This window comes from Cryptomeria japonica, chromosome 5 (genome assembly GCF_030272615.1).
Source record: "Cryptomeria japonica chromosome 5, Sugi_1.0, whole genome shotgun sequence".
NCBI classification, from domain to species: domain Eukaryota; kingdom Viridiplantae; phylum Streptophyta; class Pinopsida; order Cupressales; family Cupressaceae; genus Cryptomeria; species Cryptomeria japonica.
The window spans coordinates 132,245,120-132,533,477 of record NC_081409.1 but is presented as its reverse complement, the minus strand read 5'-3'; the positions used below and the strand labels follow the sequence as shown (position 1 = coordinate 132,533,477).

Here is a 288,358-nt window from a genome sequence, read left to right as displayed (position 1 = left end):
GAGCATCCATCTACAAGTAATCGTCAAACTGCTGCAATGTGTGATTTTCATCTCACAACAGACCATGATGGAGCCTCATGTCCCAAGATGACTAGGTTTATGTAGATGAACCAAACCAGTGAAAAGATTGAAGAATATGTTGAAGATGAAACTAATCAACAGTTTGGTCCACCTACAGTTAACTTTTTAGAATATGAGTCTGGTGAGGAAAACGAGAAAGATAGTGACATAAATAATCATTCATGTAATGTGTTTACAAAGAATTGGTGCTAGAAGCTCAAAGAGAAAGCTAAGTTAGCGACAAAAGATAAAGAGGTGGATGAGGTTCCTAAGCAAATTCTTTCCAGGAAACAAAGTAAAGAAGAACTAGGATCATCAAGAAAAGCTGAAAAAGAAGTTGAACATGGTGATTCTTCTTTTGAAGATTCTTTTGATTTCATTGAATATTGTAAAAAGACTAAGGTGCAAATTTCTCAATTTGAGTATCTTAAAAAGAATCCGCAGCAATTGGATAAATTGGTGCATTGTATCAAAAAGGATTTCAAGCAACCTCACTCAGACGTACATAAAGAATCAGGAGAGAATTTTGATGAGGATGAGCAAGAGGGGTTTATTTCAAAGGAATCATCTCTTGTTGCCACTTCCTTTTCTAATAATCCAGATCCTTTCTATATTTCCTTGTACATTGTAGGTTGTAAGTTGAGTAATTGTATTATAGATTCTAGTGCATCTAATAACGTAATGCCTTCCAAAGTTGCTCATGCACTAGGCCTATCTTTAAATAAACCTACTGGTAAAGTGTTCTCAATGGAATCAAAGCAAGTACCTTTTGTCGAACAAATTAAGGATGCTCAAGTCGTTTTAGCTGCTCATCCTCAAAACAAGTTGAAACTTAACATTTTAGTTGTTGATATTCCAGCTAGCTATGGTATGCTCTTAAGCTGTAGTTTTTGTAAAGATTTGGGTGGAGAAATTCAATTAGATTGGTCACATGCCTTGATACCTCTTGGCAACAAGAAAGTTAGATTGGACCCAGAACCCAAAGCCAAATACATAGCTCTCAAATTTGATGATCCAAGAGCTGAAATATTATATGTTGAGACTGGTCCAGGTACATATATGATGTCATCAAAGAAGGAGAATGTTCCTGAAATTCTGGCTCCTGACATATCTGCAGAACTTTGGGTAATGTAATTTGATGGAAGCTCATCTTCTTCTGATTCGAGAGCAGGAGTTGTGTTGATATCTCCTCAAGGGGAAAAGTTTCCTAAAGCCTACAAGCTTGCATTTGATACTACCAATAATACGATAGAATATGAAGCTCTTCTTCTAGGTTTGGAATTTGCCAAAGAAAAAGGAATCAAGAAGTTACAAGTTATGGGAGATGCTGAACTAGTTGTCAACCAGGTGAGGAGTCAATATCAGACCAAAAATAAAAGGTTCAAGTCCTATCGAAACAAAGTATGGGATGAGATTGAAAGTTTTGATGCTTTCTCTATACAAGCCATCCCAAGAGAACAAAATACAAAGGCAGATTCTCTTGCTATTTCAGCCTCCTTATTACTTCCTCATCCTGAGTTTGAAAAAGATGTGTATATTGTGGAAATGATCTACCGACCTAGTGTGCCAGATAATAATCAAAATTGGCAAGTTTTTGATGATGATAAGCATATCATCTCATTTTTGGAGGGCACCAGAACCTTCTCAAATTTGTCCTTTGATGGTAATCATTCTTTGACAAGCCAACAAAATATAAAAGAAGAAGATAAAGAATCAGAGATTTTGCAACTAAAGGGAAATACTATTCCTAAGGGATTAGTCACTCTTGAGAGTCTCTTTGATAAGAATGATCAGTTTGTAAAGAATGATGAAAAGAAGCCCTCAAGCTCTCCAGATACAGAAAAAGTAAATATTGGTTTTGAAAATGATCCCAAGATTGTTTTAATTGGAAAATGCTTGACCCACAAAGAAAGAAAAGTCATCATTGATTTGTTGAATAGCTATATTGATGTATTTGCATGGTGCTATGATGATCTCAAAGTGTTTATGAATGGTGAATTTAAGCATCATATTTCTCTTAAACTTGATTCACCCCCATTCAGGCAAAAACAAAGGCAATTCAATCCAAAGATAGCAGATGCAATCTTTGCGGAAGTAGATAAAATGTTAAAGGCTAAAATCATTTACCCAATCCATCATTCCACATGGGTTGCAAACATAGTGCCTGTCAGAAAGAAGAATGGCGAGATAAGAATTTGTGCTGATTTTTGCAATCTCAATCAAGCATCTCTTAAAGACAACTATCCCTTACCAGTAATGGACCATCTCCTTCAAACTGTCTCTGGTTCTGAGATGATGTCGATGCTTGATGGTTTTTCTGGATATAATCAAATCGGTGTAGAACAAGATGATCAGCATAAGACAACTTTCACTACTCCATGGGGAACCTTTGCCTATAACCGTATGCCTTTCGGTTTGATTAATGTTGGTGCCACCTTTCAACATGCAATGGATCTTTCTTTTGGTGACTTAAGAAATAAAATTATTGTTGTATACCTAGATGATTTAACTATCTTTTCCAAGAAGCGAGAAGAACATGCTTATCATTTGGAGTGTGTGCTACAACGTTGCAGGCAACAAGGTATTTCATTGAATCCAAAGAAATCCATTTTTGGAGTGACAGAAGGGAAATTGTTAGGTCACATTGTTTTGAAAGAAGGTATTCATATTGATCCAGAGCGAGTCAAAGCCATTTAGCAGTTACCGTTACCTTCCAGTAAGCCTGGTGTTCGCTCTTTCTTTGGCCAGATTAATTTTATAAGAAAGTTTATTCCTGATTTCTCAGAAATTACAAAGTCCATTGTTGAGATGATGAGAGGTGATGCCACATTCAAGTGGTTAGATGAAGGAAAAAGGGCTTTCAATTAGATCAAGTCAGCCATTGCAGATGCACCTACATAGGTTTATCCAAATTTCTCCAAAGATTTCAATGTATATTGTTATGCTTCTGACACTACATTATTTGCAATATTGACCCAACATCATAATGAAAACATTGAAGCACTGATTTCTTTTATGAGTATTCCACTGAAAAAGCATGAATTGAAGTATTCTCCAATTGAAAAGCAAGCTGATGCAGTGGTCAAGGCTATGAAGCAATTTCATTTTTATGTTCTAAATTCTCATTCTATAGTGTATGTTCCAGATACTGCAATGAAGACCATACTCACACAACAAGAAATCGGTATGAGCAAGCAAGCCTCTTGGATTGCAAAGGTTCAAGAGTATGATATCGATATCAAACCAACCAAGCTTGTTCGCGGGCGTGGGTTGTGTAAGCTAATAGCTGAGAATAATTCTAATGGGAATGTTGCTCAAGAGTTTGAACTACCTTTGGTTTTATTTGTCAGCACCACGGATGAGTGGTTTTCTAACATAGCACATTTTCTCACATACGGAGAATGTCCTGCTCATCTCACCCCTAGGGAGAAACGGACTATCAAGTTAAAGGCTACTAAATATACTATTTGGGGTGATGTTATTTACAAAAAGGAATAGAAGGTACATTTCTCAAGTGTGTAGACAAAGAACAAAGAAAGAAGCTCCTTCAGTTCTTTCATAATGAAGCCTGTGGAGGGCATTTTTCTTCCTCAATAACGACCTTCAAAATATTAAGAAATTGCTATTATTGGCTTGGAATGTTCAAAGATGCGGATGAGTGGGTAAAGAGATGCAACTCATGTCAACAATTTAAGGGAAGAGTACAACTTGCTGCCCTACCTTTGAAACCTGTGATTATTGAAGAACCATTTCAGCAGTGGGGACTAGATTTCATCGATCCAATTCATCCTCATTCTAGTGCGGGTCATACACACATCTTGGTAGCCACTGACTACTTCACCAAGTGGGTTGAAGTAGATCTAGTTAGACAAACAACATCAGAAGTAGTTTGTGACTTCATCAAACAAAACATTCTTGTAAGATATGGAGTTCCGTAGAAAATTGTTACCGATAATGCTACCAACTTCTCTTCTTATGAAATATCGGCTTTCTGTTACAAGTATGGAATTATACTTTCACATGCATCTGACTATTATCCTCAGGGAAATGGTCAAGCTAAAGCGAGCAATAAGAACATCATCACTATTCTCCGCAAGTTAGTCGATCAAAATCAGAGAACGTGGCATAAGTATCTATATGAAGCACTGTGGGTTGATTGTACTACGAAGAAGCGAGCTATCAAGATGTCTCCATTCGAATTAGTTTTGGGTGTGGAAGCTAGATTACCTATTCCATTGGAGTTAGTTTTGCTTAAGTTGCAAGAAGTAGTTGAAAATCAGGAGTTTAAAGATGCATTGGAAAAACAAATATTGTACTTAACCAAGATGGAAGAACAGAGAGAAACAGTGGTGGATAGAATCAGAGAACATCAAATGCGAGTGAAAGAACTGTTTGATCGGAAAGCAAGGGAAAGGTCTTTTCAAGTTGGCGATCTTGTTCTATTATGGGATAAACGAAGAGAGCTGAAAGGAATGCATGGAAAATTTGACTCGCTTTGGAGAGGGCCTTTTCAGATCAGACAAGTTTGTGGTGAAAACTCATTCTTCTTGGCCTATATGGATGGAACATACTTGTCCCTTCCTTACAGTGGGTAACATTTGAAACTTTATAATCAGTAGGGCGGATTCACCTTCATCTATGTACATAGGTTAGATAGGTGTTTGTCTTTGTCCCAATTTTGGTTTGTTGTGTGGTTTTCTTCCCTCTTGGTTTTGCATTTAGTTAGTCCTTTGCATGCTTTATCCTTTCATTCCTCATGCTTCTTTCCCAATGGATAGTGTACTAGTCTATGAACTAGAGATTTTGGGTTCATCCTGCATCCCTTGTGGTCCTTGTCCCCAGTCAGAGCCAGTTGTTTGTCCCATTTGTGAAATAGTGAAAGTTCAAACTTTGGGTGACAAAAGTTAAAATATTGTTAACCATTGAAAATTTTCACAAGTTGATGGAAGATACTCGCATGTATTTCATGTGGTTTCATTGTCATCATGCATCTTCAAATGGTCATGGTTGTTTCAATTTATTTTGGAGGGTACAATGCTTGAAAGAGGGCTATCTTCCATTTTAGTCAAAGTCGTCAAGAGTGATCCAAATTTAGGTTTGTAGAGGAAATGTTGGCGAACAAAAGTAATAAATGATATTCATTTTTCGTATAAGAGATGACTAATGTTTTGAAAGTATTGACAAAGAGGACTTATGGCATTCTCATGTCGTCGCAAACATTGATATTCATTGCTATCAATATCAACACTTACTCTGATCACTCGTATTAAACAAACCCAAAGCCATATCATTCACATGAGAGTTCAGCCTATAGCAGCCAAGTGTACAAGTGTAATAGATCATTTATAGATCTGTGTGCAGAATGTAATAAAATGATTGCAGGCATCTCACAAAATGTATGAATTGAAATTTCAAATCTCTTAAACAATTCCAAATACAGATGTATTAGTCTCGCATGAACTGTGTGACAAAAATGTTGGAGTTCAGAGACTTTCAAGCGAATACAATCTGCAAGTATAAAACCAAATCCACCTGCCTCTCTCATGACATGCAAACATCCATGAAGCAGGGATGAGTTGAGAGATCAAGTCATTTAGCTGATGCAAATCGACGACCATGTGTATTGTACTAAAATGACAAAAGGGAAATCTTGTTAGATGCCGTGTACACAATAAGGAAGCATAGACAAGGCATATGACTCGATGTTATTCGAAGCCTTGAAATAGAACATGCACTAAACAAACTTGGTGAAAAGACTTCGAAAACTTTGAATCAGATGCAAATACAAAGTCAAAGGCATAAAACCATAATGCAACAACCTTCGCCAACATTCTATCTGCCAGCTTTCTGCTATGGAACAAATATTTGTAAGGTTGGTAATGAAGTGTTAAGCACTCAAAATGGCATTATGATGTTAAAATCGGCAAGTTGGAACAAATTATTAAGTGGTCGATCACATACTCTCGCTCATCAAAGAGTTCATTATTTTAACTTATTTTTGGACATTTGGTAAAATTGCAAGTGAGCCGCGATACATTCTTTCATCGGTCATTTGGAAGAAAGACACAAGTTGCCGATAATGCCCAAGCATCCACAAATTGTTTAAGTTGAAGTAGCCGATAGCTCTTTTATCACTTTACGTCTTATCAAATTCACAAAGTGTTGAACATTGGCCGATACGTATGCTGAGTATTCAATTCGCATTCAAACTCGAAGTTCTCTTTCCACTCAAATCGGTAACTGCATCAAACTTACTAATGCATGAGATGATATCGGTAAGTTGACCAAAAAGATAAATAAACCGAATACAAATATCAACAACCAACTTTCAGATTTAAGTTATGTTTAAAGCAAAGTATGAATTGGTTGTTATCGACAACTTGGCAAAGATGATCAACATGCCGATACCTTTCTAATTGGAAAGTGGCACCTCCATAAAGCTCGCCTGGAAACCCAGTTGGCGGAAGGAACTTACCACATGGCCATGAAGGAAGGCGGAGTTTGGTTTGTAACTACCTTCACCATTTGCTTTGCATGCCAATAAAGATGCATATCATGCTACCCAACTCCACTTGCAAATATCAAAGATGAAGTTTTGTGTTTAGATTGTATTCTGCAGATTATCGATAACAATAATAAAAAAAAAAGTCAATGAATGATATGCAAGAAAGGAGAATATATGCTTTGCGTGTCTATTTACATATTATTTGCAGCTGAAATAACTGCGTGAGCGTTACATGAATCCTCTGACTCAATGGAATATCTAAAATCCAGAGTTAAAGCTTGCTATTCCTCCTCGTGGATATGGAGAAATGAAAGTCTTGCAAAATGTATTGATGATGCACAAGAAGTACGCAACAATGTATGGAGTCATCAGATGTTCCAGAGTTTCTCAGAAAGGATACTATCTCATGGATAGCTATGAATAGCAATACGCCACCTTCCTTAGCATCCTCACTCTTGCATGTAGATATCAAGGCTTTATAAAAGTGCATTGAGGGATTTGTTCAAATATTTCAAAGAAATACGATCATTATTGAGCTAGGTTCTGAGCATGAAAGGCCAACATTGTCTCCACTGGTGCAAAATTCAAGTCTTGGAAGTGGCTATAGCCATTTATGAAAGCATAAAGATTAGAGTTTTGATTATAGTCTTGTCAGCCTACCTGTATACAAACCAGACAATATATGGGGTTGGAATAATTTATTGAACACAACATCGAAGCCTTCAAGTTGCAATATGTGTAGCATATTTATTTAGTTGGTTTCAAAATCAAGGAAATACAAGTATGGCAGTATAGAGACAAGGTACAGACTATGTATAGAATGCCATGATTGTGGAAAGTAGGCGAGTAGTTTAGTAGAAGTTTGCAATCAAAATGAAAATGATGTAGAATATTCTACATACATGAGATTTTCCTTTTGACAGAAAGACTCCAAGAAATGAACATATGAAGGCATAAAACCCTTTTGTACGAAGCATTGTACTTTGAATTTTGTAGTGTTGTATGCCGAATATAGAAGCATAAATGTATTCTGCTCTAAGAAACCAATTCTCACCTCAGATATTCTTATTTTCTCATGAACATGCTGATACACTGAAGTATAAAAGCTAAAGGTTGTAAACTTCTTCATATGCACATTCTGCGGGCGTAAAGGAGGTCACTAAAGATGTTTTCTAAAGTTTTAAATCCCTGCAATAAGATGATGTAAACACAGAATACATAGCACCGATTGAAAAAATAAAAAAAAAATTCTTTCAAAAGAAAATGTTCCAAAGACAAAGTTTCAGTAACATTGACATAGAAAAACTCAATATAAAGAATCTGCAAACATACCATCATGAAGTACAAGACTCAAGAGTATGAGTATGCCCCAATGATGAACACCATGTTTCCGGAGGTTCATGATACCAAGATTGGGCATATTAATTTGCAGGAAATCAAAAAGTTCTTCATGGAAGGTGACAGATCAAAGTTGTCCTGTAGAGTGGCAGGAAGCGGCTTGATTGAAGTAGCATGTTTTCCCATAGCAATTCAATGTACAGATTTGATGATAGAATGCTCAAAAAGATATAATCTAGATGCAAGAGACATAAGAGCTGCAGATGGATCCTTAATGGCCAAACTTGATGGAATTTCAATAGCTATTATTCTTCGTTTTCCATATAAGGAAAAGTTCACTCACATCGATAAGCAAAAAGCTTACAAATACTTCAGCGATAATAGAAGCAAATGCCTCAACAATCTAACTAAATAATGGATGGTTGCACCACGAGGAGGACAATCTCAGCTTCCAAAAACACTCCATCATTCTCTTTTCATCAAAGAGATTTGTTACTTGATTATCTTACTTCATAGAGTGACAGGAAGTCCTGATTCCATTGAGTTTGAAATGTGGATGTACCTCTTCATAACAGTCATCTCTGCCAGTAAGCAATTCATTGACTAGGGCCATCTCATCAGCAACTGCATACATGATCGGTTAGTGCACCTCAAAACAAGTCAACGCTTCCATATGACCTCTTACTTGATATATGCTATTGCCAATTTGAGGTCATGGCCAGGGTTAAGTACTAATGGTGTCCTGAATCAAGAAACTCAAGTTTACCATTATTACAAGCAATTGCAACTTGAGGAAAGCTTTGTGTATTTCAGGCGGGTGAATGATGCTTTCACAATGTGGGCAGTAAGGTTATTACAAGGAGACATTGCCACCATAATATCAAAGGAAGCCACTAATTTGATAAAGAAATATGGAAGTTTCTTCATTCAGTTTCCGAGATTTACCTATCTTCGTGTAGGAGGGTTTGAAGGTTATCCACACAAGTTACCCAGATATGTTGATGATAAGCTCATTTTAGTTGAGCTTTGTCGGCAATTGGTTTTAGTTCAAAAGAAATGTAGAGATAGAAAGAATAAAGGGGTAGCCTTTCCTATTTGTCTCGGGTACTATAGATGTGAGTCAAGTGCAAGAGCAGATGAGGCAGAAAAAGCTTTATCTAAGATCAACTTGTATCCATACCAGATGAGGTTCCCTTTTGATAGCAAGGATTATGTCAAGAACAGCTTAAAGTTAGGTCCTGGCTATTTTCATTTTCCTAATCTTGAAGACTTTTGGGAGGATTGTGAAGATGAGTTCGAGGTTAGAAAAAGAGATTGGACAAGGTTAACTTTGAAGCAAATGAAAGATTTCAAGATGGATTGGACCATAGAAGGAATTGAAGATGATGGATCTGATTTGATTGATCCTATCTATTTTGAGCAAGTCCAGTCCTAGCCACTTCCCAATTTGAATTGGGCAGATCTGTAAATGAGAGATGTTAGAGAAAGAACAAGTTTTGTAATCAAGAATTCTGAAGCTTGTATTAAGAAGAAGATTACTCAAACAACTGCTACCAAACCAACAAAGGAAACTCCAAGAAGAAAAGGAAATCAGCTTGAGAGCTCTACGTCACTGCATTCTTCCCATACTCTAGCTAGGGATACTCCTTCTTACCAGAATACTCAAGGAAGTGATGGAGATGAAGACCCTCCAAGGAGGAACAATCTTTAGAACACATGTGGTGATGAACCTCGACAAAAGAGAAAGAAATCTAGAGCAAAAGGCATAGAAGAAGATTCTATTACAAATCAAGAAAAGGATCAAGTTCCAGTGGAATTCTTGGATGACACAAGATTTGATGATGGAATGCATTCCATATCTCCCTCAGTTCCTATTGAATCCCCATGACAAGAAGTACAACAAAATACTTTAGTCATGGATTCATCATTTCCAAGCAATCCAAGTGATCAATTTGAAGAAATCAGAGAGGTGACAACAACACTGGTAGCAAGACAAGAAATCATCCAAGAGTCTACAGAAAATTCTTCTTTCCCATGGTTAGAACAAAGTCTATTGAAGAAGAGGAAGGTAGATAGCTTGTGGTACCTAAATTTAGTAGCATATCTGATCTCTTTGGAAGAGCTGAAAAACCGAAGAAACTCAAAGTATACTCAAGAATAAAGACTGATCCAAATTCAAGGAATATGTGCTTAGAGATTGCTCAACCCATATCTGAGAAAGATACAAATGAGGCCACCTCTGCAGACTTTGTTGTGACAAAGATTGATATGGGACTTTCTTCTCATGAGTCTGATATTCAGAACTTTAATGTGATGGCAACCCGAATGGTGGAGAGAAGTGAAAAGGATAAGCAATCCAAGGATCAATTGAAACAACAAGTGCACACTTTGTCTTCTTACTTGAGATCCGTAGTTGATACGTCCACTATGCCACTAAGTGTAGATCGCCAACCAATTATATTGAAACCAGAAGGAGTAATTGAAAGGAATGTTATGGATAATCTTCAAAAATACCAAGCCTATGGAAAGGTAATTGAAGGTTGGGTAGAAAAGGTCAAAACTCTTGCATGTGATTTCCTAGTCCAAGCAAAATCTATCCATGATGAGGCCTTAATAAAGAAAAATACTATTGAGAAAGACTTGAAGAATGTTAAGAAAGAGGAAGCAGCTTGGAAGGAAATTGTGAATGATTTCAAACAAATGATAGAAATTGGAATGGACACCCTTGCAACTGAGAAAATCTTGCCTAGTAATGAAAACGATTATCTAGAAATATGGATAGAAAGCATTAACTGGAAACTACTGATCATAGATCAAGTTTCATCAGAGTTAGAAAAGCTCATGCTTTCATGTGATCAAGTGTGTACCAAACTCCAAGGACAACTCATTGCTCTTCTCCCAGATGTGACATTGATGGAAGATTTGCAGGTGTTACAGAATAGCTTCCAGAACATGGTAGATCAGTAGCTTTTTAATAGGACAAACTTCAATGAAAATACCATGGAAAAATTGATTGATATTTACTCTTCCTTGAGAATCTCTATGTCGCAGATACTCAGCATGGTGACAGAACTAAGTGGCATTCATAGAAACTTGAAGACATGGAAAATGAGGATAGCCAACATCCTAATTCCCAAAGGAAAATCTGTCACTTTAGCCATCCGACTTTTCAGAATCTTTAGAGACAAAGGACCTAGACAACATAATGTGCCTACAGAAGCAACAGCCTCATCGGCAGCACAAGGAGTTAGCTTAGAATAAGTGCAGGGATGCATTTTGTATAGTCTTCATTTTTGTTGTATTACTCGCATCATGTTTTTGTCTTTCTTTGTAAATAACTCTCATGATCGATTTTCCTTTCTCTCATCTCTATTTCTTTATTGTAATAAAGGATGATCTTGGCTCTTTTCATATGACTTAGTTATCCTAAGTTCTCATTATAGGTAGTTATTCTAAATAGTTATTTTTCCCCAAGTTGAGGAAGTTATTTCAAGTAGTTGAGGAAGTTATTTCAAGTAGTTATAAAGGTGGTTAGGGTAGGTACCTTAGGTGGTTATCACTTCACCTATATATACCTCATTATTATTCAATGTGAGGGGGATTCCACTTTTTCACAAGCTTTGTATGAGAGACTTGGATAGTATTATTCAAGCAATTAAGCAATAGAGATCAATTTGGATGTGTGTTCAACTTATTCTCATGGGTTATTATCAATGTTCTTATGTTTAATTGATGATTACCTAATGCTTTCCCTTTAACATTGAATGTGAAGAAGATTATTTCAAGTTGTGGTATCTCAAACTTGATTATATGGAATTTATTTTAATCTAGATTCATACCTTGTATGGAATTCAATCTTTCTTTATTGTTCGTTCTTTAAAAATTTTGAAAAATTCAAATACCCCCAGTATACGAGGGAGCTGCCCCTCTCAAACGTAGAGAAGAATTACCATTCTTTTTTTTGTGATTCTTCAACTGTTGTGAACGCTTTGTTGCTAATTATAGGGCAAAACAGAGTTTTTCAAGAAAGTTTCTTAAAGCAACAAATCCGTTTACCAACACATTGCATATGAAACCTTATGAATTAGATAGAAAAAATTGATAGCACAATATTTCTTGTGACAATGGGAATCTCCTTGAAAGAATCCATTGTATTGACTAGAACATCAACATTATCTAATTGACATTTTTTGTCATGCCTCAAAGTAGGCCTACAAATAGGTTGCCCTTTTTATTGGAATCTATTTAGGAAACTCGTTATGAAATCAAGATGCAAAAAATTAGATTCCACATATCACTTGGATTAACCACAGTGGGAATGCATTAGTGGACATATGACCTTTCTATCTAGGTACTCCACATCTAGGACTTGGGATCAGCCAATATGATATAAAAATAGAGAAGAAGTTTAAATAATATTACATTTTAAATTGTAGCAATAAATTAGAATGCTTAGAGATTTAGAGGTAATTAACATGAAGTAAATATGCATTAAGTTATGCATAAAGTTGCATGTAGTGAGCAACTAAGTATGGAACACGCATCTACCATCGATCCATGCCACAAACTCTTGAATAGTGCTTGGTATGGTAAGCAAATGGTGAGAAATGATAGGTGGAAGGAGTTTAGTAGGCGGTTGACACCTAGTGATGACATGGGTAGTTGACTAATTTGGCTACTACATCATTCCATTGACATGGATCGTCACCTTGACATAGCTTGCACAAATGTCATCCCCTATACTCTAATGGATTCTCATAAGTTTTCTTAAGTTTGTTTCCTTATCCCTTTGATTGACATGTTTATTTTATTTATTTTGTTTTATTGTGTATGAAATATTAACGTAGAATGATTTTCTTTGATGAAGATGTGATAGGATAGATGAGGTGGCAAATGAATACTGAAACACCTTTTTGATAATGGTAAAGGTGTCCAAAAAAGGTAGAACATTAATGATTCTCACATCGATATTCAATAATGTACATATTGCTAATAACATACTATGATGTTTTAATTTGTTAGCATTGTGATTCTTGTCAGCAAAGTTCGAACCCCTACAAGAATATTATTGCTAAATATCTATGTTGAAGATGAGGTCCCCATCTCTAAATTCACCAATTCATAATTCCATTTAAAAAAGTAATTCTATTTTTATTTATTGGAAAACATGTCCAACAACCTAAAACCATATAAGATAAGCAGTTTGTGAGTGTCTACTCTAGAATGTACAATACCAACAAAACACAAAAATAAACTCTAATTTCTTTTTAGCCCGGAGTATCACGAACTATTAGGTCTAGTAAAGCAATATAGACGTTTTCCATGTGCCAATAACTTGTGGATATAGAAGGCTAAATAGGCCGTCAATACGAGCATGCAAATAATAGGCAGGAAGATAGGTGACTTATATGAAGATTAGAGAAGGCCGTTCTAAATAGGAAACAGCCACCAAATGATTTTCTAAATTCATCTTTCCAATAATTCCGTGCCATCCAAGGAAAAAGCCACACTCAATCCAAAAAAATCGAGAACTGCTAAATTCTAAGTTGAAAAAAACAATTGAAGAACAATAAATTATAAGAAAAGTAATCTAATCCACCTCGACAATGTCCCCAGCTAAACTTAAGAATATTCCCAAGATGATTTCAATGTCATTTACGGGTATTCCAAGAAGCATATAACATGGCGTCGATGTGGCTCGACAACAAAATGGGTACAGCTGCCGCCCGTATAGTATACAGCCGAGGAAAATAAATCAAATGAATTCATATAAGAAATGCAAGAATCCTGTCCAAGAGATTAAACCAAAACATTAGGCTGGAAGAAAACAAATGCTAAAATGCTTTTGAGATCATAGATACCAAGAAAATTGTCCAAAAACTCTCTTATAAATATCAGAACAAGATGCTCAGGAGCATCTATGACATTCATGAAGCATTGAGAGAAATGGAAAATTCCTTGTTCAGTATTACTGAGATTACATTCTTTTCATTTGGGTTTTTAGTGGCGTTTCTAGCTGCCAAACTTACTATAGCACTATGGTGGAAGCCTCTACAAATAGCCAAGCATTTTCAATCTCAAGGCATTGCAGGCCCTCCTTACAAGCTACTCCTTGGAAATTCTCTTGAATTCACCAAGTTTATGTCTGAGGCCACAGCCAATTCTATGAAACTCTCGCATGACATTGTGGCAAGACTGCAACCTTGGTACTCTTACTGGTCCAAAATATATGGTAATCTTTATTCAATGTGGTAATTTTATTATGTAAGCCAATGAAGATAATATGTGTTAATAGTTTTTTTCTCATTTAATTACCAGGGTCCACTTTCCTAATGTGGCTGGGGCCCATACCAACACTGGTAATTGGTAGATGCGAATTGGAGAAGGAGGCGCTAGGTGATAAGATGGGGAGCTATGGAATAAAATGGGATCCTGTGATGAAAGATATACTTGGAGAAGGCCTGGTGGAGCTCAATGGTGATAAATGGGCACATCACCGGCGGATAGTAAATCCATCCTTTCATACTGATAAGCTCAAGGTTAGATGGGATTCATACTCTTGTCTGGAAGAAAAACTTTTCTGTCAATTAGGTATTCCTTTTATTCTCACAATTGCATTTTGTATAAACAGTTAAGTGATTATTTCATTGAATTTTTTTGAAAAGGCCTTAGAAAATCGCTGTATATTAATGCTATAGATCACTACACGAGATTAATTTGTATTATGTTTATTTATTACTGACTGTGACCTCCAACACTGATGTAAAATATTATGTATAATTTTTTTCTTGAACTTTGTTAAAGCCTTATATTCATATATGTATATATATAAACTAACTTATCAAAAAACATTTTATCAGGATATGGTTTGTTGCATGGTGGAGAGCACTGTTAATATGCTGCAGAAGTGGGAGAAAGCTGTCAAAAATGATGAGAAAGAAGTAGATGTGGCCGAGGAATTCAAGGCTCTAACTTCAGACGTTATTGCCCGCACTGCGTTTGGGAGCAGCTATCTCCAAGGAAAACATATTTTTGACTTGCTGGCTCAGCAAATGTCCTTGGCATGTCAGGATAGTGTAAAATTAATGGTTCCTGGCTATAGGTGAGATTGAATTATACATGATGGTTTCCCAAGTGACTTTTCTTTTTATTTAAGATCGAATTATACATGATGAAGTAAATGAACATTATGTTACGTTTACTTTTGTTGTTTTCTTCAGATTTCTGCCTTTCAAAAGAAACAGACAACGTTGGAGACTCAACAGAGAAATCAAGAGAGCTCTGAAAGAGCTAATTACAAATCGAGAAAAAGCTGGTCCAAACACCACCCAAGGCTATGGCAATGATCTGCTCGGCTCCATGATGAACACAATCCAAGAGATGAGAAGCTCTGAAAGCAATCAGGGCCTCACAATAGAGGAAATCATAGCTGAATGCAAAACATTTTTCATTGCTGGGCAAGAGACTACAAGTAATTACTTAACATTTGCCATTGTTCTCTTGGCCATGCATCCTGACTGGCAAGATCAAGCACGCTCAGAAGTACAACAAGTCTGGAAATTGCCATCCAAAATTTGAGACAGTAAACAAACTAAAATCTGTAAGAATTGAGGAAGCTATTTATAACTTAAACTTCGATACTCTGATCTTTTATTTTTCTAATTGAATTTTCTGTTCTATGGACAACAGTTGGGAATGATTCTAAACGAGGTGATCCGGCTCTACCCACCAATTGCTGTGTTTCGTAGAGAAATACACAAGGATACAACACTAGGAGGAATTGCAATCCCTGAAGGCACGCAGGTCATCTTTCCTACGCTTTCATTCAATCACGATACATCTCTTTGGGGAGAGGATGCAAATGAATTTAAGCCTGAGAGGTTTAGTGAGGGAATAAGTAAGGCTGCTAAGGATGACTCTGCTGCATTTATCCCTTTTGGATATGGATTGAGGTCGTGTATGGGCAAAAATTATGCTATGCTTGAGACCAAGGTTGCGCTTGCCATGATTTTGCAACGCTTCTCGTTTGTTCTTTCTCCAGGTTACGTCCATGCACCCACATCGTTTGTGACAATGTTTCCTCAGCATGGAGCTCTGATCATTCTTCATAACCTGCATTCAGATGAAAGCACGGTTTGAAAGTACATTTTACTTAAAAAAAAGTATTGCCAGAATAAAAATCTAATGCTCATAAACTCCGTATAATGCGGATTGGTCAAGGCGAGCTAGAATATCAGCCCACCATGCTTTTAAAATGAAAAGTCGCCATAGATTATAGTTTTTGAACGTTCTTAAAATTTTAGATGATTTTATTGAATATTTAAAAGGTTGTTAAATTGGTTCTTACAAAAGTTTTAACTTTTGCAATAATTTTTTATGAATTGATTATAAACTAATAAGATGAAAAATATTCATGTTTTAAAGTTTATACAATTTTTTTTTATCAAAATAGATAAATAAGTCAACGAGCAAGTAAGAGGAAAAGGTGTGTCGTAATCATTGTTGATAATTGATGCATGTTGCCTCACTCCGATGGGATTCACTAATACACATTGTTGTTGAATTAAATTTAGTTTTTAGATATATGTTCACATGAAGTTTGGTTTTTGCTATGCATAATCTTGAATACTTTGTTGACTATTAGATGTTAGGATAAATAAATTATTACAATTTTTTATTGTTTTTAAATGTAATTAATTATTAGTTTTTGGGTTATGAAATCTATTAATAATTAGACTCTATGTTTTTTTTGTGTAAATCTAGAAGAATAATTATGTTATAATTCTTTTAGAAATATAAAAAATTGTCTTTTAAAGTTGTTTACTAGAAACTAGTACTTTTATGATTGTTAAGTATTATTATTATGAGGTATAAATAGTTTTCCTTTTTTTTTTAGTCCTATTATCTGATTTATTTTTTATTTTGAAGATATTTTTTAAATGCTGATTTGGGAATAGGGTGGGTTATTTTTTTAAGATAATCTTACCAAACATCAACTTTTTGTTCATTATTGAATTTAATGGAAATGATTATGACTATTAGAACATCAAGATGATTGCTCCTCTGGCATAAAATAATTTGTTTAAAATTGTAGAAATAGTAATGAAGATCAGTTGATTGGACCACTCTTGCAATTAATTATAGAACATCTATGAAGTAGGGCAAGATGATTAAATTTTTATTTATATTTTATATTGGCATAACTCTAGATAAGAGATTTCATCCAAGAATCAAAAATGCAAAGATGGCCAATATTCTTGAAAGACTGTATAAGAAACTTACTAAGGAAATGATTGAGTCAAAATTGTCAAGATAAATATTGAAAATAGACATTGAGAATTCTAAGACATAACACATTGAAACCGCAACTGACTATTAAATAAGGGTAAAATATATGATCAATAAGATGGATACTCTTGGATAAATTTTGAACAAAAAGGTTGTAATGAAAAATGCATTAAGGTCTCTGATGCAAGGTGGAATCATGTTGTTATAACCATTGAAACAAAAAAATATTTGACTAATCTTCAATTTGATCACCTAGTTGTATCTCTTATGAGTAATGAAGAAAGATTGAGTAATTCACTTGAAAAAAGCAATGAAAAATGTTTCTTCTAAAAATAAAAAAATTACAAAACATGAAGATGACTATAATTGCATAAAAAGAAGCCAAGGACAAGATCAAGGTTTTAATCAAAATCATTTAAGACAAAAATAGGGAGATAAAGTGGTTCAAGAGGAAGAGGAAGAGATAAGTTTTGATAAGAAAAATATTTAGTAGTATCATCATAAAGGTATGGTCACTTTGTAGAAGGTTATGGGCCCTTTAAAAACCCTACTATGTTCAACTCTATTTTGGTTATTTTATTATGATTTTTTCTTTGCAATAGCATTTTTCTTGTTGACTTGTTTGTGTCTTGTCTTCTAGTGTTTCATCATGTTTTGAGGGATTTCTCTTCAACCCTTGTTTTTGGTGGTTTTTTATTAGACTTGTAATAGGTTGGGGCCCTTTCCCACTTAACTTAATAACAAATAATAAAAGTGCTAATTATGTTGAGGAGCTCATTAGGACCACCAAATAACTCTATGAAAATTTTAAAATGATACTAAATATTTTTGTATTTATATTTAGGGTCTTCTACCTACATATTAAGAAATATGAAACTATTCTAAAATTGATAAAAGCCCCAAATGTAATCTTAAGCTTGGTGTAATGAAACATTGGAGGTTTCTTCAAAATGATCTATGAATATCCATACTAATCAAGGCCTGAAATGTGCTAAAGAGATTTATTAAACTCCATAATTAAGAAATAATTTATTGAGTGTTAGAAAATTATATGATAAGTATTATAATGTGGTATTTAAAAATCATTAATATATAATTTATGATAAAACTAAGTCAATAGGGTAATTAGGGTTGCACCTATGTCAAATAATAAGATATCCCCATTGAAGTTTGAAGTTTGGAGAACATAACAACAATCTTGCCAATATGGCTCATATGAGGATAAAAATTCATTGTGGCATCACTAGTACAAATATTTGAATCTTCGTTGTTTAAAGCTTCTAAAATCAAAATAATTTATTTATAGTTTTCCTAAGGTTTGAAAAAATGGGAAGGTTTGTGAAGGATGTGTTAAAATAAAACATATATGAAATAAATTTTGAAAAGCTCGTAGCAAGAGGCCCCTTTAGTGACTTTAATTAATTTACTTAGAAATTTATGATCTTATGCAAGTAAATTTTTGGGCTAACATAATATTTCATTATTTTCTTCTTTGGATAAAAGACATATAGCCTAAATATATATATATATTAATAATAAGATAGAGTGATTACATATAACATATAAAAGGATAAAATAGAAAGAGTGATTACATATAACATATATAAGAATAAAATAGATAGACTTTGAGAATACCTAGAAACATTAAAATACTTATTAGAAAAGGCCCAACAAAACTACCAATGGAGAGGCTCGAAGTAAGAAACTAACCAACGATTAGCTAAAGAAAAATTTCCAAGAATGACTAACATCTATACCATCACCAACAATAAAACACTTAACAAAAAACATAATCATAGTTTAATCAAAATGGTGTTGGGGAGAGCTCTCATCCACTTCCTCCTTCTCATGCCCCTATTTTTTGGACTCCTTCTCTAATAACTAATAACCCATAATATAATTCTTGAGCTTAGTGACCAAAAAGGCTTTTATCTGTCGATGTCCTATACCCATAGCTACATCAAGGAGTTACCATTCTTCCTTTCTATAAATTTGAAGAGGAGCATCATCCTTACTCAGTTGCCTCTGTCATTTTCCCAAACTTGCATCTAGAAGTCACCATTCTTCCTCTCTAAAGGCATGAAGAGGAAAATCAATTCTAATCCTCTTTAGGTTCAACCTATCCTCACTCCTTATACAATGTCAGTCTGATTTGTGCACATGATACTTGTATAAAATTATATGAAGGAGGGAATGAAATAAATTGGAGAAACACCTAGCATCTATCAGGGAAACTATCTCCATGAAAAGACCCAATTCTTTCTCAAAAAATTTACAAGTGGTAGTTTGTAGTCCTAATTTTAAAGCTTCATAAATCTTAACATACTGTCATTTTCTTCAAAACTTTCCTCAGGAAGATGTCGTGAATCCAATCCTTGCCCTCAAACAAATAATATTTTTTAACAACATTCTCCAATTCCCCATTAGAAATTAGATCCTCTTTAACAAAATTCAAAATAATTTGAAGCAAAATACCATAACAGAGAGAACCTTTGGATATTACATCTCCTTGCCAATTCTCGAGATGAGAGTGGTTAACACTTTCAGACACTCCCACTTGAAAATTCTCTTCAAATGGTCCACATTAAAAGAACCAGAGGTGGCAAGCTCCCAACCTTTGAATACTATAGAAATCCTTTGATTTCAAGGTTTATACTCCATGGTGACACAAAAATACCAATAGATAAGCCAAGTGTTAAGGAACAATAGAGACACGATACCATCACAAGATGAAAGTATAAGATGCCACAAAACAAGCACACATTTGTAATGCAAGCCATTACAATATTTTCAACATGAAATGCATGCATATATAGTTAAGGCTACACATGTTAACAAAAGGGAAATGACCTTGAAAGGAGAGAATATATTTGGAAATCCACTACTTTGCAAGCATAAAAGTCCATAATTGTCCCTGTTGAGTATTTGATTATTACCCACTATAGATACCTAAAATTGACCACTATTATTTGGTCAATTTTAGTTATTTTATTCATATATCTTAGGTCAGCCCCCTTAAGGTAATTAATTTAATTAAACTTTCTTATCTTTTTCTTTCATATATTTGATTAAATAAGTACGCTATTTATTTAATAATATTCCTCAAACCTCTCTCACCACTTTTCTCCTCCATAAAGGAATTAAGTTAAACAATTTAATTCATCTTTTCTCTCTCCAAATGTAAAATCCTATAATATTTTCCACTTTTTCTCTATTCATCTTCTAATTGCTGCCTAATTTTCCTCTAATTATTTGTGCATTTCTTATTCCATAAGTTAGGGAGGGGTCGGCTCCTTTCCATAAATGGTCATCCATATTGTCCCCTCCACCATAAATGTTTTCTTCATTTTGGAGAAATTCCACATGGACCACCTTCAAAAGTTCACATCAAAGAAACTTAAATTTCTCTTATTCCTCACATCTACTTATCTTTGGAGTGTGAGGACAAGAAATACCCTTATGGCAAGATATTCCTTACACTCCAAGGGTACAATATCCCTCTCAACATCTCCCATGTTTCTAATTAGAAAAATCTAATGGCTCGAAATGACCAAAACATCTTGCACTAGTAATCTCCATCTTTGCATCTTAGCCATTCATTCCTTCTCCTCTCATTTATACTATCAAATAAATACCCATTTTTTTAGTAATCTATAATGTTCATGCATCAATATGCTTAGAGCACCATTATTGATCATGTTATCAAAATTCCATGAGCACACATCAAATTTAATTGTACTTTTCAAATGCACTTAACAAGGGGATTGCCATACTTACATTTTTAATTAATTTTACTATGTTTTGATCTCTTTTTAGTGTAATCTCAATTGTTTCTTTTGTTTCTTCTTTTGAGTTGTCTTTAGTGTTAAATCAATTCCTTTGAAATCACATTTTATTTCAGATATTTTGGTATGCTTGATGATACCCACATCACAAGTCTAATATCCCAAATTTAGTAATTTTTAGTGTTTTGCATTTCTAAGTCGCAGCTAGGCAGGGGTGGATTTGTAAAATGCTAAGGTACATTCACTAGGGACAACATGAACTCAACTGACTTTAAAAGTAAACAATTTTCTCTCTGAAGGGGCATAATTGTAAGAACTTTACGAGGATGTGCTTGAACATCATCCCACACCTAGTTTATCATATTTTCTCTATCCTGAGACAATATTGACTTTTCACGACTAGATTCACTCCATAGTATGTAGTAGAGGATTCAATATATACAAAGGTGAATTTGCAAATTCTTGGGCAAATTTTCTAGTGAACAACCAACTTCATACAAATGAAAATTAGATTACACAAGGGTAGGTTTTCTCCATATATAGGAAAATTTGTAGGGTAATATAAACTTTTTTCATCCTTTTGCTTCATTCAACTTAAAGGAGTAATTTAAATATTTTGATGCTTACTCATTCATATGATGCAAGGTATTATAGAGCTGATAAGTAGTTGATATTTAACTACAGAGTAATGTTTGCACAATTAACAATGTAATAATAGTTAGTATTTATGCTAGAATTTTCTCATTATTAAATTGTTGTTACAAATGTACCCTTGAATCATCAAAATAACCTTGCCAAGGAACCACCCTTAATGCTTAAACACTAAAAACTATTGATTACATAATATGAATAGTCACAATTTATTCATTGATCCCATGAGATTATTTATGTACTCAACTAATGATCTAAATCTCCCTCCCATCCTGAGATATTTTTGAGAAGATCTTATCCTAAAGAAGCCAATATTGAACAAAGCGGGACTCCATCAAGCTATCACTTGGCCCTCATAATGTTCTAGCTTCAAGATGTGTTCTGAAGCTCTCAATCTTGAACTCTCTAATCGCATGGCCTTGAATTATTCAGCAACAATCCCTAAAAGATATGATAGAGCTCTATCATTGTTTAATGATTGTCAAAAAGTATAATTCTTAACTATATAATCCAAATCTCACTATACAACAATCAATATTAATCTAAAAAACAATAACAAACTTGTCTCTAAAATGTAACCTTCACAATACATGTATTCCTCAAATTTGTCAACACCAATAAAGAAAGAGATAAAGAAAATTATAAAAGAAAAGCCAATAGGACGTCTCATGAAAAGCACTATCTCAAATCAAGAAGCTAGCTTGATATAATGGATATTCATCCACCCTCTAATACCACTAGCCTCCAAGATGACCTTGTTATAATTTATCTATTCGATGTCACATTAATCTCTTAGATAACACAAGAACATGAGTCTTTGAAGGACTCAACATGTTTAACAAAGATGGCTCTAAAAATCTAGCCATAAATATTTAAAGATCAATTCAAACCTTTTAATATTTCTTCATGTGTAGAATGGATGGTTCTAAAAGCACAAAATATGGGAATGCTCATTCTCTTTATCTTTTCATACAAGTGATGAACCTATAAAAAATCCTTTAACCTAATAGGTTCTAAAGAGATTTTTCATAGAAATGAATGTAACAAGAAAAGTATACTCCATTTATGTTTACCCATTCAATCATTAGTCTTAGACTTTCCTTTATATCCTTTCTAATGACACGAGTAAACCACTCCCAAAATTCAATATTTCAAGTCCAACTTAAATTGTAATTTTATGTTTTTCAGTACAATTTGTTTTGAATAACCTTTCTCAAATATTTTAACAAAACTTCTCCTAAGATCCTTATCCATATGCACTTTTGAATTTGCAAATAAAAACTCTAGTCTTGATCACAAAACACTTAAAAATTAAATTTAACTACTAACATACGAGCATGAGTCATTAAAGTGAAGAATTTATGCACCTTTAATATCCTTGTGTCCTTACACAACATGAATATACACTATTAATAAAAAAAACTTGTTAACTCAAAAATTGACTAGGCTAAAATATTTGTTGGACACCTCTATTATTTCTTTTCTATCCAAGTCTAAGATGGATGCCTTCTCCACAACATAGAATCATGACCTAACTTAGATCTCACATAGTAGTAATCACCTCCTTTTAAATAATACAACATAGAATTTACTTTATTTATTTTATTTTTTCCTTTTTTTTTCAAACTTCTCATAAAAGTTATAAATAAAGTAGCTTCAATCAACGAATTTATCAAACCTCCAAAATACCCTTCTACCTTCAAAAGATTCTCAAAATCACACCCAACTATCTAAGGATCCAAGGATATCCTTTTTGAATCCCTTATGCCAAAATTATTGTACTACCATCTTCACATTACCTTGCTTTCACATGATGATCGCTTCAAGCTTATCCAATAATAAAATATAGAAGACAAGAAACATGCATATTAGAGTTGATGAAGTAGCATTATGGCTACCAAATATAAGAAAAACTCATGCTTATAGGTGTGAACCATCTCAAAAAAAAAGGGGAAAGGGGAGTCCAAGGCTAGCACCAAGCATGATTTTGTGGCAAAGAGGAAGCTATTCGGAATCCATCTTACTAGAAAATTGAACCAACATGACAACTAGTTGTTCGTGAATTTTTTGATATAATAATACCCACAAAGACTTGTGGCTTTGATTTCATTTGAAGGATCAATGAAAATATTTTGATGATTAGTCAATCATATGATGCAAGGTTTTTATACAAGTAATATGTATTTAATATAACCACACAACAATATCTATACACTTAACAACATAATAGTAGTTAGTATTTACGCTCACAATTTTTCTTTTGATACTAACTAGCCAGCTCAACATTTCATGGGATATATCTAACCATTTGTGTAGCTTGAAACTAATTTTCCAAGACCAAATATTAAACTAATAACATTAGCTTATGTAGGTTCATAGTTGTTGGTAAATAGATTTGTCAGTATGATTGTTTCTGTAAAAATGACCTTATTTGCTTGAAGAGTGGTGACAACCGTTCCAATAGTTGGAGAGTTTGTTGTGAAACCATAATATTCTTCTACATTTGAGAGAGTTAGCTCCCTTGTTTGATGGGTGGATTTATAATTTTTTTACTTTTTTAACCTAACATTACAAAAAGGGAAAAGAAAAAAGTATGAAAAATAGATCACAAAAACACCAATAGTAGGCATACAAATACCAACTCAAATTTCTTGACAAACACAAGATTAAAATGGAGTTTTACAAATTATTTGTGATATTCATTAGTTATTTAATAATTAAAATGCATCTCAAAATATGAAAAAATAATTTATCTTATCATATTCAAACCAAGATACAAAGTATGATTGTGTTTTATTACTTACATACATCATATGAACTAAAAACCAATGGATCACACAAATACACAAAGGGATTATAAATTGAACATATGAGAAATTAGTAATAATCATTTAGAAATACATTCAAGATGTACAAATAAAATTCATTGTTTATTATCTTTCTAAAAACATACAAGTTCAAAAGCCCTTAGGTACAAAGTATGAACATAAAAGTTCTCAAAACGTTTCTCTGGAAAATTCTCTTCAGTTTCCCCTCTATAAGAGTCCTCCCTTTTTTTACAACATCATAAATCATATATATATATATATATATATATATATATATATATATATATATATATATATATATATATATATATATATATATATATATATATATATATATATATATATATATATATATATATATATATATATATATATATATATATATATATATATATATATATATAGGTTTAGGGTGGATAACCACTTGGGTTAACTACCATCACCATTTTCCTTAACTGATTGGCATAACTACTTAGGTAACCACTTTTAGTAACTACCTTTTAGGGAAAAGTTAGGATTTTCATACCTTTTATATAAATCAAGATCAAATTGTAACTTTTATTACAATATGTGGCATAAGTCACTTTAACAAAAAGGTAACTAAAATCTTATACTTTTGAAGGAGGGGCAAGTTTATTAGTGTAAAAACGGTTTTATAGGGACCTAAAACCCCCCCCCAAAAAACATATTCAACAAAGACAAACCAAATGCCAAGCCACAATAGGCCAGTAGTAGTTAAAACAACAAGATAAAAAGGTCTAACAACCCAAATATTAAACAATAGTATTCAAAATTTTAACAGTCTTAACATTTTTATCATTAAAAATCCTATTGATATTAGCAAGATCCTCCATATAAAATTGGCATTAACCTTCTTACCTTTATCCCTTCTGCAAGGGCGATCTGATGGTCCCTGATTGGTTTGGGTATCAATTTATAGAATAGACACCTTCTCCTTACCCTTTCCATAGATTGAGATGGAGGGGATAGCATGAGTAGTTGAGGGGGAGACATTGAGAGATTGAGCTTTTCCATTTAGTCTTCAAAGACCCTATTTGATATTAGTCATGATTGTTCTGCTAATGGAAATAACAACTCTCAACTTCTCATTGACCTTATCTAAAGCCACCTCCAGGGTCATAATTTTTTCTTCATGATCATTCTTCATGGCATTAACATTCGTCACCAGCTTCTTGCTTAGGTCAAGAAGGTTGTTTTTTATTATCCGAGGATGGGGTGTTCATAATACTTTGTCTAGAAACAAGGTCATTAATGTTGCTTTCCAACCCAAAAATCTTTGCGAGCACCCAATTGAAGAAACTGATTTTTCCGTCCATAGTGGCCTTCACCATTTTCTCTCAAGCCCATGTATCTACTGCAGAGGAACCCATATCTTTACCCACATGGGTAGTCTTATGCACTTCAAATAGGATTCCAATATGGAAATCCAACTTCTATTGCTCTTCATTGAGCCAAGGAGGAATACAACTGTCTATATTTCCTTTCAATTTTTTCTTGGCAAATCTGTTGCCTTGAGAGACCTTGTGGGAGGGGCATTTTATTTTTGCACCAGAAGCAAAGCCTAGCTTGAAATTCCTACTATTACCAACTAAGTATAGGGGCATATGGTCCGTGCCCTTTTTGGTAGAGACGAGGCTTAGGGAATCTAAGACAAACTCATCAAAAGGGGCATAATAAAAGTCTCCCTTGTTAGAGAATTCCTTATCAGAATCAAACCCCTTTCCCTTAGTAGAGGCCTTTTCTTATGGGTACCCAGGTGGAATGCATCTTCATCAGAAGATTCAGAGTCTATGGATTCATCATTGTAGTGCCAATGGATAGTTTTAGCATAGTGGATATTATTCCTCTTAGAGGTCGAGGGGTGAGGCTTAATCTCAAGGAATTTGGCATGTTCAATAATTAGGAGAATTGAACCCTAATGAAGAATAGGGGAGCTCCTTTTTTTGAAGTGGCATTAACACTATTGTATAGAGAGGAATTGAAATGTGCCTATTGTGCCTAAAATATTTCAAAATGGTGAAATGATAGGTAAAAAGGCTTTTGTAGCACCCGTCAAGGGTTATGTACCTCATTATAATTTCGGCAACATTTTCCCATGGGGATTTGAGGTCCTCATAGTTGTATCCTCCATCTTTAGTGCACTACACTTTAGCCCTCTTGTTCTTTTGGGAAAAAATTTCAACAACTTTCTCCATGGCTTTCTTGTGTTTTTAAAATTTTGTCCCATCCACAAGCATCCCAGTAACCTCAATAATGAGGCTCTCATCCACCACGAATTCACCGCCAACCACCCATAGGGTGCCATTGTTCCATCTTTTGATAAAGAGCTGAGTAGCCCTAGTGTCGTGGCCATGAAGCTTTTCGATGTAGGGTGTAATTCTTCCCCTCAACACTTCATCCCAAACCTCAGTCTTGTTTCTCCATTTTTCATATGAAGTGTGCTCCAATCTATTTCATTCACCACCCATGTTGAGCCTACAATTTTGTCTATAAACATCCTATAGAAAGCCACTGGACTCCAGAAAATAGCATAGAAAGAATATGAAGATTTTAGACTTAGCTAGAAAACAAGTGAACATTAAAAAATCTCAACCCAACTTTCCACATATGCAAGATGTACATGATAGTAAAAGAAAGGATTGCCCCAAATGAACACGATCTATAATCTTTATAGTCCAACTAAGAGTTTGAAGACCACATAGACAATTAACAATATTGAGAAAATATCTTTCCCTTCCACGTTATTTTCATTCATGTGTATAGTGGTATCCTTGGGTATTTAATAGTGAGTTCGTAACTTTGATCGACCTTCATTAATGACGTTAATCTTACTTGTTGGTATTTTGTAGATTATCAGCCAGTTAAGAATCTAGATGAAAGAGCCTATTAGTAATTTATTCCCTGTTGTTATCGGCATGCTTGATGATCTTTATAAGTTTGTCAAACTCTTTACCAATTATTCTAACTTACTGAAATGGGCAACTTAATGCATTATCATCAGTCTTCAAGAGAGAGACTCAACCATTTCATTGATTGTCTATCGGCCTTCTAGATGCCATTGCCAATTTTAATAAAATTTGCGATTTAAGTAAATGTCGATAAATAATTTTTTTCCATCTCTTTTGCAACTTTAAATAGATTTATTCAACCTGGGAATATCTTGTTGTCTTGTTTTTCCAAATCCGTTTCTTTATTATTGCATAGATCTTCTATATGTGGACGTCTTTTGTTTGTTATGTTCCTCCTTCCTTTTTTGCTTGTGTTCATATTTGTTCTATATGCACAAGGAACACACATCCAAACCCCCATTACATGTAGCATGGAAATTAAAAATTAACAGCTATAATTGCATTCCATGAAATTAAATCTTCTTCAAGGAATATTGTCAACCCGCTCACATGCCAAGAGTATGCTTAAAGAGCTGCAGGAGCAAAACGTTGATAGCCAGTTTAACCTTTTGTTGTGAACGTTTTCTAGGATGACCAGAATGATATCATGAGAAGAACACAGAAAAATGAGCACATCTTCAATTGACAAAGCCTTGATTTTAATGGTTTTCGGGATTGGATCGTGAAAGATAGACCATGGTGTTTGGAGTAATCTGCAAATCAGTTCAACACAAAAATTGACCATGGTGTTTGGAGTAGCACCAAGAACATCTCTATTAAATGATTTTGCACTATGTTACACACATTTTGAGATTTAAATCTGTTAGTGAATCTCGGATAATCAGAGGACTGCTCCTAGGGTTTTTGACTGAGATCACAAATGTTTTTATTTTGAAATGACAAAAGACTCCGAATGTGAGGATTTTCAGGGACATCTTCAACTAAGAATTACTCAATTTAATGATTTTGATGCAAAAAGTTTAAAATTTGATGAGTTTAAAATGGGAGCTGAAAGCTGGTTCTCTCTTGGGACAAGGATCATAAGAGAGATAGGATGAACTCAAAATTTTTGCAAAGGATTAGTGTCTTAAGGATTGGGCAATAGAGTCACACAAATGGGAAACGATATAGGGAATAACTGAAGAAACTAGCCACAAACCCAAAATAGAACTGATAGAAAAAAAAATCTATTTAACGTATATACATGGTAGGTGATTCTTACCTTAAAACCAGATTTTTGATAATCAGGAAAATCCATTAATATGTCAAGGAAAATAAATGCCATTATGGAACATTGAACAATAACTATGAAGTACCAATGAACTCAGTTGTAAGCTTGCTCTTCGAACTTTAGCCTTGAAATTTTTGAATGTGCAAATTTTTTAGGTGAGACAATATATCCCAATAACCAGTTCTCATTAAAAAAACATTTGAATCTAAGATAAACTCAACCCCTCTACATATGTTATCAATTACTTCTTCTTGAATGACTTGACTTCAATTTGAAGATTTTTAATTCACCTTTGATGATTTCGATCTGCAACTTGGAGACTTGAATATTCCTTTTTAATCACTAGATTATTATAAAAGAGATCACCATAATAAGAATAATCCTCATCCAATATCTCATATATACAAGTAGGGGTACCATGAGCTAGACCTTCCTCTTGGATTTCTCTCAATTGATCATCAATGATCTCTTGATTCTTCTTTGATACTTGAAATTATTTTTCCATCATCATCATGATTTCAATTGTATATACCGAGCAAAAGATTGGATGTGAAAATACATTCCCATCAAGCTTGACTTGCATAAGTTGACCTTCTTCTTTTGCTTCTTTTTGATCTTGCATTTCACCTAAAGGCCAACCTCCAGTGGAAAGATAACTTTTTACATAGACATTACCACCATCTCCTTCATCTTCATATGTTGATTGTATGCATAGTAGACTAGAGATAACTTCTACTTCTCCACATTTTTGGGTTCCTTCATCATAAATTTTTTTGTCAAGTCTCACATCTTTTGTAGGAAAGACTCTTTCTTTGAATTGTACAATGTAACATGTTTTTCTTTACTTTATTTAAGAACCTCAAGGGTAAAGTCTTGTTTGGATATATGATTTTTCCTTAACAAGAGTTCATTGCTATGAGAAATTCATTCATTAGAAAGAAATTCATAAGCTAATGTATCAAGAAAATAATCAAAAGTGGAGGTTTGATGGAACTAAATTTTCTTTTGAGATTCTTTAGACTTGTAAATGCTCATGATTTTCTTGTCAAACTCTTTAAATTAGCTTCTAAAATTCTTACTTTTACAAGAAAAAAATATATCTCCTATTGTATCATCTTCAAACATAACTTTTCTTCCATCTACATTATTGTCCTCATTACTCACATGTGGGGTTATTTTAAATGGTACTACCCACTTTGTGTAGCCCATCAAGTGAATAACTTTCTACTAACTCATAAGGAAAGACTTTAATTTCATTGACTAGAATTACTTCTTCAATAATTAATTAATGATGAATAAAGACACCTTCACCACAAGGAAAATCCTTATATGAAGCTTCAAGACACCAAGTAGGAATGACAATTTTTTAGAGAATCTTCTTCAAGTGTTCTTCCTTTATTCTTATCTTTTTGTTCAAGTTACATTTAAATTAGAAGGGTGTTTATTGATTCATTCTTGTGTTGTTTATTTTCAAAGAGGTCTACAACTTTTCTTGTAGCCTTTTGACATGCATTGTTGTGACTTGATATAGAAACATTATCTTCATTAGAAAATTCTTTTCATTTGAGTGATTTCCAATAATTTTATTGGTAGACATTTGATTGAACACATGTTTGTCTTTTGGAAAAAATTTCTCCTCTATATTAGTTCCTTCATTCTGTAAATAATCCTTTTCAATGGTGGGTCCCATTTAAGCAACAAGTGTTTTAGGAAGACCAATTTCCTTCCAATCTTTTTGTTCAAACTTTTTTATTAGGATCAAGTTGTATGTCACAATAGAAGCTCTTAAAAAATTAAATTTATTTGGGTTCATAAAGAGCTTAATTTATTTGAGTAGCATGTGTAGGATAAGGAGCATCATCATTGTTATTCATCACTAATTCAAGTGAATGGTCACAAGAATGGTCACAAGCTTCATGTCACCATAGAAACCTTTTAAAATTGAACTTATTTCAGATCACAAAGAACCTAGTTTTCTTTTGTAGTAGACATAAGACTGGGATCATTTTCCCCACCACTATTTCTATGTATTACACATTCAAGTGAATGACATGTTTATGAAAAACCTTCTTTTCTTTGCATGCAAGACCTCTTTCTGATAAACTTTTTGAAGCATCAACAAGAAAATAAATCTTTTCCATATTTTTTTTGTCCTTTACAAATCTTTATGTAAGGAAGTTATCATAAGCAAACTAAATACCACCGTAGAAGCTCTTTAAGAACTCAAGTTGTATGGGCTCAACAAGAAGTTGACTCTTTTCATATTAATAGTTTTCATCATCACTTTATGATACAATTTATTTATACCAAACCATTATTTCAAATTTGATCTTTCAAATAGAGTCACCAATCTTTGTTCCAAAGAAGTCACCTTTAAGATTTTGAGGAGTAAAACATACTAGTATTTTGAGTTTCCCTAGTAGCATCATCAAAAATATGTTAGTAAATGAATTTGCCACTTCAATCAGAGTAGTGACAACTCGCTCGTATGATGGGGGTATCTAGAGTTTTTGTGTACTTTTAACATGGATATGCAAAAAGGGAAAGAAAAAAACTAAGAAAAATGGATAACAAAAACCTCAATAGTAGGCATATAGATACTTAATGAGATTTCATAATGGACAATAGATTACACAATTTTTTTATAAATTATATTTAATATGTAATAGTGACAAAAGAAAGAAATCACATTTTGATATATGAAGAAAAAAGTTACCATAACACATTCAAATCAAGATACTAGGGTATGATTGAGTTTCATCAATTACATATATCATTTGAATATAGAACCAATAGATAAAATAAATACACAAAGAGATTATTAATTTAATATATGAAAAATCAATAATAATTATGATGTAGGAAATTAGGCAAAGGATTCATAGCATATAATTAGTCAACCACAAAACTAAAATGATATAAAAATATTCCTAACATATTCAATAAAGGAAATGAAGATGAAACTAAAATCAAGATGCAAACCAAAAGCATGTATTTCCTTCATTGCTCCTCCATTGTTCTTCTTTCTCCTTCAAAATTCATTTTGTAGATTTCACCTACAAGTGCAAGTGTATTTGAAAGATAGATGATAAGATGATAAAATGATTTAGACAACATAAGGATACTCAAAATGTGAATGTTGAAAATGAGCAATGAGAGCTCAATTTATAGAAAAAGAGGATTTTGAATCAATAGACAAGATTTATCTGAAGACAAGATGAATAAGTGGCTAGAATCAAACACATAGCAAAATTTCCACTAGGAGATAGAGAAAAAGCGGAAGAAATCAAGAAAGAAATTTGGAACCAAATCAAGGAAGTTAATATGGGGATTTAATAAATAAATAAACTGATTATCCTCATATTTTTTTAAATTGGCAGGTTGAAAAGATAAATATGGTATAATCAATAAATAAAATTATTAATTATTCACATATGAGAATATAAATATGATTAATTAATAAATTAAATTTATTAATCTACTATTCATATTTAGGAATTAGTTAATAACATAAGTTGAATTTATTTGATAATTGAGAGGAAAAAATTAGAATAAGGGGCAAATATTTAATTTATTATTGTTCTACAATGCATGTTGAAAATTAATGGTCTGACCATAATTAGGTATCTACATTTTTCCCCCCTTTGAGACAATATGATTATGAGCATTGTTTAAAAGAAAAATTTTAAAAATCATGCCCCACTAGATGACAAGATGGAGGTAAGATGCCCACTCGAGAAATGGTTTATGTATAAAAGAAATGAATGATCTCTTGAAAGAAGAGAAGAATGTTGGATGAAAGAGAAAAATCTTAATAAGAAGTGAAGAATGTTAATTGATTGTAGAAAAGGGTTGATTGATATTAAATGAAGAAATTTTTGATTGATTAAATAGAATAGATATAATCATAATGATTAATTTGATGAATAGATAGAAGGATTGATGGGATATATGAAATGTTAGCGAGAAGAAATGCAAGTGAGAAGTGAAGAATGATTAATGTGATGAAATCTTGCTTTCACAAATGATAATAGTAGGTGAGAACCTTTATTTGATATGAAAAATGGATGTAGTGCACCATGGCAATGAAGGCTAGGGCGATAATGCAATCCCTTTGCATAAAATAGACATGTTGTAGACAAGGAATGGTTCAAAACATCCTAAGACATGAGTGCGTTTGCCCAAGAATTTTATGAAGCACTCCATAAAAAAAAGAAAAAAAAAAAAGAAAGACCATGAGTCATCCCGACCACTCTAAATCACTTAGTGACATCATCGACTAGCATAGGAACATGGCTGAAGATAAATCGGTGAAAAATAAGATTCACAAATCTAAACAAGTCAAACACCATTTTGATCTTGTTGCCATAATTGATAATGTTATGTTTTGATGATAGGGTGATCATGTTGTCTAGTTTTAGGGAATGCAGTACCCCATCTAAGACAAGACACAGTCTAGTTTCAACTATACTACACCTTGTATAAGACCCATGATTATATTAACAAGGAAAAATGATATTGATGTTGATTGATTGATAAGAAAAGCTGACTAGATTGAATGCTTGGTTGATTGAAAAGTTCATCTGTTAATGCGTGATTTGTTAAGTGCAATGTTTATCATGTCGTATGTTTGATGTCTACAAGAATGTTTGTCCATGTACTAAAGAGCCAATTTATTGATGGAATGAAAATGATTGTTTTTGGATTTTGATGTTTTCCAATTTTAGGGGTTTTTGAGTTTTCGATTTTTTGTTATACTTTTTTTTTAGGATATTTTACGATGTTTTTATGTTATTTCAGGATATTTTTTGAATGCTTTTGGGATTATTTCAAGTCATTTTTATAATTTTTTTAGAGTATTTTAGGATTTTATTTGATTTTTAAGGATTTTTTTTTTGGACTTTGTCCCGAGTGTCTAGCAAGGCAAGAAATATGATGAATGGACAAATAGGCTTGCATAAATGTTGGTGGATAGAGAGAATACATAGGCCATTTATTAATGAGACATAATGAATGTAATTGCCAAGAAATATCATGCGATGGAATAAGGGATTGCATATGACAATGTAAAGAAATGGCATGGCATGAGGGACATGTCAAGAGGTTTTGAAACAGTGTTTTCCATTTTACATTCTTATGTCAGATCAAGATCAAGGGACGAAAAGGAATGTATGGATGGTGATAATATATGAATAGGATTTTCAAGATAAAAAATAAATAAGGTAAATGGACTAAAGGTTTTGATAGGCTAAGGGATAATGGAAGAAAGTTGCAATAAGCCAAGTAATATGGATGGAAGGTTGCAATAAGCCAATGAATAAAGACCAAAACCTATGATAGACTAAAATTTGTGAACAAGATGCATGATGTTCATGAAGATCCTTAGCCTTGTCAGCATCAAAGGTGGAAAATGGGATATGGACATGAGGGATGATAGGGTAATGGAGGGTAATAGGACATGATAGGATAATGAAGGGTAATAGGATATGATAAGATAGCAAAAATGAAACCTACCCCAAGTATGGTATGCAAGAAGTTAATTGATTACACATGATATTTGTTTACCAGGTTTTCATCATGGTACTTGCCCAAGGCCCCTGTTTGCTAGGTTTTCACTAGAGGATAAATTTTTTTCTTTACTTTATTTATTTATTTTTTGTATTTTGACTTTTAATTTGGAAGAAAATGGACATATGAAATGGAATATGTGCTCAATCATTTTGTTGTTTGGAAAGTAGACTTGAAAAATGAACAATGTCTTTTAAAAGTATTGCTCAAAAGATGTTGGCAGGACAATGAAATGGAAATGAAATGAGACTAAGGCAAGGATTTATGCAAATATACTGGATAGGATGGATGAAAGGATGCAAAAGAGGTGTAGGATAATGGACAGGGTATTGTGGTGGACATGAAGCTAAAAGGATACTTTGATCTTGACAAGGAGGAAGATAATTGGCTTCCTCTTTAAAGGTGCTCTGCTCTTGACTTTCAATGGGCTCATTAGGAATAATTGAAGGGATAACTTGATCTTTCTTAGGGAGTGGAATGTCAGTGGGAATTGAAAAGGTATGGTGTGTTGGCATTTTTGATGTTTATGTTGTGATTGTCATTGATGGACACACACTTGCATTGAGATCCTCTTTATATGTATGAGTTAGAGCATAACCGGTATTTGTTCCAACTGGTATGTTGAATTATAGTCTTTAGACTATTGATGTTGTGTAGAATGTGTTTGCTGGTCTGAAGCGGTATGTTGATCCCAAGCAGTACGAAGGACCAAAGCAGCATAACACATTTTTACCAGTCTTCATTTTTTGTCAAACCGGCAACTGGCATTTTGTATGAACCGGTAATACTCTGTGATGAGTTACCATTCACTAATTATTTGACGGCGTCGACACTGTAGCAGTGCTTTTTGTGTCGTATTACCCAGTATGTCTAGGTTCATTGAACCCAGGAAATTGTAATGTAATCCTATTGGACCGACATGAAATTAGTTTCCTTTTTAAGGACATCATGTCTAGGGTCTTAGGTTGTTGATGTTGTTGTTGTTGCGATAGTTGATATTGTGGCTAGGGTTTAAGGTGGTTGAGGAGTTGGAGAGATTACGAATGTGTAGAAGACTGAAGTAATGCAGGAGTGCATTAAGAACGAGCTACCAAGGATCTAACCAAGCAATCTATGCAACTAGAGATCAAACACTTGTTGATTACTCACATCTTTGACAAGTCTATAGCCCTTAACCAGGTAGGCCCAAAAAGCCTTTTGTAAATCCTCTAACAAGGTGGTTCACATCTATGGATCTAAAATCCTCTAGCAAGGTAGTCTTTAATCAGACTTATCTCCTAGCAGAGATTGAGATTCCTAATATGATCTATTCTGGTAAAGAACATTATAAGACCTTAACTGGTCTGGTTTCTATTCCGCAGATAGTTACTTGTGAGATCCATCTCACCGTGGTTTTTCCCCATTTGGGTTTCCACATCAAAATCTATTGTGTTATGGTGTTTGTGCTTCTATGGGTGAATGCATTATTAGCTATTTGGTTTGCATGTTTGTTAACCGGTTTGTCTATTAAACTGTTTTACCGGTTTATTGTTAGTCTTGCAAAGTGTTTAAGTGCAAAGATTTTTGGCATACTAATTCAAACGCCCCTCTTAGTATTCATCAATTGGTATCAGAGCCAACCTTTGTATAAGTGTAACCACATGGAAAGGGATATGGGGGAATACACTTTGAGGGAACTTACCCACCAGCTCACTCAGTCTGAGCAAGCCTACGATGATCTTATGGTCAAATAGAAGGCATCTCAAGCAAAAAGGAGAGAACATGCAGAAAAACTGATGGAGCTATCTGAAAATAGTTCTTCAGATGAAGCAGACATGGAATCCCTAATTGCTCAAGTAAATAAGTTGAATGAATCAAAATCCAACCTAAGAAAGGAGTTGGAAGGACTGACTATCCAGATGCGTCAAGAGCTTGAGAACCAGAGGAAAGCTGAAGATCTAGTGAAAGAAAGAGATCATGAGATCTCCAAGTTGAAACAAGAGATGAGTACCCTAAATGCTCAACTCCATGAAAGCAAAGTGGAAAAGGAAGACATGTAAGGAGAACTGAACACTTCCATCTTTGAGAATGAAAACCTATTGGAAACAAATGCTGCTATTTCCAAAGAACTCTTTGAGTCAAAGGAAATACTTGCTAAGTTCAACAAGAGCACTACCAAACTAGAGCAAAATCTTGAATCTGCCAAACCAGTCAAGAATACCAATGGACTTGGTTATTCCGGTCATGAGGAAGGTGATACCTCTGATACAAATGCTGGAACATCAAAGAAATAACCGGCATCAAAGGATAAAGGTAAGCAAAAGTTTAAACCTGTTTGCTTTAACTATCTTAAAGAAGGACATACTGCAAATGTGTGTAGGAGTAAGGCTTACAACAATTTTCCTTATTTCCTAAATGATAAGCCTATATCCTCTAGATTTGATGGTAACTATTATGCATGCAAAAAGTATGGGCATAAAGCATTTGAATGCAGGTCTGTTATGAATAACACTAGAAGATATCCTGAGAGGACCTAAGGAGCTAGTCCTGAACCTTTTGTGAACCGGAATCACAACCGATTTAATGCCTTCAATCATCCGCCAAGAAGTGGTGGTTATTAAGCAGCAACTGGATGGAGAGAAAATTGTATGATCTGTCATGGTCATGATCACACTACTGCAACATGCAGAAGGAAGAATGGAAACCTGAACAATAGACCTTGGAGAGCACCTAGATTGGTCTGCTATCACTGCAACAAACCGGGTCACATTGCTAGATTATGTAGATCAAGAAGGAACATATCTGATGATATACCAGTCACTTCGGAAGGAAACATTGATGTTGAAACTGTTCAAGCAAACATGAACAAAATCTTGAAGGAGAAACCAGCGGTGTTAAAAGAGGAACTAGTTTCTGCACCTAGTGTGGAAATCACGGAACTGGCAAACTAAGATTCAAAAAGCTTAGGGGGAGCAAATAGCGAAATGTTTCGAACCCCCAGTTTACATCGGTAAAAGTCATTAACCGGTATGTGATACCTGTTGTTTGGCAGAAGACTGAAAATGATAAAAAGGCAAATTAGGGTTTACGCCCTAATGAAGGAGCATTAATGACGGTAGGTGAGGAACATGTTTAAAAGCATTTTTCAAATCATTTCTCACTATCACTTTTCGAGCGAAGAAAAGTTTTTTTTTAAGAGAGCAGAGCGATGAAAAGGTGATTTGAGTAGAGATTTTGAGAAATTGAGAAACCGAGAAGGAGATTCAAATTCAAATTGGAAACGGTCAAGTGGTGAACACAAAGCGGTGATTAAGCAATCAATGGAGTGTGAAGTGAAGGAGAATCCGCAAGCCCTAATTTCATGTGTTTCAAAAGGTATTTCTCAAGTTATTAAGATTTCTATCATGGCTTCCACATCTCATACCAGTTCTAGTGCATCTATCGAGTCTATAAGTTTTATTCAAAGAAATTCCAAGTATAATGCCCTATCACAAGTTCTGGCTAGTGTGATAGTAGAAAAGGGAATTTATGACTACATAGATTGCAAGATATAAGACCTAGGGTCTCTAGCTATCCACACCCAGTTAGGCTTATTTTGTGGAAAAGACAAGAAGATCAAACTGAAGTTTAATATTTTGGAGAAGAAAAAGCTCCACAATGTTGTTTACTTCCTGGAAGATTTCACATAAGATCATATAAGGATCATTATGAGTAGAGTCCATGGTGATAAGATGTACCTGGAGAGAACACATGACATCATGCCATAGGCAATTCATGTAATCACCAGATTCTACAACACAAGGGAAGTGCCAACCCTGAGGACAGTAAGCAAAACTGAAATGTCCAAGCTCACTGGTTCAGTGAGTGACTCACGAGCCATGACAGTAAATTCTATCAAGGATGATCTAGTTAAGTATGCATGTATGGTGATTGGATACCAGACATTCTCAGCCAGCAGAATTAACTTTGTATCTGTTGCAGCGGTAAATGCCCCTTACCGAATGATAAAGGAGGATGCATCATTTGATCTGTGCACCAGTTTGCAGAGACAACTCCTGTTGAATCTAAAATCGATCAAACAAGATAATGCACTTCGGTTCAATTTTGGACAATTACTGGTTGGGTTGTTCTTCTATTTCCAAGGCTACTTTCCAGGAGTAGGAGATGTCCAATGGTCTGGTGACCAACTGGTGACCAAGCAAATCAAGGAAAGCATTGAAGCAATTGGAACCGGCTACCTTGATGTTCTGAACAAGTATTTTGATGAGTTCAGAAGGAAAATGAGCCAAAGAGTGAGGATATCAAGTGACGTCGTCAAGAAATATAAGATGATATCTGCTTTACTATCCAAGTAGATCAATGCATAATGGAGGCTGTTGAGCCTAGACAGGAAGAAGTGGAGCCAATGGGCTATGAGGTGATGTAAGATATGCTGGAAGGGTATGCCTCTACCCTCATTGCCTCACCGCTTGATCCTAAGGCAAAGAGAATCGACACCTACCTAGAGAGGATAGCACTAGTTGAGGAACCACTAGCAATGAAAGAAAAAGAACTGGCAGTAAAGAAGGCAAAGGTAGTGCCTGCAGCATCTACACCATTTACTACTGCAACTCCAAAAGTGACCAAGCGGTCACCAGCCAAGAAAAAACCAGAAGCAACACTGACTAAAGTGTTCGAGAGGAAGAGGAAGACAAGGAATACCTTTCCAGACTCAGAAGAAACTATGTCTAAGGAAAAGCCAAAGAAAACATGTCAAGCAAAGAGGAAGACAAAGAATGAATCGGCTTCCTCTGCACCAGTAAATATAGATATCTCTTCCTACAAACCTTTGACACATTGTCAAAGAAAAATAAAGAATATTAGGAGGAAAGTGCTAAATGACTTAATTGAGTGTTTTGACGACTTCAATGATGATGAAAAGGAAGCGGTTGGAAAGGAAATAATTCAGTATTTATGTGCTAATGACCGGTCACCCTCAGAGATTAAGTCTCAGACACCGGATTCTTTATATATGTCATTAGATAATAGATGGCGCATTGCCATAGAAAAGGAACAGGAAACCAGGGAGAAAGATTTTGCACAGTACTTTCCCGACCTGTCAAATTTTGAATTATTTGATGTTATTGACCAAAATAAAGGACTCTTCTTCACTAGAAGAAGAAGACTCTGGCTATTAGAAGGTAGAGTTGATGATGTCAAAAAAGACACTCATCTGTATATGAGAACTGATTTCTAGACTCACAAAGCGCGTCTACTCAACCGGCAAGCTGAAGAAGAACCAGTTATATCTAAACCGGATGAAGTATTTGATGATGAACAAAATTTGGTTGTTGAACCGATTGACACCATTGATGTCGATGCTCTAGATGTTGAGGATGTTACTCAGGACACACCATCTGAGGCAACAAGGCAGGAGCAACAGGCTAAACAGGTTGATAAGCAAGCCAAGGACAGACAGGAAGCAGCAAAGCAAGAGGCAGAGAAGAGGAAAAAGGATGAAGAAGAGAAGAAGAAGAAAGATGAAGAGAAGAAGAAGAAAGATGAAGAGAAGAAGAAGAAACATGAAGAGGAGAAGAAGAAGAAAGACGAAGAGGAGAAGAGGAAAAAGGATAAAGAAGAGAAGTGGAAAAGAGATGTAGAAGAGAAGAAGAAAAAGGATGAAGAGGAGAAAAAGAAGCAAGAAGAAGAAAAGAAGAAGAAGGAAGAAAAAAAGAAAAAGGTTGAGGAGGACAAGGAAGCAGAGAAGAGGAGAGAAGTAGAGAAGAAGAAAGAAGAAGAGGACAAGATAGGAGAAGCAGAGAAGAGAACCCAGATGGAGACTCCGAAGGCAACCGGGAGTCAAGCTAAATCAGCTGATCTCACTAGTCCTATTGATCTCTAGTCTGCAAGTGAAACAAAGCTAATCCAAAGCATCAAGGTAGCTCAAGAGCACCTTGAAATCATTCGATGAAAGAAGGAGCAGGATGTAATTCAAGCGGCTATGGATACGCTTACCAGTTTGATACTCGGTACAAACCTTCCCAACACCGATTCATCACTTGCTAAACTCAAGCTCCCATGCATAGTAGTGGATGATCAGGTGCAAAGCCTTGAAGATGCAATAGAGGCCAATGTCAAGAAGGAGCGTCAAAAAGCTCTTAATATAGCTTTGGTGAAGAAATTAAATGAGCTCTGGGCTGAACTAAAGAAAGAACAAAAGGATATAAGGGACGCTCTAGATGAGGGGAATCTGCTACTTAGCAAGATCTGCCAACCCCATCTATTCTATGATGATGTGCTAGCTAAAAAGCAAAAATGTGAAAAGGACTTGCAATCCTACTTGAGCACATTCAAGATGCCTTATAACTCCTTTACAACTTATGGGCAAACCATTCACCAATTTCACATCCAGTCAGCAAAAATGGAGCAAGAGATCAACACTCGGTCTAGAGATATGCAAGAGCTACAACTGGTTCTACTCCCACGATTGCAAATTCTTTAGAAGTGCTATTTGAACCTGGATGCCTTAACAGTTACACAGCAGATGAGCACAATTGACGCCATGGAAGAACAGGTCTCCCAGATGCAGACAGAGCAAGAAGTAGCCACCTCCCTACTTGAGTCCTGGTCTTTGTCGATGAAACAATTCTTGCAGGACTTTAAATCGGTTTTTGATAAGTATCATTCCTTGTTGTCATAAACTCTTATTATTTTTAATATCAAATGAAAACAGGGTTGTTCAACTGTACTTTGTCATTGTTGGCAAAGGGGGAGAAGAATTCTATTTGGAGAAGTATCTGGTAATCAAAATTTTTATTATATGCTCTGAATATCTAAATGTTTATACTCTATATGCAAAAATGCTATACACTGTATTGTTAAAGGGATAGTGTATATGCTTAGGGGGAACAATTTTGCTAATGGCATGATTTTGTTGTAAAACACTTAGATGTCAAAATTTTATTTTCCTAAGTATTTCCATGAATGCCAAAGGGGGAGATTGTTGGCATTTTTTATGTTTATGTTGTGATTGTCATTGATGGACACACACTTGCATTGAGATCCTCTTTATATGTATGAGTTAGAGCATAACCGGTATTTGTTTCAACTGGTATGTTGAATTATAGTCTTTAGACTATTGATGTTGTGCAAAATGTGTTTCCCAGTCTGAAGCAGCATGTTGATCCCAAGCAGTATGAAGGACCAAAGCAACATAACACATTTTTACCAGTCTTCATTCTTTGTCAAACCGACAACCGACATTTTGTATGAACTGGTAATACTCTGTGATGAGTTACCATTCACTGATTGTTTGACGGTGTTGACACTATAGCGGTGCTTTTTTTGTTGTGTTACCTAGTATGTCTAGGTTCATTAAACCTAGGAAATTGTAATGTAATCCTATTGGACTGACATGAAATCAGTTTCCTTTTTAAGGACATCATGTCTAGGGTTTTAGGTTGTTGATGTTGTTGTTGTTGCAATAGTTGATATTGTGGCTAGGGTTTAAGGTGGTTGAGGAGTTGGAGAGATTATGAATGTGTAGAAGACTAAAGTAATTCAAGAGTGCATTAAGAATGAGTTACCAAGGATCTAAGCAAGAAGTCTGTGCAACTAGCTAGATCAAACAATTGTTGATTACTCACATCTTTGACAAGTATGTAGCCCTTAACCGGGTAGGCCCAAAAAGCCTTTTGTAAATCCTCTAACAAGGTGGTTCACATCTGTGGATCGAAAATCCTCTAGCAAGGTAGTCTTTAATCGGACTTATCTCCTAATAGAGATTGAGATTCTTAACAGGATCTGTTTTGGTAAAGAACATTGTAAGACCTTAACTGGTCTGGTTTCTATTTTGTAGATAGTTACTTATGAGTTCCATCTCACCATGGTTTTTTCCCATTTGGGTTTCCACATCAAAATCTATTGTGTTATGGTGTTTGTGCTTCTGTGGGTGAATGCATTATTAGCTATTTGGTTTGCATGTTTGTTAACCGGTTTGTCTATTAAACTGTTTTACCGGTTTACTATTAGTCTTGCAAAGTGTTTAAGTGCAAAGATTTTTGGCATACTAATTCACCCCCCCCTCTTAGTATTCATCATGATGTTCTTAGATAGTTTTAGGGGGACATCATGAGTGTCTGGGAAGATGGGATCCTAGTCAACAATTGGATGGAATGGTAAAGTTTAAGGATCTTGATCTTGATTTGTTTTAGGACTCATTTATTCATGCTATAAGTTATCCTCTTGATATGGGGTTGGAATTTGGATATGCATGGGGGGTTTTGGCAAGAGATCAATGCTTTGACATGTTTGAAATTTGGCTTGGTGTGTGTTGCATCTTTTGTTTTTGAATGTTTGGTTGTAGTTATTGATATTGATTTGTTGGATGAATTTGTTGTTGGTACTCCACATTTGTTTGAACCATTATGTGCTTCATTGATTATATTGTTGAAATTGTGCCATTGGTTTTGTTGATTGAATATGTTGGACCATTGGTTGTGTCAGTTGAAAATGTTGAACTATTTGTTGTGTTGGTTTGACATGTTTGACGATTGGTTGTTGTTGTTGAATCATTGGATGTTGTTGAATTATTTGTTGTTGTTGGATTACTGGTTGTTTTTGAATCATTAGTTATTTTTGAATCATTGGTTTTTTTTGAATCATTGGTTGTTGTTGCAAAAATGTGATGTAGGAAATCAAGAATAACATCAAAGCATAAATTAAGCGAACCACAAAAGCCTAAATGCTATTAAAATGTTCCTAACACATTCAATAAATTAATGAAGACAAAATATCAAAATAAAATGCAAACCAACGATGCAGATATCTCCTTCATTACTCCTCCATTGTTTTTCTTTCTCCTTCAAATGGGATCTTTGTGGATCTCACCTACGAAGTGCAAGTGTATTTGAAAGAAAGATGATAAGATGATAAAATGATTTAGATAGAAAAATGATAATTGAAATATGGTTGTTGAAAATGAGCAATTAGAGCTCAATTTATAGAAAAGAGGATTTTGAATCAATGGACAAGATTAATCTGAAGATAGGAAGAATCTGTGGCTGGAATCAAACACATAGTAGAGTTTCCATTAGGAGACAGAGAAAAAGTGGAAGAAATCTGAAAATAAATTTGGAACCAAATCAAGGAAGAGAATATGGGGATTTAATAAATAAATAAAGTGATTATCCTCATATTTTTCCAAATTGGCATGTTGAAAAGATAAATATGGGATAATCAATAAATAAAATTATTAATTATCCGTATATGAGAATATAAATATGATAAATTAATAGATTAAATTTATTAATTTACAATTCATATTTAAATATTAGTTAATCAAATAAATTGAATTTATTTGATTATTGAGAGAAAAAAATTAGAATAAGGGGCAAATAATTAATTTATTATTGTACTAGGATGCATGATGAAAATTAATTGTCTGACCAGAGTTAGGTGTCTACAATAATAATTTAGAAACACATTGACAAGGTACGAATCAAATGCAATCTTTGTTATCTACTTGGGTTAATTACCATAACCACTTGTTGTAACTACTTGGGATAGCAACTTATGCAACTATTTTTCATAACCACCCATGTGATCACTTCTAGTAACTAGATGAGCAATCACTTCTAACTAAGTTTTTATTAGATTAAATATCATTAACTCATGTTTAAGTCTAGTTCACGTTTCATTATTTAAATATTTTACATTTAGGTTAATATTAGTTGTATTGCACATTTCCTAAGTACATTTTTACTTGCATCATGATAGTTGTATCTAACCTTGTATTTGATTGGGAAAATATTCATTATGTAATCTTCTACCTAACACCATACTTATATAAGTAAGCTTATGTACATTGGTATATCATCTCAACTCAATATATTTTATCTCATTTGGTGATACATTTGGCTCTCTCCATGAGAGTTTCTATGAGTTATGATCTTGGCTTTGGATTTTTTCTCCCACATGGTATCAGAGCCATTCAGCCTACAACTCCTTTCAAATTTTAAATTTTCTACCAAAATGAAGTTTTGGGGTCCCAAGAGTCTACTTATTCTTGATTTATTTCATTTTCTGTACAAATCAATCCACATGCTATCATTTTGTAGATTCATATTCATATATATTTCTAGTTATTTTGTTTAATTTTCCCATATTTTTGGGATATATATTTGGAACAAGTATTTTTTTGTAGATATGTAGAAGGCACACTCATTCCTCTATCCAAAACATAGTATCTTATTGTCATGCATTTATTTTGGAGATGATACTTTACATTGTGCAAATATAATTTTGTCTTAGATGATTTCTAAATTTTGCTTCAAAATTTTGTTTCACCTCGCAATGATATGTACTGGTGATCTAGCCATATCACCGTGCATTGCGCTATTTTGTCGAGTGGCCTTAGGCAATACACTCTCAATTGGTCATCCAATTCCTACACCCTGCTATTCATAGGATTTATGCTTCAGATGATGTTTACCAAGCATTACTTTGTGGCAACTGTTTTCTATTTTGGGCCCTTTCTCATCAGGTTGTGGGATTTCAAAGGAAGCCAAAGTGCGGAATAATGATTTCAAATGCTAAATTTAACAGGAGAGGAGATGTCTAAATTTCTTATAAACTTTTAAAGTATTAAAAATTAGATAAACACATATAAAATCATATCTAACAATTAAAACCACAACACTAAATATACGTGGGAAAACCCTTTCAAGAAAGAACCTACACTCCAAAAGCTAGAATCAATTGTATTATTCAACAAAAACAATAGTTATAATATAATTTATAGAGCCAATGCTCTTTATCAGTAGCTACAATAGAGATTTCAAGAATAATTCCAGTAGCATAACAATGCCTTCAACCTGTCTCTCTAAGAACTAACTAAGGCATAAACCTATAAATAGAGCTCATCACAACGTAGTATGTGCCCATGGTTTCCAGAACCATCTTCAAATACCAAAAGGTAAGCTGTGTCACAAGCTTGCTAATCCAATGACATGCTGCACATAGAAACTTTCAAAGCAACAACATCTATCTCTTCCATAATGGTCATCTTGCCAAGTCTAATGTAAATACAACATAAAAATTACCATGACCAAATATGTACCTTCCTTACCTCACACCACTTGTCAAAAGTGAACTAAAACCATTAATTTAGACTACCAAAATATAACTCTCCATGACCCTTGCACCGAATTACAAACTGCCATAGTCATAATAGAAAAATTGTCATAGTCTCAACATAGCAATATATGACACTAGTTATCTAAATTTTAGGACTTCCAAAGTGGGTGAAAAATAACACAAATAATTAAATTAGCATGTTTGGACAGCAAGGTTGAGACACCTTAATCTCAACATTCTCCCACCTGTCAAAGAACTATCAAGAGTCAAAACTCTCTATCACCTGCTGAAGGCCCCAAGGTTCATATAAATAGCACACCATCTAAACTTCTCAATGCTCACTGGTGTTGTTAGTGCATCTACAACATTTTCCAAAGTATAAATTTTCTCCAACTTCACCTCTCCATCTTCTACCACATCATGAGAAAAATGAAATTGTACATGAATATTCTTTGTTCTAGCATGGGGAGTAGGATTATTTGCTAAACAAATAACACTTTGTCTATCACAACATATACTAATATTTCCTACATCAAAACCAATATCTGAGCACTCTCTTCACTGCCTCCTGATGCACTCATCCAAAATTAGCCATTAATTGACTTAGGACTCCCACTGCTTGTGAAATGTCTAGCCTCATACAGACTAGAGCATACATTAGGCTACCAACATCACTTGCATAAGGAACTTTGGTCATGTCCTCCATCTTAGTAGAAGATTTTGGATAGTCTTCCAAAGAAAGCTTTGTCCCCTGTAGAATAGAAACAACTAACTGTCCTCAATTTGTCATATTGAATCTCTCCAACACAAAGTTCACATACTTTCTCTAACTGACCTAAATCTTTCTATGAGATCTATCCCTTTTGATTTCGATTCCCAAAATATATCTTGTTGCACCTAGATCTTTCATCTCAAACTATTCTGACAAGTGAGACTTCAAATCTGAAATCATTCTCTTCTCATTCCCAATGAATAACATATCATCCACATATAGGATAGTAATGAGAATATGACCATTTTTTGCTTTATAGTAAACAAAATGGTTAGATTTAGATATCATAAATCCCAATGAGATCACATACATGTCGAATTTCTAGTACCACATTTTAGGAGATTACTTAAGACTATAAAGAGATTTATTAAGCTTGCATACTAGATTCTCTTTACCTTTCTCCATAAAGTGCTCTGGTTGTGATATGTAAATCTCCTCCAAATCAAAATGAAGGAAAGATGTCTTCACATCCATCTGCTCAACTTCCAAATCATAAGCTACTACAAGTGGTAACAAAATTTGAATGGATGTTAGCTTAGCTACATGAGAGAATATCTCTCCATAATCAATTCGCTCGACCTGGGAATATCCCTTCGTAACCAACTATGCCTTGTACTTCTCAACACTTCCATCTAGACCAAGTTTCTTTTTGAACATCCATTTACAACCAATGGGTTTTTGTCCTGCCGGCAAAGGTAACAAATTGATTTTAGCATTCTTCTTCAATGCAACCATCTCTTCATTCAAGGCTTCCATCAAGGAATCTACACCATGCATACCCATAGCCTGTCTAATAGTCCTAGGCTCATTAGTGTTAGAAATCAAAGCATAAACATAAATGGAATCCAATATAAAATATCCAAACCTTTTTGGTGAATAACCATATCTGTCAAGTTGTTGCCTTTCACACTTAGACCTCCTTAAAGACTGAGGTTGAGGATCTTGTTCCTCTTTTGAATTCTTTAAGCTACTATAGTTCTCAACATTATTAGGTCCCACAAGAGTACATAGTTCAACTCTCTCAAGAGTGGGTGGAATTTGTACTACCTCCTTCTGTTTCTCTTCCTTCTTCTTTGGTTGCAAGTCTATTGTGGAAGGTTTCAGCTCATGAAAGATAAGACTTTTTCTATAGAGGACCTTCTCTACAAATAGATCCCAAAGCTTGTACCCCTTCACATTGACACCATAGCCAATGAAGATACATTTCACCACCTTATTCTCCAATTTAGATCTCTTTTCACTAGGTACATGACCATATGCCTCATAGCCAAAGACTTTGAGATGTCTCAATGAGGTATTTTTACTAGACCATGCCTCCATAGGGGTCTTTTCAACAAGTGTTGAAGTACCAGATCTATTTATCAAATAACATTCAGTGGCTACCACCTCAGCCTAGAAATTTTGTTTAAGGCCAAAACCACTCATCATACTTCTAGCCCTTTCCATCAGTATTGTGTTCATCCTCTTTGCAATTCCATTTTGTTGTGGTGTATATGGAGTTGTCTTATATCTTTCAACCCCGTCATCCTTACAGAACCTATCGAACTCAACAAAATAAAACTCACCATCATTATCTGTGCTCAAACACTTAATTTTCCTACTAGTTTGATTTTTAACAAAGGACTTAAATTTCTTAAACCAACAAAAAAGTTTAGATTTATTTAGAAGGAAATAAACAAATTTTCTTTTAGAATAGCCATTTATGAATGAAACAAAGTAAACAGGCCCATTTAATGAAGGCACATTAATGGGATCAAAAACATCAAAATGAACATAATCCAAAACCACAAAAGACTTATGAGAACTTGAATGAAAAGAAACATGGTTTTGTTTTCCATAAATACAATGTTCGCAAAAGTCAAACTCAAGATTACAATCATCAAGGCCTTCAACAGGGCTCTTATTTTTTAAGGCTCATAAGCCCTTTTCACCTATGCGGTCAAGTCTTTGGTACAAAAAATTGTCTTCTTAGTTGGGAGCTTCATCTCCAAACCATAGGCACCCTTAGGTACCCAAAAAGAATGACCATCAGATTTTGATACAACAGTTTTCTTTTTCAGCTTGATCTAATAGTTAGGATGAATAATCCAAATCCCTCTCCTTTGACTAATAAAAGCACTAGTTAACTGAACCATGAATGCATCCATCTTATACAAGTTGCTATTCTGAACACTCTTAGCAAACACCATAGAAAATCTAGTCATCTTACATCTACCTTGCAAGAAAATAACCTGCACTCCCACATCGTTAAGATTGCTAACTAAAAGGAGGTTTCATGCCAAACTAGGGATATGTAGGACATCATTAATCCCCTTCACTCTTCCATCAGAGAATTGAATCTTGACTCTTTTTTAGAGAATACAACTTATTTCTTAGGAATAACTTATTTACCAAGGATTTCCCTTGATAAATATCACCAAGCTTTTTCCAAAGTGCGGTTGCAATCTTCTTTTCATGGACATTCAAGAGCACTGAATCAGCCAAATAGAGTCTTATGAAACCCTTGGATTTTTGATCCATTTTATCCTATTCAACCTTCCGGTGTATTTTGGGGTTTTCTCAAATAAACTATAGCCCACAGATCTCTATCCATGAGAATATCCTCCATTTTGAGTTTCCACTGTAACTCAAAATTCCCGCCATTAAATTTATCCATCTCTATTCAACTAGATGTGCTTGCCATATCAAACTTGCAAGAAAGTTTTGAAAACTTCCTTCGCAAAACTCCCATTAAAACTATATTAGCACAAAAAACCTATCAAGCCAACAACAATAACAAAGCTAGCTAGGCTTTGATACCAATTGAAAGGAAGCCAACGTGCAAAATAAGACTTCCAAATTCTATATCTAATAGGAGAGGTGATGCAAAAATTTCTTACAAAGTTTTAAACTATTCTAAATTCTATAACACAAATAAATTAGATTTATCAAATAAAACCATAACACCAAATATACATAAGAAAGCCCTTTCAGGAAAAAAAACCCACAATCCAAAGGCTAGAGTCAATTGTATTATTCAACAACAACAATAGTTTTTGATTAGGGAAAAAGCGGGTTTTATAGGGACGCAAAACCACAAAGTTATAGGATAAAATAAAATAAACATTCAAAGTCCACTATAACAAAAAAGTTGTCAAACAAAGAAAAGGACAACAGACCGAACCAAAAGATAGAAAAACCTAAAACTAGAAAAATGTTAACCTAAAGACTTTAAAGTCTCAACTATCTCAATTTTTGAAAATTTTCATCTCTTGGGCTGCCTTCTTTAGGTCCTGGAACTCCTGAGTGGAAGACTCTGCCTTTCTCTTCAAGTTGGCTCTAGTTCTCTTGGAGGGAAAAGACTCCTCTTTCTGGCCTTTTTCTCTATCAATGTCAAGGTCCATGATCAGGTAGCCCTATTAGGACTTGCCCAACTTATCCACCAGTGTATTCATAGTGTCCCTATAGTTCTTAAAAATCTTATGGTTTTGCTTGATAATGGCATTCATTATTTCCTTGATTTTATCAATTTCCCCTTCAAGCTGCATGGTCTTTTTCTCATTTTCCTTTTTCATGTTTTCCATTTGTTCTGTGGTTCTTTGTTGACACTCTACCATCAACAACTTCTCTTCTTTAGTCAATATTGTCCCTTCAACATTCTTAGGCTGCCCTTTTTCTATCAAGTCTTCTAGTTTTCTAGACACTGCCCTGTTCTTTACGTTAGTGTCTTTAATTTCATGAAATACCCACTTTAAAACCTTAAAGAAGTCCACAATGCCATTTTGGTGGTTTAAAGTAATGGTCTTCGGGTTTGAGGTCTTTGGGGAATCTAGGCCTATTCTCTGTATAAGTGGTAGGGTGAGAAGAGTGGGATCCTTCAAAGGGATTAGAGCTATCAAAGGAGTCTTTTGACAAGTCCTAAGAGTAAGAAACCAGCTTATTATTAGGAGGGGCCTTTACCTTATTTTTATCTTTGGAATGGGTTTTCATAGAGAGTTATTTTTTACTCGAAGGCTTGCTCAAAGGGGTTTTATTAGGTTCCTTCTTAGAGGGGGAACTAATTTACTTTTCTCCATTAGAATCCCCATCAGAATTACCCTCAGACACACTAGTTTTAGTCTCATACCCTTCCAAGTCCAGGTTCAAAATGAGATTAGAGAGGGTAGGCATATTAGAAAAGTGTTCATGAATAAGCTGAATGAGAGAAACATCTATGATAGGGAAATTTCTAGGGCTATTATGGTGCTCCTAAATACAATTTTTCAGAAAGAACAATAAATAGTAGGGGAAAGAAACCTTGACCTTGTGCCCAAAGTGGTTGAGAAGGATGAAATGGTATTCGTAGACTTTGGTGATTTTTTTTGTTCACTCTAATGTACTCTATTACAAACCTTCATACCTCCTCCAAAGATTCTTAATGGTACCAGCCTCAAAATATCTATTAGAAAATTTAACAAGCACTTCCCTTTCCTCATTGGTTCTCAAAAAATTGATAATGACTTTGTCAGAGATCTTCTATCATGAAAGAACTTCATCCAATTTGTGGAAAGGCCATTAACTTCCCCAATAAGACCCTCATCAATTTTCACTTTTCTTCTAGAGAAAACAATCCCTTCCTCCTTGCAATTTTTGACAAAATACTTCACAATGTCAGGGTTAGTGCTATGAAGTTTCTCAAGGAAAGGTCTAAGACCTCCTCTATCAATTTTCCTCCATACCTTCTAGTTTTTGTGATGTTTTTCACATATTTTTGGCTCCACCCTCTTCCTACTTCCCCCCATTTTTTCACAGACTTCTCTTTTCACAATAGTAGAGCAGATAAACTTAGCAGAAGTCCTACAGTAGAACCAAGGCACCCACAAAATGTGCCACCCCTCACAACTTGTAAAGATAATTAAGGCACTGCCAATGTAATGAATGATGAAGTGGTACCCTTCTCTAATCCAATTAATCATTATTTGAAATGACAAATTTACCATGTGTGACATCATAGCTGAATAAAGATTTGACATCCACTTCTAATACATTATAGGATTTCCACATCCATTAGTAAGTTAGCTTGACTCCTTCATTGGCGAAATAATCGGCCACCGCATTTGCTTCCCTAAACACATGGGAAATTTTAACCTTTTCAAAATTGGAAAGAAGGGATTTAGCATCATCAATCTAACTTTTAATGGTCCATGATGAGGGGAAATTTCCTAGAAGCAATTCAATAATGTTTCTTGAGTCCCCCTCAATCCATATATTTTTGAAGTTTGATTTGCTAGCAAGATCAATAACCTAGAATGGTCCTATGGCTTCGACTATGTTATTGGATTGAGAGCCCAAGGGGAGTGTCACTGTCAAAACAAAGTTACCATAGTGATCTCTTAACACTCCCCCACTCCCAGCTGGCCCAAGATTTCCCTTGGATATCCCATCAAAATTATATTTTATCCATCCGCTAGGGGGATGAATCTAATTAACACCTTCATGATTCTTTTTCCCTTGTCTAGAAGCCTTAGAAATATCCCCTTCAATATGCCACTCTCTCGCCATCTTAAGATCATAGGCAATACAAACAACTGTCTCCATTTTATCTACATTAGAAGGTATGTTGTTCACATTCTTAATGATTATTTTGTATATTTTTTCAAACACAATATTCTCTCGATCCTCCTTATTCTTGAATAATCTATTATTTTGTTCTTTCCACACTCTCCAGACAACATGGGGGAAGGTAAAAGACCACAATATTTGAATAGTGGGATTTAATGAGTGGGCACACCATTGGACAAATAGGTTTTCTAATGATCCATGAAAGACCCAAGATAAATTCTAGAGAACAAGAAATATTCCCCAGATAGAAGCCACACACTAACAATGGAGGAAGAGAGAATTAGTCGATTCTACAACTTCCTTGCATAGGTAACACTGGTTAGGGATTTGAAAGCCCCTCTTACAAAGATTAGCTTTCATTGATACTTTACTCTAAAGAAAAATTCAAATGAAGATATTGATCTTAGGAATAAGGTGTTTGATTAATTCTTTAGACCATATAGGGGGAGGGGCAAAAGAAAAGGATAGGATAGAGACATCCAAAGACATCAAGAAGCAGCCTGAGGGGTTTGGTCTCCAGACTAAATGGTCCCTCTGCTGACTCAACCCAATTTTAACAGCCAACAAAGTAGATTGAATAGGAGAAAGGTCCATGTTGACCTAGCAGAGATCCACCCACCCACCATTCCTCCAATAATCCTTGACCTATATTCCAAATAATTTTTTGCAGGTATTGACCCATGATGAGAAGCACTCATAAGAATTTAAGGGCTCCTTCATAATCCATCTATCTTCCCAGAACCTACCCTAATTCCCATCTCTACTACTCCATCTTATACCCATCTCAATAATTTTTCTTCCTCTTACCATATCATTCCAAAGAGCTGATCCATGTGGCAAATTAGTGGACTCAAGAAAGGATTTAAGAAATCCATTATTGGCCAAATATTTTCTTTTTAATATTTTGTTCCATTCACTATTAGAAGAAAAGGTCCTCTGGATTTACTTGGTGAAGAGAGCCATGTTCATGGTTCTAATTATCTTGATACCCAAACCTCTAGAATCTTTAGTTCTACAGACCAAATCCCAACCAATAAGTGCCATTCTTTTCCTTTCCTCCACTCTGGACCATAGAATGTTATTTGAATTTTTTCAATAGCCTCCGCATATTTAGCCAAAATTTTAAAGTGACTCAAATCATAGATTGGGAGATTCTAGAGAGTAGCCTCTAGAAGTTGAATCTTACCTGCTTAATTGAGAAGATCACCCTTCCAACTAGCTAGTCTTTTATTAAATCTATCAATCAACACATTCCAAAAGGAGTCATAGGGCTTAAGACCCAAAGGAAAACCTAGATAAATAGAGGGTAAAGCTTTAATTCTGCATTCAAGAATTATGGTTTATTTTGGCTAGGCTTTGGTGTGTTGAAGAAAAATAAGGAACTTTTCTACCTATTCAATATCTGACTAGAAGCCAACTCATAATCATCAAGGGCCTTTCTCAAGTTCCTAACTTCGGCCACAGTGGATCTCCCCATTAGAATGATATCATCCACAAATTTTTGATGAGTACAAACCATACTAATTGAGGAGGGCTTCAAGCCCATTAAGGAACCCTACTTGACAATTCTTTGCAGGTTTCTACCAAGGCATTCCATCATAGTTTTAAAAAGAATAGGGGAAATGGGATCCCCTTATCTTAGCCCTCTTGAATTCTTAAAGAAATGTAAAGTGGATCCATTCACTATGATAGAAATGGAAGTCGTAGAAATGAGTTGACCAATCAACTAGAGGAATCTATTGCTGAAGTCGAAAGCCTTCATGATTTTGAGTAGGAATCCAAATATACTCGATCATAAGCTTTTGAAATGTCCAATTTGAGAAGAAACCCCATAGTTTTAGATTTTGTGAGAGAATGGATATTTTCATGGAAAGTGATGATGGAATGAGGGATCTGGCTTCCAGAAACGAACCCATTTTGTTGAAGTGAAATTAAGGAGGGAAAAATACTCAACAATCTAGAGGTCAAGACCTTAGAAATAATTTTGTTAAAAAGAATTATAGAGGCTTATAGGCCCGAACGCTTCAAAATCTGTGGGTCCAGGGAGTTTTGGGATGAGAACCAAGAATATGGAATTTATCTCCTTAAGAAGAGATCTTAACCCAAAGAACTCTTTATCAACATCCACCAGTTCATCAACAACAATTTCCTAGAACCATTGAGAAAAGAACATAGGAAACCCATCTAGCCCTAGAGCCTTATTGCCTTCAAAAGAGAAGACAACTCTTTTGATTTCTTCCCTTGACAGAATAGATGAGAGAATCATATAATCTTCTTCCTTGACAAGTCTATGGATGGCCTCTAACATGATATCTTGAAATTCATGATTACCACCACCATTCGCCTTAAGGAGATTGCTAAAGAAAATGACAACATTTCCTCTTATGTCTTCATCCTTCTCAAACCGACTAAAAATTGTATTCAATAAAATAAATTCTTTTAGCTTCCCTATGTTTTAGTGTTATCATGTGAAAATATTTGGTATTTTCATCCCCAGCAGAGAGCCACAAAGCTCTTGATCTTTATTTGCATAATTCTTCTTCTTTGGAAATGTGTCATACATCTTCCCAAGAAACTCTTTCTCCTTCATTTTGCAATCAACAATGTATCCTTCCAGCTAGATTTTTTCCTGTATGTACTTAATTTATAGCTGTAACTCTGATTTAATTCCAAAAATGTTACCAAAGGTTTCTTTATTCCATTTTCTAATCTTATTTTTTACCTCCCTCAATCTTTTACTAACCCTGAAAATAGTGGTTCCAAAAACAGAGATATTCCACCATTTTCTGACTTCGTCAAAGATCTAAGGGTGAGAAAGTTGCATGCATTCATATATAAATGTAAAATTCCTTTTAGCCTCGATGGGATCCACCATAGAACTAATAGGAAAGTGATACGAGCCTATCCTTGAAAGGGCGTTTAAACAGCAAAAATAATTTAAAAACAATTGATCTGAAACTAAAGTTTTGTCCAACATAACTTGAGTCAACTCTTTACTCTTTCTTTGATTTAACCAGGTGTAGGAGGCTCCTTGCAGATCAATATCCATTAATGTCTGAGAATTAATAAAGTCCAGAAGGTTCATTTTGTTTTCCAGATTCACTTGAGAACCTCCAAATTTTTCATTATCCTCGAGCGGAGTATTGCAATCTGTAAAGTTTTGATGCCAATAGCTAACAAGATGAGAGCCAGGGGGGGGGGGGGGGTGGGGGGTGGGTGAATCATACAAACTTAATCTTCAATAAAATCAACAGATTCAACCTTGGTAACTTATACTTCGGTAATATAACCAAAAACTGCTAAACATGCTAACTCATAAACACATAATCATCATAACACACATAACACCAGATTTAACATGGAAACCCAAATAGGGAAAAACCACTATGGGATTTTGGACCCACTAAGAAATATACTCTTCTAGAGTATGCTCAGTTAAAAGAAAATCCTATTAAAGATTACAAACACATTGCTAGATGTGACCCGGTTAAAGGATTTCCCTCAGATCTGTTAGGATCTTCACTTTGTTAGAAGTGACCTTGTCAAAGGATTTCAAACACTCAATTAGAATGTTACCTTGCTAGAGGATTTACAAATAAGACTGTTAGGTCCACTCGGTTAAGAGATTTTCTATCACTTTACAAAATAACAATAATAAAAAATATATCTGCAACTTCACATCTAAAATGCTAAAGAAGATTCTTATTTGGTCAACAGTGTCTAGTCATAGGACTTATCTTGTCCCTCTGCTGGGCTCCCTACTCTGTTATTCAAATAGGTCTTCACGCTTCTATGCTTGGTAATCACTATGTAGCATCTTTGTGCTTACACTTGCCCACATACATTGTTCATCAATAATTTCTTATTTATAAACAATTTGCTAACCGCTGAATCTCCTTGATCACATTTCCTATTATCAATCATAGCCATCAGATCTTCAATCTTGACTAGGTTCAATGTATCCTTTGATCTGAAAAAAAATGTTTTACTTCGCCTAGGAACTTGCATTCCATCCTTGGAACTTGTGCTAGGTTAAGCGGTTCAATCTGTGCTGTAGATCTAGCTCCTGAATTTTCAAAGCCATAGATCCTTAACAAATTTCTTACATGTCATATCAATCATTTAATTAGCTCCAGCTAATCAGCTTCCTTCATTAAATAACGCTTTCATTCCTTCAATGTTGTCTATCATAAATTGGTTACAACTCGGTAAATACTAAACTTCACTCGGTAGACATTCCGCCTTCATTAATCGATATCGATAACCTTAGGATTTAACGACTAGGTTCCTTAGGCTTTACCGACTAGGTTCTTTGCTCAGTGACATAGTATAGTATTAACCTTACAATCAACAACATATGTAGGATATCAAAACAATCTAAACATCATGATCTCATCATTGTCTGACTCGGTAATTGTTGCCCATTGAATAACTTATTTCTCCCCTTATTCATCACATTATTTCTATGTCTTTTAACGACATCTTAATTCTCTTCAGATCAATCTTCTCAAGATATGACGACATCATACTGAGTCAAAATATCAATTTCTTGACATCAATGACAAAATAATGTTATAAAGATAGTTATCATCCTTCTTCAGTTATATCAATAATCTCCTTCTATTGAAATGCCGACAATTTCCCCCTTTGGTATTGATGGCAATACCAACTTTTAAATGGTAATACCAACAAGATATTCAAATTGATTCGGATTCAGATTGCTGTTGAGACTTCTCCTATTATCCTTGAGCTGTTGTCTTTTTCTGAAGTCTTCTAGGATTTCTCCCTCTTTTTTTGATCTTGCATTTAGTCTTCTCCCTTTTTCAGTAATCTTCTTCATTTAGGGATTTACCATTTAGTCTTCTCCCCCTTTGACAACAATGCCAAAAAGTAAAAGAACTAAATCATGAACTCTTCTGCTGTGAAGTGCTTGCCTTTGTTGAGTTACACATGCAAATGTAACATCTAAAACTCGATCAAAGCAATCTTTCCTCCAATACTATTTCCTGTATCCTGTTCCCTGGTCATGTTCCTGCACACCTTTAGAAAACTTCCTAAAGTGCGTAAATCAGCATCAATCCACACATAATATTCTATAGATTCATCGAATTGATGCTTTCACCAAACTCTATCAGTGAGTAGAAGATAGGGGTAGGACCCCCAACTTGCTTCAGAGATACTCAAAAGTGTCTCTTGGTAGTGGCTTTGTGAAGATGTCTACAATTTGCTCCTTTGTGCTAACATATTCCAGCACAACTTTCTTTTCTTGAACTTCTTCTCTGAGATAATGATACTTGATAGAAATATGTTTTGTCTTAGAGTGCATTACCGGATTCTTTGAAATGTTAATGGCACTCGTATTATCACAGAATATAGTTACTAGCTTGATAACCTTTTCATTTATACCTTCCAACAGTTGTTTTATCCATGCTATATTAGTGAAATTCAATGTTGCAGTAACATATTCAGCTTCTGATGTTGATTGTGAAATACATCCTTGTTTCTTGCTAAGCCAACTTACTAGTCTTTCTCCTAAAAAGAAAGCTCCTCCACTTGTGCTTTTCCTGTCATCAATGTTGCCTACCCAATCAACATTAGTATAAACTTTTAAATCAAAATCATTTCTCTTTTCATATACTAAGTGATAATCTCCAGTGCCTCTTAGGTATCTGAAAATTCTCTTGATTTTTGTCATATGGGTTTCTTTGGGATCTGCAAAGAATCTTGCAACAATACCTACTACATGTGCTATATTCTGTCTACTGTGTACAACATATTGTAACTTTTCAATCATGGATCGGTAAAGTGTCTCATCAATAGATGCAGATTCATCATTCTTTGATAGTTTACAGTTGGTAGTCATAGGAGTACTTATTGGTTTTGAATCCTCCATTCCGAATTTCTTCAAGATTTCCTTTATGTACTTGGATTGAGTAATGAAAATCTCATCTTTCATTTGTAGTATCTGTAAACCTATAAAATACTTTATCTCACCGATTAGTGACATCTCAAATTCTTTGCAAATTTCATTACCAAAGTTTTTGCATAGAGAATCATTTCCACAAAATATAATGTCATCAACAAATATGGTTGAGATCAGTATTCCATTGTCTTCATCATTCTTCATGTACATATTTTTGTTTTCACTTGTTCTTATAAAACTAATCTTGATTAAGATTGCAATCTCTTATACCATGCTCTAGGTGCTTGTTTCAGACCATATAAAGCTTTGTTCAATTTACATACCTGATCTTTATTCTTGTCTTCAACAAATCCTTTAGGTTGTTCAATATAAAATTCTTCTTCTAGTATACCATTCAAAAATGCAGATTTGAGATCCATTTGATATACCTTGAAATTTTTGAAAGTAGCATATGCCAACAATATTCTTAGTCCTTCAAGTCTAGCCACAGGTGCAAAGGTCTCACCATAATCTATTCCTACTTCTTGAGCATATCCTTTGCAAACTAGTCTTGCTTTATTTCGAATGACCTCACTTTTTTCATTTAGCTTGTTTATGAAAATCCACTTTGTACCGATTACATTTTTGTCCTTCATTCTTGGGACTAGTGTCCATGTGTCATTCTTCTTGATTTGATCAATCTCTTCTGTCATAGCATTTACCCAATCTTCACTATTAAATGCCTCTTTTACTATTCTCGGTTCAAATTCAAATATCAGACATGTGTTTTGTCTCAGTTTGTTCCTTGTCATCACTGGATCATTCTTATCTCCTATAATTTGACTTGATGCATGATTCCTTCTGATATATTTGGCTATTACAGGCTTGGTAAGCTCGGTAACTGGATATCCTCTTCATTTTCTTCAGTAACTCTCTCAGTAGGACTTGTCGGTTGAACATAGACAAATTCTTCATAATCTTCTGGTTCCTTGGAATTTCCTTCATCATTTCTTTCTGCAAATTCATCAATTTTCACATTTGCACTTTCTACTATTTTGTTAGATGATTTGATCAGATATTTAAATGCTTTGCTTTTAGAAGAATAAACTAGAAATGTTCCTTCTTCACTTTTTTTAATCAAACTTTCCATTTCTGTCATCTTTGTGTACATAGCATCTACTTCCAAAGATTTTAAAGTAACTTACATTAGGTTTCTTGTCATACCAGATTTCATATGGTGTCTTCAAAGTTCCTTTCTTCAGTTGTACTTGGTTTAGGGTGTAAACAATAGTGCTTATTGCTTCTCTCCAAAATTTTTGTGGCACTCTCTTTTTAATCATCAGGATTATGGCACAATCCACAATAGATCTGTTTCTTCTCTTAGCTATCCCATTTTGTTGTGGAGTTCCCGGTGCCGAGACTTGTCTTTTTATACCATGATCATTGCAGAATAAGTTGAATTCATCATAGGTGAATTCTCCTCCTCTATCAGATCTAAGACATTTTAGTTGTCTCCCTGTTTCATTTTCAACTCTTGCCTTGTACCATTTAAACATTTGAAAGGTTTATAATTTTTCTTTTAAAAACATAACTGACATCATCCTTGAATAATCATCCACAAATAATATGAAATATTTATCACCATAATAACTCTGAACTTTCATAGGACCACAAAGATCAATATGCACAAGATCTAAAATTCCCTTAGAAGTGTAGGACTTACTTGTAAAGCTTGATCTTGTCATCTTACCCATCTGGCATCCTCTGCATATAGCATTCTCAGGTTTCTCCAAACTCGGTAGACCTCTTACTCAGTGCTTCTTACTTATTTTGATCAGATTATCAAAATTTACATGACAAAACCTTTTATGCCATAACCAAGCATCATCTATCTTTGCATAAAGACACTTGTTCTGAGTTGAGTCAAGGTGAAATGTGTTACCTTTTGTTTGAGTCCCGGTAGCTGGTAACTTTCCATGCTTGTCATAAACTTTGACAATTCCTTTCTGAAATTCTATTCGGTAACCTGTGTTGTTTAGTTGTGCTACACTCAACAAATTGTATTTCAAACCTTCAACCCAATAAACATCATCACATTTTGCATTATCAAGAAGTGTGATAGAGCCTTTACATTTTATAGGACATGGTGCATCATTACCAAATCTTACATAGCCTCCATCAAAATCTTCCAATTTAACAAATTTGTGTTTATCACCTGTCATGTGATGTGAGCATCCACTATCTATGATCCAAGAATCATTATTATTTATGTGAGATATTAAGGCTTTTTCTTCATACCTTTCTTCATCAAATCCATCCTTAATAGCCACATAAACAACTTCCTCTGTGTCCGTTTCATCAGATTTATCATCATTGGATTCCTCATCGGCAATTAGACATGTCTTTCTATCTCTCCTTCTGAAATCTCGGTATCCTCTATAGTGATTGTCTTTCTGTTTGTCATCTCGGTACTCTCTCTTTTCACTAGATTCTTTGTCAGGGCAGTTAGAGGCCATATGTCCTATTTTATCACATTTGAAACATTTCAAAGGTAGCTTTCCTTTATACTTACCTTTGCCTCTTGGTAACCTCCTGGCCTACAATGCTTCAAACTCTTCTTGCTTTCTGATTTCCTCATACAATTTGTGCACTTCTTCCATGTTCTTACGAAATCTTTCACTTGCTCCATTGTGATTCCCTTCAAAATACTTACTCATTCTATCATTGTAATCATTAGATTCACCAATATGAAAAGAACTGAATGTATATTCAACTTTATTTACCGAAGACCCACTATTATCAAAATTACTTAGCTCAAATGCATGTAGCATATAAAGAAACTGGCATGTTAGGTACAAACCTAAATTAATTAATTGCAGAGACTCGGATTGCATAAGTAGGTAGAAGGGTTCTCAATAATTTACTTGTGACATCCTTCTCTTCAATAGTACCTCCTACTCCTTTGATTTGATTCACAATTTCCTTTAGCCTTCTACTATAGTAGGTTATGTTCTCTCCTTCATTCATCCTCATAGATTCAAGTTGTCCTCTTAAACTGTCCACTTTTGCTCTTTGTACATTTTCATCACTGCCATAAACAGATATAAGCTTAGACCACATTGCCTTTGTATCAATACAACCTTCTATATCATTAAACTTTGAGTCGGTCAATGGTGATGATATTTCAATCATTGCTTGAGTGTGCTCTTGCTTCACCCTTATCTCTTCCATAGTCACCGGGTAGGTAATCGATGCAACGTAATCATTCTCTAGATAGTATGTAGCATATTCTCCAATTCCTGATGGGTGCAACTTCATCCTTTTCTGCCATGTGGAAAAAACTCGACTTGTTCAGCTTTAGGGCATCCCTCTTATACATCTTTGGATCTTAACTCAAGTACCTTGAAACTTTTCTTCTGGAGTCCAAAGCTCTGATACCAATTGTAAAGTTATGATGCCAATGGCTAACAAGATGAGAGGGGGGGGGGGTGAATCATACAAACTTAATCTTCAATAAAATCAACATATTCAACCTTGGTAACTTATACTTCAGCAATATAACCAAAAACTGCTAAACATGCTAACTCATAAACACATAATCATCATAACACATATAACACCGGATTTAATGTGGAAACTCAAATAGGGAAAAACCACTGTGGGATTTCGGACCCACTAAGAAATATACTCTTCTAGAGTATGCTCGGTTAAAAGCAAATCCTGTTAAAGATTACAAACACATTGCAAGATGTGACCCGATTAAAGGATTTCCCTCAGATCTATTACGATCTTCACTTTGTTAGAAGTGACCTTGTCAAAGGATTTCAAACACTCAATTAGAATGTTACCTCGCTAGAGGATTTACAAATAAGACTGTTAGGTCCACTCGGTTAAGATATTTTCTGTCACTTTACAAAATAACAGTAATAAAAATATATTTGCAACTTCACATCTAAAATGCTAAAGCAAATTCTTATTTGCTCAATAGTGTCTATTCATAGGACTTATCTTGTCCCTCTGCTGGGCTCCTTACTCTGTTATTCAAACAGGTCTTCAAGCTTCTATGCTTGGTAATCAATATGTAGCATCCCTGTGCTTACACTTTCCCGCATACATTGTTCATCAATAATTTCTTATTTATAAACAATTTGCTAACCTCTGAATCTCCTTGATCACATTTCCCATGATCAATCATAGCCATCAGATCTTCAATCTGAAAAACATTTTACTTCGCCTAGGAACTTGCATTCCATCCTTGGAACTTGTGCTAGGTTAAGCGGTTCAATCTATGCTGTAGATCTAGCTCCTGAATTTTCAAAGCCGTAGATCCTTAAAAAATTTCTTGCATGTCATATCAATCATTTAATCAGTTCCAGCTAATTAGCTTCCTTCATTAAACAACGCTTTCATTCCTTCAATGTTGTCTGTCATAACTCGGTTACAACTTGGTAAATATTAAACTTCACTTGGTAGACATTCCGCCTTCATTAACCGATATCGATAACCTTAGGGTTTACCAACTAGGTTCTTTGCTCGGTGACATAGTATAGTATTAACCATACAATCAACAACATATGTAGGATATCTAAACAATCTAAACATCATGATCTCATCATTGTCTAACTTAGTAATAGTTGCCCATTGAATAACTTATTTCTCCACTTATTCATCACATTCTTTCTGTGTCTTTTACCGACATCTTAATTCTCTTCAAATCAATCTTCTCAAGATATGGCAACATCATATTGAGTCAAAAAATCAATTTCTTGACATCAATGACAAAATAATGTTATAAAGATAGTTATCATCCTTCTTTAGTTATATCAATAATATCCTTCTATTGAAATGCCAACACAATAACCCATTACAATCCAATTTTCATTACAGAACTTTCTAGGAAAAGCCACGAACTCTTGCAGAAAAAATTCTTTCTCCTCTACCATTACGAGAATAGATGTTGGATTGAATCCACCAAACATTATCTCTAATATGGGCAAGTCTGAAGGCCACATGATTGACACTTTCAAACAATGGTTCACCTCTAATAAGGTTCAAATTCCAAAAGGTTACAATTTCTCCTGACGCTCTCTCAGAGCTATTTCCATGTGTAGCATGTATAGATTCATCAAATGTAATATCAACTAGGAATGAAAGGGAAATCACGAATCCCTATCCTAATTAGAATTCAAACAAACAAACAATGAAATAAAACAGAAGCAAGAAACAAGAATTTAAGATATATCAATCAATTCCCCCTAGTCCAAGACTGTGTATAGATTCCATTACTCTTCTCCTCTTTGTGGTATGGTTGCTCTTAGATATCGCATTGGTAACCTGCAAATGACACAAAGATTCAAGGTTCGTGATTGTTGAAAATGGGGATTGAATGCTCAATCTATAGATTATTGGAGAGGATTGATTGAGAGGTGGAAAAGATTGATCAAGAGGTGGAACTCAGGTGAGCTCACATGCTGATTGATAGCTAAATTGCTAACTTGGAGGTGGAACAAAATTGAGTGAATAGATAAAAGAGTTAACTGATTGAAAGCTGATGGAGATATATATTTAGAAAAAGCTAACTAAAAGATAGAAAAAAAAATTAAAGAGATAATTGAATTAATTAATTAATTGATTGAATTAATTAATTTAGCATGTGCTTGCACTTTGACTTCGATTTTCAATTTAATCTTTGCATGAGATTTTAATTCAAATATTGAATTTATTTTAAATTCAATTTATTATTTGAATATATTTACAACTTAACTTTTATTTTCAATTTGATTTTTGAAATCATGCACATGTATTCAAAATTAGGAGAATTTAGAAATTATATTAAATTAGAAGAAATTAGAAGAATTATGAAAATTTGGGGGTTTGAAATTTAAATTTGAATTAGATGAAACTAGAAGAATAAATGAGTTGATTGAATAATTTAAAGAAACTATTTAATTATTTAGAAATTGAATTTAATTGAAAAAATAAAGATTATTCAAATTAAAGGATTAAAATCATAATTAATTAATATTTAGAAAAGGGTTAATGATTAATTGAATAGAGATAGAAATTGGAAATGGAATTTATTTAAATAATATAGATTATTTAAATTGAAATATTAATAATCATAATTAATTAAATAATAAATATTTAATTAAAATTAGAAAATGGTTTAAATGATTAAATGAAGACAATTAAAATTGAAATAATTAGTAAGATGATGAGGAAATATAAATAAATAGAAGAATAAGATTAATTAACTTAATTAAATAATTAAATAATTATTTAGTCAATTAGATGAATAATTAGTATATGATCAATGAGATATTTTTAGGTGTCTACATTTTTCCATTCTTTCAGATAATGTTGGAATGACGTTATTTCAAAGAAAATGAAAAATTTCTATCCTAGTAATACTTAGGGTGTAATGCCCCCTTGAGAGATTGTTTATGCTTTAAAGGTATGAATGATCTCTCGAAAGAAGAAAAATGTGAGATAGAAGAATAGTTAGTTGATTAGAGATAGAGATAACTGATGTGAAGATGATATTGAGATAGAATATGAGAGAATGAACTTTAGAATGAATTAGAATAATGTTAGATGATAGGAAATGATTTAGAAAGAGATGATGAGAAAAGAATCAACAAACTAGCAATAAACAAATGAGATGAAGTGGGAATGATTGATTTACGAACCTATGTCATTATTTATTGCACAATATATATTCATCACTGAGCCTTATTATGTTACAATGGAGCTTAGCACATCAGGGTATAAGGAACCAAGATGTAAAGATATCTCATTAAAGAAACAAACATGTAGCAGACAAGGAGTGAGACCCTCCATTCTGAGAAATACACTAGGGGTCGAGGTATTTGTGACATTCACAAGATGAATGCTCCTATCATAGACACCCACTAGAGTAATTTCCCTGGAACTTCATTGGTTCACACTACAAACATCAAACAAAGAAAAAGATAATGCCCATCATGGCTCCTCTAGTCACTTGTGGACATTCTTGAGTAGCATAAGAACACGATCTGTCGCCAAATGATAAAAGATAAAGGTTGACCCAGACAAAATTGAGTAGCTATACTGACCTTGTGCCTTCATTTTTAGTTGCTTGATGTGATAGTTTATAATGTCTAATCTCAAAAAGTTGCAGACCCCGTTTAAGACTGACTTGTCTAATTTTGAGTGTATCCTCTTCTCTTTAAGACAAGATAATGATCACTTGGTAGGATAGTTGATACAATTGATAAGACAGTTTGATCAGTTGATTGCAGATGTTTGACTGGATAGTCATATCCTTTGTTAGCTTCATGTGAAGCATTTGTTGGATATCTACTAGGGTATTTGATTCTTGTGATACTTTTTATTGCAAGTTTTTTGATTGATTTTAGATTTTTTGTAAATTGATATTTGAATGTTTTTGGTATTTTTTCAGGACCTTTTCTAAAATGTTTTTGGCTGATTTTTCAGGACATTTTCTGAATGTTTTTGGATTTATCATGATTTTTCACTATTTTGGATTTGATGAAACATGATCTCTCATCAATTGATAAAGATAAGACTAACTTAGACAAAATCTAACAACCATATTAGTCTATGTCATTGTTGTGATCGTTTGATGATTGATAGGAATGTCTGGCTTTAGAGAGTGAATACCCCATATAAGACTGATTTGTCTGGTTTCAAGTGTACCCTTCCCTATATAAGACATGTTGATGTTTGATAGAGTTTGATCGATAAATTGATTAACAAGACATGTGATCAGTTTGATTATAGACTTTTAGAGTTTGTCTATTGTTGATTTGATTCGATGGACGGTCTATGCTTTCTTGCCTTGATTTTCAATTTTCAATTTTTCAATTTTAAAGGATTTTTTCAAGACATTTTATTATTTTTTTGGATTTTTTCAAGACATTATATATTTTTAGGCTTTCTTCAGGGCCTTTTAGGATTTTTAGGATTTTTAGGATTTTGTTCAGGAATTTATACATTTTTTATGGTTTTTTCAAGACTTTATAGAATTTTTAGGATTTTTTCAGCTATGCCCTTAGTGTGTAGACCTATATGATATGATGATCTACAGAATGCATGTGGAGACAATGAATTTTTGACATGACCTATGTTAATGCAATATGCATGATGAAGATGCACTTCTTATTCGAACAAGGGCGGCTGTGTTTGTTTAGCATTTCGTAATACACCAATTGAATTGGAAGTACAAAACATTTAGTAGATAACCGATCAATCGATCCTTAAGGTCCCTTGGAACATCGAAATTAACACACTTAGTGACTAGAATTTACAAATGGAGACGCATAGAAATTTCCCATTGGTTCTTGAAACTTTGATCTTCTTTTGCCCATGTGTGTGAAAATGAGTTAATTCCTGCTCTTGTATTCACTAAAGATCCTTAGCATCCTATATGACTAGCTACATAGATTATTCCAACTTCAGCAGCATCCCAAATAAAGCCTCGATGTCAACAAGCTTTTAGAGCTCCGACGAGGTTATAGACTATAATTTCTCAAATATTGATCCTTTGCCAGCAGGCATTCATAGCCCTGATGGAGTTACTTGCATGTTCCCATAGTCAAGCTTTTTGTCGCTATTTGTATGTGTGATATTTCAGTTATATAACATTGATATTTTGCCTTGAGGTGAATATTTGGCACAACACTTTTTTCTTTTTTCTTTTCTTGCCTTGACTTGTAAGTAATGAAACCTACTTGGGTGTGACAATTACAATAGCGCTAAACTAGAATTTTAGATTTTTCATTAGTCATATGATCAACTAGGTGTCTATAATGAATTAGAGATTTTGTTAATGTGTTTGAGATATAGCAATTGATAGATTTTGGGTTAACAAGTCTCAAATAGTGAAATCACTACCCTACCATAAGTAAAGTGTCATCACAGGGTAATGTTAAAAATGAATGACCTTAGGATCTCAAAGACTTCATGTACAAATTTCTAAGAAAGGAGACGAACCTTGTTTCTCTTGAATGCAAACGAATGATAAACTTGGGCAGTTGCCATGTTTTATTGATGCTTCTATATGATAATGCAAAAAATTTGTGAATGCGATGCATTTGAAAAAGAAACTATATGCAATGTAGTGTTTTTGAAGAAAATGAGATGCAATGGGGAAAAAAAAACCTAAACTGACCCAACCCTTAGATATAGTATCATTTAAGGTACATGTTGTTCATAGGGTCAAGGAGTATTGTGTAGGTAGTTCATTGGTCTTTGTTTGAAGAGTCAGATAACGATGTATTTCCAATAGGATATAAGGACTTAGAGAAGTGTACATGTTCAGTATCTTCAATTTTGATTTACTTAGGTTTTGGATTTTGTGGATCATCAGAGGGAACCTATCTCTAGAACCCATGAATTCAGCTATAGCCTTATCATTTTCAAAGCAATCCAATTCTGGTAGATTATCTTGCCCCTAATCTATCAAGTGTGGGTATATGAGATAAATTGATTTTGGTTTCAAAGTTGTGACATGAGCGGTTGCTATGCCTATTTTTTATTTATGCACTTGAAGCATATGGTGAAGCCAACCAGGTGTCGATCTCATTAGCTAGTGTTATGCTTGTGCATGAAGAAGATGATGAAATAACTTTGGTGTTGATTTCAATAGTTGGTGCCATGCTTATTTCTGTCACCACATTAACATGTGATAATGACTCACATACAATTATTGACAAGTTGCTCTATGTAGTATGATCTGGATAGGTGATTTCATTGATAAGAGGTTCATGAACAACTTATGTAGAGGGATTGGGATCACTAGGAGAAATGGTAAATTCATTTGAGAGGGAATCTTATGAGATACATGGAGGATTATGACATGGAAATGATGAAGGGATGGAGGGATCTTGATCAGGATCTGGAGAAATAATAGGATCTTTCTTAGGACATGAATATAAAGGTATAATTTGATCTTGACTTGGAAAGGGATTATTAGGAAGGATAGCATGGCTATCATGATCTTTCTTAGGAGGTGGATGTTGGATGAGACTTGAAAGGACACTTTTTTCTTGAGACAAAAGGAAAGCATTATGAATGGAATAGAAAAGAGAAAGGGGGTCATCATAATATTATTGGTTAGTGGGATCTTGATCAAAAATTGGGTAGGATAGAAGTGTTTGTTCTTGATCTTTATTTGTTTCACGACTCATTTCTTTTGATTTTGGATCATCCTGTTGACACGGGGAAGAAGTTTGGATATGAATGGGAGATTATTGGAACGTTTCAACACATTGGCCTCATGTGGAAGGATTTTGAAAGAGATCCTTTGAATCATGATTTGAATTAGATTGGATTTGTATGATAGATAGCCCTTGGGAGATTGTGTTATTGGATAGAGATGACATGGATTGGTTTTGTGTGACTTTAGGGGATGATGAAATGGTGGATAGATATGGTTGATTTGGGATTTGGTTGAAAGGGATTTTATTTTGGTTGAAAGGAGTATGATTTTGGGTGAAAGATGTTTGATTTTGGTTGAAAGAGGTAATTTGAATGTTGAGTTGATTTGAATTTTGATTTGGACTTTGGTTGAAAGGGATTTGATTTCGGTTTAAAGGAGTATGATTTTGGGTGAAAGATGTTTGATTTTGGTTGAAAGGAGTTTGATTTTGGTTGAAAGAGGTATTTTGAATGTTGGATTGATTAGAATTTTGTTTTGGACTTTCGTTGAAAGGGGTTTGATTTTGGTTGAAAGAGGTTTGAATGTTGGGTTGATGTGAATTTTTGTTTGGACTTTGGTTGAATGGGGTTTGATTTTGGTTGAAAGGGGTTTGATTGTTGGGTTGATATGAATTTTGTTTTGGACTTTGGTTGAATGGGGTTGGATTCAAGTTGAAAGGGGTTTGATTGTTGAATTGATATGATTGGTATGATTGATATAGTGGGTTGAAAGAAAAAGAAGGTTTACATGACTCTAATGTTGGTTGAACTGAGGTAGGAACAATTTTGTTGAAGAATGAAGGTTGGCATGTTTGAATGGTCTCACAAGAAGAAGAAGGTTAGCCTGATACTGATTCCCTCATGGTCATCACTTCTCTCATCATTTTTTCTAACTAGCCCCTATGATTGGTAGGACTAGTCATGTCTATCATTTGTTGTTACAATGTCTTGATCTGTTGAGATAAGGTTTCTATGGATGGCAAAGGAATAGAAATGGAAGAGATGAATTCTCCACCTTCCCTACAAAATGCATAATGCCAATTCATGATATTTTCTTGATTGGTTCGGACCTAGGATCACAATATGCAAGATGTTTTCTCCATTTCTCTGAATGTGACAATGTTTGATTTGTTGAACTTGACAAACTTGTTTGAGTTGAGGTTGAGTTTGATTGATCCTCTAATTGTGATTTGGATGTTTGGGGTATGAATTTCTAGGATGATTATGCAAATGACAATGGACTAAGACAGATGTATATGAAGTCTAGAAAGGGACTAAAATGAAGATTATAACAACACTAAAATGAACTAGGAGGTCAATGGGACACAAATAAGGACTTATGTGAAGATTATGACGACGTATATGGGAACTCTATGAGGATGATGCAAGGACTTATGCAAATTCTAAGGACGTAAATGAGTACAATAATAAGGATGTAAATGGGGACTATAGTGAGGACGATAATGAGGACTATCCAAGGACTAAGAGCGTATATGAGGATGATAATGGGGACAATAATAAGGACTAAGGACATATATGAGGATGATAATGGGGAGAATAATAAGGACTATGCAAGGACTTATACAAAGTAAGGATGTAAGTAAGGACTATATGAGGATAATAATGGGGACTATGCAAGGACTTCCTATGGTCACAAGAATGTTAATTTTTTGAGTTTGTAGGCCCGTCTGATGTTTCAAGGTAAAATTTGTTTCCTATAATTTTGTTCAAGTAGGACAAGTTTGTTGTTTTATAAATATTAGAACAATTGTTTGATGATAGGTATAGCTGACTGAACTGTGTTCTGACCAACTTTGAGAATTCAGAGATATGCAAGAAAGGGCCTCAAATAGCTCGAATATTGACTCAATACTGGTCTAGTACAATGATACACATCAAATAACAAAGTGAAATCTTAGGTTGGAAAGTGGACACCATTCAATGAGGACCCTGCAATAAAATAACAAAAAAAAATGAACAGATAGAGAGTCTGGCAACATTGTCTCCACTCCATGGCACACACTTCTCGGGCATGCCAGTCTCTCTTACGCCGAAGATCCGAAGATCTTGTCACCAAGGGATTTTTGTCTCATAATGCAAGATACATGATGGGTATCAATGGGGTACGATCCCCACTCCCAGAATCACTGAATGTGAGATTTGGGCTACAAAGTTGGTTCTTATTATAAGTTTCGAGGGGTCCCGATACAACGACGGATTCTCAAAGCAAGCCACTTAAGAATTTAGTTGAGTTTATTGGTGCATGAAAGGCCCCCACATACGTCAAATTCACTCAACACTTTAGCCGCTTGACCAGTATGTATATATATCGGCTCGAAAAACACACTCGAGAGTACGTTGGGAGAGATGATATCCCCAACACATCCCAATTCAAAGTACCTCTGTGGGGTGATGAAATCCCTTGTCAAAGATACCCCTCACTACTTATTTTGAAAAATAAGGTGTTGTTATCACCTTTTACCTTTCTCCCAAGATCCCGAAGGCAGGTGGAAAGGTAGTTGATGCAACAGCAGGTCCACCCCAAACACGATAAAAAGTAATGTCATCTCCGAGGAAGTCTTCCTTAAAAACCTTCCTCAACAGCATCAACATATTGACCTTGTCTCCTCCCAAGTCTAGAAGAGACATTGAGAAGTGGGATGTAAGGTTCGTGTTAACACGGTACCTATTTTCGTTTCACAGAAATTCTCTGCCCAGCACCATCCGCACAGCTTCATTGGTGAACGACCGAACCTCCTTGCAAACTGATTGGAGGGTTGGGTCTCTAACGGAGCCTAGAAAGGCCCTCTAGTCCTCTGCAAAATTGCTTCTCAAGCGGATGGGAGTGTCCATCTTGAGAAAATAGATGAACAAATTAAACAACCTGAGCAATGAGCCTATAAACCTAAAATACCGTGAGCTCTGACGATTTATCTACTAAATGGAAAAGGCTAATTGAAGATGAAAGAAGCAAAGATCGTATATAAATTGTTGAAGCTCTTGATTGTAATAATTACTTCTTTAACAGTATTAACTGCTATAAATTTTTTTAAATCTTTCGTATCTCTTCAAATCTTTCCCATAAATGCATGAGTGTGCAAAATTGGAAACAGCTATGAATCAGTACCAAATTGGCAAGTATCACATTAGAAGTCATGGGGACAGAGTGGATTGTCGTAAGTGAAAAGATATATATTAAATGAATGAAATTATCGATCGTGATTCATGACATTTGATACATGTCTATTGAATCCAATTCCATTCCGGGCACTTTCTGGTGAGCTATGTTCTCTTTAGAAAATTGGGCCGAAATAAAACTTTAGCCATTGATATACAATCATCGAACAGTTTAAAATCATTGATAGATTTTAGGTATGTGTCACCCTTTACGTGTCAAAGAGGCCGCGCTTATTGATACATCGTGCAGAGTCCGAACTCAATGTATTATGTGATGTGATGTGCTGATGTGATGTGATGTGCCTTGTCTATTAATGGCAATGAATTTATGAAATCGCCAATGAATTATATATTATACCATAAATAACAAAATATTTTCCAAAACATTTAAATAATTTTCAAGCGGTGGATAAAAATCGCCAATACATTTAAATAATTTTCAAGCAGTGGATAAAAATCACCAATACATTTAAATAATTTTTCCTTCTGAGTAAAAATTTTCGCTCATACAATTATATATTTGTTCCTATATATTTGTTCCTTTTAACAATAATTATTCGCCTCCCACAATAAATATTTTCCCCATAGAACAAGGTATACTAGAAAAAAATTCGCCAATACAAAATAATTTTTTCGTCATTTAAAATTTTTTTTTTTGCCATCGATATGAAAATTTCCCCCCAAAAATAATGTCTGATTCGCCAGGATTTTACACAGTTGCCCGGGGGGGGGGTTTTCTTAAAGTTATCCCTATCTAATACTTAGCCTCCTAGATCCCCTAGCACATCATCTTCAGCACAGTCTTCCCTAAAATAGACTCTCTTGACAACTGTACCTGTGCCTCGACCTACCGACACCTATCCCTAGCTACGTCTCTCTCAACTATGAGAGAAGCCATCTGAGTGTTTAGCTGGGCCATTTGAGAGTCCCTCTCTACTAGTCAACTCTCTAGCTATTGAACCTGAGCCTGTAAGTCCATAATCTAAGCCTGCTACTGACGAGATGACATCCTAATGAGGATCCGTCGAGGTGCCTCTGCCTATAGCTGCTCAGCTCGTGATACTGTCATAGGTACTAGCTCAACTAAGGGAACCTCCTTCTCTAGGACCTGATGCCCTTGATCCCCTGGACCTGATCTCATGCGTCTGACCACCTAGGCCATCCACTCTAAATATACATCTCTGACAGATCTAGAACTGCTAGCTCTTGGTGTGCCTGTTGTTGCCATGGCCATTGCTCAACCATCCCCCCCATCCCCCCATCATCATCTCCTCTACCGTCATCTCCCACACCATGATCTCCTGCATCTCCTCCATATCCATCTCCATCTCTACCATCACCTCTACCTCCCCCCCCACCATCCCTTCGTCATCTAGGAGCTTTGCATCGTAGCCTCTCATCATCCTTGTCAAAAAATGGCTCTTGCTCATCCAGACGTGTCAGCCTCGAAAACCTATGTACAGTACAATGCACGACGTACTCATGTATCATCCCACTATCCATCACACTTGGAAGATAGTCCCAATTAAGTGGCTCCAATGATCGATACTCTGCACAGGCCTGGTCATATGAAATAGAAGGCCCCCAAGTAGCCACATCCAATCTCTGACGAGCATAATTAGTTGTATCCTGTGGTATCCCCAGTATCCTGACATACTATCTCAACACCCTCATACAAAGGAATCACTTGATGACATATGGTGTTGATCCAATCAGATATCATGTCATGAATACATATGACATCTCCACTACATCCTTGGGCCAAATATCACAATCCTTGTATGGTCTCCATATCACAGTATCTCGATCATCCAAGGTCCGTCGCCAGTACTCCAATTTGCCCAGCTTTCGCTGGATAATGCTACCAGGATACCCGTCAGCATAAGGCCTGCCTACATGTCTATCTCTGTCAGCCAATGGTCATGTGATAAGCAGATGCTACGAGGCCCATATCTGAAGCACGGTCACCCCTGCTGATAATGTAGCTGATCTCTGGTACACAACTCGGTGTAGGTCATGATACAAGTGTGCCAGCATACATGACCCCCATGTGAATCGGGTCCCCTGTGTCACCATGTACTCAAGAAGATGGCCTCATCCAATAGATAATCCCTTTGACCTATGATCAGGACAAAGGAAACCTCCAGTGAATCCAACGAGCATAGTAGGTAATATGGCATATCCTAGCTCTAACATCTCCTGCCACGCAATGTCGTATCCACCTATCTCATCATCCTTAAACACTCGACAAAGTGCATATGTCCCACCCCGCTTGCTAAGATCGTAATACACTAGCTCGCCCATCCTCGGGTGTCACCATCATCTCGCCCGTCGGCAAATGAAAAGTGTTGCGCTCGCTATGCCAACGCTCTGCTAAGGTTGTCAATAATCCTCGGTTTATCAAGGGCCGAGGTATGTCAAGGAGATAAACCACACCTACCAATGTGGTCTCTCTCCACCTGGCTAAGGCGGGGTATCAACATCCATGTCTTCAGGAAGCGCTCTCGAGACTAAAGAACAGTAAAGTGCTCCTGCAATCAAATCATTTCATCATATCAGTTTCTTGATTTATCTATCTATCAAATCAATCTATTTATCGATCTATCTTGCTCAATTGAGATTTTTATCAAATCTCATTGGACCCCTATCAATGACACTCATCTATCATGAGGTCATTATAATTCCTATCTCATTTCACGTGTGCATCAAGATAAGTAGAACTAATCATCAAATTTATCAATCAGGAGCATCTAATTTTATCAATTAGATAGCTAATAAAATCTTACCCTATCAAAATAAAAAATTAAATCAAATTGACAGCAAACCCAACCTCTTTATCAAATCAATTCGAAAAATGACATAAATCAACAAATCAATTCATTTTCCTCAAAAAATCGGCAAATCAAATCATTTTCTCAAAATCACCCAAATCAAATAATCGAAAAATCGCCAAAAATCAAATAATCGAAAAATCACCCAAATCAAATAATAAAAAAAAATCACCAAAAATCAAATAATCGAAAAATCACCAAAAAATCAAATCAAAATCGTCAAAATCTAAAAACAAAAATAATAAAATAATAAAAAAAAAATCAAAAAATTAAAATCTACAAGAAAAAAAAAAAAAAGACCCCACCCCCCGCAGCGTCCTAGGCACCTATGGTGGTGCCCAAGGTGCCTGCCCATGGTGGCACCTATGGAGCCTCCCGCGGTGCTGCGCGCAATGCCAACGACGCTTGTGGTGGTGGTCGTCGCCAATGCACCACCCCCCCTTCCCCCTCAAAATGGCCTTCAAAAAAAAAAAAAAAAAAATTATTTTCCTAAAAAACCCGATCAAAATGCCTAATAAATAAATTTTCAATGCACGATAATTTTTTTTTTTGAAAATCCGGAAAAACCCATTTTGTAAATCAAAAAACTGATCTCAAAAATGTAATTTTTTTTCCCAACCCATATGACTAAAACGCTAAAAAATGATTTTTTATGCAAACAACTAAATTTTCAAAAAGCAACTAAAAATTAACAAAGTTGGGTTTTGTCGAAGTACGTACTGATGGACCGTATGTTGGAAGACCCTCATATCGCCAAACTCGCTTGAACCTATGCTGGTGGTACGGGGTCGCCATTCCTTCCTCTAGATAAAATTTTCTCAAACAACTGAAGTGCAAAAAAAAGGAGTGGTAAAAAGAATTCACCTTTCTTAAACTCATAATGGGGCATTTAAGTGAGATTTTTATTCCACTATGTTTTAATCATCTAATCAACCAATCAACCCAGCAGGGAAGCATTTTCAAATTTCTTATTGAGAAATGAATCGAATTGACTCTAAAAATCTCTAAAAATTAGAAAATCATTAAAAATCTAAAAATCGTAAAAAAAAACCGCGAAAAATTCAAATACATTAAAAAATTATCTGATTCATCTCTCGAGGGGGCATCCTTGCATCAATATCTATCACTCAGCATCTGGAGCATCATATCGAGATTTATCATCTCAAAGATCAAAACCGCATCAAATCTGCATCATATCAAGATTTATCATCTCAAAATCAAATCAGTATCATATTGAAACCAAATCTGCCTGAAATCAAGACCGAATCTACATCCTATCAAAATCAATATCACATCAACATCATCACATTGAGATTATTTTTTGAACCAATGCGTCATCACACATTGCTTCAAAGAGGGACAAAATGTATACACCTAAAAATGGTCTGAAGATAGTTAATTAAATATGCAGATATTTGATTAATCCCCCTTCCCAATTAATTGAATTCACAAGCAATTTGATTAATTTATCTATTCATCTACTAGTAAATAAATCTACATGATTTATTTATATAGTTCATTTTATATTGCCCTTTGATTAATTAATTCTAAATTAATTATTGTCCCCCCATATTAATCAATTCTTCTAATCCCTAATTAAAATTAACAAACTCAAGTTTGTTGAGATTAATTATCATTTTCCAAATTATTTGAATTTCTAAATTCAAATGAGCACATGGCTCCTAACTTTTAACCACCTAACCTAACCATCCTCTAACCTAACCCATTCCACCTAACCCTGGGTCTAACTAACCCTATCGTATCTTGCACATCCTAACCTCCTATGGTGTGGATATTATATCCTTGAGACACATGGCACTTTTGCCACATGTCTCCTCCCTTGGACACTTGCCCTCTCATGAGCAAGGCTCTTTGACACTTGTCACCACAGAGATGATAAGTGTCCCTTCCTCCAACCTCTTCTCCAACTTCCTCAATCTTGGCACTTAATATCTTCAAATTAGATTTGGATCGTCGATTCCTGCCACCTCAGCTTTGGCCTTGGAATTCCTATAAATATCCCCCATTTTGGAGCAATAAGGATCCCTTGCATTCATAGCTTTAGCATCATTACTATAGGGAATTTTCATTGGGACACATGTCCATTTCATGTGATGTTCTACCCACCACCTTAACTATATAAGAAGACTTATGTACATATAAATATCATCTCAACTCCATATTTTTTAATCTCATTTGGTAATACATTTGGCTCTCTTTGTGAAGGCTTTTGCAAGTTGTGATCTTGGCTTTGGAGTTATTCTCCTACACCTTTTTAGAAACAAGTTATGATTTACCTAACATTCATCGAAATTGAGCTCAAATTTTAACTTTTCTTACAATATCTGACATGAGTTACTTTCACAAAAAGGTAACTGAAATCTTGCAATTTTGAAGAAGGGGCAAGTTATTGATTTTTCAGAGGTAGTTTTCATCTTTGTCCATTTTACTCAGTGTCTTTTGAAGTCATTACGCAAGCATTGTCTACACTTGTCTAAACTTTTTTTTATAGCATGAACTCATAGACATTTTACACATGCAAGCACAAGATGGTATAAGCTAAAGATGGAGTAAAATGTTGAGAATTGAATAGCTTCAATCAAGGCCTGACCATCATTAAGTTCTCATAATTAAGATCCAAACTTAGATAGTTCAAATGAAAATGATTTTTTCCAAACCTTCGACAATTAATCCTCTATCATTTAAAACTGTTCACACAGTTAAATCTAGAATCTATCTAGACATATTATAATCGATTGTGAAAATTTTATTCATCTAACTAATCCTCAATTATATTTATTGATTATTCATCTATTTCCTTTATATTTTCATCATACTCAAGAAAACCATTTTCAAATAAAAACTCATACATCAACCTGATTAATACATTTTAGAATCACACGTTATACATAAGGCCTCTCTTGTTAGATTGACCAACCCATAATGATATAAATCTACATCATTAGTACCAAATACATTCTATCAAAAAAATGATTATTTTCCATGTATCTTAAGGCCCTTTTCAATCAAGTTCCTTTCTTTCATGGAGTATTTAGTGTATACCCCAAGTCACCAATAAATGTTGTCAAAGTGTTTATAGTTTTCTACTACCCTTGCAAATATATTCAAAGGTTTTGAATTGTTGTGGTTGGTAATATATTCATTACATGAGAAAAGGGATCCTTGATAAAATCTTGTAACATAAAAGGTTTTCATTGTAAACACGAATGTTGAGTAATTTGAATTCCAACATCCCTTTGTAATAACGAGTATATATTATTCATAAGGATCCAACTCGAATATCATAGTGACAGGAAAAATAAGCATGTCAGGCTGAACCTAAAAATCCAACAAGGTCATGTTGTGATCAACATATACTGTCGCACTACATCGCATTGAATGAATCTCCCATTTCTCTGCACCAATATTCATAAACAAAACTGCTTCTCTGATGTATACACTGAATCTCCCTGGCAGCCCCATGTCACCCTACAGTCTCAATTAAACTTTGCACCATTGGCACAACAACAAAAGAAGAAACAGAACCACAAGAAGGATGGAAGCCAAAAATTCCACAGAATACAGCCGAAATTCTCATGCTTCCATCTGTATCAGTACCAAGATCAAAGTCCACAAGCTTAGTTGTAATAGCTTCAGCAAAACCACTTGAACATCGCCAAGGGATTCGTAGAGCTATAGCTGGGTTTTTAGGAGCTCCATAGATTTTGTTTTTCCCTGCTGTGTTGTATGCAAGCTCATCTGTGATTGTTTTACCAACACGTCTCGCGCCATGAGCCACAATAAGTGAGATAGAGCTAGCCATTTTAGTTGCAGGGTAATGTGTTCTGAGAAAATTAGGATAGCCAAAACTGGTGGCATGTCCCTCCACATCAAAGGTTGTTGCCCTTATTTTGCCACAACATTTTCTCCAAATGTGCATAGATCTGCTGCCTGTGCGAACGTTTCAGTTAAATCATATGTGATCTGCAAGCACCAAGAAAGCACGTCCTCACAACCACCACGGGTGTAAATAGCATCTTAATAATAGAGTTCGGGTGTTCTCAAGATAGCCGCCACTGTCATGAAGATTAACTATGGGCACCTATTGATCAACTATGTAAGTAATCCTCTCATGTGGTTGAAGTATGTGTAGCTCTTATTCATTAAGCCCGCATGACCGCGGCGTGCACATGTACAAACAAATCTTACAATCTTAGAATGTGTTCCAGAGTGCTTCATTAAATAAAAGATTTTGAGAGCTTCCTTGCACAATCCATTTTGAGAACATTCTACAATCATTTCATTTCATTCCTTAGATGGCATCTTTTGAGACATTCTAAAAAATAATTCACACGCCCTTTCTGTGCTTTAAAATATGCATGCATATCTACCAATGAATTTCGGCCAGCGTTAAACAGCACACACTAAGCATTGATTTAGTGTATGCTATCTTAAATGGGCCCACCTTCAAATGTACCTCCCCTGCGAACACACTTTTTTTTTTTGGTTGAAGTGAATTCACGCTCTCCATATTAGGGCAGACTAAGTTACATAAAAATCGAAAAGTGTAGGTGGGCTAAGAAATGGCGGTCTGCTCACTAAGTACCTATCAGATTTCTTAAACTAGTAAATAATTTCCATTATGTTCTCACTTGGAATTTTTCCAATGTTAATACAATGATTATTTGAACATGATAAATAATTTAATTTTTTTTAAGGATTTAAAAGATGAATGTTCATATTTATTTTTTTTCAGTAGGACATAACACCAAGATCCATTAACGTTATGACACAACAGGGCAGAGGTAGCACCATCACAGATTTGACAGACACAATTATAATAACCTGCATACATACAATAGGGAAATTACATACTTACATGCATATATATGCACAAATAGACAGATAATCCAGTATGTATATAAAATAGATGCATGCAGGCATATATCACATAAATAGAAATACATTAAGATATTTATAGCATGCATATTCAAGCATGAACAGATTATGAACAAACACATATATGCATACAGAGGATTATAGATATACTTGGCCATACATATATATAGATATATTCATATATGTATATATATACATGTATATATATACATATATGTATATATATATTGTTGATAACTGATGCTGCTCTAGCATCAGTTTTATATATATATATATATATATATATATATATAAACACACACACACACACACATATATATATATATTGTTGATAACTGATGTTGCTCTAGTATGCAGCTAGATTAATTTAGTTAATAGTTTTTTTGTTTAGTCATGCAAATAAAGCATGTACTCCAACATGCATTAATCCTTAGGGCTTTTTTTTTTTTTTGGGATGAATTTGTTTTTTAGTAAATAAAGCATGTTGTGCATGCACTTATTGTATTCTTAATTTAGGGAGTAGTTTGTTTTTTTAGTTTGAGAGCCTTAGTAGCTTTCCATGCAATGCTAGGAATATATTTAGAACTACAGTTATTATTTATTCTTCTAGGCTGCAAATTCTTTATATATATAGCCTCTATGTAATTTTTTAATTAAGCTTCAATAAAGAAATTGGTGTGTGCAATTCCAAAAAACAAGGCACTTTGTTTTTTATTCTGAATTGTTATTTCTTTTTGCAATTGATTATTTTTGCTATTATTGTTTGCTAATCAGCGAGTTTAGAGAGGATAGGCCAGGTTCAAAATTCTACAAGAAAGGTTCAAAATTCTACAAGTGGTATCAGAGCCGGTAAAATTGTTTTGGGTTAAAGTTTTATTGTTGGAATTTCACCAAAGTTAATCATGTTGAATTCTAACCATATGCCCGTTCCAGAATTTGATGGGAATGATTATGACTATTGGTGCATTAAGATGCTGACCTTTTTGATTGGAAAAGATTTGTGGGAGATTATTGAATCAAGTTATGATGAGCCAGCTGATTGGAATGCCCTTACAGCCAATGACAAAATAGCTAGAAAGGAAGCAAGGAAAAAGAATGCTCAAGCTTTGTTTCACATTCAGATAGGTCTTGATAAGAGCTTATTTCCAAGAATCTCAGGAGCAACAACTACCAAAGATGCCTGGAAGACTCTACAAGAAGCTTACCAGGGTAGTGATCAAGTTAAAGTGGTCAAGCTTCAGACATTGAAGCGAGAGTTCGAGAATTTGAAGATGCAAGAAGCCGAAAGTATAAGTGATTATTGTGTCAAAGTCAAAGATGTGGTCAATAAAATGGCTACACTTGGGGAAATTGTAAGCAATGAAGTTTTGATAAAAAAGGTGTTGAGATCTTTGACACCCAGATGGAATCATGTAGCAATAATCATAGAAGAAAGCAAGGATTTGACAAAACTACAGTTTGATCAACTGGTTGGATCCTTGATGTCTCATGAAGAAAGATTGAAAGATTCTTTAGAAGGTGTAGAGAAAGCATTTTCCTCTAAATTGCTAATCACAAAAAATGAAGATGCAAGCAGCAGTAGTGCCGAAATCAATCAAGTCTAAGGTAAAGGGCAAAACCAAAATTCTTCAAGAGGTAGAGGAAGAGGTGGCTCAAGAGGAAGTGGTGGTTTCAGAGGAAGAGGTAAAGATGGATTTGATAAGAGAAATGTTCAATGTTACCATTGTAATAGGTATGGCCACTTTGAAAGAGAATGCAGATTGAAAGAAGGTAAAAGTGCTAACTACATGCTCAAGAAAGTAGTGAGAATCCTCCTGATCACTTATTTTTATCTTATGCAAAGGGTGAAAATACTAGTAAACATGTTTGGTACCTAGATTCTGGATGCTCTAACCATATGATAGGGAATGAGAAGTTGTTCTCAACAAAGGATGGAAGTTTCAAATCCAAGATCCAGCTTGGTGATGATAAATCATTAAAGGTTGCTGCCAAAGGAGCTATGAAGGTCCAAACAAAAGAAGGTATAAAGAGTATTCATGATATTTATTATACTCCACAATTGAAGCACAATTTGTTAAGTGTTGGGCAGCTATGTGAGAAAAATTATAAAGTAGTCTTTGAGAATAAGACTTGTACTATCTATGATAAGAATAAGGATAATAGGGTGATCACTGTTGTTCCTATGACAAGAAATAGGATGTTCCCCTTGAGGTTTGGTGAACATAACAATAGTTTGGCAAATATGGCTTATGAGGATTCAAGTTGGTTATGGCATCTCAGGTATGGGCATTTAAATTTTCATAGTTTGAAGTTTCTAACCTCAAATGCATTATTTTCTCGTTTACCCACGGTTGAGGAACACAAGGAGGTTTGTGAAGGTTGTGCTAAAGGAAAGAATGCAAGAGAAAAGTTTCCAAAGGGAAATGCATGGAGGGCTCATCACCCACTTCAGCTTGTTCATTTAGATATATGTGGTCCTATGCAGACTAAGAGTTTGGGTAGGTCATCATATTTCATCACTTTTATTGATGATTACTCACAAAATTGTTGGGTATATTTTTTGAAGGCCAAAGATAAAGCCTTGGATACATTCAAGAAGTTTAAAGCCCTTGTGGAAAATGAGAAAGGGTGTAAGATCAAATGTTTAAGGACTGATTGTGGAGGAGAGTTTTTCTCAAAGGCTTTCCAAAGTTACTATGATTTTAATGGCATCAAGAGGCAACTTACTACTGTATACACACCTCAATAGAATGTAGTTGAAAGGAAGAATCATACTGTGGTTGAAATGGCAAGGTGCATGTTACAAACCAAGGGATTGAGCAATTCTTATTGGGGAGATGCAGTTGCTACAACTGTGTACATCCTCAACCGTAGCCCCGCCAGTGCACGAGAAAAGATGACTCCTTATGAAGCTTGGTATGGAAAAAGGCCTAATGTTAATCATTTCAAAGTTTTTGGTTGTTTGGCTTATGTGCATGTACCTGATCAAAATAGACAGAAGTTAGATGCAAAGAGTGAGTCATGTATTTTTATTGGGTATAGTGAGAAAAGCAAGGCTTAAAGATTGTATAATCCCCTCACTAACAAGCTTATTGTCTCAAGAGATGTGATTTTTGATGAAGGGGGAGTTTATGGTCATCAAAAAGGCCATGTTGAGAAGCCAAAATCTGTTTTGAATGATGATATAATTGCTGATATTGATCATGAGCAGCCAACTAATGTTTATGTATCTAGTGGTTTAACTCCACCAAGCAATCCTTCATCAATTTCTTTAGTACCAAGTTCAAGTCCAGCTTCTTCTCCAAGTTCTACAAGAAAGGTAAGGAAATTGAGTGATATCTACCAGAAGAGTGGAAATCAAGTACATGAAGAAAACCCAATAGGTGAGATAGTGAATTTTGCTTTATTAGCCAAGGCTGATTTTGAACCATCATGTTTTGAAGATGCATGTACTAATGAGGTTTGGGTGAAAGCCATGGAAGAAGAGATGGATTCCATTCACAAAAATGACACTTGGAAGTTAACAGAACTTCCACATGACAAAAAAAGGATTGGCACCAAATGGGTCTACAAGACCAAGTTTAACAGTGATGGGAGTGTTGAAAGACACAAGGCAAGATTAGTTGCTAAAGGCTTCACACAGAAGTATGGAATTGACTATGAAGAGACATTTGCACCAATAGAAAGACAAGAGACCATAAGAATGTTGATTTCATTAGCAGCTCAGAAGAAGTGGAGCATACATCATATGGATGTGAAAAGTGCCTTCTTGAATGGGTACTTAGAAGAGGAAGTATATGTGGAGCAACCACAAGGTTTTGAAGTGGAAAGAAAAGATAATTATGTCTACAAGTTGAAGAAGGCTTTGTATGGCCTCAAGTAAGCACCAAGAGCATGGTATGCCAGGATTGATGGATACTTTCAGGAGAATGGCTTCCAAAGAAGTAAGAGTGATCCTACCCTTTACTACAAACAAGAAGGTACTGATATCCTCATCATAAGTTTGTATGTTGATGATCTTTTGTATATGGGTAGTAGTTCTAAGATGAAAGATGAATTCAAAGTTGCTATAATGAAAGAATTTGAGATGAGAGATCTTGGTCTGATGAAATATTTTCTAGGAATGGAGGCTTATCAAAGTAAGGATGAGATTTTCATTTGTCAAACAAAGTATGCACAGGATATGTTGAAGAAATTTAATATGATTGATTGTAACCCTACCTCCACTCCAAGTGCTCATGGAGATTTGTTATGTAGAGATGATGGTGTTGATTTAGTTGATGAGACAACTTACAAAAGTATTGTGGGAACTTGATGTTTCTAATCCACACGAGGCCTGATATTGCATATTTAGTTTCACTTGTTTCAAGGTATATGACAAATCCATCTGAAATACATATGAAGGCAGCCAAGACGATTTTAAGGTATGTGAAAGGGAATTTAAGTTTTGGTATTCATTACTACTCTTCTGAAAAGTTCAATCTTGTAGGCTTTAGTGATTCAGGTTGGGGAGGTAGTATGGATGACCGTAAATCTACTTTTGGAAATTGTTTTTCTTTTGGTTTTGGTTTAATTACCTAAAGCTCAAAAAAACAAATTATTGTTGCTCTCTCATCTACAGAACCAGAGTATGTTGCAATTACCTGAGCAGGTACACAAGCTCTTTGGCTTAGAAAAGTTTTGGAAGAAATTGGAGAAAAATAAATTCAGCCTTCAGTAATTTATTGTGACAATGTGAGTGCCATCAAGTTAGCTAAGAATCTGGTTCATCATAGCAGAACAAAGCATTTTGATTTGAAATATCACTTCATACGAGATTTGGTGTAGAACAAGGATGTCGAATTGAAGCACATCAACACCCAGGATCAGCTAGCAGATATATTCACCAAAGTGGTTGCGAAAGCTCATTTTATAATACTACAAGATAAGATTGTGAGCCCTCTTAGCATCAAGGGGGAATATATTTAGAACTGCAGTTATTATTTATTCTTCTAGGCTACAAATTCTTTATATATACAGCCTCTATGTAATTTTTGAATTAAGCTTCAATAAAGAAATTGGTGTGTGCAATTCCAAAAAACAAGGCACTTTGTTTTTTATTCAAATAAATGAATTTTTGCAAATCCTTTTGAGGAATGATACCTAAGACACCAAATATTGATGAGAATATTTTTGCTTATTTTTTTATTGAATATATTTTTTTATTAATTTTTAACTAACAATAAAGTATATTTTCAAAACATCGGGTGTACGACCACCATAATTTGATGAAAATTTCATATTTTTCAATTTTTTTTTTAATATTCAAAAGAATTGTATGTAGATTGATGCCATATAATTTATTTTTCTAAAATCCTAAAAACCAAAAAGTTATTAAAGTTTTAGTGAACCTTGGTATTTTAGGTTTAGGTTCCACTTTTGATTAATAAATAATACAAAAATAATAAAAGTACTCTTATCAATATAAAATTTACATTTATGAAATCAGGACGCTGAAAACTCTAATGAGTTTTCGTTTCGTCAAAAAATTCAATCAGAAAGGCCCTCAAAAAATTAGGCCAAGGTAGAAATTTGATGTCGTTTTACCTTAGTCATTTTTTTGGAGGTCCAAGCATAAGCTTGGTGAGACCAAGCCTATCCCGAAGCAAAAAACAAAGCTAAGGAATGTTTCTCGCCCCTAATTTTAAAAAACAGGCGCTCGTTTCGCTTTGTACCGTTGAAAGCAAAACAGGGGCCCATTTTTAAAAATGGGCACCCGTTTATAAAAAGATCCGTTGGGCCAGGCTCTGGCCCACAAGCACAAATCCCAATGATTGAATGATTTTTCAATCATTGGCTGACAGGTATGATTTGCAAAGAGAATGTTTTGATTAATCATTCTCTTTGTTTGTCTTATTGTCGATTTGGTAAGGAGATTGATTCGAATTCAAATTTTGGTGTAGCCATGGGATCAAATCAACATAGGAAGAGGCAAAGGAAGGTTCTAACAACTGAGGAGATTGTAGCAAATAGGGAGAAGGAGGCAATGCGTCAACAAGAGAGAAGATCAAGAATGAGACAAGGAGCTTCAAGTTCCACAATCATTTTAGAAGAGGAGAACATCAATGAGACCATAAATGCTAACGAAGGAAACACAATAGAACCATTTAATTCAGGTGCATCTTCTAATCCATAATTGGATACATGTATGTCTTCACAGCCCTATGTTTTTTCTCATGAAGAAATTGGTGATTTAGTAGAAGCAGGTTACTTATTAAATGAAATTCTATTTGAAAATAAACCCCAAATGAAATTAGAAGTCAAGTTGCAATTGAAATTGAAATCCAAATTGAAACCCCAACTGAAACTAGATCTCAACTTGAAACTGAAATTGAAACCAAATTTGAAACTCCAAATGAAATTGAAAATCCACCTTCAACTAAAACCAATAATGTGCATGTCAACATGGGAACACCAATTGAAAATGAAACATGTTTGAATGATAATCAAATGAATAAAAATTTTGAAATTAAAAGTGATGTGCTAGACAACCTTCCTAGCTTGGTTTCATGGAGACAGATTAGGACACATGCAAATAGATTGTTTAGACATTTTTTTTATAATAAGAAATTTGTGTTTCAATGTCAATTAATGGTACAACTAATTAAAATGACTAAAATGAAAAAAGTGATGAAGAAGTTAGGTTTTTATGTCAAACCCAAGAAGAAGGAGGAGTCTTTAAAACAAGTTGTATCGACTGTTGCTAGCACCTTTGATATAGTTGGAAAGAAAAGTTGTTCTAAAGATAAAAATGCGGCATGACGGGCAATAACAACAGCTTTAGTAAGTCAAACAACTTTTAAGAAAAGAATGATGAGTAGTATAAGTGGATATCTTAATATTCATCGCAAAACTTTGTCAAGAGTTGTAAAAAGACGAGTTAATTTTGAAAGTGATCCAGCAAACAAATTATGGACTTTTAGTGGTAGACTACCAAGGTCTGATATGAAACTTACTGGTGAAGTCAAAAATTTGATTGAAAAATTCTGGCACAATAATACAAGAGTATCACCTAATGTTAGAGATGTTCTTAAATTAAGAATTGGGTCAAAAATTTATGATCCACATCCAAAACACCTATTGGACATGACTCAAACTGAATTGTAAAAAAAAAAATTGGATGATAAGGTGTTGACTATTAGCATTTGTCAAAGGTCTTTTGAAAAGTGTAAACCTTGGTATGTTTGAATTAACAAGGAAAGAGTCACATGTTGTTGCAAAACTCATGTTCAATTTCGCTACCATTGTGATGTATTTCGATATATACGTGTTACCATGCATAGTAATGGAATGTTCCAAGAATGTTGTATAAATATACCACCTAAAACTATAAAGGAGTTTATTTCAAGTTTGTTTTGCAACCCACTAAATGAACAAAATTTCCTTTTCAATGCATGTGTTTCTGGTGTATGTGATATATGTGGCAATCTTGCATTGTTGGATGAATGTTTGCATGAAAATCTCTCAAATGATTTTGGACAACAATTAATTGATGTTAAAAGTTTTAAAACTATTGAGTATCCACTGAAGGATGGAAAGGTTGGAAAATGATGCGATCTAATCACTGAAAAAGTTAGTGTTCATGCATTTATGAATGAATTCAAGAGTAACATCATACCTAAATATGTTAAACACACTCAAAATGCTAGATGGCTCAATGGTCAGTTTCGAATATGTAAGGATACATTTCCTATTGGTAGTATACTTTCAGTTGTTGACTTTGTAGAGAACTACATGCTTGCACCACAAGATGAGGTACAATCACAATACTACAATTCAGTGCATGTATCAATTTTTATCCATATTGTCTATAGGCATGCACCAGATAGTACACAAGAGGATCGCAAAATTTTGAGAGAGTGCCATTTCTATATGAGTGATAATAAATTACACTCATCTAAGTTTTTCTAGTTTTGCTTCAAGACCTTTTTTTAGAATTTGAGGGAGAGAGAAATTCAAATGACATAACATCTAATATGGTCTAATAATTGCACAGGGCAATTCAAGAATGCAAGAATGTTTTATTGGTTGAGTAGGATTCATAAGAAAACTAATATCGAACACATTTGGAGTTTTTTTGAGTCTGGACACAGGAAATGAGAACATGATGATAAAAAAATTTGTGATGTTACCTACCTCCATCCTTGTCTCTTCTAGTGCAACTTTCATGAATCCTAGAGTTTATTTTGATTTGTAAATAAATATTTGGTTAAACCTTTTGTAAAATAAATTATTACAGGGTTTTTGATCCTTTCCTTTCTCTATGCTTATTATACTTATCATCCAATCCAATGGAAAAATACACTATCCTATAGCCAAGTTATTGAATCTTAATCCAATGTTTAGGGTTTTAATTAAAGATTATAATTGAAGACTATACTTTAGGGTTTAGGGTTTAGGGTTTAGGGTTAATCAACCAAGATAGTCAAATTTCTCCTGGGAATTGTTCATTTTTTTTCTATTTAGGGTTTAGTGTTTGTTTTTCTGTTCAAGGTTTATTGTCTGTTTTTTGCGTCTAATGTTTATTGTTCATTTTTTTGTTCAGGGTTTATTGTCTGTTTTTTGCATCTAATGTTTATTGTTCATTTTTCCATTCAGGGTTTATTGTCTATTTTTTGTGTCTAATGTTTATTGTTCGTTTACGTTTTTGTTTTTTGTTTTTTTTCTACAATTTTTTTCTATTCATGTTTTTTGCAATATTTGAAAACTGAAAACTATTTTAAACATGAAATAAAAGACGATTTTCAAACTCTAAAACATAAAAATTAAAAAATAACAATACATTAACATTTTTTTATGAAAAACAATAAAAATAAATAAAATAGAATATAAAAATTAAAACTAAATACTTGGAAGGAGGTAAAAATGGTTAGGGGGTCAGTTGAGGTGAAAAAAATGGGTACCCGTGCTCCTCAGAAATGCATGCCCATTTTTCAAACATTAAAAATGATGGAAAATGGTTAAAAAATAAATAAATACATTTCAAAAATGGGCATCCATTTAGCTTCGGGCACTCGTTGCTAAACGGACGCCCATTTTTTGGTGGCTCGGGCACCCGAAGCTAAACGGGTGCCCGATTTGTAAAAATCAGGAACCCATTTCTAGTGGGCTCATTTCCCAACCCGCGGACTTCCGCGGGATTGGGACCCAACTTTGTACATTTACCCATATATATGTATATGTATATATATATACATACATATATGTATATGTATATATATACATATACATATATATATATATGTATATATATATATACATATATATATACATGTATATATATATACACACATATGGTTCTCATGTGACTAAAATGAACCTGTCAATTCCATAACTTGGAAAGTAGTTAGATATTTACTTTCTTCTATGGCTATCACAACTGCATCAAATTTTGGAGGAAGAGATCATAAAATTTTCTCTACATTTTTTTTTTTGTGATAGTTTCTCCTTGAGATCTAAGTTGATTAGCAATATGTTGAGTCCTAGTAATGAATTCATGAATAGGCTCAACTTCTTTCATCCTAAGATTCTCAAAATACCTTGAAAAGGTTTGAAGCCTTACCGGTCTTACTTTTTCATATTTATGATATCCAATTCGTAAAGCCTCCCATGCATCTTTGACTTTGTCATGCCTACATTATGGAGAAAAATTGAAAAATCCAATACGGATTGGATGTTGAAGGGAGCTCTATTGTCTTTTTTCCTATTGTTTTCCAATTGATTACACTAATTGGGATCCAATGCATTCAAAGCAATCTAATCAGTAGGTTTATTGTATCCAACTTCTACTACTTTCTAGAGATCTTGGAATTTTAGTAGACTTTTTATCTTTATCATCCAATATTTATAGCTTTCTCCAGTGAATAACTTTAATTGTAAGGGTATGTTGTTGTTTGTCATTGAAATTTCTTCAAAAAAAACTACTATTTGCACAAAAAAAAATGCAACCAACCTCTGATACCAATTATCTTAGACTATGCCAAAGATTAGATCATTAATAGAAATAGAAAAGTGGACAATCTATCTCTAATAAATTGCTCTGATTATGTGTACAACAATGATAAAAAGAAATACACATATCTTAACTTGTATTAAAAAAACTGCAATAACAATTTGCTACAAGGTAGTGTACATATAGGGAAAAATAAACCAAAGTCTTCACCGCAAATGAAGAATGAAAAATACCAGAGTACTAGATAACTCTTAGTTCTAACAATTAAGACCATATGCATCGAATGCATGAAATATACTTTATTCAAGCAAAAGTACAAACTAACAGGAGAAAAAAATAACATGTCAATATAGTTTTTGGAGAGTATTAGTGTTAAGACCTCCATACATCGGTCATCCTATCATTTATTTTTATTTTGCATTATCAGTTTTGGAGAGGAGTTTTGTCTCGTATGGTTTTCTCCTTTTCTCCGTTTGTAAGAGATTACTTGTACATGGGTACCTAACATGGTGTAGTTGTTGGGACTCATATTGCATTAGTCTCATATCAAATGGCATAATTAATCTTCTCCCCAAGTTGCTTTTAAGGAGGGTGTTAGATTAAATATCATTTACTTATGCTTAAGTCCAACTTAAGCATAATTATTTAAATATTTTGCATTTAGGTTAATATTAGTTATATAGCACATTTTCTAAGTGCATTAATACTTTTGTCATGATAGTTGTACCTATTGTTGTATTTGATTGGGACACATGTTCGTTTCCACCACCTTAACTATATAAGCAGACTTATGTATATTTCTATATCATCTCAACTCCATATTTTTTTTATCTCATTTGGTGATACATTTGGCTCTCTTTGTGAAGGTTTTTGCAATTTGTGATCCTAGATTCGGAGTTATTCTCCTACACCTTTTAAGGAACAAGTTATGATCTACCTAACATTCATAGAAATCGAGCCCAAATTTTAACTTTTCTTACAATATGTGACATAATTTACTTTCACAAAAAGGTAACTGAAATCTTTGTCCATTTTACTCTTGATATCTTTTGAAGTCATTAAGCAAGCATTGTCTACACTTGTCTAAACTTTTTAGTATAGCATGAACTCATAGACATTTTACACAGGCAAGCACAAGATGGTATAAGTTAAAGATGGAGCAAAATATGGAGAATTGAATAACTTCAATCAAGGCCTGACCAGCATTAAGTTCTCATATTTAAGATCCAAACTTAGACGGTTCAAATGAAAATGTTTTTTTCCAAACCTTGGACAATTAATCTTCTGTCATTTAAAACTATTCACACAGTTAAATCTAGAAGCTATCAAGACATATTATCATGAATTGTGAAAATTTTATTCATCTAACTAATCCTCCATTCTATTAATTGGTAATTCATCTATTTCCTTTATATTTTCATCATACTCAAGAAAACCATTTTCAAATAAAAACTCATACATCAACTTGATTAATACATTTTAGAATCACACATTATACATGAGGCCTCTTGTTAGATTAACCAACCCATAATGATATAAGTCTACATCATTAGTGCCAGATACATTCTATCAAAAATTGATTCTTTTCCATGAATCCGAGGGCCCTTTTCAATCAACTTCCGTTCTTTCATGGAATATTTAGTGTATATCCCAAGTCACCAATATATGTTGTCAAAGTGTTTAAAGTTTTCTACTACCCTTGCAAATATATTCGAAGGTGTTGAATTGCTGTGGTTGGTAATATATTCATTATGCGAGAAAAGGGATCCTTGATAAAATCTTGTAACACAAAAGGTTTTCATTGTTAACATGAATGTTGAGTAATTTGAATTCCAACATCCCTTTGTAAAAACGAGTATATATTATTCATTTGGATCCAACTCGAATATCATAGTGACAGGAAAAATAAGCATGCCAGTCTGAACCTACAAATCCAACAAGGTCATGTTGTGATCAACATATACAGTGGCACTACATCGCATTGAATGAATCTCCCATTCCTCTATGCCAATATTCATAAACAAAACTGCTTCTCTGATGTATACACTGAATCTCTCTGGCAGCCTCATGTCACCCTACAGTCTCAATTAAACTTTGCACCATTGGCACAACATCAAAAGTAGAAACAGAACAACGAGAAGGACGGAAGCCCAAAATGCCACAGAATGTAGCCGAAATTCTCACGCTTCCATCTGTATCAGTACCAAGAGAGAAGTCCACAAGCTTAGTTATAATAGCTACAACAAAACCACTTAAACATCCCCAAGGGATTCGTTGAGCTATAGCTGGGTTTTTGGGAGTTCCATAGATTTTGTTTTTCCCTGCTGTGTTGTATGCAAGCTCATCCGTGACTGTTTTGCCAACACGTCTCGTGCCATGAGCGACAATAAGTGAGATAGAGCTAGGCATTTTAGTTGTAGGGTAATGCCTTCTGAGCCAATTAGGATAGCCAAAACTGGTGGCATGTCCCTCCAAATCAAAGCTTGTTGCCTTTATTTTGGCACAACATTTTCTCCAAATGTGCATAGATCTGCTCCCTTGGGCACGTTTCAGTTAATTCATATATGATCTGCAAGTACCAAGAAAGCAGATCCTCACAACCGCCACGGGTCTCAATAGAATCTTAATAGTGAACTTCAGGTGTTCTCAATATTGTAGAATTTTGAACCTGGCTTATCCTTTCTGAACCAGCTGATTAACAAAAATAATAATAGAGAGAACAAACAATAACAACAAAAGAATAAATTGCAAAAAGAAATCACAATTCAGAATTAAAAACAAAGTGCCCTATTTTCTGAATTGCACACACCAATTTCTTTTATTGCACCATAATTAGATATTACATAGAGGTTATGTATATAAAGAATTTGCAGCCTAGAAGAATTAAATATAACTATAGTTCTAAATATATCCCCAGCATTGCATGAAAAGCTACTGAATCTCTTAAACTAAAAACAAACTACTCCCTAAATTAAGAATACAATAAGTGCATGCACAACATGCTTTATTTACTAAAAAAACTATATGACAATGCATGATAGTTTTTTTTCGCTGAATTCAAAGAATAGAAGCGATGCATGTAGTTGCATGCGTAAATAACATCAGGTTCTCCACAAATATAGCCGCCACTGTCATGAAGGTTTAACTATAGGTACCTATTGATCAACTATGTAAGTAATCCTCTCATGTGGTTGAAGTATGTGTAGCTCTCATTCATTAAGCCTGCATGACTGCAGTGTGCACATGTACAAGCAAATCTTACAATCTTAGAATATGTTCCAGAGTGCTTCATTAAATAAAAGATTTTGAGAGCTTCCTTGCATAATCCATTTTGAGAACATTCTACAATCATTTCATTCCATTCGTTAGATGGCGTCTCTTTGAGACATTCTAATAAATAATTCACACACCCTTTCTGTGTTTCAAAATTTGCATGCATATCTATCAGTGAATTTCAGCGAGCATTAAACAACACGCACTAAGAAGGCCTGGAATTCGTATGTATGGACAGACTTTTTTTTTTCAAAAATCGTATATATGACACTTAAAATTATTAATAAGTCATAAATAAATATAATAGGTAATACATATTGATATATATTATTTTGCAATGTTTATTATAAATATATGAATTTATTTAGAATATTTTAAAATGGTAGGATTAAGATATAATTGTTTCTAATTTAGATTATTTTTATATGAGTTTTTAGTATTTTTTTCTTATATAAATTTAGAAACTTTGTCAATTTATTTTTTAACATTTTTAATAAGATTGTCTTAAATATCAATGTAGAAACTTCTAACAATTGAAATGATAAGATATAATCATTTTAGTTTTTTAAAATATTGTAATAAAAAAATCTAAATGGTTTTTATTTTTATAAGAAACAAGATTTTTTGGTGTCAATTTAGAAACTTACAAGTAAATTTAAGATTTTCTTAGTGCATTACTAATTTATCATTGTTTTTTAAATTTTTACTTTTTTTTGCATGAAATTATTTCTTTTCACCACAATTGAATTTTACTGGAACTTTAATTCTATGAAGCTTAAAGGATTTATATTAAACTATTCACAAATTAAAAAAAAATTGATCCCCCAATAGCCTTCATAGTGAAAACACCATTAATAAACTTGTTTTGTACCAATAGCCAATCATTTTTTGTAATTAATTGGCCCATTTGTGCACAACTATTGGAACATTTGTCCCATTTGTGTACCACTATTGGAACATTTGTCCCATTTGTGTACCACTATTGGAACATTTGTGCACCACTATTGGGACATTTGTCAACAAGTACTAGCAATTTTGAGTTGATGGTTACTAGAACATCTTTAGTTAGGTATTTGGCAACACTTTGAAATGTGTACTTTTTTACGTTTGTGCGCATAACTGATTCTACAGCATGCATCATTACTACCCAGAAGCCAGATCAATAGCTATAAGCAGTTAAGTCGCATACGAAGATAAGTAAAAAAAAAATCAAAATCCAATGTACCATTTAGGATCTGTGGGTGCGCGAAGTTAGCTATGATAGCTATTGGTGCTCTTCCCCTAGTACATTTCTTTTATAAAAGGAATACTCCGTCTAGTTTACGGTAACTAAAATTTAAATGCTTTCAATTATAGGTTATCCGAAACAAAAAAACAAAAATATCTTCACGAAAGAAGAAACAACATAGCCACTAGAGAGTTGGAGCATGTATAAAACCATCTTCAAATTATTGATTTTACACAAACAACTATACATATTTTCTTGTAGTAGATTTCTGGATAAGATCGTGTGTGAGTTTTTAGATGATGCATCACGGAGTGTGATCCGAAACATTGATCTAAAAACTCGCACATGATCTTATCTAGAAATCTACTACAAGAAATTCTATGGATTGTGGAAATCTTTTATCACTAACTATACATATATCATTGTGACTCATACAATATTTTAGGCATTTTCAGTTTTACTTAAAAGACAAAATTTAATTTTTATTAAAAGATTAAAAAAGATAATCATAAAGATCTCAATAAAATAGAATTTCTTAAACTAGTAAATAATTTCCATTGTGTTCTCACTTCAAATTTTCCCAATGTTAATACAATGATTATTTTAACATAATAAATAATTTAATTTTTTCTAAGGATTTAAAAGGTGAATGTTCATATTTTTCTTTCAAATATATATAAGTTTTCACTTGGATTTTTTCTAATATTAATGCAATAATCTATATCTAAAGTAATATTTGAATTTAATAAATAATTTAATTTTTTTAAAGGATTTAAAGGTGAGTGTTTATATTTTTTTCTACATTATTTTGAATAAAAATCTTGTTAATTGGTTTTTTCTTTAAATATTTATAAAGAATTAATAATGAATATTTATTTTGTTAATTTGAATGGTATCATTAATATTATTTTTCATATATTTGAGAAATTATAAGAGAACTTTCAAAAATATATTAATAGTTTTTAAGTCGTTGCTTATAGATTTGATCGTGTGAAATTTTTTTCATAATCAAATGAAAGATATTATAGAGAAAAATGAGAAAATGGTTTTTTTCAAACGTAAATAGATATAAAAGAAGGAGAAAGGAGGAGGGAGAGAGAGAGGTGGGGATGCATATCCAATGAGGTATGATCACACAAAAAGACAATAAAATAAAAAGAAGAAAAAGTTTTAAAGATTAAACTAATGAATAAAAGGAAAAACCTAAAGATTATAAACCACACAACTTAAGTAATTAATGAAAAATAAATTTAAAATATGTAATAAAAAAATAATGACAAACAATATTTTTAGGTATTTTCTTGATTATTTTTATTGTGTTATTTTTCTTGTTTGTTTTTTTGTTTGTTTAATCTTTAAGATTCTTCTTATTTTTATTTTATTCTATTTTCTTGTCTTTCCATGTCTCCATACCTCATTAGGTATGCACCCTCACCTCTCTCTCCCTCCTCTTTTCATTCTTTTTTAAGTTTGTTTAGGTCTTCAACAAAATCATTTCCTCCTTTTTTTTTCTAACATCCCAATGATCAGTCATGCAGTTTGAAAAAAAAATGCAAAAACTTTCATGCAATTGAATCCACAAGTAAGGGTGAATTTGGTAGAATGGATATCCTTTAGTCCTTGCCTCTTAGCCGAAGAGGTTCAGCCTATTGGCTCATGCCCCCATATCAGGTGGCAAAAAAATACTTTGTGAAGGACCTTGCTGAGCTGGCAGCTCATGGGCTTCATGCCTGTAGAATCTAAAACTGCCCATGTTCTTATAGCCAGCTGATCAAGAAAATATAATACTAGAGAAAACAACTAAAAACAATAAAAATTGCAGAGATAAAATAAAACACAACTCATAGTAGAACAACACACACATTCTATATTACTGCTTAATAAAAAGAATACAAAGATTCCCTATAAATAGAGTTTTCCAGCTTCACTAACAAAAAAAATTCAAAGTCTATAAAAATAGAACATGCATGGCATGCAATATTTGGTGAAAAAGAAACCAACAGTTCTAAAGAAAGCTCTAATCTAAGAATAGTCTATCTGCACGCATAGTATGCTTTGTTTGCATGAGAAATAAAAAACTATTGACTAAATTAATCTAGTTGCATGCTGGTGTATGGTGGTGGAGGCTAAAAATAGTTTTGAGCTGCATGGAGCTGCATGCTCGAGCAACATCAGTTATCAACATACCCCCCTGATGCTGAGAGGGCTCACAATCTTATCTTGTAGTGCTAAAAACTAAGCTTTTGCAACCACTTTGGTGAATATATCTGCTAGCTAATCCTAAGTGTTGATGTGCTTCAATTCAACATCCTTCTTCTGCACCAAATCTCGTATGAAGTGATATTTCATATCAAAATGCTTTGTTTTGTTATGATGAACTGGATAATTAGCTAACTTCATGGCACTCACATTGTCACAATAAATTACTATAGGCTGAATTTGTTTTTCTCCAATTTCTTCCAAAACTTTTCTGAGCCAAAGAGATTGTGTACCTATTGAGGTAATTGCAACATACTATGTTTCTGTAGATAAGAGAGCCACAATGCTTTTTGTCATCCCTGCAGCTACAACACAAACACTCAATAGATCATTACAAGCATGGTTAGCAAATAATAAGAAAATAAGGATGAACCATGACAAAGTGACCTATTGCCTCCTAAGAGATGCGAGTATGGATTTTCTCTCAGATCTGGATAAGAAATCTCAGTGAATTGGCTACACCTAGATGGAGGATTTGAAACGATAATGATATGCAAAGATGAGATTTATTATGCTAGATTGATCCAAGAGACTAATTAAGCTAATGATATGCATGATTAAGTTGTGATGATGATGCAATTAAGCTAGAAAAGAGATTGATTAAGCTACATGATTAAACAATTATGCTAGAAAATGATCAAATCAAGCTAATACAATTGACTATAACAATGATGCTTAAATGATATACCTATACTAACAATGCATGAGATGAAAATGAGATGGTATCTTTTGTGCTTCAAAATGGGGGATATTTATTGGATTCCCAAGGCTAGGGGTGAGGTGGCAGGAATCAATGGTCAAGATTGAGTCTGAAGATATCAAGGGTGAAATTGGAGGAGGTTGGAGGAAGAGACACTTGTCATCTCTGTGGTGACAAGTGTCAAGGAGCTTTGCTCATAAAAGGGCAAGTGTCCAAGAAAGGAGACATGTGGCCAAAGTGCCATGTGTCTCAATAAGAAAATATTCATACCATAGGAGGTTAGGATAAGGAGGTTAGAATGTGCAAGATAGGATAGGGTTAGTTAAACCCAAGGTTATGGGTTAGGTTAGGGGGATGGTTAGGCTAGGGGGTTAGAAGTTAAGAGGCATGTGGGCAATTTGAATTTAAAACTTCAAATAATAGGAAAAGACTAATTAATTATCAACAACTCACAAATTGATTTTTTTAATTAATTAGAGGATTAGAAGAATTGATTGAAAATGGGGGGAGGATTAATTAATTTGAATTAATTAATCAAAGGGGACTATGGAAATTAACCTATTAATTAAATCCTTAGATTTATTAATAAGTAGATGTAAGGGAGAATTTAATCAAATTGCCTAATGAATTTAATTAAATTAGGAAGGGAGATTAATTAAATAATTGGTTATTTAATTAATTATCTTTAGACCATTTTTAGGTGTATACACTTTATTTTTTTGAGCTCCAAGTAATTAATCTAGAACCAAAAGAGAAACAATTCCCAGATGTAGACTTACCGTCATCCATGTTACCTCCCCAATCTGAATCACTAAAGCCTACAAGATTGAACTTTTCAGAAGACTAGTAATGAATACCAAAATTTAAATTTCCTTTCACATACCTCAAAATCCTCTTGGCTGCCTTCATATGTATTTCAGATGGATTTGTCATATAACTTGAAACAAGTGAAACTGAATAGGTAATATCAGGCCTCGTGTGGGTTAGAAACATCAAGCTCCCCACAATACTTTTGTAAGATGTCTCATCAACTAAATCGGCACCATAATCTCTACATAACACATCTCCATGAGCACTTGAGTGGAGGTAGGGTAACAATCAATCACATCAAATTTCTTCAGCATATCCCATGCATACTTTGTTTGACAAATGAAAATCTCATCCTTACTTTGATAAACCTCCATTCCTAGAAAATATTTCACCAAACCAAGATCTTTCATCTCAAATATTTCATCATAGCAGCTTTGAATTCATATTTCATCTTAGAACTACTACCCATATACAATAGATCATCAACATACAAACTTATAATAAGAATATCAGTACCTTCTTGTTTGTAGTAAAGGGTAGGATCACTCTTACTTCTTTGGAAGCCATTCTCCTGAAAGTATCCATCAATCCTAGCATACCATGCTCTTGGTGCTTGCTTGAGGCCATACAAAGCCTTCTTCAACCTGTACACTTGATGCTCTTTTCCATCCACTTCAAAACCTCGTGGCTGCTCCACCTGTACTTCTTCTTCTAAGTACCCATTCAAGAAGGCACTTTTTACATCCATATGATGTATGCTCCACTTCTTCTAAGTTGCTAATGAAATCAGCATTCTTATGGTCTCTTGTCTTTCTAATCAGTACAAATGTTTCTTCATAATCAATTTCATAATTATGTGTGAAGCCTTTAGCAACTAATCTTATCTTGTGTCTTTCAACACTCCCATCACTATTAAACTTGGTCTTGTAGACCCTTTTGGTGCCAATCTTTTTCTTGTCATGCAGAAGCTTTGTCAACTTCCAAGTGTCATTCCTATGAATGGAATCCATCTCTTCTTCCATGGCTTGCACTCAAACCTCATTAGTACATGCATCTTCAAAATATGATGGTTCAAAATCAGCCTTGGCTAATAAAATAAAATTCACTATCTCACCTATTGGGTTTTCTTCATGTACTTGATTTCCAATCCTCTCATAGATATCACTCAATCTCCTTACCTTCCTTGTAGAACTTGGAGAAGAAGCTGGACTTGAACTTGGTATTGAAGAACTTGATGAAGGGTTGCTTGGTAGAGTTAAACCACTGGATACAAAAACATGAGTTGGCTGCTCATGATCAATATCAGCAATTATTTCATCATTCAAAACACATTTTGGCTTCTTAACATGACCTTTTTGATGACCGTAAATTCCCCCTTCATCAAAAATTACATCTCTTGAGACAATAAGCTTATTAGTGATGGGATTATACAATCTATAAGCCTTTCTTTTCTCACTATACCCAATAAAAATACATGACTCACTCTTTGCATCTAACTTATGTCTATTCTAACTACGTACATGCACATAAGCCAAACAACCATAAACTTTGAAATGATTAACATTAGGCCTTTTGCCATACCAAGCTTCATAAGGAGTCATCTTTTCTAGTGCACTGGTGGGGCTATAGTTGAGGATGTACACTGATGTAGCTACTACATCTCCCCAATAAGAATTGCTCAATCCTTTGTTTTGTAACATGCACCTTGCCATTTCAACCACAATACAATTCATCCTTTTAGCTACTCCATTTTATTGATGTGTGTATGCAGTAGTAAGTTGCCTCTTGATGCCATTAAAATGACAATAACTTTGGAAACCCTTTGAGAAAAATTCTCCTCCATGATTAGTCCTTAAACACTTGATCTTGCACGCTTTCTCATTTTTCCACAAGGGCTTTAAACTTCTTGAATATAACTAGGACTTCATCTTTGGCCTTCAAAAAATATACCCAACAATTTTGTGAGTAATCATCAATAAAAGTAATGAAATATGATGACTTACCCAAACTCTTAGTCTGCATAGAAGCACATATATCTGAATGAACAAGCTGAAGTGAGTGATGGGACCTCCATGCATTTCCCTTTGGAAACTTTTCCCTTGCATGCTTTCCTTTAGCAGAAAGTTCACAAACCTCCTTGTGTTCCCCAACCTTAGGAAAACTAGAAACTAATGCATGCGAGGTTAGAAACTTCATACTATGAAAATTTAAATGCCCATACCTAAGATGCCATAACTAACTTGAATCCTCATAAGCCTTATTTACCAAACTATTGTTATGTTCACCAAACCTCAAGGGGAACATCCTATTTCTTGTCATAGGAACAACAATGATCACCCTATTACCCTTATTCTTATCATAGATAGTACATTTCTTATTCTCAAATACTAATTTATAATTTTTCTCACATAGCTTCCCAACACTTAACAAATTGTGCTTCAATTGTGGAGTATAATAAATATCATGAATACTCTTTATACCTTCTTTTGTTTGGACCTCCATAGCTCCTTTGACAACAACCTCCAATGATTTATCATCACCAAGCTGGATCTTAAATTTGAAACTTCCATCCTTTGTTGAGAACAACTTCTGATTCCCTATCATATGGTTAGAGCATCTAGAATATAGGTACCAAACATGTTTACTAGTATTTTCACCCTTTGCATAAGATAAAAATAAGTGATCAGGAGGATTCTCACTACTTTCTTGAGCATAGTTAGCACTTTTACCTTCTTTCAATCTGCATTCTCTTTCGAAGTGGCCATACATGTTACAATGGTAACATTGAACATTTCTCTTATCAAATCTATCTCTACCTCTTCCTCTGGAGCCACCTCTTCCTCTTGAGCCACCTCTACCTCTACCTCTTGAAGAATTTTATCTTTGCCCTTTACCTTGGCCTTTATTGATTTTGACACTACCGCTGCTTGCATCTTCATTTTTTGTGATTTGCAATTTAGAGGAAAACGCTTTCTCTACACCTTCAAAAGAATCTTTCAATATTTTTCCATGAGATATCAAGGATCCAACTAGATGATCAAACTGTAGTTTTGTCAAATCCTTGCTTTCTTCTATGATTATTGCTACATGATTCCATCTGGGTGTCAAAGATGTCAACACCTTTTTTATCAAAACTTCATTGCTTACAATTTCCCCAAGTGTAGCCAATTTATTGACCACATCTTTGACTCTAACACAATAATCACTTATACTTTCAGCTTCTTCCATCTTCAAATTTTTGAATTCTCACTTCAACGTCTGAAGCTTGACCACTTTAACTTGATCACTACCCTGGTAAGCTTCTTGTAGAGTCTTCCAAGAATCTTTGGTAGTTGTTGCTCCTGATATTCTTGGAAATAAGCTCTTATCAAGAGCTATCAAAATGTGAAACAAAGCTTGAGCATTCTTTTTCCTTGCTTCCTTTCTTGTTTTTCTTTCATTGGTTGTAAGGGCATTCCAATCAACTGGCTCCTCATAACGTGATTCAATAATCTCCCACAAATATTTTCCTATAAAAAATGTCAGCATCTTAATGCACCAGTAATCATAATCATTCCCATGAAATTATGGAACGGGCATATGGTTAGAATTCAACATGATTAACTTTGGCGAAATTCCAACAGTAAAACTTTAACCCAAAACAATTTTACCTGCTCTGATACCACTTGTACAATCTAAAATTGCCCCTGTTCTTATAGCCAGTTGATGAAGAAAATATAATAACAGAGAAAACAACTAACAACAATAAAAATTACAGAGATAAAATAAAACACAACTCATATTAGAACATCACACACATTCTATATTACTGCTTAAAAAAAGAATACAAAGATTCCCTATAAATAGAGTTTTCCAGCTTCACTAACAAAAATAATTCAAAGTCTATAAAAATATAGCATGCATGGCATGCAATATTTGGTGAAAAAGAAACCAACAGTTCTAAAGAAAACTCTAATCTAAGAATAGTCTAACTGCATGCATAGCATGATATATTTGCATGAGAAATAAAAAACTAATAACTAAATTAATCTAGCTACATGTTGGTGTATGGTGGTGGAGGCTAAAAATAGTTATGAGCTGCATGGAGCTGCATGCTCGAGCAAAATCAGTTATCAACAATACCCTTGCTGGGTTGTCATGCTCGCAGGTCTGGACCTCCATCAAAAAATAAATCTATTTGTCTTGATAGCTATTCTTGTATTTAGAAAGGTATAGTGTTAATAAACCCTATCAATTAATTGACTAAATTAAGACAACTTTTCTTTGATCAAACTTCTATTGTAAATTAAAAAATATTGACAATAGCAAACCAACTTACATTGATAATTCAAATATTGAGCTAGGCCCCTAGCCTTGACATGGAATTGGTCCTTCATTTGAATTTAAATATAGAATTTTAAAACATACACACATTTCTAATAATTAATATTTAAAATTAAAAATATGGCAACTTGTCTCACACATGCATAGTTGATTATTTATTATATTATCATAGGTAGATATGGTGTTTTCTCTTTCATATGTCAACTATACACAAAGTGACTAGCTACCCACATCACAACTACACATGGCAACTAGCTTAAATATATGTCAAATAGATATAATATGATAATTAGTACATGAATGAAATATGCATACTATCACTAGCTCAATTACTCAATGCATATACATAATATAAAAAAATTGGCAACCTCATAAGATCACATAATGAAAAGTTAGCAAAAAAATGTAATCCCAACCTTACTACAAGTATTATTTCCTTCTCTAGCTTCAATAGAATATAATTCCATAATTAAATATCATCCAAAAAAAGAATATCCATGTATCACATGGTACATTATTGGCCCTTCTTTTCCAAATCAACCACCACTAATGAAGACAAGCAAGCATCCCATACTACTTATTCCCATGACTAGGAATGAAATTAGTTTAATATTATAAACAATAACTCAGGTAATTTTTATATAAGTACATAATTGACCTACAAATAAATAATACTAAAAAGTGTTTGTGATGCCACTATATATATCTTACTAAACTATCTAGTTCAAAAACACAGTCCTTTATGTTCATCCCATTTGAGTAAAAGAATGTTGATGCATCCCATACTATAACATGGATCCTATCCCTTTTCCTAGTTCCTTGTGCCAACTATAATTACAAAAAATCCTATACTAATTTTAATTATCACTAAATAATATGTGGTTATATAAAAGAACATATCTTATACTCATTAATAAGATTATATAGTCTACTAAATATTTAACGTTTGTAAATCCTACCATATTTCAACACTATGCTACTAGAAAAAATTATTCCAACTATCACCTCTATGCTATTGATGATATCTAGCTAAACCCTAACATATGATAGTTAGCTCAAGGTATTTGTCACATGCATGGTAATAATAATATCCAACTAGACCATACATATATCATATCATAGATAGATTCTAGAATATCTCACCTCAAGTTGCTGCTAGTAAATGCTAACTAACCCTAATATATGATACTACATAGGATCCATCACCTAAACGATATTGATTATAGTTGACTAGTGATACCTATAATAAACATAATTCTCATATGTAGAGTCATCATATAGACAAGTACACATTATATGTATTTCACAAAGATTTGTAAATACTAGTCATGTGGGCATGGTTATCAGACAGATGAGCTGATCCATAAGGTTATACACCATGTGTTATAGGTCTATAGATCAAATTAACAACATGTCGGTATCAAATTAAACCCCAAAAAATTAGAATCTTGCTAAATATAAATAAAATATCGTTTGTCCAAATCAAACTCCAAAATGTTAAGATTCATAAAAATAGTAAAAGATTGGCAAATTGAAGACTAAGAAATTTACAAACAATTCCAAATTTATTAGGAGGATCCTATCCCATGTCCTTAAATTATGGCACAAAATTGGATTCCCCCTAGCCAAAAAGAAGATTCACAATATTAAAAAATAAGGAATGTGCCTCTAATTAATTCTAGGGAAAAGGGTACTTTAATCATTTAATTGGCATCAAGTATCAAAGGAGAAGGAACATAGAAATACTTATTCCTTAAAATTTGAAGTCTAGAAAGGGTATCAAATTTATTACCTCTCAAATTCTTCTTTTTAAGTATTAAATTGTAGCACTAAAAGAACACAAGTTACCTATTGTTGATTATTAAAGCAATAAAACACATAAGAAACCACCCAATCAATAAGTAAAGGTAGGTGACTTAAGATGCAATAGATGAAATATGTGTTTCAAAAACCAAGGGCTTTCACAATAAGAATAATTTTATTAATATAATTTCCCATTCATGGAGCATTGAATACATCTTGTTAAAAGGATATATTCTTAAAATAAACACGAGTGTGAATTTGTTCAAACATTAAAAAGCATCTTTAAGTAGGTAATGGTTGAAGCATAACATTACTTTCTAGTTAGAAACTTTCAATAATATATTCTTCTTGAACTAAAAAGGAAAATCCCATTAAAAAACAATTAAGCTACATATTGAGTTTGAAAAAATGGTAAAGAAGAAAATATGGAATAATAAATGACATTAACTTTCTTATATTTGCATTTATGATTGCTTCAAACATGAGCATTGAAGAGATTGTTGTTGTATAAAATGAATGAGGAGTTAATAGAAACATCATGCTATATTGTGCAACTAACGTGATTAAAAGAATAAAAAAAGATAAAATGAAATTTCATCAGTCTATAATATAAACTTGACAATATTTATAAATTGACCATATTTTTTTTAAATGATTTTGTAATTAATTATTATTAAAATAAATGGAATGACAAATGAACATGCAAGCAATAAGTAAGTGCAACAAAAATAGAACATGAATGATTTTCACATCCATATTAGATGATACACAAACCACTCAAATTAATAAGCTTGTTGCAAAACATACTCAACTCAAAAAATACTAAAGCTAATATGAGATAAACAATATAGGGGAGAGGGACCTGTAGTCATTAGGGATAACTTCGTCAACATGTAGCCATCACATGGAATATTGTAAGACCTTTATTTCTTTTTGGGAATGTAATATGGACACTTAACTATCTACAACTAAGCTTTGAAGTTGTGACTCATCATGCAAGTCGTCAAAAAAATGACTTTTTAAAGATTTGACCATAACTTAATCTAAAAATTCCTAGTTGTTGAATAAAAAATATCATTTGTAATTAATATAATATCGTATTTTTATGTAAAATATAACTTATATAAAACTTAAATGGACCAAATACCTATTAGTAATCATAAATGTGTGTTATCTCTGAATTTTATATCCAACACTAAAGGACCAATAGTTGAACACAAAAACAACATATTATGATATAAAATAAAACTTATAAGAACACAAAGTAACCAATTGTTGAACACTTAAATCTTTGGACAATCCCTCACATTTCATGGAGAAAAACAAGGTATTTATTGTGTTCACCTTTTATATTTGTGATAGGACAAATTACTAATATGAAATACTCCACTGCATGCTACCCCAATAGTTGTATACTTAAGAATAATATTTTTATACTATGATAATAGTACTTGTTTAAGTGAGTATCTTATTTTATGTATGACATACTTATAGTGGATAGCTATGATATTTTATTTGAAACAAAAAATGATCTATTTCACTAGTTAATTAATATATTTATGTCTTTTTTATATAACATTTATGGGTTCTCTTATGTTCAAGTATTGGTCCATTTTGATCAACATTTGGTAATTTTTTAATTTACATGTGGATTGTTTATTTACATCATATAGTATAAATATGTGGCAAGACTGGATATTATATGCACAATTGCTATAATGACTATTAAACCCCGTACAACTACTGATCTCTCTCCCCTATGTACCTTTACTCTAGATCTTAAAATTCAGCAAAGAAAAGCAAAAATAAACCTAGACTAAATTTAAACCTAGATCATCACAAACTATTCAAACTAGTTAAGCAAAACAGAAGAATTCCATGTGCCGATTGCTCGTGGATATGGTAGGCCAATGGATAAAGAAGGCCAGTGAGGCAATCAACACAAACATGCAAATAACACGTACGAAGATGGGTGACTGCTGTGAAGAATAAAGGCCTTTCGAAATAGGAAACAGCCACCAAAGTATTTTAGAACTCATTTTTCCAACGAAAAAACCACAATCAACCGAGAAGTTTTTTGGAAACGGCTAAATTCTAAACGAAAATACCAAAGAAAAGACTACATTAAAAGAAAATTAATTTAAACCGCCTCGAGAATGTCCCCAACTAAGCTTGACAATAATTCCAAAATGCTTCGTATGGCTTTTACGGTTATTCTAAGAATTACATAGTTGTCCCCAACAATGAATTGATGTGACTCGACAAGAAATGGATACAGATGTTGCCAGGGGAAAGAAATCAACCGAATTCATATAAGATATGCAAGAAACCCGTCAAAGGGACTAAACCAACATCTTATGGCTGGCAATTAGGAAAAAATAAAATTCTTTTGAGATAATAGATCGATAACTATCAAAAAATCTCTCTCATAAATATCGCAAGAAGATGGTCAGGAGCAGGCATTCTTGAAACATTGAGAGACATGAAAAATTCAATGTTTAGTGTTGCTGAAATTGCATTGTTTTCATTTGGTTGTTTAGTTGTGTTTCTAGTTGCCAAACTTACAATAGCACTATGGTGGAAGCCTCTGCAAATAGCCAAGCACTTTCAATCTCAAGGCATTAATGGCCCTCCTTACAAGCTACTCTTTGGAAATTCTCTTGAAGTAAACAAGTTAATTTACGAGGTCACATCCAAACCTATGAAACTCTCCCATGACATTGCAGCAAGAGTGCAGCCTTACTACCATTACTGGTCCAAAATATATGGTAATTTTCATTCAGTTTGTTAAGTTTATACTGTAAGCTAATGTTGCTAATATATGTAAATGCATTCTTTGTCATCTAACTACCAGGGTCCATTTTCCTAATCTGGCTGGGGCCCGTACCAACACTAGTAATTGGTACATCTGAATTGGTGAAGGAGGCGCTAGCTGATAAGAAAGGGTATTATGGAAAACCAAGATGGGATCCTTTCATGAAAGAGCTGCTTGGAGAAGGCCTGATTGTGCTCAATGGGGATAAATGGGCGCACCACCGGCGGATTATAAATCCTTCTTTTCATACTGATAAGCTCAAGGTTGGGTGTGATTCATTTTATAATCTAGAAGATAAACTTGGTTGGCAGTTTTTCTTTTGCCAATTGGGTATTCTTTATAATTCTTAAAATTGTATTATGTAGAAATAGCTAAACTATTCTATATTTGATTATTTGACGAGAAAATTTTGAAATAACTGTACACGATTGTATATTAATGTTATTGATTGCCTCGGAGATTAAACGTTAATACTTCTTTCTATATTATGTTTACGTATCATTCACTATGATCTACAACATTATTCTAAAATCTTCTATAAACTTTTTCCCAAAAACTTTGTGAAAATCTTATGTTCTTAATAGTCTATCCAAAAAATAATTTATTAATTACTTATCAAAAAAGGTTGGGACAGGATATGGCTTCTTCCATGGTGGAGAGCACTGTCAATATGCTAGAAAAATGGGAGAAAGTTACAAAAACTGGTGAGAAAGAAGTGGATGTGGCTGTGGAATTAAAGGCTTTAACTGCAGACGTTATTGCTCGCACAGCGTTTGGTAGCAGCTATCTCCAAGGAAAGCATATTTTCGACTTGCTGGCTCAGCAAGTATCCTTGGCCTGCCAAGATTATGCAAAATTAATGGTTCCTTTCTATAGGTGAGATTGAATAATGGTTTCTTCCAAGTGACTTGCAAGTGATAGTTTCTTATTTAATAATATTGAATTATACATGATGAAGTAAATGATCATTAGGTTACGTTTCTTTTTGTTGGGTTTTTAGATTTGTGCCCTTCAAAAGAAACAGAGAGCGTTGGAGACTCATCAAAGAAATTAAGAGTGCTCTCAAAGAGCTTATTGCAGAGCGAGAAAAAGCTGGTGCAAACACCACCCAAGGCTATGGCAATGATCTGCTTGGCACCATGATGAACACAATCCAAGAGATGAGAAGCTCTGAAAGCAATCAGGGTCTCACAATAGAGGAAATCATAGCTGAATGCAAAACATTTTTCATCGCTGGTCAAGAGACTACAAGTAATCACTTAGCATTTGCCATTATTCTCTTGGCCATGCATCCAGACTGGCAAGAGAAAGCACGCTCAGAAATACAACAAGTCTGTGGAAATAGCCATCCAAAATTTGAGACAGTAAACAAACTAAAAACTGTAAGAAAAGAAGAAGCCATTTTATAACTTAAACTTCGATACTCTGGTCTTAGTATTTTTCTAATTAAATTTTGTTTGTGTTCTATACTACAGTTAGGAATGATTCTGAACGAGGCGATCAGGCTCTACTTACCAGCTGTTGGGCTGATTAGAGAAGCCCATAAGGATACAAAACTAGGAGGAATTTCAATTCCTGAAGGCACGCAGGTGCTGTTCCCTATGCTTACATTGAATCACGATACATCTCTGTGGGGAGAGGATGCAAATGAATTTAAGCCTGAGCGGTTTAGTGAGGGAATAACTAAGGCTGCTAAGGATGGCTCTACTGCATTTGTCCCTTTTGGATATGGATTGAGGTCGTGTGTGGGCCAAAATTTTGCTATGCTCCAAAGTAAGGTTGTCCTTGTCATGATTCTGCAACGCTTCTCGTTTGTTCTTTCTCCTGGTTATGCCCATGCACCGACAGCACCTATTACGATTAATCCTCAACATGGAGCTCCAATCATTATCCATAAACTGCATTCGGATGACAACACGGTTTGAAAGTACATTTTGTGTAAAAATGTAAATTCACTGTAATAATGTGATGCTAATAGCCCAGCTATTATGTAAATCACTAACCATTTGGTTAGAGGTGGGTGAGAATATCAGCCCCACTATGGTTTCAAAATAAAAACTCTATCTTCGCATATATATTTTGAATGTTTAGCCTTTTTTCTTTTAATTTTTTATATTAGAATAGATTAAAAATTTGTTGAATTTGATTTTTACAATGGTTTTATTTATTTTTTATTATTTTTTATATTATTAATTTATGAATAATATTATAAATATATACAAAGGTGGGTGCAAAATATTCATGTCCTTCAATTTATGCAAGAAAGTTTTGAAATAGAAATTGAAAATTAAGCTTCTATGCAAAAAGAGCAAGAGTAGTAGTAGGAGGGAAAAGGGGATCCTAGTCATATGATTTAATTTACATAAGTGGGGTCTACAACATCGTTAAGGGGCCTCGTATTATCATTATCTTTTCTTCTTCAATAGATAGGTAAGGTTTTTAAGTAGGTGTTAGAGAAAGAGTGATCCAAGGGTATTTGCTAAAGGTAAGCTAGTCACTAAATTTATGGTATGAGCCTAAACAAATGCAAATAGATGGTGGGTAGGCTAAGACATTCCTCACCAAGATCTATCCATGTCTCTTTTCGCATGGTAGTGCAAAGAATTGGAATACGTGTCATATTATTCATACGGAGATTGACTACATACTTGATGATAGCCATGAGCTAGAGAATGACCTCAGCTAGATGTAGGAGCTTGAAAGACCCTTGCAAAAATGCACTAGGCATTACACTAGTGGCCCAAAACAACTTGAGTATGTACCATCTCTAGTGAAACTTTACTGACTTAGTGTAAGGTTTTGTAGGGAACAAAGTGAACTAGATAACTTTGAACAACATTATAAATCCATTGATAAGGTGAATTTATTTTGATGCAATTATTGACCATTTAATAGGCTATTGTGATGGGCCTAAGATAAAAAATAATTTTCATTTCCTATCCTAAGCTTATCATTTAGTGATAGGTGACTTCCTTCATGCTTAGTTTCTCCTTTTAGAATCAATGGTGGCTCCCTAAAGTGCACATTATTATTAATTTTCTTATCTTTTATAATAATGCATGAGTTCTAAAAAAGTTAGTTAATCTTGAATTAGATGTAAGTTAGATTCACGTGGAATAGTAAACAGAAAATAAATTATTGTGGTTGTTATTTAAATTCAAAGGAAACTCATATCAATTTTACTAGTTTTAATGATAATTCTATCTATAGTTTTAGATTTGGTCTTATAACACTTTAAAAAAAATCCACGTTGACTGAAATTAAATTGAGTATAAATCTCCTATTTGAGATATTACAATGATATTAAAGCCAAGTGATATTTATAATTTACATATAGCTTCTAAGAAGAATTCTTAGAAAATAAGAGGTGGATAGAAATATAAGAAGCTTCAAATATACTATAAATCAGATTTAATAGTGTTTACCAAATAAAAATTTAATTATCTATAACAAAGAAATGAGAACCAAACACATGAAGTTGTGATTATGTGGAGAAACCATTTAGAGAAAACGCTCCACTAAGAAGAAATGAATGGCTTGTATTATTAAAAATTTGTTAATATAATATAACACTCTAAACTCATCTCAAATCATCAATCTAGAAACATAACCCCTACAAATCAAAACTTGAATAAACTCTATAACATTACCAATACAAGTCCACAAATTATAGAAGCTCTTAGTAGTGAAAAACCACTATGCCATCACAAAATAATAGGTAGAAAAACAACTTGAGAATTACCACACTAACTTCCTTAGAATCATCAGTTCAACCCAAAATAAACTCTTACATGGTTGCGCAAGGAAGGAATCTGTCATCCTTGCTATCATAATTGCTATTATAGTTGTCATAATATCTAATGGAAATTGTCATTACTATAACAGAGAATCTTATAACTTATAAAAAATGTTATAAACCCCAAAAATAATTGATTCTCAAGGTGGGCACCTAAAATTATTAACTTCATTATAATATTACCATGATTCCTATCTAGTTAAAAGTAAACTCAATAACTCCTTATCGATAAACAAACAAATATCAAGGCTAGTAAAATCATATTTGCAATATCAATAAAATATTAATGACCATTGTTAGCCAAACCCTCTATCCTTTATTGGTGAATTAAAAAAATAATAGGAATAGTTAATTAAATGGATTTAAAAGGTTGATGGCACCTAAAATCATAACATTCTCCCACTTGAGATCATACATTGTAAATACAGTCATGTAGGAATTGTAATTGTGCAAAAGCGACCCTACGAAGGGAGGAACTATGCTCCTTTGAGAGCCAATTTCACAAAAATCCATTTAGATATCTCCAACTAGTGAAACTGGTCATGAAGATACTAATTATAGAAATGGAAAGAGGAGATGATAGAGAGTCTTCAATCTAAATCTAAGTGTCTCGGTCAAGGATGCCAATGCAGTAGAATATGTCTACATGGTGCATTATAGTCTCATATGGACCACAAATAGAAAAGACTTGAAACAGAAATTGGTCCCACTTCCTCTATTAATTAAATAAATCTTTATTTAATTAATTAATTCATTACCTTTTTCTCTTCATGACACATGGCATTTATCTCTTAATTTTGCTCTACCTACCCTCTTCATTATTTTATTATTTCCTCTACCTACCCTTTAATCTTAGTTGACCATTTATTTATTTCACCTCTTAATCATATCCCTCCATTTTCTAAAGTTTCTTCTATATAAGAGGATTCTTTCTCTCTTTCTAACACATAATGCAACTATTAAGCCTTCTTGCGATCGAGCAACTTTAGAACCACAATTTGTTCTTTGTTGAGCTCATGTGCACATACAAAAATCTGTGAGCAAATATATCAAACAAGATCAATGGAGATAGGAGACAATAAAGATCAAACCCTACTTGGCATGTGGATTATATTATTGTTTCAATTTGTTTATTTGCATGTTCTTAGGTATCTTCATTGGTGTATGGTGAATGTTTTATTGTGGAACTAGGGTTTGTTGTAGTTGGATCTTTATAGTTTTGCAATAGTTTGTCATCATCATTTTTCACCTCACACAATAACTATAAATATAAATGAAATAAATAAATCATAAGTGACCCTCGTGCATTGGAATGTCTTCAAGAAACATGGACACATACAAAAGAGGGAAAATGTTTAGGGTTCTATAGGGGCTCACCTCAGTCAAACCCTCACTTTGGTGTTTTCACCTCCACATAGCTATATAGATAAATAGATAAGAATGTGAATAGAAAAGATAAATTATTTGATAAATACAGGATGTAAAAAATCCCCAAGATTCTCAAAGATGTGAGAGAGATATTACCATCAAGGCTTAATAAAACCAAGAGAGTTGCAAAAGAGTATTGTGAGATCTTGAGAGTGTTGTAGAAAACAAGAGACTATTGTAGCAAGAGGGAGAGAGAAAGAGAAAGTTATGAGAGCCAAGTGAACCAAAGAGAGTTTGAGAGAACCTACATAAATTTATTGAAGAAACAAGAGATCACATGATTGAAAGACATTTAAATGAGAGAAGAGGAGGGAGAAAAAAGGGTTGTTGAGCTATTTAAAAGATTATGACACTTTTCTACTAACCAAGATAGGTGACAAGTGTTGAAATGCACTAAAAAGATATTTGAACATTAAGAAAATGCCATAGGATGAATATGTAGTATGTGAATATTTGTACAGTGCGGTAGTGTCCAGATGAATCATGCTCAAAAATGACAAGTGGAAAGAGAAACATGCAACTAATGGAAAACAAGAGTTGAAGGATAGTTGTTGAAGTAGTGTCTTGAGCATCTTGAGAGGGAAAAGGCTAATGCCAGAGCTGAAATGAGCTTACTCAAAACCTAGAAGAATGGACACTAAAATGGATACAAAAGTGTAGGTGGAATTGCAAAGGGGTATGGAATTTTTTACTCTACATTTTTGTCCCACTTTAGTAGGCTGATGAATCAACATGAATATGCATGCTAAAGGAAACCTACTAAACATAAATAACATCAAGATGTGAAAATGATCCTTTAGAGAAAGAAAACAAATATTTGAGCTAAGGAAGCATGTCCCCAAGTTGAGGACCTACAAAACAAATGTATTAGATAGATAAATCTGAATGATAGCAAGGTTAGAACATGAGAGAAACAAAGCCATGGGGTAAGAACATGATAAACATATAGATAGCTAAAATAGTGTGTTGAGCATCTTGAGAGGGAAAAGGTTGATGTAAGAGCTGAAATGAGCCTACTTGGAAGCTAGGAGAATGGACACTAAAGTAGATACAAAAGTATAGGTGGAATTGCAAAGGGGTGTGGATTTTTTTACTATACATTTTTCCGCACTTTATTAGGCTTATGAATCAACATGAATATATATGCTAAAGGAAATATACTAAACATAAATAGAATCAAGATGCGAAAATGATATTGTAGAGAAAGAAGACAAATCTTCAAGCCAAGGAAGCCTACCCCCAAGCTGAAGACCTACAAAAATAAATGTATTCAATAGATAAATTTGAATGATAGAAAGGTTAGAACATGAGAGAAACAAATTCATGGGGTAAGAACATGATAAACATATAGATATATAGACAAGAACATGGATCTAGCACATACATGAAAACACATAACAAGAAAACTAAAATTTTTGAGTCAAAAGAGCGAAAGGGAGCTTGATATAAAAGGTTGTCTCAATAGTATGTGTCATCCCCAAAATAAAAGAAACCATACATAGAGAAATCCTAAAAAGGAGAAAATAATGTAAGGATTGATTGCTTTAAGGAAGAATGCACCAAAAATATAGAGAAGCAACCAATTTCAAGGAGATAGTATATGACCCAAACACTATCTTGCTCTATAGCTAGTAGTTATGTAGATGGTAGTGATTAAAAAGATAGACCACTATCTAGCAAGTTGTGTTATGCCAAGTAATTAAATATTAGTATCACCAACCTCGCTGTGAAGGAAATTCACTACCAAAAGATAGGTAGAACCAACCTTGGTATGAAGGAAAGTTGCTACCAAAAGGTAAGTAGAACCAATTTTACTATGAAGAAAAACCACTATTGATAGAGATAAGTAGATGCTCAATAGGACCAACCTCAATGCCATAGAGGAAAGTCATTACATTTAGGATAGATTTTGATAAGAGCCACAAGGGGCAGAAATAAATACTTGCGACATGAGGTGACAAAAAGTATTTTGATTATAGTGGGAGAGAGATAGACATACACCACTGTGGGTGAAGAAGAGATAGGTGCCACCATGGGTAGAGAGTAGGTATAGTAAGAATGCACAAATGGGTAGAATATGTAAAAGAATAAGATATAGGTAAACCTCGATGTCACTTATTGTGCAAAGAATAAGAAGAAACTGCATCAATAGATGAATAATTAATGTCACCTAATTAATGAAGTTGATGTATCTTATCCCTCAAGGCATTAAATTCACTAGTGGAATGACCAAGCACTTGATGATATGAACAAAAATATTTTTTTTCTTTATCATCTTTATGAAACTTCTTATGTGTAGGAGGAAGGGTAATCAAGCAAGCTTTAAGAAGCCTCTACAAAGTATTCTCTTGTTTAGATAAATAATGAATATTGTGGAGAAAAGTTTGAGTTCTAACAAGAAGAAGACATAGAGACATTAGACAATAGGGGGTTGAAGAAAAAGGAGAATCTTTGTAACCTAAATCCACTATAAAAGAGAATAGTTTCAATTTTAGAGGGACTTTAACTCCTTGACTCATGCACCCAAGACCATTTCTTTTGTATCCATACTTGAAAGAAATATTGAATCATAGACCATAACATGATTGCAAATCCTTCAAAGGGGGTTGATCATCTTTAATGGTATAGACAATTGTGTTGACATGATCCTACAATACAAAAGAATAAGCATCTTTGATAGTAGGTGTGAATTTTTTTTTTGGAATGTTAAGGTGGATAGGGTTGACTTTATATTCTCTAATGGAGGAGCTTGTAAAGTCTAACGAACCCCAATCATCATTAATAAATACATTTAATTGAGAAGAAGATGAATTTGAAGAAGGAGATGGAGTAGGAGTAGACTTAGGACTTTCTATTTGAGGAGGATCTTCTTTAGAGACAACCTTGTCATTAGTTTCCTCTTTAGGAGAGTCCATTGGAATAGTAGTTGGTATATTAGAGGATAATACTGAAATATAGTTCTTAAGGGTAGGTGTAACTAAGGCATGACCAACTATTGAGATTTGACATAAGTGCATAGTGTTGGGATAAGACGTGATTGTAACTACCTATTTGTTAGCAACAAATTTAATAGAATAATGAAGGGTAGAGCTAACCACTCCTAAAGCATGAATCCAAGGTCTATCGAAGAGAATATTATATGGTAAAAGCCCTAGCATAACTTACACTAGGATTGGAATAGTAATTGGCCCAATATTTATAGGCAAAATAATATTTCCCAAAATTTTTTTACAATTATTATCAAAACCACAAACGAACAAAGAGGATGCAACAAGAGAATTAAAATCCACTTTGATGTTGTGAAATAGATCTAGACTACAAACATAGAGTGCTGAGCCAGTATTGATGAGAGTTCGTCTAATGTCGATACCGTTAACATAAACAATTATAATTAATAGATTTGTTTCATTTATTACTTCTAGAGGTGAGAGTTTATGTGGATTGAATTTAATATTTGGGGAATCTCATGAATAATACCTTGATAAACATGAGTAGTCTAAAGGAAATTCCAAAGTGAAATCTTAGTAGGAGTAACACAAAGTTTCTCAATATGATCATAATCACTAGGTTGCTTAATTGAAGGTGTAGTTCCTTGACAAAGATCTGGTTGAGAAGGTGGTAAAGAAATATTCAATTGATTGGTATTAATCTTATTTGCATGAGTTTTATAAGTACGGGCTACCATTTTATAAGATGGAACCTTAAATTATGTATACCTAATAAAAAGATCCAGTGATTCATTTTTAAAAGGAAGACAATGAATATAAATTACCTTCTTCAAAGAAGGACTATCTATAGTCACATAAATGACTAGTCTCTTAAGCCTTCTAGGGGCAACACAGAAATCAATGACATTCACAAACTCATTAAAAACTTCTAAAAGAATTGATTGAAGGAGCTTGCTCAACCTCAACATGTAGTTGATCAAATATGGGATGAGAGCCCTTAATTACTAACACATCATCTTTAGAAGAGAGTTCATTGGAATGTAAAGAAGGTACAATAATGTTAAGAAAAGTATCAATAATTTCATCCTGTTGCACAAAAATATCCTCACAAGTAGAAGGAATCTTGGGAGAGAGATCAACAAATAATAATAAGAAAAGATAAAAGAACTCACTTTCACATGCTTGAAGTAATTATAAATAGTGATTTTAGAATAATGCCTAAGTAGTGTTCACGTCAGGTTCACCAAAATGTAATGGTGAAAAAGCAACCCTCTAAAGGGAAGAACTATGTTCCCTTTAGAGCCAATTTCACAACATACATTTAGATAGCTCCAACTAGTGAAATTGGTGAATATCTCTATTTATAAAATGGTAAAAAAAGAATATAGAGAGTCTTTGGTCTAAATACAAGCATCTCGGTCAAGGATGCTAGTGTGGTGCATAGACATATACACAACATGCCAGCATCTATGTGGAATGCTGATGTCTACACAATGCATTGTAGTCTCGTACAAACCATGAACAAAAAAGACTTTAGAAACACAAAAACCCAACTCTCTAGCTTGATTAACTTGCAAAACCTAGAAGTTAGAAATGTACCAACAAATACTAGATTATAAATATAAATATAAATTAATATAAATGAAATAAACAAATTATAAGAAAGCTTTGCGTCTTTGAATGCCTTCAAGAAACCTACACACATACAGAAGAGGGAAAATGATTGAGGTTGTATAGGGGTTTGCCTCAATAAAACCCCCACTTATGTGTTACCACTTCCATGGACAACCAGATAGATAGATAAATGAAAATGTAAATAGAAAAGATAAATTATTTGATAAGTAAGGGATACCACTGGGTTATCAAAAAAATAAAATAGTTTTCACATACTTACTCTTTGATATGTAAATGTTTTTTTACTCGATCTATTTCAATATTTCGATACCATGTATGTACCTAAGAACTCCAAAATATTTAGTATCAAATGCCCCTAGAAGTTGATCTTATAGCTCACTAATCAATGCCTTACAATTATTGATAAGTGGCATATCACCCACATAGAGTACAATATTTAGGATGTGGTGATCAATACATTTAATATATACATAGTGATCTTCTTGACTTCTAACAAACTCAACTTCATGATAAATGAATAATAATAAATTTTTTAATACCAAATTCGATGATACTATTTTAAACCATAATGATATTGTTTTAACCTACAAACAAAGTGTTCCTTTCCTTTTACCTCAAATCCTTTAGGATGTCGTATATAAATTTCCTCTTCCACTTGTCTCCATGCAAAAAAAATAAATATTGAGCATCCATTTTCTCAATATCTAAAATCATCAGTTGTAGAAATGGATAGAATAAATCAAATAGAGGAGAATTTATCAACAAGAAATGAAATATCACCAAAATCAAATCTCTCTCTGTGTAGGAATATCTCTTAGGTACTATCCTAGCTTTGTACTTTTGCAATGAACTATTTTCTCCAAATTTCTTTTAGTAGGCCCATTTACAACCAATGGCTTTCCTTCCCTTGTGAAAATGAACATGATCCTAGAGATCACTTGATTCTAATGTCATCATCTCCTCTAGCATGGCTTGTTGCATTGAATAATGATCATAGGAAAGAATAGCTTCCCTACAGTATCTAGTCTCATCATTAGTATTTTCTTGTCTTTTGGATCATTTTAGAATAGGAGTATGGGGATCTTGTTGTTCTTGATATTTATCAACATATTAATGTTCATTGGTTTGATCAATAACTATCTTTGATCCATCTTCTTCTTCTTCCTTGGTCTCATGTTCATATGTCTATTCTTCTCGAGGTGCAATTTCCTTCTTAATTTCAAAATGTTCTCTTTTTTCCTTATATTTTTCTTTTGGCCATTAAAGATAAGAAACAACACCAAGTTCACTAAAAATCACATTTCTAGAAAAAAAATATTTGGATATAGGATTTCATAATTTATATCATTTTACATTATCACCATATGTAATGAAGATACATTTTTCAACATTTGGATCCAACTTAGTTAATTTTTCTTTAGACACATGAACATAAGCCTCATAGCCAAGAAACTCAAATACAAAGTAGAAGGTTTCTTACATGTCTATACTTTATAAGATGTTCAATTGAGAGATTTACAAGGAGATCTTCTATTTAACAAACATCAAGTAGTACTTGTAGATTTTATCTAAAAGTATCTATCAAGACAAGAACCGTTTAACATACTTCTATCTCTTTCCATTATTATTTGAATCATCCTTTTTATCACTCTATTCTATTGAGGAGTCTAGTTAGAGTAGTTTATTGTCTAACAGTTCCTACATGCTTGTAAAATTTATTGAATTTATTGAAACAATATTCTCTTCCATTATTAGTATTTTAAACCTTAATTTTGAAATCCATGTTTCCTTTGAACGAAGGCCTTAAAATCTTTAAACTCAGTGAAAAAATTAGATTTACACTTTTTCAAAAAATAACCATGCTTTTCTAGAAACATCATGAATGAAGCAGAAAAAATATGTATATCTTCAATAGATTGAATATCCACTAGTCCAAAAACATTTAAGTGAATAATTTCTAATTTAATCTTAGATTAATTATTGACTAAAGGAAGTGATATTCTATGTAATTAATGGAGCACATGATTTTTATAAAATTTAAAACTCTCATTAGAATAGGAAAACCATCTAAAAATTTTTTATTCAAAATGGGTTTTCAACTAATCTCACTATTGTGACCAAAATCATGGTGCCACAAGACACGTGTATTTTTAATCTAGTTACATTAATAGATCTAACAATAGTAGTGGCTTCAAGCTTAAAAAAGGTCCCCTTCCTTGTCCCCCTAACTACTACTAAGTATCCTCTTACCAATATACAACCATGCTTGTCAAATGTTACAAGTAAACCCAAATAATTCAACAAAGAAATTAAAAACAAAGTTTCTTTCTAAACCTATTACATACAAAACATATGAAAGAGATTTTATTCTCCCATCATTGAAATTAAACTGAATGTTAGCCCTTCTGACAATAATATATGAAGAGTTATCACTAAGGTTGATTTCTCCTCCATCACTTCTCATATGTGGAAAACCATTTCTTATGAGGAATCATATGGTACAATCATCCTAAATTAATTAATCAATCTTCTTTTTTCAAACTATGAAAAGAAGAAATTGAAGCATGCTTAGATCAGTTTGAGGACTTCTTTGTAGAGGAATCAAATTATTTCTTTGGATTCTTGCATTTCTTCTTAACATGTACTCTCTTTCTATAGTTTCAATACTTCACTGTATTATTTTAACCAAGAGCTTTGGATCTTACCTTATAACCTCCTTTATACCCTCTTTCACTAGACCTTCCCTTGAAATCGTGAGCCTCACCTAAATTATGTATAGTCTATAAGAGTAAATTGTTATTTATTATTTCTTAAATTTCACTTAAGTTTCCTCAAAGTATTTCCTAAGTACATTGATAGTTGTAATTAGGTTCTTAGGTTGTTGCGCCTACCCTCTACCTACACTCACATCTCATCTCATTGATGCTCTCATCTTGTGTTTGCCTTTATAAGAAAGACTTTCCTACATTTGTATTTACCTTCATACATTTTTCTCATTTGATGTAAGAGCATCTATAGGTTGCTTGCAGCACAGGCTCCTGTATGCATTAACATGGTATCAAAGCTTCATTCTGCAATTTCCTTCCTTTTTGGGAGTTTTCATCCATTTGTATTTTGTTGTCCTTATAGATTGATTATCGGTTTTGTGCTTTCTAGCCATGGCATGCCATAGCTTATTTTTGTGGGCTTTGTTTATGCTTTGTTATGTGTGCAAAAGTCTGATTGATCGTGGGACTCCTGTTGGTTGTGGTTTACTGGCATGGTCGAAATTTCTCAACAGTATAGGATTATTGGTCTATCTTCTATTCCAGTCTCTGCAGCACTTACTTGTGTGTAGGGGGCCTTTCTGTGGCTGTGTATCAGAGTGGATTACCTTATCTCTGATTGGTAGTTATACCTAATCGTGAGTTTGCCCGTATACTTTCTTTGGTTTTAGCTCGTGGCCAGGTCTGAGTTTATTTGGGCTTGAAGCCTATCGGCTTGCTCATGATCTCGCAGAGGCATTGTAATGGTATGATTTCATCTGTTATGGTTGAGCTGTCCTTTGCTGCATCATTTCTCTATTAAGTCTACCGGCTTCTATGAGTGGTCAGATTGTGGCTTTGAGTAGTCTCACATTATTCTACCACATGCCTTATCTTTGAGCGACATGGGCTGAGTGTAGTCTATTATAGTCTTTGTTGCTGATAGTTATCGTTAGTGATCCACTGTGTGTATTGGTCACATTGTATTCACAGGTAGCTGCAAAGATATCATAGCATGGCTTTCACCAATCCCGTTTCATATTTGCTCAATGATCCAATTTTATCTGAGACTTGGTTAATCCATTCGTCCATTAGCCCATACTGATTCTTGATCGGCTTCTGTGCCTTATTGTTTCCTTGGTAGTTTCTTCCATTTTTGAGGAAGGACCTAGTTTTTTTTGGCTTGATTCACATTGGTTGGTGCTTGTTTTGAGATTTTGTGCAGATTTTTTGGCTGTGATTTTACTTTACCCTAATATTTGGAGGATCCGATTTGGATGATGCACCATCGGTTCTCTTTGGACAACATTTCATGGTGATCTACTTATCTCCATGGCACTTTGTCTTGTCAGCCTTTAAGTTTCTATTTGCTGGGGGTGAATACGATTTTGCCATTTTGTTTCCTTGGTGTTCGGAGGTTTCCATTTCATTGGCCAGAAGATTCCATTACCACCTTGGTGTTTTGAGCTGTGACCTTAAGGGTTTCTTGCTTGCGGTTGAAGAAAGAAAAGGCGGGTCTGCAGTTCACAGCGTGTCGTGGTTTGAGCATTATCTTTTGCTGTTCCCATTTGATGTTTTATTTAATTTAAAACCTGTGTTGTTAATGCATTATACTAAAGTTCATTAGTAGAGTTTATATGGCTTGGAGTGTGTCGATATTGGTGACATGCATGAGTGTGAACTGGTTATTGCTATCAACCAAGGTTTATTTTTGTGGATCGTGGCTATGTATGGGGGATGGTGCATGAAGCTGCCAACAGCCCCTACCAGCTTATCTGCATCTTTTTCGCTTGATCTTCCTCTCCACTTGGTTGCTCTGCCCCATCGACGTCCCTCCATCATAGCAAGGAATGGGGCATTTTTTTACCACACCTTCTCCCCTAGGTTGTAAAGAGGGGTGGGTAATTTCTTTCACCTTTAAGCCCTAATTAGTGGTTTTCCTTCAAATGGGCATATCTTCGATGTTCGTTGTCCAGGCCATTTTGTCTACTTTCTACTAGTAGAGGTAGTTTTCCCTTCTTTCTTCTTTTTTTGTTTTGTTTTGCTATTCGTGCATCTTGTAGTTTGTCGAAGTGTAAAGTACATTTTGGGCTCCGAGCTCATATATTATGACCAGTTTCTCCATTTCTCACGATACTTGTGGCATTAGAAAGGTCTTTCTCAACAATTTTAGTCTACCCATTCACATTTTCTAACTTTTTTCATAGGTAAAATTTATCCATGATTTTGTGTTTTGGCACTTTAGTTAATTGCCTTGTTTTGGCACTCAGAAAAGTCTTGGTTATGTGGTTTGGCATCATTTTGGTTGCATCATATGTATATCCATCATTTCTATCCTCTTGGATCATTTGAGCATCTTTTGTAAGCACTTTCCTATATATATACATTGAGATATAGTGCCGCATTCATATTTTTTAAGAATCTTTGCACAAGTATTGTGTCATAATGTTATACCCACATTGTATTATAAAGTTCCATGGCGGGTTGTATAGCATCTTTGTTGTTTGTCAATCATAGCTTTGTGTAGTGACCATCCCTCCATCACAACATAAGGATGTTCAATATTCTTGTCTCATATGTGTGTAGTTTGGTGTGCACCCTTTGTTTAGTTATAGGTACTCTATCTTTGTCACTTCAGATGTTGTATCATCTCCTTTATGTATTTCTTGGTGACCCATAGTCTCAAAGAGCCTATCATGTTTATCCCTAGTCATTATTATGAGGGGTATCATATTGTTCATGCTAATGCTTCCTTGCTTACAATTGGAGAGTTGAGACACTCTTATATTCCAATTTTATGGAGGCAACCTTCTTAGTTGATGATGATCCTTCAAACTACAACACCTATATTTTCAACTTGCATTGGTTGAGTATTGATGGTGAGATCACTCATGCAACTTGGTTAAGTATTGTTGTTGGGGTTGCTCATGTAGATTCACGTTTTGTCTATAATTTTTTTTAACTAATGTTAGTGCCCTTTTCTTCCATCTGATCATTGTTTTGAGTAGTGCCATTTTGGTCACCCCTGTAGATTGTTGTCTTCATAATCCTAATCATCATCTTTTTCAAAGTATGTGCTTTGATTACAACATCATATCAGTCTTCTTTTGACAGTTGTCTACATACTCATGCTTTAGTGATATTCTTCACATTCTTATTTTAGGAAATTTGGTTGGAGGCTTTTGTGTCCTTCATGTTGTCTCTTTTGATGTTGATTTTTCTCTCACTGAGTTTTTGTCCTTCTCTCCTTTTAAGAGAGATTTGTATTTCATTTCATTGTAGTTGTATATGGGTACCTAATATGGCTCTATGGTGTAGATCCATAATGCATCTCATATTTCATGTCGTTCTCCCCAAGTTTCACTTAAGGGGTTTTTTGAGTAAATTGTTATTTTTTCTTTATTAAGTTCCACTTAGGTTTTCTTTATCTATTTCCTAAGTGCATTGGTCATTTTAGTTGGGTTATTAGGTTGTTTCCCCTACCCTTCACCTACTCTCACACCTCAATACATTTGTAATCACCTAAAAAAATTTATGATTTAGTAGAATAACATTTACATGTTGCTTTTCTCTTCTGTTTTCAAGTATGTTTGTAGATTGTCTTCTAGATTCTAACATATCCTTTCTTCTCATTTCTTAAACCAATAAAGATCCAACAAGAGCATCCATCTTTGGATCTTTGAGGTTATTAGTGATAGCATGACTAAAATTTTCTCATCAACCTAGTAAAGGAAAACATCGCATGATACATTAATTCTCTTATTCAAGTAATGTATCGATAGAGACTACTTGACTGAAAATTGAATTAAAAAATATAAATGCTCATCTATTGATTCATCTTCCTTTATCTTAAGAGTCAATAATTTTGTTTCAATTAAAGTTTGTTTACCTAAATTTTGGCATGCTAGATCTCAATAATTCAAATCAATAAGACATGTGTAATCTTTTATTTTAGCACATTTAAGAGAATAAAATTAGAAAGATACTATCTGATAGTACCCCATGCCTTTTTATGCACCTTCTCCTTATCTTTATTGGTAAGCTTCTTAGGTTTCTCTTTATTTTTCATGACGACTCATTGATATCATTATTCAAGGATTTTCTCCATTTTTAGCTTCCACAACTTATAACCCATTCCATTGAGCTTCCCTATGACCAAATAGGAAGAATTTATGACCATGGTATCAACACAATTCTACAAAAAAATATATCAACAAAAACTTCCACAAAACCTTCTACCACCTAAGGGACAAAATTGGCTAGTCTCAAATCTATTATAAATTATATTTAATTATGTTTATCGAATACAAATTTACTAAGTTATAACAAAGAAGAGAACACTACATAAAAATTAACACATAACACTATGATGAGGTGGAGAAACATTTTTTGGCAAAAAACTCCATGAAGAAAAGATGAATGAATTGTATTATTAGAAATAAATGACTACAATATAACACTCTAAACTCCTTGAGAAAGTCTTCTATCTAGTAGAATAACTTGTGCAAATAAAAACTCCTAACATGTCTATCAACATGTCTCACCATTATAGAAACTCCTAGGAATGATAAAATTATGTTGTATCACAAAACAACTACCAAAAAATTACTTGAGAAATTTCATACCGTCTTCCATCCCTAGAATAATTAGTTCTACCCAAAATAATCTCTTATAGATTCTCTTATAGTTGTCATAAGGCTTCTCTCCTACATAGGCAACTTGTGAATTGATAAGTCATATCTACTATCACAGTTGTTGTCATACCTATCATAGTATCTTATGATAGTTGCCATAACTATCATAGAGACTCTTACAACTTATGATAGATGTCATAAACCCTAAAAATATTTTATTCTTAAGGTGGGTGCCTTAAGAAAGTAACTTCACCATGTAACCATTACCATGTGCAACATCGTGAATTGTGCACCTTTAATTCGGGTGTCTAGTTTCACATTGTCCTAACACTAATTTTTGTATTTACAATTCATCTATGATTTATAAGATATTTATTGACTTAAATAAATATTAATTCAATATTATGAGTCTTATTCCACTTTATCACATCAAAACTTTATTATTTGGGTCCTTAACTCTACTGTTGCCCTTTACCTTTTATTATCATGATTTATTATAAATCCTACCCCATTTAAAATTTCAAGACATGTTTCTCCCATATATATATTATATATTTTCATACAAACTTATTTTAAGCATTAGAACCCTATTATCTTGCATCCATAAAAAGGCAAGATGAAATTGTCAAGATTATGTCACCTCGGGTATCCCCATCTAATGCTTTTTTTCCCTAAATTTTGAGCAGATAATAAAGAATTCCTACCATATCCAAATCTAGCTCCCTGTGAAACAATAATAATTCTATCATACTAAAGGTTATTTTATTATGAAATCCCTATATAAGGTGATGTCAATAAAATGGTGGTGTTCGAAATCAATATAAATCCATAATAAATCCCAACCATAAGCTTATAAACTTAACCATTTAACAACATATCAAAGAAGATTAGTGTTGTCACAAAAGTTTGCACCCTTCTTGAACACTAATGCTAGAGAACTTTTTGAAACATAGAAACAACCTCCAAGTGTGGAACCTTGCGTACGTGAGGTTGAATCTTTTGAGAAGGCAACCTTTCTTTCCAATCAGGGTGAAATTCTAGATCAAAACAACACTTGTAAAACCTACTCCTAAGCCTACTATAGCCACTTGCAAAGTAAAAGAGAGAAGAAATGCTAAAATGGAAATGAGAGGTGATACACCAAGATTGAAGGCTGATCCTCCCTGCCCATAACAGCACAAGGAACCAATATAAATTACCTAGAGATATGTATAATTTCATAGATTCTAATCAGCTCCCAAAGAGCATGCAAAGGTTATAATCCTGTCAGATGATGAAGGGAATTAAGGGAATTCATGGACAATGTCTATAGAGGTGTTAACACAATCACATAATCTAAGAACAAAAAATAATGCATTTAGATAGAGAGGTAAGATACCTTACACAAAATGTTTGAATTGGAAAGAGACAAAACAAAAAAAATTATTGATATAGAGGAAAGAGAAAATTATAATTACCAAAGGTATTAATTTCTATAAAAGAATTAGGGAGAGGACCCTTAGAATATGTTACAAAGTTGCCTTTATAGGTTAGGCATAACTGTGATTTACATTGAGTTCAAAAACCCTAGCTGACTAGTGTTAGGTATAGAGAGACTAAGATCATGAATAATATAGACAATATGTTGTTGCATGCCTGAAAGTGTCTTGCAGAACTAGGAAAGAACAATAAACCCTAAAAATCAAGAAGGCCCTTGCATTTGGATGGTGTTTGACATAATCTGTAAGATCAAAAGTCTTCTACAAGTAATAAATAAATATGGGAGACCTTGGGAAATGTCTATAGAGACACTATGAATAAATGGATGTCATCCTATGTCAACGGGACTTGATTGGAGAAAATTTGTTCGGATATGGCATGTCAACAAGGACCATTATTAGAACTTTACTTGATAGGGTTGCAACTACTATAATAATCATTTATTTTTTTAATGCCTATTATCAAAATTTGAATTTGAACCAGTGAATCCTCCCCTTTCTTGCAGATGAATAGCTAAAATTCACCCAAAAATGATCCCAAAAATCCCTCAAAAGGAGACTAAAACATAGCCATTGATCTCACCCTTAAGTAAAATTGGATGGCTATAATTGCATGTGAAAAATTTTCTGGCTCCACCATCTGACTAATCACCTTAGTTGTAGGATCACAACCTAAGATAATACTTGTAATATTCCACTACGAACCTATTACCTAACAACTAGTGGCCACCACTAACCCCATCACAACATTGCAGCCAAATCCTTGACTGCCAACCCCAAGCTATTGAGGCGTGACTTGACATGATGGTAGCTCCTCAGTGGTCCATCGCAATGGCACAAGGCCAAGCGATGGTTAACCTGAACCACCATGAACCTACGATCATACATCTCTTGGTAACCACTGATCACAACATTGTAGGGTCAAGTGGCAGTTAACCCTGACGACTGCAAACCATACGATCTAGCATCCATAGCAACCCTTCTTGTCGATAGTAGATAGAATTGGGTTGATAAAATAATGCATAAGGAATGATCCATCCGGTAGCACTTGAGTCGCATGGCTTCTTAAGCCAGTCAACGGAGTAAAAGAATAATGCTGAAAAATGCTAAGGCAAGAAGCCTTAAGAGTTTAGGGTTTTAGGCCTTAGGAAAATATTCAATGTTTAACAATTAGGTTATCTTAGATTGGTTATTTGCATTGAAAATGTTGATATAGAAAATGTCAATATTTACGGTGACTCAGAGTGGGAGATAAGATTTCTTGATATATAATCAATAGCCTGGGGAATTCCTTTGGGCATAGATTCAAAACTGCAACAAGGAAGATAACTCTCTCCTTTGTAACTTGTAAAATATCAAAATGGCACCATTCTAGGGGGGATAGCCTTTGCTTAGACACTTCTTGGAAAACAAGAAACCTAACTAATATTTACATTATTACAATTATGAGGCAATTCATTCTTTTGCCTCTATCAAAGATATATACCTTATGAAGAAATTGATCTCCATCATAACATGGTTGCATTCACCACTTGGCTACATCAGTTGTCTCTTGTATGCATACATCAAATCACACATATCACTTATATGGTGAAATATCACTTCACCATCTACTTTTCTACCATAAGGGATCCACATAAAATAAGTCTTTGAGATATATGGAGGTGCATCAAATGTGCATTCAACGAGAAAGGGAAAATGCTCAAGGGGTAGGCCAATATTAGAACTAACCCGTACAGAAGAGAATGAACCTTCTTCACATAAGGGAGATTCATTGTTATCACAACTACCCTACTCTAGGCATGAGCTGAAAATAGAAGAAAAGGTCTCCAACTCACATGGGAATAAAGACTATACTATACCTCTTTCTTGATCTGCATAAGGGAGTACCTCAAACACACCAAATTGAATGATTTGAAGCTTGGATATACTATAAAATTGAGAAACCAAAGGACTGCCTGCATGACCAACATATTGCTACTCAATATCGCCATCAATGATATGTTGGTCCCAAGTGAAATGTTCAAGCTTAGGTACATTGTCCCTGATGTCAAATATAACATCTTCTCCTTGAAAGAAGGCCTCATATTCAAAATTAAGTCATTCAGAGACAGGGGTGAACTAGCATACACCATAGTAACCCATGTTGATACCTAGATAATTAGCACCAACTTTAGATTCATGAGACACCTCATAAGAAGATAAATTTTTTTAGATTGTCTCTTTATTTCTGTTTCTTCATCTTGACAACAAACTATAATAACCTCAAGTTCATGGCATGATCTATCCTCTATGATGTCTTCCACAACAAAACCATGACCCGTTGTGGCCTCTTCAACATTATCATGCTCCTCTAGAAATACCACCAAGGGAAGTGTAGACATTTCCTTATCAATATCAATGAAGAAAGGAAGATAATCGAATGAGAGGGTTGAGTCTTCTACAACATTATCTTCACACTCCTCATGTTCAATGGCCTACTGCAAGTGATCATCCTTAATTTCTTCTTGTAGCATCTCTACCTCTTCCTCCTTTGGAGCATTTGAAGACTCACCAATAGCCAAATGAATCACCTTCTAATGAGGATGATAACCATCTACCCTCCATACAATAGTTCCACTTTTCAAAAAGCAAATAGCATCAGACATAGCTCTAGATTGAGGTTGTGGAGGGAAAGGATTTTGTAGACAAAAGGAAAAGATCCTTTGAAACTTGGGATTTCCAACCTACGAGGATACACAGAAGGCTTAGGAGGCATCCCCTAACAAAAAATTGGGAGTTTGGATTAAGGAATTTTAGGGGCAGAAACCTCCTCCTGCATTAGCTGGATCTTTAAAGTAGCTAATTTTTTAATTTCCTCCTTCCAACTAGAGGCAATCCCCCTTGCAAGGACGTCTTCATGTTGTTGTCTTTGGGCTTGCATCTAATGTTGCTGAAGTTGAGAATTATAAGAAAGCTCATCCTACTGCGAATCCCACTCCTACTACCTCTTTATGTCATCTAGTTGCTCCCTCAAGCTTACCATCATGTTTTTGAGCTCTGTAATTTGCCATTTTTCATTATTTTGGGGCCGGTTATGCTAAAAGGATGTTTGACTAGGGGTCTATGGGTGGTAAGTATTAGGAAAGTACCAATCTGTTGCTGGAGAAAAGTTGTTTGGGTTGAAATTAGGAGCAGTCCTAGTTTGCTCTAGTTAGTGAAGAGGGGAAAAAGAGCTTGTATTCTCAAAAAATGAGGGTGAATAGAAGGTAAACCCATGATATATTCATTTTAAATCATTTGATAGAGGTAAATTTTTTTTTAAAGAAATGCTTAAAGAGACAAATAGATTTACCCAACTAGAGACTGATAACATACCAATCAGGTTCACCAAAAGGTTGAAGATTCACTAGGTGTTGGAAAGGTATTGCCTCTCTAAGGCTATATAGATTGAAGAAACAACAAAATATTTAGCTTGGTTTAAACTTAGGATTGCTTGACTAGTAGATTTATTCTGAGAGTCATAAAGTATGTAAAACAAATGTTGCCTCCAAAGGCAAAAATTGTTGACACGCACACCAAATATCAACAACCAACAAGAAAACTTGAACTAATATGGTTGAAATGGTCCCATTGGGTGTGCCAAAAACTCTGGTATGACCAGTGGCTTGGATTGGAACTATTTGGTGAATAGATTTTTATAGAATGCTTTTAAAGACTTTTCCGACTGAGCATGCCAAAAATTATTATCACAAAAGTTTGCACCCTTGTTGAACACTAATTATCAACAACCTTGCGAAACATGGAAACAACCTCCGATTGTGGGACCTTGCACATGTGAGGTTGAATCTCCAGAGAAGTCTGACTTCCTCTCCAATCAAGGTGCAATGTTGGACCAACCCAACACTTGCAAAACCTACTCCTAAGCCTAATCTAATTACTTGCAAAGGAAATGGGAGAAGAAATGATGAAAGGGAAATTAGAGGCGCTACACCAAGATTGAAGGTTGATTCTCCCTAGCCATAACTGTACAAGGCACCACTAGGAATTACCCAAAGCTATGCACAATTTCCTATTCTAATCAACTCCCAAAGAACATGCAAAGGTTATAATCATGTATGATGAAGAGAGGAATTAAGGAAATTAATGGGCAGTCTCATCAGTGGTGTTAACACAATCACATAATTTGAGAATATAAAAGAATGCATTTAGATAGAGAGGTAAGATACCTTACACAGAATGTTTGAACTGGAAAGAAAAAAAATAGACAATTTTATTGATGTAAAGGCAAGGCAAAATTACAATTATAGAAGGTATGAATTTTCATAAAAGAATCAGGAAGAGGACCCTTAGGATATGTTACAAAGTTACCTTTATAGGTTAGGAATAACTATGATTACATTGAGTTCGAAAAACCTAACTGACTAGGGTTAGGTACAGATAGAGAATATGATCATGAATAATATAGAAGATCTGATCTTGCATGCCTAAAAGTGTCCTACAGAACTAGGAAAGAACAACAATCCCCAAAAATTAGAAAGTATCCTACATTTGGATAGCGTCTGATATCCTCTGTCAGACCAAAAGTCTTCTGCAAACAATAAATAAGCATGGGAGATCTTGGGAAATGTCTACTGAGCCACTATGAAGAAATCAATGTCATACAATGTCAACAGAAATTCATCAGAGCCACTGTGATCAGATATATGGAATGTCAATGAGGACCTATATTAAATTTTGGCCGGATAGGTCAACATCCACCATGATAATCACTTGAATTCTAATACCCATCATCAAAATTTGAATCTCGATCACTCTTAAAAAATGTAGTTTAGACACAGGTGTGCGTTTGAACACATAACTTGTTTTCTATATATCAAAATTCAATTTTATTTTTTTTGTTTGAAATAAGACATCAATATCTAGGGCATAGATATTTTTTCAGATTTTTTTTGAATTAGTTTACTATCTTTCCCAATGCGTTGAACAAAGAAGTTCATCTTCGGTGAAAAACCTATATTTAGTAAAATTTAAAAAACAAGATCATAATAAACTCACAATGTAATAAAATTATAGTTGGAAATATTTCTTCAAACACTACCATCCTATATTTTTGGGTTATCAAAATTCTTTCATTTGAGCCTTGAACCAGAAGTTTCAAGGCCAAAATTCTGCAGAAAGTTGAAGAGTTTGGGGTGGAGAAGCATAGAAAGGGGGTTCAAATAACACCCCTTCGAATGAACCCCCTTTGAATGAAGGGACTTCGAATGAACCCCCCTACATTCATTTTATAATGGTTAAAAAATAGTTAAAAAGGGGATTCGAGCGAACCCCATAAAATATTAATAAAAAGGGGGTTCGAGTGAACCCCATAAAATATTAAACAAATCCTTATCTCTTATTATTCTTTTTTCTCTTCACACAAATACCTTTAACAATTATAATTCCATCTTGAACATAAAATTTTGATCAATATTCTTGACATTTACAACCTTAACTCTTGGCATCGGTTGAGCTTGTCTTTCAAATTAATCCTTCAATTGGTAACTTTTTGTAGATTTGGGACAAATTTTCATTATTTTATCTTATCTTGGATCAATTTCCTCAAACTACAATATTTCATGCAAATGCTCTGATCTCCCATTGCCAGTTTGAGAACTTTTGAAAATGGATGATTTGAAGAAGTGGCAAAAATACCCCTACTCCAATTCAATCTTTTTTTTTTATATGAAAGCAAATCATGGCTCATTTTCCAACAATGTCCCATCGCCCATAAAATGTTCAACCAATACATAGTACAATTGTATCAAGAGTGGAGAAAGAAACAAACCCAAAATCATCCTCCTCTTCAGCCAAATCCTCCTTTGTTCTCCAACCATCCCACCAATGTACACAATGCCTTGTTTTAGCTTTCACTTGCACAAAATCACTCTCTAACAAGTCTAATTCTTCAATTTTCAAAGTACTATGAAACTCTTCAATGATTGAATTGGCCTCATCATCTGAAACTAAAAATTCAGTTAGGTTCAATAAAACATACTTGGAAGTATAGAGAGGCAAGAAATGTAGAAACATTATCTAGCTCCCAAACTTCACCTTCTTCCACCTCAACTCAATATATCCAAACTTTGATACCAATTGTTAATTTTAAATGAGTAGAAAAAGCATATTAAATAACAATAGAAAAAAAATTAGATAAACACACAATGTAACATAATTATGTGGTTCACCCTTAAAGACTACATCCACAGAAAAGCAAGGAATAACTTGTATTATCTGATATCGAGTTACCAATACACGGACTATACACACCCATTCATACTTTCATATAAAACTATCAAATGAAAAGTTACGAGAAGGTGATTGGTCATATGACCAATGTGGCTACAATTTCCATGTGACCTTCTTCCAACATAAGAATGTTGATAGAAGAGATTGTTATCTATTAAAAATAAATTTTCTTACCAATCTTTGAAGTGTGATGCCAAATGGTGTGCTTATCAACCCAAATGTAATAGTCAACGCTTCACTATGGTTGCCAAGACGGTGTTCTTTTAGATGCTCACCAACACTTTGAGGTTTTCGACCTCTACTAGTTATGGCCCATGTGTGCCACAACATTTCTCTTTTTCCTTGTAAAACATATGTTTTTATCTTCTGTAGTGTAATTCTTTCATGGCCTTGTGAGGTTGAAGATTTTAAGAGGTCCAACCACACTCAGTATTGTTGCCACTGTTGCGATCTGATGCATGATCCTCACCGCCATGCATCGTTACATGGATTGCAATGAATAGTTTGATTGTTAGTTTAATTTTAGATACCTATTAATAGTATTTATTTTACTATTTATCTCTTAGTTTCAATAAGTTGGAGAAATGATGCATGCTATTCATGCTCTATTTTTAGAAGTTACAAACTGAGGCTGTGTAATGATTGATGCATTCTAGAAGGAATGAGAAAGACCTCTAATAGAGGCAAGATGTAATAGAATTCTAATGAATGAATAAAAATATTTGTGTGTGTAAAATTTATTTGTTTGTTCAATCTGTATGTTTTTGTTTATGCCTCTATTTTTCAAATTCCCCATATGGTATTAGAGTAGAGTTTATGAGATCGTGGGAATCAGATGGGAGGATGAAGTGCAGCCATATTTGAGATTTGAAGAGGCCGGAATCTTAGGATATTAAAAATTTAGGAGAGGAGCTGGTTCGTGGAGGTATTGAAGGACAGACTGATAAAAGAAAGGTGCTAGAAATTTGTTAGAAATTTGTTAGTGTCGTCTATCAGAAGAAGTTACCAAAGACTAGATTGTAGAATAAAGTCTCAAGTCACAACTTTGAAAGAAATTATTGGTGCAGCCATAGTTTAGTGGAGTTTGCAAGAATAAGGAGGTCATAGTGCAATTTGTTTGTTGGCTTAGTTTTGTCGGCTGCCAAATTAAAAGAGATTGGATCAATTTTGTAAGCTTGAAAAGATTAAAGATATATAGAGACAAAAAGGAGATTGATTTGGTGTAGTTCAACTATAGTGCTTACCAGTAAAAAGGAAATAAAGAAAATATTAGTTCGAAAAAAGGAAAAAGGGTGGAAAAAGAAATTGCAAATTTAATTTGTGAGAAAGATTGTTTGAAAGAGCAATTGGTGAAACTGAAAAAGGCTAATTCAAAATTGATAGAAACTATAAGGGAGTTGAGAAAAGATGTCTATGAAAGTTCATGTGAAAATGATAATCTTGAAAAGGAATTGGAGAAAATCAAGAAGACGAATGAAGATTTGAAAAATAAGTTAAAATTGTTAAAAAAAGAAAATGAGTTTTTGAAATAAAAAAGATCAGCTTATGATGTCTCATGTGACATAGAAGATTTGTTTCGTTTCCTTGAGCAATCAGTTGTACAGAAAGTTTCTTCAAATGAAGATGGTGAAGTTGAATGTAAGGATATGTATGAATCTCCAAATTTTGGTTTGAAGATAGGATTAGTGTTTTGAATGATGCTCTTTGGAGCATGTATAATGAATAAAAACGTGGATAGTGCCAGGTGACGATTTTGAAGAATTAAAATACACAATCTTTGATGTTTGGTATTTGTATATGGCCCTTTCAGCTAAGCCTTAGAAATCACCATTAGATCTTCTAAGATATTAAGGTAACCTAGTGCGGTACAATTTCGCTGAAGATGGAATGATGTTTAGATTTTAAACTATTCTTATAGATTGGCACAGAGTTTAATTCTGATACAGAAAATATCTCTGGGATTCCTCTTTTTTAATCTTATCAATCATTTTCTGAAACCAACTCTAGTAGACATAACTGCTGCACACTTGACTCCTATAAATTTAATAATTCATCTACACAATAAATTTATATACTTTATTTAAATTTCAATCCAGCTACATCGTTTTTCACTTTTTATTCCAATATCTCTCATCGATTTTTTATTTTAACCTCCTGCAAACTCAATCAGCTCAAATTTTTAATTGTCAGGTTTTCCAAAATCTTCTTGCTCTGACGCTGTGTAGAAAAATTTGATAGAGTAAAATAATGTTTTCTGTGTACCAATAACATGTATGCATAGATCCTTAAATAAGCACATATATGAAGGATCTCTCTTCCAGCCTACATGTCCATTGATAAATTACAATTAAAAGTTTTAAGCTTAACAACACAATTCCACCAATTTGAGGTAAGTTTAGAAAGGTTAAGTAGGAAAGATTATTCTATGGCAGCGTATGAAAATAGAGGAGACCATGTTAAGTTACCATAAGACGATGTAGAGAACGTTTTTTCATTTCATTCACAAATAGACAAGGTGTTGTATGCGCTGACCAGGAAAGTTTCTAACAATTGTGGTCTCGGGATGGAAGGAAAAAATGCTAAGCTTCTGCCATTTGCTACCAGCTGGATTGATCATATTATGAAACCCTCCACTGCTATAACATACAGATGAATCCTTCCTCATCACCTAAATCGCATAATTCATTCCTAATGTGTAATGAGAAGATATCAATGGACAATTTGGTTAACCTTCGAAGAGCCATTGCCACTATATAAACCATCGCCTGTAATTCAATGAAGTACCTATAAATGCAATTAAGAACTGTTTTAAGAAAAGAAATGGTTCTTATGCAACGTAAGGGAATCGCTTACACGTCAGGAATATAGATAGCCGGTACAATTGGAATTTGCAGGTGGATAGTGAATCAATCTTCAACTATTACATTGCATTTCAACCATCATGAATGGTTGTCAAACTAAATGAGGATAATAAAAATGTACACAAATTGCTTGAACCCCTCTACAACCGCTAAACACCTATTAGCGTAATTACATATTATTAATTATCAAACTAGGAAACACACATTTTAGCATCAAGAAGAACCCACTTAGTTGACAAGTAAATGTGGGCCTTTGAAGATGGAATAGATAAGATATGTGGTTCAAAAGCCTAAGACTTTTTCAATCACAATTCTGATGCCAATATATTTTCTCAATTTTTAAGCATGCAATATAAATAATATTTTAATACATGGTGAATACATCTTGATGAAAGGGTGTGCAAACACAATAGCATGAATTTGTGTTGGAAGTGGAAAACACTCTGAGAGGGGGGGGTGAATCAGAGTGTGACAAAATTTTAACGAGTTATACTTTTATGGACCTTGACAATTTTAATTCACAGTGTGAACAGATGGCTGAGACTTAACACTTTGAAGGAGTACATTAATGCAGCATAAAGTATACCATTGAACCAACTAAAACATCTGATTCAGACCTTGTTTAACAAAATGGTATTAAAAATATTACACAAACTTGAAACATTAAAAATACTTTCAATATTGCATTACATATATCCAACTAAACAGAGTATGAGATAAAGAGGACTAGAATATGATGTATCAGAGCATACACTAGTAAACAGAATGAAACAACGACAATGCAACATAACACAATATTTTGCATGAGTGGAAAACCCTCTTGGGGTAGAAAAACCACTCGGAAGATCCCTTATGTTAATTCAAAAAGAGCACCAACTCAGTTCACATGTTTTAGAAACCACAAGGCCTCAAGGAGCACCAACCCCTCTTCTTATCAATGTATATTTCAACTCGAGCTACAACCACTGGTGATTTTATGCATGCACTTTATTCTTGCAGTCACAAAACCATCAGGGATTGGAGCGAGAATATTTTTATCAGTCTGTACATATGAAAATTTTGCAATAATATTCTTCAACACTATCCAATCTCTGAAAATATAGTTTCAAATCAATAAAATCTCATATACTCTGAACAGTATGATTTCAAATCAACAAACCCTGAACAATACGATTTCAAATCAAATAAAACCTCAAATACTCTGTACTGTATGATTTCAAATCAATAAACACTGAATAATATGGTTTCAATTCAATGAAGCCTCATATACTCTGTAACAAAAACAGAGTATTGATTCTCAAGAAACCCTCGGCTGGTTCTGTTAAACTACGGCACTGTTTAACGCTTCCACTTTGTTCACACTCAAAACACGGCACTGTATTTCTCTGTTTTAATGTTAGAACTTTGTTCACACTCAAACTATGGCACTGTGTTTCTCCGTTTTTCTTCTCACAGACTGATTTGTCAATCTGTTTTTATGCACACCCAGAAAGAATCCCGTTTTCATCTTAAATAACCTGTTAACTTACAAGATTTGTAAACTGAAAAACAAATAACTGATTCTAACTGTGCAACGGAAACAGTAGAAACGGAAGACATTTTAATTTCCCAGTCATGAAAAACAAAAATAAAGCACAACCACTTCCTTATTTTTATTTTGCATAACTAAAAAATTCGAACCAAGGTAAACAGAATCTCTTAAATCATGTGTTTCAAGAACCATACCTGTTAAACGCAAACTGAACAAATAAACTAACCAGTCAACCGTTAATCTTTTGAATGAAACCATTGTTCGCACCATTCTCTGTAACTGATTCGAGCTCTGTAGCTCCAGCGGCACTGTGACTCACACGGCGTTAGGGTTTGACGGACTCCAAACCAAAACAAATGAAACGCCAAATGCAACTTCCAAGAAAAACATTAACTTGTTCGATACAATAAGTATCATGGGGAATATGCCCTTTAAACCGTAGCAATTTTAAACCAAAAATGTCATTAACATAAATGCAAAGTCAGAGCTATCGTGTCACCAACATGGCTCCAAAGAACATGTTTTAAAAACACTTAACACGTCAGCCAAGTCAGTATGTCCGTGTATGCCAACACATCACCTTTTTTCTTTCTTGTCATCGAGGACAAAAGTACCAAAGAGCAACAATTTGTTCATGCATTAAATAAAAAAAAAGTTTTGTGGAAAAGGTAAAGATTGAAGCATGTTGTGAATTGTCATTCAAATGTTTTACATCATCTCTTGTTATCAATTTGGAAAGCAAAACTCATAAAAATAAAATAATAATTAAATTTAAAAAAAATAAAAAAAATATATAAGATGATTAATATGACTTACTATCATAAATTTATATTTGTAATCATCTCATACAAATATAGAGATATTTAATTGCATAAAATGAATAGGTTTAATGGACATAAATCAATTAATTCACAATTAATTATTTTTAATATATTAATTTTCATAGAGATAAATTAATGCACAAAAATTTGCATGCAATCGTAAGTTGTTGGGTATATGAAGCCTAATGGTCATATGACTGTTTGGCTTCCCCAACTCTTCGTTCATGATTGAATAAATGTATAAATAAGATGCGTATGGTCATGTAATATGGATATCGGTTAATGTGATATATCCCTGCTTTGAGAGTGGACGTAGGCAATTGCCGAACCACTATAAATTCGTCTCGCGTTCTTGTTGTCTGATTTTTCTTTTCTGCTATTTTGTGTTTATTTTATGTTCTTCCCTACTCATTCTAATCTAACAATTGGTATCAAAGCCAGATTGGCTTGAGTAGAGATGGAAGACGAAGATGATGACGTTGATTTTGTTATTGACGAATTTCTTGACAATTTGGATTCGACTAAAGAGGAGGACACTGAAGCTAGTGAGGATGAAGCTGAGGAAGTTGAGACCAAGACTCGGGAGGATTATGAAAAAGAAAAATTTATGAGGTTGAAGGAAGAGAATCTCTTACTTACAGACAAACTAATTTGTATGGACCAAAAGTTGAAGGTTTTGTGTCTCATGATGAATATTGAAAAAGATAACTTTGAGAAAGAATGGGATTTTTCTAAAGAGACCGTATTTCAGCAAGAAGATAGTGATGGGAAGCTCCTAACAGAGGACTCTTTCCTCACAAAAATGCATGTCTTGTTGATAGAAAAGCCTTTCTTTGGTGGAAAGAATCCACAAGAGGATTCGGGGTGCCTGGCGACTAAAGATCCCAGGAGCATAGGGATTATAGAGCTCAAGGAGTAGGGAGAGAGCCTCTGGCTCAAGGTTGTGCAAGATCTACAAGACTTCGGAAAGGCTGTGGATAAGGTCTTTGAGGAAATTGATTTTCTAAAAGAAAAAAAGAGTGATGATTTTTTGATGAAGATTGCAAAAGTAGAGGCAGAGTGGAATCCATTGATTGCAGGTAGTGCACAAGCTTCTACAAGAAATACAATAAACTCTTATGACATGGAGCCTGTTGATGTATTTGGTGACAATCTCCAAGGCTGTGGAGGTGACTCTGGCAGAGGCGGTGGGATGAAAGGTGTGATTGAACCCCATCGTCACGAGGGAATTTTCATTGCCAAGGCAAAGGAAGAGGCCATTGCTTATGGTGCGGCAGTGCAAGCAGTGTCATTGAACATTGAAGAGATGACACCGGAGGGGTCACCACCCATACAAAAGAAGAGGAGAGTTGGAGACCTGACAGAAGGGAACTCAAAGTTGTTTTCAGAATGTGTGAGGCAAAGAAATGATATGACAATGTCGATGGTTGTTCCTCCAAGTGGAGGTATGTTGGCGCTTGTCCAGACATGGTCCAGGCTGGAGTTTGTGAATATGAAGCCTTCTTTAAATTATATCACCTGCACAGAGGAAAGTGACAGGCAAGTAGTCACAACAATTGAAGAGGCAAAGACAACTTCAGACTTTGCAGAAGTCACGGTTTTGGAGTTGAACCAAATATGCAGTATTGTAGCCAAAGACGATGTCAGGGCTTGTGCAAAGAAGGATGAATCATATTAGACCGTGGAAAGCCAAATGGCAGAATCAGCGACCCCTGAGACTGTGTCGGGCGATGTGATTATCGACAAAGTTGCCTCTAGTTTGCGGGACCCGGCTGTGGAGGTCAAGGGCGAGATAATGCTCGCTATTTGGATGCAAACTCAGGGGGACAAGTCTCCACGGTTGCCACATTGGACCAGGCAAGAAATCCTCGTGCTAATCATGGGTAACAAGGAGGACAAGGAGATCTTTATGAGAGAACTAATTAGCAATACTTCAGATGCTATTGATACGATTTGTTTCGAGAAACTCACTGACAAGTCAAAATTGGACTCTCCGCCCGAGCTATTCATTCACATTGTTCTAGATAAAGATTTGAATGAGGAAAGAAGCTACTTGGCGCAGAGTTTTGAGGATAACGTTTTGTACATTATGGAGAGCATTAGTAGTTCAAAAATTGAGACAGCTCTATGGTCTATGGAATGGGGAATTGCAGAGAATTTTTGTTCAGATTTGATGAAGATTGCAAAGGCTATGTTCAGCGATGCATATAATGGTTTTTCACAGCCTGATAAGTGTTTGAGAAGACAACATGGTTATTTTTGAAAATATTCAATTGATAGATTTTATTGAATCCAACAGATTTTGGAGAAGGCTCATTCAAAGTTTCCGTGAACTGTCTGTGGCAAAATTAAAATTTGGACTTGGTTGTGATATGAGATTCGAATTGGAAGCAAGGATGTCATTGTGCATGGTTGTACCTGTCACGGGGGAGATTGTTGGGTATATGAAGCCCAACGGTCATATGACTGTTTGGCTTCCCCAACTCTTCGTTCATGGTTGAATAAATGTATAAATAAGATGTGTATGGTCATGAAATATGGATGTCGGTTAATGTGATAGATCCCTGCTTTGAGAGTGGACATAGGCAATTGCTGAACCATTATAAATTCATCTCACGTTCTTCTTGTCTGATTTTTCTTTTCTGCTATTTTGTGTTTATCTTATGTTCTTCTCTGCTCATTCTAAACTAACATAAGTAGCATCCAACGGAAATCAAACATTAATAGTTCTTATACATAACACTTTAATAACCATTAATAATTATTATAGATAAATATAATATAGTATTCTAGTTTATCATATTAATATATATCCTTGTATATTGTTTATTATAAAAATACATATTAATTTTAGAAAAGTGAAATGTAGAATATTTTAAACATTTTTTATGTTTCTTTAATATGAATTTGGAAACTTAATATACATTGCAATAATAAATTGAATATTTTTAAATTTATTTCAAAATTTATCATTGTATTTTCTATTTTCACATTTATTTCTTATGAATTTAGAAACTTAATGTGCATTGCAATAATAAATTGAAAATTTTAAAATTTATTTCTAAAATTATCATTGTTTTTCTATTTTCACATTCATTTCTTTTAAACATATTTACACACACGAGAAGTGAACTTTTTCAAATATAAGTAAATTATAGATTAAAGATTTATATATTTTATTATTTGTTTATATTTAAGAAAAAAATGTTTACTATCAAAATATATTTACTTAATTTAAATTATATTCAATAATATATTTAAGAGTAATAATTAAATTATTTTTAATATTTAATTAAAAATATATTTTTTTAATTTTTCTTAATTAATATTTAAAATTAATGAAACTCATACAATTTTTTTAGTACAAAAAATTGACATAATTGATTGGTAAATGTTCGTCAATAAAAACTCCCTTGATTAAAATTATGATCGTCTACAATTACTCTTACTTTATTGTTATTTTTCTTTTGTTTATAATTTCACTTCCCATGTAAGCAAAAATTAAAAAAACTAATAATTAAGAAAGTAGACAATATGGGCATGTTTCTACTACATTTTATTTCATATTAGATTTAAAATTTTATATTGGATTCTATTTTTGATATTGCTATGAGGATTCAACTGTGTATTTTTTGAGTCAAACTCATCCGCTTATGTTTCATGAGTAGTTGTTTAAAAGGCCCCAGACCCCATCTCTTATGAGAATGAATGGCCCACTTAATACTAAATTTCACATTAGATTTGATTTATTTTTAATTTCCACCATATAAAGTGGAAAGCATGGGCATGTTTAAGATTTTATTACTTCATATTATATTTGATTTGAATTTAATCAATCCAACTTTCTATTTGCAATGATGATTTAAATAATTTAATCTTAATATTAATTATCATAATATAATAATAGCCCAAAATTAATTAATAGAATAATAAAATAATTTTTCAATAGAATAATGAACAAATAAAATATTTATTTTAATAATGATATCTATCCATGTTTTTTAGATATTATTTTCTAATCCTTATAATTTAAATGAAAAGTCAGGATAAGAGTTGGTTTCTTCTTATGAATGAAACCTTGCACCGCACCTTCAACAACGTCTCCCTCTATGTCGAATGGAAGCTTGGGTTGGTAATCCACCGACCCTTCACAATTGCATTCCACTCCATCGATGCTGATGAATTCCCTCGACATCTTGCTCTGCAACTACATTCTACCTTAGACGGCTATTAATAACCTCAAGGCTTCCTGATGTTTCTCTTCGAGATCCCCGCATATTTCTTAGCCTGCCTACATATCTATCTTTAAGCCAGATGATTGTACCACTCCCTTATCCTATCTTTTCATCTATATTTTCAAGACCACACCACTGCCGAGTTTGCTTCTCTATACACATGCCTTACCACATTCTCATCATAATCCTACAATACAGTACGAATACTATCTGTCCACATGCTAGTTTTCCAGCTTGTCGCATGGCCCGTTGTGATTGGTCTGAGTCTCTATTGACTTTTGAATGAATGCTTACTGCAACATATTGTGAAAATCATAACCTGGTGATCTCAAATTAATTTTGTAAGTGTAAAAGATGGCTTTCTGATATTATGTACTCTTCACATGTTTTCGTCTTATGATGGATCTGATGTAGTCTTTGTCTGCTTAATTTTGTTAATAGTTGTCTGTCTATCATTTCTATAATGTTTGTGAAAACGTTAAATCTTGATCTTTGGGTGGGAATGTTGTCATTGTCTAGTTAATTTTGTTAATAGTTGTCAGTCTATTGTTTTCTATAAAATTTGTGGTTAACTCTTGGTCTTTGGGTGGTGATGGCCTGCAATTCAAAATCAAGGAATCCATTAAGACACGAAGTGTTCATCTATAGTAGGCCACATAATACTTTCAACAGTAAATCGTCAAAGAATTTGAGAATGGTGAAGGCTATTTTGATAATGTAAGAATTTAGAGATAATTTAAAGGAGATGGTAAATAGTATTCTTTCAATATGACTCAATAATATCTTCCAAATTTTTTACTATGTATTGCAAGAGAGAGTATTGGCCAATTGAAACCTATGTCTAGATGTTGCAGATTGCAGGTATGAGGATAAGATGAAATAGCCTAAGCAATGCTAATACATTTTCTTTCCAAAATTCAATCTTCAACTCATAGCTTATGCTATGCCCTTCAAAAACTTTCTTATTTTTTTACTTATTCTAGATGTATTCTCATCTACGGATCCCTGAGTATAAATATAAATTTAAGTTTTAAATATAATAGTATTTTTTTGTGACTAGACATTAAAGTTGAGCTTTATTCAAATTGGAATTGAAGAGTTTTTAAATTTCAATGAATACTTAATTAAATAATTGAAAAGAATTATTGACAAAATTTTACTTCAATTTAAATTCTGAAATGGCATTGTAAGAGATGAAGATGAAGCATAGTTCTAAAAATAACGAGAGTAACATTTTTATAGTTAATTAATTCTTGATAATTTTTAATAGTGAATCTAATGATTTATTTATATTTATATATGTTAAATATTTTGAAAATTTACATCTCACCACTACATTACATAAATTTTTAAAAATATATAATATGCTAATTAATAAACATATTCAATTAATACTGATAAACAATGGGTGACTGCTGTAAAGATTAAAGATCACTGTTCTAAATGTAAAACTATTATTAAAATAATTTAAATTATTTTTTCCAATAAATCCATCCAAACCACAAATCAATTAAGAAAAAAACGAAAAAACTGCTAAATTCCAACTCGGAAGAAACAAATGAAAAACAAAACATTAAAAGAAAGTAAATTTTAGCCTACCATTACCATCACAAATACCAATTTGAAAAAAGCAAATGAAAAATAAAACATTAAAAAGAAATTTAATTTCTTTTTGCCTAACACCACAATTTCCAATTTGGGAATAACAAATGAAAAACAAAGCATCATAGAGAACGTCCAAGCTGAACAAAAATCTCGAGATACTGTTGTTGGCAGTTACGAGCTTACGGGTACTCCCAGAAACATATAACAAGGCATTAGTGTAACTCTACTACAGCCAAGGGAAATAAATCAAAATAATTCATATAAGAAATGCAAGAATCCCGTGCCGGTGCAAGGGATTAAGCCAGCATCTTATGGCTGGAAATAAGGACAAACTAAAATGCTTTTCGTATAATAGATAGATAACTGTGCAAAAGCTCTATCATAAATATCAGGTCAAGATGGTCAGGAGCAACATTGACATTCCTGAAACATTGAAAGATATGAAAATTTCCATGTTTAGTGTTTCTGGAATTGGAATTGCATTATTTTCATTTGGTTGTTTGGTGGTGTTTCTAGTTGCCAAACTTACAATAGCAATATGGTGAAAGCCTCTGCAAATAGCCAAGCATTTTCAGTCCCAAGGCATTACAGGCCCTCCTTACAAGTTACTGCTTGGAAATTCTCTTGAATACAGCAAGTTAACGTATGAGGCCACGACGAAACCTATGAAACTCTCCCATGACATTTTGCCAAGAGTGCAGCCTTAGTGCCCTTACTGGTCCAAAATATATGGTAAGTTTTGTTCAATACGATATGTTTATTCTGTAGGCTAATGATGTTAAGATATATTAATACATTATCTACAATCTAACTACCAGTTTCAACTTTCCTAATTTGGTTGGGTACAATACCAACACTGGTAATTAGTAGATCTGAAATGGCGAAGGAGGTGCTAGGTGATAAGAAAGGAACTTATGGAAAACCAAAATGGAATCCTATGACTAAAGAGCTTCTTGGAGAAGGTCTGGCGGTGCTCAATGGTAATAAATGGGCGCATCACCGGCAGATTATAAATCCATCTTTCCATACGGATAAGCTCAAGGTTCGGTGGGATTCATGTTCTTGTTTGGAAGATAAAACTGGTTGGGACTTTTTCATTTGTACTCGGTAGCGTCTTTTATTCTCAAAGTCGGATTATGTCTAAACAGTTAACTATTTTATATATTCGGTAGAGTCTTTCATACTCAAATTCAAGATATGACCTTTTCCCAACACCAACAAGATTATTAAATATTAATTTATGTGCAATCTTCAAAATATTGGACCAGGATATGGTTTCTTGCATGATCGAGAGCACTACCCGTATGCTGGAGAAATGGGAGAAATTGGTACAAAATAATGAGAAAGAAGTGAACGTGGCTGAGGAATTTAAGGCTTTAACTTCAGACATCATTGCCCGCACAGCATTTGGCAGCAGCTATCTCCAAGGAAAGCATATTTTTGACTTGCTGGCTCAGCAAATATCCTTGGCTTGCCAGGATTATGCTAAATTAATGATTCCTTGCTACAGGTGATTTTAAATATACATGACAATTACTCCAAGCTACTTGCAAGTGGATTTCTTATTTATTAAGAACGAATTAGTAAATGAACATCATACTACGTTTCTTTTTGTTGCTTTTTCAGATTTTTGCCTTTCAAAAGAGACAGAGAACGTTGGAGACTCAACAAAGAAATTCAGAGTGCTTTGAAAGATCTTATTATGAAGCGAGAAAAAGCTGGTACAAAGACCAGTCAAGGCTATGGTAAAGATCTGCTTGGCTCCATGATGAACACAATCCAAGAGCTGAGGAGCTCTGAAATGGATGAAGGCCTGACAACAGAGGAAATCATAGCTGAATGCAGAACTTTTTTCATTGCTGGGCAAGAGACTACATGTAATTACTTAACATATGTCATTGTTGTGTTGGCCATGCATTCTGACTGGCAAGAGAAAGCACGCTCAGAAATACTTGAAATATGTGGAAATTCCCATCCACAATTTGAGACAGTAAACAAACTTAAAACTGTAAGAACTGAAAAACTATTTATAACTTAAACTAAGATACTTTGTTCTATATATTTTTCTAATTGAATTCTCTGTGTTGTGGACTACAGTTAGGAATGATTCTGAACGAGGTGATCCGGCTCTACCCACCAGGTGTTGTCTTTCTTAGAGAAATACATAAGTATACAACACTAGGAGGAATTGCAATTCCTGAAGGCACGCAGCTCCTTATTCCTACGCTGTCACTGAATCAGAATACATCTATGTGGGGAGAGGATGCAAATGAATTTAAGCCTGAGAGGTTTAGTGAGGGAATATGCAACGCTGCTAAGGATGAGTCTACTGCATTTATCCCTTTTGGATATGGACCGAGGGCTTGTGTGGGCAAAAATTATGCTATGCTAGAGACCAAGGTTGCCCTCGCTATGATTTTGCAACGTTTCTCGTTTGTTCTTTCTCCAGGTTATATCCATGCACCCACATCACTTGTGACAATCTTTCCTCAGCATGGAGCTCCAATCATTCTTCATAACTTGCATTGCCATGACAACACTATTTGAAATTACGTAATTTTGTTAAATTATATTGCGAGATGAAAAATGTTGTGCTAAAGTGCTAATAACCTAGGTATAATGTCAATAAAGGTATATCGCATACAATGACATTTGGTCAGAAACGGGCTAGAATATCAGCTCCGCCATGCTTGTAAAATAAAAAATCGTCTAGGGATAATATTTCTAAGTGTTCAATGTTTTTCATTTCGACTTTACATGTTTATTATTATACGAGTTTAAAATTTGCAATTGTGCATTTATATGTATGAAGTGTTTGAACAACCCTATGATTGGGAATTTAGTTGAAAAAAAAAATGACAACAGTAAATATTAATTGATCGAGCTTGTGAGTGTTAGTTTGTTAGCTTTGGACAGCTGTTTTTCCAGATGTAATTAATTAGTAAATAATTGTTTTACTAACTAATTAGTTAGAGTAGGGACAATTATTTGTTAATTAATTGACCATTTTTGGAAGCAACTAGAAACCGATTTTGTTATTGGTTGTTGGGTTGTTTTAATCTCAACCGTTGATTGAGAATCAATCTCGGCCGTTGGTTTATCAACGAGGGTAGCATAAAAGGAGGTCTAGGGGCATTTGGAAAACACATCTTGGAGAGCATTTGCAGTGTTAGCAAATGTGTTTGCAGTAATAGCAAACAGTCTTGCAATGTTAGCAAGAGGCGTAGTGATAGCGTTGGGAGATAGCAGTGGAGGAATATCAGCAGGAGGAATTGGGAGATTGTTGGGGTTCTGCCAGTGAGAGGCAAGGAATTTTGTATCTCTTAATTTGCTGAAGTTTAATATACTTCTCATTTGCAGTACTGGTTTTCCCTTTGGGGTTTTTCCAGGGACAATTTGTCCAAAAATATCGTGTTCACTGTGTTGAGTATTTTATGTGTTTTGTGGAGTTTAGTTGTGTTATTTTTCAATATTTGTTGAGAAGCAAATAATCTATATGATATAGGAGATTAATAATCAGTAACTATAATAGAATTTCCACATGGTATCAGAGCTAAGTTGAGGGTAGAAAAGGTTTACCCTAGGAAGAAAAGAAATTAAAGGTTTATAAAACCTAGTTTGACCTCTTTCGAGTTATTTCTTTTATTTCTTTGAGATGGTCGTAGCTGGTTTGAGAGATCAGGACAGATTGGATGGTGCCTCGAATTTTGGTGTCTGGAAAGCTAGAATTTCTTTATTGTTGGAAGAGAGTGGTATCAAGGAGTATGTTACTAGTGTTGTAGCTGTTCCCTCAGATGCAACACAACTTGTAGCATACAAGAAGGATGATGCCAAGGCAAGGAGGATAATCCTTGATGGTGTCAAGGATCATATTGTTCCACATATCGCAGAGTTAGATACTGCGAAGAAGATGTGGGATGCCATTCTGAATCTGTACCAGAATGCTACCACCAACTGAAAGTTGATTCTCAGAGAAAAGTTGAAGAATACCCAGATGAACAAGGGAGAAGACGTCACAAGTTACCTCACCAGGCTTAGACTTGTCAAGGATGAGTTAGCAGCTATTGGAGATAGTCCGAGTGATGATGAGCTAGTCAGAATAGCCCTAAATGGGTTTACTAAACAATGGGATGTCTTTGTTCAAGTTATCAGTGGACAAGACACCTTACTGAGTTGGGATCGACTTTGGAGTGATTTCACTCAGGAGGAGTTTAGACTTAGTCTTGTCAATGGAGCCAACAACAAGAGTCAGAAAAGTGAGGTGGAACAGGAAAATGTTGCCCTAGCAGGAAAGGGGAAATCGAAGAAGGGGTCTAGCAAAGGATCAAGCTCACAAGGTGAGAAGAAGAAGAAGGACATATCTAAGGTCAAGTGCTTTGGTTGTCATGAGTTTGGCCACTATGTCAGTGATTGCCCACAAAGGAAGAAGAATGAAAATAAGGGCAAGAAGCAGGTAGCAGCTTCAGCAAGTGCAGATGAGCTCTTTAGTAGATTGGAAGATGAGTTTGCACTCATAGCTTGTATGGTTAGCCAACCTCACAGAGTGTTTGGTATATAAACAGTGGGGCATCATTTCATATGACAGGAGTAAGAGGGTACTTCTCTAGTTATAAGGAGGAGAACACCAGTATCTAGATTTCTATGGGAAACTTGTCCAAGCTCAACTCAGTTGGCAAAGGGACTGTTTAGTTTCAGAGGGAGAATGGAAAGGTAATTTCCCTTCATGATGTGTTGCATGTGCCAAGCTTAGGTATGAATTTGGTTTCTGTATCTGTCCTTCGGGATAAAGGGTATAATATTCTCTTTAGAGGGATGCATGTTTTGATTAAGCATAAAGATTGGAAATCACCTATATCTATTGGAGTTAGGAGCAGACGCCTTTATAGGCTGCAGTTTGACACTCCTAAGGCACTCATGAGCAACAGTAATCCTAGAGATCTTGGAGTGCTATGGCATAGGAGGATGGGCCATATACATCATGGAGCACTTAAATTGCTTCGTGAGACAGTGACAAGTGTTCCTAAGGTGAGCACAGAGCATGATGACATATGTAAAGGATGTGTGTTGGGGAAGTTTGCAAACGCATCTTTTCCAAAGAGTGACACTAGATCCAAGGGTGTTCTTGATTTAGTATATTCAGATATATGTGGACCTATGTCAACGAAATCTCTCAGAGGATATGAGTACTATGTTACTTTTATTGATGATTTCTCCAAGAAGACCTGGATATACTTATTGAAGACCAAGGATGAGGTTTTCAGTCGCTTCCAAGAATTCAAGGCTCTTGTGGAGAACTCGAAAGGAAAGAAGATTAAGGTTCTTCGGTCAGATAATGGAGGCGAGTACAAAGGGAATGAATTCCAGGAGTTTTGTACCAAGGAAGGAATCAAGAGAGAGTGGACTGTTCCTTACAATCCACAGCAGAATGGAGTTGCTGAGAGGAAGAACCGATTTATATCGGAGGTAGCAAGGGCTATGCTACATGACCAGGATATGCCCCACTACTTATGGGCAGAGGCATGTAGTACAGCAGTGTACATAAAGAATAGGGTTCCACATAAGGTACTAGGTAAGATGACACCAGAAAAGGCTTTCACAGGAAAGAAGCTAGATGTCAGTCACTTTAGGATATTTGGAAGTTTGGCATATTGCCATGTTCCAGGTGATACACATACCAAGTTAGATCAGACTGCAGAGAGGGGGTACTTTGTGGGGTACAGTGAAACCTCAAAGGCATATCAAATATTCATTCTAGGGACCAAGTGGATTATTGTTCGACATGATGTCAAGTTCATGGAGGACAAGGCATTTAGAAGGTCTAGAGATTTGCCAGCAGATGATCAGAGTGAACAGTCAACTGAAGCTCCAAGAATCACTCAATCAAGTCAAGGGCAGCAAAGCTCAAGTATAGTTACCAGTACTAGCAATGGCTCAGGTGGAGAGTGTTCACAGATTATAGAGCATCAGGTGCAAGAAGAGATGCATCAAAAGGACATGGAGGTTGATATTTCATCCTCTATAGTTGGTAGCAGGAATCGTGAGATTCAACAAAGAGATACTCAGGAGTTAGTGGGAGCTCCTAGGAGGAGTACAAGAGAAAGGAGACAACCAGCCAAGTTCAATGACTATGTGGCATTAGTTAGTTAGTTGGTAGATAGTGAGCCTTCTAGTTATCAGGAGGTTGCACAACATCAAGTGTGGTGAGATGCGATGGTTGAGGAATATACCTCAATAATGCAAAATGATGTGTGGGAGGTAGTGCCTAGACCAACAAATAGGGCAGTGGTTGGATCACGTTGGATCTATAAGATCAAGCATGGTGCAGATGGTAGCATCGAGAAATACAAGGCAAGGTTTGTGGACAAAGGGTTCTCTCAGAAGGAGGGAATAGACTATGAGGAGACATTTGCTCCAGTGGCTAGGTGTACTTCTATACCAGCCGTGATCTCACTTTTAGCGCAGATGGGATGGCAGATCCATCAAATGGATATCAAGACAACATTCCTTAATGGAGAATTGAAAGAGGAGGTATACATAGAACAACCAGAAGGCTTTGTAGCACATATAAAGGTATGAGCGCATTGATAGTTACTTGCAGGAAATGGGCTTCGTGAAGAGTGAGGCGGATGCTAATCTCTACTACTTGGTAGTTGGGGGTGAGATACTCATTCTTGTTCTATATGTGGATGACTTGTTTTTAACAGGTTCATTGGGGCTCATAGAGAGTGCAAGAGGGACCTTGCAACAGAGTTCGAGATGAAGGATTTGGGACTTATGCACTACTTTCTGGGCATGGAAGTATGGCAGACAGCTAGAGAGATTTTCCTTGGACAAGGGAAATATTGCTTTGAAATCTTGAAGAGATTCAGGATGGAGGATTGTAAAGCCATGTCTACACCCATGATCACAAATTGGAGGAAGGTAGACACATCCAAGGAGATGGATGTAGATCCCACCTTATACAGGCAATTGATTGGTTCTCTCATGTATTTGGTCAACACTAGGCCAAATATAGCTTTTGCAGTCAACACTCTTAGTTAGTTCATGGTAGAGCCAAAGAGAGTACATTGGATAGCGGCAAAGCATGTGCTGCATTATTTGCGAGGTACAATCGAGTATGGGATTAGATATTCTCGAAGTGAAGGAATTAGGTTGATGGGCTATACTAATGCAGATTGGGCAGGTAGTACAACGGACAAGAGAAGCACTTCAGGGTATTGTTTCAGTTTGGGATTAGGGGTTGTCTCTTGGTTCAGTAGGAAGCATAAGTCTGTGGCTCTGAGTTCTGCAGAGTCAGAATACATAGCAGCTAGCATGGTGACATGTGAAGCTATATGGCTTTGAAAGTTGCTAGTAGCCTTGTTTGGTCAGAAGGTTGAAACTATGGTGATACATTGCGACAATCAGAGTTGCATCAAGTTGACTAAGAATCCAGTGTTTCATGATAGGTCGAAACATATTGACATCAGGTATCACTTCATCAGGGATTGTGTACAGCGAGGGATTGTTCAACTACAATTTATACCTACAGATCAGAAGGTAGCAGACATTCTAACAAAGGCATTGGGGAAGGCAAAATTCATCTTCTTCAAAGAGAAGTTGGGTGTCATGCAGAATAGCTTCCTCGCTAAGAGGGAGTGTTAGTTTGTTAGCTTTGGACAGCTATTTTTCCAGATGTGATTAATTAGTAAATAATTGTTTTACTAACTAATTAGTTAGAGTAGGGACAATTATTTGTTAATTAATTGACCACTTTTGGAAGCAACTAGAAACCGATTTTGTTATTGGTTGTTGGGTTGTTTTAATCTCAACCGTTGATTGAGAATCAATCTCGGCCATTGGTGTATCAACGAGGGTAGTATAAAAGGAGGTCTAGGGGCACTTGGAAAACACATCTTGGAGAGCATTTGCAGTGTTAGCAAATGTGTTTGCAGTAATAGCAAATAGTCTTGTAGTGTTAGCAAGAGGCACAGTGATAGCGTTGGGAGATAGCAGTGGAGGAATATCAGTAGGAGGAATTGGGAGATTGTCGGGGTTCTACCAGTGAGAGGCAAGGAATTTTGTATCTCTTAATTTGCTGAAGTTTAATATATTTCTCATTTGCAGTACTGGTTTTCCCTTTGGGGTTTTTCTAGGGACAATTTGTCTGAAAATATCGTGTTCACTGTGTTGAGTATTTTATGTGTTTTGTGGAGTTCTAGTTGTGTTATTTTTCAATATTTGTTGAGAAGCAAATAATCTGTATGATATAGGAGATTAATAATCAGTAACTACAATCGAATTTCCACAGTGAGTGCCAAAGAAAGAGCAAACTCAACCCTAACTGCATGCCCTATGTGATTTCTTTTGATTGTGTCTACTGTAGTTGCCGAACTCGTTGCTTCGTGATGAGATTTAGGAAAGCTTCCAAACTAAGAAGGCATAGAGTGAAACACTCTAAAGCTTAGTTTTTGATGTAGAAAAATAGAGACTGTAGCCTTAAATATTAAGGAGAGGGAGTTGAATGATCATTTGATTATAGAGACTGCATTCAACTCAATGTGACAGAATGGTGAAAATACTAGAATTAGAATTTGTGCTCTCAGATGATGGTATGGATTTTATTGCTAATTATCAACTGTTGGAACAGTTATTGCATGAGTCCTCATCGAGTCAATACCTTCTCAAGACTCTTGTTGGGGATTTTTGGGATCTTGATCGCCCCAACTTGTTCCTACATGCAGCAGTAGTTTGAAGTGGATTAATTTCTAGTAGGTAAGTTTAAATTTGAATTTTTAAGTAAATTTTTCAAATGGATAACAAGATGTTGACGTACGTGGACTTTTAGCTCTACATGTTTAATCTCCCTTGCTTTATTTTGTTCATCCACTCCAACCATTACATTTATTTCTTCTTCCCCTATCTTCTTCTACACTCTTCGATGAATCTAGATTGTTATGTTTTTTGTCGCGGTTTCTGGAAGCTTCTCCCTTAGTTGTAGGTAGAGCTTTGTTTTGAAAGGGAATGCAATATAAATACTCTGTTTCTTGAACAAGGCATGAATGCTCTATTCTCATGAATGTATAATAAAAAAAGAGCACTAGTAGCTCTGTTTTGAAAAGGGCACTAATATAAACTGTCATTTGTTTTGATATTCTTTTGTTTGTTGTTGTCATGTTTCACTGCTCCCTCACAAATTGGTATCAGAGCTCGGTTCGTAATTTTGAAGAGCATAAAAAATCAATTGTGTCTAGGGAGAAAGGGTAGATCAGGGTAGTGTCGAGGATACAGTGAGATACTGCTGCCTACGTCGAATGTGAATAAGCCTATAAATTTGGTCAAGAAGCACCCAAAGTGAAGATTGTGCCAGCGAATAAGTTCTCCACGTGAATCTAAGAAGATCCCCTAGTCAAGAGTTGCATCCATAATCTAAGAAGATCCCCTAGTCAAGAGTTGCAGCCAGTATTGGAGAGAAAGATCCTTGTGTGAAGAAAAGCTTGTAGGAAGTCAATAAGGCATATGGCAAAGAAGACTGCGTATCTAGGAAAAAGATGTTTGTTATTGGAGAAAATCCCAAGCTTGTCCTTTGTGATCTAATTTGCTAGTGTAGAACCTGGTGAAGTTGTTGTCCAAGTCAAAGTGATCTGAAAAGTGTTGTTAATCAGAAAGAGATAGCTGATTGGTAGAAAATTTGGAGACATAGTGAGCAAAGGGAAAAATTTATTTAAAAAAAATCATGGTAGGAACAAGTGGAAGTATTTCACAACTCCTGATTCTAATTTTAAATGGCAAAAACTATGATTTTTGGAGCATAAAAATGAGAACCCTGTTTTGCTCCCTCGATGTTTGGGACTTGGTTGAAAATGGGTTCTCTAAATCAGCAGATCAACTATCGGGCTCTTCCACAAGCTGAGAAGTATTTGTTGAAAGAAAATAAGAAGGAGGATGCCAAAGCATTGTTTTTCATTCAACAGGCAATGGAGGAATCATATTTTCCAAAAGTAGCAGCCGTCACAAGAGGAAAGCAAGCATGGGAAGGTTTGCAAACAGCATACCAAGGCATAGACAAGGTGAAACAAATAAAATTACAAATTCTTAGAAGGGATTTCAAAAAATTGCAAATGAAAGATTTAGACTCAATAGATTCATTCTTCATTCATGTCATGGCAATAGTAAATCAGATTAGATCATATCGAGAAATCATTGGGGATCAAAAAATTGTATCTAGAAAATACTTAGAAGCTTACCTACAAAGTTTGATACCATTTGGTAGATTAAGAGGGAGATCAAATCACAACTAAGGCAAAGCATGTGTTACACTAAGAGGAGGAGGAGAAAATACACAATTTGAAAGTAGAAGACTATCATCGAGCCCACATGCTCATTCTACACCAACAAGAGGAAGGGTTCTCATAGCCACCATCAAGGAGAAAGGTATGATAAATCCTGTTACACAGTTCAGATAATTAGAAGAGAACTGAGAGGGGAAGGGGGGGTGAATCAGTTGTCACAGATTACTGGAAGCATTAGCAATTTAAACTTTAATATCGGAACCCAAAACAATAATATGGGAATAGAAGTTAATCCAATTAAGCATAAACAATAATCACAGAATTAAAGCCATCCACACAACACCAAGATTTGTATGTGAAAAACCTGGCAAAGGGAAAAACCATGGTGGGAAGCCTACCCACAGTCAGATAATACTTCTATAGTAAGTATGTGAATTACAATGAAGGGGCCTACACTTACAGGAAGGCCAACAGCCTAGAGCACACTGCTCACCACAAAAAGAGCCTCACTGACTACATATAAATCTAGACTACAATCCGGAGAAGTGTTGAACTGCAAAACATGGTGTCTCATCTGCCTGAGTACAGTTTCGATTAAGCTCAATACTGAAGGTCTAAATCCTCTTACACAAACCCAACTCAATCTCCAATGATCAACCAACTACTCTGCCTGAGTGATATTACATTATTTGCACATTACATTCCTTGACCATGACCTCTTACAATAACCATGATGATCTACAATGAGATCTTACTTCTTATTTATACAACCCCTTGACCATAAACAATCAAGTCAACCACCAGACAATAAACCAATTATATAATTACAAACCATATTGGTCTTAGACCAAAACAAATAATTTCCACACATAAGACATCTCGGAAATACAACAATAGGTCCTATCCACACGTTACATTAATGTCAGTCCATAACCTAGATCAACCAGGACCAAGTATAGGTCCATATGCTTCAATAATGATCTCCAAATGCCAAGTCTCGAATATGATCACCAACAACATCCTAAAATTCCATCAGAAGCTGCACCAACACTAATCATGCAATGCATCAAAGATATCCACCAAAAGCTTTGTCGGTGAAACCCTTGTCAGAACTAGAAACCAATCTTCGAAAATACTAGATAGCATCCAATCACCAGACCGAAACCAACTGACCAAATATGAGTATGAGTATCATGAACAAGTCAATTCCATGACCAGATTATATCGGAGTCAACCGGATCTTGTTAAATCCAAGTTAACCAAAGACTACTCAACCTACCAGGACTTGAAGGGTGTCGGTAAAGCATCCAAATAGCTAGTGTTGACATCAATGACAAAACATCAATGCAACATAGTCAATTCCGCCAAATGGCCAACAATCTCCCCCTTTGGCATTGATGACAACACTAGATGTGAAAAGCATCTAAGTACCCAAAAATTGCCAAACAAGTCTCCCCCTATGGAAGATAACCAACAATCTCCTGCATATAGCTCTGAATATCAATATCTCTCCACCTATGAATAATATTTCTCCCCCTTTGATATTTAATTTTTCACATCACTATCTCTCTCCCTTTGACATCAATGTCAAAAATCTGACCAAAATATCAAAGTAAAAGCATAAGCTTCTAAAACTCAAAGATGACTACTCCCCCTGAGCAGTAGCATCCCACATCAGTGCCAGAATGAATAGTATCTCTAATAATGCATATCAGACTAATGCCAAACTGCATCAATCAAGTCTTTATCGAAGGGGCAAAACCCCCAATCTGTCTCTCAGGTACTCAAATGATTCCTTGGATAAAGGTTTAGTAAAAATATTTGCAATCTGTTCTTTAGTGTTCACATAAACTAGTTTAACTTCATTTGTTTCCACCTTCTCCTTCATAAATTTATACTTGATAAATATGTGCTTTGTCTTAGAATGAAATACCAGATTCTTTGATATATCAATAGAAGCAAAGATATCATAGTGAATAACTATCGATGCATCACAATTCACCTTTATATCATTCAACATTTTCTTCATCCATAAAAACTTGTGTACAATTAGTAGCAACAATAACATACTCAACTTTAGCAGTAGATAAAGAAGTACATGACTGTTTCTTGCTGATTCATGAAACCAATTTTTTCCAAGAAAGAAAGCTCCACTGAAAGTACTTTTACGGTCATCAACATCTCTAGCCCAATCGGCATTTGTATATGCAAATAAAGTAAAGTTATCATTCTTAAGGTACCATAAGCCATATTCTGATGAACCTTGCAAGTATCTAAAAATCCTTTTCACTGCCATCTCATGATTTTCTCTAGGATCACTCTGAAATATTGAAATAATACAAACACCATTCATAATGTCAGGCCTAGTCTGAGTCAAATAAAGTAGATGTCCAATCATAGATTTTTATCTTGTAGGATTTATCGGTGCAAAAACATCTTTCCTTGTCAATTTCTCACTTGTAACCGTAGGTGTACTTACCAGTTTAGAATCTCCCATACCAAATTTCTTCAACAATTCCTTAGCATATTTAGTTTGACAGATAAAAATACCTTTGTCATTCTGATTAATTTGCAAACCTAAGAAAAATTTCATCTCACCAATCATAGACATCTCAAATTCTTTCTCCATATTCTTAAAAACTTCTATGCATAACTTATCTTCACCTCCAAAAATAATATCATCAACAAATACTTCAACAATCAACATATCATCATTGGTGATTTAATAATATAAATTACTGTCAGCACTGCCCTTAGTGAAACCAAGTTTCAAAAGATATTTATCCAACCTTGCATACCAATCTCTAGGTGATTGTTTCAATCCATATAAAGTTTTCCTTAACCTGCAAACCATATCAGTATCATTTGATAGTGAAAAAACATCAACTTTCTCAATATAAACTTCCTCATTAAGATCCCCATTCAAGAATGCACATTTAACAACCATCTAATAAACCTTGTAGTTTTTATAAGAAGCATAGGCAAGAAATAATCTTATAGCTTCAATCCTAGCTACCAATGCAAAATTTTCTCCATAATCAATTCCTTCCTTCTGAGAATATCTTTTACAAAACAATCTAGCCTTATTCCTTATAACTTTACCATCCTCATTGAATTTATTTGTATAAACCCATTTACTTCCAATGGCCCACTTTTATTTTTAGGTCAGGGAACCAAAGTCCATGTGTTATTTTTCTCAATCCGATCTAATTCTTCTTCCATAGCTTTTAACCAAAATTCATCTTTACACGCCTCAATTAGATACTAGTTCAACTTGTGAAATTGAACATACCTCATTAGTTGTCAGTCTTCTTATTGTCATTACTTCATTGCTCTTAAACCCAATGATTTGATCTTAATATTGATTCAATCTCACATACCTAGGAGTCTTTTGACTCTCTATTCCTCTTCCTTATTCTTCAGTTACTGTAGAATTCTCTGATGTTGCCGGAGTAACTGGTTCAACCCTTTGTTCTGATAAAGGTTCTACCGGTTCAGATATAATCATTTCGACCATCAGTTCCTTCTCATTAATTATGATTTAACTTTTGCTTAGCGCATTTACTTTGACATTAACACTCTCCACAATTCTCTGCAATCTCTTTTTATAATGTCTATATGCTTTGCTTTCATTAGAATAACCAAGAAATATACCTTCATCACTTCTAGGATCAAATTTCCCAATAGTACCATCTCTCCTTATATAACATTTACTACCAAAAATTCTAAAATACTTAACTGTAGGTGTATTGCCAAACCATAATTCATAAGGTGTCTTACTGGTTTCTCCTTTGATATGTACTCTATTGAATGTGTAAACCGTTGTACTAACTGCTTCTCTCTAGTAGATATGAGGTATATTTTCTTCCATCATCATTGTTCTAGCAGTATCCAAGATAGTTCTATTTTTACTTTCCACAACTCCATTCTGCTGAGGTGTCCGAGGAGCAAAAAATTGTCTTCTTATACCATGCTTGTCACAAAATTTATTAAACTCATCGGATGTGAATTCTCCACCATGATATGATCTCAAATATTTAATCTTCAATCCTATCTCAGTTTCCACTTTAGCTTTAAAGAATTTAAACTTTTCAAATGCTTTAGATTTTTCTCTCAAAAAAGTAACCCACATCATTCTAGAATAATCATCAATGATTAGCATGAAATATCTATCACCATGAAAAATTTTAACTCTAGAAGGGCCACACAAATCAGTATGAATAAGATCAAGAAAAACATTTGATTTATCTTGTATACTCCTAAAAGAGGTTCTGACCTGTTTACCCATTTGACATTCTTTACATATCGGATTATAGGGCTTCATAATTTTAGGTATATCTCCAACAGCCTTAGTTGAACTGATCTTCATAATGCAATCAAAATTCACATGACACGGCCTTTTATGCCATAACCAACTCTCATCAATCTGTGTAATCAAACATGTCTTCTCATTGGAGTTCAAATAAAATATGTTACCTTTAATCTATGTATCGGTTGCAATCTCCAAGCCAGATCTGTTAATGATTTTGCATTTTCCATCCTTGAACTGTAATTGAAATCCCTTATCTACCAATTGTCTTACAATCAAAAGATTATGCTTCAAAGCTTCAACATAATAAAATTTTCAATAATGTTCTTAGCATCCAATGATATAGATCATTTTCCTTTAATCATACATGTCTTGTCATCTCCAAATCTAACTACTTCACCATCAAATTCTTGCAAAGACGGAAACTTCCCTTTATCTCCAGTCATATGATGTGAACAACCGCTGTCAATTACCCATTCATCGTTATCCTTAATTTTAGTAGAAAGTGCCTTCTCCTCAGGTACATTCTCTTCCAGTACCAGATCATCTTCCTTGATAGCCAAGAATACCCATTCCTTCCCATTTCTGGATCCACTAGCAGAGTCTTTTATCGATTCATCATCTGAATCAGTAATGTCTTCCTCATTCTCTATGTAGCATGATTTATCTTTGTTTTTCTTGAATCTATACTTGTTCTGATATTCAGGGTTAGGCTTAAATGATCTTTTAACTCTTTCTTGAAATCTTGAATTCCTTTCAAGATATCTAGATGCAAAATGACCAATCTTATTACATGCAAAACATTTAAAAGGTGCTTTTCCTTCATACTTACTTCCTATCGGTTCTTTCTTTACTCTTCTAGCAAATAGTGCTTCAAGTTGCTCAAAGTCATCATCTTCTCTCTTCATATTTTCTAGTTATTTTGCATATAGAGCTTTCCAGTCTTGCTTACCGATTGTAGATGTAGATGCATGAAAAGCAGGTTTAGTCTTCATAGCTCCAGAAGGTCCAAATTCCTCAAGCTCAAAAGAAGATAGTTTCCCATCCAAATTATCTTTGTTGATAGATGTATTAGCCATTGTTCTCAATTTGTTAATAGAAGTAGCCTTCATTTTGTAAGTTGGTGGTAGGGCTCTCAAGACTTTATAAATAATTTTATCTTTGCTCTGAGGTCCACCACAACATTGAATTCCCATAACAATCTCATTTACCCTTTCCATGAATGCAGTAATAATTTCATCTTCTTTCATCTTCAAGTTTCTATATCTCACCCGGTAACCATCAATTTTAGCAATCTTCACTATAGGGTCACCTTCATTAAGAGTCTGCAACTTATCCCATACAACCTTTCCAGATAATTTGTCTATTAATCCCATTATTTTCTGATCAGAAAGTGCACACAAGAGGCCTTCTCTTGCTCTACAATCATTCTCAAGCTCCTTGTCTAGGTTTGTTGGAGGAGGATTGTCAGATCCTAGATTATAGGGTGTGACACCATTCTATGTGATCTCCCAAATCTCCTTTCCAAGACATCTCAAATTAGCCTCCATTCGAATCTTCCATACTATATAATTTATTCCTTCAAGCCTCAGTATATCCCTTTCAAAGATAGTTGCAGAAGAACTAGATTTACTTGAACTATTAGTCACCATAGAATCTTCCTCAAGCAGTTAAACTTTTTGCAGAGAGGACCAAAGCTCTAATACCAATTATTAGATAGTTCAGATAACTGGAAGACAACTAAGGGGGGGGGGGGGTTGAATCAGTTGTCACAGATTACCAGAAGCATTAGCAATTTAAACTTTAATACTATAACCTAAAACAATAATACCGGAATAGAAGTTAATCCAATTAAGCATAAATAATAATCATAGAATAAAATTCATCCACACAACACCAAGATTTGTACATGGAAAACCTGGTAAAGGGAAAAACCATGGTGGGAAGCCTACCCACAGTCAGATAATACTTTTGAAATAAGTATGTGAATTACAATGAAGGGGCCTTCACTTGTAGGAAGGCCAACAACCTAGAGCACACTGCTCATCACAAAATGAGCCTCACTGACTATATATAAATCCAAACTACAATTTGGACAAGTGTTGAACTATAAAAGATAGCATCTCCTATGCCTGAGTATAGTTCCGATTAAGCTCAATACCAGAGGACTAAATCCTCTTACACAAACCCAATTCGATCTCCAATGATCGACCAACTCCTTTGCCTAAGTGATATTACATTATTTTCAAATTACATTCCTTGACCACGACCTCTTACAGTAAACATGATGATATGCAATGAGATCTCACATCTTATTTATACAAAACCTCAACCATAAACAATCAAGTCGGCCACCAGACAATAAACCAATTACATAATTACAAACCATTTTGGCCTTAGATCAAAACAAATAATATCAACACATAAGACATCTCAAAAATACAACAATAGGTCCTATCCACACATTACATTAATGTCAGCCCATAACCTAGATCAATCGGGACTAAGTATAGGTCCATACACTTCAACAATGATCTCTGAATGCCAAGTCTCAAACATGATCATAAACAGGATCCTGAAACTCCATCAGAAGTTGCACCAACACCAATTATGCAATGCATAAAAGATCTCAACCAAAAGCTTTGCCACTGAAACCCTTGCCGGAACCAAAAACCAATCTTCTAAGTAAGCAGGATAGCATCCAATCACCAGACCGAAACCAACTGACCAAATATGAGTATGAGTATCATGAACAAGCCAATTCCATCACTAGATTATACCGAAGTCAACTAGATCATGGTGGATCCAAGTTAACCAAAGACTACTCAACCTACCAGGACCAGAAGGGTGTCGGTAAAGCATCGAAATAGCTAGTGTTGACATCAATGACAAAACATCAATGCAACACATAGTCAATTCCACCAAATGGCCAACAAATCCAACATCCAATGTCATTATTTCAATAAATTTGCACATTTTGCATCAAAATGTAAGAAAAAATAATATGACATGAATAAGAAAATGGTACACTTTACAAATGAAAACCAACCCAACACTAGTGAACAAAACACTATATTGATAACATGCAATGTAGCACAAGAGAGATCCAAAGAAGTATGGTTCCTAGATAGTGGTTTATTAATCACATGAGTGGGAGTAAGGAAATGTTTGCAACAATGGATGATTCGGTAAAATCAGAAGTAAAATTGGGAAATGAATAACGATTTTCAATCAAGGGCAAAGGGTCAATTAACATAAGAACTAAGCAAGGTGAGGAGAAGCAAATTTCTGTTGTATACTATGTTCCTTGATTGCAACACAATCTCATAAGCATTAGAGAACTAGTGCAAAAGGGATATATAATATACTTTGAAAATGGTGAATGTGTTATTCTAGGCAAGAAACCAAGCGATAGGCTGATTGCAAAAGTTGAAATGACAAAAAAAAGGATGTTTCCACTTAGGATTCAAAGTGAACTATTCTTAGAGCCACAAGGATTGCAAAAGGTTGTTGAATTATCTTTTAAAGCTTCATACAAAAATGAATCTTGGCTATGGAATTTCAGACTTGTGCATTTAAACTTTAAAAGTTTATAGTTGTTACATAAGAAAATAATAGTATATGGATTGCAACCTATAGAACCGCTAAAGACAATATGTGAGAATTGTATATTGGCAAAGCAATATAGAAATAATTTTCCAGTCTGGGAGTCTTACAGAAAAATAAATCCACTTGATATAGTGCATTTAGACCTTTGTGGACCGATGCAAACACCATCCATAAGTGAAAGATTTTATTTCTTGACATTTATTGATGATTTCAACAGTAAAGTATGGGTTTATTTTTTGAGCTATAAATCTGATGTATTTGTTGTTCTTAAAGATTTCCAGGCAAAATTAGAGAAATAAATTGGTTACTATATCAAAACATTGAGAACCGATCAAGGTGGTGAATACATATCAAATAATTTTCAGATTTTTTGCTAAGAAAATGGCATAAGAAAGAAATTTACAGAAAGTTACACTCCTCAACAAAATGGAGTAGCCAAGAGAAAGAATAGAACCATTATGGAAATTGCACGAAATATGATAAAACCAAAAAATCTACCAAATGAGTATTGGGCTGAAGTAGTTGCATGTTCTTGGTGTACATATTAAATAGATATTCAACAAAAGAAGTGATAAGTAAAAAACTAGAAGAAGCTTGGAGCAAAAGGAAGCATAATATAGCACATTTGAGAGAGTTTATATGTATGGCATACTCATTTATACCTCAAGAGTTGAGAAAGAAACTAGATGATAGAGGAGAGAAGTGCATATTTATGGGATATAGTGATTAATACAAAGCATATAAGTTGTACAATCCTATCACAAAGAAGCTAATAATAAGTTGTGATGTTGAGTTTGTTGAAGAATAAGATTGGGATGGTAGCATAGACAAAAGAACTATAGTTGCAGCTAATGTTCTACGAGTGAATGAAGACAATGAAACTCAAATTGTGAATCCTACAACACAAGCAAATGTTCCTACAACACCTACTAGGGCATCTACCACTCCAAATCCTACTACTCCAACAAGTAATAACAAGAGTGAGTCTTCTAATCCAACACTTGCATCACTGAGATCAAGGTCCATATGCACTTAAAAAAAGATAGGAAGTCTAAGGAAGATATATGTTTAAATACAAGAATCTGAAAATAATGATTTATGCTCTAATTTTGTATTCTTAACACAAGTTGATCCAATTTATTTTGAAGATGCCATAAAAGATGACAAATGGATTACAACCATGAGTGAAGAAATTCTTCCAATAGAAAAGAATCACCCTCAGGATTTTGTAGAGCTTCCCAAAGGAAAGGATGTGATTAGAGTTAAATGGGTTTACAAGAAAAAGTATAATGCTAATGGAAAAGTAGAGAATCACAAGGCAAGACTAGTAGCTAAAGGCTTCACATAACAACCAGGTATAAACTACAATGAAAATTTTGCACTATTAGCAATATTGGATAGCATTCGAATGGTCTTATCTATAGTAGCTCAAAACAATTTTAAGGTTTACCAAATGGATGTTAAATCAAAATTCTTGAATGGCATTTTAGAAGAAGTTTAGATAAATCAGCCACTCGACTATAAAGTTTTGGGAGAACATAGTGTACAAACTGAAAAAGGAATTATATGGCTTGAAGAAAGCTCCTAGAGCTTGGTAAAACAAGATAGATTCTTATTTTGTGAACATTGGGTTTAGCAAATGTTGCAATGAACCAACTTTGTGTTGGAAATTGATACTCATCTGGTAAGGTAAATTGCAGTTAGGGTTATCATTGATAGAAAATCATCTTCAGGTGTTGATAATTCTTATCGAGAATCATTGTCTTATCATTTTGCATTGATTGGGTCAACTGGTATATTCATACTTCACTTTATCCTTGATAATCGATTAGTATTGGTACTTGTAACGTGTAATTTGGAACTCGGTTAATTCTAGGACCCGGTTAAGATATTTTGGGACCCCGATATATATTTGAAGGAATTTATGATATTGTTTGAAGGCCGACATCAACATGATCATCGGATAATGTATGATATACTTTATGATCCGATAGCCAATGGGTTTATTTTTCTTCAATGAGGCCGACATGGTGAAAAGTTAAAGGGTATTTAAGGGAGATCTTTTAGCGATGGATTCAAGGTTGATAGAGATGTGATTTTGGATGTGAACTAGTTAGAGATTGATGGTATGCAATTTGATTAGTGAGTAAAATATTTTGTGCGCAGTTTCACATGTGCAGTTACAAAGTTGGTAGCATAATAGGGTAGAACAAAGTATCAGTAAACCAGTTCACATAGGAGGTTGATAGAGAATAAACCAAAACTCATCTAGCATGGTCAGATGCATTCTATAAGTTCATTTTTTTTGTAATCATTGTATAGTATTGTGTAAGTTAGTGAGACTTTTGTTTGAGCAGTGAGCTCTAGGCAGCGAGCCTGATTACATGTGCAATACCCTCTATGTAATATTTGTATACCTTGATCAAGTATATAGATATTGTGGGTATCAGACCCACCATAGTTTTTTCTTTTATAGGGTTTTCCATGTATAAATACTGGTGTTATGGTCATGCTTCTTTATGTGTTATTTGGTTTATGCACTTTAATCATATTTATTGTTAATCAGTTCATATGCAATAAGTTCATAAATTTGTTTACTGGTAGAACACTGATTCACCTCCCCCCCCTTTCAGTGTTCTTGGATTCCAACAATTGGTATGAAATCCTAGTTCCTCAGAAGAAGTTTAACCACTTAAGGAAGATCCCAAACTTGAAATCAATGAAAACTGGTCTACAACAAAAATTTCAACTTGCTCTTGAGGATCTTGATAATGAACAAATGGAAACAGTAAACTGAAGAATGAACTTATGCAAGCTAGAGAACGTATCATTTCAGTGCAAGAAAAGCTTTCATCTATTCAAGCCAAGAGGAAGGAACTCTATGATCAATTGCATAATCAGAGTAGTGATGAAGAAGATGCCTTGAAAGATCAATGTTAGAAACTCACTCAGGAGAACACTATCTTGAAGAATGAGATGCAAGCCTTAACCATGAGAATGTGCAATGAAATTGAGGATGGGAAGAAGAATGAAGAGAAATTAGCTCAATCATTGAAGGAAAAATGTGATGAATGCAATAGACTGACACATGAGAATGACATGTTGAAACTTGAGTTGATTCAGTCTCGGAATAATGAATAGGAACTTGAGAGATAGATCATAATCATGAGATGATTTAATCATTGCAATTGAGCATAAAGACAATTTCAAAGCCATCTCTACAAAACTTGATGAACTGCTAAAGAGTTAGAGAAATGCTAATGACAAGAGAGGTCTTGGTTATGAAGAAGGAGAAATCTCTGATACTGCACAACAAGATTAATCATCCAGTCAAAAGTAGAATCTTGCCAACAACCGGAACCAAAAATCATTGGTAAGACAACCTAATGCTTACAAATTCAATAGTACATGCTTTGTTTGTAATAAATATGGTCTTATAGAAAGTCAGTGCAGAAATAGGAACAATTAGAACAATGCATCATTCATCGGTCTTGGAAATATCAAATATCATGCATGTAGTAGATTTGGTCATATGGCTAATCAATGAAGATCAAAAGGAAATCAAGGAAATCAAAAGTACAACAAAACAATTCAGAAGAATAATATTGTCTTTTATGCATGCAACAAGATTAGACATATTGCTAAGTATTGCAAGAGTAAGAACCCACCGATAGCTAATGAAAATGCAGATGAGAAGGAAAAGGCAAAGGTTGAAGATATCAGAAAAAAACATGAGAGAAGATGGCTTAGGAGATCAGATAGTCAACTGATAGAATAACTAGTAGAACCATCAAGTCCTGCACTGGAAGTAAGAACAAATGGTAACTAAGGCACTCTGCCTTAGGGGTAGGCAAATCATTGAAGATCATGCAAACACCCCAGATTAGGTCTGTAGTAAGAGAATTCTGATTGTGGATGGATACTTAGGCGATTTCGAGTGTTTACTGGAACTTATATGTAGAATTTATGTTTTGGTCAGTTTCTCTAGTAGCATTTATGACAGTGAAAAATTAGGGTTAATGGTGATAAAAGGGAAAAAGTTAAGTCATTTCCTCACACAACGATCGAGCATTCTAAAGAGAAATTTCTAGAGCATTTCAAGAGCCCAAAGGCAAATTGTGCAAGCATGTACACTCAAAGGAAATATCATCATCCAATGAATCTTGAGGTATTTATCATTTGCAGAAACCCTAGTATCTATCATGGCTTCTTCATCAAATGTTGATACTCTTTTGGTGGTGAAAATTAAGAACTGTCCTCATCCTGAATTTAAGAAGCATCCTTTCAAATCTCTTTTGGGTGATCCTTTGGGAGCATTCTCAAGCGTTTACCATGGTGTTCTTCATACCAAAGAGATTAGGGCATACATTCATTGTGACATTGAGGAGCTTGGGAGCTATGAGTTGTCCTGCATGTTCACCAACAATCTGATCACTGATAATCAGTTGAAGCCAAAATTTGCCCATTTGTAGAGGAAGGGTTTTACCTAGTTTATGGACTTTTTGCCATTTGACAAAGCTGAATAGGTTCGATATATTCTCATCTGCATTCATGGGGAATTCATTTGGTTGGACCAGCCACACAAAATCACTGAGGAGGTCATCAAAAACATCACCTGCATGCATAAGGTTGGAGGTCTACCCAATCCTAGGTCAAAACTCTCCAACACTGAACTTTGCAAACTCACCGACACTACCTTCGATGGTGGATCGATGAGATTTGATGACATAAGAGATATTGATGTGAAATTTGCAAAAATGATAATCAAATACAAAGTTTATTAGTCAAACTGGCTGAACTCTGTCTATGATAACAACATACTTATTTCATATCAAATGGTGAAGGAGGATGCACACTATGACCTATGCACTATAATGATGAAGGATTTACTGACTAACCTTCAGAAAATAAAAAAAGATAAGAAAAATACTTTCTAGTATGGATATTTTGTTATATGTTTGGCATTTGACTTTTTGAATATGATTCCTAGTTATGATAAAATACAATGGGCTTTTCATAGACCAGTAGCCACTCAAATAGCACAAATTTTGGATAGTCAAGGTGATAAGAAGCAAAAGGTCAATTTATGGGCATTTTTCAAACCTTCCAAGAAGAGATGAAAAACATGGTTAGAATCCCTAAAGAAATTGTAGAAAAATATAAAGATACTATTTGATTTATGGTAAATAAAGATGAATGTATGATGGAGGCAGTCCAACCTAAAATAGTCTAGATCATGTTGATGGGGTATGAAGTGGATGAGGCCACACTGGAAGCTTATGCACAACACTTATTGAAAGCTTTGGTTGATGAAAAAGAAGAAAAATTTGGCACAGCTCAGGAGAAAGGATTAAAGGTTCATCATGAACAAGTTAGACCGGTAATAAGAAGGAAGATGACCAAGGTTCTAGCTGAAACTTTAATCAGTGAGGGTCATTACAGGGCTAAAATTGAACAAAAGGTTAAAATTCTTGAGACCCAAAGAAAGGAAGAGATGAAGCAAAAGAGAAAGGAAGAAATAGAGGCAAAGAAGGTAGCTCAGACCATTCCTAATGTGGTCCTGGTTTCTATTGAATCATCCAAACAACCGAAAGCACCATTTGGTGAGCCCATCAGTTCTAAGCTGACATAATCAATGAAAAAAAAAAAAAAAAGTGGCTAGGTAGTATATGATTGTTTCTTCAGAGGAGATTGAATTAGATGAAGAAATCAAGAAAACTATGAAGAAGAAAGGTGTTTTTGCAAGGGTTGTGAGGGAGAACAAGGAAGAATAGAAAAAAGAACCGGCTGAGGAGCTTCCCCGAAAGGCACCCAAAATCACCATTGATTGAGTTCGAGAAAATTTTGCCTAAGGAACTATATGATAAATTAGAGGTCAATAAATTACATGCTCAAACTCTGGACTAGCAAATAAAAGAGACAAAATTAGTTAATCTTTGTCCATCAATAACCCCACCAGAGATAGTAGATTTAATCAATAAGTCAGGTTCATCAGAATTCAATCCTAGACACTGAATAAATAACCTGATGTTAGAGAAATTTTAAGAAAGCCAAAAAGAGTCAATTGATATTTGGGTCACAATTATTTTAAGTCTTGGATATGAGTTGAGTCCCAATTTTTTACAATCATGAAATATTCAATTACTAGGGGATAAGGAACCACCAAAATCAGACAAATAGAATGTAAATATAAATCCACTGATTAACACTCATAGGTTACTACTAAACCGGTTCGTGAGTCCAAATTTGGAACTGAGGATACTCAGAATCGTTTGGCAAAAAATGTATAAGATGCAGAGGTAGATATTGTAAAAGATAAGGATAATGAGGATAAAGATACTGATAATAAGGTTTCTGAGGATGCACCACAATAGAATAAGGTACCAAGTGGCAAAGTCACCGGTACACAAGAGATAAAGGTTACAGAGGATAAGTCACCAACAGACAAAGGCAAGGAAACAGTGATAGACTTCTCTTCTAGCTTGGCAATTGACACATCACCATTAGCCAAAGGGAAAGTGCTACAATTTCCTATTAGTTTTGACAAGCCATATCACATGATGTCTTCGATAGAGAAAATTTTGTCCACTGCAACACTCTAGGCACAAGCATCATAGGAATTTGCCGAAGAGGAATCAAAGGATAGGCAATCGATTCATAATACTTTTAAAGTCTTGAACTGGTTAGTATAGAATTTTTAGGCATAGGAGAGCGCAAGCTCATCTGGTAAACTATAGGAGATCATTGATTTCATTTCTAAATAATACGATTCTTTGGTTAAGATTTCAATAACTGAGGCTAAGAATAAATTTGTAGAAGCTCGAAAGAAGACATTTATGAAGATGATGGCATCGGAGAAGAGTAAAATTAAAACTTGCCTACAGTCCATTGATGCAGCATTGGCAGAAGGTGGAAAGGTTTATAAGATCTATCTAGATTTTCCAAAACTTACTGCTCACTTAGACAAGAAAATTTCAGACTGTAAGGATAATTTGATTCAAATCTCTAATTCTTATAACTAGACAGTGAACCTAACAAGTTCTTTAGATGGTCCAATTTTGGTGGTCATGGATCAAATTTTAAGGTTAGAGAAGGAAAGGGACAACACAATAAGGAGAGCAACAGAGCTCATAAATTTTATAGGTCCTCGTCTTGATAATTTGTTATTTCACAAGACTGAGTACATATCCAACATGCAGAAGGAGGATCCCACATAATTAGAGGCTATTGAATATTATGCCAGTCTCTTGAATGAATTCACCACCATTATTGATTCTTTCATGCAAGGTTGGGACAAATACTTCTCATTTTTTAAGACTATGTATGTTGACATTTTGAAACTTGTATAGAACCGATATGTATATATATCTGTATAATATTTTTGGTGGGTACCCAACTTTTTCATTGATGTCAAAGGGGGAGGAGTACAATGAAAAATGTATATATAGCTTAGGGGGAGTATATCAGATGTATATAGTATGAGTGTACAGGTTATGGGGAGCAGATTCAGAGATGGTATCATTTTTCACATGACTGTTACGATCAATGCCAAAGGGGGAGATTGTTGGGAATTGACACTCATCCGGTAAGGTAAATTGCATTTAGGGTTGTCATTGATGGAAACTCATCTTCAAGTGTTGATAATTCTTATTGGGATTCATTGTCTTATCATTTTTCATTTATTGGGTCAACCGGTATATTCACACTTTACTTTATCCTTGATAACCGATTAGTCTTGGTATTGGTAACATGTAATTTGGAACCCGGTTAAGTATAGGACCCACTTAAGATATTTTGGGACACCGGTAATATCTTTGAAGAAATTCATGGTAGCATTGGAAGGAGGACATCAATATGATCATCGGATAATGTATGATATACTTTATGATCCGATAGCCAATAGGTTTATTTTTCTTCATTGAGGATGACATGGTGAAAAGTTAAAGGGTATTTAAGGGAGATCTTTTAGTGATGGATTCAAGGTTGATAGAGATGCGATTTTGGATGTGAACCAGACAGATATTGATGGTATGTGATTTTATCAATGATTAAAACATTTTGTGCGTGGTTTCACATGCACAGCTCCAACCGGTAGCAAAACAGGGAAGAACAGAGTATCAGTAAACAGTTCATAGAGGAGGTTGACAAAGCATAAACCAGAACTCATCAAGCATGGTCAGATGCATTCTATAAGTTCATTTTTTTTGTAATCATTGTATAATATTGTGTAAGTCAGTGATACTTCTGTTTGAGTAGTGAGCTCTAGGCAGTGAGCCTAATTACATGTGCAATCCCCTCTATGTAATATTTGTATACCTCTATCAAGTATATAGATATTGTGGGTATCAACCCCACCGTGGTTTTTTCCTTTATGGGTTTTTCCATGTATAAATATTGGTGCTATGGTCATGCTTCTTTATGTGTTATTTCTCTTATGCACTTTAATATATTTACTATGAACTGGTACATATGTAATAAGTTCATAAAAAAATTTATTGGTAGAATACTGATTCACCGCCCTGTCAGTGTTCTTGGATTCCAACACTTTGTATGCCAAAGTTAATGATGAAGGAGAAATCTTGATAGTTTTTTTGTATGTAGATGATTTGATACTCATAGGTAACTTGTCAATTAACTCATTCAAGATAGCCATGGAAAGAGAATTTGATATGACCAATTTGGGGCTCATGAGATATTTTCTTGGGATAGAGGTGAGTCAAAATGATCAAGGAATTTTTATATGTCAAATTAAATATGCTAATGTTTTTTTGAAGAGATTAAAGACGAAAAATGTGAATGCAACCCCTACACCAGTTGCATTGGGTTTAAAACTTATCCTAATCAAAAGATTAGTTGATAGTCTCAAGTATTTAACCACCACAAGATCGGATATCATGTATGAAGTTAGTCTCATTTCTAGATCCATGGAAAAACAAAGGAATCATATTTGAAAGCTAGAAAAAGAGTTTTAAGGTACATAGCTAGAACAAAGAGCTTTGGAATTTTGTATACACCTTCAGATGATTAAAAATTGATTAGATATACAGATAGTGACTAGGGAGGTAGAATGGATGATAGAAAAAGAACTTCAGGGTATATCTTTCATCTAGGATCAGGTGTTATCTATTGGGCATCAAAGAAACAACCAATTGTGACACTCTCATTAGCTAAAGAAAAATATGTTACAACCACTTAAACAACTTGTCAAGCAATATGGATGAGAAGAGTAATTTCAGATTTGAGGCATCCACAAGAAGAACCTAAAAAAATTTATTGTGATAATATTTCAGCAATTTCTTTATCTAAAAATAATGCCTTTCATAAATGAAGCAAGCATGTTGATACAAGATATCATTATATTTAAGAATTGGTGAACAATTATGACATATATCTTAAATTTTGCAGGTCGAAAGAACAAGTAGCAAATATTTTCACAAAGCCACTTGCAAAAAATGTTTTTGAGCATCTTCGGGAAGGAATTGGTATTGCACACATACATGGTAGTGAAGATTAGGGGGAGTATTGGAATACATGGAATTCCAACTTTACATGTTTAATCTCCCCTACTCCATTATTTTCATCTACTCCAACCACTATATTTATTTCTTCTTCTCTTATCTTCTTCTACACTCTTCAATGAATCTAGATTGTTCAAATTTTTGCCATGTTTTCAGGAAGCTTCTCCCATAATTGTGGGTAGAGATTCATTTTGAAAGGGAATGCAATGTAAATACTTTGTTTTTTGAACAAGGAATGAATATTCTATTCTCATGAATGTATGGTGAAAAAGACAGCACTAGCAACTTTATTTTGAAAAGGGCACTAATATAAGATGACATTTGTTTTGATATTCTTTTGTATGCTATTATCTTTTTTCACTGCTCCCTCACACAAGAGACAAATAGACAAAATGTTCCTTCAATAGTTAGAAGATTTGTAATGCAACAACAAGTGTGTTGTGCTCTATGTTGAGCAAAAGAATATTTTGTACAACAACAACTAAGTAGAGTGGGGTAACAGATATCTCCAGATGAAGTAAGGAGTTATCATGTAATCTCTAGGAGAGAAAAGAAAGAAAGTTCTAAGAAAATCCAAATTTAATATGATTGGGTGAAGATTTACATCGCTATAGATAATGTATGATTAGTTTGTGTAGAGTAGAAAATTTGATCCTAGTGTCTCTCCACCTAGGAGAGAGAAAGGAAGCCACTAGGATGATTTTCACTTGGGAGGAACTTTACATTAAAAAGAGGGGTTGAATCCACTAGATCCAAATTTGAGGTAAACAAGTATGTGAATTCTGAGTAGATTGCAAGTGGTTGAAGTGTGATTTGCCCTCTTTTCTAAATCAGAAAGTTGGCTTCTTGACTATGTGAAAAAGAGAGGAAATGAGTGAAATGAAATGCTACCAATTCAAGATCGCATTGTAACTTTGGATCTAAGCTAATTAAACTAGGCCAGATCTACCCTGCAAATTTGAAAAAAAATCATCGAGACTGTGGTGGGAATGTACATGGTCTGCCATAAAATTTGAGAAATGAAAAGGGTTCTTCCGTCTCTGCAAATGAATCCCAAACCTGCAATTACAGTTGCGCACCTACAACCTACACACAGAAAAGAGAAGAAAGGGGGGTTGTCGATAGGGGTTTTACTCAGTCAAACCCAGGTTAAGGAATCAACCTAGAAAGAAAGTAATTGCAAATGCTTGAATGTAAACAAGGGAGATGCATACCTTGTAGATCTACAACTTGTTGAAGATGATTTCTTTGCTTCTTGAATGTAATGACAAATGTTGTATGCAATGGTATGTAACATGACAAAACCCTAACACACACACATGCTTGCAAATGAATGTTGTAATGTTACTCCAATGGAGGAATGAAGAAGACTTGAATGCTTGAATGCTTGATGATGAACTTGAAATCTTGTATCTTCTTCTTATGCTCTCTATCTCTTATCCTCTTTCATCTGTTGTCCATCCATTCATGAATGAGGGTATTGAATTCATTTTTATACATGCCTCAAGGATAAATTTTCAACAACCGAAGGCCAACAAAGAGTAATAACAAACCCCAAAGATGAGAAATGCATAGGTGATCGAGAAACCTACACATAGGACCACCCTAAGGGGTGAGGACAGGGGCACCATGCCACTGTCCTAGGGGGAAAGGGGCACCACCCCCCTGTCCTAGGGGGGACAAGGGTACCACACCCCTTTCTTTCCCTATTTTGGGATCCAGACAGGATCTAGAGCAGACACAAGACATGAAGGGGGAAGAAAAAAGGGTAGGAAATGCATAAATAGGTCCTGGTTAAGGAAGAAGATGTCATCGCTGGGGTGAGGACCCAAAATATGGTTAAAATTGTAGGGGTTGCAATTTTATGACACTACATTTAGCATCCACTTTAGTGGAAGTATAGATTACACAACTACTGCTGATAAAGTAAAAGAAAAGAGAAATGAAGGTGAGAGACATGAAGCAATGCCACAAGGAGTATAACACACCACCAATATTGAGGAGCAAAAAGCCCTCAATCTTAGGGTCTCAAATCATGCCAACATATGAAAGATCACATAAAACAAATAGGCACAAGACACACAAAAACAAAGACAAATCACAAAAGGACATACTACAAGAACAAGACACAAGATGACAAACTAACTAGATGAAGAGATCTCAAGCGCAAATGTCTCAACAACTAATAAGGACACAAAGACCAATGCCACCACATAAACATGAACGATCACATAAAAGAGAAAATCTGACATCATCCATGAACTATAAATAGTAAGACTATGAGTTAATGAGAGGAAGAAGAGAGAGGACTTGAATGCACACTTTGGTGATCCATGAGAAGAAAGGCGAAGAAGAAAGAAACCATGGACATCTCTCCCCTAAAGCTAGCTGATCCATGAAGAGAAGGACATGGAAAACCACGCCCTTAGAGCTTTCCTAGGTGATCCATGTAAAGAGAGAGAGAGAGTAAGAACTCCACTAGTTCCACTCAACCTCATGGGTGTGTGCAAGTGAGGTTCAAAGTGCCTCATAGAAGTCTATGCTCGAGTATGCTACAATCTGTATAGAATGTATCGTACATGTGTCAAGAAAGGTGTGGTATCTCTCTCTAAGAGACCATGCTCTGGTTCCGAGAATAATCACCCTAGATAAGAGAAGAGTGGCATTGTCTTTCTCTAAGAGACCATGCTCTAAATCTAAGAATGACCCATTGTACAAGAGAAAAGTGACGACATCTTTCTCCAATGAGGTTTCCCTCTCATTCCAAGAATGTCCCATTGTACAAGACAAGGAGAAGTGAAGACATCTCACTCTAAGAGATCGTGCTCTGTTTCCAAGAATGACCCACTATACAAAAAGTGATGACATCTTTCTCTAAGAGGTTTCCCTCTAGTACCAAGAATGTCCCAATATTCAATGCATGAGAGAAGTATAGTACAAAGGAGTAGTGTGGGTGTCCCTCCCCTTAAGATGTCAACATAGGTTAATGTTTATATCTTAATAAACATAGAACAAGGATACCTACCTTCATCACAAAGAAGATATACACCATGCAACAATGTTGTAAATCCAAGCAAGAGAGTGAACACTCTTCAAGAAAGGATAAGATAGTTGAAAAGAGATATATTGTTGTAAGTGTAAAGGTGATCCTTGGAGGAGAAGAGATCTTTATTCAAAAAAGACATCTACCCCCAAGAGGTGTTATCTTAGACAAATATAACATCTTCTAGTTCAAGAAAAGGAAAGAACAAGAATGCAATCCTTCCTCCTATTTCTAGGTGAAAGGGATTCTTGATGAGTGATGAATCATGTTTAGCCCCCAAAGGGATGGTTTGATCTATCATAGATGTACATTACCAAGTGTAAAAGAGGTCATAGTCAAGGATTAACACTTCTTGTATAAGAGAGAATCCTTAAATCAAGAACCAACAATTCTAGACAAGGAATGACATCAAGTAATAGAACTCACACCATCTACTTAATAAGGAAAAGTGGATCCCTAGAGAAAGAGAAAGAGAAGGATCATTGCCCCCAAGCTAAGGGACAATGAGAAGAGCTTACACAATTTACTAGAGAGAGATTAAACATAAGCAAATGTGCAATGAACTTACATGAACACATGCAAGATAAGATATCAGTAAATTTAAAATACATGTCTCAAGAAGTGGTAATCTTCAAAAGGAAGAGAGAGAAAAAAAACATCATAGATTCCCCAAGGGGGATTAATCATAAAATAATACCATTTTAAGAAATGATAATCACATATGAAAAATGCATCTCCTAAAGGAAATAATGATACAAGGGAAAGGAGAGAAAATCCTTGCCCCCCAAGTGAGGAGAACAAGGAGAAACATTACACATGTTCTGATGGTGATTAGTTTCAAATAATATGTCATCCTAGTGGAACAAATCCTTTCAAGGAAGGGATACATACTTCTCAAGAGATCATTCCCCGCTAAGGAGCATATCATACTTGCGAATAATCGAAACCATAGAAGAGGTAAGATTTCCAAAAGAATGAAGGAAAGAGAAGAAGTGTAGTATTCTTTAAAGATGCCCCTCTCCAAGAAAATAGGAAAACCAAAGAACAATTATATGCTCACATAGGAATAGCCCTATGCAAGAACACAGATCTAATAATGAATAATGCACAAAGATAAAGATAAATGTATAGAAAGAAGAAGAAAACTGGACTTCATGTTGATGCCCCAAAGTATGTTAAAGTGAAATAATACCACCACTAATGATAAAGAGCCCCCGTGAAATGGGCTAATTATGTCATAGGGTGAAAAGCAACATGAAGGGAAAAGAAGTGCAAAGGCATGATGTTTTTACCAAGAAATACAACTAGATCCTCTATGAGGTAAATGTGTGCAAGATCATATTGTAGTTGAACAAATTTCTTAAATTCATAACATTTTCCAATAGAATGTGAGTATAAATCATGAAAAAAGCAATATTTAATACCTTTCACTTGCTTAAGATTTTTGTTTTTATTTTGAGAAGGAAAGACAATGTTCTTGTCATATTTCAACCTCTAATAGATTCTTGCAGCTAATCTATCAAGATGGTAAATATTATTGTCCCATGAAGAAGAGGGTTTGTTAGAAGGAGTTTCATTATCCACAATTCTAATTTTTCCACTATTTATGCCATCTTGAATAGATTTTTGAAAATCAGGGCAATCATCAGCATTATGGTCATGGGTTTGATGAAATGAACAAAAATGGCGCTTTGAAGAAGAAGCATTCTTGCGAGCTCTCTTGATTTTTTGTTTTTGAAGGTAATCTTGAAAGTTTTGAAGTCTAAGGAATTCATCCATAAAAAGAGGGGTACCACTTCCTAGGCCTCTTGTAGTAGTTTGTGTAGGAAGATTTATAGGGACACAAATTCCATGCCCAAACTTCCCAATTCCTTGTCCTTTTAAACCTTGTTTTGTAATTATATGAAAGCCACGACTATAAAAATGTTGCAATTGACTAGATGGAGGAACAAAATCATGAATTTCTTTGAAATCCAATGTATAAGGAGGTAGAAAAGGGTTTGTATATGAAGGAGGAGTATCATGTTGAATGAAAATCTCTTTGCCTTTATCAAGCTTATCCCTTTTGGAAGATTGGGGAAGAACATCTTCATCATCTAAAATCTCATTTTTAGTGATTTCTATGTGGGGAGAAAGGTCATGAATAAAATGCATGACATCATCCTCTCTACATAGACTTTGATGTTGAAGATAGGTCCTAGGAGAATAAGGAGGATCTAAGGATCTAAGAATGTTGATGTTGTCATATTGCCCCACTTGCTCAAGGGTACATGTAGAAGAAGAATAAAATGGATCCATATTACTTTCCAATGCTTGCTCTCTTGTAAAAAGATTGTTGGGTAAAGAATTAGATCTCATTTCTTTCACACAAAATACCCTAGGAGAGGTATATAGATTAGGATCTCGAGGTTTATGATCTCCAAAAGCTTTAAGATGATTAACATAGGAAATGGATTTTGTTAACAACATCACCATAATGCAACATAAATGATACATGAAAGCTCTGAGATCCAATAATTTGGAAATCCTAACAACACAATATGACCAAGTGCTATGAAGAAAGAGAAGCAAGAGGAAATGGAAGAAACTCTTATTCGACACATGATAAATATATGCAAAAATTAATATAATCACATATGAAAGAGCAAGTAAATCCAATTCATTAATTGCCATTAAAAGTCTCTTAAGTGCAATCTGAAATTGTTGGAAAAGCATATCTAAACTTAGGACCTTTTTATGAAAATTAATTTTAAGAAGTGAATTTGATGAAATTTGAATTTGTGTTTGACTTTAGAGAGTGTTAAAATTAATAAAGTATGCCAATTTTCTGGATCTGAGTAGAAAAATACAATCAATTCTGCCTCCCAAAATTTTGGGAAAAAATTTGAGGACTGTGGCGGGAACGCACACGGTCTAGCCAACTTTTTCCAAAATTTTCAGGGATAATAGAGATTATAAATTTAATGTGGAATCCAAAAAAATAGTTGATTTGGAGATGTCTAGATCGGTGAAAATTGTAGTCAAAGGTCAAAAATAGAAGAATCTTAAAAATTAGGGCTTTATGATTTAAGCACTAAATTTTCAGAATAAAGAGACAAATTTGAATTAGAATTTTGAAATAGAAATTAGATCTAAAACAAGCAATTAAAATTTTACACCTCACAAGCTTAATTTTCTCAAAATGACAAATTAGGTTTTTTATGCAATTAACCTCTAAGATTTGCAAATAGATCAAACTTGAAAATAAAAATTTGAAATTCAAATTGCAATTAATCAAATTTAACAATGAAAAATAAGAATTAATGTGTAAGACGTCGGGTTCACCAAAATGTAAAGTGGAAAATTGGATCCTAGTGACTCCCCACCTAGGAGAGAGAAACGAAGCCACTAGGATGATTTTCACTTGGGGGGAACTTTACATTCAAAAGAGGGGTTGAATCTGCTAGATCCAAATCCAAGGGAAACAAGGATGTGGATTTTGAGTGGATTTCAAGTGGTTGAAGTGTGATTTACCCTCTTTTGTAGATGAGAAACTTAACTTATTGAGTATGTGGAAAAGAGAGAGGAAATGAGTGAAATGAGGTACTGCCAGTTCGGGATCACGCTGTAACTTTGAATCTTAGCTAATTAAACTGACATGGATCTACCCTGCAAATTTGAATAAAAGTCATCGGGACTGTGGCAAGAATGTACATGGTCCACCACAAAATCCGCTAAATGAAAAGGGTTCTTGTGTCTCTGCAAATGAAGCCCAAACCTACAATTATAGTTCTGCACCTACAACCTACATATAGAAAAGAGAAGAAAGGGAGGTTGTTGAGAGGGGTTTGCCTCAGTAAAACCCCAGTTAAGGAATCAACCTAGAAAGAAAGTAATTACAAATGCTTGAATGTAAACAATGGAGATGTATACCTTGTAGATCTGCAACTTGTTGATGATGATTTATTTGCTTCTTGAATGTAATGAAAAATGTTGTATGGAATGGCATGTAACATGACAAAACCCCAACACACACACATGCTTGCAAATGAATATTTTAATGTTGCTCCAATGGAGGAATGAAGAAGACTTGAATTCTTGAATGCTTAATGATGACCTTGAAATCTTGTATCTTCTCCTTATGCTCTCTATCTCTTATCCTCTGTCATCCGTTGTCTATCCATTCATGATTAAAGGTATTGAATTCCTTTTTATGCATGCCTCAAGGATTAATTTTTAACCACCGAAGGCCGACAAAGAGGAATAACAAACCCTGAAGATGAGAAATGCATAGGAGATCAAGCAACCCGCACATAGGACCACCCTAAGGGGTGAGGACAAGGGCGCCACACCATTGTCCTAGGGGGACAAGGGCACCATGCCCCTATCCTACTCTATTTTGGGGCCTGGGCAGGGTCTAAAGAAGACACAAGACATGAAGGGGGAAGAGAGAAAGGTAGGAAATGCAGAAATAGGTCCTGGATAAGGAAGAAGATGCCATCGACGAGATGAGGACACAAAATGTGGTTAAAATTACAGGGTCATAATTTTATGACACTACAGTTTGTAATCATAGTTAGGCATTAGTTTGAATTTATTTTATAAAGTTTGTTTTATGATTAATACAAGAATTTTTCTATCTCTCGTTGTTTTTTGTTTGCGTTTTATTTTATTTTTTCATTCTTAGCTAATTGGGAAACACAATTTTGTGTTTATATTTATTTGGAGATAAATTTCTAACAGTGGGTATAGAGAGGTATTTTTTTTGTCTAATTTGGATTTTAATCCATCAAAGTGGTATTAGAGTCAAAAGACCCTAAGTTTAAGTGAAATGGGCATTTGTTTTTTCTGGGCATTGAAGTCTTGCTGTGTTGGAGACATGATTGATGAAGATAGCAAGAGTTGGCAGCAACCACTATCCTTTGATGGATATAACTATGATTCCTAAGTGAAGAAGATAGAGGCTATAATGGTTGCAAATTATTTTTTAGAGGTTGTGGTCAGTGGGTTCACAGATGTGACTAACCCAAGTAAGTTTGCAACTCCCACAAATAACCATAAGACCTAGTTGAAGGAGACAAGGAGAAAAGATATTAAGGTATTGAGTTTGATAGTAGTAGCCTTGAAAGAGGTCATTGTTCTCTGAATAAAAACTACTAACTATGAAAATGATTCTTGGTAAATCCTCAAAACAAGTTACAAAGGGACTAATAAAGTTAGATTGGTGAAGCTCCAAATGCTTGGAAGAGATTTTGTGACCTTCCAAATGAAGGACTTGATGAGTCCATTTCAAATTTTCTCACAAGAGTCTCTAGTTTGATAAACTAGTTGAGGACAAATGGTGAAACCATGGAGGAGTATAATATTGTGGGAAAAATATTCAAATTTCTTCCCTCAAAGTTAGATGCAATAGTGATTATCATTGGGGAGGCAAATGACCTCTCCTTATTGTTGATGGATGAGTTGATGGGTTTTCTTCAAGCCCATAACAAATGCTAAATAGGTTTGTAACTTCTTTCCAAGAACAAGATTTTAAAGCTCACACCAATGACCAAGAGGCAAGAGGAGAAGAAAATAAAATTCTAGATAAAGCTCAAAAGGCAAAGGTAGTGCCAACTCCGAGTGAGGAAATTTTAGAGTAGATGGCTCACAATAATAACATAGCCATGAAGGAGAAAAAACTCTTAGTTTATCTCCAAAGTAGCCAAGGATAACAATGACTCAATTCAAAGGTATGATAAGAGAAACATTGAGTGTTATTATTGTCATAAGTTTGGTCATTATGCTAGTGAATACCTTAAAAAGTAGTGTAATGAGTCCAAGTAATGTGCAAATATGACTGATAAAAATGTAGTTGAAGTTAATCAGTCCACAACTTTCACCATGTGCAACTGATACAAAAGCATCCCCAGTTCTTGGCAATCTTACATCAACCAAAAAAACATTTCCTTTTTAGTTTGTTTTCTCTTTTGCAATTTCATCATTTCTTTCTGCATTTTCTTGCATTGGCTCACCAAATCTTTGCAAAGATGGATTTTTCTTGAGGACATGATCATCTTACTTATTCCTAAACCACATAGCTTTTGGATCATTTACCGACAAGTTATTGATTCTGGATTTCATGACAATTTTCTAGCACCTTAATTGCTTGGACCTATTTTCTATTGGTGAATCCTGGATCCCTTCCGTAGCTTGTGGAGCCTCAGTTCATTGATTTCAATGTTCCTTGGTGTGTGGCCAACCTTCCCTTTGATCCACACTTCATCCTTTGGATTTTCTAGAGGAATTTAGTTGGTGGAAGCCGACCTGTTGGTTTTATACATTTGATCTTGTTCTTCAGCACTTGATCCCTCTTAGGCCGACTAGATCCCTCTAGACCATATAAATCAATGTAATTAAGCATCATAATTCAAAAGATAGAACATAAAAGATATATCCTAAGATTTAGAGGTTCAAAGTTGACCGATTTTATAATTTTGCATGTATGTAGCAGGCCAGTGAGTCAAATCTTGTAATTTGATTGTTGTTGGTTATCTGTAAACAGTTTTCATAATCTAATTCATTTAGTTCTATATTGCCTCCATCATATCCTCTTGTTTTAGTTGTGTTTACTCTTGTTGCCTGGTCCAGATTGATCTCTCTAAGGTCCCTCTTAACTGGTGACTGCACCAAGTGGTATGAGAGCAAAATTTCATTTTGGAGATTGTGTTGTCCTAAGAATTTTGTTGTGTGGTAGCGGATTGTGGATCTGATTTGCAGCTATAGAGGACTGATGTGAAGATGGCGCAAAGAGTAAATAGGAATGGTGGAGCGTATGGGAATGAAGACCCTATTGTGATGGAAATGTTGATAGGAATTGTAGTTCGATTGGAAGCCCTTGAGATAGCCCAGAGAAGAGGTAGACCTATTTAAGATTTGAGTGAAGATGAAGAAGAGAAACATTGGCAGAACAAGTAGCAAATCCACCAACAATCGATCCAGATGAAGAGTGGTTCTTAAGGGTTTTGAGTTGGGTGAATACTAAACCACATTTTACCCCACTAGAGTATGATGGTAAGTTCGATTCAGATGAATTGATGGATGGGATCTCAGAGATGGAGAAGTATTTTGATTTTGAGAACACCACAAAGGAAAGGAATGTGAAATATGCATGTACTTGGTTGAAAGGTCATGCATCTCTTTGGAGGGAGTATTTGTAGGTTGATAGACAAAGGAGAGGTAAAGAAAAGATCAAATCATGGGAGAAAATGGTTGCTAAGTTAAAATCAAAGTTTACGCCAGCTGATTATCAAGTAAATCTGTTCTAGAAGTTGCAAAACCTGAAGCAGAAGGAATCTAGTGTGAAGGAGTCTATTGAAGCATTTTACAAGTTGAATATCAGATCCGGACATGTTGATGATGAGGTTGAACAAGTTGCAAGATATTTGAATGGATTGTGGATGTCTATACAAGATGAACTCAGTTTGATCAAGTTGTAGAGTGTTGAAGAAGCATACCAGTATGCCCTGAAAGTGGAAGAGAAGGTGAACAAAAGACATGAGCAAAAAAAAAGAAGTAGAGGTGGAAGGTTTTTTAGAGGAAGATTTCAAGGAGGAAGAGGATATTCTAGAGGAAGATGATCTTGTATAAATCAGAACAAGGACAAGGAATTAAGCAAAGATGGTAGTTCATATAGGAAGGATGACAAAAATTTCTACCAGAGGTAAGAACCTGATCGTTATGAGAAGGAAAATTTTGGAAAGGATGATAGAAGACAAGATAAGAGAGTTTTTAGAGGTACTTTCTATAAGTGTGGAGGAGAAGGACATCATGATTTCAAATGTAAGAAGATAGAGAACATCGAGAGAGTAGCATTGGTGGAAGAAATCCCCACCATAATAGCTAACAAACCAGAAGATGGAGAACTATTGATGATGAGGAGATCTTTCTATCATACTAGAGATGATGAAGAGCCCTTGCAGAGGTGAAATTTGTTCAAGACCAGCTGTAAGGTATCCAGTAAGTGTTGTAAAGTAGTAGTTGATAGTGGTAGTTTAGATAATCTTGTTTGAGAAGAAATGGTGAATAAACTGAAGTTGGAAAGACTGAAACACCCCAAGCCTTATCTGATAACATGGATTCAGGATGATCATAAGTTGTTAGTAAGTGAGCAATGCTTGGTGAAATTGAAATTTGGGAACTATCGTGATGAAGTCTTGTGTGATATTATGCTATGGATATTTGTCACCTTTTGTTGGGTAGACCTTGACAGTTTGATAGACAAACAATACATGATGGGAGAAATAACATATACATTATTATAACGAATGGGCTGAAACAAACCTTGTTACCCTTGGAGGAACCCGTGAAGAGTGAAGTATGTACGAATTCTTGAATCTGTTTGGTGAATGGAAGGAGATTCCTAGATGGAATGAGACATAAGAATGTGTGTTTTTCCTTAGTTCCTAAGAGGACTGAGAATCCGGAGAATGAAGAAGAACAATCAGAGGAGATAAGAGAGTTGATGACAGAATATGAAGACATCATTTCAGATAATGTTCTTGATGGATTACCACCTATGAGGAGTATCGGCCTAGTTCTCGAAGCTAGTTTTCTTAACAAAGTTGCACACCAGATGACACCGATAGAGAATGAGGAGTTGAATAGACAAGTGCAAGAGTTGTTGAAGAAAAGTTTGATTAGAGAAATTTTGAGCCCTTGTGCAGTACCAAAAGTGCAAGAAGAATGGAGAATGGAGGATCTGTACTAATTCCAGAGAATTAAACAAGATCACAGTGAAGTATCGGTTTCCTTTACTTAGGATGGATGACATAATCCAGATTGTTTGATTCCAGAGCCAAATACTACACAAAGATAGACCTAAAGAGTGGATATCATTAGATCAAAATCAGAGAAGGAGATGAATGGAAGACAACATTCAAGACAAATGAAGGATTGTATGAATGGTTGGTGATGCCTTTTGGGTTGACTAATGCACCGAGTACTTTCATGAGGTTGACAAATGAGGTATTGAGGAAATTCTTGGGTAATTTGCAGTGATTTTTTTAGTGGCTAATATTCGCCAATTAGCTATTTTTTATAATTTGGAAAGCAAAATTTGGCTAATAGTTCAAGTTTAAAGGTAACCTAAACCACCAAATTTTTACAAAATTTTATTTTATTCTTATTTAAATCGCCAGAGAATTTATTTTATTAAATTTTTGAACTCAAAGATTCGCCAAAATTTAATTATTTATTGTAAAAAACTAAATTAATTCGCCAATAATACATCATAATTATTAGTTACTTTAGGATTCTACTAGCAACCTTTAGTTGCCACCACTTATTCAAAATATAATCTAATGACCATCATTGTATTCCATGAGGTAAACTGTACCCCTAAAAGTTGTAATCATCATGGGAGTTGAGTTTCTTTTCAATTGTTGGCCTCAATGGAAATCAATCGTATACAAACAATTTTGGGCCCTATGAGTATTACAAAGTTTAAGTACATTTTATCTGACGAAATACAAACAGGGCTATTAGATTAATTTAAATTAATGATAGTAACTAAATAGAGTAGTGTTTACCCTTTAAACTCATTAGTGAATTACACCTTAAGCATCTACTTTTCTATAAGAATTTTTTTTTTTAAATGAAATTATTTGCAATAGTAATTAATGCATACTTGTGTTATTTTCTAAGATTCGCCAAGATTTTCTACCAAAAAATTTGATGTAAAAAAAATCGCTAATAAAATTAATATTTTTCTTTTAAAAAATGAAAGATTCGCCAATAAAAATTATTATTTTTATTCAAAATAAATAAAAATTTGCTAATATTTTATATCTTTCTTTGAGGCAGGGTTTCTTAAAGTTATCACTGGTAATTTGGTTATTGTATATTTGGATGACATTCTAATTTTTAGTAAGACAAAAGAGGAGCATTTGTTACATTTAGGACAAGTTTTGCAGAGGTTGAGAGAAGAGAAGTTGCTGATAAATATAGAGAAGTGCAGTTTCATGAAAGAAGATTTGCTCTATTTGGGATTTGTGATACTTGTGGATGGATTGAAGATGGACCTTGAGAAGGTAAAATAAATTGTTGAATGGCCTACACTGAAAAGCATTGGACAGATTAGATCATTTCATGGATTAGCTAGTTTCTACTGGAAGTTTATCATAAATTTTAGTTCAATTTGTTGTCCTATGACTGAGACAATGAGAGGAGATAGGAAAGAATTCAAGTGGAACATCGGACCAAATAAGAGATTCGAATTGCTGAAGAAGAAGGTCAATATGAAGCCCGTGTTAGCTTTACTGAATTTAAACAAAGTATTTTAAGTGGATTGTGATGCAAGTGGGAAAACAATTGCAGTAGTATTGAGTCAGGAAGGGAGAGCAATATCTTATTTTAGTGAGAAGTTGAATGATTCCAGGAGGATATATTTAGTGTATGATCAAGAAATTTATGCCATAGTTCAAGCCTTAAAGAAGTGGAGACATTATCTATTGCCTAAGGAGTTTGTGTTGTATACTAACCATCAAGACATGTGAGATGGGTAGAATTCTTGTAGAGTTACACCTTTGTGTTGAAGCATATGAGTGGGAAGTCAAACAAAGTTGTTGATGCATTGAGTAGGCAGAGGAATCCGCTGACAGAGATGAGAGTGACAATATTGGGATTTGAGGAGTTGAAGACCTTGTAGGATGATGACCCAAATTTCGTAGAACCTTGGAAAGCATGTAGAGAACCAGCTATGCTAGATAGAAGCAAGTGGTTGGATTATTTCATTCAAGATGGGATGTTATTCATAGGAGTTTAGTTATGTATACTTAAGAGTTATATGAGAGAGAATCTGATAAAGGAAAAACATAGTTGAGGATTAGCCAGACACTTTGGTGTTGATAAAATTGTAGCATTGGTGAGTGAACATTACTTTTGGCCTCAAATTCATAAGGATGTCAGAAAATTTGTGCAGTGTTGTAGAGTTTGTTAAGCTACAAAAGGTAGTAGTCAGAATGTGGGATTATATAAGCCTTTGACAGTACCGAAGAGACCTTGGGATGACATAAGCATGGATTTAATACTCGGGTTACCTAAGACACAGAGAGGAAATGATTCTATAGTTGTGGTGGTGGATAGATTCTTGAAGATGGCTCATTTCATACATTGCAAGAAGACATCAAATGCAGTGCATGTAGTTGACTTATTTTTCAAGGAGGTAGTGAGATTGCATGGATTACCTAAGAGTATAGTTTCAAACTGAGACACTAAGTTTGTTGGTTTTTTTTTTAGAACACTTTGGAAGAAGATGAAGATAGATTTGAAGTTCAGTTCTACTTTTCATCCATAGACTAATGAATAAACAAAGATAGTAAACTAGATTTTGGGAAATTTGTTGAGATGTTTAGTAGGAGAAAAAACTAAAAGTTGGGATTTTATTCTTGCACAAGAAGAATTTGCCTACAATAATTCCATAAATAGGAATACCGGAAGGACACCTTTTGAGATTGTTGCCATAGCATACCCTAGAGCTATATCAAAATTGAGAGATACCAGTAATGAAGACAAGAGGAGTGAAGAAGCAAAAGAGTTTGCAGATGACATGAAGGCCTTACATATTCACATTAAGGAACATTTGGAGGATATGAACAACAAGTATAAGGATAAAGCAAATGAGAAGAGGATACATTAGAAATTTGAAGTTGGCGATGAAGTGATGGTATATCTAAGAAAGGAAATATTTCTAGTTTGAACCTATAACAAGTTGTAGATGAGGAAGTTTGGACCTTGTAAAATCTTGAAGAAGTTCAGTTCCAGAAATGGATATGAAGTGGAGCTACTGGATAGTTTGAGTATTTCACCTATATTCAACATTGTAGATCTACATCAATATCATGAATTAGAACTCACCAAAGATGGTATTACAGATAGAGAAATAGCTTCCCCAGAAGGAACTAGATCAGATTAAAGACATTTTGGACAGTAGGATTGGGCGTAGTACATAGAGCAGTCAGTATAAGGAGTATCCTGTGAAGTGGAAGGATAAACCAATTGAAGATTCATTGTAGATTTCTCAGGAAGAGATGGATTGCCTTGGTTTTCCTCTAGACCCAGCAAAGTGAGGGACACACTTTTTCAACAACCTCAAATGTCTGATGTGGGAGCATCCTCAGTTCTTGGCAATCTTGCATCAACCAAAAAAATATTTCCTTTTCAGTTTGTTTTCTGTTTTGCAATTTCAAAATTTATTTTTGCATTTTCTTGCATTGGCTCATCGGATCTTGCGAAGCTAGATTTTTCTTGACTCAAACATGATCATCTTCCTTATTCCTAAACCACAGAGCATTTGGATAATTTACTTACAAGTTATCAATTTTGATTCCGTGACAGTTTTCTGGCACCAGAACCGGTTGGACCTATTTGCTATTGGTGAATCCCAGATCCCTTTCATAGCTTGTGGAGCCCCAGTTTGTTGATTCCAATGTTCCTTGGTATGTGATCAATCTTCCCTTTGATCCGCACTTCATCCTTTGGTTTTTTTGGAGGAATTTCTTTGGTGGAGGCCTACCTATTGGTTTTACACATTTGATCTTGCTCTTCGACATTTGATCCCTCATAGGCCAACTGGATCTCTCTAGGCCATATAAATCAATGTAATCAAGCATCATAATTTAGAAGATATATCCTACTATTTAGAGGTCCAAAGTTGACCGATTCTATAATTGAGCATGTATGTAGAAGGCCAGTGAGCCAAATCTTGTAATCCAGTTATTACCAATTATCTGTAAATAGTTTTCATGGTCTAATTCATTTAGTTTTGCATTGCCTCCATCATATCCTCTTGTTTCCAATGTGTTTACTCTTGTTGCCTGGTCCAGATTGATCTCTCTAAGGTCCCTCCTAGCTAGTCACTACACCAACAACATTAGTGAATAAGGCAACCCTAAAGTATGGTATTGGGATAGCAGTTGCAGCAACCACATGAGTTGTAATGAAACTTTATTTACTTTCATTGATAAAAATGTCAAGTCTAAGATTAAAATGGGGAACAATGGAATAGTTTCGATTGTGGGGAAAGGGTCTCTTACGATTTTCATGAAGCAAGGTAAGAAAAAGGAAATAGAGAGTGTCTATTTTCCTTGTAGGGTAAAGTACAATCTCATCAGTGTTGGATAGCTAATCCAAAATGGTTACAAAGCGTTGCTAATATAATGAAACTATAAGGATCTAGTCAACTATTGAGAAGGAGAGGGGTGAATCAATAGATAGAAAATAAACTAAAATTTCACCAAACAAACTTTCAACTCATAATCCAATCACTAAACTAATCAGTTTAGACATTGTATCAAAAACTGCAACTGCACTGTCAAACTTTATTGGTTCACCAAAACATCAATAATACAATGCAAAAGATTTGAAACTCAAATACCATTTAACCAAAATATTAAACCACTTCACTAATATCAGTAATAGCACATTTCAGATCATTTTTGGTTATCTAAACATATCTAAGTGGATTTACTAGTCATTCATATCAACCATATAAAAACACATACACAAAATAATTCACCACTTGATACAATGATTTTTCACATGGAAACCCAAATGGGAAAAACCATGATGAGGATGAATACTCACAAGTATTCTGAACTCTTCTGAAGTTTTCCTTGTTAGGAGCCAAGCCTTATTAGAAGCTTTTATAATAATGTCCCATTGAGAACAAATCTGGTTAAGGACCACCCGGTTAAGGGATTGACTACAATACCATATTAAAGGTAATACCTTGTTAGAGGTAACCTTAGTGGAGGATTTCAAATCCAAGCTAATGGATCACCTTTTTAGAGGATTTCAACAATAAGCCTATTAAAGCTTACCCGGTTAAGGGATTTAACTGTTGTAATGCTTAGAGAACAACAAGTTCTTTGCTAATCTGGTAATGGCACTTCCTTTCTTAATCATATCTTTTTCTACTCCTATCTACCTTCACAACATTCTGTAGATACACCTTCTAGTTTGACAACAATCACACTTAACCAAATTTTCTAGCACAATTACAAACACCTCATCCACCTTAAGAATAAATACATCAGGTCGGTAACACAACACAAAATCTACAAATCTCGTAGAGATTACAAACATATCAGTTCAATCTTGACCGTTAGATTACATAACAATCAACTATACATAGTTTTAGATAACTTCAACCACTCCAGGATCACCACACATTAGATCTTGTATCTCATCATGCACTTATCACTTCATACTATGCAATTTATTATTCCGAAGACAAACAATTATCTCTACACACCAAATCTGCTTTAAAACTCATCACGTGCATCATGCTTACGTGGCATCTTCATCTTTGATCACCATTTGGTCATAGATCATCACAACCAATTCTCCAAGCTCCATCAGTTAGGGTTACCAGTTGATCTCTCTGCTTCAATAATACTACCGGTTTATTTCATTGTTTTACTACTAGTTTTTTTTACTGTATCAATACTGGTTGCAATACATCTTCATTATCGGTTACTATTAACATCAATGAGAACACTATACTTCATCAATGAAATATTCATACAATGCTAACATTCTCCTCCTTTGACATTGATGGCAATACAAATATCAATACCCATTTACTGTGATGATTGAGAGTAAAACATATATACATGTATAGGAATCCTTATTTAAATTTTTCCCATATACTCTCCTTCAACTATATCTTCATGTCTTCAGTTGGTAACTGGCTATCACTCATATACACTTCTTCTCCCCCTTTGATAGCAATGCCAAAGTGAAGGTAAACCATAGAGTTTCATGCTTCACCGATCTGCAACTAGCAGCTCCCCTTGTGGAGTAGCTCCACTCTACACCAATCCTGCTTCAAGATTTTTAATAGGCTCTAGGATTGATATCTTCCACATCTATTTAATTGACTTCATGTAGGGGTACAACCCCTAACTTACCTCTAAGATACTCAAATGTAGTTTTAGGTAGAGGTTTAGTAAAGATATTTGTTAGTTATTCTTTAGTAGATACATGCTCTAGTGACACATTTTTACTTGGCACTTTCTCTCTCAGGAAATGATACTTCAGCTCAATATCCTTTGTTATAGCATGCAACAACGGGTTCTTAGAAATATTTATAGCACTTGTGTTATCATAGAAAATTCTTACCGGTTCTGATATCTTCAACTTGAAACCTTCCAAAATGTGTTTCATACAAATTGTTTGGGTACAATTCATGTAAGCTGCAACATATTCAGCTTATGTTGTTGATTGAGGGATACAACTTTGTTTCTTGGTGCTCCAAGACACTAGTCTACCTCCAAGAAAAAATGCTCCTCTGGTTTTTCTCTTCCTGTCATCAATATTGCCTACCCAATTTGCATCTATATAGACTTTTAAATCAAAGTCTCTTGCATATGGATACCATAATCCATAATCAATTGTGCCTTTCAGATATCTGAAAATTATTTTGGTTGTAACCATGTGTGTCTCCTTCAGACTTTTCTAAAATCTGGCAACCAATCCTACTACATGAGCAATATGCAGTCAAATGTAGACAACATAATGTAGTTTACCTATCATGGACCTATACTCCTTTTCATCAACTGATGTAGAATCATCTTCCTTAGACAATTTACAGCCTATAACCTGTTGGACCCTTAAAAATTAAAATTTTTAAGGTTCCAGATTCATACTAGGAAGCAAATCTCTCTCTGCAATTATTTAGACCAAGTATCTATTCCACTCTGAGTTCCATGCAACTTACTTTGATGCATGAACAAGGTGGTTTGTTATGTCAAATTAAATATTCCTCTGTATTTAATGTATATATGAGGACCTATGTTTCAAATTTCAAATTCATATGATATTGTTTGATATGTTTTATGAGGCTAATCTAAATACAATTTCTTCAAATTTGCAATGTACAATTTCAAAATTTTGTCAAAATGATTATAGTAGAATACTAATAAATTTCCTTTTGCAGGAGTATCACGCTGAATGAATTATGAAAGCCATTATTATTTTCCTTGAGTATAATATTAATTAGGAAGTTTTTAATTTTGAATATTATATTTTTCCTCCAATTAATATTATAGTATTTACATTATTTGTGTTACATGAAATTATATGATGCTTTTAAAACTAACACAATTTTTGAGCTTGTATAATGTGCAGGGTTATTACAAAAAAGAAATAAAATATTTTGTTTTTGATCAAATGAAATGATCAAACACTTTATAGTTGGTTGAAGAAAATAAAAAGATCATATTACAAAAGGGCAATTTTTTTTTTGTGTAAACATATATTGAAATCTTTTAAATAAAAGATTTAAAAGGTTTTGAAAAGGATCAATGAGTTTGTTTCTGAATGATTAAAGTACCAATATTTGATTGGCAGAATATATATTTTTGAATCATTTTAGGAAATGATGAAAATATATAGTATAAAAACATCTTTTGAAGTATACATTCAACTCTTTTAAACAAAAGATTTAAAGTATTATAAGGAAGGTAAGAAGTTTTTATCTTACAAGATGAAATATTAAATATTTTTTTTTAAAGTAATTGAGATGCATTGGAGCCCAATGAGTAAAAGACATCAGGCATCGGCATAAGCTTTTGGATGGGCAAGTTCCAACGAAGGAAGATTTTCTTGCTGACGAGTTACCATTAGTGTACATTCCTACTATACTCTTACTGTTCTATAGCATGTATAAATGGAAGGATGATAGCTGGCATGGTTGGAGTTACATTTTTACTACTTCCACTTCTTCTGGTTCTTGCCTTTGGTGTTACCCACCATTGGGTTTCAAACAACTTTGTCCCTCCTCTATTCTTATAGTTTGATATATCGGTTTTATTTCATGGCAATAATTTAAATAAACAAAGTATAACAGCGACAATTTAAATAAACAAAGTATAACCAAAATTATGGTGAAGTTATTAGAAAAGTATAACCGAAATTATGGTGAAGTTATTAGAAAGGGAAGTAAATAAATTTTGTTGCTGTTCAAAAGACGAATCACGTTTTTAATTGTACGGCAGAGTTTTGAAGCTGTTTTGCGGCTCTAAATGATTATTTGTGGTGGTAAAAAGACTTCCAAACCTTGTCCCATGAATAAAAGATAAATTTGTTATAGATTTACATGTTTTTGAGATGGTGGCAAGCCCAAAAACATCCAAAAATTTTCAAAAACGGCCAGCAGAAAACATTTGAAGCGGTTGAGTGGTCATTGGAAGTTTATGTGCATTGGCAGAAAACAAAATGGTGGAAACTTGGATAGCTGATATTTTTAATAAAAATTCTACCATTAGAGTGGATCCATGGTGTTTATTAGTAGATACCAGACTTAGATGGGAGAAGGCATTTATGAAAAAGGACCGTGCAGTGAGAGGTATGTTATTGGCTTTTGCTTCTTCAGCACACTGCCAATTTTGCCATACTCAAACTGTCCCAACCCTAATCCCATCGGGCATTGGGGTAATTAAGAATATGCCTCCCGCATAGTGTAAGTTATCCCGATGAGCTTGAGGTAATATTATTTTAATATTATTTTAATTTTTCAAAGTGAGTAAATATTTTTATTTTCTTTCTAGAGATTTTTGCAATATTCACAATAATATTTTTACTTTTGAAAATCATAGTAAGTATTTGCAATAAATGATATTAAGGAGATGTTTTCTAATTCTTGGAGATCATTACTAAAATGATTTTATTAATTATTTCCTTATGTAGTATGCTATTTATTTTCATAAGAATAATTTTGCCCTCGTATATATACAAAGGTGAAATCATATTTCTTTTATGGCAAAATAATTTTTCCTTTAATATGTACATAGGGATTATATATTACTAAAGATCTATTTTTAATGTATCCCTAATGTAAATATTTTCATTTTAAACTAACTTTGTCAATTTTTGTGCAGGATATTTTATTCTCTAGCTTACATGGACACAGGAAGTATCCTTTACTTAATTTTATTTTTTAATTTAATATTTTGATATTGCAATTCATCATTTGCAAAAGCACTTTGGTAAATAAAAACTTATTTTTAACATTTGATATGATAGTATTTTGATATTATCCTTTTTTGAAAAATTATAAATGGATATATTTTATCATAAGGAAAATTACATTTTGCAAGTGCTCTTACCATGAATAATGTTTTTAACTCATGACGACCTAATATATTTTAACATTACGTTATTATTATTTGCTTGTAAATATTTTCACCCTAAGTGAATAAATGATACATGTATATATTAGGATTGATTTTATGCAGAATCAAAGTAGGAATTTTCGCAAAAGTATTTTCCAAGAGGGTTAAATATTTGGATCAAAGTGAATTACTATCAAATTTTTATGTATCTGAAAAGATATAGTTTTAATGCAAAACTTAATCAAAGGTAAGTCATGATCTATTTTCTATTTAAGGAACTTGATTGGTTTAATTTATATGTAGGAATTTTTATCAAAGTTTGCAAATGAGGAGCTTAAGCAAGAGCGGAAGTGGAATTTTATCAAAGTGAAAGATTATAAAGAATACTATTAAAGCTTTATTTAGTGTGTATTTTAGGGATTCAAATGTAAATATCTCTGTAAACCAAAGGGTGTGTCCTTAGGGAAAATAACTGTCTGTAACTCCCTCTTGTATACGAAAAATTGTGTCCTTTCACATATGTCTTCTGGATCAGGTATTTATAGGGAGTCCTTTTTTTTTAAAAGAGAACAATTCACAAATGACTTACTGTCGGCTAGGGCTACAGATTATATGTACTAGAAAGGTCTATAGGAAAAGGAAGTATTCATTTTGAGCAATCGCTGTGTAATGGAGTATCTATAAGTGTAGCTATATACAAGATTCAATGTTTCAATTCCATAATTCGTCATGATAAATCTGATAAAGGGTTTAATATCGTGTGCCACCACAAGTTGTTATAATTGAATATAAGATTTGCTTTCTTATAGCACTTAATGGAACCTCTGTATTGATAGTCTTGTGTTACAAGTTGCCAGAAAAACTGTCTCAAGAGTTTAATCAAATTATTTGTCCACAAAGTATTGTGTATATTCCTGGATAGAGGCACTGGTCTGTCATTTATTTCTGAGATTTTGATTTGTATGAATAAGGTCCTCAACAGAGAAACATTCTTCTGAGTCTTGTATTATCTAATCTGTGCATATTACTTACAATCACAATCTTTTCTTTCTTAAAAGTATTCAGCAATCAAGTATTCTAAAGCACATAATAAAGAAAAGTTTCATAACATTCTCTTGCCAGTTTTGAGAAGTTGCTAAGTTATCTTCCACTATAAATAATCTCTTTTGTGATTGAGAGGAAGGTGTACCCACCTAGGTTTAGTGGAACCTAAAGAGAAGGGGAATTCGTTGGGCAAGGCCGATTGGATCATTGGGGGATTAGGCAAGCTTTCTAGTTTTCCAATCTGTAGTTTTGGGCACCAACAGATTGGCAAACCCAGGAGATTAATAAGTATTTTTTCCTCGATAGGAGGTGGTGACTCTACCTAATAAGAAGTTTTATTTCAATTGGTGACTTTACTAGGGGAAGAGACCTAGAGGGAGATGAAAATTTTCCTTTTTGAAAATATTTCAAAGAAAGCCTTTTATTCCAGATGGCATCAGGTTGTTGGATCTCAGTAGCTTTCAATGTATTTCAAACAAGTTATTCCCTAAACTTTCACAGCTTGTACCAAAATTTCATGGGGAATATGATGAATCAGCAATTGATCATTTGGATGTATTTTATACATTCATAAAGGATTATGAGATTTATGCAGAAGATTATGTGATGAAACTATTCATTAGGACATTGAAGGATAATGCAAGAGAAGCTTATTAATCACTCCCTACACATAGCATCTCATCATGGAGGGAGTTGGATCAATGGTTCCTTGATGTATTTTATGATGCAAGTGAAGAAGGAAGCATGTGCTATGAGCTAGAGGAAGATCACACATACACTATGGAATCAGAATCCAATGTATTTCCCTTGGATGAATTTTAAATATAAAAAAACAAGAAGATGAATCTGTGGTAGATTTATTCATGAGGATGTTCAAATTTTATCAAGAGATATCTTCAGATTTCAAGCCTCCATTATATGAGTTATTAAAAAAGATATATAAGATAGGGTATGACTCTCAGTTGTATAATTTGCTCAGGTATCTACTTGATGAAATAATTGCAGAAGATAATGAATGCACAATAAAACTTATAGAGGACCTTGATGAAGAAGGAAGTTTGGATCAGATTGAAGATGATTCCTTGCATGATAAAACTTATAGAGGACCCTGATGAAGAAGGAAGTTTGGATCAGATTGAAGAAGATTCCATTATTGATGGGACCTGTATGGAAATAGACAATATGCAATATCAAAATGATGAATCTCTCGGTGTGGAAGAAACTTCCTAATTATTAGACATAGAATATCAAAAATACATTCAGAAAAATGGCCCAAATTTGTTTCAAAATAAACAAACTAATGGATTAGGGTACCTTCAATGCGTGTTTGACAAAGTACATAATGATTGCCAAGGAGATAATATATCAGAGGAAAAAATAAATGAGGATAGTTTTCCTGTGGACAAAACAAATGATGATTCTCAGAATAATGAGCCTGAAAATCCTTTTGAAAGTTTTTTAAATCTTCAGTATCATGAGACTTCACACGAATGCGAGGAAATAATTTCTAAATGTGAACCCATTTTTAGTGCCTCTTGTGAAATAAGAAATGACCATCCAAGCTGTGAAGATGAAATGGATTTACATTCAGTATACAGATTTGAAGGAGCTTCAACAAACAACAATGATAAAGATTTTCATGAAGATACTTTCAGTAAAGGTATGTATTATGATTTTCCATGTGATTTTTTACATGTTGAAGCATAGGGAGATTCCAAAGGAGATAGGAAGGACTTCCCTATGTTCTTAAACAAATCAGTTAAAGAAAATACAGAAGAAGTTGTGTTTGGAAATAATTTTAATTTTCCAAAGATGCTATATAGTGGAACTATGGTAGAAAAGGAAATAATGTCTCTACATTACATTGTTGAAAGGAACATGTGAATTTTTTGTCAGATTTACATTATAGTAAAGTCATATGTGATGAGTTCCCTAATCTATTATTTGAGAAAAGTGAAATATTTTTCCAAAATAAAGAGATGGTAAAAATAAGTAAAATGGAACACAATCTGAAAGGGATAAAAAGTTTAAAAAATTGCAACATAGGTTGTGTTAATCCCAATTTAGACATTTCATTGGGAGGCACAAATACTTTGCAAGAAAAAGGAAAGGAAATTTTTTGACCAAGTATTTTCCTCAAATGAATGTTGCAGAAATAAAAATGAGAATTTTGAATGGTGTAGATGAAATTCACATATGACAATAGAGATTTCAAAAATTTTTAGGAAGAAAAGGAATATAAGAGTAAGGGTAAAATACTATTGAGATATAATTTATTTCAATAGTAAAAGAAGTTAATTAAATATATTGGAAAAAAGTTTTATAGGAGGAAAAGAAACAATATATCAAGCAATGGGAGTGGTAAAGCAAATAGTGTTAAAGGTGAGGAAAGGGAATATCATCTAATGGTTTGCTTTTCTAGAGATAAATGAGATCTTGCTATGCTCACAAGAGCATACGTCCCCAGAAAGAGCCACTGTTGGACCCTTAAAAATTAAAATTTTAATACAACTAACTTTAATGCATGAGCAAGGTGGTCGATTTGCAAGTATGTATATGGTTGCAAATATGGAATCAAGCCAGGTACGCCTTTTTGAACCATAACTTCTTCTCATCTAAACTCTGTTATGTCAAATGTATATATGAGGACCTATGTTTCAAATTTCAAATTCATACGATATCGTTTGATGTGTTTTATGAGGTTAATCTAAATACAATTTCTTCAAATTTGCAATGTACAATTTCAAAATTTTGTCAAAATGATTATAGTAGAATTATGAAAGCCATTATTATTTTCTTTGACTATAATATTAATTATGAAGTTTTTAATTTTGAATATTATATTTTTCCTCCAATTAATATTATAGTATTTAAATTATTTGTGTTACATGAAATTATATGATGCTCTTAAAACTAACACAATTTTTGAGCTTGTATAATGTGCAGGGTTATTACAAAAAATAAATAAAAGATTTTGTGTTTGATCAAATGAAATGATCAAACACTTTATAGTTGGTTGAAGGAAATAAAAAGTTCATATTACAAAAGGGCGGTTTTTTTTTTTGTGTAAACATATATTTAAATCTTTTAAATAAAAGATTTAAAAGGTTTTGAAAAGGATCAATTTAAAAGATTTAAAGTATTATAAGGGAGGTAAAAAGTTTTTATCTTACAAGGTGAAATATTAAATGTTATTTTTAAAAAGTGATTGAGATGCACGAAGGAAGGTTTTCTTGCTGATGAGTTACCATTACTGTGCAATAATAGCTACTATTAATCCATGGATGGTTGGAGTTACAATTTTACCACTTCCACTTCTTCTGGTTCTTGCCATTGGTGTTATCCACCATTGGGTTTCAAACAACTTTGTCTCTCCTCTATTCTTACAGTTTGACATATCGGTTTTATTTCATGGCGATAATTTAAATAATCAAAGTATAACCGAAATGATGGTGAAGTAATTAGAAAGGGAAGTAAGTAAATTTTGTTGTTGTTCAAAAGATGAATCATGTTTTTAATTGTAAGATGGAGTTTTGAAGCTGTTTTGGGGCTCTAAATGATTGTTTGTAGCGGTAAAAGGCTTCCAGACCTTGTTTGAGATGCTGGCAAACCCAAAAACTTCCAAAAATTTTCAAAAACGGCCAGCAAAAAACATTTGAAGCGGTTGAGTGGTCATTGGAAGTTTATGTCAATTGGCAATAAACAAAATGGTGGAAACTTGGATAGCTGATATTTTTGATAAAAATTCTACCATTAGAGTGGATCCATGGTATTTATTAGTAGATACCAGACTTAGATGGGAGAACACATTTATGAAAAAGGACCGTGCAGTGAGAGGTATGTTGTTGGCTTTTGCTTCTTCAGTACACACTGCCAATGTTGCCATACTCAAATTGTTCCAACACTAATCCCATCAGGCATTGGGATAACTAAGAATATGCCTCCCTTATCCCAATGAGCTTGAGGTAATATTATTTTAATTTTTCAAAGTGAGTAAATATTTTTATTTTCTTTTTGGAGATTTTTGCAATATTCAGATAATATTTTCACTTTTGAAAATCATAGTAAGTATTTGCAATAAATGATATTAAGGAGGTGTTTTCTAATTCTTGGAGATCCTTACTGAAATGACTAAATTATTTTCGTTTAATACGTACATAGGGATTATATATTACTAAAGATCTATTTTTAATATATCCCTAATGTAAATATTTTCATTTTAAACTAACTTTGTCATTTTTTGTGCAGGATATTTTTAATTTTTTTAAAATTTAATATTTTGATATTGCAATTCATCATTTGCAAAAGCACTTTGGTAAATAAAGACTTATTTATAACATTTGACATGATAGTATTTTGATATTATCCATTTTTGAAAAATTATAAAGGGATATATTTTATCATAAGGAAAATTACATTTTGCAATTGCTCTTACCATGAATAATGTTTTTAACTCATGATGACCTAATATATTTTAACATTATGTTATTATTATTTGCTCATAAATATTTTCACCCTAAGTGAATAAATGATACATGTATATATTAGGGTTGATTTTATGCGGAATCAAAGTATGAATTTTTCTAAAAGTATTTTCCAAGAGGGTTAAATATTTGGATCAAAGTGAATTACTATCAAATTTTTGAAAAGATATAGTTTTAATGCAAAAATTAATGAAAGGTAAGTCATGATCTATTTTCTATTTAAGGAACTTGATTGGTTTAATTTATACACAAGAACTTTTATCAAAGTTTTCAAATGAGGAGCTTAAGCAAGAGCGGAAGTGGAATTTTATCAAAGTGAAAGATTATAAAGAATATTATTACAACTTTATTTAGTGTTTATTTTAGGGATTAAATGTAATTATCTATGTAAACCAAAGGGTGTGTCCTTTGGAAAAACAACTATCTGTAACTCCCTCCTATATGTGAAAAGGTGTGTCCTTTCACATATATCTTTTGGATCAGGTATTTATAGGGAGCCCTTTTTTTTTTAAAAGCCAACAATTCACAAACTACTTACTACCAGCTAGGGCTAAATGCTATATGTACTAGAAAGGTCTATAGGAAAAGGAAGTATTCATTTTGAGAAATCACTATGTAATGGAGTATCTGTAAGTGTAGCTATTGTATGCATTCACTCTCCAGAAATTAATATACAAGATTCATTGTTTCAATTCTAGAATTTGTGTATGCTTTTGTGTTGATGAATTTCATTTTGTCCTCTTGATAAATCTGATAAAGGGTTTAATACAGTGTGCCACCACAAGTTGTTATAATTGAATATAAGATTCGCTTCTTCATGTTCTTATAGCACTTAATGGAACCTATGTATTGATAGTCTTGTGTTACAAGTTGCTTGAAAACTGTCTCAAGAGTTTAATCGAATTATTTGTCCATGAAGTATCGTGTATATTCCTGGATAGAGGTTGGTTTGTCATTTATTTATGTGATTTTGATTTGTATGCATAAGGTCCTCAACAGAGAAACATTCTTCTAAGTCTTATATGATCTTATCTATAAATATTACTTTTAAGTTCTGAAGGCATTTATTTTCAGAATTACAATCACAATCTTTTCTTTCTTAAAAGTATTCAACAATCAAGTATTCTAAAGCACATAATATAGAAAAGTTGCATAACATTCTCTTGCCAGTTTTGTGAAATTGCTAAGTTATCTTCCACTATAAATAATCTCTTTTGTGCTTGAGAGGAAGGTGTACCCGCCTAGGTTCAGTGGATCCTAAAGAGCAGGGGAATTTGGTCTTCGACCATTCCCATTCGTTGGCCAAGGCTAATTAGATCATTGGGGGATTTGGTAAGCTTTCTAGTTTTTCAATCTGTAGTTTTGGGCACCAACATAACCATTGGTGTTCAAACTAGTTTACAGTCTCCCATTCCAAAAAAATTCAGCACTTCTTTCACATACTTGGACTGTGTGATAAAAATACCTTCCTTCATCTATTGGATTTGCAGACCTATAAAAAAAATTATTTCACCTACCAGTGACATCTCAAATTCACTCTTCATTTCATTAGAAAAATCATGACACATATCATCATTTCCTCCAAAAATGATATCATCCACAAATACCTCACTTACCAATATCTTATCTCCTTTTTTCTTGAGATATATGTTACTATCTTCACTGGTTCTCTGAAAATCTATCTTCACTAAGTGAGAGTGCAATATTTCATACCATTCTCTTGGTGCTTGCTGTAATCCATATAATGCCTTATTTAATGTGCACACCATATCCTTTTCTACAGTTAAAGCATAACCATCTGGTTGTTCAATGTAGACTTCCTCTTCCAATATTCCATTCAGGAATGATGATTTCACATCCATCTGATATACTTTGAATCCTTTGTATGCTGCAAATGTAAGTAGAGTTCTTACTCTTTCCAATCGTGCAACTGGTGCAAATGTCTCACCATAATCTTCACGTTTCTCCTATGCATGTCCTTTGCATACTGGTCTAGCTTTATTCTTGACCACTACTCCATCTTCCTTCAGTTTGTTTCTGAAAACCCATTTTGAACCTATTGTATTCTTTTTCTCTAGTCTGGGTACTAGTACATATTGTTCTTCTCTAACTAGCCAAGTTCTTCTACCATTTCCTTGATCTAGTGTTCATCTCCAAAGGCTTATTTTGGTGTTCTAGGCTCAATGGTGGAGATCATACAAGAGTTCTCTCTTATCCATCTTTTAGTTAATACACCTACATTCATGTCTCCAATAACCTAATTGGGGCTGTGATTGAGTCTAACATACCTTGGAATAACATGATCTTGGTTTTTAGTTTCTTCTTCTTCTTCACTTTCTTCATCTTCTGTTAGACCTTCCTGTTCTGGTTGAACTAGGGATTTTGTGTTTTGTTCTCCAACTTATGGCTTCACCGGTTCCGGTTCTAAAAACAATGTGTAAGGTTCTTCTTCTCCCTTCTCCTTGCTAGTTTCACCTGAACTTCCAAGTAACTCATCTACTCAGACATTTACACTTTCAATGATCTTCTTAGTCCGGTTACTGTAACACTTGTAAGATTTTCTCTTGGTGGAGTAACCAAGAAATATGCCTTCGTCACTCTTGGCATCAAACTTACCAATATAATCACCTCTTTTGATAAAACATATGCTACCATAAATTTTGATGTAACTGATATTTGGTGATCTACCATACCAGTACTCATAGGGTGTTTTATCCTTACCTCTTTTAACCAATATCTGGTTCACTGTATTAAAAGTTGTGCTGATAGCTTCTCTCCAGAATGTCTTAGCTACACCTCCTTGAATTAGCATAGTCCTAGCAGATTCAACTACTTACTAGTTGTTCCTTTCTGAAATATCATTTTGTTGTGGTGTTCTAGGTGCACAAACTTGCCTCTTAATTCCATTTTTTTCACAGTATCTAGTGAATTCCTCTAAAGTAAATTCACCACCTTGATTAGTTCTTAAGCACTTAAGCTTTCCTCCACTTTCATTTTCAACTAAGGCTTTGAATGCCTTAAAATTTCTAAATTCTTATGTCTTGTCTTTAAAGAATGTGACCCACATCATCCTTGAGCAATCATCTGTAAATATCATGAAATATCGATCACCTTGAATGCTCCTAGTCCTCATTGGTCCACAAAGGTCGATATGAACCAAATCTAGAAAATGTTTAGTTGAGAAATATTTTCTCTTGAAGGTTGAGGATGTCATTTTCACTAACTGACATTCCTTGCACAAAGCATTCACCAGTTTTTCTAGCTATGGCAAACCTCTTACTATTTTGGACTTACTAACTCTTACAATGTTATCAGAATTTACATGATAGAATCTCTGATGCCAAAGCCACCTATCTTCTACTTTTAAAATTAAACAACTGTTGACTTTAGAGTTTAAATGAAACAAGTTACCTCTAGTTTATTTACCAGTTGCAATCAGTTCACCTTTGCTTCCATAAATCTTGCACACTCTATTCTTGAATTCCAATGGGTAACCTTTGCCATTGAGTTGAGAAACACTCAAAAGATTGTATTTCAATCCTTCAACCTAGTAGACATCATCTGCACTGATTTTACCATTCAGGGAGATGGATCCTTTCCCTTTCACCATGCAGGGTGAGTCATTCCCAAATCTAACAACACCTCCATCAAATTCCTTCAAAGTAAGAAAGTTACTCCAGTCACCGGTCATGTGGTGTGACCAACCACTATATATAACCGAATCATCTAAACTATCCATGTAAGAGACCAACGCCTTCTGATTTGATATCTCTTCTTTAATAGAAACAAAGACAATGCCCTCATTTGCATCTTCCTTGGATTCTTCATCTATAATTCCTCCATCCACTGCAATGAGACAATTTCTTTTACCTTTTTCTTTATACTTCTTATACTTCTCATGTTTTTCCTCATAATCTTCATTTAGACAATTAGTAGCAATATGTCCAATTTGGTTACATGCAAAACACTTCAGTGGTAATTTACCTCTATACTTACTGGTAGCTCTAGGTAACCATTTGGCCAACAATGCTTCAAGCTCAATAAGACTATCTTCATCATCTACCTCTCTGCTGGATCTAGACTCATGCCTGTAACTCACTTCTCTGCTTTTCCTTACTAATGGGATTGAGACCGAGGCTTTAAATGCAGATTATGATCTCTAAACACTTCCATCAAAACCATTTAATTCAAATGTAGTTAATTTACCAATGATAGAGTCAAGAGTTACCTTTGTTTTATCAATAGATTTGAGCTCTTGAATGGCTGCAACTCAGATAGTGTAGATTGGTAGAAGGGTTCTTAACACCTTTCTAACCACATTGGTATCCTCCATTGTACCTCCAACACTTTTGATTTCTCTGATTATCTCCTTGATTCTCTGACCATACTGTTGAATGTTTTCTCCTTTAGTCATCCGCATATCATCAAATTTTCCTCTTAGACTCTCTTCCTTGGCAATCTTAACATGCTCATCATCGCTATAGATTTTTTTCTGTTTATTCCAAAATTCATATACAGTCTCCAATCCATGAACATCAACATATTTTGAATCGGACAAGGAACTAATGATGGCCTCCAATGCTTCATTATTCCCCTGTTTCTCCTTCTTTTGATCATTGTTCAGAATCCCACTAGGTGAGTTATATTTAGTAACAACATGTTCCCAATATTGACTTCCTAAGCTCTTGATATAGATCTTCATCCTATAACTCCAAATTTTGTAGTTTTCCCTATTGAAATTTGGACCTTCTTTCTTCGTCATGTTCTCCTAGATCTTTTCCTCAAGCTATTAGGCTTAAACTCAAGAGGACCTGGATTTCTTTGATACCAATTGATAATATGATGAAACTATAAGGATCTAGTCAACTACTGAGAGGGGGGGAAGGTGAATCAGTAGATAGAAAATAAACTAAACTTTCACCAAACTAAATTTCAACTCATAATCCAATCACTAAACTAACCGGTTTAGACACTATATCAAACTTTATCGATTGACCAAAACATCAATAATACAATGCAAAAGATCTGAAACTCAAACAACATTTAACCAAAACATTAAACCACTTCACTAATATCAGTAATAGCTCATTTTAGATCATTTCCAGTTATCTAAACATATCTAAGTGGATTTACTAGTCATTCATATCAACCATATAAAAACACATCCACAAATCATTCACCACTTGACACAATGATTTTTCACATGGAAACCCAAATGGGAAAAACAATGGTGGGGATGAATTCCCATAGGTATCTTAACTCTCCTGAAGTTCGCCTTGTTAGAATCTTTTACAATAATGTCCTGTTAAGAACACATCTCATTAAGGACCACCCAGTTAAGGGATTTACTAAAATACCTTGTTAAAGGTGATACCCTATTAGAGGTAACCTCGGTGGAGGATTTAAAATCCAAGATAACAGATCACCTTGTTAGAGGATGTTAACAAAAATCATGTTAAAGCTTACCTGGTTAAGGGATTTAACTGTTGTAATGGTTAGAGAATAATATGTTCTTTGTTGATATTGTATTAGCACTTCCTTTCTTAATCAGATCCTTTTCTGCTTCTATTTGCCTTCACAACATTCTACAGATACACCTTTTGGTTCAGCAAAAATCACACTTAACCAAATTTTCCAACACAATTATAAACAACTCATCAACCTTAAAAACAAATACAATAGGTCAGTAACACAACACAAAACCTAAAAATCTCATAGAGATTACAAACATATCAGTTCAATTTTGACTATTAGATTACATAGCAATCAACTACACATTGTTCTAGACAACTTCAACCGCTCTTGGATCGCCGCACATTAGATCTTGTAGCTCATCACATCCTTATCACTTCATACTATGTACTTGATCATTCCCAAGATAAATGGTTATCTTTATATGCCAAATCCGCTTTCAAACTCATCACATGCATCATTCTTACGTAGCAACTTAATCTCTAATCATCATTTGGTCATAGACCATCATAACCAATTCTCCAAGATTCATCGGTTAGGGTTCTTCTAATCAACTGGTTAGGGTTACCAGTTGATCTCTCCACTTCAATAATACTACCAGTTGCCTTCACTGCTTTACTACCAGTTGCTTTACTACATCATTACCAGTTGCAATACATCTTCATTATTGGTTACTATTGATATAAATGTCAACACTATACTTCATCAATGCAATCTTCATGCAATGCCAACAAGCACTAATGGAGAAGGGTGAATGCATCATTTATGAAAAGAATGGGAGAATATTGTTCTAGTACTTCAAAAGATTAGGAACTAGATGCCTCCTTTGAGGATAGAGACACTTTTATCAACTTAGTCTATAGTTTCACTTCCCAAGCATAGAAAATGTAAAATGGTATAGTAGAAATTAGCCTTTGAGACTATCACTCAGAAACCTTTAAAAATTTGGCATCTAAGGTATGAATATCTAGACTATGTTGGTTTAGGTTTTTTATTGTAGAAGGGTATGGTTAGAGGTTTACCAACCGTAGTAGAGCCTAGTGGGAGATGTGAAGCTTACATTTTAGGCAAGCATCATACATATCCCTTTCAATTGAGAAACTCTAGAAGGGCAAGAATACCATTGGAGTTGGTGCACACTAATTTTTATTGCCATATGCAAACAACTTCTATTGGTAAGAACCAATATTTATGACATTTATAGGTGACTACAACTATAAGGCATTGGCCTATTTTTTACAGCATAATTCACGTATTTAAAAAGTTTAATGTGTTCAAGGTCCATGCTGAGAAGGAGAGTGGACACTTTATTAATTTCATAAGGCTAGATAGAGTGGGAGAGTATGCCTAGAATCATTTTGTAAAAAATTCAAATATCATGATATCAAGGAGTTAATAGAAAACTATATTTTGTAGCAAAATTGAGTGGGTAAGAGGAAAAATAGGACCATTATGGAGATAGAAGTAAGTATTCACAAAATCAAAGGATTGCCAAATCAATATTAGGGTGAGGCTATTACAAGAACAGTAAATTTGATATATAGAATTCCCAAAAGGCTATCTCTAACAAGATTTCACAAGAGGCATGGACAATATGTAAGTGGATGATTGAGTACTTGAGATTGTTCAGGTGTGTGACATATGTATTTGTGCCAAAGGAGAAGGGGGAAAAGTTGGAGGAAAAGGGTGAGAAGTGTATCTCTATGGGCTATAGTAAACAGTCCAAAGCATATAGGTTTTATAACCTAGTCAATAAGAAATTAGTGATCAACAAAGATTTTGATTTCATTGAGAATGAGTCATGGGATGGCTCTATGGACACCTATTTGGGTATCTTAGTTAGAGTACCTATTGGTGATGAAGACGAAAATTATGAACAATAGCAAGTTGATTATATAGTGGATATAAATTTTGATTGATAATTCTAGAGAGCTACCTACTCAAGTACAGGTAGTTAGATAGTCAACTTTAGACAACTCCTTATGAAAACAAGTTATAGACATGTAGCCACAAAAAGCTATAGAATCAACCCTAGAGAGCTCTAGATATATCCAAATTGTTGCATAGATAAAAAATACAGTGAATAGAGGTTTCAAATAGCTTTGAAAAATTATCTACACAATAGAGCACTAGTAGTTGTGAGATTTTAAACCCCACACTCACCTCCCTGATGCCAATAAATACCAAGATTCTAAGGGAGATCTACCAAAATGAAAGTATGATGACGAGTTTAATAAAATTTAAATTTCTCATTATTTTCTCATAGTGATATGATTTATTTTGAGGATGTTGTGAAAGAGGAGAAATGATGTGTGGCCATGGATGATGATATTGATGTAATAGAGAGGAATAAAATATAAGAACTCATTGATTTTCCTCTTGGTAAGAAATTTATACATGTGAAATGGGTTTATAAGACCACGAGCAATTTTACAGGAAGGATAGAGAGGCATAAGGCAAGATTGTTTGTAAAGGGGTACAAACAATAGTTTGGAAGAGATTCTAATGAGATTTATGCTCTAGTTTCAAGGATGAAAACTATGTGGGTAGTCACAAAAATTGTAGCCTAGTATAAATAGAAGGTATTTCAAAGGAGTGTTGAAAGAAGAAGTTTATGTTTAGTAGCCACCTAGTTATGAAGTTGTAGGTCAATAAAAAAAAGTGTACAATTTGAATAATTTTCTTTATGGTCTTAAGAAAGAATCATGTGCATGGTAAGAGAATATTAATTCATATCTATTGAGAAATAGATTCAGCAAAAGAAATGGTAACCCCACTCTTTACATCAAGGAAGTTGATGGTAAGATTTTATTCATGTATTATATGTGGATGATTTGATTTTTAGTAGGGATGATGATTTCCTCATTTTTAATTTTAATGAAAGCATTAAAAGAGAGAGAGATAGAGAGGGGAATGGAGATAGACCTATGTGTTATAGATGGAGAGGGATATGGAGAGGAGGGGAGGGAGAGATAAAGAGAGAGGAGAAAGAGGGATAGATGGAGATAGAAGAGATAATTATTAAAAGTGAGAGAGAGGGAGAGATAGAATGATAGAGATAGGAAGTGATGTACAAAGAGGTGGAGATATATATGGGTAGAGAGAGATGGAAGAAAAAATATGGAGAGATCGAGATAGAGAGACAAAGACATATATGTGGAGAGAAATATATAAAAAGATAGAGATAGGAAAAGGGAGAGATAAATATATGGATATACAGATATGGAGAGGAAGATATAGAGAGATATATATAGAGGGAGATATATAGAGATATACAGAAATACAATGAGAGAGGGATAGAGAAAGACAAATAGATAGATAGAGAGACATACTAACAAGGAGAAGTAGAGATAGACAAATAACTATGGGAAGAGGGAGAGATCTGAAGGAGTAGAGATAGAAATATGTGAGAAGAGAAAAAGAATAAAGATATAGATATATGGGAAGAGAAAGGGAGAAAGAGACATAAAGATAGAGGGATAGATATTTCGATAGGGAGGGAGATAGAGACAGAGACAGAGACAGAGAGAGATAGAGAGAGATAGAGAGAGAGAGAGGGGGGGGGAAGAGAAAGCTCAATAAACAGAGAGATATATGGAGAGATGTAGCTAGAGGGTGATATAGATCTAGATAGATAGGGATAGGAAAATAGATAGAGAGATGGGGATATATGGAGATAGAGTTACAAAAATAAATGGATAGAAAGACATGGAGAGAGTAGGAGAGGTGGAGGTATAGATGGAATGAATAAGAGAGGGGGTAGAGAGGGAGAGACAACCCACTAAATAGAGAGTGAGATAGGAGGTGATATAGATAGAGGGAGATAGAAAGATAGAGATGGGATGCATAAAGATATTGAGACAGATATAGAGATGGAGGTAGAAATGTTTCCATATTGGAATAACTAGTGGAGATGATGGTTTACCGGTAAAGGACTATTGGTCATGTTGCCATATTGGAATAACTAGTGGAGATAATGGTTTACCGGTAAAGGACTATTGGTGATGATATATTAATGGATTATTGGTGATAATCTTTTATACACCTAAAAATGGTCTCAAGATATTTAATTAAATAAGAAAATATTTAATTAATCTGCCTTCCTAATTTAATTGAATTCATTAGGCAATTTGATTAAATTATCCCTTTCATCTACTTATTAATAAATCTAAGGATTTATTTAATAGGTTCATTTCAATAGTCCCCTTTGATTAATTAATCTTCCCCCCACTTAAATCAATTCTTCTAATCCTCTAATTAATTAAAATAAATCAATTTATGAGTTCTTGAGAATTAATTAGTCTTTTCCTATTATTTGAATTTTTAAAATTTAAATTACCCACATGTCTCCTAACCTCTAACCACCTAACCTAACCATCCCTCTAACCTAACCCATTCCACCTAACCTTGGGTTTAACTAGCCATATCCTATCTTGCACATTCTAACCTCCTTATCCTAACCTCATATGGTGTGGATATTTTCTTCTTGAGAAACATGGCACTTGGCCACATGTCTGCTCTCTTGGACACTTGCCCTTTTATGAGAAAGGCTCCTTGACACTTTTCACCATAGAGATGACAAGTGTCTCTTCCTCCAACCTCTTCTCTAACCTCTTCCAATTTCACCCTTGATATCTTCAGACTCAATCTGGACCATTGATGCATGCCACCGTACCCCTGGCCTTGGAAATCCTATAAATATCCCCCATTTTGGATCAATGGGAGATCCCATCTCATTTCATCTTATGAATTTTTATTATAGGCAGATCCCATCTCATCATCAATTTAGGCATTGTTACTATAGGCATATCATTTGAGCATTATTGTTATAGGCAATTGCACTAGCTTAATTTGATCATTTTCTAGCATAATTGTTGAATCGGGTAGCTTAATCAATCTCTTTTCTAGCTTAATTACATCATCATCATAGCTTAATCATGCATATCATTACCTTAATTAGTCTCTTTGATCAATCTATCATAATCAATCTTATCTTTACATATCATTATCATTTCAAATCCTCCGTCTAGGTGTAGTCAAGTCACTAGGATTGCTTATCCAGATCTGAGAGAAAATCCATACTGACATCTCTTAGGAGGTGATAGGTCGCTTTGTCATGGTTCATCTTTGTTTTCTTATTATTTTCTAACCATGCTTGTAATGATCTATTGAGTGTTTTTTGTTGCAACTGCAAGTATCACATTTCATAGGCACAACATTTTGGCGCCCACCATGGGGCCAAAAATCTCATTTTTGGCATCTCAAGCATCCTCAAATCTTCATTTCTGGCTGGGCCTAAATCAGAATCTCGTACGAGTTTCTTTTCAGCCTTGTATGAGCTCCTTTGTGCATGTAGACAAGAATTCTTTCTTACTCGTACGAGCTTTTAAGGATACTGAATTGTTGTACAAGATCCATTTTGCACTCGTACGATCATGGAAGGATACTCGTATGATTAGGTAAATAGTGTTGTACGGAATTATGCTTCTGCATTTTCAAAGCAGATTACATTTTAGGGTTTTCATGCTTCAATTTGATTATTACTAATGCTAACCTTGGTCTATTTGTGAGTTTTTTCGGCAGCCTAACTGGTTTTTGCAGGATGATTGTCGAAGATTACACTTGTCAAAGCTTCATTTCACCAAAACACATCATGACTACTAATGCATCTATTTTGTAGGTTGCCTAGGAGGACTCAACCAAAATTTATGTCTTCTTTAAATTTTCTAGGCACACTTTTTCTTGCTAAAGGGAATGAACAAACATGTATTATGTGTTTTGATGATAGGCGAGTATGATCTCACCTTTCTTAGGTGATCAGAAAGATAGACTCATCCTTTGCTTTAAATAGTGCATATCTTTTGTGGACCTGCCCTCCCGAGGAGCTAATAACTCTAAGCCATTAAGGCCGGTGAGAGAGGAACGACCCAAGTGGGAATAGCTAACACCAAGTACTCCAACCCACTATAAAATAACTATGATTTGATGAAAATAAAGTCAATGGAAATGCTTGGGAATAGCTCTTCTCCCTACCTTCAGGTATATCAAACCTTGGTTTTCAAGCATGGGAGACCTCTTAATTGAGTTTATGCCTCGACGGGATAAATGAATCCCTTACTAGTTCCAATTAAATTAGAAGCTACCTGATTCACCTCTAAAATGGTGATATTCTTTGTGCAAGAGATATAGTAACTCTCCAAGGCACTTTCCATATCATGCCCCCATTAGCATTTGGAGTCAGATAATACGGCGTTGAGAATCCATTGCATGAGACTCATCGGTCATATTTTGATTAGCTATTGGGTGTGTACCTAAGTTTGCAAGCAAAGGTTTTCTCTCTCAGCCAACTTCCTTAGGTAGCATAATGTGCTTGAGGTCACTTATCATATTGTATTTTTGCTGCGTCTTCATCCCTGAAACAAGAAAATCACACATCTAAAACTAGAAAATGGAAGAAAACATCAAATTTCAATGATAAAAAATCTGTCCAAACAACATTTTTTACCTCTATTATGTCTTGAGTCATATGAGCTTGTGTTTTGTCATACGAGCCTTCCTTTTTGTTGTATGGTTTAGAAATTTTTGTCATACAAGCCTTCTTGTTTGTCGTATGGTTTAGAAAGTTTTGTCGTACAAGGCCTCTGGTTTATCATTTTTCTCAGTCGGAATTTTCATACGAGCTTATGCTTTGTCATATGAGATTCTCTATTTGTCGTATGGGCCTGTATGTATTGTCGTCTAAAGCTTCTTAAATTGTTGTATGAGTTTTTGTCTCTGTTGGTCTAGAACTGTCTTCTTGCATATCTTTTTTAGATCTATCATATTTGCTTGGTCAGTTTACAGTGAGCATAAACACCTATTATTTGTCATTTTATGCTTGGATTGTCTTATTGGTTCACTTGGTCAAGTTATCATCTATCAAATCGGATTCTAAAGCTAAACACCTCAAGATTTTCAAGTACTCACCCTCAACAAGTTCAGGATCTAAACATCTCAAAGTGCATCATCACCCTCTTTGATAAACTGATCACTCGAAAACATAGTTTCTCATCAGGATCTATCATCCTTTATCACGAAACTACAACGTTTGGTCACAATAACCTTGTCCCACATCATAGGATATATCGTTCCTATTGGACTTGGTTTTTATCAAATCAACATCATTGCACTCCAAAACCGAAGATCAAAAAACTTGCAAACTTTTGAACACTTGAATCATATTTTTGTATCATATCACTCTATCACATTTGCATTGATAGTTGTTCACTTTCAAAAATTTTTTTGGATAATCAAATCCTAGTGCAATATCTAACACACGTGTATGCCCGTTTTAAATAGGGCTCAGAGATAAAAGATTGCAAAAATAGAAAGAGAAACATTGGAAATAGTTGAAGATCATAGCAACATGGAATACCAAAGAAAAATAAAAGAAGAAGACATAACAAGCCAATGTATTGAACAAATCAAACAAGTCTAAAATCAAAATCCAACTATGTGAAAACCTCACAAGGATTCAAATACATCTCCAAAGAAAGGTGGCTCTTTTATGCAACTCTTAAAGAGATCCCTAAAGGATTTTGCCAAAGAAGATCAAAATCACGCACCTATGTCTGATGATGGTTCATCCCCCCACAAGCAAATTGACTCTCCAAAGGCATCTATTCGTATGCCTCTTGAAAGCTTGCAAGAATCTTCCATAGCATCCTTGCCAAACAATATACCCATTAAACCTATTTCAGAGGATCCTATTCAAAGCTCATCTCCCTCATATCAAAGCATTGATTACTTGCAACATCCCCATAATGCTCCCTTGCAAATTGAAGTCCTTATTCATATAATGATTGTTAAATGTGTCCTAATAGATGGTGGAGCTGGCTTAAACATTTTATCATTAAGTCTTGTCCGTGCTCTAGGTTATTCAGAAGATGCAGTTGATCCCCAGAAAAAGATAAAAATCAAAGCATATGAGGAAGACGAGAATTCCTCTAAAGGAATTGTGGTGTTACCCATCTAAGTGAAACCTTTGCAAAAAGACACAACATGCCAAGTTTTTGACTTGGACTTACCATACAACATACTCTTGGGAAGACCATGGATACATGACATGCAAGCCATTCCATCAACATGTCATCAATGCCTAAAATTTCCCTACAATGGGCAAGAAATCACGATCTCAGCAGACTCAAATCCATTGCAGTGCTGTAGTAATCTAAAACCAACTCAAGAGGTCATTGTTCCTCATAACAGAGAGGCAGCATCTTCAAGCACACAATACAAGGAACAATTAGTTGAATCAATTTTGTCAAGCATGGAAAAACAAATACAGCTAAGAGACTGAGGGAATGGAGAATATTCACCATCATGGAAAAAACAAGAGCAACTTGAAATTTAAAGGGATGAAGAAGATGTAGTTGTTGTTGGCATATGTGCAGAGTTTGATGACATGATGATATTGTATGTTGTCATTGATGTCAATATGTTGAAGTATGAACTGGTATATTGGAGAAAGAAAACTGGCAAGAGAACCGGTATGATGGTATGAAGTGAACCAGTATGATGATGTGAACTAGCATATGTGAAATGGTGAACCGGTATGCTGGAATGTGAACTGGTATCGAGGTTTTATTTGATATGACTACCAGTTGGTAGTCTCAGCTTTAGGGTTTCCAGTTGATGCATTTCAAGTTTGTGTGATTAGACTGATGACATCCTATGATGGGTTAGCATTGAAATCAAGATCAAATCATGTTGCCACGTCAACCTTGTGCACGTGAAGGATTTTCTTGATGATCTTGCATGAAGAAGATTGATCCTATCTACCTCGGGAATGTGTGAAGTCTCAGTAAATGGTGGAGAGTGCGTGATGGGTTATTAGCTTCGAAAAGCGACAAAGAACGAACGATGGAGAACATCTTGAGATTTGTTCAAGATCATTTTACACTATGCAATGTGATTGAATGGTCTGGATTGGACTGACTATATTAATAACCTAAATGTTTAGGGTTTAGGTTTTATGCCACCGACCTATCTATTGTCTATAAGGTCGATGATGATTTGCATTGTGAAGTTGTTGGCAAATGTTATGTGTGTATCCAAGTGAAGAGATACTTGATTCTTTCCAAATTGGAGAAGTGTGTTGATACCTGCAGACTGTGATTATAGAAGTAAAGGAACTGAAATGGATCTATCTTGGCATTGAGTGTTGTTATCACATTAGTGTATTACCTATTGACTTCTAACCATTTCAGCAATTGGAAAATCCCTTTACCGAGTAGCTTTAACAAGATTTTTGTAAATCCTTTACCAAGGTGACTCAAAATCATTGAGTTCTTCAAATCCTCTTGCGAGGTAACCTTTAATAGGGTTCTAACCTTTAACCGGGTATTTAGCCATCTCTTAATCGGGTGATCCCTAGCAGGATCGGTTCCTAGCAGAACCTATTGTAAAGTCCTTAATCAGACAAAGCTTCTAACAGAGTAGACTTCAAAGCTTCTAACAATTTGTGGGTATTCATCCCCATTGTGGTTTTTCCTAGTTGGGTTTCCACGTGAAAATAAGTGTGTTATGGGTGATGCCTTTTCATGTGATATCTTAGTGTTTTCTATCAAGTGGTAAAGCATGTTGATCCAGTGGACTTTATATTTCTGATGTATTACTTGTTTATGCATATGGGTGAAGTGAAAATAAGATACTAGGTGTTGTGAAGATCTAAGTGTTACCAGTTTATGTCTTTCACAGTCTCACTGTGTCTTATAGGTAGTGCCATGTTTTAGATCGGTGATACTGTTTACCAGTTAGTGTAGTCTTTGCAGTCAAAGTGGTTTAAGGAAGTTTTTATCTATACTAATTCACCCCCCCTCTTAGTATTTGTTGAGTACTTACTATTCATCATTATTCATTAGGTGTCAATATAGTTCACATGTATGCAGGACAAACGTTAGGAACTAGCTCACTTGAATGAGAATCACATTCGGCTGACTTGGACTTAATCAAGGACGAGCATGAGCTACTTGCGTGAGGTCATTTTGATGAGAGTATTGTTATAGACATGGAAATACATATTGAAAGCTCTGATATCTCTATCATGACTCCTAATATCTTTGACACAATTCAACCTGAAACTCTAATCCATCCTAAACCTATGGACTAGGAAAATGAAGGACATAGTGCCATTGATACCTTTCCTAATGACCACGCCATATCCTTATATATTAATGCAATCAAACCCGCAATAAATTTCACCAGGAATTTCAAAAATGCATCTTCCAGTCAAGTGGGTGCCAAATCTCCTAGTCGCAAAATTGAAAATCAAGAAAACTACGTTAGGTTTAAACTTGAATTCTATCAAAAGAGGTCATCTATCCTGATGGAACCAATAGAGATAGTTGACATTGGCACAAATAATCTATATCTAGTAACTTCTCTATCAAAACATGAAGTACAAAAATATTTTGAACCCTTCAAAAGAAGGCAAATCAATTTTACCTGGTCATATGTAGACATTCCAGGGTTCAATCCAAATCTTATAATACATCACCCAAATATTAGTCCAGCAGTAAGCATCAATAATAGAACACAACATGGATTAGGAGAAGGTATTCTATTCATCACACCACAAGGTCATACAATTCCAAAAGCATAAAAATTAAGCTTTCCATGCACCAACAATACAACAGAATATGAAGCTTTGGTTACAGACATCAAAATGGCTATAAAATGGAACATAACACAACTTGAAGTCTTTGGAGACTCTCAGCTCATCATCAATCAAATCAATGATGATTCAAACAAAGGATGAAAAGTTGATGTCGTATAAAATGATGGTTGATGATATCAAGAAATACTTTGTAGAAATAACTTTTCAGTAGATTCCAAGGAATGATAAGAAAGTAGCAGATGCCATGGCTACACTTGCTTCTCTCCTTTAGACACAGAAAAATCAAGAGTGTTATGAATTCCTGGTAGAATTTGTTTTACCCTGCTCATAATTGTCCTGATTCCTAAACTATCTGTCACCTTGTTGGGTATGATTCTTCCCATTATGGCCAAACTTACACATACTTGAAAGATAATATCCTCCCTCTTGACTTATCAAAAAATCAAAAGAGAAACGTTATTCGCCAATCCTCTTATTATACTCTTGTCACGGATACCCTGTTTAAACGAGGTCTAGACGATACTCTTTTAAGATGTCTCGAACAGGAAGAATCTGAGAAGGCCTTACATGAAGTCCATAATGACATTTGTGGTACTCATTCAAGTGGTCTTACCCTTTTGAAAAAACTCATATGTTTGGGCTATTATTGGCCTGCTATGGAATGAGATCCTTTTTAGATAGCTAGAACATGCAAACAATGTCAGATTCATGGGAATTTGGTTCATGCACCAGCACAAGAACCTCATTCTTTGGCAACATATTGGCCTTTCTGTCAATGGGGTCTTGATCTAGTAGGAAAGATTAATCCTTCTTCATCTATTGGTCACAAATTAATCCTTGTCCCTACAAAATATTTCACAAAATGGATTGAGGTAGTACCTCTCACAAATATCACAGGAAACCAAATCGATGCATTTATCTTGAACTACATCATCTGTCACCATGGAATACCCATGACCATTATCACTAATAATGGATGACCATTCAAGAATCAGGATGTACAAGAGCTATGTGATAAATTCAAGATCTAACATAGATTTTTCACACCCTACTATCCACAAGGAAATGAACAAGCAAAAGCATCAAACAAAACTATTATGAAAATCCTCAAAAAGACAATGAATAATGCTAGAAGAGATTGGCATATTCAATTGAACCCTTCTATATGGGCCTACTGTACTAGTATCCACACACCAATAGGTGCCATACCTTTCTCTCTTGTCTATGGATCAGAAGAAATACTACCTATAGAAGTAGAGATACCTTCTTTATGAGCATCATTAAAAGGTCTTATCGCAGATGAAGAACATCGAGTATCTAGATTGAAGGACTTAGAATTGACCCATCAATGAAGACAAAATGCCTTTGATCATTTAAAGGTATATCAACAAAGAATGTTCCAAAGTTATAATCACATGGTCAAACCATGAGTCTTTCAAGTTGGAGAACTAGTCCTAAAGGAAAATCCACGCAACCATGTAGATCGAGAAAAAAAAGGAAAGTTTGAACCAAACTGGTTAGGTCTATTGTGGTCACAATAGTATTTGGGTCAGAAGCATATCAACTATCAACATAGGATGAAGATCAGCTCAACGAACCTATCAATAGCATGCATCTGAAGAAGTTTTATATATGAAAAAGAAGAAAAATAAAAAATAGTGAAAAGCAGAAAAATAATAAATATTGAAAAAGCAGAAAAATCAAAAACAGTGAAAAAGAAAAAAAATAAAAAATAGTGAAAAAATATAAAAATATAAAAAAAAGGTAAAAAAGCAGAAAATCCAAAAAAAATTAAATATGAGAAAAAGTGCAATAAAAATAGATGGTGAAAACCTAGCAAACAGGCGCTATCTGTTTGCTATCTCTTTCATCTATTAGTTCATGCATCCTTCCGCTTACATTCATTCAACGATGTTCATATGCATAATAAAGCCTTTGTACATACACAGACATCCCAGGTGGCTTCTCACCATGGTTTGGACCTTTGGGTATATCATACTGAATTTATTTCTAGGCTTGGGGCAAAATCTTGAACCTAGCTAGGGGCAAAAATGTTTTTTTGATCATTTTGAGATTAATCAAACAAGTACAACAATAGTTGGGCAACCCTTATCAAGTGAAAAATGAGACACATCCAACATTGAACACAAGATCAAATTATCAACCATCAAACTATCACAAATTCATTCTAAGCACATGGATGATATCTTTTGGATAATGATTTTAGCATGATCGTTCAACATTTCTATCTTGATTTTCGCTATCATGATTTCTGAGTAACTCCAGGATGTCTCTAACTAGAGGAATAAGGAAGGAACATGATATTTTTATTGTCTATTGTCTATAAATTAATCATTAATATGTACAAATTTGTCTTGGGACATGATCATCAGAGTATCATCGAAGACATTTCTGATTTGCATATTGAAATGGTTAATACTGTATGTTTTACGCAAGCAACACTCAGGTCATCTCAGTTCAATTATACCTCAATACTTGTGCTAACTTGCCATATCAAAATCCAAGAAAGTCATGCTCTGGTCATTATGGTTTAATTATACCATCGATGTTCTCACTCACTTCCCACATTTAAAAAGCTCAATGATGACAAAATGCAATAACCCAGTGACTGGTCTGGTCGTAGCTTTGCATTTAGCTTACATTTCATTCTTGCATGGGATTCTGCATGCTCATTCTATCCAAGGTTAAATCTATCACAGCAATCATCTTGACATCATCATAAGTGTATACATAATTAGACTAATGACTCATCTCTCTCCATATATTATTGACCCAACAAAAATCTTATATTTCCCCCCTCAACAGAACCAACATCAACATATCTAAATCTTTATGCAACTTGATATCAACAAACTGTTAGTTATTTATCCAATCAACCTTATGAATTCTATTAATCAATCGCATCTAAATCTATCCTATCATGTCATATATGGGATGCATCTTTTCTGAAAGAAGACGTTCTGATCATGTCTTATACAGGATATATCATTCCTGAAACCAGACGCTTTGATCATCTTTGTCTTATACAGGAGGTGTCATTCCTCAAACCACACTGAATCTCGATCTTATTAATCTAATCAATCAAGCTTTATCAATAATCAAAAATCACATCACTGTGAATGTAGAGCTCACGTTTTCATCAACCACAGTTGCAGACATCGAATCATTTATAATTGGGATATCAATTTTGCAAAGATCCAAACACTCCAAAGGACAATTATCTCAATTGATCTCCCGAGGGGGCATCATCATACCACAATTTATCAATTAATAGTTGGGGCATCCTATCGAAAAAATATGAGGTTATTCTTTGAATCAACGTGTCATCACACCTCGCTACAAAGAGGGGAAAAATGTATACACCTAAAAATGGTCTAAAGATTTTTAATTAAATAAGCAATTATTTGATTAATCCCCCTTCCTAATTTAATTGAATTCATTGGGAAATTTGATTAAATTCTCCCTTTCATCTACTTATTAATAAATCTAAGGATTTATTTAATAGGTTCATTTCAATAGTCACCTTTGATTAATTAATCTTCCCCCCGCTTAAATCAATTATTTTAATCATCTAATTAATTAAAACAAATCAATTTATGAGTTGTTAAGAATTAATTAGTCTTTTCCTATTATTTGAATTTTTAAAATTCAAATTACCCACATGTCTCCTAACTTCTAACCACCTAACCTAACCATCCCTCTAACCTAACCCATTCCACCTAACCTTAGGTTTAACTAACCCTATCCTATCTTGCACATTCTAACCTCGTTATCCTAACCTCCTATGGTGTGGATATTTTCTTCTTGAGATACATGGCACTTTGGCCACATGTATCCTCTCTTAGGTAGTTTCCCTTTTATGAGCAAGGCTCCTTGACATTTGTCACCACAAAGATGACAAGTGTCTCTTCCTCCAACCTCTTCACCAACCTCCTTCAATTTCACCCTTGATATCTTCAGACTCAATCTTGACCATTGATTCCTGCCACTTCACCCCTGGCCTTCGAAATCCTATAAATATCCCCCATTTTAGAGCAATAAGAGATCCCATCTCATTTCATCTTATGCATTGTTATTATAGATAGATCCCATCTCATTAGCAATTTAGGTATTTGTTACTATAGGCATATCATTTGAGCATTATTGTTATAGGCAATTGCATTAGCTCAATTTGATCATTTTCTAGCATAATTGTTGAGTCATGTAGCTTAATCAATGTCTTTTCTAGCTTAATTACATCATCATCATAGCTTAATCATGCATATCATTAGCTTAATTAGTCTCTTGGATCAATCTAGAATAATCAATCTCATCCTTGCATATCATTATGATTTCAAATCCTTTGTCTAGGTGTAGTCAAGTCACTAGAATTGCTTATCCACATCTGAGAGAAAATACATACTCACATCTCTTAAGAGGCGATAGGTTGCTTAATCATGGTTCATCTTTGTTTGCTTATTATTTGCTAACCATTCTTATAATGATGTATTGAGTGTTTGGTGTTGCAGCTCCAGGTATCACACTTCACAGGCACGACAAATAAAATTATGATATGATGCTTAATGATCAGTTATTTGTGTTGTCATTGATGGCAACCATGTGTATTTATGTTCTGGTATGTCACCTAAGTGTATCAGTTAGGTCTAACCGATAATATATTGAAATGAATTGAGTTGGAAAGCAAAACTATCGGTTGATAGTGAATAGATAAGCAGGAACAATGAAGGAGATGGTTGTGGTAGAGATCCATGTTGTGGTTTGGAATATATGCTTATGGAATTATAATTATTCTATTACTTGAACCATGTCATGTTTGTAATTGACTATTGTATTTTCTTTGTAGGGTTTGAGAACTGGTAACAAGATCTTTGACCGGTGATCATTCATGGTTTGGCAGTAAATCTTATCATGTTCATAACTTAGTGGTGATGTGTCACAAACCATGTGTGATGATAAGATTAAATTTAAGCATGTACAAGGATCAAATTTCTTGGGAAACAATGAAGTGCTTAGCAGAATGTGATAAGGGTTTGACAGCTTATCATATCGATGTGTGATGATGTGTTATGATCATTCAACAGTTGTAATTGTCTTGAAATTTGTTGTAATGATCTATATAATGAATTGTAATGATTTGTAATGATCTAATATGATTTATGATGTATATTCATTGTAAGTTAGGGTTATGTAACCAAACTTATTGTAAAGTCTATTTAGGTCAAGTTTTAGAAGGTTTATTGTGTCGGTGATTAGAGAAGGAGAGTGTGTCGAACCAGATTGAGATGTTTGCATGTGTGAAGCAGATTAGAGCTGAATTGGATCTATATCATCAAGTAAAGAGTGCATTAATCAGATCATTTATCTGTTGTATCCTAATAGTCGCAGTAGCATCAAAATCATTTAACTGGGTAGGTCCTAACAGGCTTGACCTTGTAAATCCCTTAATCATGTGGCTCATTAATTTGGGTTTAAATCCTTTAGCAAGGTTACTCCTAATGGGGTAGAGCTCCTAACAGGGTTGAGGTTGAAATCCCTTCCCCAGGTGTCTCCTAATAGGGTCTGCTCTTAATCGAGAATTATTTTAAAGCTCCTAACTGGGCTAGGCCTTTAACAAGGTGAATTCCAAAAGAGTGCAAATATTTTGTGGGTACCAATTCCCACCATGGTTTTTCCTATTTGGGTTTCCATGTGAAAAATCCTTGTTTTCATGTTGTGGTCGATTGTTGAGTTATTCATTTGATGTCTTTACTGTATTTTCTTAATGATGAACACTTAAGTAGATGCCAGTAATGTTTTGGTAAAACTCATTTAAGTGACTGTTTGATCAGCTACTGATACTGGTTATGAATTGTTTTATGAAGTATTTTGTAGATTGGTAAAAGATTGGAGTTTATTTTTATTACTGATTCACTCCCCCCCCCCCCACCTTCTTAGTAATAATTGAATCCTCACAATAACAAGCAAGATGTGGATAAAAAAATATAGAGAGGGAGGGAGATAAAAAAGAGTAATAAATAGATATGGAGAAAAAAAGAGTTGTAATTAAAAAGAGAGAGGTGGAGATAATACGAGATAGATAAAAATGGGAGGCAAAGATAGGGAGATATAGATAGAGGGGGTGGGTGAGAGAGAAATAAGCTGACAAAGACAAGTAATATAGAGGGGGGTACAAATATCTAAAGGGAATATAGAGAGATAGAGATAGTTATAGAGATAACAAGGGAGAAACATGGGGAAGAGATAGAGGTCAGAAATAGAGAGGGGAGAGTAGTGATATATAGAAAAAGAGAATGATGGGGAGATAGTTAGAGAGATGGTGATAGAGCGATAGAAGGAGGAAGAGGTATGGATAGAAAGGAAAGATAGATAGATATAACTTAGGAATGAGAGAGAGGGTTGAGAGAGAAAATTATATAGAGATGGAGAGATGGATATGTAGAGGAAGAATAGAGATAGAAATAGGGTCTCAGTTAGAGAACCTTGGAGATATAGAGATAGAAAAATATAGTATAGGAAGTGATATACAGAGAGAGATAGAGAAAGGGACATATATACAAAGAGTAGGAGAGACAGAGGGAATTGCCCCAAGAGTCACAAGTGAGGAATCTGGTAGAGTAGATGATGACAATTGGACTAGGCTTTTAAAGGCACAAAAAGTTGAGGAAGAGGAGAATCGGTTCCTCTTGGTCTTGGGAATATTTAATAGCATTTTGATAGTGGATTTTGTATCATTATGATCCAAAAAAATATCAAGTTTGTCTGCCCCCAAAAATAAGAGGACCAAGGTGACCTGCTTTTGATGGTCCTAAGAATTATCTAGTCAAACTTTTCATCATAGGTTTGATCTATTTTCTATTTTCAGATCTAAGTTTACATTTGTATGTGATACCTAGAACATTTTGTTACTACTATATTATGCCAATTTCTCATTGTTTATCATAGATCTAGGTATTACAATTTAACTCTAATTTGAATTTAGTTTCAACTTAAATAAGAAGGATTATTATGATCTATATTCAGCTCTTTTAGGATTGGATCAATCAAATTCAATTATTTCCCTAATGTAACGTTGTGTGCAAGTAAAATTAATGTCTTTATAGATCCAAGTAGTGATTCCCTATTTCCAACACCTTATAGTAAAAAGGGAGAAGTTTGATTGAATTGGTAAGAAAAATCCTAACCATAGTGTGGGCATTTTAAAAACATGTGCCCAAAGTTGAGGATCATCGAGTAGATTGCATAGATGAATATGAAGTTAAAAATCATGGATTTAATAGAATGAACCTCAATTTTTCTAATGTATTTGTTAGGATCATGATTCCAAAAGGTCTCAAAGAAGATGGAAATACACTTCATCCTTCTTACAATTCCAAGTTAATCCACAATCGTGTCATGTTTAATGTTGATCATATCATTGATGAAGTAACAAATATTGATGAAAGGAAAGCTAGGTGGTCTAATAGACCATGGAGTGGATAGGGAAACCATGTGCTATGTTGGCTCCACCTAAGGTGAAAGGAAAATCTCCTAAGAAGTGAGAAGGGACTTATAATTAATACAAAAGGATCATCCTCATCCAAAGAACCTGAAAAGGGTATAAATCCTTAAGTACACGAGAGACCTTCCACTAGAAAGCCTCCTATCAAAATGATGAAAGATCTATAATCTAGTTGATCTTCAAAATCTAATTTTCCTTCTTCTCCTCTACTTCAATAACCCCATTTAAGGTGATCTTTCTGGTTCTATTTGATAATTCATAAATTCTATCTCTTCTAGGTCATTGTTTCTCCACAATGAAGACTCCACATGCCCACACTCTCTTATGTACTAGAAGTGGTGCTCGATCTCATTCCTTCTAGTCGTATGTTGGATGTCTCAGTTAAGGCTCTTCCTAAAGTGGTTTTTTCCAAGGCAGATCTAATTCCTAAATAGATTCTCCATTGTTCTTCTCCTTCATAAAGAATTGATGGCCCCTATTATGTTGTTGGAAGCCCCTCTATCCCTTCTTATTCAGCCAAGAGTTTGAGGAAGGTAGATAATGTGGGTAATGATTTGAACCTTGGCCACAAGTCTATCAGAGACACTAAATAGAAGAATGAAATGATGAACGTACTCAATCAAACCCAAAGTGCCATGGAGCATCCCTACTCCTACAAATAGAAAAATGATTATTGTCTCATGGAATATTAGGGGTTTAATGACACCCATGAGATGAATAAGATAAAAAACCTCATAAAAGAGATCAACCCTGACACTCTACTCCTCCAAGAAACCAAAATGAGTTTTGATGCCTTCACTAAAGTGGGAAAATATATTTAGTCTTTCTCTAATTTGATGGTAGTGGATGCTAATGGGGTCTTTAGGGATTTAGCCATGTTATGGAAATATCATAACTTGACTATTTTTCTTAACCCTCAAGATAAATACTTTCATAACATCCCTTTTTGTGATAGGGCCAATAGATCAAAATGAGTTCTTTCTAACATCTATGCTCCTAATAATTAGGCTTTGAGGAAAGGTCTTTGTTATTCTCTTCTAAGCCTCAAAGTTTCCTTCAATAATGTTAATTAGATGGCCATGAGATAAATTAATTCTCTCCCCTTCCTCTCTAAGAAAATAGGGGGTCCAAGGGACTTTTGATATAATATATAGGACCTCCATTACTCGCTAAATCATGGAGGTCTTCTTGATCTTTATTTAAAAGGAAGAAACTTCATGTGGTCCAATAAGAGAATGCAAGATAGCCTCATATAGGTTCATCTCAATCAATGTCTTATCTATTATTCCTAGAATATTATTAATCAAGGTCACCTTTCCTTTCTAATTCATTTTGTTTCTAATTGTTGCTTGATCATCCTTAATTGTCTTGAATTCTGACCCTCTATCATGTTTCTCTATAAATTTGAATTAATGTGGACCCATCAATCTACCCTTGAGGGTTTTCTAGCTCATTGGTGGGCTTGTAAGATATAGGGGACTTCCATATTTAGAATAGTTTACAAATTACAAATAATCAAGAGTTTCTTCATCACGTGGAAAAAGCATTCTTTAGGCATTACTTTTTTCCCAAAAAAGGACATAAATTTTTTTTATGTCTATCCAAGATAAAATGGACTTGGTGGGGACCTCTCTTGAGTTGTCTTAGAAAGAAAGTTATCCTAGCTAATCTTCATAATTGATAGGGAGCTTTAATAGGGAAGTGCTCACAAGGCTAGTTTTGCTCAATAAGGATCAATTTATAAGCCAAATACTTGTGGAGTTTGTTGTGTATGACTACTCAATCTATCTTGTTGTTGTAATACCAAGCACTCCATGGTTTGCTTGCCTAATAAACTCCCTTTTAGGTGATGACTCTCGCCCATCCACAGATCTACTCAAATTTCTTATTACTTCCAACTACACATTCTCATTCTTGGTTCTTAGGGCTTTCAACATTATGTTTCCATAGTTTGCTAGGGGTCTTCCACATGCAAATGTAGGGGCAGTGAGGTATGACTCACCTTTGGATGCTCATAATTCATTTTGAGGTCTTTAACCCTTGACTTGCTCAACTTACTAACAAGGTTCAACTACCCCCAAATGAGGTTGCACACTTTCTAGGAGTCCCAAGTACACTTGTTGAACTTCTTGAATTTCTCTAAATATGTTTCATAAGTCTCCAAGTTTCATTTTTCCATCAGGTTCATGCATTTGACAAAAACTAGTCATTTGTGTGTTATGCAGTCCTAGAGGGCTACTAGCCCATGGAGGCCTAATTGGCCCTTTTTTCCTCACCTAGCCCAACGATGGGAATTTAAATGAAGAAACTTGTTTTGTATGGTGTTTATGAGGTCTAATCTTGAATATTTTCATAGTTTAGCCCACTATTTGTGCAGGTTTAGGTCTGTCCACCTTTTGTGGCATATTTGGAGGGTTTGGTAGGGTTTGGAGAAAGTAATGTTAGAAAGTATCTCTAACTCCACTCTTCAAGCCTCTACAATGGTTTAGGACCTCTTCCACATCTTAAAGAACCTACCCTTGCTATTTCCTTGCAAGTAAAATGTCAAACACTTGGCAAGCAAGTGGGAAAAGAGTAAACTATCCTGTCACTATCCTTTTCCTGCCTTTTACCAATCAACAACATTTCCTCTTTGGAACTTGCAAGAATGAAGAGTTTGGAAATGGGAAAGTACCTCAATAAGGTCTTAAAATATATAACATTCCTCCTATTACATTTCCATCAAGATGCAAGGCTTGGATGATTCTTTTGGACACATCCCAATGAGGAATTTTACAAGATACCAATCACAAAATAGTGAACACATTGTTTGTTTACAAAAATAGGAATGTTTGATACAAAAAATTTAATCCAAAAAGCCAAGGTGATGCTCAACACACTTGACCACACTTCCAGATCACTGCCTCATTGATTTGTTCATTCCAAATTACTTTTGGATGACAATCTTGAGTTTTAATCATGAACTAGCCTAGTTGCTCCAACTTGCCTAGTTCACACTCAAATGCATCTTCAAACCACTTTTCTGGCACAAAAAGAAAGATATGTACATTATATACACATGGATAAACTTGGAAGAATCCATTGGAGGGATCCCAGACCTGGATCAACCAAGTTGATGTATTTTACAACTCCAAACCCCTAGCAGGGTAGCAAGTTCCCAGTTTACAAATATTTTTATACAAACACCTTGCAAATGCAAAAAAAATGAAACAATTACTTAGGAATCTTTATTACATCAACATTTCAACTTCCAAAAAGGTACAGTATGGATTTGCACAACTACAGTACGAACTGCTCTTCAAAGGAAGGAAAAACAGTCATAAAAGCCAAAAAAACATGATTTTTATTAAGTCTCACTTGTAAACACAATCACCAACCATTTCCAAGGAAAAGGGAGGCCTTATATAGTTTCTCTAGTTGGTTTTCATGCCCTAGTATGGACATGAAGTTTCAATAACTTCATTTTGCAAGAAAATGACAATTTTGACAACTTTTCTTGCTCAGAAAGGCATTTTTGACAACCTAGCCTTATCAACTTGCCTAAACAACTTAGACATGCTTAAAAACACTAATAAAACATGTTTCAATTCTCTTGAAGACATTAGCAGACCTTTTGGCAATTTTTCACATTTTTGCCAAAAATTGTCAACTCAAGGCCTAAAAGGCAAAACTTGATCTCTAGAGCCCAAAATGAGATCAAAACCACTAAACATAACCCAAAACAACCTAAAAAAACATAATAAAACTAACACAAGACTTTACAAACATAAAAGCATTAAATACTCAAAAATAGGAGTTTTACTCAACTAGGTGCTCCTGCACCAATAATCTAGTGGAAAAAGAGGAATTTTTTCAAAAGAAACAATCTATATCTCAATAGATCAAAGAAGGAGATTGAAACATTCTTGGCATTTAATCATTTGATCTTAAACAGTAATTGTTTGTCTACTTGAAGCAAATGATCTACATGTTTGATTAGATTGTTGTATGCTAAATAAGTTGTATGTTGTCATTTATGGAAACTATGTTTCTAAAGTCATCTAAGTCCTATAGGTCAATTGGCAAGGCTTAACTAGTAAGAATAGACAACTTTATCAGAACCAGTAATTAGGACTTTAATTGGTAAAAGACAGACAAAATTTATATTCTGATAACCGGTATAGGAAATCTATGAAGAATGAGATGATGTGGTTCTAAAACAACAATGAAGGATGGTAGATAAATTTATGTTCATGATCGCACATTCTGATTTGATCAGATGAATGAGATGTGATTGACAAAGCAGGTATTCTGACTGAAACTTAACTGGTAGTGATGAAAATCACTCAGATCGGTAAAGCGACATTGAATTGAATTAGATTTGTTATGTCGGTGGCCAACATAACTAAAGTGTACAATGTAAGATTGTCTAGATGCATTGAACCTAGGGAATTGTAACAAGGTTCTAGTCGGCCTTATGATGATTTTAAATGTGTGATGAGGTATGAAAGGATATATGTGTATGAGTTTAAAAGTGTGAAAGATCATTAGCGAACTTAGTATTTCTGATAGTGTGATGATCAAAGGAGCTAAGAGATGAAGTGTATGTGATGTTGTAATGTTCTAAAGCACATGTTATCAGACACTGAAGGTGTTATACTAAGATTATTTGTAGTTATTGTCTCCCTAACAGTTGCAACAAGAAAATCCTCTTACAAGGTCACTCCCAATAGGGTGCAGTCAAATCCTATTAGTTCTGATCTTTAAATCCTCTTACCAGGTGACACATTAACTTGTGTTTGCAAATTCGAGTAACTTGGGTAGCTCCTAACAGGCTTGGTCCTCATAGGCCTTTTTGTAAAGCTCTTAACTAGGCTTAGACACTTCTAACTGGGTCTACCCCTAACCGGTTGTTGTAGACCTTAATCGATCAGATATGTATACTACAGATAGTGGATCTTTGTGGGTACCTACTCCCACTGTGGTTTTTCCCATTTGGTTTTCATATCTCATGTGGTTTATGCTTTATGTGGTGATTGCATACTTGGTGTTATTTCTTACACGCCTATTAATTTTTAAGTTGGTGAATTTGATAATCAGATTTGTATTTTTTTACTTGCACTAATTCACCCCCCCCCCCCTCTTGGTGCCTTATAAGTTCATTAATTGGTATCAGAGCCTAACTTCCTTAAGGCTTAACTTCTTGGAAGGGATCTCTAATCCTAATGTAAATATGGGGGAAGGAATGAGTTACCAAGAGATGACTAAGGAACTTGTAGAAACTAAGGAAGACCTAGAAACCCTAAGAAGCAAGTATAAGACATCACTAGCTAAAAGGAAGGAACTGACCAAACAATTGTTGGAGATCAATGGAAGTAGCTCTTTTGATGAAACAAATATAGATGCATTGGTTAAGGATGTGGAGAAACTAAATGGTGAGAAGCTTAACCTCAGGAGAGAACTTGAAGCTAGGAGGGTAGCTGAAGACAAGATCAAAGAGAAGGATAATGAGATCTTTAAGATAAAACAAGAGAATGGCACTCTTTATGAACACTGCCATGAGGAGAAAGAAGAGAAAAAATAAATCAAATTAGATCTTGATATATGGCAATGTCTCTTAGAGAGACTCTTATGAAGCAAAATGAAGATCTTACTAAAGAGCTTACAGAAGCTAATGAGAAGCTCAAGCAAAATTCAACAAGAGTTCTACCATGCTAGATGAACAGATCCAATCTTAGAGGATAAAAGGTGATACATCTGGATTAAGATATAATAGATTTGAGAAGGGAGTGTAATACCCTAAAAATGGTCATCCAAAACCATGGGCCCCTAATCTCGACTAATGTGCTTAAATTCAATCAAATTCATCAATGTCCTAAATCAAATAATCAAATTAAATAAATAATGAGAGCCTGATTAATTAATTCCTAAGGTATAAAAATGCAACATGGCAATTACAATTAATTAAATTCTCATTTAATTAATTGATCAAATTCAAAATTCAAAATAGAAAATATTTTTAAAATCAAATGTCTCATTTATTTTATTAAATATCTTTTGCATATTTAATAAATAAATAAAAATTGTCATAAATCTTCAAAAAAAGGAAACAAATCAAGAAAGAGGAATTAATTTGAAAAATAAATTGGAAATTATGAGCACAAAAATTCAAAAAAGGAAACAAATCGATTGAACTCAAGAAAAATGGAAAGAATCTCAATTGCTAATTTGAACTCAATCTTATCTCTCCAAAATGGAATTAAATTGTCCAATCAAATCATTCACCTAGATTGTGCTTCCGTCAAATCTATCTTGACTGTTCATTAAAGATCAATCCTGACCTTTGGTCTCCCTCTTGATTTTCCTATAAATTCAGGCTCTCATTCTTCAAACAGGATTTGAGAATTTTACATCGTTATTATGCTAATATTGTGTTGTAGTTTACCGAGGAAATTTTGAAGAAACTTTGTATATTTAATTCATCGATCAACTTAGTTTTCTTTTAGCTTTCATTTAATCTTAGAATCATTTAGACTCCTAGTTCTTTAGCTTAGATTCATTTCTCTTATCTACATTCAATTTCTTGCATATAATCTAGCTTAGCTTCATTTAGAGCTTTGATCATTTAGATTGATAATCTCATTTTGCTTAATCAATTAATCTTGTATTCGCCTAGTTGCATGCATTTAAAACTCCTTCATTTGAGTGTAGTCTAGTAACTAGATAGCTTAGCAATCTGAGAGAAATTCACACACACACTTTCTAGGAGGCAATAACCTGACTTGCAATGGATTTCATTTTGTTATTTTTATTAGCTAACCTTGTAGGTTCCCCAAATTTCACACATAGGTTTATGGTGCCTACCGTGGGGCTCGAACCCACAACTACAAGATTTCTAATGTTTCTTGAACAAATTTGATGTTTGATTTTATAACTAATAAACATGTGTTAAATTTGCAAATTAATATCTTTCTTTTTGCTTGTTCTTTTGTGACAATAAAAAATGGTCTCTCTTCAAAGGGAATAACTTTTTATTGAACCGTTGGATCTAAACAAATTTTGGATATTTTATTTCAAACCAAATTTTTTGTGTTTTCACTGGAGCGATTTGCCTAATTTTGACTGGTTTGAAAGTTATGAATGATAGAGAGCAGTACTATCATTTTGCTTATTCTTTTGTGACAGTCAAAAATGGTCTCTGTTCAAAGGGCATAACTTTTTTTGAGCCGTTGGACGTAAAAAAATTTTGGATATTTTGTTTCAAACAATTTTTTTTGTATTTTCATTGGATTGATTTGCCTAAATTTGTCTAGTTTGAAAGTTATGAATGACATAGTGCAGTATTATTATTTTGCTTGTCCTTATGTAACCAAAAAAATGGTCTTTGTTTGGAGAGCATAACGTTTTATTGAACCGTTGGATCAAAATAAATTTTGGATATGGAGTTCCAAACCAAGTTTTATATATTGTCACTAGAGATATTTTCCTAATTGTGTTTGGTTTGAAATTTATGAATGATAGAGTGCAGTACTATCATTTTGTTTGTTCTTCCATGATAGTAAAAAATGGTCCTTTTTTGGATGGGATAAATTTTTATCTAACCATTGGATCTAAACAAATTTTGGATATGTTGTTTAAAACTGAGTTTTCTGTATTTTCACCAGACCGATTGGCCTAATTTTGTCTAGTTTGAAAGTTATGAATGACATAGTGTAGTACTATCATTTTGTTTATTCTTCTGTGACAATAAAAAATGGTTTGTGTTCAGATGACATAGATTTTATTGAATCTTTGCATCTAAGCAAATTTTGGATATGTCGTTTCAAACCAAGGTTTTTATATTTTCACAAAGGTGATTTACCTAAGTTTAGCTAGTTTGAAAGTTATGAATGACAGAGTGTAGTACTATCATTTTGCTTGTTCTTCTTTGATAGTAAAAAAATCTTCTTGTTTGGAGGACATAACTTTTTATTGAACCGTTTGATCTAAATAGAATTTGGTTATGTTGTTTCAAACCAAGTTTTCTATATTTTTCACTAGAGCGATTTGCATAATTTTGACTGGTTGGAAAGTTATGAATGACAGAGTGTAGTACTATTGTTTTGCTTGTTTTTCAATGACAGTAAAAAATGGTCTTTGTTCATAGGGCATGACTTTTTATTGAACCATTGGATCTAAAAAAAATTTGCATATGTTGTTTCAAATCAAGTTTTCTGAATTTTCTGAATTTTTCATTAGATTGATTTACCTAATTTTGTCTAGTTTGAAAATTATGAATGACAGAACTTGCAGTACTATCGTTTTGCTTATTTTTTTGTGATGGTAAAAAATGGTCTTTGTTCATAAGGCATAACTTTTTATTGAACATTAGATCTAAACAAATTTTGGATATATTGTTTTAAACCAAGATTTATGTAATTTGGTAAGAGCGATTAACTTAATATATGATGTTTTGAAATTTATGAATGACAAAGTGCAGTACTATCATTTTGCTTGTTCTTCTGTGACAGTAAAAAAGGGTCTCTGTTTGGAGGGCATAACTTGCTATTGAACCATTGGATCTAAACAAATTTTGGATATGTTGTTTCAAGTCAAGTTTTCTGATTTTTTTGCTAGAGCGATTTGCCTAATTTTATCTGGTTTGAAAGTTATGAATGACAGAGTGTAGTAATTTTATTTTGTTTGTTCTTCTGTGTAAATAAAAAATGGTCTCTGTTCAGATGACATAACTTTTTGTTGAACCATTGGATCTAAAATTTTTTTGGATATGTTGTTTCAAACCAAGTTTTCTGTACTTTTTCACCAAAGTGATTAGCCTAATTTTGTTTGGTTTGAAAGTTATGAATGACAGAGTGAAGTACTATCATTTTGCTTGTTTCTTTTGTGATAGTAAAAAATGGTCTCTGTTCAGAGGGCATAACTTTTTATTGAAAAGTTGGATCTAAACAAATTTTGGATATTTGTTTCTAACCAAATTTTCTATATTTTCAACGGAGTGATTTGCCTAATTTTGTCTGGTTTGAAAGTTATGAATGATAGAGTGCACTACTATCATTTTGTTTGTTTTTGTGTGATAGTAAAAAATGGTTTCTGTTTGGAGGCCATAACTTTTTATTGAACTATTGGATCTAAACAAATTTTGGATATTTTGTTTCAAACCATGTTTTCAGTATTTTTACTAGAGTGATTTACTTAATATTTTCTGGTTTGAAAGTAATGAATGATAAAGTGCAACACTATCATTTTATTTGTTATTTTGTGATAGTAAAAAATGGTTTCTATTCGAAGGACATAACTTTTTATTGAACCGTTGGATCTAATCAATTTTTTGATATGTTGTTTCAAATCAACCTTTTTTATAATTTTTATGGGAGCGATTTATCTAATTTATTCTAATTTGAGTTATGAATGATAGAGTGCAATACTATCCGTTTTGCTTGTTTTTCTTTGACAATAAAAAATGGTCTATGTTCGGAGGGCATAACTTTTTATTGAACCATTAGATCTTAACAAATTTTGGATATGTTGTTTCAAACCAAGTTTTCTATATTTTAATCCTTGTGATTTATCTAATTATGTTTGATTTGAAAGTTATGAATGCTAGAGTGAAGTACTATAATTTTGATTGTACTTCAATGACAATAAAAAATGGTCTCTGTTCGGAGGGCATAATTTTAAATTGAACCATTGGATCTAAAAAAATTTTGGATATATTATTTCAAACCAAGTTCTATATATTTTCCATTAGAGCAATTTATCTAATTGTGTCTAGTTTGAGAGTTATGAATGATAGAGTTCAATACTATCATTTTGCTTGTTTTTTTGTAACAATAAAAAATGGTCTATGTTCATAGGACATTACTTTTATTGAACCGTTGGATCTAAAAAAAAATTGGATATGTTGTTTCAAACCAATTTTTCTATATTTTTCATTCAAGCAATTTGCTAATTTTGTCTGGTTTGAAAGTTATGAATGACAATGCAGTACTATCATTTTGATTTTACTTCTCTGACAATAAAAAATGGTCTTTGTACAGATGGCATAATTTTTTATTGAAGCATTGGATTTAAACACATTTTGAATATGTTGTTCCAAACCAAGTTTTTTGCATTTCACCAGAGAGATTTGTCTAATTATTATTGGTTTTAAAGTTATGATTGATAGAGTGCAGTACTATCATTTTTCTTATTTTTCTGTGACAGTAGAAAATGGTTTTTGCTCAAAGGGCATAAATTTTTATTGAAGTGTTGGATCTAAACAAATTTTTTATATGTTTTTTCAAACCAAATTTATGTATTTTTCGCCAGAGTGATTTTCATAATTCTTTTCTGGTTTGAAAGTTATGATTGACAAAGTGCGGTACTATCATTTTACTTTTTATTTTGTGAAAATAGAAAATGGTCTCTGTTTGGAAGGCATAACTTATTTTTGAACCATTGGATTTAAACAAATTTTGGATATGTTTCAAACCATGTTTTCAATATTTTCATTGAAGAGATTTGTCTAATTATGTTTGGTTTGAAAGTTATGAATAACAAAGTGCAGCCCTATCATTTTGCTTGTGTTTCTTTGACAGTAAAAAATGGTATCTGTTCGGAGGGCATAACTTTTTATCGAACCATTGGATGTAAACAAATTTAAGATATGTTGTTTCAAACCAAGTTTTATGTATTGATTCATCGAAGCGATTTACCATATTTTGCCTGCTTTGAAAGTTATGAATGACAGAGTGCAGTACAATCATTTTGCTTGGCTTTTTGTTACTGTTAAAAATGGTCTATCTTCAGAGGGCATAACTTTTTATGGAAGCGTTGGATGTAAACAAATTATGGATACGTTGTGTCAAACCAAGTTTTCAATATTTTTCATAGGAGCGATTTGCCTGATTTTGTATGGTTTGAAAGTTGTGAATGACAGAGTGCAGTACTATCATTTTGCTTGTTTTTCGGTGACAATAAAAAATAGTCTCTGGTCGGAGGGCATAATTTTTTATTGAACCGTTGGATTTAAAAACATTTTAGATATGTTGTTTCAAGTCAAGATTTCTATATTTTCACCAATGCGATTTGCCTAATTTTGTTTGGTTTGAAATTTATGAATGACAGAATGCAATACTATCATTTTACTTGTTTTTATGTGACGATAAAACATGGTTTCTGTTCGGAGGGCATAACATTTTATTGAATGGTTGAATTTAAATAAATTTTGGATATGTTATTTCAAACAAAGGTTTCTATATTTTTCACTGAAGTAAATTGTCAAATTTTGTCTTGTTTGAAAGTTATGAATGACAGAGTGCAGTACTATCATTTTGTGCGTTCTTCAGTGACAATAAATAATGGTCTTTGTTTGGAAGACATAACTTTTTATTGAACTGTTGGATCCAAACAAATTTTGAATATGTTGTTCCAAACCATATTCTTTGGTATTTTAACCGAAGTGATTTATCTAATTTTGTCTTGTTTGAGATTTATGTGACAAAGTGTAGTACTATCATTTTGCTTATTATTTTGTGACAATCAAATACGGTCTTTGTTTGGACAGCATAACTTTTTATTGAACCATTGGATTTAAACAAATTTTGGGTATATTGTTTTAAACCAAGTTTTCTGTATTTTCACTAGAGCAATTTGCCTAATTTGGTCTAGTTTGAAAGTTATGAATGACAGAGTGCAGTACTATCATTTTGCTTGTTTTTCTAAGACAATATAAAATGGTCACTGTTTGGAAGGCATAATTATTTTTTGAACCGTTGGATCTAAACAAATTTTGGATATGTTGTTTCAAACCAAATTTTCTATATTTTCACTAGAGCGATTTGCCTAATTGTGTCTGCTTTGAAAATTTATAAATGATAGTGTAGTACTATCATTTTGCTTGATTTTTGTGACAATAAAAAATGGTTTCTTTTTGGAGGGCATAACTTTTTATTGAACCGTTGGATCTAAATAAATTTTGGTTGTGTTTCAAGCTAAGTATTCTATATTTTCAATAGAGAGATTTGTCTAATTTTGTTTTGAATTGAAATTTATGAATGAAAGAGTGCAATACATCATTTTGTTTGTTTTATTCTGTGACCATAAAAACTGGTTTATGTTCAGAGGGCATAATTTTTTATTGAACCATTGTACCTAAACAAATTTTGGATATGTTATTTCAAATCACAGTTTCTGGATTTTTCACAAGAGAGATTTGCCTAAAATTGTCTGGTTTGAAAGTCATGAATGACAGAGTGAAGTATTATCATTTTGCTTGTTATCCTATGACAGTAAAAAATGGTCTCTTTTCGGAGAGCATAACTTTTGATTGAACTATTGTATTTAAATAAATTTTGGATATGTTTTTTCAAACCAAGTTTTCTGTATTTTTCACTAGAGCAATTTGCTTAATTTTGTCTAGTTTGAAAGTTATGAATGATAGAGTGCAGTACTATCATTTTTCTTATTTTTTTGTTACCGTAAAAAATGGTCTATGTTTGAAAGGCATGACTTTTTATTGAACTGTTGAATCTAAACAAATTTTGTTGTTTCAAATCAAGTTTTTTCTGAATTTCACTGAAGGGATTTCTCTAATTTTGCTTGGTTTGAAAGTTATGAATGATAGAGTGTAGTACTATCATTTTGCTTGTTTTCTTGTGTGACAGTAAAAGTTGTTCTTTGTTCAAAAGGCATAACTTTTTATTGAACTGTTGGATTTAAACAAATTTTGGATATTTTGTTTCAAACCAAGTTTAAATTATTTTGATTAGAGTGATTTTCCTAATAAAGACCGATTTGAATGTTATGAATGACAAAGTGCAGTACTTTCATTTTGCTTATTTTTTTGTGACAATAAAAAATGGTCTATATTTAGAGGGCATAACTTTTTATTGAACCATTGGATTTAAACAAATTTTAAATATATTATTTCAAACCAAGTTTTCTATATTTTTAATTAAAGCAATTTGCCTAATTTTGTTCTAGTTTGAAAGTTATGAATGACAGTGTGTAGTACTATCATTTTGCTTGTTCTTTCTGTGACAGTAAAAAATGGTCTCTATTCGAAGGACATAACTTCTTATTGAATCGTTGGATCTAAAAAAAAATTGGATATGTTGTTTCTAACCAAATTTTCTATATTTTTCACCAGAATGATTTGCCTAATTTTATCTAGTTTGAAAGGTATGAATGACAGAGTGCACTACTATCATTTTGCTTGTTTTTGGTGACAATAAAAAATGGTTTCAGTTCAGAAGATAACTTTTTATTGAATCATTGGATCTAAACAAATTTTGGATATGTTATTTCAAACCATACTTTCGGTATTTTCATCAGAGTGATTTTCCTAATTTTGTTTGATTTGAAGGTTATGAATGACAGAGTGCAGTCCTACCATTTTGCTTGTTCTTTTGTAACAGTAAAAAAAGTTTCTATTTGAAGGGCATAACTTTTTATTGAATTGTTGGATCTAAATTTTTTTGGATATGTTATTTCAAACCAAGTTTCATATATTTTTTCATTAGAGCAATTTGCCTAATTTTGTCTAGTTTGGGAGTTACAAATCATAGAGTGCAGTACTATCATTTTTCCTTTTTTTTCTTTGATAGTAAAAAATGGTCTATGTTAGGAGGGCATAAATTTTTATTGAACCATTGGATCTAAACAAAATTTGGATATGTTGTTTCAAACCAAGTTTTCTGTATTTTTCATTAGAGAAATTTGTTTAATTTTGTTTGGTTTGAAAGTTATGAATGATAGAGTGCAGTACTATCATTTTTCTTTTTGTGACAATAAAAAATAGTTTTTGTTTGAAGGGCATAACTTTTTATTGAACTGTTGGATTTAAACAAATGTTGGATATTTTGTTTCAAACCAAGTTTTCTGTATTTTTGTCAGAGTGATTTGATTAATTTTGTCTAGTTTGAAAGTTAGGAATGACATAGTGCAATACCATCATTTTACTTGTTATTCAATTACAGTAAAAAATGGTCTCTGTTTGTATGACGTGACTTTTTATTAAACGATTGGATCTAAACAAATTTTGAATATATTGTTTCAAATCAAGTTTCTGTATTTTCACCAAAGCAATTTGCTAATTTTGTCTGATTTGAAAGTTATGATTGACAGAGTGCAATACTATTATTTTGCTTTTTTTTCTATAACAGTAGAAAATGGTCTTTGTTCGGAGGCATAACTTTTTATTGAATCGTTGGATCTAAACAAATTTTGGATATGTTGTTTCAAACCAAGTTTCTGTATTTTCACCGTAGCAATTTGCCTAATTTTTTCTAGTTTGAAAGTTATTATTGACAGAGTGTAGTATTATCATTTTGCTTGTTTTTTGTGATAGTAAAAAATGGTCTCTGTGTGGAAGACAACTTTTTAATGAACCATTGGATTTAAACAAATTTTTGATATGTTGGTTCAAACCATGTTTTCAGTATTTTTAATTGGAGTGAGTTGCATAATTTTGTCTGGTTTGAAAGTTATGAATGATAGAGTGTAGTACTATCATTTTGTTTGTTTTTTCAATGATAGTAAAAATGGTCTTTGTTTGCAGGGCATAACTTTTTATCAAACCGTTGGATGTAAACAAATTTTGGATATGTTGTTTCAAACCACATTTTCTATATTTTCACTAGAGCGATTTGTCTAATTATGTCTGGTTTGAATGTTTTTCTGTGACACAAGAAAATGGTCTTTGTTCGAAGGGCATAACTTTTTATTGAACTGGTTGATTTAAACAAATTTTGGATATGTTATTTCAAACCAAGTTTCTGTATTTTCTCTGGAGTGATTTGCCTAATTTTGTGTTGTTTGAAAGTTATGATTGACAGAGTGCAGTGCTATCATTTTGCTTATTTTTTTATTATAGTAAAAAATGGTCTTTGATCGGAACACTTAACTTTTTATCGAACAGTTGGATTTAAACAAATTTTAGATATGTTGTTTCAAACCATGTATTCAATATTTTTTACCAGAGTGATTTGCTTAATTATGTATGGTTTGAAAGCTATGAAAGACAGAGTGCACTGCTATCATTTTATTTGTTTTTTTGTGATAGTAAAAAATGGTTTCTGTTCGGAGGGCATAACTTTTTATTGAACAATTGGATCTAAACAAATTTTGGATATGTTGTTTCAAACCAAGGTTTCTATATTTTTTTCTAAAGAAAATTACCAAATTTTGGCTTATTTGAAAGTTATGAATGGCAGAGTGCAGTACTATCATTTTTATTTTTTTTTAGTGATAGTAAAAAATGGTCTATGTTCGTTATTTTTCACTAGAGCGATTTACCTAATTTTTTATCTTCTGTGACAGTAAAAAATGGTCTATGTTCGTAGGGCATAACTTTTTATCGAATTGTTGGATGTAAACAAATTTTGGATATGTTGTTTCAAACAAAGTTTTCAGTATTTTTTATCAAAGCAATTTTCCTAGTTTAGTTTGCTTTGAAAGTTATGAATAAGAGAGTGCAGTACTATCATTTTGCTTGTTTTTTTGTTATCGTAAAAAATGGTCTCTGTTCGGAGGGCATAAATTTTTATTGAATCGTTGGATTTAAACACATTTTGTATATATTATTTCAAACCAAAATTTTTGTATTTTCACCAAAGCGATTTGCGTAATTGTGACTGGTTCAAAAGTTATAAATGACAAAGTTCAGTACTATCATTTTGCTTCTTCTTCTGTGACAACAAAAAATGGTCTATGTTTGAAGGGCAATACTTTTTATTGAATCGTTGGATCTAAACAAAGTTTGGATGTGTTGTTTTAAACCAAGTTTTTTGTATTTTCACCAGAGCAATTTGCCTAATTTTGTCTGGTTTGAAATTTATGAATGACAAAATGCAGTATTATCATTTTACTTGTTTTTATGTGAGTAAAACATGATTTGTGTTCGGATGGCATAACATTTTATTGAACCGTTAGATCTAAACAAATTTTGAGTATGTTGTTTTAAACCAAGGTTTCTGTATTTTCATTGGAGCTATTTTACTTAATTTTGTCTGATTTGAAGGGTATGAATGACAAAGTATTGTATTATCATTTTGCTAGTTTTTTGTGACAGTAAAAAAATATATTTATTTGCAAGGCATAACTTTTAATTGAACGATTAGATATAAACAAAATTTGAATAGGTTGTTTCAAACCAAGTTTTTTTTATTTTTCTTTGAAACTATTTGTCTAATTTTTTTTTATTTAAAAGTTATGAATGACGAAGTGCAATGCTATCATTTTGCTTATTTTTTATGTGACAGTAAAAAATGGTCTATTCTCGGAGGGCATAAATCTTTATTGAACTGTTGGATCTAAAAAAAATTGGATATGTTGTTTCAAACCAAGTTTTTTGTATTTTTACTACAATGATTTAGCCTAATTTTGTCTAGTCTGAAAGTTATGAATGACAAAGTGCAATACTATCATTTTGCTTGTTTTTATGTGACAATAAAGAAATGGTCTCTTTTAGGAAGGCATAATTTTTTATTGAACCATTGTATCTAAACAAATTTTGGATATGTTGTTTCAAACCAAGTTTTCTATATTTTTCTCAGAGCGATTTGCCTAATTATGTTTGGTTTGAATGTTATGAATGACAGAGTGTAGTACTATCATTTTTCTTGTTCGTTTGTGATAGTAAAAAATGGTCTCTATTCGGAAAGCATAACTTTTTATTGAACCATTGGATCTAAACAAATTTTGAATATGTTGTTTCAAAATAAGTTTTCTATTTTTTCACTAAAGCGATTTTCCTAACTATTTCTGGTTTGAAAGTAATGAATGATAAAGTGTAGTACTATAAAAAAAAAATTTACAGTAAAAAATATTCTTTGTTCAAAGGGCATATATCTTATGAACCGTTGTATCTATACAAATTTTGAATATGTTGTTTCTAACCAAAGTTTCTGTATTTTCACTAGAATGATTTGCCTATGTTTGTCTGGTTTGAAGGTTATGAATGATAGAGTGCAGTACTATCATTTTGTTTGTTTCTTCCATGACAGTAAAAAATGGTTTTTGTTCAGAGGGCATAACTTTTTATTGAACTGTTAGATTTAAACATGTTTTGGATATGTTGTTTCAATTCAAGTTTTCGGTATTTTTCACTAAAGTGATTTGTTTAGTTGTGTCTAGTTTGAAAGTTATGAATGACAGAGTGTAGTACTATCATTTTGCTTGTACTTTAGTGACAGTAAAAAATGGTCTTTGTTCAGAGGGCATGACTTTTTATTGAATCATTGGATCTAAACAAATTTTGGATATGTTGTTTCAAATCAAGTTTTCTAAATTTTATTAGATCAATTTGTCTAATTTTGTGTGGTTTGAGAGTTATGAATGACAGAGTGTAGTACTATCATTTTGTTTATACTTATGTGATAGTAAAACATTATCTTTACCTGGAGGGCATAACTTTTTATTGAACTGTTGGATATAAACAAATTTTGGATATGTCATTTCAAACCAAGTTTTCTATATTTTTCACTAGAGCGATTTGTCTAGTTGTGTCTGGTTTGAAAGTTATGAATGACACAGTGCAGTACTATCATTTTGCTTGTACTTTAGTGATAGTAAAAATGGTCTTTGTTCAGAGGGCATGACTTTTTATTGAATCATTAGATCTAAACAAATTTTGGATATGTTGTTTCAAATCAAGTTTTCTGAATTTTACCAGAGCAATTTGTCTAATTTTGTGTGATTTGAGAGTTATGAATGACATGGTGAAGTACTATCATTTGCTTATACTTCTCTGATAGTAAAAAATTATCTCTACTTGGAGGGCATAACTTTTTATTGAACCATTGGATATAAACAAATTCTGGATATGTTATTCCAAACCAATTTTTTTGTATTTTGATTGGAGTGATATGCCTAATTTAGACTATTTTGAAAGTTATGAATGACAGAGTACAGTGCTATAATTTTGCTCTTTTTCTGTGGCAGTAAAAAATGGTCTTTGTTCGGAGGGCATAACTTGTTATTGAATCATTAGACCTAAACAAATTTTAGATATGTTGTTTCAAATCATGTTTTGTGAATTTTTCATCTGAGGGGCCTAATTTTGTCTGGTTTGAAAATTATGAATGAGAGTGCAGTATTTTCATTTTGCTTGTTTTTCTATGACAATAAAATATGGTATTTGTTTGGAGGGCATAAATTTTTTTTGAACTATTGGATTTAAATAAATTTTTTATATGTTGTTTCAAACCAAGTTTTTTGTATTTTCACAAGACCAATTTGCCTAATTTTTTCTGGTTTGAAAGTAACAGAGTGCAGTACTATCATTTTGTTTATTTGTCTTCTGTGATAGTAAAAAATGGTCTCTTTTTGAAAGGCATAACTTTTTATTGAACAATTGGATCTGAACAAATTTTGGATAGGCTATTTCTAACAAAATTTTCTTTATTTTCACTAGAACGATATGCCTAATTTTATCTGGTTTGAAAGTTATGAATGACAGAGTGCACTACTATCATTTTGTTTGTTTTTCCGTGACTATAAAAATGGTTTCTATTTAGAGGGCATAATTTTTTGTTGAACCATTGGATCTAAACAAATTTTGGATATGTTGTTTCAAACCATGTTTTCGGTATTCTCACTAAAAAAATTTACCTAGTTTTGTTTGGTTTAAAAGTTATGAATGATAAAGTGCAGCCTGATCATTTTGATTGTTATTCTGTAACAGTAAAAAAGGGTTTCTATTCAGAGGACATAACTTTCTATTGAACCATTAGATATAAACAAATTTTGGATATGTTTTTTGAGACCAATTTCTTTATATTTTTCATCACAGTGATTTGTCTAATTTTGTCTAGTTAGAGAGTTATGAATCATAAAGTGCAATACTATCGTTTTGGTTGTTTTTTTGTGACAATAAAAAATGGTATATGTTCGGAGGGTATAACGTTTTATTGAACTGTTGGATCTAAACAAATTTTGGATATGTTGTTTCAAACCAAGTTTTCTATATTGTCACCAGAGTGATTTGTCTAATTTTATTATGATGGAAAGTTATGAATGACAAAGTGCAATACTATCATTTTGTTTGTTCTTCTGTGATAGTAAAAAATGGTCAATGTTCAGAGGGCATAACTTTTTATTGAACTGTTGGATCTAAACAAATTTTGGATATGTTGTTTGTAATCAAATTTTTTGAATTTTCACTAGAGCTATTTGTATAATTTTTGTATGGTATGAAAATTATGAATGATATAGTGCAATACTATCATTTTGCTTGTTTTTTCTGTGATAGTAAACAATGGTCTATGTTCGGAGGGCATAAGTTTTTATTGAACCATTGGATCTATAAACAAAATTTGAATATGATGTTTCAAACCAATTTTTTTGTATTTTGATTAGAGTGATTTGCCTAATTTAGAATGGTTTGAAATTTATGAATGATAAAGTGCAATACTATCATTTTACTTGTTTTTTTGTGACAGTAAAAAATGGTCTCTATTCAGAGGGTATAACTTGTTATTGAACCGTTTGATTTAAATAAATTTCAGATATGGTTTTTCAAATCAAATTTTTTGAATTTTTCATCGAAGTGATTTGACTAATTTTGTTCTGGTTTGAAAGTTATGAATCATAGAGTGCAGTACTTGCATTTTGCTTGTTCCTCTGTGACAATAAAATATGGTCTCTTTTTGGAGGGCATAATCTTTTATTGAACTATTGGATCTAAACAAATTTTGGATATGTTGTTTTAATCCATGTTTTCTATATTTTCACTAGAGCGGTTCACCTAACTATGTCTGGTTTGAAAGTTATGATTGATATAGTGTAGTACTATCATTTTGAATTTTTTTGTGACAGAAGAAAATGGACTCTATTAAGAGGGAATAACTTTTTATTGAAATGTTGAATCTAAACAAATTTTGGATATGTTATTTCAAACCAAGTTTATGTATTTTCACTAGAGCGATTTGCCAAATTTTATGTTGTTTGTAAGTTATGACTGATAGAGTGTAGTACTATCATTTTGCTTGTTTTTCTGTGACAATAAAAAATGGTCTCTGTTTGGAAAGCATAAATTTTTATTGAACTGTTGGATTTAAAAGAATTTTGGATATGTTGTTTCAAATAATGTTTTTTGATATTTTTCACTGAAGTGATTTGCCTAATTGTGTCTGGTTTGAAAGTTATAAAAGACATAGTGCAATATTATCATTTTACTTTTTTTTCCGTGACAGTAAAAAATGGTTTCTAGTTGGAGGGCATACCTTTTTATTAAACCATTGGATCTAAATAAATTTTGAATATGGTGTATCAATACAAGCTATTGGTATTTTTCACTAGAGCGATTTTCTTAAATTTGTATGGTTTGAAAGTTATGAATGATAGAGTGTAGTACTATCATTTTTCTTGTTAGTTTGTGATAGTAAAAAATGGTTTATGTTCGAAAGGTGTAACTTTTTTATTGAATTGTTGAATTTAAACAAATTTTGGATATGTTATTTCAAACCAAGTTTTCTATATTTTCACTAAAGCGATTTGCCTAATTTTGTCTGGTTTGAAAGTTATGTAAGATGGAGTGAAATACTACCATTTTGTTTGTTTTCCTGTGATAATAAAAAATGGTCTGTGTTTGGAGGGCATAACTTTTTATTGATTAGTTGGATTTAAACAAATTTTGGATATGTTGTTTAACACCATGTTTTTGATATTTTTCACCATAGAAATTTGTCTAATTTTGTCTGGTTTGAAAGTTATGAATGATAGAGTGCAGTATAATGTACTGTCATTTTGCTTGTTTTTCTGTGATAGTAAAAAATGGTCTCTATTCGGAGGGCATTACCTTTTGTTGAACGGTTGGATCTAAACAAATTTTTGATATGTTGTTTCAAATCAATATTTTTGTATTTTTTACTACAACGATTTGTCAAAATGTGTCTGGTTTGAAAGTTATGAATGATAGAGTGTAGTACTATCATTTTGCTTGTTTTTCTATGAGAGTTAAAAAATGGCTCTATTTAGAGGGAATAACTTTTTATTGAACTCTTGGATCTAAATAAATATTGGATATGTTGTTTCACCAAGTTTTTTGTATTTTCACTGGAGCGATTTACTTAGTTTTGTTTGGTTTGAAAGTTATGAATAAGAGAGTGTAGTACTATCTTTTTATTTGTTTTTCTGTGATAGTGAAAAATGGTCTGTGTTTAGAGGGCATATTTTTTTATTGAACCATTGTATCTATACAAATTTTGGATATTTTGTTTCAAGCCAAGGTTTTTTTATTTTCACCAAAGGGATTTGTCTAATTTTGTTTGGTTTGAAAGTTATGAATGAGAGAGTGCAGTACTATCATTTTACTTGTTTTTCTGTGACAATCAAAAATGGTTTCTATTCAAAAAGAATAACTTTTTATTGATTTGTTGGATTTAAACAAATTTTGGATATGTTGTTTCAAACCAAGTTTTCTATATTTTCCTTGGAGTGATTTACCTAATTTTGTCTGGTTTGAAAGTTATGAATGACAAAGTGCAATACTATCATTTTGCTTGTTTTTCTATGACAATAAAAAATGGTCTATGTTCGAAGGGAATAACTTTTTATTGAACTATTGGATCTAAAAAAAATTTGGATATGTTATTTCAAACATATTTTTTGGTATTTTTTCACCGGAGCGATTTACATAATTTTGTCTGGTTTGAAAATTATGAATGACAAAGTGCAGTACTATCATTTTACTTGTTTTTCTGTGATAGTAAAAAATGGTCTGTGTTGGGAGGGCATATTTTTTATTGAACTATTGTATCTAAACATATTTTGGATATGTTGTTTCAAACCAAGGTTTTTGTATTTTCACTAGAGTGATTTGGCTAATTTTGTCTGGTTTGAAAGTTATGAATGACAGAGTGCAGTACTATCATTTTGTTTGTTCTTCTGTAAAAGTCAAAAATGGTTTTTTTTCGGAGGGCTTAAATTTTTATTGAACTGTTAGATCTAAACAAATGTTGGATATGTTGTTTCAAATAAAGGTTTCTATATTTTCACCAAAGCGATTTTAATTTTGTCTACTTTGGAAGTTATGAATGACAGAGTGTAGTACTATCATTTTACTTGTTTTTCAGTGACATTCAAAAAAAGTCTTTGTTCGGAGGGCATAACATTTTATTGAACCGTTGGATCTAAAAAAATTTTGGATAATTTGTTTAAAACCAAATTTTCTACATTTTTATTGAAGCAATTTTCCTAAATTTATCTGGTTTGAAATTTATTAATGACAAAGTGTAATACTATCAAAACTATATCATAACTAGGATAGTCATAAAAAATGGAAATTCTTGTTGGATTAGCTTAATTTACAGTTTGCATGCAAAAATTTTATTTTGATGATTTTTTTATGTTATTTTGGCAACTAATTTTGGGCTTTTAATGTTTGTAGGTTCTTTGGTAAAGAATTCAACCATTAAACATATGCTTGCAGAAGATTATAAACTCAAACTACTAATATCTTTCTTTTGCATGTTGCCTCAAGAGATACAAACAAACATTCTATCTTCTTAATATTTTTAGGAACACTTCAATATCTATAAGGGAAAGAACTTTGGTTTATGGCTTTTTGGGAAAAATCTAGAGTAGGAGAGTATGCTCTTGTCCATTCAAACAATCAAAAGTCCAGACCTTGAGATTGTTTTTCTATTAGAGTTTGAGATTTGTTGATACCTTTAGAGGGCCTGCCTCCTAAGAATCCCTTAAGGCTTGGTGAGAGGGGACAACCCAAGTGGCAACAGGCTAAAGACAAGCTCTTATGAGCCACTATAATCAAACGTGTTTGTGATAAAATTTGTAAGCAACGAGTGCAAATTAGATCAAACCAACGACATGTCTCCCTATAGAGCACAACCTCTTAAGACTGGAATCCTTCCTTAATGGAGTGTACGTCACTGCATGTATGGCCACTCGAACAGATGCCCTTACTAAACATGTTTTGTGTTAGAAGCCAAAAACCTTCTAGTTGTTGATGTAGGAGGTCAGACCTCTGAAGTGACTCACATTCTGACAGTTCTTATTAGAGAGAAAAAGTTCACCACAAGGAGTTTTCCTGGGGACTAGTGCTTGGCTACCCCAGATAAGTGAGTGTCAAGGGTGGAGCTAGTGAGGTCAAGCATCTAAGTATCCACTTTGAATTGCATAGCTCGGGTAACCCCCCAAGTGAGATCCAACAACTATTTTCCTAGACAGCCTTAGGATTGTGCTTCAATGTGTGTTTTATTTCAAAATCAAACAAACATTCTATCTGACATGTTTTCTAAGTGTTGGAAAAACAAACAAGAAAATTTCACAATCAACACCACACTTGAAATTAAAACACTTTACAAAAAAACCTTAGTCTAAAATTTCAAGTATCCATCCATGTTGTAAAACAAAAACATTGCAAAACAACATTGTCCTTGAAACATTGAATCTGTGTTCTCAAAAAAATCATTTCAAACCTCTTGAGATGTCATTTTTCAAGTTCTAATCTTTTAGGTCCTCATATAGTCACATCATTCTAGCTTACCATACCTTTTAGGTCCTTGCATAGTCTTCACCTAGTTGCACCTTTCATCCTTGCATATCTCATTTAATTATACCTAGTCCTTGCATACCACCCTTAGACCAAACCTTTACAAAGCACCATTAGGTTATACCCTTGCATAATTCCCTTAGATCATACCCATAATCTTTGCATAGCCTTCCATCCTTCCTTCAAGACATAGCTTTGAACCTTGCATAAGTTCCTTAGGTCATTTCATCATTGGTTTTAGCATTTCACTATTACTTGCATACCAAAATCCAACCTAAAAATAAAAAATCCAAAAAATCCAAAACAACCCAAAAACATTACTTGCACTTTAGGATTTCTCGTCTTAGTTCTGACATCAACTTTTGATCATCAATGACCCTTATCACTTGAGGTGCATCTTCCTTGAGTTAGGGAACCTATTAGTGGCTTTGAGTTGGTATTTTGCTCAGAGTTCATCATCTCCTATCATAGCATGCCCTCTCTTTGATCACTTATCTTTGTGTCTATCCATCATAGCACAAGTCAAACCTCACATTAGAAATATTTTAGACCTAGAGTATCCTTAGTCCTTGCATCAAACATCATTTATCCTCATATCCTATTTATGGTTTAGCTACCCATAGATCACATTTTTGCATCAATCCTTAACTAGTCATATCACATAGATTGCATCTTTGCATTGATCCTTAGTTACATCTTAATCTCACTCATATTATATAGTTGAGTCTTCTTTTTTTAAGGGTTTTCATTCCATCTAGAGTCTCATACATTGTCCTAGGTCAATGATCAAAACTATCATATATTCCCATGGCTACCTTGGATCCAATTCAAGAGCTCAAGAGAACAATATATGATATTCAAATCCAACAAAAGGAATCAATGACACCTATTCAGAGACAAATTCAAGACATCAAGAACAACAATCTTTAAAGAATACTAAAATGACTATATGATTTGGAACAACAAGTGATTGAAAATCAAAAACCAAATCTCGAACAAGATCACAAGACACCTTCACCAAGATAAAAAGACATTTCCTCCAAATATCCCTCAAATAGACAATTTACACCTCTGGGACAATCTATTGAGTTAGCTTTGAAAGAGCTTCTTGAGCATAATCTTATCATATTTTGTAACAAGACCACATGGAGATGTGAATTTTTGAGTAATTATTGTGCATAATATAGACATAACAGACATAAAACTTCAATGTGCATAGAATTAAAACATAAAAATTCAAGACCTCCTTGATAATGGTGTTATTGAAATTGAAGATCCTAATAATTCACCTAAGGAGAAACTAGATGTCATTACCAATCATGATCAAAATTATGAAAATTATGAACCTATGTCTATCAATGGCCCACATGTAGCCTCCATCTTTTCCATTATGCCTCCATCTCCTAAGTATTCTGAACAACAATCCATATCATATCCCTCAAACAATGAATCTAATGATGAAACTTCTCATGTTGACCCTCAAGGTCTATCCACAGTACAAATCCAAGCTAATACTTTTTTTTCATACAAATCCTTTATACGATTTAGATATCTTAGATCCTATGCCATCATACACTCCAATTCCAATCATACCCACTCTAGAAGGCCCTATCCAAAATGCTTCCTCATCATACAAAAACATGAACACCTTCCAATAATCCCCCATGCATATCAAAAAACACTACCCCTTCCTTAGAAGTGACTCCATGTGAAGAGGATAATCTGAAAAATGAAGAAACAAGTCCTATCATAAATCAATATCAAGACACCAAAACTCTCCAATACCATCCAATGGTTGAGAAAGATCCTACCTCCCTAGAATCCCATAATGATCCCCTTATGCCTTTCCATTTCTTCCAAGATGACCCCCTTCCATCTCAAGAGCAAAGAATCCTTCCAAATCCCATTCCTAATCCACTTCTTAAGCAAGATCATGATTCCTCTTCCACCTTTTCAAATGGTCCTATTCAAAATGAAGTATCAAACACCCTTCCTACTCTATCCAATGGTCCTCTTCCATGTCAAGATCAAAGTATCCCTTTATTCGCTTGTCATAATTCTCCATGTTTTCCTCAAGAGTCCATCCTACCCATAAAGCCCTCTCATGATCCTATCATTCCTTGCAAGCCACCTCCAAATCAAAATGGACTTGCCTCTAGCATCAAAAGTAAAAAGAAACCCTTTGTTAAAAATATCTTTCAGAGCATGCATTATCAAACAAAAGGGTTAGACATTCATGAACAGGGTATATTAGAACCCCCATATAAAAGAAAATATTGATTATAATGGCTACATTTCTCACTCTCAAGATGTTGGTATCCCTCATAAATCCTACATTTCTCCAGTTAAATCCAAATACGCACCTTCCCCTTCACCCCTTCAATCTATTTAGGTCCCTATATCCCTCCATCCTTTATGCGGGATCAAGAAAGGCACACATCTTTGAGCAACTTCCATCCATTCAAAATACCTTCATTTGATTCCTATCCATCCACACATTCTTTTCTTTCTCCAAGCAACTAGGATGCCAAGCATAAAATTCCAATATTCAAAAATCCACATGAATCAAAGGATCAACATGTCTTATCTAATCAACATGCAAAAACAAAGAAAAATTTGATCCAAAAAGAAAAAGAAATGTCCAAAAGGCCACAAAGGTCCACAAATAAAGAAAAAAATTCAAAATTTGTATGGCTCCCTAAGTCTTACATTGCGGAAATACATTCTAAAGTATCACAAATAAATAAAAAATCAAGATCCATGTGGATTCTCAAGTCGCTTGTACAAGACTTGAACACTAAAGAAAAATCAAAATTGGCATTCAAGTTTGCTACCGCAGCTTCTCCCACATCCACTATCCTAAAACCTATTTCACCCCCTTCATCCATTTTGGCTCCTTGTGTCCTAAAATCCTCATCAACCTTTCCATCAAAATCACAAACTCCGAAATCCACTATTCCTCCACAAGGCCACCACCCCTCAAGGTGTGTGCCAATGTTGATCTTGCCAGCATTTCCATCCAGCCATGCACAATTCTTCCAACATCCCAACAATTATCCAACACCTATTTTCTATCCTTCCATCCCTCTTATCCAATGCTTTTCATAAATACTTATAAATTTTTCGTCTTATCATCCATTTCATCTCCCTTTACCATCACCCCATCGACATCTTTCACAATACCTTCAATAGCCATGGATCATTATAGAACATCTTTCAGGGATATTATCTAGAGGACAACTTGATTCCTGAGTCATATCTCCTATCAAGTATCCATCATCTTCCAACAATTCAAAAAAGTAAAACAAAAATGAAAGAAAGAAGTCAAAATGAGAAAAAAATGAAAAAAATGAAAAAAAGAAAAGAAAAGAGAAGAAAAAAGTAAAAAATCAAAAAAAGTAAAGAAAAATAAATTCGTCCACTGGTGAAAACTTAGAAAATAGGCGCCTTGGGCAAGTACCATGATGAAAACCTGGCAAACAGGCGTCATGCATAATTCATTGTCCTCTTGCACTATTCACTTGGGGCAAGTTCCATCTGTGTGCATCCATCTATTATCCCCCAACCTCCATTATCCCTTATTCACTCTATATCCATCTATATCACTTTTTCCACCTTTGATCTTGACAAGGTTAAGGATCTTTACAGGCTTTTGTGTGTCTTATCTATTGCACTTGATCCACACCCTTAAGTTCCTATCCATTATTTTTTCCATTGCTTGCTTCCATCCATCATTACCCTCTTTTGATCTTGCTTATCATATCTGCCTCCTATCCAAATCTATCCCTCGATCTTGATCAAAATTAAGGACATAAAATACAAAAAAAACTCTTGACATGTCCATTCCTTTGGATCACATGAAATTTGTTACACCTATCCTAGCTTTACATTGCTATATCTAGTCCATGTGATTTTATTAAATATGTTATCCTATTGTGGTATAGTCCTTGAAAATTGCATAAGCTTCCTCCATCATTCACTTATCCATTTCTATCCCATTCGTTCATTCACTCGCTCAAAATCAACTTTTACCTTACTAGGCACTAGGGGCAAACATTTGAAAAAATCCTAAAAATCATAAAATGTCTTGAAATTTTTTTTTAAAAATCATAAAAGTCTTGAAAAAGGTCACTAAAAATAAAACAAAATCTGAAAAAAAAAAAAAAAAAAAGATCTTTGCCAAGAAGGTGAAAACCTAGTAAATAGGCGCCTCTTGTACTCACAAGTGCTTCATCTATCAACATAACTTTGGCATTCCCTGCTTTCCCACTTTGATTTTTCTTGTGTATAATCTTTAGTCACTTTCATGACCCCCCTTGGTTCTCCTTAGAACCCTCATGGCTTGCAATCGATCAACATTATAGTCCTAGGGAACTTCAATCTTAAAGCCCTTAGCAGCTCAACCAAGCTATCCTTGTGTCAGTCAAGTCTAGATCATTCACTCTGAGTCAGTCATTTGTCGCCTACCTTATACGAAGTTTTGATCACTGACACCCTATCAAACATGCAAAACAAGAACAACTCAAAATAACAATCCAAACCGCTTGAGATATGCTGACATTTTCTTTGTATATTATCTTTTATATTGGCTTTCGCTCATTATTCCCTTTGAGTAACTCAAGGAAGTTTATCTTGACTAAGAGGTACAAGGACTGGGGCCATAATACCTTTCTTTATTTTCTACTTGTGGATGTAATTTTGATGATCTAAAAACGTCCTATAAACTAGGTGTATGTGATAAGAGCCTTCGCATTAAGGTGAAAGGGCCTCACATACATTGACTTTGTTTATATGTACACTTCAGTGAGGTCGGAACTATTTCCTTGTCTATTTTAAGTGTTTGTTGTGTTTGCATGCAAGAAGCATTCAGGTCATCTTGGCCTCCTTTTTCCTTGGTGCTTACGTTTGACTGCTATATCAAAGAAGAGAGGACATTCAGGTCATCCTAGCTCTTTGTGCCTTGATGCTTATGTCTATTTCCTACATTTAATGCTCAATGATGATAAGAAAGCAAATCAATATCTAGTGATTAGGTCCTAGTTGCATCTTTTACATTCATGTTAATTTTCGTGCATTGCATGGTGAATCTGGCATACTAATGATGATTTTGGTCTTCTTCACCTGGAGCTTGAATTTAAATAAACCTTCTCTTAACGGCTAAGTGGTCAAAACCCTAATTTTCAACTTGCTCTGATTATCATGAAAACTGAACCCTTGGTTAATTTGACCATCCTAGTTCCATTTTCGGGATCAAAATCCAAATCTGAGATCATCTTCCTAGTCAAATTCGCACAAATGTGACCACTTAGCGCTTTCATCAAATTCTCATTCTTTTCTTCAATTTGTGCTCAATTTCTCATTAGTCAATGCTAAATCTTCAAATGGCCCTCTGAATCATTCTTTGTGCTCAAATCATTAATCACTTAATATTTTTATCAAATTGTTTGAAATCATTACGCAAATTGTCGATCTTTTGATTTATCTCCTGAGGGGGCATACTCATGACATCATCATCATCAGTGATCACATCCTCAAAGTCAAGAATTTCTTTTAAAATCTTCATTACAATTCGAGTAGATAATCTTTACCGAACATCAAACAAGACCTTATCACTAGGGGCATCTCAGCTTCATCACTTCATATCAAGTTGAGATTTCTCGATCATCTAAATCAAAGCAATCTCTAAGGGCATATCAATTTCATTGCATCAAATCAAGCTAATATTATCTTCATCTGAATCAGTCTCTTCATGTTAATCAATTTCATCACTTTTCATCAAGCTGATTATTAGTTTAAACTCAATCAAGGGTTTAAAGAGTATCTTTGATCGCACACTCAATCTAAGTAGGTGTTCAATTTCATCGCATCAAATCAAGCTGGACAAATTATCTTCGCTCATCATGTCTTGATACATCAAGTTCAAGATCAGTTTTAAATTCACTCATTGTGTCTAGTTCAATCAAGTTCTAGATCAGTAAGATCCGCTTCTTGATCCATCAAGTTCAAGTTCGGTATCTTAGCTCTTCATCGGTCCTAGTTCAATGAAGTTCAGGATCGATATCACTTTCAATCAGTCTGTTCAATTTCATTGCTTCAAAACAAACTGAATACCTAGCTCTATATCTAGGTTGTGATCAATCAAGTTCAGATTTGGTATCTCGTAGACAACAATTGTTCTTTGAATCAATGCGCTTCTCTCACATTAATTCAAAGAGGAACCATAATGAGGCACATACCAAAAAATTCAACTGCTGTATTTGCAAAAAGGAACCTTCGAGAGTTGCCTATCACAATAAACAAATTGCATGAACATATGCAGAACTTGCCAAACTTGCGGTTGGTTGATAAATTGATGTGATTTGGAATAACATTGCAAGGAACCAGATCATATTGGACAAAATGCAGAGCAGAACTATCTGACATGCTACATCAAATCGGAACACCAATAATATTCTTTACAGTTAGTGTTGCAGACTTGTATTGGCCAAATTTACATGCACTGATACCAGGAATAGCTCCAACAACTCCATGCGAAGCTCAAATCTAGAGGAAACAAAATGTGATCGACTACCCTCATATAGTTGCAGACTATATGCACTTAAGACATTCTATATTTAGAAAATAAATACTAGAACAAAGATTTAATGTTGAAGAGTATTGGTGCAAATATGAATGGCAACATAGAGGATCACCACATGTGCACAGTTTTTTATGGATACATGGAGCACCAAATAGGGATAGTATAGATTGTTTTGAACAAGAAATAAAGATTACTGAAAGATATTTCCATGGCATTGTTCATGCATGGAATCCAAGACTAGATGTTCATCAACAAAACGTACATGTATCATTACAATGAGTTTCAATAGTAACTTATGTAATCCAATGTAAATGTTAGTTTTTCTTACATAGCAAACTAATGAGTTCATATTTACTAGTGCAAGCATTCCAAAACTTTGCACAACACCCACAGTTGGCTTGTAAATTAATGCAATTTGGAACAACATTATGAGGAACCAGATCATATTGGACAAAATGCAGAGAAGAACTATTTGACATGCTACATCAAATTGGAACACCAATAATATTCTTTACACTTAGTGTTGTGGACTTGTATTGTCCAGATTTACATGCACTGATGCCAAGAATAGCTCCAACAACTCCACGCGAAGCTCAAATCTAGAGGAAACAAAATTTGATCGATTAACCTCATATAGTTTCCCACTATATGCACTTAAGACATTTATATTTAGAAAAGAAATACTAGAATAGAGATTTAATGTTGAAGAGTATTGTTGCAGATATGAATGGAAATATAGAGAATCACCGCATGTGCACAGTTTTCTATAGATACATGGAGCACCAAATATGGACAGATAGATTGGTCTAATGAACAAGAAATAAATATTTCTGAAATATATTTCCATGGCATTGTTCATGCATGGAATCCAAGAGTAGATGTTCATCAACAAAACATACAAGTATCATTACAATGAGTTTCAATCATAACTTATGTAATCCAATGTAAATGTTAGTTTTTGTTACATAGAAAACTAATGCATTCATATTTACTATTGTTGGCATTCCAAAACTTTGCACAACACCCATGTCTAAAAAACACAAGACAACTTGCTAAGACAGATATTGATAAAGATTATGAAGAAATTCTAAACACAGTACAAAGACATACAATGTGTAGAGAGGGTGCATGTTTAAGAAAGAAACAAGGAAGAATGGTTTGTGGGTAACTACTATATAATAAATAATTTTCTATATACATGTAATGTACACGTTTGAAAAAAAATGCTAAAAAATATTTACAAATAAAATTGCAGATACAATGCACCCTGGACCTTAAATATACATGGATCAAAATTATATCAACACATACAAAGTAGTGACAAGAAATTTGAGCCAGCAAGAAATGATGACAGAGTTAATTCACACAACCGCTACATACTACAATTGTGGAGAACTAAGATAGATTGGAACCAATTCTCTGAAAACCTACAGTGATAAAGTATATAGAAAAGTATGCAGTGAAAGCATAGAAGAGCTCATAAACCTACCATCAAATGTTGTTACGTCTTTCAAATATAGAAAACCCGGATGACCTAGAAGCAAAGGCATATAGGAAGCTCTTGACTGAAACTATTATAGAAAGAGATGTTGGAGCTAAAGAAACATGCCACATACTCTTAGATCTTCCCTTGGTTGAAAGTAGTAAAAGATTTGTTAATCTCAATGTTTCACATGAAGTATTCAAACCCGTTGATGTATGTGATGAAGATAACAATGAAGAAAAAACAAAATCATTGATTGATGGATATAGGACATGACCATACTCAATGGAAGCTATCACACTTATTGATGCAGCAAGATCATGGATGTATAATCCTTGATGGAGAAGAGATAACAAATGGGAGCCTAGGGAAAGAGAAACTATTGTCAAAGTGTTGGTATTTTGGTATGGTTTTGTCATTGATGTCAACACCTACTCTAAAGATCCAGCAACATTCACTGGCAAGCAAGTAAACTGTGCAACAGTTACTGGTATATCGTTCACCTGCAAAATACATTGTTCATCGGTACTTGGAATGATATGGAAGACACTTGGTAATGTCGAAGACATCATGTGGACACTTTGTTTTGAAGAATTAATCATTGGTATATTCATATTTGCATATTTGCTTTTATTGGCAAATAGGTCTAGGTTATCTAGGGTTACACCGGTAGGTTTATCTTTTCCAGATCAGCATGGCACGCTATGGAAATGATTTATTATTGTTATAAATTCATTAAGCCAACATATTTAATTGGTTATTGCATCGGATATTATATTGTTTGTAAAAAAAATTTATTGTAATATCTTGTAGAGCCGACCTACTAAAATTGGTCTTAGGGTATGGTATATATGTAAGATCTTATTTGTAAGATCAAGTGTGGAATGTGAAAAAGAATTAAGTGAAGGTATATATGAAATCAAGTAGGGATATACACGAAGATATCATTTGAAGGTGAAGCTAGGTTTTTGTAAAAGCATATCAGCATTACACCGGTACTGAATCCAACATATGAAGATGCTATTTTTTGCAGTACATTCTTATTGGATTTAACCATCCAACTGTAGTCAGTGTGACTCCCATTTTGTGATGGAGCAGTGAGCTCTAGGCTATTGGCCTTTCTGCATGTGCAAACCCCATTTATGTACACTTACTATCTGCTGTAGTATCATCTGATTGTGGGTAAGGTTTCCCACCATGGTTTTTCCCCTTACAAGGTTTCCACGTACAAATATTGGTGTCATGTGTTGTGGATGACTTTATGTTTATGTTTCATGCACTAATCCTTACTGGTATAGCAATTTACTGTTAACACTGTCTACTGACATACTTAACTGGTTTACCGGTATTAAGGATTAAGTTGGTTAATTATTTTTTGGTTTGAATTTATTAGACAACTGATTCACCCCCCCCCACCTCTCAGTTGTCTGCAGGACCTAACAATTGGTATCAGAGCTTAGTCCTCTTTTGCAGAAGTTTAACAACTTAAGGGGATCCAATGTCTACTAACTATTTCAGGAAGGACAGTCCTAAACTTGATGGAACCAACTATGGGATATGGAAGATCAAAATGGAGACACATCTGGATTGCATTGGTAAAGACATCTGGGAATTTACTAAGAATGGTTATATTTCTACTGTAGCTAGTCAGACTACTCCAACTACTTTAGCTAAAGATGAAGAGAATGATTGCAAAGCAAGAGAAGCACTTTTGAGCGCATTATCAGATCAAAAAATCATGGGATTATCACATAGGTCTACTACTAAAGCTATTTGGGATCACTTGGAAACACTGAATGAAGGAGATTCCATAGTCAAAATTGCAAAACTTGAAAGCTTCCTAGTCAAGTATGAACATTTGAAAATGGAGAAAGATGAAAGGATTTATGCTTTTATGGAAAGAGTAAATGAAATTGTTTTGGGTATTAAATGTTGTGGAGGAACTCTGAGTGAGGATGAAATTGTTTCAAAAATCTTAAGAGGTTTGCCACCGGCATATAAAATGAAGGTTACTGCTATAGATGAGTTAAGAACAATGCCTAATACATCAATAACTAGGGATAAATTGATTGGAAAACTTTCAGCCTTTGAAATTGAGGAATTTGGTCCTGTTGCTACTATAAAAACTGATTTGGCCTTTAAAGCATCAACATCATCTGCTCCATCATTTGACAAGTCAGACTAGAGAGCCTTTTATGCAAGAGAACTTGAAGAATCTAGAAAGGAGAATGAAGAGCTTGAAGAACTTGAAGCATTATTTGCAAGGAAAATGCCAAAAGGTCCAATTGGAAGTAAGTATGAAGGTAAAGCACCCTTTAAATGCTTTAACTACAATAAGATTGGTCATATGGCTTCAAGATGCCCTGATAGACATGCTAGACTAAGAGAAGAAGCTAGAAGAACATACAAGCCTAATCTTGAATATCAGAGATACAGATTTAAAAGAACAAAGATAACTCTTGTTACATTGCTGATGAAGGTGTGACTGATGATTCTGATGAGGATCCAGTAGACAACGGATGGGTTTTTGTTGCTATAATAGAAGATCAACCGGCACCTACTGCTCAACTGGTAGAACAAGCCCTAGTAGCTAAAGTTGAAGCAAAGGATGAATGGATCATTGACTCAGGATGCTCACATCATATGACTGGAGACAAAGGTAAATTCTTGAACTTTCAAGAATACAATGGAGGTTTAGTAAGATTTGGAGATGACAAAGCCTATTAAATCAAAGGTAAAGGTTCAATATCTCTTGATGGTAAGCATAACACTGACAATGTCTACTATGTTGAAGGATTAAAGAAGAATCTTTTAAGTGTTGGTCAATTAGTTGAGAAGGGATTTCAGTTACAATTTAAAAATGGAAAATGTAAAATCATGAATAGAACTGGTTTGGAAATTGCAACTGGTAATCAGACTAGAGGCAATATCTTTCATTTGAATAACAGTGAAAAGGCATGCTTAATTGCACATATAGATGAAAGTTGGTTATGGCATAAGAGATTATATCATGTAAACTTTGATTGCATGGTAAAAATCAGTACTTCTAAGGCAGTTAGAGATCTACCTAAAATTGTGAAACCTCATAATATAATTTGTAAGGAATGTCAATTTGGAAAACAAGTTAGAGCTAGTTTCAAATGTATTCTAGAAAAATCCAATAATGCTCTTGATTTAATTCACACTGATTTATGTTGTCCAGCTAGAACTAGAAGCTTACAAGGTGATAGATATTTCATGCTAATTATTGATGATTATTCTAGAATGTGTTGGGTTACTTTTCTCAAAGAGAAATCAGAAGCACTTGGAAAGTTCAAACTATTCAAAGCAATGGTTGAAAATGAAACTGGTAAGAAAATCAAATGCTTAAGATCAGATCAAGGAGGAGAATTCACATCTAAGAACTTTAATACATTCTGTGAAGTGAATGGAATTAGAAGACAGTTATCAGCACCTCAGACACCATAGCAGAATGGAGTTGTTGAAAGGAAAAACAGAACTATCTTAGATGCAGCTAGAAGTATGTTATCAGAAGCAAATCTACCACATGTGTATTGGAGAGAGGTAGTTAGCACTATTGTCTATACATTCAGCAAAGTTCACATCAAAGGTGAAACCGGTAAGACCCCTCATGAACTATAGTTTGGTAATACTCCTACTCTTAAGTATTTTAGAATTTTTGGAAGTAAATGTTACATCAGAAGAGATGAGTATATTGGAAAATTTGATCCTAGAAGTGATGAAGGAATATTTCTTGGCTATTCATCTAAGAGCAAGGCATATAGATGTTTTAATAAAAGATTGTAGAAAATTATTGAGAGTACAAATGTAAAGATTGATGATCAATTCAGAGGAACTTCAAGATATATAGACTCTGAACTGACAACAGAAATTGTGACAAATGAACCTATACTGAATCCACCGGTACAGAATGATGATCCAGTTACCCTGGTATCATCAGAAGATTCCAAAATAATTGAAGAACAATAGAAAACTAAGACACCCCGGTATGTAAGATTGAATCATTCTGAAGATCAAATAATTGGAAACAAATTTAAAGGAGTTATGACAAGAGGAAGATTGGAAAATTAAGAGGTATGTCTTATTTCTCAAATTGAACCATCATCTATCAATGAGGCATGTGAAGATAAATTTTGGATTAAAGCTATGGAAGAAGAATTAGGACAAATTGAGAAAAATAATACTTGGACATTAGTTCCCTGACCTAAAGATAAAAATGTAATTGGAACTAAATGGGTATTTAGAAACAAACTTAATGAAGATGGTAAGGTTGTCAGAAATAAAGCAAGACTAGTGTGTAAGGGATATTCTTAGAAAGAAGGAGTTGATTACAATGAAACCTTTGCACCGGTAGCCAGAATTGAGGCAGTTAGATTATTTTTGGCTTTTGCAGCTCACAAGGAATTCAAAGTTTATCAAATGGATATTAAATGTGCATTTTTGAATGGAGATCTTGAAGAAGAAGTATATATTGAACAACCTGATGGATTTTCTTTGACAGATGACAATGATATGGTTTGCAAGTTAAGAAAAGCTTTGTATGGATTGAAACAAGCCCCAAGAGCTTGTATGCAAGGTTGGATAAGTATCTTTTGAAGATTGGTTTTACTAAAGGAAATGCAGACAACAATTTATACTACAAAGTAACTAATGATGACATCTTGATTATTGAAGTATTTGTTGATGATATAATCTTTGGAGGAGAAGATGGATTACGTAAGGAATTTTCTCTTGAAATGCAGCAAGAATTTGAAATGTCTATGATTGGAGAAATAAAATTCTTTTTAGGTTTGTAGATTTCTCAGACTGATAAAGGTATATTTTTGAGTCAATCCAAGTACTTGAAAGAATTACTAAAGAAATTTGGGATGCAGAACTCTGAAACCGGTAAGCACACCTATGACTACAAATGACAAATTATCTGAAAGGGATGAATCTACACCTATTAATCCAACTAGATACAAATCTATGATAGGAGGTTTAGTATATTTGACACAAACCAGGCCTAATATTATGAATGCAGTATGTATTGTTTCTAGATTTCAGAGTAATCCTAGGGAAAATCATGAATCAGCAGTAAAAAGGATTTTCCGGTACTTACAAGGCACAACAAATCTTGGATTATGGTATCCTAAAGATGAAAATTTTGACCTATGTGCATACACAGATGCAAATTGGGCAGGAGATGTAGATGATAGAAAGAGCACCACTGGAGGAGCATTCTTTCTTGGAAAGAGATTAGTTTCTTGGTTGAGTAAGAAACAAAGTTGTACATCTTTATCAATAGCAGAATCAGAATATGTTGTAGTAGCAACTAACTATACATAGGTTATGGCTTAAGCAAATGTTGAAAGACATAAAGGTAAAATGAAAGGAACCTATTACTATATACTGTGATAAAACTACAACAATTGATATATCTAAGAATTTGGTATTACATTCTAAAACAAACATGTTTCTATCAAACTGAATTTTCTAAGGGAAAAAGTTGAAGAAAAGGAGATAAAATTGGTTTATGTGAATACTAAAGAACATCTTGCAGATATTTTCACAAAACCTTTGCCTAGGGAGACTTTTGAATATCTCAGAGATCAACTTGGAGTCATACCACCACCGGTAGAGACTTAGACAATTGATGATTGTCATCAACCGGCAGAATTAAAAAGACAAATCTTTTATTCCGGTATTTGATGAGGAAGCTACTTCTCAGGGGGAGTAGTTGGTATATTGAATTGGTTGGTATTTTGTATGAACTTGACTTTTTGTGACTTTGGCATTTGATGTCAAAGGGGGAGAGATATCTATGGAAAAACACATTATCTTTTTGGGGAGAGATTTTGAAAAACACATTTAAGGAGAGATTGATATGAGAAATTGGTATGACAGATTGGTATTGAAAATAAATCTTTGGATAAACACATGTTACTCCCAGGGGGAGAAATGGAGATTGTTGGTTTTTGTATTTGGCATTTATGTTTTGGCACTTTGATAGTCTTTCCATTTTGTGTTGCCATCAATGCCAAAGGGGGAGATTGTTGGTATTTTGGTATGGTTTTGTCATTGATGTCAACACCTACTCTGAAGATCTAGCAACATTCACCGACAAGCAAGTAAACTATGCAACAGTTACTAGTATATGGTTCACCGGTACCTAGAATGACATGGAAAACACTTGGTAATGTCAAAGACATCGTGTGGACACTTTGTTTTGAAGAATTAATCATTCGTATATTCATATTTGCATATTTGCTTTTACCGGCAAATAGGTCCAGGTTATCTAGGGTTACACCGACAGGTTTATCTTTTCCAGATCAACATGGCACACTATGGAGATGATTTATTATTGTTGTAAATGCATTAAGCCAACATGTTTAATCGGTTATTGCATTGGATATTATATTGTTTGTAAAATGTTATTATTGTAATATCTTGTAGAGCTGACCTACTAATATTGGTCTTAGCGTATGGTATAAATGTAAGATCATATTTGTAAGATCAAGTGTGGAATGCAAAAAAGAATTAAGTGAAGGTATATGCGAAATCAAGCAGGGATATACATGAAAACATCATTTGAAGGTGAAGCTAGGTTTTTGTAAAAGGATATCAACATTACACCGGTACTGAATCCAGCATATGAAGATGTTATTTTGTGCAGTACATTCTTATTGGATTTAACCATCCAACTGTAGTCAATGTGACTCCCATTTTGTGATCGAGTAGTGAGCTCTAGGTTGTTGGCCTTTCTGCATGTACAGACCCCATTTATGTACACTTACTATCTGTAGTAGTATCATCTGATTATGGGTAAGGTTTCCCACTGTGGTTTTTCCCCTTACAGGGTTTCCACGTACAAATATTGGTGTCATGTGTTGTGGATGACTTTATGTTTATGTTTCATGCACCAATCCTTACCTGTATAGAAATTTAGTGTTAACACTGTCTACCGACATACTTAACTGGTTTACCAGTATTAAGCATTAAGTTGGTTAATTATTTTTTGGTTTGAATTTATTAGACAACTAATTCACCCCCCCCCCCTCTCAGTTGTCTTCGGGACCTAACACAAAGTGTTTCCAAGGTTTCTATCCATTCCTTCATGTGGCTTAGAAAAAAATGTTGATTTTTGTTTATCAGAATTGTTACTATTCAAGCCATTTCGTGACATTGAAAGAGATATAGGTGACAACAATGACACCATAATATCAAATTTGGAGTCTCACAATTATACCCCTTGGCATTTGGAGCGAACAATAACTACAAAAAACAATGAAAATATTAGTGATTCAGAAATTGAAGATGATGGCATTGCTCAAGAAAACATGATAGAGCATGAATGGAAAATCATATATAGGCTACATCATTGTTATGTAATGAAACTCGTGGAAATAGATATGCTAGGAAGAAGGGATATTGATAGACAAACAGGTTGGTCTAATGAATATCAAAGTGATGAATACACAACGCAGACAATCAATTTCATAGAAACAATGAGAGAGAATACATGCATTATACTTGATGATATACCAGAATATATCAATTATGCAAGCTTGAGTGAGAAACAAGAGAAATATTGAACATAATTATGTCACATTACCATATGAATGAAAATAGGATGCCATTGTATATGATAATTCAAGGAACAACAGGAATAGGAAAGTCTTACCTGATTGATGCGATTAGTGAAAGTCTTAAAAATGCAGCAATTGCCTAATCAATCTCCCCTTCTACTGCTTGCACCAACTGGAGTAGTAGCCTTCAACATATGAGCATTGAATATTCATTCCAAGTTGAGAATTCCAATAAAATATTTTGCTCAATTAGAAGGAACAAGGCTAACAACTTTCCAAGAACAACTATCACATGTCAAGTGTATATTGATTGATGAAATGAGCTTCATTGGAGAGAAGTTACTTGAGAACATCGATTCTTGGCTTCATTAAGCGTTCCCACAAAATTTTGATCTAACATTTGCAGGTATGTTCGTAATTGCCATTCATTATAAAAACCATTTCAAAATGTAAAAAATGTAATATCCACATATTAAATTTCTATATTTTCATTATATAACATTTACAATTATGTTTGTATATTATTTTTAGGTGTTTCAATCATTTTTGTTGGAGACTTGGGTCAACTACCTCCCCGTCAAAGATAAATTAACATATGAGAGCAGCAGATGAGCAAAGATTCTATGGCAAGACTTAAAAATTGTGGCTACCTTAGACAAAGTTTTTAGACAAGATGGAGAAGATGTTGAACAGATTCAATTTTGTCAATTGTTGACAAACTTGAGAGAAACACAACCTACAATTGATGACTGGAAGTTTGTAAAGACGTAAATCAAGCTAACTTCAAATAATAGCTGAAATACTCTTTATTCTTAAATAAACTCATAAATCAGTTAATAAATCTATTTCATTCCATTTTTCCATCCATAGCTTCATTTGATCATTCCATTTAGATCGTAATAAACATGAAATTTCTATAAAAGATAAATATTCTTTATTAAAAAAAAATCGATAAAAGTCGTATTACGATCATACAATACTTACGCATTTCAAGTTGTCGCAAGTTCAATAACAAAATAATACAAAGTAAAGGGTGAGATATGTTCGTTGATCTACAACCCAAGCTATCGCTAATGCAATCTTTAGCATGAAGACGAGAACAAGATTCAGGCGCTTTTTCCGCCCAACCTTGAAGCTTACGCTTCCTTGGAATTCTTGGTCAATCAAGAATACCCGACCCTGCACGAATTGCTTAGGAAAAGAAATTTGAGAGGCAAGATGGAATCTGGTGTGTGCCTAGATGATACAAGCATTTTCATTTCTCTAACTCTTTTAAGAAACAAGCATTCATTATCAATCTAGGATATGGTAGAGAGGATAAAATAAAAGAATTCCATTATTTCAATGGTTAATTCAATTTGATTACTCGGTTGAGTATAATGCCATGCACAACAAAAATAGATAGTTGGAAAAGCAACTATTCTCCCTATAATCCACATTCGGCACCCGTCCTGGAAGGTAACTTTCCACAAACACAAGCCTATCTAGCTTTGTTCACATACATTCATACAGAAAACAATCTTTTGCCTTATAATTCTAGCTTCCTATTTCTTGTAAGATAAAAATACTATGCTAAGAAGATAATCATTCGTTTGAATAGAAGTTGATAAAATAAATCTTTTATTACAACCAATCCTATCTAACAAGAAACAATCTTTTATGGATAATCAAATATACATCTAAAAGAAGACAATCTTTCCCTTCTATCTTTCAAGCAATTTAAAAACAAGATTAAAATATTAAGAAGGTCTAACACATGTATGTATCTTACATATAAATTGAATAAAATGAGTACACATTCTTTTATTCAATTATCAAAACATAGCATAATCATTAACAGGCATTCCATTTCTTATGGTTTAAAATTTTAAGTTTATCTCATCTAAACTCTCTCTATCTTTCCAAGTGTCGTGGTTTATTTACCACTTTTCTCAAAAAATCATATTTAGTTAAATACTAATATGTGACTTTTCATGATTTAAAAATTAACACACTGACTTCACTAATTTACCATATCAACAATCTAATATGATACAAGTTCATAAACGCCTATCTATAAGGCTTTTTAAATGAGACACTCGATAACCATCTTTACTTTTCATGCAAAATTCCAAGTGTAAGTCCTCCATTATGATATCAAAATAACTTCATTATTTAATAAATCGTTATCCTATTATTTCATCTTCTTCGTGGTTCAATCTCAAAGTTTCTCTCTCTATCCTCTTCCTTTATTTCTAGAGGATTGGGTGATCTATGAGAGTTTCACTAAGTTTATCAACAAACATAAGAAAGTATTTCACTATTGTATCTATATTTACATGAACACAATTTTTGAACAATTAACAATGATTCCTTTCACGATTCTATCTCTTCCATTAGAATATTGCATAAGTCTAAAACTAGATCATCCTTTAGAGAATATCTAAAGCAACCTATGATACAATTCCTATCACTCTTTAGCATTTTCCATGCATCTTCATAGTTATTTAATCATATGTACCTCATAATACATTTCTCTATAAATCTATTCAAAAGAGAGTTCACACAATTTTTTTCTAATCATGGCTTGTCTCAATCAAACTTTATTCTAATAAATAATTATATATTTAACTTCATGACTCACTCACTATCCTTGCATAATCACCAAATAATTAAGGTAGATCCTACCTCCTTATGCTCTTGTTACCGGCTTGAGGTGATGGACTTGCTTCCCTCTTCACATTGCCCACTCTCTTTCAAGATGGTTCACAAACTCTATGTCGCTCTCCATCTATCGATTCTTCTACTAACTCCATCCTTCCTATCACTCTTTTCTATCTCTTTTATTTCTAAACTTTACTATAAAATTCGACTCTAAATCTGAGATGATCATGGTCGATCTTTTACGACTCGATCGTAAACAAATCTAAATCTCACTACTTTTATCTTCTTCATTCCATTCTCTAATCCTTGGTTGCATCTCTTCTCCCCACTCTCTTCCAACTCAATGGTCTATATATAGTGTAGTCATCTACCTTCTTTCCTACTTTCGGGCTATCTCTACTAGAGGTGGATTGATTCTAAGTGAGACCACTCATGATCTAATTGCAACATAACAATCCTTAATGGTTTTGAACACTTATGTGTTCTCCATGCAATGTTATCCATTATCCATTTCATGACAACACACCACTAAGCTATTAAATTCATAATTATTGATTATCCGTGTGACTTTTAACTCCAAGACTAAGTCTACTTTACTAAAAATGACTTCCCTAAAATATGCAAAGTTTAAATTAGTTTAAGTTCTTTCTATATGTGTCGTTCAAGATAGATATCGGTGGCTTACGTATTTTACATGTGGTTTATGTTTTATTAGGAGTAGTGGTAGTCGGTGGTATTTCCCTTAAACTACGCCTACCTTAAAACAACTTACCTTTAATTTGCCTCCCATCGTATTTGACCTACAACTTGGAGTTTGTTTTATTGAAAGGGAGAGGGGTGGTCGGTGGTAATACCAACCCCTCCCTTTAATTAAGGGGGGTGGTCGATATTACTATCAACCACCCTTGTTATTGTTTATTATTATTTTTTTAAACAACTAACCCACCACCACTTTATTTAATTTGTTTTATTTTCATTTTCATTTGTATTATATTTTTAATATATATTTAATGACCTTTCTTTAATATATATATTGAACTTTGTTTAATAAATTCTTTAATAACCATTTTCTATAATTAAATATATATGTAAATATATATTTTGGTTATTCATTAAATGACTTAATTTCATAAATTTGTTACATAAATTTTTTACATATTCGATAATTACATATGCATTTACCATAACATGATCTAATACACATAAATTTTTATTTTAATCTCAAACGATTACGTAGATATAAACAAAATTCATGAAGTAATCATATTTCACTATAATTGGATATTGATATATGTATATGATTGAATAAATTTCTCATATATATATATATATTATACTATTATTCAATTTACAAATGTAAACTCATAAGTACAATTTTCATACATTTATACATATCTAAAAAGAACATAAAACCTAGGGTCAATATTCATTTTTGAATCATTTATACATTTCATCTCTTTTAACAATAATGCATAATATTTCACCATTATTCATGCAACTTAAATTAAATTCAATCGCCACTCACATCATGCAATCAATGCACATGTATAATTATTTAAATCAATCTACTACTCATACTAAATTTATCATTTCAATTTGAACAAACACTCAAATAAGGTCATTTAAATCATCCATCTTCAAGATGCAAATATAAATCCTAATGTGGTGTGTGAGAGATTCCATCTATCCTAATGAAATACAAGAGCTAAGACAACTCTACCTGAACCATGTTCTCATCTTCATCATTGTTCACCTGTTCCTACATTCAGTTTGCACTCAATTGCTCATTAGCAATGACGATCCCAATTTACAATAAAAATTATTACTGATCATTCAATTGTATATAAATCATATCAGTACATTCGATATCCTTTCTTATTTCATTAACAGTTCTATTTTCATTTCATTTCAATTTCATTTGAAAAATAAACATTATTTTCCCAATTAAATAATTATGGAAAAATAGGGTTCGTGACATCCTTCCCCTCTTAAAAGAGACATCGTCTCAATGTCTTATTATTCTATCACTAAGAACATAATTTCTCAATATCATAAACATTAACCATTCATTATGATCTCAATCAAATATACCAATAATAGTATCATCTATACTATCCAAATTTACAACATGCAAATCAAAATCAGAGTATTCAAGTATTTCATGCATCAAGCAAATACTACTCTAAGAAAACAAAAGATGAATATGATAGTCAATCATCATATCATCCTCCCAAATAGCACTATCATCAGAATATCGGTCCACTGGATCCAATACTGAGTGAAATCTCTGCTAAGTAGTCTTAATGCTACTTCGATCAAGAATTTGGATTTGCTCCACTAGCACTATTCCTAGATCCTACATCCATAAGCATCTAGATTCATACTTTCGGCACATCGAAGGGTCCCACATATCTTGGTACCAACTTTGATGATTTACTCAATAAAATAAATCTCTTATGAGGCTTCTCTCTCCAAAGAATTTCTTCTTCAGTAACAATTATCTGAGAGTATTGTTTCTATTATCATATCTTTTCTTGTCTGTCGACTATCTCTTCCAATATATTCTTTATCAATTTCATTTGCTCATTCATTTCTTTTAGGAATATTAGAACCAATGATGATCCTATCTTTATTCTATCCCAATTGACAAATGTTTGTCATTTATGTCATAAGCATCATAATGGGTATCATTTCTTAAAAATATATGAAAAAGATTTTGTTGTATGCCAACTCAGTCCAAAGGCAAATATTTCTTCCATTCGTATTTCTAATTCATGAGATACATCAAAATGAATTTTCCGCAACCTGATTAACTCTTTCTATTTTTTTTCCATTCGGTCATCTACGTAAAGATGTCATGCCGATTTAATTTAGTTCCCAAAGATATATTCAATATTGTCCAATTCCAAAATGTCATCCAAACATTCCTATTTGATATTTCTATTTTTGAAACTCTATGCAATTGCTAAGTTGAATAAGTAAATGTCTTCACAAGATTTAATGATTCATCTTTCTATATATCCAAGTATGAAATATGCAAACTCTATCAATCTGTTGACAATAACCAACTATGATGTCATGCTTGTTCTTTCTCAAAAGCAATCCTTGAATAAATTTCATATTGATTTTCAACCACCTATACTTAGGTTTGATATAAAAGTCCTATTATACGATGTTGCTCAACTTTCGATTGCTAAACATTGTGCCACATACTCAACTATCTTCTCCAAAGTTCTTAGGTTCGTCACCTCTTTATCAACAATCTCTAGACTAACCAGATATTTCTAAATGCTCTAAATAGAGTGCAATATTAACTTGTTCAAGTTTCCACCTCTAAGTGTGTACATCCTTCATTGGCATTCTTAATTACCCTCAACTTCTTTTCTCAAATCTATCAAATCTATGATCCAAAATATCTACTTTCCAAACCTCAATAATGTTTTTTTTCTTCCACATGATTTTGCATCTTTTTCTATCTCAAGTTTGAATTTATAGTAAACATGGTAGATAAAATTTCCTTGATCTATGAGAACCCATCATTTAACTACCTTTTTATTTCCAACTATACCAACCAACTCATTTTTCTTCATACCTCAAACTTCTATCAATCCATAAGATTTCAAAATTACTAAGTATGCTCTTAATCAACAAATAACAAGGCAACCATGACGGCAGAAAATTTTCTAACATCATAACATATGTTATACAACTACTAGCACAACCTTATGCTCATTAATCTCAAATGTGTTTTTTTTTTTTAATGCCAAAGACTATATATTCTTGAATGTTTAAGATTCCAAAACCAATTTTAGCAAAAGACATCTTTCATGGTCACATGATCTCGAAGGTAAAAACTAAGTAAGATCTCATATAATTCATGAACTAATTTGAATTTGTCTATCTACTAAATATGTATATAAAATTTATTTTCCTTTGCAATGTCTATTCTCTTATTCCACACATTAAATTTTCTCAAACTAAAATTACACAACATGTAGTATTATTCCCCTAACTGACATAATACCTATGTTTGGTACAGAGCTCTGCTCTGACTCTCTTGGACATACCATCAGGGGTTCACTATGATCATGATAAGGATGAAATGCAATATGCAACCAAAAGACAACTAGTCCAAAAACCAATGATCAAATAATTCATCAATAAACCCAATAAAGCATCAAACTTAATACATATCAAATGTACTATGTAACTAGGACTAATCACATATGAAGGGGTGTTACAACACCTTAGGGTATCTTTTCCAGAGTGTGCAACATAGTACCTACAATTTCATGTTTGAAGATAAGGACACAAAACTAGAATACATAGTCCTATGCAGATTTCATCATATCATCCATAATTCCTATCCATAAAGTACCTACCTTGTACACTATAGACATAGAATAATACCTTTCGCAAGAGATAGTTGGAAAAATTATCAATCTAGCAAATCAAGTATCTCAAGAATCTAGGTTCTAATAACAACTATCTTTTATATATATATATATATATATATATATATATATATATATATATATATATATATATATATATATATATATATATATATATATATATATATATATATATATATATATATATATATTGATAAAATCTCAAACACGACTTTACTATATAAGTACCCAACTCTTACTCAATAAACTATCATTCGATGAATGTGTCCTTAAGTATGTCATTCTAGGATATACTCTTTCTTAATCTATCTGGACACCATGTTGATTTCACAGAAAGCAACTTTACTTATAGATTGTTCATAAATGATATCTCCCAAATTTATATCTCTTCTCATGCAATCAATGGGGTACATCCTTTCAATTCATCTGAACTAAATATAGTCGACTTAGTAGGGACATGCTCATATAGATATTCTTCATCTATCTCCTCAATAAAATAGTCCAAGTATTCTTGTCTCCCAAGGGAATGGTAGATGAGATTTTCGTTACCCTACACAACTTAGTTAATTATTTCTTCTCTCTTGGTTTAGAAGTTGATTCCTTTCTTCTTTCATCCTAGAAGCAAACAACTACTTTTCTCGACCTTATCATTCTCATCTTGAATATCTTGAATTCATCTCATAGTAGGAGGGAAATATTTCTTCCTTAATCAACCATCCTCCTTCTTCTAGGTTGTTGTCATCAATTCACCTTGCAATGGCTTTGTGCTCCTTTATTTGCAAGTTTTATGCGTTAAATATCCAATAGCAACTTTGTCAAGCACATGACTTCATTCATGAAGTGGACACATAGCCCCTAGAGTTATAAACTGCGCTATAATACCAAAATGTAAAGACGTAAATTGAGCTAACTTCAAATAATAGCCGAAATACTCTTTATTCTTAAATAAACTCATAAATTAGTTAATAAATCTATTTCATTCCATTTTTCCATCCATAGCTTCATTTGATCATTCCATTTAGATTGTAATAAACACGAAATTTCTATAAAAGATAAATATTCTTTATTAAAAAAAAATTGATAAAAGTAGTATTACGATCATACAATACTTACGCATTTCAAGTTGTTGCAAGTTCAATAACAAAATAATACAAAGTGAAGGGTGAGATGCGTCCATTGATCTATACCCCAAGCTATCGCCAATGTAATCTTTAGCATGAAGACGAGAACAAGATTCAGGCACTTTTTTTGCCCAACCTTGAAGCTTACGCTTCCGCGGAATACTTCGTCAATCAAGAATACCCGACCCTGCATGAATTGCTTGGCAAAAGAAATTCGAAAGGCAACATGGAATCTTGTGCGTGCCTAGATGATACAAGCATTTTCATTTCTCTAACTCTTTTAAGAAACAAGCATTCATTATCAATCTAGGATATGGTAGAGAGGATAAAATAAAAGAATTCCATTATTTCAATGGTTAATTCAATTTGATTACTCGGTTGAGTATAATGCCATACACAGCAAAAATAGATAGTTGGAAAAGCAACTATTCTCTCTATAATCCACATTCGGCACCCATCCTGGAAGGTAACTTTCCACAAACACAAGCCTATCTAGCTTTGTTCACATACATTCATACAGAAAACAATCTTTTGCCTTTTAATTCTAGCTTCCTATTTCTTGTAAGATAAAAATACTATGCTAAGAAGATAATCATTCATTTGAATAGAAATTGATAAAATAAATCTTTTATTACAACCAATCCTATCTGACAAGAAACAATCTTTTATGGATAATCAACTATACATCTAAAAGAAGACAATCTTTCCCTTCTATCTTTCAAGCAATTTAAAAACAAGATTAAAATATTAAGAAGGTCTAACACATGTATGTATCTTACATATAAATTGAATAAAATGAGTACACATTCCTTTATTCAATTATCAAAACATAGCATAATCATTAACATGCATTCCATTTCTTATGGCTTAAAATTTTAAGTTTATCTCATCTAAACTCTCTCTATCTTTCCAAGTGTTGTGGTTTATTTACCACTTTTCTCAAAAAATCATATTTAGTTTAATACTAATATGTGACTTTTCATGATTTAAAAATTAACACACTGACTTCACTAATTTATCATATCAACAATCTAATATGATACAACTTCATAAACGCCTATCTATAAGGCTTTTTAAATGAGACACTCGATAACCATCTTTACTTTTCATGCAAAATTCCAAGTGCAAGTCCTCCATTATGATATCAAAATAACTTCATTATTTAATAAGTCGTTAACCTATTATTTCATCTTCTTCGTGGTTCAATCTCAAAGTTTCTCTCTCTATCCTCTTCTTTTATTTCTAGAAGATTGGGTGATCTATGAGAGTTTCACTAAGTTTATCAGCAAACTTAAGAAAGTATTTCACTATTGTATCTATATTTACATGAACGCAATTTTTGAACAATTAACAATGATTCCTTTCACGATTCTATCTCTTCCATTAGAATATTGCATAATTCTAAAACTAGATCATCCTTTAGAGAATATCTAAAGCAACCTATGATACAATTCCTATCACTCTTTAGCATTTTCCATGCATCTTCATAGTTATTTAATCATATGTACCTCATAATACATTTCTATATAAGGCTATTCAAAAGAGAGTTCACACAATTTTGTTCTAATCATGGCTTGTCTCAATCAAATTTTATTCTAATAAATAATTATATGTAACTTCTTGACTGACTCACTATCCTTGCATAATGACCAAAGAATTAAGGTAGATCCTACCTCCTTATTCTCTTGTTACTGGCTTGAGGTGATTGACTTGCTTCCCTCTTCACATTTGCCCACTCTCTTTCAAGATGGTTCACAAACTCTTTGTCGGTCTCCATCTGTCGATTCTTCTACTAACTCCATGCTTCCTATCACTCTTTTCTATCTCTTTTATTTCTAAACTTTACTCTAAAATTTGACTCTAAATCTGAGATTATCATGGTCGATCTTTTATGACTCGATCATAAACAAATATAAATCTTACTACTTTTCTCTTCTTCATTCCATTCTCTAATCCTTGGTTGCATCTCTTCTCCCCACTCTCTTCCAACTCAATGGTCTATATACAGTGTAGTCGTCTAACCCCTTTCCTACTTTCGGGCTATCTCTACTAGTGGTGGATTGATTCTAAGTGACACCACTCAGGATCTATTTGCAACATAACAATCCTAAATGGTTTTGAACACTTATGTGTTCTCCATGCAATGTTATCCATTATCCATTTCATGACACCACACCACTAAGTTGTTAAATTCATAATTATGGATTATTTGTGTGGCTTTTAACTCCAAGACTAAGTCCACTTTACTAAAAATGACTTCCCTAAAATATGCAAAGTTTAAATCAATTTAAGTTCTTTCTATACGTGTCGATCAAAACAGATATCGGTGGCTTATGTATTTTACATGTGGTTTATGTTTTAATAGGAGTAGTGGTAGTCGGTGGTATTTCCCTTAAACTACGACTACCTTAAAACAACTTACCTTTAATTTGCCTCCCACCATATTTGACCTGCAATGTGGAGTTTGTTTTATTGAAAGGGAGAGCGGTGGTCCGTGGTAATACCGACCCCTCCCTTTAATTAAGGGGGGTGGTCGATATTACTATCCACCACCTTTGTTATTGTTTATTATTATTTTTTTAAACAACTAACCCGCCACCACTTTATTTAATTTGTTTTATTTTCATTTTCATTTTTATTATATTTTTAATATATATTTAATGACCTTTCTTTAATATATATATTAAAAATTAAACTTTGTTTAATAAATTCTTTAATAACCATTTTCTATAATTAAATATATATGTAAATATATATTTTGGTTATTCATTAAATGACTTAATTTCATAAATTTGTTACATAAATGTTTTACATATTCGATAATTACATACGCATTTACCATAACATGATCTAATATGTATACATTTTTATTTTAATCTCAAATGATTACATAGATATAAACAAAATTCATGAAGTAATCATATTTCACTATAATTGGATATTGATATATGTATATGATTGAATAAATTTCTCATATATATATATATTATACTATTATTCAATTTACAAATGTAAACTCATAAGTACAATTTTCATACATTTATACATATATAAAAAGAACATAAAACCTAGGGTCAATATTCATTTTTGAATCATTTATACATTTCATCTCTTTTAACAGTAAAACATAATATTTCACCATTATTCATGCAACTTAAATTCAATTCAATCGCCACTCACATCATGTAGTCAATGCACATGTATAATTATTTAAATCAATCTACTACTCATACTAAATTTATCATTTCAATTTGAACAAACACTCAAATAAGGTCATTTAAATCATCCATCTTTCAAGATGCAAATATAAATCCTAATGTGGTGTGTGAGAGATTCCATCTATCCTAACGAAATACAAGAGCTAAGACAACTCTACTTGAACCATGTTCTCGTCTTCATCATTGTTCGCCTATTCCTGCATTCACTTTGCACTTAATCACTCATTAGCAATGACGATCCCAATTTACAATAAAAATTATTATTGATCATTCAATTGTATATAAATTATATCAGTACATTCGATATCCTTTCTTATTTCATTAACAGTTCTATTTTTATTTCATTTCAATTTCATTTGAAAAATAAACATTATTTTCCTAATTGAATAATTATGTAAAAATAGGGTTCGTGACAAAGTTGCTCATGTCAATAATAAATAGTAATATGAATACAACAATCAATGAAGCCTTTAACAATGATGTTCATTTGTTCTCCACAAATGATAATATTCAGAATCATAACAGGAAAAAATTATATTCTCTCAAACAACCTATTGCACGTAGCATTGCAACAAAACTTGGAACTGTTAATGCAACTGAAGGATGTTCTCATGACGAGATTGATATGGAGTTATTGATTAGCAAAAATGCAAGAGTAATGCTAACTTCTAATTTATGGATAGAAGTAGGTCTTCTAAATGGAGCATTAGGTTATATTCAAAATATTGTATACAAACTTGAAAGTATGCCACCAAAACCACCAACATATGTAATGGTTAAGTCTTTGCAAGGATTGAGAATAATTCCATCATTCACATATGAGCACTATGAAAAAATGAAAAAGGGAAAACAACTTGCAAAGAGAAAAGATGAAGAAAGTAGATTGAAAGATTTAGAAATAAATTCATGTAATACATTTTCACAAACATTCATTGTTTCATGTGATCAACATTAAATTTGCATATTGTATTGGATTAAGTAGTAATCTGGATTCCTTTTGTATCATTCTATTTGTTTATGCAATAACTACCATGCAATACTATATTGTTATTAATTTAATTACAACACAAAGTTTCTACTTGATTATAAATGATATAAATAATATAAATTTTCCATTATACATCTTTACATATAATTTAATTATTCACACAAATAATAGTCGCTTTCCTTATTGAACACTAGATAAAATTGAATAATCTAACCATAGATTAAATTGAACCTAAATCCTAAACAAGTTGAACCCTCACACTACAACAAATTAAACTATTACCCTTAACCAAGACTCTAATAACCCCAAGCCTAATTCAATATTAAACTAAATTTATGATTAACCATAATTGTAAACCAAAACACACGTTCTTAACCCTAACATGACCAAATAGAACCAAACCAAATTGAACACTAACCCTAAATCTAATCAAATCATTATTGTAATAGTAAATCAAATCTAACCCTACACCAAAACAAAATTCAATGGTACCTCTAAACGTAATTGAACACTATACCAAATTGAACCCTAACCTAAATTAAAACTAAATGAAAACCTACAAGACTTTACATTATTGAATCCTAACCCAAATTGAACCCTAACCTAAATTAAAACTAAATGAAAACCTACAAGACTATACATTATTGAATCCTAACCTTGACACCAGAAAGAAAATTCAAAAAACTTAAAACTAACTAAACTCTAAACCAAGTTCTAACCCTAAACCAAATTGAACCTTATACCTAGCCCTTGAACCAAATTTACTCTTAATCCTAATACTAAATCAAGTTGAGCCATATTCACCACATAAATTGAAATGATAAACCTCAATGAAATGAAACATAATCATAAAACTAAATAACATATAACAACTCTTACTAATTTATAATTTAATAATATTTATTTAAATATTATTGCCAAAGACAAGAATATACCACTTGGCGATATGTTATTGCATTTAAGACATTTCACCAAGGTAAATACAAAACTATGTAAACCATGATACAATTATTACCATTTTCACTATTATTGTTCCTATCTCTTGAATTATCTTCATTTGTAAAGTGAATAGCAAGATAGAAATTGAAATTGGATTCCAAAAATGTCTAAAGTAGAGGTTATATTGATTTTTCACCATTTAATTTGACCTTATATTTATTGAATAAAAGAGAAGCTTTCTAGTTAAAAATATACATAAAAATTATTTGTTTAATTATAATTAATACTAATAACAACATAATAATAATAATGATAAATATATAAAATTTAATACAATAATATTATAATATAATTATAATGTATTAATAATATAATAATTAAAAAATAATAGTATTTATATTTATTTTGTATTAAATTATTATAAGCATAGTTTCGTCATATCAAATATTCCCAATAATAATGTCTCCCATGAAATAGGCCTGAACAAGTGAAATTTACTACAAGAAGTGAAATGATGAACAAACATAAAAAACATAAAAAAGTCTTATAAAAATCTTACTGCTCATGTTAAATTTATTTAATATCATTTTATTATATATTTTTCATTAATATTTTTTTATTCAAATTGTGATAATTTAATATTAATGATAATATGTTTTATTTATTATTCAGTATTACTATTTTATTATTAAAAATATTTCACCTTATACACTACTAAGAAGCTACTTCAACATACTTATTAAACTAAATTTATTACTATTACTATAATATGACAAGTACTCGCACTTGTTGAAAATAAAAAAGGGTGAAAGAATAAAGTTAATAATACTTTTAATAATTAAAAAGGGTGGAAATTGTCATATAAATTTAAATGGTAGGATATTGATTTTTGTTGAAATAATTTTTAAATAATTAAAATTTTGATGAAAATAATATATTTGTATGAACTTTTAATTTTATTAATAATATATAAACTTTTCAATCAAATATATTGAAAGTAATTTGTGAAATTGATATTGTCTTAAAAGATCATTTTGACAACTTTATTGATTGGGAAAACAAAGATTAATCATTATGTCTTTTATTAGTTAAATGAAAAACTAATTAGATTTAGAGTAATAATCATATAAATTACTTAATCATGATATTTTTTATTCTTTTTTAACAATGTTGAATTTTAATTATAATAAAATAAGTAATAACCAAAATTGTGAGGAATTAAGGTAAAAAAATAGGTTTTGTAAAAATTCAATGTATTAATTATAATTAAACAAATAATTTTTATGTATATTTTTAACTAGAAAGCTTCTCTTTTATTCAATAAATATAAGGTCAAATTAAATGGTGAAAAATCAATATAACCTCTACTTAAGACATTTTTGGAATCCAATTTCAATTTCTATCTTGCTATTCACTTTACAAATGAAGATAATTCAAGAGATAGGAACAATAATAGTGAAAATGGTAATAATTGTATCATGGTTTACATAGTTTTGTATTTACCTTGGTGAAATGTCTTAAATGCAATAACATATCGCCAAGTGGTATATTCTTGTCTTTGGCTTCATTTATGCCCTAATCCTATCCACCACTATTTTTACCCCTATTCTTATACATTCCACCATCATTTCATCATTATTCCATATGACAGTTACTTTTGTAAATTGTTCTTTGCCTTGAAATTACTATTTTATTTCTAAGGTTTACTTTTTTGGTACCATTCTAGATTGACCATGACCATAAAATTTAAACCATTAATCTCAAGTTCAAACTTTCTTACCCCTTTCTATTAATTTTTATGATCCAATTTAATGCACATTAGTGTGACATGTATCTATGTCATAGTATTTAAAGAAATTCAATATGCAATTAATTCACATGCAGCATTAAGGAGGAAATAAATGGAGTACACTTCAATTTCTAAATAGACAAAAAAATATATCCACAATCTTTGGATATAGGCCATCTCTATGCTAGTGAATGTTATCTTTGATATTTTGTATAACCATTAATCTAACTTGCCAAAGGGTTTTACCTAGGAGAATGCATTCCTCTATTGAGTTAGCAAACTCCTATAGGTGTCCTTAGACATCACCTTAACACATTCAACTTTAGGAAAGGTGAATATGAGTAGGTTTAAATTGAACCACATTATGTTAGATCATTTCTATGTAGCACACTTTAATTCTACATCTCATATTGAGTTGTGCTAGTCAAGATTGACCATGTGGTATTTGCAATTGAATCAAAGAAATTTTGAAAACTATGTTGACTTTGGCACATTCCTCAACTTATGAACATGGCCCATCTTACACCACTAAGGTTTGGCCTTAGTTTTAATTCTTACAAAAATGTTTATGATTCCAAGCACTTTTTAAATTATTTACTTTTAATGAATGTCCTTTCCTAGTATGTGACCCTACCCTATCCCTATATACTTATCCATCTCTTTATCTCTTTTTGTCACTTTCTATTTTATCTCTCGCTCTATCTCCTTCTCTATATCTATCTATCTCCCCGTCTCTCTCTTTTTATCTCCCTCTTCTTCTCCCCCTCTATCTTCATCACTATTTGGAAGGAACTTCTCCCTATATACTTATCTATCTCTTTCTCTCATTTTCTCTCTTTCTATCTTTATCTCTCCCTCTATCTCCTTCATTAGATAAATAGTAGGTGACTGATGTGAAGACTAGAGATGGGTTCTAAATAAGAGACAATCATTAAGATATTTAAAAATCTTTTTTCCAATAAATCCATCCAAGCCACAAATCAATTAATTTTTTTGAAAATGGCTAAAATTTAATTTGAAAAAGACAAATGAAAAACAAAACATTAGAAAGAAGATTAGTTTTCCTCTACCACCACAATTGTCAATTTGGAAAAACCAAATGGAAAACAAAACATTAAAACTAAATAATAAACAAGGACCTAAATATTTTTAATTTGTTTTTCTTCAATAAATCCGTCCGATCTACAAATAAAAAAAAAAAATTAAACAATTACCAGAATATTTTTAATTTGTTTTTCTTCAATAACTCCGTCCAAGCTACAAATCAATAAAAAAATATGAAACTGCTAAATTCTAAATTGTGAAATCAAAACATTAGAAAGAACGTCCAAGCTGAACAATAATGGCGAGATAATATTCGTGGCATCTGCGAACTTTCGGGTATTACAGGAAACATATAACAAGGTATTAATCCGACTCTACAACAAGTTAGAAGTTACTATACAGCCAAGGGAAATAAATCAATTGAACTCATACTGCGATAATCACGAGCCGGTGTAAGGGATTAAACCAATATCTTATGGCTGGAAATAAGGAAAAACCAAAATGATTTTGATGCAATAGATGGATAAGTGATAACTATGCAAAAACTCTCTCATAAATATCACAACAAGATGGATAGGAGCAACTATGACATTCTTCAAATATTGAAAGATATGGAAAATTCCAGGTTTAGTGTTGCAGGAATTACATTTTTTTCATTTGGTTGTTTAGTTGTGTTTCTAGTTACCAAACTTACATTAGCAATATGGTGGAAGCCTCTGCAAATAAGCAAGCATTTTCAATCTCAAGGCATCACAGGCCCTCCCTACAGGCTACTGGTTGGAAATTTACTTGAATTCACCAAGTTACTAAATGAGGCCACATCCAAGCCTATGAAACTCACCCATGACATTGCAGCAAGAGTGCAGCCTTACTACCCTTGGTGGTCCAAAATATATGGTAGCTTTTATTCAATACGGTACTTTTATTCTGTAAGCTAATGATGCTAATATAAGTTAATAAATTCTTTGTCATTTGATTACCAGGGTCCACTTTCCTAATGTGGATTGGGCCAATACCAACTCTAGTAGTTGGTGCATCTGAATTGGCGAAGAATGCGCTAGGTGATATGAAAAACAGTTATGGAAAACCAAAATGGGATGCTGTGTTGAAAGAGCTGTTTGGAGGAGGTCTGGTGATGCTCGATGGTGATAAATGGGCGCATCACCGGCAGATTATAAATCCATCTTTCCATGCTGATAAACTCAAGGTTAGTTTGGATTCATATTATTGTTTGAAAGATAAACTTGGTTTTGAGATTTTCTTTTTCTGAAATTTTCTCTCGTTGTTTGATGACGAAATTTTGAAAATCTGAACATCGTATATTGATGATATAGATGACTTTAGCATTGAGTTAAGGTTCATACGAATCAATAGGACTTGAATTTAGGAGAGCTGTCTTTCATATGATATTGGAGTGTTCTAGTTCTATTGATTAAGTTATTAGCTTTTATTTGTTATTAGAGTGTTCTATTGATTGAGCTACCAGCTTCTAAATAATTAATCTATTGTTGGTCCAAGTGTGGCTTCTTCAACACCCTCAACCAAGTGGGTCACACTGCAACCAAGTCATACTGCAAGTGTCTAGGGCACCATATCTTGAACTAAAATTCATACCGAGCAGGAAGGACCTACTATTTGATGCTAGAGGGCTTTACCAATTGAACCCATTGTTATTCCAAATTCTTTTAAGTCACACTAGGGTTCTTAGATAGGTTCCGATATCACATGTTGAGCTACATAGATTAGCTTATAGATTTCCAACCTAGACCTTTCATTTATTCTTGGAGTGTTCTAACAACCCCTTTGTAGCCAGTATCTAGGTACAACATATATGTAACGTTAAAAAGATTAAAACAAGTTCATTTGTAATGTTATATATATGTATTACTCACTATAATTGACCAGATTTATGTAGTCTTCTAAATATATTATTTTATTTTAATGGTGAAAATCTTATATTCTGTATAACTTATCAAAAAATGTTGGACTAGGATATGGCTTCTGGCATGATGGAGAGCACTACACATATGCTGGAGAAATGGGAGAAAATAGTGAAAAATGGTGAGAAAGAAATGGACGTGGCTCCCGAATTTAAGGCTCTAACTTCAGACATCATTGCCCGCACAGCATTTGGCAGCAGCTATCTCCAAGGAAATCATATTTTTGACTTGCTATCTCAGCAAATATCATTGACCTGCCAGGATTATGCAAAATTATTGTTTCCTTGCTATAGGTGAGATATAATTATACATGAAGATTATTAAAAGTGGTTTGCAAGTGACTTTCTTTTTTATTAAGATCAAATCATACATGATGAATAAATGAGGATTATGCTATGTTTCATTTTCTTGCTTCTTCAGATTTTTGCCTTTCAAAAGAAACAGAGAATGTTGGAGACTCAACAAAGAAATTAAGAGTGCTCTGAAAGACCTTATTATGAAGCGAGAAATGTCTGGTACAAACACCACCCAAGGCTATGGTAATGATCTGCTTGGCTCCATGATGAACACAATCCAAGAGATGAGAAGCTCTAAAATGAATGGAGGCCTCACAACAGAGGAAATCATACCTGAATGCAAAACATTTTTCATTGCTGGGCAAGAAACAACAAGTAATCACTTAACATATGCCATTGTTCTCTTGGCCATGTATCCGGAATGGCAAGAGAAAGCACGCTCAGAAATACAAGAAATATGTGGGAATTCCCATCCACAATTTGAGACAATAAACAAACTAAAAACTGTAAGAACTGAAGAAACTATTTATAATTTTAACTAAGATACTTTGCTCTTAGTATTTTTCTAATTGAATTTTCTGTGTTGTGGACTACAGTTAGGAATGATTCTAAACGAGGTGATCCGTCTGTACCCACCAGCTGTTGCCTATATGAGAGAAATCCATAAGGATACAACACTAGGAGGAATTGCAATCCCTAAAGGCACGCAGATCCTCATTCCTACGCTTTCACTCAACCATGATACATCTTTGTGGGGAGACGATGCAGATGAATTTAACCCTGAGAGGTTTAGTCAGGGAATAGCTAATGCTACTAAGGATGACTCTACTGTATTTATCCCTTTTGGATATGGATTGAGGACGTGTGTGGGCAAAAATTATGCTATGCTTGAGAGCAAGGTGGTCCTTGCCATGATTTTGCAACGTTTCTCATTTGTTCTTTCTCCAGGTTATATCCATGCACCTACTACACTTCTGACAATCTTTCCTCAGCATGGAGCTCCAATCATTTTTCAGAAATTATAGTGCGATGAGAACAAAAGTTTGAAACTACATCTTTTGCGAAAATCCATTGTCAGTTGAAAATGTAGTGATAATAACCTGTCTATTATGTAAATTAGTAAAGGTATGCCGTATTAGTAAAGGTATACCGTATATGATGGTATTGTTGCAAATAACTCATATGTTGGATTGGTTATAAAGAGGTTACCGGTTTCTAGTGGACGGTCCTAGTAATAAATAGACGGTGTTTTGATTTTAGTTTTGGTGTCTTATGAAAAGCTCAATATAATATAATAGTGAAAATGTTAAGGACTCAAAGTATCTATAGAGTGATGAATTTGGTTTTCATAATAGTTTTAAATAAAATTAAAAAAATTATACAAATGTATTTGTACATTTATATTTAACATGAGTAGTTTAGTTGAAACAATTTGAATAAAAAATAATTTGATCTTCTAATATTTTAAACCTAGTTAAATCATATAATGAAATGATAATTGATGGCACACAACTTGTTATAAATTGAATTTTTAAGTACTAAACTATAGGTAACTAATGTTGGAATGATCTGATACTGGGAGAAAACTGAGAACTAGGGGGGGGTGAATCGGTTTTCTCACAAGTATAACAGATAATGCAAATTAATAAGATTAGCACCGGAGCACAACACAATGAAAGATAAAGCATGAAAGCACAGTACACATGACACCGATATTTGAAGTGGAAAATCCGATAAAAGGAAAAACCACAATGGGAAACTCTACCAACAATCAGATAATACTTTTGTAGTAGTATGTGAAATAATTACAATGGGGATTGCACTTGCAATTAGGCCAACTACCTAGAGCTCACTGCTCATCACAAAAGAGAAGTTTCACTTACTTACAAAACATCAGACTATAATCAGGAGAAGATGAACTGTGAGAGCAGCATCCACTAATGCTTGATACAGTTCTGATTAAGCACAGATGTCTACCTTGTAATACCAAATCCTTCTAATCCTTTTGCTGAAAGATATGACTTTATTTCCATGTAAATCTTCTCTCATAATGCAGACATAACCATCCATCCAATTTACATGAATAAGTTACCTATAAATATAAATCATCAACCTTAATGATAAGGCTGGCTAAACCCTAAACCCAAAAAGCTATAATTACAAAAATTACATCACACGGTGTCACCAAACCAATATTATGATTTACATAATACATAGCATGGACCTAATTCAAATATCCAAACAATTATATCCACCGGGAATTCTTCTAAGACCAAAATCCAACATGTTTCTCCAACAGGTAAAAACCCTCAGTGCAATAACATAGAAAGTCTAACTAGATCCAAATAGGACCACCATGATAGTACGCCAGCCAATGCAAAGTCACCAAACACTCAAGACATGATCAAGAAGCACCTTCAACATGATAGAAACCGATTCCATAGCTAGACCAAAAATTATATGATCAAAACACCAAATATCACTAACCGATAAAGCTAACTGGTACTAAGAAATATCAAGCAAGATCATAAGCGATAGTTACTGGAGCACCAAAACATGAACCGACAAAATATAAAAATCATATAACCATCCTAAATAAGCATCCAAAACCGATTCCAAGCATCTGATCATACCAGATCGGAATCGAAGCTAAAACTAAGACAAACCGGGATAGGTCCAATTGGGATAGCAGAACCATAACCAACTGGGATATTGTAATGACATCAATGACAACACTTAACCAAATCCAGCATATTCCAACAATCTCTCCCTTTGGCATTGATGGCAACATTGAATGTGAAAAACATCCAAGTGCCAAGAAATGCCAACAATCTCCTAAAGTTGATCTAAAATATCTCTCCCCAATACAATATCTTTCTAAAATATTTTTCAATTTTTCACATGAATACCATCTCTCTCCCTTTGACATCAATGACAAAGGATGGATAGCAAACCAACAATATTGAACCAAATAGTTGGCTACTCCCCCTGAGTAGTAGCATCATCTCGTCAACCTAGATTAGAAAAATATGTCTGATAAGCTCACCAAATTGATGCATTCCTGCATCTCCAAGTCTCTTTTGGAGGGTTGGTATTGTCCAACTGATCTCTGAGATATTCAAAAGTATCCTTTGGCAATGGTTTTGTTAGAATATCTGCAATTTTTTCCTTAGTAGGCACATTAACCAATCTGACTTCCTTTGCTTCAACCTTTTCTTTCAAGAAATTATAACTTATAGAAATGTGTTTTGATTTGAAATGAAATACTAGATTCTTTGACATGTCAATAGCAACAGTATTATCATAGTGAATAACAATAGGCTCATCATAACTTACTCTTATATCTTTCATCATCTGTTTCATCCATAAAATCAAAGTACAGTTGGTTGCAGCAACTACATATTCTGCTTCAGAAGTAGATAATGAAGTACGTGATTGTTTCTTACTAAGACATGAAACCAACTTCTTCCCAAGAAAGAATGCACCGCCTATATTATAGTTCTCTTCTGGTCATCAACATCTACTGTCCAATCAAAGTCTGTATAGGCACATAGTCTGAAATCATCAATCTTTGGATACCATAACTCAAGATCTATTATACCTGCCAAATATTTGAATATCCTCTTAATAGAAATCTCATGAGTTCCTCTAGGATTTGACTAAAATATAGAAGCAATACAAACAACATTCATCATATCAGGTTGTGTAGGGGGAAAAGTGAGACTAAATGAGAAAACCCTAATCCCACTCTTGCATACACAATTGTGGAATACAAAAGAGCCTAGGGAGGTAACATACTTTGGCTACTTCTTGTGAGAAAGAGATATCCAAGGATTACCTCTTAGGGTTTCTATTACCTTATTGCAAATTAGAGATAGGAGAGATGCAAAGTGTAGATTTGGATGATTTAATCTAGAATGCAAGTGTACACAAGTAACCCTAATCTAAGAATACAAAACTGAGAACAATTGATATACATTGAAAAGTATAGATTGGGAAAAAAACTTCAAAGGTGTACCTATGCCAAAAATCTGAACCAAAATGTTTGGGACCGGAGTGTTGCGCCCCTATCTTGATTCTGCAAACTGAAAGTTGTACTTGACAGACTGGGATCTGAGGGTTCTGAACTATTGATCTGCCAAAATTTATTGAAAACAAGGAGGAACGGGGAGCCACGACCCTATCCTAGGTAGGACTAGGGCACCATGCCCCTGTCCAAAAAGTTTCTGTCCAAATTTGACCCTCAAAATAGTCTTTGTGTGCTCTATATATCCTAAAACTTGCACCGATGCTCGGATCCTGAATCTGCACCTATAGCTAAAAATAGGGTTATGGGTGGCTATATAGGGTTTTTCCTTGGTCAAACCCATGTTTTGATGATTTCCACCTCAAAAAATAATCGATTTGTATAGTAAAATAGTGTGTGCAAGAATCTTGTGTGTGTGCAAGATCCTAAGATGAAAGTAAACAATCTAGAGCAACACTAAAGAGTAAACCCTAATTGCTTTTAATTGACAAAGAAAATGCTCTAAATCAATTATGCAAAGTAATCTAAATCATGAATACAAATCAAATTGATGCAATGAAGCTCATACAAAGACATGGAAACAACATGAAACCATACCCAATGCCAAGGGAGAGGTACAAGCCAATCTTCAGTCGATGATCTCCTATTTCTTTCCTACATCTTCAGAAGCTCCCAAATGATGAAAGAATTCTTGATGAATGTTCAATATATATTGTTGGATGTTATTGAAGACTCCAAAAGATCTTCTCTTTCGCTACATAGAAGGTTCCTTGAAATCGCTCCAAAAGTTTTTTTCTAGATTCGATTCCTTAGCCCTTCAAATGAAGAAAGAGAGCTCTTATATATGAAACCCTAGATCTTAATATCACCTTTAGGCCAACCTAGGATTTGAATTTCCTGCCAATCTTTTGGAGTTAAGCATTATAATTTCATAGAATTATGCTCCCCAAAGTTTTGGGAAAAATATCAAGGACTAGGTGCAAAGTGCACCCAGACTGGCCAACTTTTCACCAAATTTTCAGGACTGTTAGATATGATGATATTAGAGTGAATCCCAAAGTTACAGCGGATTCTGAGATGTTTTGATATGCAAAATTGGGCCTTAAAGGTTGAAATAGGATATAATTAGGGTTTATGATTTAATGATTAATCGGAAGAATTAAATGAAAAGTGGCACAATTAAGGTGAAGGGCCCAACTTTATAATGTGTGAAGTGGTGAAATATGACTTTATATTTAATTTAATTAATTAATTAAATTCTTAAAGAAGATTAGAAATGCAAGATGCAAAACACACTAAAGCGGGTGCTAAACCAAGAGTGGAATTGTACCACCTTAGCAAGGGTGTACAATTTACAATGCTACATTTATCCCCCACTTTAGCAGTCATGTGACACTACGTTCATATGAAACTGAAAGTATAGGAAAGTAAACATCATTTGAAAAAGGATATATCCATAAGTTGTCGGACAAAGCCCCCAGCAATATCTGTAGTACATAGTTAGGAACCGCACCCTACAAAACCACATGTTATATCACAAAATCACCTAATGCTTACTAAGGTGATGAAATTCACAGGTAGCTATATGCCCCCTATTTCGACTTGCTTATTAGTGAGGTGAAACAGGGTACAATGTTTACCACAACAAATTGTGATGAAGACCATGGCGAAACATGTTCCCAACAAGGCTCGATTGTGCATCCAATTGCATTATGAAATGCATGTAGAGAAAGAGAGTGAATTCATGATTCCAACACCATCGACAACTCAAAAATTAGAGTTCCCTAGCTCAAGTCATGATAGATTAAGTGAAAAGGGCAAAATTAGGGTTTTTAACTTACAATCGTAAGAATAAAAAAGTGCATACCTCATAAATATGAAAGTGACACTTTCATTTGTCACTTTTTGACTTTCGACACTATTCAATGCAAACGAGCCCACACATCAGCCATCATGCCTCGACGTCGACCCAAGTGACCCACGCGAATGGAGATCCTATGCCAGGCTGTGTTGACCGGGAGACCACTGACCTACATTGACTTTCCTTGTTTGCATTTTTTTTTGTATCAAAGATGTCAACATCTGATCATGCACATGACCCACTTTGACATGGCATTTTTGGCCAAGTGTCAACTATCTTGGAATGTGTTTAAGAAGTTGAGAGCATAGAATACAATTAATTTATTGTAAGGTGTGCGAGTTACTTTTGATTGATTCTATGAAGTATCTAAGAGCATGGTAATAGTGAATTACTTAGTGGACTAGGAATATTAAGGTCAACAATACAATATATCTAAAAAGAATTTATGACATTATCAATTTAAATCTAGGAAATTATTATCTTTTCCTTCAATTAATTAAAATTTCTAATGACTAAGCTCATGAGAAATCTTTGAAGCTTCTATAAAGATGCTTGTTACTCCTAGATAAGTTTATTTCCTTATTGGCTACATTGATCATGGCTTTAGGTAATAATTTTGGGAAACCATTTCTAGTTTCCTAAATTTCTTTTATTATATATTTGAGCTTTGGAATAATTATTTAAAAATAAGATGTCATTAATTTTTATTGCAAGGCTATGCTATATTAGAGTCCTTCACAAGGAGAAGGATAATGATATTTGTGTATTATAACTAGTTTATTGTTGCTAAATAATACATAAGTTTTGTACATTAAAAGGTACAAACATTTACTAAAAAATATTTTCCATTAATATGGCAATGTTTCATCTCTTCTATTGATGGTTCTTATTATCATCTTCATTCTTTTTTTTATTCATATAAATATTTTATTCATAAGAGTTTTTTATTCATATAAATATTTTACTAGTAAATATTATGTTATTGGAGGTACATACTAGTTGTTTTCCTACCAATTTGATGCCCTTTAGTAATCTCCCTTATTCAATATTATTACAATAGTGATTCACATAATCTTGAAAATGGTAGAAATTTTTTAATAAACATCAACTCCTCAAGAGTGTCCAAGTTACTTATTTTAAAAAATTTGGAGAGCTCACATTATTTAATAGAACTATAATTTAGCATCAATCCTAACAATCTAGAACAAATAAAAGTAAAAATAATTTTAGTTCCTCTAAATTCAAGCTAGATGTACCTATAAAATAATAGGGTATGTGCAAGCTAATGAGTCACAAATTCGCGGAAGTCTGCACGTTGGAAATGCGCTCCGCAAAACGGGCCCCCGTTTTCAAAAAATGGGGGCCCATTAATGGTTCAGCCTCCTGAGCCGAAAGGTCACGGGGTGCCGAAGCTAAATAAAATGGGCCCCCATTTTGTCACAAAACGGGCCCCCATTTATAAACAAAACGGGCCCCCATTTATAAACAAAACGGGTCCCTATTTGTAAACAAAACGGGGGCTCATTTTTAAAAAACGGGCCCCCATTTTGAAATTCTATTTTTACCTTTTTTTTGGACAATTTTTCATTTTCACCATGACAGTGAGTTGACAAGAAGAGATCAAAAACGGGCCGCCATGCTGTGGTTTCCACTTCAAGCCTCCACCACTATCCCAGGTACACATTCAGTCATCTATTTTCACATTTCATAATTTTCTTGTATATTTTTCTTGTTTTTTTGTGTATTATTTAGTTCTTTTTTTATTATTTTAGTTTTTTTTATAGTAGCATGTAAATAAATTATTTTTTATATTTGTAAATTCTTGATTTTGATCTAAAATATTTTTGAACAATTAACCCTAAACCGTAATCAACAAATTTAGAAACCAAAACCAAACCTAGATAACTAACAAAATGAAATCGACACAAACAAAAAATCAAAAATGAAATGGAAACAAAAACAAAAATGTTTGAAAATGAAATTGAAATAAAACCGAACATATGTACCTAAATTGTTCTTAATCCTCATTAGGCAATACAAAAGTTACCACTAAATTAGTATAACCTTAAAAGTAATTAACATTACTCTTCAAATTTTAGATATGAAAGTTTAGGCTTAGGTTTATGCCATGTCATGGCATAAAGGTCCTATTATGGTCCTATTATGTCATGTGATGGTATAAAAGGATCAATTATGGACACAATTTTAGAGCAAAGCTAGATAAGTTACTAAAATTGGAGTTTGGTTTACATAGGTTCATAAAGGAAGCTAATATGCCAAATATATAATTCATTAATACAAAATAAAAAATATTCTTGATTTATAATGTTGATTGATAATGAGTTTTCTAAATGGGCTGCTAATTATATATACATCCAAAAGATTTGAAAAATATAATTCCCAAGAAGTATTTTGAATATCTTTAGAAGTATATTGGTATATCTAGAATGTAATTTATATTATAAAAGATTTGATATATGATTTGAAGTTGGTAGATATTTTGATGAAGATTTATTAGATTATGTTATGATTAAGCTAATATTAGAAGAATGGTTTTAACAACATCTTTTGGTTTTAAAAGGTGCACAAGGTTTGAAGTTGAAATCATATTCAATTGTATATAATATTAAATTGTTAAGGAGCTATTTTTTTTTTAAATAGTTAATTTAAGATATTAGTTGAAGCTATTTGAGAACGTGAGATAGTCCTAATGAACACACGAATTAAATTAATGAACCTAGGACAATCACAATGAACATATGATAGTCCCAATGAGCCTCAAATGATCCTAATGAATGTAGGGCAGTCTCAATGAACCTAAGAAAGTCCTAATGAGCCTAAGAAAGCCATAATGAACTTGGGACAATCCTAATGAACCTAGGATAGTCCTAATGAACCTACGATAGTGTAAACAAGCCTAGGATAGTGTAAGAAAAAATCACTACAAAAAAAGACCTCAAATGCGTTAAATGAATTTCCCAATAACGCACTCGTGTTTATCTTATTTTGGTCATTTGGCTACCTTTTTTTACAACATCTTGGTGTATACGCCCCTAAGAAGACCTTTTCCTCAAAAATTTCTTGGATCATGAACTCCTCATGTGCACCAAACATAAGTTGCCACTTGGAAGCTTCTAATGCACACAATCCTTTCAACCAATCTACTCCATTGATCTCTCAAAACAATCTTAGTCTTTAATCCTCTATCCTTCATGACTATAAATAAATCATTATATGAGCTATTTTCAAGAACTCTTGTAATGCAATGTTATGTTGCCAATTTAAGCACCTTACATCCTATCTTGGTCACAAATCCATCTTGAAGCCATCAACCTTTAGCTACAACAAGAGTTTTCTTTCTGAGATACTATTGTCTTTCATCTTTTATACATTATCCTTTAACTCGATCTAAAGGTGGTACTTATGCATAGCATAATGGTTTGAAATTCATAGTTTAAGTCCTTTATTGATTTTTTATGCTTGCTTGCATACACATATATTGCTAGAATTTAGCAATTCTTTATAGCTTCTATTTTAGTTTATTTATGAAAGAGTATAAATGAAGCTATATTTAAAGTCAAAATTGTAAGATCCCCTCAATCATTGAGGTAGAATTCAAAATTGATTTCACCTCTAATTATATGAAAAATTTAATTTGTCTGTACATATCAAAATCTTTCAAAATTTTGCATATTAAACAATAAAATATTGTGATGAACAAGTCTCTAGAGTCTTAAAAACCTTTATTTTCATAAAGTGCCAACACTGCATTTTTTCCCTAAAATATTCTATTTGATTAATATGAAATTTTAAAATGGTTGCCACTAAAAGTATTAGGTCAGCGAAAGGAATTGGGATATTTAAAAATAGGCTTGCATCACTTTTTTAGCTTCATTGAGTTGTAGTTTGTTCATTGACTTAATAATTAAGTGCTTGCAAGTATGATAGTGGAATTTAGGAATGAGGATCATATAGTATGTTAGGAATTTTATTTGGAATGTTAGTCAAAATAATATTCTAGTTGATAATTATAAATGCCTGTGTAAAATATTGTTGAAATTGATTATTTTAAAAGTAAATATTGCAAGGTTAATTTTGTTTTTAATTGTTGGCATGTTGTGTTGATTTTTATGTAAGAGATTCATTTCTTATTCAACTTTGTAAGAGTATTTGTGTATGAATTGATATCTTAAATTTTATAGAAAGATTATATATGAAAACAAATGATTGCAGAGTTTTATAATAAATGATTTATAGGAAATAATATTTTTTGAAGGTTTTGTAAATTATAATCTTGTGTAGATTTGATTATGGGAGAAATTTAATGGTGAAATATGCTTAACTCTTCAAAAGTTTTGATGTTTTGTCTTTACATGACAACCACTTAGAATATAATATGTTTTAAGTATGTCATTTATAGTCATGGGAGATTAGTTTTTTTTAAGATTGTCTGAAGACTAATCAATGTAATATGAATTGATGGCAATTATCTCAAAACTATGTAATTGAATTCTAATAAATTATCATGTACACTAAAACACTAGAAATATGGAGCATCCAAACACACATGTGCATTTTTCAAAATAACTTTAAGTTAAAGTTAACAAAATATTATGTTGTCTTAGTAATATTGTTTCCATGCTATATATTCTTACACTAGAAGGAGGATCATCTTATTTCTCACTTCTTTATTGATCTTATGTATGAAATATTTTATATTGATTTTAATAGTTGATGCATTTTACAAGAAATGAATTTATTAAATTGAATATATAATAGATTTATGATGTTTCATTGAAAGTTTTTATTAAGTTTTGTGCGCAAATTTTATATTTCAAGATTCAATAGTATGTACATGTATATTTTTTTAAGTTCAATATTATATTATATATTTCATGTGTATCTCATTCAACAACATAGAAATGTTACTATTTATAAATGTTTTTTTTTAATTTAGTAAAATAGATTCGTCTTTGACATAGAGTTGTATATAATTCATGTATATCTTTATATATGTAGGAGTTCTTTGTTATCATGGATGTCTTTGACATAGATGAACTATTAGGTGAAAATCCCCCACCACAAC

At 33.6% G+C, this 288,358-nt stretch overlaps 6 protein-coding genes across 6 annotated transcripts; 4 read left to right on the top strand and 2 right to left on the bottom strand.

Moving 5' to 3' along the window:
* The first annotated feature begins 13,585 nt into the window (after window positions 1–13,585).
* LOC131076644 (cytochrome P450 734A6-like) lies at window positions 13,586–16,042 on the top strand. Its single transcript, XM_059220399.1, has 6 exons — window positions 13,586–13,631; window positions 13,908–14,135; window positions 14,222–14,442; window positions 14,764–15,005; window positions 15,124–15,454; window positions 15,593–16,042. The coding sequence occupies exons 1-6, from the start codon at window positions 13,586–13,588 to the stop codon at window positions 16,040–16,042; spliced, it is 1,518 nt and encodes a 505-aa protein (XP_059076382.1).
* A 60,953-nt stretch (window positions 16,043–76,995) lies between these two features.
* On the bottom strand, window positions 76,996–77,542 carry LOC131076645 (amidase 1-like). Its single transcript, XM_058013944.2, has 2 exons — window positions 77,213–77,542; window positions 76,996–77,058 (listed from the first exon to the last, which is right to left on the bottom strand). Exons 1-2 carry the CDS (start codon window positions 77,540–77,542, stop codon window positions 76,996–76,998), a joined length of 393 nt encoding a protein of 130 aa, XP_057869927.2.
* A 12,929-nt stretch (window positions 77,543–90,471) lies between these two features.
* LOC131076646 (amidase 1-like) lies at window positions 90,472–91,018 on the bottom strand. Its single transcript, XM_058013945.1, has 2 exons — window positions 90,689–91,018; window positions 90,472–90,534 (listed from the first exon to the last, which is right to left on the bottom strand). The coding sequence occupies exons 1-2, from the start codon at window positions 91,016–91,018 to the stop codon at window positions 90,472–90,474; spliced, it is 393 nt and encodes a 130-aa protein (XP_057869928.1).
* A 14,469-nt stretch (window positions 91,019–105,487) lies between these two features.
* Window positions 105,488–107,745, top strand: LOC131076647 (cytochrome P450 734A1-like). Its single transcript, XM_058013947.2, has 5 exons — window positions 105,488–105,773; window positions 105,860–106,083; window positions 106,455–106,696; window positions 106,821–107,202; window positions 107,296–107,745. The coding sequence occupies exons 1-5, from the start codon at window positions 105,488–105,490 to the stop codon at window positions 107,743–107,745; spliced, it is 1,584 nt and encodes a 527-aa protein (XP_057869930.2).
* A 34,938-nt stretch (window positions 107,746–142,683) lies between these two features.
* LOC131875748 (cytochrome P450 CYP72A219-like) lies at window positions 142,684–145,107 on the top strand. Its single transcript, XM_059220398.1, has 5 exons — window positions 142,684–142,848; window positions 143,075–143,316; window positions 143,433–143,814; window positions 143,904–144,255; window positions 144,974–145,107. The coding sequence occupies exons 1-5, from the start codon at window positions 142,684–142,686 to the stop codon at window positions 145,105–145,107; spliced, it is 1,275 nt and encodes a 424-aa protein (XP_059076381.1).
* A 6,541-nt stretch (window positions 145,108–151,648) lies between these two features.
* LOC131076648 (cytochrome P450 734A1-like) lies at window positions 151,649–278,409 on the top strand. Its single transcript, XM_058013948.2, has 6 exons — window positions 151,649–151,823; window positions 275,830–276,045; window positions 276,132–276,355; window positions 277,140–277,381; window positions 277,509–277,890; window positions 277,981–278,409. Exons 1-6 carry the CDS (start codon window positions 151,649–151,651, stop codon window positions 278,407–278,409), a joined length of 1,668 nt encoding a protein of 555 aa, XP_057869931.1.
* The last annotated feature ends 9,949 nt before the right edge of the window (window positions 278,410–288,358 follow it).

Bases quoted from the DNA above. Each gene is read 5' to 3' on its own strand.
- LOC131076644 (XM_059220399.1), top strand. From the start codon at position 13,586: ATGGCGTCGATGTGGCTCGACAACAAAATGGGTACAGCTGCCGCCC. The intron at 14,136-14,221 runs GTAATCTTTATT...TTTAATTACCAG, and splicing joins TTACTGGTCCAAAATATATG to GGTCCACTTTCCTAATGTGG. The intron at 14,443-14,763 runs GTTAGATGGGAT...ACATTTTATCAG, and splicing joins TTCATACTGATAAGCTCAAG to GATATGGTTTGTTGCATGGT.
- LOC131076645 (XM_058013944.2), bottom strand. From the start codon at position 77,542: ATGGCTAGCTCTATCTCACTTATTGTGGCTCATGGCGCGAGACGTGTT. The intron at 77,059-77,212 runs GTAGGGTGACAT...TTGGATTTTTAG, and splicing joins TGCAAAGTTTAATTGAGACT to GTTCAGCCTGACATGCTTAT.
- LOC131076646 (XM_058013945.1), bottom strand. From the start codon at position 91,018: ATGCCTAGCTCTATCTCACTTATTGTCGCTCATGGCACGAGACGTGTT. The intron at 90,535-90,688 runs GTAGGGTGACAT...TTGGATTTGTAG, and splicing joins TGCAAAGTTTAATTGAGACT to GTTCAGACTGGCATGCTTAT.
- LOC131076647 (XM_058013947.2), top strand. From the start codon at position 105,488: ATGAAAAATTCAATGTTTAGTGTTGCTGAAATTGCATTGTTTTCATTT. The intron at 105,774-105,859 runs GTAATTTTCATT...TCTAACTACCAG, and splicing joins TTACTGGTCCAAAATATATG to GGTCCATTTTCCTAATCTGG. The intron at 107,203-107,295 runs GTAAGAAAAGAA...TCTATACTACAG, and splicing joins CAGTAAACAAACTAAAAACT to TTAGGAATGATTCTGAACGA.
- LOC131875748 (XM_059220398.1), top strand. From the start codon at position 142,684: ATGGCGAAGGAGGTGCTAGGTGATAAGAAAGGAACTTATGGAAAACCA. The intron at 143,815-143,903 runs GTAAGAACTGAA...TGTGGACTACAG, and splicing joins CAGTAAACAAACTTAAAACT to TTAGGAATGATTCTGAACGA. The intron at 144,256-144,973 runs GTTATATCCATG...GAGCATTTGCAG, and splicing joins CTCGTTTGTTCTTTCTCCAG to TGTTAGCAAATGTGTTTGCA.
- LOC131076648 (XM_058013948.2), top strand. From the start codon at position 151,649: ATGGGTTCTCTAAATCAGCAGATCAACTATCGGGCTCTTCCACAAGCT. The intron at 276,046-276,131 runs GTAGCTTTTATT...TTTGATTACCAG, and splicing joins TTGGTGGTCCAAAATATATG to GGTCCACTTTCCTAATGTGG. The intron at 276,356-277,139 runs GTTAGTTTGGAT...ATGTTGGACTAG, and splicing joins TCCATGCTGATAAACTCAAG to GATATGGCTTCTGGCATGAT.